Source organism: Xyrauchen texanus, chromosome 1 (genome assembly GCF_025860055.1).
Source record: "Xyrauchen texanus isolate HMW12.3.18 chromosome 1, RBS_HiC_50CHRs, whole genome shotgun sequence".
In the NCBI taxonomy this organism is placed as follows: domain Eukaryota; kingdom Metazoa; phylum Chordata; class Actinopteri; order Cypriniformes; family Catostomidae; genus Xyrauchen; species Xyrauchen texanus.
The window spans coordinates 64,446,392-64,686,403 of NC_068276.1; the positions used below are offsets into that span (position 1 = coordinate 64,446,392).

Consider the following 240,012-nt stretch of genomic DNA (forward strand, 5'->3'; position numbering starts at 1 on the left):
CTACAGCGGTCCGGCAGGCAGACGTCCACTCACTCAATGACACAGTCACGGCACCAATGTAACGGTCCTCTTTGGATCAGTCTCACTAGGTTGTGTATGTGGAGTGGCTATTTTTAACAAAAGTACAGTAATATATGTTTTGTCGGGGTGGTGTGGCGCAATGGATAAGACACATGCCTTTGGTGTGAGAGACCTGGGTTTGAATCCACTGTGAGACACCATTGTGTCCCTGAGCAAGACACTTAACCCCTTGTTGCTCCAGAGGTGTGCGACCTCTGACATATATAGCAATTGTAAGTCGCTTTGGATAAAAGCGTCAGATAAATGTAAATGTAAATATGTTTTACAATACTTTGTCTACTTCACAGTAAAATGTAAAATAAAATAAATTAAATCCTCAGCTTCTAAGGCATTTCTGCTGTAGAAAACAGAAGCTATATGAAACAATACAGTGTCTTCAACACTGAAATATAGCTGCTATAGTAACATTTATACATTTGTCATATAACAAAAGTCAACATCAAATTCAATTATCAGTTACCTGCACATGGGGAAACCAAGCTGAATCAGGATATACATGTCGACATCACGGACAGAGACATAAACAGCCCTACACAACGCATATTATGTCAGATGGAGGAATAGCATTAAAAGCCATAAAACGAATGACTCACTCGACGCCAAACAAACGGCATTCATCTCTAAATTACATCACAACAAAAATACAGTAAAATAAAACATTGTTTGAAGGGCTTTAGAGCATTTTGGCTAATATTGTCTCTGCAGTGTTTAACATGCGACTTACCACAGCAGTTATTAGAAGTTCTGCTGCGGATTACCCAGAATTCGTTATTTTTAGCACCGTGGTGCAATGTAAAAATGACGCCAGCAGGGGACGCATTTCCCCATTTATGCAGCAATTTAAAAGAACCTATATACAACCCGTTACACAGACATGTAAACATCACTTCATACCTCTTCACAATTCTCCGTCCTCGTTTTATTAAGAAGGGACCAAAATAATCCACAGCTGTATGTGTAAATGGAGGATTATCTGGCAACAGACGATCTCTTGGTAGATCTGCCATTTTCTGTTCGTTGACTTTGGCATTTAATCTTCTACACACTGTACATTAAGAAATCAGCTTCCGTATGGCTGTACTGGCAGCTGCAACCCAAAATCGTTTAGTAGTTCTGCTACTATGGCCTGTGTAACTTCACTTGTCTGATCTGGTCACAAAGGCCATTTACTCTCATGTTTGCAAAGGAATTCTGGTCCTTTGATCCAATGTTCCTCTTTCATGAAGTTTTCCACTTTGATGCCTCTAGGTCAGGTCTGATGGGTTTAGTGATGTGCCGACATATCTCCACTGTGAGGGCTCAGAAGCTTACTGGCTACAAATGTTTTAAACTGTGATGCTTCATTCTCAATGTATTGCAGTACTGTGAGACTATCAGTCCAGAACACAGAGTCTTCAAGCTATACAATGATATACACTATACAACTGCTTGGATTTCGGGACTGTCCCGAATTTTTCGGGACGTCTGGTCACCCTAAAGTTGGGTAACAAATGTTTTGGAGAGAGTGCAAAAGTGATCCTGTCTCCAGGTCCCAGAGTAACCACAGATCACAACAACGTGTGATATAGTAAAAATATAACAAATTTATTAAAGAAATATAAACTGAAAACTTCAGGAGTGGAACCGGCCAAATTAACAAACAAAAGGCATTCTTCCTAAAGGGGTTTAGAGTGTGACTTACTTATCAAAAAGGAAAAGAAAAGACAATACAAACCACTTCCCTAAGTCCCTCTCTATAAATAACCAAGAGAAAACAGAATCTTTCTAAGGAAATGGCATCCACCTCCCTACTAAATTATCCCACAACACAAACAGCCGGCAGCCATATCACCCTGCAGCTCTTGCCTGGTTGCCCACTATAGCTAAGCAGGGTTGAGCCTGGCCAGTACCTGGATGGGAGACCTCCTGGGGAAAACCAAGGTTGCTGTTGGAAGTGGTATTTGGGAGGCCAGCAGGGGGTGCTCACCCTGTGGTCTGTGTGGGTCCTAATGCCCCAGTATAGTGACGGGGACACTATACTGTAAAAAAAGCACCGTCTTTTGGATGAGATGTTAAACTGAGGTCCAAGAGGTCTTTGTGGTCATTAAAAATCCCAGGGCACTTCTTGTAAAAGAGTAGGGGTGTAACCCTGGTGTCCTAGCCAAATTCCCCCCCATTGGCCCCTATATATCATGGCCTCCTAATAATCTCTGTCCCTGAATTGGCTACATCACTCTACCATCTCCTCTCTGCCAATACCTAGTGAGTGGTGGGCATTCTGGGGCACTATGGCTGCTGTCGCATCATCCAAGTGGATGCTGCACACTGGTGGTGGTGGAGGAGATTCCCCCTGTACTATGTAAAATGCTTTGAGTGCCTAGAAAAGTGCTGTATAAATGAAAGGAATTATTATTATTATTATTAAACAACTTAAATACACTCAAAGTAAAGTACAACTGGGGTAATAAACTTGTAGAAATAGCACATTCAACTGTAAGGCATTGCCAAATATTTCAATGAGTCAATGAGAATTCGACATCACTACCCTAAAACCGCTGCTCCTAATGCTTGAGGTGCCAAGTTTTTTAATTTTGAAATCGAAACCAACACGGGTTGACGGTTACAGCAGTTTAACGGTTACGGCGGGTTGACGGTTACGGCGGGTTGGCGGTTACAGCAGTTTGAACGTTACAGCGTGTTGACGGTTACAGCGCGTTGACGGTTACAGCGGTTTCACGTTACAGCGGGTTGACAGTTACAGCGGGTTGACGTTACGGTGGGTTGATGGTTACAGCAGGTTGAAGATTACGGTGGATTGACGATTATCTGTTTTCACTGGAGAGACAGTGATCATGAAGTGTGACATTGAGTCTGATTAAAATAACTAGAGATAAGAGTGGTATAAAGACATAAACTGTCATGTCTGAGTCTGAGCGTTACACTGTAAACACAAACACTCACTATCAGAGGAGCTACTGAGTCTGATCAACATCAGTTCTGCTGTCGAGGAAATAGAGATGGAATACCAGCAACATCACAGGAGATTTACTGTTTTATTCTCAATGTTAAAGGTGAATAATTACCGTGTGACGACTACATTTTCATGTTTGTTAATATTTTTAATCACTTTGTAGCATTATATTATGTTGTGTTTATATGGTCACATTTAATTATACAAGAGTTGCACAACAGCTTATAAGTTTTACACATTTGTTTCATTGTATCTGGATCTACAACTTGCCAAGAAGCACATTCCAGATGGAGTATGTAATTCATGTTTAAACAATGGAGAGGAAGTTTTTGTTTTCTTCTATGAATGTAATTAAATACGCCCTGTACAGAAAAAAAGTCTTAAGAGAAAGCCCCAGCAAAACAACTGAGAAGATTAGTTAAGCATTTGTATAACATCTTTAAATTAAAATTTAGTTTTCTCTCATATGACTTATAACTAATTAATAAATGTGTTATTTATTGGCAAGTAACTGGTGTTTGGCTGTTACTTCACAAGAGGGAAAAAGACTTTAAAGACTTTAAAATAAAAATTTTAAAGTCTTCACTATGTCACAGACTCATAGAAGAACATATGAAGTGTGTTTAATAATGACTCAAGTGTTAGTGTATTAATGATAGCAGCATCCTGAAAGAATGATCAATGTGGTGCCGTAGTGTCAATACTTTTGATATCCTACTGCAGGGTTAGTTTTGTGAACTATCTCAAATAATTATTGCAGAGTAAATGAAAACTTCTAGGTTACTGTATCCTCCGTTCCCAGATGGAAACAAATTGTGGATATAGGTCTGACTATACAAGACTGCAGTTTGAAGTAAACACTTTTCTTTGTATGATACATTGACTGCATATACCACTTCGATGTTGTGTCGAGTGAGTGACACTAGGGGTCCTTATCCAATGAAGCCATGACGCTGAACCGTGTTACGTGAGATGCTGATGCAGGTGCGAGCAGTCAGTTGTGTGCTAGAGAAGAAGGCTGCATCAGACTGCATGTTCCCTTTCCCAATGCCCCATAGAAATTTCGTCATAAAACCTTTTAGGTTCCCGGCACCCATTGAGGGGGGAACAAGTGACGTGCCAAGCATGGGAGCAGGCTGCAGCAACCTTTTCTCTTTCTCTTTGTTTCTCGCATAGAGTGTAAATGCGGCTGGGGCCATCTTAACGCTATAATATGCAATTGGGGAGGGTGTTCTTTTCCAGCTCCTATTCTTTCAGGGGGAAAAGACCCTGCATAGACCACATCCTGCCCAGGCTGGGGGGAGGTAAATGTGGCAAATATGTTGCATAGGTTTTCAAGCCACACGTGGAAGTGGCGCAGTGGTAGCGAGGGAGGAGTTACTGCAAACACAGCAACCGTGGGGCAGCAGGGACTGCCCAAGGGAGACACAGGCCCACCAACGAAGGGGGGCCATACCACGGAAAATACATCACAAGGGATTACTGTGAAAAACTGACCCCTGTGGAGCACCTCTCCCAGTACAGAGTCATTACTACTCTTAGTGGGTCTGGTTGGGAATTTGTGAACCAAAGGGCTAGAGAGGAAGCACATCCAGGGAGTGTGAGCTTAGTGGCTAACCTGGGAGAGAGAGAGTGCACTGGATCACTTTGGTGAAGGGCACTAGGTGCAAGTGGAACACCTGGTCAGCTGTTCCGTATTACCGAGTTCTACATGCTCGGACCTGAGAAAACGTGTGATGAGACCGACTGAGATTGTAGAATCTTGTAAAGGTATTGGGTGTTGCCCAGCCCGCTGCTCTGCAGATGTCTGCTAGGGAGGTGCCGTTGGCCAGTGCCAACGAGGATGCCACACTTCTTGTCGAGTGTACTTGAACCCGCAAGGGGGTGGGCACGGCCTGGGTGTATAAGGCCAAAGCGATGGCATCAACGACCCAGTGGGAAAGCCTCTGTTTGGAGACAGAGACAGACACAGAGCTGCTCAGAACATCTAAAGCTCTGCGTGCGGTCCACATAGGTACACAAAGAATGCACCGGACACAGCAACGAAAAGGCTGGGTCTGCCTCCTCCAGGGGCAGCTTCGTTTGCAGGTTCACTACCTGGTCCCTGAAGGGGGTTGTAGGAACCTTGGGCACATAGCCCAGTCACGGTCTTAGGACAACATGGTGTCTGCCGGACTGAAATCCAGGCAAGTGTCACTGACAGAGAACGCTTGCAGGTCCCCAGCCCTCTTGATGGAACCGCTCCCAAATCAGCTGGATCACCTGGGGGGAGCCTCCACTCTCCACTGAGCATGCCCTGTCATGACAGCATGCCCACTGACGTGTTGAGGTTGCCAGGGATATGAGTGGCATGCAACGACCTGAGTCACTGCTGGCTCCAAAGGATGAGATGGCGGGCGAGTTGCGACATGTGACTAGAGCGCACACCGCATTGGCGATTTATTTACCCTGTCGTGGTGGTGCTGTCTGAGCGAATCAAGATGTGCTTGCCCCGAAGTAGTGGGAGAAACCTCCGCAGGGCAAGAATTTAAAGCAAATCTAGGTTAGTTTCGCCAGCCCAGCCAGGACCCCGTCCAGGAACTGGCGGCTGCGTGCCGGGCGTAAAGTCTCCTGGTTGACCATGTCTACGACAGCAGGTGGTAGGACACTTAGATCTTCCGCATCCCGTCCAGGGGCCAGACGTGGAGGTTTAAGAAGCCTAGTGCGGATGCCAGAGGGTGCCCCGTACCTGAGAAGGAAGGTCCTTTCACAGGGGGATCTGCCAGGGAGGTGCTGTCGTGAGAAGCGTAAGATCCGAGAACCAAGTGGGCCAATAGCGGACCACTAGAGTGACTTGTTCCTCGTCCTCCCTGACCTTGCTCAGCCCCCGGGGCCAGCTGTGTGCCAGCGCGTCTATCCCGAGGGGAGCCTCCGCTTGGGAGTACCAGAGCGGGCAGTGGGCGGTCTCTTGGGAAGCAAACAGGTCTACCTCTGCTTTGCCAAACCGTTTCCAAATCAGCTGAACTGCCTGGAGTGGAGGCTCCACTCTCCGCTTAGCGTGCCCTGTCGCGACAGTACGTCCGCTGCCGTATTGAGGTTGCCCGGGATATGACTGGTGCGCAATGAGTCACTGTTGGCTCCAAAGGAGGAGATACAAGGCGATTTATTTCCCTCAAGATGTGCTTGCCCCGAAGTAGTGGGAGAAACCTCTGCAGGGCTAGAATTTACAGCAACTCTAGGCAGTTGATGTGCCAACCCAGCCGGGGCTCCGTCCAGGAGCCAGCGGCTGAATGCCCATTGCGCACGGCGCCCCAACCCTGTTTGGAGGCGACTGTGGTGACCAGAACGTGTCAGGACACCTGCTGTAGGGGGCCTCCTGTCCACAGAAAACAGCAGTCTGTCTAAGGGTTGGATATCTGTTGGCGGAAAGAGGTGATGAACACACAGTTCCATGGCACCATGCCCATCTCGGGACTCAAGTCTGAAGCCAGTGCTCAAGTGGTCTCATATGCTTCAACCTGAGGATGTTATATTTCCCAGGTGTTCAGCCCTCCTTTAGATGAGAAATTAACACGTTTTAAATATTACTGTGAATTACTGAATTTGTACTGCAGAGTCACAGCAGTGTCTGTGTCTGATTCAGTCATGATTTATATGTGTGTGTTTAGGTGTTTATGTTCAAGAACACAGCTTCAACAGCTTGAATGCACTAAAAGAGTAGTTAAACTTTTTCAAATTGATCTCTCTCTCTCTCTCTCTCTCTCTCTCTCTCTCTCTCTCTCTCTCTCTCTCTCTCTCTCTCTCTCTCTCCTCCCCCTCTCTCTCAAAAGAAATACATTTGTTAACAGACTGTCAGGGCCCAGTTCTGCATTAAATACACAAATAATAATAAAGACAAATAATAATTAAAGCTGCGAGCAGCGATGACGGGCCCAAGCCGGTGGCACCGCCACCCCCGTGCCTTTAGGGTTGCTGTGCACGATGGGCAATAACATAACCTCGCTTTGACTGTCGAGAAGATGTGTGCTGTAGAGCTTGCATCAGTATGGGCTCTGCAAAAGTGCACATCGAGGGCACATATCAACCACAAAGTATGCGCGAGCACCCTTCTGATACCTAAAATGAAAAAGTAGACACGCTACGGTCTCATGGAGTTAATGGACACATGAAATAAGTACACAAGACTGAAAATTCATATGAAGTGTGCCATTTGGGACAGGGTCTATGACCGTGAACCACAATAGTCACATCTATGAGGTAATTCAAATGTAGAATAATTTTTAATGTCATAGGATGTCATAGGTCAATATCTTTTGCAGCACTTAAATATGTTAATCCAGAAGGCCAGTATTTATCTGGAGGTCTTTGTACAGGTTTATTAATGTAATTATAATTTACGCTTATGTGTTCCTATGATATGCAATGGAAGTACATTTTTATGTTTAACATGGGTGTATTCACAATACATAGCATACGATATAATATTTTAAGATTATTTATCATTATGTTAAGTACATCATTAAAGTTAAGATAGTAAATGTATTTATATATTTTGTAGTAGCTAATATAACAAGCAAGTACACTGCTGGAATTATGAATTATACCAATGGAGTCGTATGGATTGCTTTTATGCTGCCTTTATGTGCTTTCTGGAGCTTCAAAGATTAATTTGCAATGTGTTCCACATTCAAACCAAAATATCTGACTTTCTGTTGGTCGGAGCTAATGACTGTAAATTAGAAAGTTGTTCAGCTTGACGAGAACAATATACACGCAGAGTTTTGTAACTGTAGATAGAACTAACTAAGTTATAACACACTTTGTGTCCTTTTTAGTCATAAATTAATTTCCTCGCCACGGCCAAAACGTTAGAGATATCAAAAATCCGTCCGCAATGTAGCATCCTCAATGTCTTGACTTCATGCTGACCGAGTTTGGTGGTGTTTGGATTAATTCTCTAGGAGGAATATATATAATTCCAGAGCATGTGTTTCCAAACAACCCATAATAGCCGACTTCCTGTTGGGCTGGCGTAAAACTTAGAGCACGAAAGTTGTTCGGCCTGATGAGATCTACAAGTGTACCGAGTTTCATATTATTACATGCAAGCATGTTTGATATATGGACAAGTGTTCGAATCCCATTCCAGGGGGCGCTGTCGAGCCCCCCTGCCACGCCCGGGTACCATCTTTGGCCCGGCCCTGTTGGCCGCGGGTTCCGACCCGTGTGCAAAGTTTCAAGAGTTTTCGAGCACGTTAAGGGCCCCAAAACCTTGAAAAACCAAAATAAAAGCATTCTCATTCAACAGCCAAATCACCCCCCTTCCCCCAGACACAGAGAGACGTAGGGTCAGTGAGAGAGGCAGAGAAAATTCTCCAAAACATCCACATCCAAACCAAAATATCTGACTTTCTGTTGGTCTGAGCTAATGACTGTAAATTAGAAAGTTGTCCGGCTCGATGAGAACAATATAATTACTGAGTTTTGTGACTGTGGGTCAAAGTGTAAAGCAACCCCCACTTTTGTCAAAAGGTGGCGCTACTGAGCCCCTGCACCACGCCCGTTTCTGAAACTTTGCACATGTCTACTGGCTAATAAATGTGATGTGTCTGTCGAGTTTCATGCAATTTCAAGTATGCTAAGAGTCTCAAAAGCATCAAAAAGAATATTCGAGTTTGAAGCATTGCACGGCAACAGTATCGAAGATATCAATAATCCTTTCACATGTCTACATCTGCCGTGTGTTTACATTATACACCTAAAGTTTTAAGTAAATCGGGTAAAAATAAGAGGGTGATTTCAAAGCATTGTGAAAGTGACACACTTCCTTCTGCCAGTTGGTGGCGCTATAACTTTGACTCACAATAGTCACATCCATGCGATCGGCCTCTTACAGCGAACACACTGCTGAAGTTTCATCGAGATCAATTAATGTATGCAGAAGTTATAACACACTTCCTGTTTCTCTTTTACGCCATCATTTTGTTTCCTCGCCACGGCCAAACCGTTCGACATATCAAAAATTCGCCGGCAATTTTTCATCCTCAATGTCTTGACTTCATGCTGACCGAGTTTCGTGGTGATAGGTGGAATTCTCTAGGAGGAGTATTTCAAATTCCATTGCATGCGTTTCCAAAAACCCTAAATAGACGATTTCCTGTTGGGCTGAGGTAAAAGTAAAAGTATGAAGGATATATGAAACGATGAGATCTATATGTGTACCGAGTTTCATATTATTACATGCAAGCGTGTTTGATTTATGGACCAAGTTTTCGGACCCCATTCCAGGGGCGCCGTCGAGCCCCTGCCACGCCCGGTACCAGCTTCAGCCCGGCCCTAATGGCCGCGGGTTCTGACCCGCGTGCAAAGTTTCAAGAGTTTTGAGCACGTTAAGAGCCCCAAAAGTGCCCCAATAGTCAGTAAAAAAATAATAATATTAATCCTAACTTGAAAACAATAGGGCCTTGCCTTTTCAAGGCTTGGGCCCTAATTAAAGCTGCGAGCAGCGATGACGAGCCCAAGCCGGTGGCACCGCCACCCCGGGCCTTTAGGGTCGCCACGCGACGACGGGCAATAACGTAAGCTTCGCTCGACCGTCGAGAAGATGTGTGCAAATTCCAAGAAATCCACATTCATACCAAAATATCTGACTTTCTGTTGGTCTGTTTGTTCACTTGAGACATAAGGGGTGATTTAAAAGCATTTTGAAAGTGACACACTTCCTTCTGCCAGTTGGTGGCGCTATAACTGACTCACAATAGCAACATCCATGCGATCGGCCTCTTACAGCGAACACACTGCTGAAGTTTCAGTCGAGATCAATTAATGTATGCAGAAGTTATAACAGACTTCCTGTTTCTCTTACTGCCTTCTGCCAGTTATTATAGGCTTTGTACTTTACTCACGCTCCAATACCGACGTAGAAAATCATCCTCTTTAATTAGCTAAAAATATGCTTGGAAACATCACAGTGGAGCGGTGCTTACTGTGAATGATACTAATTGTACTACTGACTATTTAAACAGAGTAATTTTTATATGGTAGGTTTACTATTTTATTATTATATTTTATTATGGCTATAATGAACAGGCTGCAATGTCAAGATTGCAATGATGGAGTGTTTGTGTGTGTGTGTATTTGTAACCTTAAAGGGGTCATATAATGCAATTTTTGTACAAGTTAATATGAATCTTTAGGGTCTAAATGAAAACTTTGTAATATACTTTTATTAAAAATTCTCATTAGTATTTTAAGAAAACACTAATTTTAACTGCTCAAAAACAGCTCCGTTTTCAGCACGCCGTTTCAGTGCATATGACTTTAAATGATAATGAGGTTTGGTCACCCCGCCCTCCCTCCGTTCTGGGGGAATTCTAGTCTTGAATCATATGCATTTGCAAGATGTAAACAGTATTTTGCCAGTATTGTGTTACCATTCATCTTCATGCAGTTATAACTGTTTTTTTGACATTACTTCTTAATCAGTAACATACAAGTAAACCAGGTGTAACTTAGTGTTACCATGTTAACTGTAACACCTGCGTACACAGTTTTTAATAATACAATAACCATAACGCGTTGTTCATTATAAACGTGGGATTATGAATTATATTTAGAACGTCGTAACGTTATGGAAAACATGCCGTAATGTACCCTGAGTGTAAACATTAGCCACATGCAGTTTAGCGTTGTTTTGGTTAAACTCACCCCTGAATGCCGCTTTACCTGCAGTTGAGCGTTGTTAAACTCACCGATGAATAGGGTTGTACACCACAATGAGCGTTGTTAAACTCACCGATGAATGCGGTTGCCTATGAACGCGCTAAACCTTTGCTGAGAGGGCACTTTGATATCAGATTGTGAGGGTTTTTAAACATAAAAAAACAGTTGGAGGGCCAGATAAAGATGATCTGGGGGCCACCATTATACTAGCCCTGCCATAGATCATTTATTGTAGCCTATTCCTTTTTATTTATTGCAGTCTCGACCCATTCGCAGCAGACCATTGCGGTGAGCTTACCCAAGACGTCAAATTTCAACGCTACAGGCTCCGGTTCAGAGATATATAGAAGTCTATCGGACTACCCTGCACGTTGAAAAATTACGCCAAAGGTATACCCAGTGCGTCAATAAGTGACGCCAAGGGGTCCTGGCCAAGCGTCCATATGTGACGAGTTGGAGTGTGAGAATGTGTTGTCTTCAGCGGTTCAGATTTAGGAACATCAAAATGACTGCTGTGTTCGTTATTACACTGAAGAACAGAACACCACAATCGCTTAGGCGCCATTCTGCTCCAGTGTATCAACAATGATGACGGACTATGATTGACAGCTCGCTCACGAGCGAGGGCGGGTCTGTGTTGAAACACTGCTGTCAATCAACAATCCTGGGAGGGGCGTCCGACCGTGTGACGTCACACGGTCGAACGGCTCGATTTGAGGCAGGGGAAAATATACAAGGAGATTAAAACAAAAACACTGGATGGATTTTTATCATAATAGGATGGTTGTGTACAGGCACAGCCAACACACATTTCAGTACAATCAACTTGAAAAAGTGCATGTACCATTATATGACCCCTTTAAGTAATCATGGTTTATTTATTCATTTGTTCTTTTATTTATTTATTATTTAACATGCATGTGTGCATTATTAAAAGTACCATTGCAGCAACGAGAACGGGTCTGAGCCAAATTATGTTAAAGATGTGTTCTGGTGACTGGCGTGTTTTTAAACCAATCAGATAAGTGTAAATCGAGAGTTAGCGATTAGCTCATCTGATTGGCTACATGAAGAAGGTGGACCCGCCCTCCACTTCGCGCTCCCGTTGGAACGGTGTTATTTCAACAACAAAAGGTAGTTTTATCAGAAAATTAATCAGAAAGAAAAACAATCGCAAAGATCGCAAAACAATAATTATAAAAGCGGCTGTTTGCTGCCATTTTTTTTTTTTTTCTTAAAAATGTAAAACACAAGCATCGATGTTTTATCACCGGTTTACAATATAACGTTATATTAATACTTTGATCTGTTTATCACCAATGTATCACCTTGTGGTAAGTAATAGAGTTCATTGGGCACTCCTCTGGACAAGCTGCTGTTCTGGAAGGGCGAATCCTGCGACTGTTACACAGTCTCACACACTCATTCAAGTCCTTCTGAGTAACATCACCAAAGCAATGACGCTCACGACTCCCGTTGAAGTATCCAGCATCTCTAAGGTCTGCAAATAACTCCATCCAGAACTGAGACCTATATACATTTTTAAGAGTCCTCAAGCTGATGTTTACACCGTGTACAGCGTACGAGTGGCCCTCGTTAAAATATTGAACGCAATGATGCAGTATGTCTTGTTTTTCCGTCTGGTCCGTGTCTTTTAAAAACTCCAAACACCGTTCTCAACAGTCAACACGTACAAGTCTTCTTCTTACGTTAAAACAACGAGAATACTAGTGATGTTACGTTCGTGAACGAATCTTTTAGGTGAACGAATCATTCTCGTTCACGTTATCCATTGACTCATATTTCTCGTTCACTGAAATTCCTCCCTCCACCACTGCGCGCCGCTATTGCGCACATGCGCAGCTCAATGAACCGTGTAGCTCTGTGGACCGTTTCATCTGTTAAAGACAAAGAGTGACTAAACCTCGAGCCAATAGCCTTCGAGTATGATACGAGGACGGAGCATGTGATTTGTTGAATCTAGTGAACGAATACGCCCTTTATTGAGTTGCTTTGAGTTTGAATGAGTCAAATGAACTGTTACATACATCTCGTTCGTGAATAAAAATGAATATAAAAATATATATGTTTGAGTCATGTCATGCACTTTTGTTTGTTTAAAAACTGTAAAACATAAAAAAAATTTTGAGTATTGATTATTTGCGTCACGTCATTCCATCTCATTTGCGTCACGTGACTCACGTCAGCTAATAGCATTTCAGCTCGGGCTTAGAAGGGGCATGTAATTGGTTGGATCTACTCTGCTGAATGAATAGGCTTGTTTGAGATGAGCAAAATCTGCGCAGAACCGATCACCGGTGATCAGCGCGTAATGCATGCCGGTTAGAAATGTGTCCGAGAGCGGTCCGCCTTGCTCTGATGTCATGCTGACGTATGTCAAAAAACACTCGCGAGCGCAAGGCGCACGTGTCGGATTCTGTAGTCGCGCGCAGTTGCTCTCCACCGACTGCGCTGATCAAAAGCATGATGGGAAACGACTTGCTGATGACACAACTTAATGCTCATTGGCTGCGATTATCAGCTGATATTTTTTTCCCTTAATTCTAAGAAGTCCATTACCTATAGCCTAAAACTATTTACTTTTTCTATAGAACTTTATTAGTAATTAGTACATGTGCTTTTTTTATCCTTTTATTTTTATTTTCTTGGTTTTAAGTCCTGTTTGTTGTAATTTTCTCTTTATTGTATTGTATGCTTGTGTTAATTTTGTACATTGACATTTTTGTACCACATTATTCCATTAAATAAATTAGTCAATCCATCAATACATGCATACACATCAAATGTGACAGTTTTACAATTAGGCCTCATGTTTGTGTGTTTTTATCTGATATCTTTATCTGGGTATGTCTTATTCCTGGAGTGCAGTAAACAAAACCCACACATGCTAATTTCTTAATTTAGAATGTGTTTTTGTTTCACATTATTTTTGAATAATAATTTGCTGTACACACTTTTCCTAATCATTAAACATGAAATTCAAACTTACATTAAGGTGACAAACAATTGTGTAATATATTTATATAGAATATTTTTCATGTAAAAAAGGGATAGGTCACCCAAATATTTTTTTTTATCTTTGGGTAAACTATCCCTTAAGTAGGATACACATCATTAGGTTAATCAGCTGTGCCATATCCCGCTCTGAAATGTTTAACCCATAATTAGGGATAACAATGTACATTTAGTGCAGCATCTGTATGCTCATCATTTCTCATTATGGCTTTGATTATAAGAGGCACCCACAAAGTTAAATTGTAGCAAGATGGAGAATGTGTTATTAACACTATCAGACTCCCAGGGAGCAATAACATTAACAGTAAGCAAAGAAATTGCTGAGACAATAAAGAATGGTGAGTTAAAAAAATAAATAAAAATTTGGATGCTTGATGATGGAATTAATTTTATTTTATTGATTTAAATTCCCTTTTAGAGATAAAAAATATGCAGCATATATAATGCAACAAGTGAGAAATGCAGAACAGAAACAAGGTAAGGCATTTTAAGTAATGAGCACTGTTCACCTTCGGTGATTCTCCTCCTCATAACCATCTTAGTGTAAAAACAGTGGTATTTCAATTGCATCCACTTCGTCTGCGATAAAGAACGCGAACGCGATCTCTTCCATTGCTGACGTTTGCGGTCCACAACACAGCGAGATTCAGAAGTGTCCGGCTTGCCTGCACTTTTTTCACTCCTCCCCTCACTGCAGCCGCCTACTCTCACCTACATTTCAGGCGAGGCAAGGCGCATCTCAAACAAGCCTATTATCATATTGCTCTGTTTTGAGTCTGAACGAGAGAGAGATCTCCCGTTCGTGAACGAATTGAACGAACTGGTTGCTATACCCAGTTCGTGTACCAGGTCGGCCATTCTGTCAATCTAGTTCATCAATCAGCAGAAAGTGAATGCAAAGTGCAGGTATCCGTACTGTGCACGCGCAATTCATATCTTACATACAGAACATAACTCCTCGTTTAACTCGTTCTGACCAAACAAATAAAATGTTAACTAGCCTGCCTAGTATGCAAACAAATTAAAAAACACTTGTGATTTGGTCATCCGAAAAGAGTGTAATTTAAAAGATAAAAGAGTGTAAAGACTTTGATCACTTATTTAGACTTATTTTATCCATTTAATGAGTAGGGCACCATTTTTAATAAAGTCAAATCAGTTTTTATTTTGTAACAAGTAAATACGTTAGTTGAACAACACATTTTGCCGCACCTGCTGCTGACGTATTTGTGTAATATGGAAAAAAAAAACTGAACGAATCAGTGAACGAATCTGAACGAATCATTTTGGTGAACGAACTAAAAATGAACGAGTCTCTGGAAAGAATCAAAATTTCCACCTCTAGAGAATACAGAAAATAAGCTTAGACCTCCACCTAGTGGTTATATTATAGAATTAAAGGAGAAATTACATATGAGACAGCTTTATAACTGAAATGGCTTTAACTGAAATAGACAAGTTTAATATAAATATTCTGATAAGTGTATATTTCCAACATCATGTTTGTGTTATCAGTTTCTGTAAGTTTTTGTGACGTGTTTCAGAAAGATAATCGCTTAGACAGAGTAATAGTTTATTTTCATCTTAACCGGACATCACAGTTGATCACTGCAATAATTCATAATTCAATATATTGATACCGATTTCTTTATCAACTGTTTGTTCAATTGAGACATAAGGGGGTGATTTCAAAGCATTTTGAAAGTGACACACTTCCTTCTGCCAGTTGGTGGCGCTATAACTTTGACTCACAGTAGTCACATCCATGCGACCGGCCTCTTCCCGCGAACACACTGCTGAAGTTTCATCGAGATCAGATAATGTATGCAGAAGTTATAACACACTTCCTTGCTTTTATCCCTTTGTGTGCTTTTTGGAGCTTCAAAGTTCATTTGCAATGTGTTCTACATTCAAACCAAAATATTTCTTTCTGTTGGTCTGTTTGTTCACTTGAGACATAAGAGGGTGATTTCAAAGCTTTTTGAAAGTGACACACTTCCTTCTGCCAGTTGGTGGCGCTATAACTTTGACTCACAATGGTCACATCCATGCGACCGGCCTCTTCCAGTAAAGAAACTGCTGAAGTTTCATCGAGATCAGTTAATGTATGCAGAAGTTATAACACATTTCCTTGCTTTTTGCTCCCATATGCTACCTTTATGGCCTTTTTTTCTGAGCTTCAAAGTTCATTTGAAAAATGTGTTCCACATTCAAACCAAAATATCTGACTTCCTGTTGGTCGGAGCTAATGACTGTATATTAGAAAGTTGTTCGGCTCGATGAGATCAATATAATTCCTGAGTTTTGTGACTCTAGGTCAAAGTATGAAACCAATACCCCACTTTTGTCTGAAGGTGGCGCTACTGAGCCCCTGCACCAGGCATCAAAAAAGAAAATTCAAGTTTGAAGAGCTGCCACGACAACAGTATTTAAGATATCAATAATCCTTTCACACGTCTACATCTGCCGGGTGTTTACATTATACACATAAAGTTTGAAGTAAATCATGTAACAATAAGTGGGTGATTTTAAAGCATTTTGAAAGTGACACACTTCCTTCTGCCAGTTGGTGGCGCTATAACTTTGACTCACAATAGTCACATCCATGCGATCGGCCTCTTACAGCGAACACACCGCTGAAGTTTCATCGAGATCAATTAATGTATACAGAAGTTATAACACACTTCCTGTTTCTCTTTTCGCGCCATCATTTCGTTTCCTCGCTACGGCCAAACCGTTTGAGATATCAAAAATCCGCTGACCAATTTTTCATCCTCAATGTCTTGACTTCATGCTGACCGAGTTTCGTGGCGATTGGTGGAATTCTCTAGGAGGAGTATTTCACATTCCATTGCGTGCGTTTTCCAAAAAACCCTAAATAGACGGTTTCCTGTTGGGCTGGGGTAAAAAGTAAAAGTATGAAGGATATATGAAACGATGAGATCTATATGTGTACCGAGTTTCATATTATTACATGCAAGCGTGTTTGAGTTATAGACCAAGTTTTCGGACCCTGTTCCAGGGGGCGCTGTCGAGCCCCCCTGCCACGCCCGGGTACCAGCTTCAGCCCGGCCCTAATGGCCGAGGGTTCTGACCAGTGTGCAAAAATTCAAGAGTTTTTGAGCACGTTAAGAGCCCCAAAAGTGCCCCAATAGTCGTAAGAATAATAATAATAATAATAATAATAATAATAATAATAATAATCCTAACGAAAACAATAGGGTCCTACGCACTTTGTGCTTGGGCCCTAATAATAATAATAATAATAATCCTAAAGAAAACAATAGGGTCCTACGCACTTTGTGCTTGGGCCCTAATAAAATTCTAACGAAAACAATAGGGTCCTACGCACTTTGTGCTTGGGCCCTAATAATAATAATCCTAACGAAAACAATAGGGTCCTACGCACTTTGTGCTTGGGCCCTAATAATAAAATAGTAACAAATAACAATAAAGATACAAAAATTCTCTCCTATATATTAAAATAAGGTGTCAGGTAATGAATCAAATAAAATAAAAACTATAAACTATACAATTAAAATTAAATACGCATTTAACATAACATTATGAACATAAGAAAATAAAAGTACTGTACTTTGTCTCTGTCTCTCTTTCTCTTTCTCTCTCTCTCTCTCTCTCAACGCGTCCTACCACTTTGTTTATTTGTATTTATTTCTTTGCATATGAGAGATATCAGTATTGCATCTTTAAATGTAAACAGAGCCAGAGATTGTGTAAACAGGGCGGAAACATATGAAGTAATGATGCAGAAACAACTTGATGTTATTTTTACTAGAAACACACAGTGATGATAAAAATGATTGGGCAGAAGAATGGGGCGGTCTGGCTTTTAAGTAATAAAACCTCTCGTAGTGGAGGAGTTGCCAAGTTATTTGCTAAGAGTTTTACTCACTGATCTTTTAAGATGGAAGAGATTGTGAAAGGTAGAATTTTAAAGATTCGAGCTCAGTTTGAGATCGTCTCAGTTACGTACGTGACCTCGGTTCCCTGAGGCTGAAGGAACGAGACATTGCGTTTACTAACGCATATGGGAGTGTCTTCATACACGACCTATTTGAAACCTCTCTACAATAACACCAATATTCTAATATTCAAATAATACCCCGTTATTACCCCGGTACCTTCAGAAATACCGGTATTTTTGAAAACACTACTACATGACATAACCTCCTAAAGAGGAAACATGGCGGTGCAGCATATATAAAGACAACAATGACGTCAGGACATAATTAAAACCTCTCATTACTTTTTAGCTATGTTGTCTTTTTTTGTATATTCCTTGATGGTCATGCACAGCAGTTCACAAAATGATATTCTTTGTTGTCATTTGTTGCAGGGAAAACACTTATAATATTTAAACACTGATAAAGTCTCTTAGTACACACCAGAGTGCAGATTGGGCCGCATTTTTCTGTCCGAGACCGGCCCGTGTCCGACAGGGCAGTAACCGAACCCGACCCGAGCCCGACAGGCATTAAGATATTTATATCCGAGCCCGACACAGTTAAAAATCTCCTTTTTTTTCTCATACTAATGACACGTACGTTTGTTTGTGTAGAAAGTCCGCTTTTATTTAGCAACTGGAAGGCATTCGGTAATGTTTACAGATGTGCGCAACGCATCAGCGTGCGCCGCACACGGCCAACAAAGCGCACGTTAACACAGGCGCGCACAAGAGGCCCAAACAAATAGCCAATTGAAATTAAATGAACAAAGCTAGGTGTACCGTCAAAATCTTGTGTTTATTAAAAAATGTGTTAGTTTCAAATCGATTCAATTAAATCTGTAAAATAGACGTAATGAGTGGCACATAACGTGAAGTAACATGGCATTTTATTTTGTTTGAAATTTAACTTGTCCGGTCGGACAACTAATTTTCTCTTCTACTTGTCCTACAAAAAATCCACTTGTCCTGGACAAGCGGACAAGCCTTAATGTCGAGCCCTGGCGGATGGCAGGTGAATCATGAGGGTGTTGTAGTAGGTGGTTATTCGGACGGAGGGCTCAATTCGATGAGGTTCAAAGTGGTGTCTGTTGTAGTCCCCTCTTTCCGGGGGTTCCGTCGGAAACCTACGGACATGGCTTTCGTGAGCTTGGCTGTGGATGTTTGCATCTCGTTGAGCCTCCTGTACAGGATGAAGGCCAGGCCTAGTGTCAGGAGGTGGCTGATTCCCATAGAGATGCACAGCGCAGTGTCCGCTGCGGTCCAGGCTCGGACAACAGGTGAGGTGGTCAAGATGGGCATTCGAGACAAGGCTTGGAGGGCTGTGTCGATAGGAGCAATGTCAATTAACTGGGAGCCCTCTCTTTCGATCCATAGTTCCAGTTCTGGATCTAGGGTGAGGTTTTGATTCTGGAAAAAAGATGGGATTTCCAGTTCTGTTTCGTACTCTTCACCTGGGAGATGGTATAGTGCCAGGTCATCGAGGTGGAGGATGGCACCTTTCGGGACTTGAATCCACATGCTCTGGTTGGGCAAGGTGAGACGGGTGGCTGTGTCATGCTGGTCGTAGGTGAGTGTAGCTGCGTGCACAGGAGTGTTAACGAGCCACCTGTCGCCTACGATCTCGGCTTGTGTCTCGCTGACTTGAGTGCGAGGCTTGGCATCGGCGGGGCAGCGGGTATTGCTGCCCAGGTGTTGCAGCCCGCAGATTCCGTCAGTGTTGTCTCTGAGGAAGGGTTTGCTGGGGCAGAGGTAGTGAATGTCTTTGGTCAACGTGCACATGTGCAGATTTGGGGCCAGGTACAGCCTTGGGTCGCTGTCGTGGTAGGCCACCACGTCTGGGGTGTGGATCTTGATGTGTGTGTTACTTTTCCAAAACCCGATGTTGACAATATCCTTGAGCCGGTAGATTTGGCTTGACTCTATGATGAGTAGGTTCAGGAGAAAACCCACTTCCCTCTCCTCTGTGTCAACGTAGAGTGGGATGGCGCTACCCAGAGAGAAGGCAAGGTGTAGTTGTAATGGGTCAGTTGTGGTGGTGATGGTGGAAGCCAGCACGGTTTGTACAAGGCTTAAGGGTATCAGGTATGGTGGGATTCTACCCATGGCTAGGCTGTCAATGGAGGAGCTCACCTCCCGCAGCATGTCTGTCATCAGGGCTGTGACCAGCTGCGTTTGAGCGAAGTCGTTCTGGAAGACGTTGAACAGCTGTTTCATGGAGCTCACTGTCTGCTTCAGCAGAACGCTGTGAGTGTTAAGAATTACCACAGTTCCTCTCAAGGTCTTGCCGATGGTCTGCAGGGATGCACTTTGTGTGGTGAGTTGCTCTTTTAGCTGTGGTATCTCAGTCTGAATTTCGGCCACATGCCGCCTCATGGTGGCTAGGTTCACTGCGTTGACACTAGACATACCAATGTTAAACAGAGTTCCGACGGCGGCGGCAGCTCCGAGCAAAGCTCCCAGGAACCGTTTGGAGCGGTGGTTGTGTCCACCTAACTCCGCTTGTGTGACAGTCATTTTCTCAAGTTGGTTGAGCATGTGCGTGACATCGGCCTCAGCGTGAGAGAGGGAGTCCTCTGTCCATCGGGCACCTGCCCAGCTGTATTGGGCTACCGCACTGGGGTAGTGGGCCCGGTAGACGTTGCGGGGGTCGAGTCGATCGTACACTTTCTGGGTGTGGGTCCGGCAGTTGGTGATCAGGAGTCCCGGTTGTTCCCTCAGGACGATGCCTGATGCCGGACCGGGTGAGATGATGTCCGACTGCTGTTGACTTCTGGTTGACTGGAGGCACATGATGTGAACCACAGCAGCATCCTAGTAAGGGCAAAAAGGGAGAGAGACAAGGGGGTCAGCGAGGGTCGTCCTTGGTAGTGCAGGGCGGTCTTTCGACTCCTAGGATGGAAATCAGGTTAGTTTGCATTGGCCCCTCCCCGCTTTTCCCTGTCAGCCACATGTCGTTTTATTTGATTACGGTGGACCCATTTGAAAACCGGCTCTTTCTGTCTCCGGTTTAGTTGGATTCGGTACGCCACCGGGGAGAGTGATCTCATGGGGTCCTGTCCAGTGGGGCAGTAATTTCTTTGACAGCCGATGGGAGGCTGTGCGGGATGGCTGAATGAAGCTATAATACCAGACCCTGTCGCCCACGTCCAGTTCTTGGTGCGACGCTTTCTGATCATAGTATGCTTTCTGTCCTTCGGCACTCTTTTGAAGCTGTTGTTGTGCAAAAGCAAATGTTGCTTTCAGGTGCCGGTGTAGCTCGTCGAGGTACTGATGAGTGGTGCAGGGCGTGACGAGGCTGATACAGCAGATGCAGTGGCAGTGTCATCTGCCGCCCAGTCATTAGTTCGAAGGGAGACACGTGAGCCGAGTTCTGCGGGGTGGCTCTGAGAGCCATTAGCACCAGCGGGAGTTTTACATCCCAGTCCTTCTGATTGGCCGACACATACTTCTTCAACATACTGACCACGGTTCGGTTCGATCGTTCCACTTGGCCAGATGAGATTGGATGATGACTGATGTGTAGTTGAATTTGGACTCCCAGGAGTCTCCAGATCTGTTGCATAATCTCAGCCGTAAAGTGAGTGCCTCTGTCTGAGTTGACTCTCAGAGGCAGTCCGAACCTGGAGAAGATGTGGTTCATCAGGAGGTATGCCGTGGTCTGGGCAGTGTCGTTGGGTGCTGGAAGACAATCTACCCACTTTGTGAACTGGCACACGACACTGAGGAAGTATTTGTTGCCCCTCCTTGACCTGGGCAGAGGTCCTACCCAGTCGATTTGGAGGTCTGACCATGGAATGTGACTCTCCTGCGTTGCAGTGGAGCTCTGTGGTTTGGGTTTGCCGGTTGAAACTGGCAGCAAACCAGGCATTCTCTGACATATTCTGTCACATGTTCCTGCATGCGGGGCCAGTATGCCACATGTTTCAGTGTCTCATAAGTGGCTCTGGCGCCGTGGTGCCCGGCACATGGTGCGTCGTGGGCATAACTTAGCATGACCCCCCTTAGGCACTGTGGCACCACGAGCCTTGGCGCTGTGATGTCATCAGGTGCATACCACAAAATGTTGTTGATCACACGCAGCATGTGCTTTATGTCATGCAGTCTGAATGTTAAACTGAGGTCCAAGGGTCTCTGTGGTCATTAAAACTGAGGTCCAAGAGGTCTCTGTGGTCATTAAAAATCCCAGGGCACTTCTTGTAAAAGAGTAGGGGTGTAACCCTGGTGTCCTAGCCAAATTCCCCCCCATTGGCCCCTATATATCATGGCCTCCTAATAATCTCTGTCCCTGAATTGGCTACATCACTCTACCATCTCCTCTCTGCCAATACCTAGTGTGTGGTGGGCATTCTGGCGCACTATGGCTGCTGTCGCATCATCCAAGTGGATGCTGCACACTGGTGGTGGTTGAGGAGATTCCCCCTGTACTATGTAAAACGCTTTGAGTGCCTAGAAAAGTGCTGTATAAATGAAAGGAATTATTATTATTATTATTATTATTATTAAACAACTTAAATACACTCAAAGTAAAGTACAACTGGGGTAATAAACTTGTAGAAATAGCACATTCAACTGTAAGGCATTGCCAAATATTTCAATGAATCAATGAGAATTCGACATCACTACCCTAAAACCGCTGCTCCTAATGCTTGAGGTGCCAAGTTTTTTAATTTTGAAATCGAAACCAACACGGGTTGACGGTTACAGCAGTTTAACGGTTACGGCGGGTTGACGGTTACGGCGGGTTGGCGGTTACAGCAGTTTGAACGTTACAGCGTGTTGACGGTTACAGCGCTGACGGTTACAGCGGTTTCACGTTACAGCGGGTTGACAGTTACAGCGGGTTGACGTTACGGTGGGTTGATGGTTACAGCAGGTTGAAGATTACGGTGGATTGACGATTATCTGTTTTCACTGGAGAGACAGTGATCATGAAGTGTGACATTGAGTCTGATTAAAATAACTAGAGATATGAGTGGTATAAAGACATAAACTGTCATGTCTGAGTCTGAGCGTTACACTGTAAACACAAACACTCTCACTATCAGAGGAGCTACTGAGTCTGATCAACATCAGTTCTGCTGTCGAGGAAATAGAGATGGAATACCAGCAACATCACAGGAGATTTACTGTTTTATTCTCAATGTTAAAGGTGAATAATTACCGTGTGACGACTACATTTTCATGTTTGTTAATATTTTTAATCACTTTGTAGCATTATATTATGTTGTGTTTATATGGTCACATTTAATTATACAAGAGTTGCACAACAGCTTATAAGTTTTACACATTTGTTTCATTGTATCTGGATCTACAACTTGCCAAGAAGCACATTCCAGATGGAGTATGTAATTCATGTTTAAACAATGGAGAGGAAGTTTTTGTTTTCTTCTATGAATGTAATTAAATACGCCCTGTACAGAAAAAAAAGTCTTAAGAGAAAGCCCCAGCAAAACAACTGAGAAGATTAGTTAAGCATTTGTATAACATCTTTAAATTAAAATTTAGTTTTCTCTCATATGACTTATAACTAATTAATAAATGTGTTATTTATTGGCAAGTAACTGGTGTTTGGCTGTTACTTCACAAGAGGGAAAAGACTTTAAAGACTTTAAAATAAAAATTTTAAAGTCTTCACTATGTCACAGACTCATAGAAGAACATATGAAGTGTGTTTAATAATGACTCAAGTGTTAGTGTATTAATGATAGCAGCATCCTGAAAGAATGATCAATGTGGTGCCGTAGTGTCAATACTTTTGGTATCCTGCTGCAGGGTTAGTTTTGTGAACTATCTCAAATAATTATTGCAGAGTAAATGAAAACTTCTAGGTTACTGTATCCTCCGTTCCCAGATGGAAACAAATTGTGGATAAGTCTGACTATACAAGACTGCAGTTTGAAGTAAACACTTTTCTTTGTATGATACATTGACTGCATATACCACTTCGATGTTGTGTCGAGTGAGTGACACTAGGGGTCCTTATCCAATGAAGCCATGACGCTGAACCGTGTTACGTGAGATGCTGATGCAGGTGCGAGCAGTCAGTTGTGTGCTAGAGAAGCAGGCTGGAGAAGCAGGCTGCATCAGACTGCATGTTCCCTTTCCCAATGCCCCATAGAAATTTCGTCATAAAACCTTTTAGGTTCCCGGCACCCATTGAGGGGGGAACAAGTGACGTGCCAAGCATGGGAGCAGGCTGCAGCAACCTTTTCTCTTTCTCTTTGTTTCTCGCATAGAGTGTAAATGCGGCTGGGGCCATCTTAATGCTATAATATGCAATTGGGGAGGGTGTTCTTTTCCAGCTCCTATTCTTTCAGGGGGAAAAGACCCTGCATAGACCACATCCTGCCCAGGCTGGGGGGAGGTAAATGTGGCAAATATGTCGCATATGTTTTCAAGCCACACGTGGAAGTGGCGCAGTGGTAGCGAGGGAGGAGTTACTGCAAACACAGCAACCGTGGGGCAGCAGGGACTGCCCAAGGGAGACACAGGCCCACCAACGAAGGGGGGCCATACCACGGAAAATACATCACAAGGGATTACCGTGAAAAACTGACCCCTGTGGAGCACCTCTCCCAGTACAGAGTCATTACTACTCTTAGTGGGTCTGGTTGGGAATTTGTGAACCAAAGGGCTAGAGAGGAAGTACATCCAGGGAGTGTGAGCTTAGTGGCTAACCTGGGAGAGAGAGAGCGCACTGGATCACTTTGGTGAAGGGCACTAGGTGCAAGTGGAACACCTGGTCAGCTGTTCCGTATTACCGAGTTCTACATGCTCGGACCTGAGAAAACATGTGATGAGACCGACTGAGATTGTAGAATCTTGTAAAGGTATTGGGTGTTGCCCAGCCCGCTGCTCTGCAGATGTCTGCTAGGGAGGTGCCGTTGGCCAGTGCCAACGAGGATGCCACACTTCTTGTCGAGTGTACTTGAACCCGCAAGGGGGTGGGCACGGCCTGGGTGTATAAGGCCAAAGCGATGGCATCAACGACCCAGTGGGAAAGCCTCTGTTTGGAGACAGAGACAGACACAGAGCTGCTCAGAACATCTAAAGCACTGCGTGCGGTCCACATAGGTACACAAAGAATGCACCGGACACAGCAACGAAAAGGCTGGGTCTGCCTCCTCCAGGGTCAGCTTCGCTTGCAGGTTCACTACCTGGTCCCTGAAGGGGGTTGTAGGAACCTTGGGCACATAGCCCAGTCACGGTCTTAGGACAACATGGTGTCTGCCGGACTGAAATCCAGGCAAGTGTCACTGACAGAGAACGCTTGCAGGTCCCCAGCCCTCTTGATGGAACCGCTCCCAAATCAGCTGGATCACCTGGGGGGAGCCTCCACTCTCCACTGAGCATGCCCTGTCATGACAGCATGCCCACTGACGTGTTGAGGTTGCCAGGGATATGAGTGGCATGCAACGACCTGAGTCACTGCTGGCTCCAAAGGATGAGATGGCGGGCGAGTTGCGACATGTGACGAGAGCGCACACTGCATTGGCGATTTATTTACCCTGTCGTGGTGGTGCTGTCTGAGCGAATCAAGATGTGCTTGCCCCGAAGTAGTGGGAGAAACCTCCGCAGGGCAAGAATTTAAAGCAAATCTAGGTTAGTTTCGCCAGCCCAGCCAGGACCCCGTCCAGGAACTGGCGGCTGCGTGCCGGGCGTAAAGTCTCCTGGTTGACCGTGTCTACGACAGCAGGTGGTAGGATACTTAGATCTTCCGCATCCCGTCCAGGGGCCAGACGTGGAGGTTTCAGAAGCCTAGTGCGGATGCCAGAGGGTGCCCCGTACCTGAGAAGGAAGGTCCTTTCACAGGGGGATCTACCAGGGAGGTGCTGTCGTGAGAAGCGTAAGATCCGAGAACCAAGTGGGCCAATAGCGGACCACTAGAGTGACTTGTTCCTCGTCCTCCCTGACCTTGCTCAGCCCCCGGGGTCAGCTGTGTGCCATCGCGTCTATCCCGAGGGGAGCCTCCACTAGGGAGTACCAGAGCGGGCAGTGGGCGGTCTCTTGGGAAGCAAACAGGTCTACCTGTGCTTTGCCAAACCGCTCCCAAATCAGCTGAACTGCCTGGAGTGGAGGCTCCACTCTCCGCTTAGCGTGCCCTGTCGCGACAGTACGTCCGCTGCCGTATTGAGGTTGCCCGGGATATGACTGGTGCGCAACGAGTCACTGTTGGCTCCAAAGGAGGAGATACAAGGCGATTTATTTCCCTATTATGGTGGTGCTGTCTGAGCGAATCAAGATGTGCTTGCCCCGAAGTAGCGGGAGAAACCTCTGCAGGGCAAGAATTTACAGCAACTCAAGGCAGTTGATGTGCCAACCCAGCCGGGGCTCCGTCCAGGAGCCAGCGGCTGAATGCCCATTGCGCACGGCGCCCCAACCCTGTTTGGAGGCGACTGTGGTGACCAGAACGTGTCAGGACACCTGCTGTAGGGGGCCTCCTGTCCACAGAAAACAGCGGTCTGTCTAAGGGTTGGATATCTGTTGGCGGAAAGAGGTGATGAACACACAGTTCCGTGGCACCATGCCCATCTCGGGACTCAAGTCTGAAGCCAGTGCTCAAGTGGTCTCATATGCATCAACCTGAGGATGTTATATTTCCCAGGTGTTCAGCCCTCCTTTAGATGAGAAATAAACACGTTTTAAATATTACTGTGAATTACTGAATTTGTACTGCAGAGTCACAGCAGTGTCTGTGTCTAATTCAGTCATGATTTATATGTGTGTGTTTAGGTGTTTATGTTCAAGAACACAGCTTCAACAGCTTGAATGCACTAAAAGAGTAGTTAAACTTTTTCAAATTGATCTCTCTCTCTCTCTCTCTCTCTCTCTCCCCTCTCAAAAGAAATACATTTGAGGAAAATTTTTTCAATATGTATAATTAGGGGGTATCTGCCTATTTTGGCCCGGCATGCATTAGTAGGTGTTCTTCACTGAACTCTTAGAATGTTTGCCAAACCTCATATCCATATAGAGGCATTATAATACTATCAAAGATCTTAGACCAGATTGTTACAGGAATGTCTATTTGGGTAAATTTGCCTTTAAAAGCATAGAATGCTCTTCTTGCTTTCTCTTTTGTGCATTCACAGCCAGAACACACATATATATATATATATATATATATATATATATATATATATATATATATATATATATATATATATATATATATATATATATATATATATATATGTGTGTTCTATTGCAGCTTTCCCAGAGTTAATGTGTATCTGTTTTTTTTCTGGAAGATAATTTTTTTATTTTTTTTTTAACAGACTGTCAGGGCCCAGTTCTGCATTAAATACACAAATAATAATAATAAAATAGTAACAAATAACAATAAAGATACAACAATTCTCTCCTATATATTAAAATAAGGTGTCAGGTAATGAATCAAATAAAATAAAAACTATATACTATACAATTAAAATTAAATACGCATTTAACATGACATTATGAACATAAGAAAATAAAAGTACTGTACTTTGTCTCTGTCTCTCTTTCTCTCTCTCTCTCTCTCTCTCTCTCTCTACGCATGCGTGCGCGTCTGTAGGGCGAGTGTGAGGAGTGTGAGGTGAGTACGAATGAGTTTAGCCCGCTGTGGCAAGATATATTGTGTCTTTTCTTTTTCTGGCTTTCTCTTTTGTGTTTGAGCTTTATTACCAGGTTTATACCGAGTAGTGAAAACAAAGTTAATTGAGTATTGGGAGTTTAAAGTGTGTCCACGGTGAGCGTGTGTTTGTTTTGGTCATCGGAGATGTTTTTGGATATTAAGTGTGTTTAGCAGCTTTAAAAATGAATAATGCAGCAGTGATTCGTGGTTTATTCACACATGTGCTTCCTCTTTTAACCCTCGCGAAGAAAGTTATTTTGTCTAATGTTCCGACTTTTATTAAATACATTAGCCAAATAATTGTCACGATTCGATAAATTTGGAAAAGATCGCATTCTGGAGCAAATCTGACTTAATTAAGGAGATTTACCTACATGATTTTTATGATTTCGTCTACAATGTCTTTACTGATATAATGAAATGTCTCAGAAAGTGTTAATCTGGGTGAGAACTCAATGATGGAAGTGGATCAGGATGTTTTGAGAGGCAGGGTCAAAGCAAGCCAGAAACAGAGAACATTTTCTCTGAGATTCTGATTGTTCTCAGAGTGAATGGAAATGTCATGATTATGATGCTAACAAAACTGACAAAAAATCAGAAGGTTGGACAGATTGCTGATTTCTTCCAGATCTGAAACTCTTTGTGGAAATACTAAGAGTTTAAGGAGTGTGGGATGTTTTACACAACGTATATCGGATGAAAATATTTTTTACAAAACTCAAATCAACTAAATAATAATGTCAGGAAATTGGCCTTAACTCTTTAACTTTGTTTATTTGTATTTATTTCTTTGCATATGAGAGATATCAGTATTGCATCTTTAAATGTAAACGGAGCCAGAGATTGTGTAAACAGGGCGGAAACATATGAAGTAATGATGCAGAAACAACTTGATGTTATTTTTACTAGAAACACACAGTGATGATAAAAATGATTGGGCAGAAGAATGGGGCGGTCTGGCTTTTAAGTAATAAAACCTCTCGTAGTGGAGGAGTTGCCAAGTTATTTGCTAAGAGTTTTACTCACTGATCTTTTAAGATGGAAGAGATTGTGAAAGGTAGAATTTTAAAGATTCGAGCTCAGTTTGAGATCGTCTCAGTTACGTACGTGACCTCGGTTCCCTGAGGCGAAGGGAACGAGACATTGCGTTTACTAACGCATATGGGAGTGTCTTCATACACGACCTATTTGAAACCTCTCTACAATAACACCAATATTCTAATATTCAAATAATACCCCGGTATTACCCCGGTACCTTCAGAAATACCGGTATTTTTGAAAACACTACTACATGACATAACCTCCTAAAGAGGAAACATGGCGGTGCAGCATATATAAAGACAACAATGACGTCAGGACCAGGCCAGCTGACAGTCTTGCCTGGGCCCGGGACAAGATAATCTTAGATGGAACTGGGCCCTCATTAAATTATGGAATAATTGTTAAAAAAATAAATAAAATAGGCATATTTTCTAACCACTTTACAGCAGACTTCCATTTTTTTTTTTTTTTTTTATAAAACACCATATACTTTTACCCAAACTGAATAATAAAAACACGTTTAAATGGGTACATTTTCTATAAATGTTTTCATTTTTTTTTCTGACATAGCCTACTGCAGTTCTTGTTAAAACATACTAGACATGCAAAATCTGTGCATTTTGGGCACTTTTTGTGTGAAATCATATTTATTTTTTGTCCATCAAAAGTGTGCTTTCACTTTTAATTAAGCATGAGCAGCGCAGCAAAAATAGACTCGGATCTGCCCATTATCTGTTCACCGATGCCAACAGTGACGCATTTCAGCCGGCTTTTTATTTCTCATCTCCATAAATATATCTAGTAGTAAAGCTAATGCAAGGGCTAGAAATCAATGAATTCTTTGCTAATACTTCCTCGTCATCATGGAGAGCGCAGTTCGCACCGCTTTCTCCTTTCCACAAGCGTGCTCTTCCGTGGCGTCAGTCGTTGCTATGCAACAATGAACTTCGCGCCTGTAAAACGAAGCGCCGCGTCGCTATTATGAGCTAATATCCAAAATATTTCCATATGTGTCTCTTTCCTCCTTTCTTATCAACAAGTGGATTTACAGCCACCACATCAGCAGCACCGCCGGTCGCAATGTCTCAGCACTTTTATGAAGAGGACGCTAACTGCACGCTGCCGGGCATGCACGCCAGCATCAAGTACCGGGTTTGAGAAAACCTGGTACCGTGGGCGTGACGTTTAAAACAAAATTAGTACCGACTTGGTACCGAAGTACCGGGTCTTTGACAACACTCATAAACGTTGGCTGCGCTTGTTTCTTACCTTGCTCTACGTTGACTTTACTAACGTTAGTTCCAGCTTCTCCGTCACCACCTTTTTAAAATATTTGTTTAGGACATCTCGAAGGCCTCTATTTTCTTCTTCCCTTCTTCTCTTTTCTTTTCTTTTCTGAGCACCAGACTTGTGCTGACCGGACATTTTGATCGTAACGTTAGCCTACTGAACTTCAAATCAAATGACAACATCAAATTTTGATCAGTGGCCAAACCATTTTTTGTTTTGGGGGTGGGCGGGGTTCTTGACCACTATTTCAAGGACAATTAGGAAGAAAACAAATAAAAAGCTTTTATGTAACTCAAATATTAGATATTTTTTCCACAAATATGCCTATTTTATTTATTTTTTAACAATTATTCCATAATTTAATGAGGGCCCAGTTCTGGGCCCCCCTACCCTGGGCCCGGGACAACAGACCCGTTTGTCCCCCCCTGTCGGCGGGCCTGGTCAGGACATAATTAAAACCTCTCATTACTTTTTAGCTATGTTGTCTTTTTTTGTATATTCCTTGATGGTCATGCACAGCAGTTCACAAAATGATATTCTTTGTTGTCATTTGTTGCAGGGAAAACACTTATAATATTTAAACACTGATAAAGTCTCTTAGTACACACCAGAGTGCGGATTGGGCCGCATTTTTCTGTCCGAGACCGGCCCGTGTCCGACAGGGCAGTAACCGAACCCGACCCGAGCCCGACAGGCATTAAGATATTTATATCCGAGCCCGACACAGTTAAAAATCTCCTTTTTTTTCTCATACTAATGACACGTACGTTTGTTTGTGTAGAAAGTCCGCTTTTATTTAGCAACTGGAAGGCATTCGGTAATGTTTACAGATGTGCATAACGCATCAGCGTCGCCGCTACACGCCAACAAAGCGCACGTTAACACAGGCGCGCACAAGAGGCCCAAACAAATAGCCAATTGAAATTAAATGAACAAAGCTAGGTGTACCGTCAAAATCTTGTGTTTATTAAAAAATGTGTTAGTTTCAAATCGATTCAATTAAATCTGTAAAATAGACGTAATGAGTGGCACATAACGTGAAGTAACATGGCATTTTATTTTGTTTGAAATTTAACTTGTCCGGTCGGACAACTAATTTTCTCTTCTACTCCTGGACAAGCGGACAAGCCTTAATGTCGAGCCTGGCGGATGGCAGGTAAATCATGAGGGTGTTGTAGTAGGTGGTTATTCGGACGGAGGGCTCAATTCGATGAGGTTCAAAGTGGTGTCTGTTGTAGTCCCCTCTTTCCAGGGGTTCCGTCGGAAACCTACGGACATGGCTTTCGTGAGCTTGGCTGTGGATGTTTGCATCTCGTTGAGCCTCCTGTACAGGCCAGGCCTAGTGTCAGGAGGTGGCTGATTCCCATAGAGATGCACAGCGCAGTGTCCGCTGCGGTCCAGGCTCGGACAACAGGTGAGGTGGTCAAGATGGGCATTCGAGACAAGGCTTGGAGGGCTGTGTCGATAGGAGCAATGTCAATTAACTGGGAGCCCTCTCTTTCGATCCATAGTTCCAGTTCTGGATCTAGGGTGAGGTTTTGATTCTGGAAAAAAGATGGGATTTCCAGTTCTGTTTCGTACTCTTCACCTGGGAGATGGTATAGTGCCAGGTCATCGAGGTGGAGGATGGCACCTTTCGGGACTTGAATCCACATGCTCTGGTTGGGCAAGGTGAGACGGGTGGCTGTGTCATGCTGGTCGTAGGTGAGTGTAGCTGCGTAGTGTAGTTGTTCCCTCAGGACGATGCCTGATGCCGGACCGGGTGAGATGATGTCCGACTGCTGTTGACTTCTGGTTGACTGGAGGCACAGGATGGTGAACCACAGCAGCATCCTAGTAAGGGCAAAAAGGGAGAGAGACAAGGGGGTCAGCGAGGGTCGTCCTTGGTAGTGCAGGGTGGTCTTTCGACTCCTAGGATGGAAATCAGGTTAGTTTGCATTGGCCCCTCCCCGCTTTTCCCTGTCAGCCACATGTCGTTTTATTTGATTACGGTGGACCCATTTGAAAACCGGCTCTTTCTGTCTCCGGTTTAGTTGGATTCGGTACGCCACCGGGGAGAGTGATCTCATGGGGTCCTGTCCAGTGGGGCAGTAATTTCTTTGACAGCCGATGGGAGGCTGTGCGGGATGGCTGAATGAAGCTATAATACCAGACCCTGTCGCCCACGTCCAGTTCTTGGTGCGACGCTTTCTGATCATAGTATGCTTTCTGTCCTTCGGCACTCTTTTGAAGCTGTTGTTGTGCAAAAGCAAATGTTGCTTTCAGGTGCCGGTGTAGCTCGTCGAGGTACTGGTGAATGGTGCAGGCTGTGACGAGGCTGGAGTCTCCTGGCTGATACAGCAGATGCAGTGGCAGTGTCATCTGCCGCCCAGTCATTAGTTCGAAGGGAGACACGTGAGCCGAGTTCTGCGGGGTGGCTCTGAGAGCCATTAGCACCAGCGGGAGTTTTACATCCCAGTCCTTCTGATTCGCCGACACATACTTCTTCAACATACTGACCACGGTTCGGTTTGATCGTTCCACTTGGCCAGATGAGATTGGATGATGACTGATGTGTAGTTGAATTTGGACTCCCAGGAGTCTCCAGATCTGTTGCATAATCTCAGCCGTAAAGTGAGTACCTCTGTCTGAGTTGACTCTCAGAGGCAGTCCGAACCTGGAGAAGATGTGGATCATCAGGAGGTATGCCGTGGTCTGGGCAGTGTCGTTGGGTGCTGGAAGACAATCTACCCACTTTGTGAACTGGCACACGACTGTGAGGAAGTATTTGTTGCCCCTCGTCGACCTGGGCAGAGGTCCTACCCAGTCGATTTGGAGGTCTGACCATGGAATGTGACTCTCCTGCGTTGCAGTGGAGCTCTGTGGTTTGGGTTTGCCCGTTGAAACTGGCAGCAAACCAGGCATTCTCTGACATATTCTGTCACATGTTCCTGCATGCAGGGCCAGTATGCCACTTGTTTCAGTGTCTCATAAGTGGCTCTGGCGCCGTGGTGCCCGGCACATGGTGCGTCGTGGGCATAACTTAGCATGACCCCCCTTAGGCACTGTGGCACCACGAGCCTTGGCGCTGTGATGTCATCAGGTGCATACCACAAAATGTTGTTGATCACACGCAGCATGTGCTTTATGTCATGCAGTTGTCTGAGGCACGGGTTGTCAGTGAGGTCAGACGGCGGTAGAGGGTGGTTGGTGGGGTCAGTGAGGTGGTTTAGGAAAGTCTTTATGGATGTGTCAGAGGCTTGCATGTCCGCTATCTCGTTGTTTGACATCTGCGGAGCCAGCGTTAGAGGCTGAGAGGGTGGCACTGTTTGCAGGAAAGGTTTGTTTGCTTCGGGTTATCACTGCAATGTTCAAGGTGGGTGGGAGGGTTGGAGGTGACCATAGAGTACCGTGCAGTGCGCCAGTCTTGGCAAGTGCATCGGTTTGGTCGTTCAAGTCTTTGTCAAGGCCTGGTTGCCTTGAGTGTCCTTTCACCTTCTTCCAGTAGACAATCATGTTGTTATTTCTTGTAATGTCATCACATACCTGAAACAGGTGTTGGTGTTTGATAGGCTTGCCGTTCGAAGTTTTAAAGCTATTATGTTTCCAGTTTGGAAGGTAGCATGTGAAACTGAGTCTGGCATAGTTGGAGTCTGTGCAGATCAGGAGTTCTCTGATGTTATGGGTCGATGCGATTTGCAGAGTTATGAGAATGGCTGCAACCTCCGCATACTGTGATGACTGCGGGCCCAGCTTGAAGTGTTGTGGTGGGCACGGCAGGTCATTTACACATAATACACCTGCTCCTGCTTGACAAATGCCCTCTTGGTTGTAGGAACATCCATCGACGTAGGCTGTGGGCATACCTTGGCACCCATTTTCTTCAAAGTACCTGTGACAGGTTAGTTGTTGTTGTTGGGGTTCTTCCACATCCACCGTTGCAGCTGGTGTGTTATCAGAGCAGTTCTGGCAGGCAGCCAGGCCGTTGCCTAGCATTGACTTGTGATTCTGAGCATAATGTGCCTCAAAATTGCGCCATTGGTGGCAAGTCTCTATGATAACTTTCTGTGCTCCAATGTAGTTGGAGAATCTCTGGATGGCCCATACAGTGCAGAGCAGAGCTTTTTCACAGTCTGAGAATTTACTCTCGGGTGGAAGAAGTGTCTTGCTGGCATATGCGATTACTCTCTTGTAGAGCTCGACCGATTTATCGGCAGGCCGATATTATCGGCCGATATTAGGCATTTTCCAAACTATTGGTATCGGCGTTTATAATGGCCGATAAATGAATATTTAAAAAAAAAAAAAAACGGACGAAATACCCTTCAACCATGTCATGAGTGTTGGAGTTGTATAGTTTGTCCACCAGAGGGCACTCTACACCGTCCCTGTTGGCAACACTCGTGTATAACGCGCCACACATCCTGCAGCCAGAGTCGGGCAGAGAGAATCAGTTATCCGCGAGTGAGATCATGTGTTCATGCCATGGTGAGTTGGTCACATACATTGCTTGAATAACAATTAAAAGAACATCCCCATCAGTTCTCTTAACTCAAATAAGCATGACAAAATTTGTGACTTTCATGTCCAGTTTTGCTGCGGTTAAATAAGCCGAGAGTGAAGCGGAATTAGCTAGTAATAATTACGTTACGTTGTTACAGTGTAGTTGACTGACTGTCCTTTTAACTTTTGACGATGTGACTGAAGTATTTCTTTAATAGCGCGTGACAGTTATAGCAATGAGACGTATCATCTCTCCTTGGCCTGTTATATTGAAAATGTATGTTTTACAATTTGCAGTATGACGTTATCCATTGCTAAATTATGGCTCATCATAGACTAGCTAAATGCAATACTGATGAGTTGTGTGTGTTCAAAGCAGTTGTGTTACTATATTAACCGTGTGTAATGAGTTTAGTATGTCTCAGCACATGGTTAGCAGGGTTGTTTCGCGATTAGCGCGATATCCCGCTATTTATTATAAATGCTCATTATGTCGATATTATTTTAGTGTATAAGCACAAATTTGTGTATAACCACAAAGCTAGCTAATGCCACTATCATCAGTGGAAGACAGCTAACGTAACAGTAATGAGCTTGGAAACCACAACGAACTTTTTCTGCCTAAATAAAGTAATGATTATTACTGTATTTATAACTAGCATATCTCTAGTTACAGTCCCTGCATTGTAAAATGTAAGTTAGACTTGCGAGGAGTGAACATTTAGACAGAGAAAAAGTATCAAACGCAGACATCCCAAGTCTCCCGGAAGTTCTGATAGCGGCTCCCTGATGCCCGCAAATTAGTTATTAGTAAATCTCCCGGAATCAAGAGCGAGCGAGCAAGAGCGGTTAGACTGTGCTCCAAACCGTGGTGTAGCGCGCACGGGAGAGAGCGAGAGACCTTGCGTGTGTGTGTGTGCGGGCTTGTATCTCTTCTCCCGATCCAGTTGTGTATCTAGACACAGGAGCGCCATGGCAGAGTGCCCCAAAAAGCGAAAATATAAGACACATTTTACGCCAGACTACACGAAAGTGTACCCCTGTCTAATAAGAGTGATACATAATGACAGTCTTGCACGCTGTACAGTTTGTAACAGTGACTTCAGCATTGCCCATGGCGGGTTAAATGATTGTTAAAGACATGTTGAGGTGAGTTAAACAAGTTTCATTTCATGTGCATATTTTTCAGGCCGGCTAGTTACCTAGGCTACATGAAAACAATAAACTCCTTAGACCTGTTTAAAGTTGCAATGGAATATAAATAAAAGCAGTTTACATAAATAGTATAAGCAGTTTATATTAAAAGTAATCTACATAATTAACAAATAATTGCATAGGCCTATAGCCTAAATAAATTATATATTATGCTTTATCTTTTAGCTCTCATTAACTCTTGTTCTGTGGTGATATGGGGGGGGGGGGGGGTTTGCAGGTTGGGATGCCTGCAACGTATCTTGTGCATAAAAGACAAAGTTAGCTTTTCTTTTACATGATGTGTGTGAATCCAACGACGCCAAGTGTGCGTTGCAGACTGTCGTTCAGCCGCAGCATTAACGAGTCATATAATGCTAAATAATAGGTTTTAGAAGGCAGGCAGCAACTGATGATTGAAAATGGTTCAGCACCATAGGCAATATTTATGAGGATAGGCGAAGCTCTTTGAAAGGAGATAATGCAGAGAAACTTTGCTTCTTGTACTACAACCTGCCTCTGCTGGACTGGAGCCATTGAGGATTGACTGATTCAGTACACTACCTCATATATACTGTTAGCAATTTATAAGTAGTATAGTTTAAAGTTATATTTATGAAGCTATACCAAGTCTTTTAATACTGGTAACTTTGATTTGGTTGTTGTTGTTTTTGTGTTTTTGTTCAAAGGACTTTACGTTTCATATCTTAAGTTTGTATTTTTATACATTTTATTTATCAGAACTTTAATATATTTTGATGTTCCTCTGTTCTGTTGTGACAATAAAAGAAACAAGTTTCTTTTTAAAATGCATTGTCATATTATTTTAGTTAAAACTCATAAATAACTACAAATAACTAATGTTAGGGAAATCTGTTAATGTTTTGTTGCGCGTTTCTGAAAAAAAAAAAATATCGGCCGATATATCGGTTTATCGGATTTTAAACCCAACAAATATTTGTATCGGTATCGGCCTTCAAAATCCTTTATCGGTCGGGCTCTACTCTCTTGTCTTGGTCATGCCGTTGGTACAGGCCAGCACTGAGACAGTGGCTGGAGAATCCAGCTTCTAAGTAGAACTCTTTTTGTGGGTCCGGGTAAGCCAGGCACGGAGCGGTGCATAGGTGTCGTTTCAGCTCGTCCATGGCATGTTCTTGGACCTCTGTCCATATAAATGGGCAGTCTTTTTTCAGAAGGGCAGTTAGAGGTTTTGCAATGTCTGAGTAGCTCTCGATGAACTGCCGTGAGTAATTGCACACCCCTAGGAAACTTCGCAGCTCTGAGATGTGCTCTGAGAACGGCTTGAATACGGCTGGACTGTGGTTCGATGCCCTGTGATCCTATGAGTAGGCCCACATAGTTGACCTTGGTTTGGCACCACTGTCCTTTTGTGGAGGGCGATCTTGGCACCGGCAGTGGACAATTGGTTCAAAACATAGTCTATTTCTTTCATGTGGTCAGCCACTGTTGTGCTCTTCATGAGAATATCGTCTACATAGATAAGATTGCCTCTTGTTCTGGCATCTGGGCATGCTTTGTTCAGGAAGATGTTGAACTTGGCAGGTGAGTTGGCATAGCCGAACAGTGAATTGTCTGTTGCCGAATGTGAAAGCTAGCTTGTGCTGATCTTCGGGATGCACTGGTATGGTCCAGAATCCAGAGGCCACATCAAGTGTAGAGAAGATGGTGGCTCCTCTGATTCTGGGTATTTCCTGCTCCAGCTGAGTCATAGGCCATCGTGACAGTGGCACTTGTTGATTCAGTTTCCTGTAGTCAATGGTGGGTCGCCACTTGCCGTTTGGTTTGAGGACGGGCCAGATGGGGGCAGAATAGGTGCTGTTGCATGGACGAATGACACCTTTTTCAAGCATGGAGTCGATGATCTCTTGCACCGGTTCGTGTGACGCGATGGGGATCTTGTACTGCCTGACAAACGTGGGAGGATCTTGAAGGGGGTTGTGAACACGGTGTTGTCTGTGTGCCCTTCGGGTATCATTGAAGCTGGGATGGGCCCAATGATTGGTAATGTTAGTTCAAAGTCATGAAAGTCGTGGCTCTCTAGCCATCCTGCCCGGTAGGCTTTTGGAATTGTGATGTCCATTGCCATGCGGTTGTTGAAGAGGATGTAAACAGCACGGGATGACACTTCAGTGAGGGGCGTGGCTTCCAGCTTGAGTCCAAGTTCAACGCATTCGGGTTAAGGTTGAAAGAAACCCAGCGAATCAGAATGTCTGCTCCAATGTAGACATCATGGGGCAGTTCTGGAAGGACCAAGAAGTAGTGGGTCAGACACCGGTAGTTCCACTTCAAGTTCAAGGAGCAGATCCTTTTGGCAGTCACCATTGTTGATGGACATAAGTTCAAAGGGAAATGGGTGCGCTTGCTGGCAGAGGGAAGGTCCGGTGTGTCTTCAATGAGAGCATTGTATAGGGAGAGGCTGATGGCTGAGTTGTCTGCCCATAGTGCAAGTATGATGTCAGTGGCAGTTACGCCATTCAAGTGCAGGTCAGCTGTGACCTTGGGGCAGAAGGAGTCAAAGTCTTGGGTGAGCTGAAATGTGCAGAGTAGCGAACTTGAATCTCGCTCTGGTGCTGATGCTGTGTCACTGTGGCTGGCTGTGAGAGTTCCCGTGACCTTTGTGACCTGACAGTCTGGTTCAGGTGATTGGGGTGGCTGAAGGGGGACATGTTCTCGCACTTGAGCCCACTGTTCAAGCCGGACGTCATTTTGGCTGTATGACTGTACATTTAGCACACAATTTTGAGATTTTAGAGTTCGATTTTGCCTCTTAGCTTCAAATTTGAGTCTTTCAAAAAGTTCAGCTGATATCAAAGTGAGATCTGCTCCAGTGTCTACCAGGGCTTCGAGTCTCACCTCATGTTCCACAGTGAGGGCGAGATAGAGTTTTCGTGCTACTCCCTTTTCGATCAGATTCCCCAGGAGTTTTGATGTTGGGGCTTGTGTGGTGATCGATAAGCAGTTAGGGTCGGTCTCGGGTGACTCGGTGCAGAGACACACAACCAAAACAGCACTTTCTGGTATCTTAGGGGCTTGGTCACTGGTGTGACGGATTGGGTTGTCCGATGCAGGGTGTGTGGTTGTCAACTGCAGTGAGTGGGTGTCGCTGTCACTTGGTGATGTGATAGCTGGTTCGGTAGTCTGTGTCTGAAGAGCGGTGCTCTGGGTGCTTGGTTCAGTAGGAGGGCAGTCAGGAAGGGTGTTGGTTTCATGCCTTACGCTTAGTCATGAGGAGTCTGACCTGTCCTCTTTGTCTTTCTTGTGAGGTATTCTATGAAGCAGCTCTTTCAGAACCTTCAGGATCTGTGCGGTCTCCGCCGTGGCCTCCCTGTTTTTCTGTGGGGTAGGCTCGTACTTGGACTTGCCTGAGGCATGCCGCGAGGTGTTCCGCTGCGGGCTGTCTGGACTTGACGTTCTCGGCGACGGGGTTTGGTTCTGTCTTGGCCGTCGGTTGGCTTCCCACGTGGCTCCACCCTTTTGGTTGTGGGATGGCCGTGGGCCGTTGTAGAATCTTTCAGAGCGCCCGCTCTGGTGCTTAGGATGGGCACCATCACTGTTGTGCTGCCCTCTTCTGTCAGGGAATGGTCTTGAATTGTGGTAAGAAGGTCTGTTACTGTGGTGCTGGTGGGCGCCCTCTAGTGCCAGCTCTGAGCGCTGATCAGTGACAGGGCAAATGGTTGGATTTTTTTACAGTCTTTTCAGAAGCAATCTTCTGCTTCGTGAAAGCTTTATGGGCTAAGTCTCGCAGCTGTTGGGTAGTCATGCTACGAGGGCAGGCCAGGACCCCTAAGTGATGGCTCACTGTGGGATGCAGGTTTCAGAGAAACAGAGTTTTGAAGTTGAAATCTTCTTCCATCCCAGGTTCGTTCCGTGCTCCGAAGTAGGCTCGTTGGATGCGGCTGTAGTAGGCCTGTGGAGTTTCCAGTCGGGCCTGTTTGAGGTCCATAGCGGCGATGAGTCCGTGTTCTGACTCTGGATCAGAGAATTCTCTGATGAAGGCCTGCCGTAGCTGTAGGTAGTCTGATTTGATAGTCTCTGGTTGTCGATCCAGGAAGCTGCGCACGTCGCGGCTAGATGTAATTCTTAGCAGGTACACTCTGTCCCGCATGGTCACGTTGGGAACAGTGTGCAAGTGAAAGTCTATGTCTTGCAGGTAGGTGTGCACGTCGTGGCCTCCTGCAGGATTTGGGGTGAAAGTAGGGATGTTTCTGGCCAGCTTGTCAAGTTCTTTGGGAGCCATGCCGTGGTTAGTGACCAGGCTTTGGTGTGTGGGCTCCCACCCTTTTGTTGCTGACGGGGGTTCTTGGAAGCTGGCTGGTGACATGTTGAACGGTGGGCTTTCACCCGCCTTTTCAGCTCTGAGCTCTTGGCTGAAAAGCTTGGGCCCACTGGTCAGGGGAAACTCTGTGGTGTGCATTTCCCTTTTCTGTTCATTTTGCAGTTTATAAGAATGTTTCAGTTCTCTGTGAACAGTGTCAAGTTCATATTGGAGATGGTCTCTGTGCTGAATAAGTTCATGGATTTCAGCTCAGGCCATGTGCAGGTGCTTTTCACAGGCTTTGGCTTTAGCATCTCTGTCTTTTAGTGCAGTCTCTGCTCTTGCAAGGAGAGACTCGGCTTGTTGCAACTTTTCGTCGAGTTCTTCTCTGGCTGTTCTCTCCGACTGTTCTCTTTGGTCTGTATCTAGGAGAAGTTTTTCCAGGGCATTTCGAAGTCTTTCTACTTCCTTTTTCTGTTCTGGGTCTGTTCCATCCTCTTCCTTTCGCTGTTCCTCGGTCTCGAGGCGTAGCTGATCTAGTTGACTCTGAGTTTTGGCTTGGTTCCTACGGGCCTCCTCAGCTTGGAGTTTTAGCGCTGTGGCCTCCTGCTCCAGGTCGAGGTTGCTTTTCTCATTTATCCGTGCCTGGGCGACGAGATTGTGGGCAAGACTTCCCATGATCTTGGTCCATTCTTTGTGGTTGTAGCTCTGTGTTGGATCGTGGGCCATTAGGCTGTCCAATTCGGCGTCCAGTTGCTCTCGACCTAGGGGCTGTAGGTCCCTGGCGTCCTTGGGTAGGACGGTGTCCGTCATTGCGCTCAACCAGGCCTCGAGGTGATCCCAGTGGGCTGCGGGACTGGACGAACGGGACATACTGGCTTACTGTTGGCGAGAGAAGAGAACAGCACACACAAAAAGGCCAATGCAAGTACGCGTAGGGTTAGCGAGCTACAATGAGGTGGCTATTATAAGCCATAATTTTGACTAACTTGGGTAGACAGTTAGACAATTAAGTGGGCCGAATTTCGCGGGTCAGTGCAGGTCTAAATAAAGAATTTGACAAGGCGGCAGCCCACAAGGTTATCTGAGGATGCGGGCTGCCTGTTTGTCTCTTTATTCAGTTTTCCTTGATGGCTCTTGTAGGCTCTGTCTTAATGTGAACTGGAAGTACACACTACGACAGAACAGAACAGCAGAATAAAATAGAACACAATTAATGTTAGGAATAGATAGGCAGGAGAAAGAGGGCCTAAGTCTACCACCACTGCTAGGGCTTATGATAGGACCAACAGGGTGGGGCGCTATTGAGGTATAAACCCTAGGAAGATGGTGTGGCTTAGGGGAGAGAAAGAAATGGGCCGAATGCTTAAATGACCGGGGGAATGTCTACTATTATGTGGCCTATACTGGTGGGTGGATTTTACCTTCTTTAATTTGCCTGGGGTGAATCGGTGTCACTCTGCTGGGGACCAGCGCGTGGTCAATCTTTCCAACGGTCCCAAACACTTGACTGCAGTGTCCCCGGGCCCCCTGCCACTATCACGGTGCGCCCTCTCAAACAACTTGACTTTAAACACAACCGGCAACACCAAGGTGTCAACTGCCTGAGACGGCACAACAAGAATTGGATTTTCCCTAGAACCCTCGTAAGAGTGGCCCCTCTTCAGGCCCTGGTTTAGGTAATTATTCCAAACTTGCCATGTGTGTCGACTGACGGTGTTGACTTTCCTTTGGAGTGCCAAATTGCTGATGTCGTTGCGTGCCGCACCAATGAAAAGAGACAGAAGAGTCCGAGATTCACATACGGCCAGCGTCGGTAACGCCGGTCGGACAAACCAGCTTGCTGGGAACCACCAGAGATGACGGTCGAATCACCACAGCACACTAGGGAATTCTACATACAAATACAGAACAGGGTTTAGCAAGTGAAAGTCTTAAAGTGAATTAAGGCTTTCTTGTTTAAACCAAATTGAGTAATTATGCATGTAGAAATAACAGGCAAAGCTTTACCAATTGATGATAAATCGAGAAGTTTGATAATGATGTTAATTATAAAGACAATCTGACCACAAGAAAAGACAGAAGTAAACAAGGCAGGATTAACAGACAAACTTAATTTAAATTGAATTCAACTTGTTAAACTCAATTTTAATAAGCGTGTAAAGAGATGTCAGGTAGCATCTAAGATATTAAGGATACAGTCGTAATAAAGTATCAAAGAGGGAGAAAAAAAAAGGAATAAATAAAAAATATATATATATTAATAATAATTAATAATAATTAATCACATTAATTATTAATAATTGAAATGAGAGACTTAATTCAAATTTACATTCGAAATTTGTTTGTTTCAAACCAAATTTGAATAAGTGTAAGAAAGTTAGAGATCAGAATTATATCCGATGATAATCACGATTGCTGTAAGATATCAGTGATAGCATCTGAAATAAGACCAACTGGAAATTAACCACTTTGAAACAGAACGCAAGGAGGAAGGAAGTGATAAACCGACTTAGCAGTGAAGGCCACCAAAGGGGGCGCCGTTTCCTCTAAGTGGGCATTAGTCACTGTAGTGAGACTTAACTTTAAATTTAAATTCAAATCTTGTTTGAAACCAATTAAGTGTAACAGTCGGAGGTAGAAGAATTGTTTAACATCCAATAATATTAGCACATGCAAAGCTTGTAAATGCAAATATGTATTGACAGTTAAACTCTTCAAACTAAATCAACTAGCCCTTTCAATATTCACAGGGAGAAAGAATTTGAGAAAAGAAATGACCTACACTGAATGTCCACACGATGGCGTACTTGGGCTCGCGCAAGATGACGTCATGGGGTGGGAGTAACTTGAGAACTAATCAAGCACTTACAGGCTGCCCTCTAGTGTTTGTCTGCGGAATAACACTCTGTGTGATTTCAAATCAGGGAGAGAGTTCTCATGCTTGGATTTTCTGCAAAATCACAATTATTCAATTGAAACCTCGGCGGGTCTGTTTTTGTTTTCTTTCTTGTGCTATGCTTCTCATAAACGGCGTGGCAGATTCTTTTTTTCCTGCACTACGAGTAAATGTGGACAACAGGAATTGTACGTCTGTTGTTCGGCTCCCATACACATTAGAAATATAGCACTTATTCAAAATGTATTAGGTTTCCAATTGATTAGCTACGTCAATGTAAACCAGGAGTTAATTTTATAACGTTTATAATCTCAGGCCTTACTAAGATGAGAGAAGGAGCCTTACTAAGATGTCTTTTTATCGCCCCGACAGAAGAGCATCGTTCTGAACAGGGGATTTTGTAATATTAAAATATAGCGCGTCTTTACAGAAGCAATTTTAATATTATGAACTGCAGTTTACTTTAACACTCAACAGTGGTAACAACTGTTTAGACATCATTTAGCAACTTGTTAATCGTGCTGAACTGGGACGGGCTTTTTGTGCCTTTCAGTTCGGCGCGCTCGCGTACAAAATTAACAACAAAAATACAGAAAATTGACAATGCATTCGTTCACAAAACAAAGCTTAAAATGTGCCCGCATTATCTCCACCATTTAATGTAGGGTTTACAGGTCAGGTTTGGGGAATGTATGACTAATATTAATGATCGTAATCAGTGATTAATCATACGGTTTGACCCAGATAACAATACATACAAAAACGCCCCAAAAAGGGCTTATATAGTCCAAGCGTCTGCTTCAAATATATATAGGTAATTAAACACAACGAATTATGATTAATTAGGAATATACATCATATGCAGACAGGCTATATTAATTTTAATAACACCGTAATGGAATTGACCCGTAGGTTACCGCAACCAGTCAGTTCGTCCGCCGAACCACTTTATTCGGCACTCTGGATCAATTCCCCAGAAGGGTTATCCTTAGTTATATGCTCACTCATCAAAGCACGTTAACTTACTTTGATAATATCAGCTCGTAGCTTAAAATCGCACATTAAAGAGGCTTTGCTTTATGACCAACAAATACAGACAATTACGCGGATAATTGATTTTAATACAAGGCACTATGATATATCACTACACTTGACAAACATACATGTAACATAGAATAAACATAAAATAAACAAAATAAATGCAATAAGGAAAATAAAGAGATTATTAAGGATAGCAACTTATTACAACAGTTAACCCTCAAGAGCCAGCAAATGGAATTACACACTTTCTGTTTTGAAATTCAGGTGAAATAATACTTGCAAAATACACCTTCTGTGTGTGGCTAAGGCTGCGTGTATGCCTTGTCCTTGGGGCGTCCGTGAAGTGAAGGATTTCGGTTTGGTGTTTCCAGCGCGTGGAGTTGAAACTCACTTGAAGAGAGAGTTGAGGGGTTGTTCCTGGTCGTTGCAATATTCAGCAGAAGAGAGGGAAGAAAGCTTGAAGAGGTCCGGAAGAAGTCCCAGGGGAGGAGGTGAGAGAGCAAAGAGAGCGATTTCAATGCTGGGTCTGACTTTTTAAAGTAGGGAGGTCACACCCCCTTTGGGAGAAGTGACCCAATGAGACCCCTCCGTTTTGGGCGCGAATTTGCTCCCTTTGTCCGGTCAAGGCTCATTTGCATACTTCATGATTTGGTCAGGGCTTTGCTTTGAACAACTCAAAAGATGGTGAAAACCTAGCAGGATACAATTCTAAGGTGATCTTATATTTATATTTGGCTAGGGCAAGTCGTAAGGTTTAATTTGATATCAAGAAAAATGTATTTGTGACACTTAAAAAATGGTTATACACTCTCAGGCTATTAAACCTCAGGGTTTAAACTACACAATGAAACAATTCTAACATTTCTGATATACAGCAGAAATACACAACGTACAGAGGTAGACATATTTCTTTAAGAATAAGCCTTCCTAGGTTTAAATGGAAGACACACACATTTTTACGTTCAAAGTCTCACATGGTAACACGAGGGTGTCACATGGGGGGTTCTCTGTCAATAGCTGGAGGGTCTCTCTGTCAATAGTTCCTTGTACTATCACAGACCATTTCCGTGATCTTACAGGGGACTTTGTCTCCAAAATAGCTGAGTCCATGATTATCCGTTCATACGCTACATAACAATAAAGAGTACAAAATCATCTTTTAAAAATACCTTTAAATTACCTTCATTGAATTAAAGGGGAAACAAGAAATGAATTGCAAAACCAAAAAAAATCGTGTTATCAAGTGTTTTTGTCTTGATTTCCATTTAAAATTGTCTAAAAATCCTTAAAACAAGATACATTTAATTGAGATGCAACATATAAGATATTTAGACTTGCTTTAAGAGAATTTATCGTAAATATACAGTAAGTGTATTTTATATACGAGTGTATTTTTCACTTGGTTATACTTCTGTGAGTAAAGAGACAAAATATACTTACAGTCCAGGGGCCGTATTCACAAAGAATTTTAAGGCTAAAAGTAGCTCCTAACTGGCGAATTTAGGAGCAACTCCTAAAAATAATGGGCGTGTCACTCCTAACTTTAGGACTCCTAATTTTTTTCACTAAGAGTAATTCAGGAAGCATTTTAGCCCTAAAAGTAGCACCTAAGTCTGGGACAGCTTAAAATAAGTCGAGAGGACTCCTAACTCACTAAGACCTATTCACAAAGGATCTTTTAAATGGCCGTGCGACGCAGTGTGTTGGAGACACTCAATGACACGGAGTTATTACAAAGATACCGCCGTAACCGTGAGGGAATACTGATTGTTGTGGATCTTGTGAGGGATGCAATAACAGCGCCAATTAATCGTAATAAATTGTAGCCTGTTAAAACATCTTATAATTTGTGAACACAGTTTTTTTGTGTGTGGGTGGTTTGCACATAATGATATTGTATGCCCTTCATTAAATATCACCAAAAATTTACAAGTATTGCAATCATTGCATAAACATAGCCTACCCCTCTATTTCCATTAGCAGCTGCATTGCCGGTTCAGTTGCACCCTCAAGGCCCGTTATACTGGTGTCTGACCCAATGACACTATACACCACCGATGCAATGTGGCTCAGTGGCTTAGGTGCTGATCCTCCTCCTTAACACATACATGGAAAGTGTCACCAACTCAATAGCATTGCCTACATAACACTTAAAAGCACACTTTAATGTAAGCATATTGTTTATGACATTTGTTTAATAATTCATTACATTCATGACAAGCAGGAAGTTTTTAGAATTACATGAAACAATAATGATATTATATATTTAATATTATAGGCTTACCTGTTGCCATGTTTGCCCGTTTAAATGCTGCAATCTTTAGCGCATACCGCCTCTCGCAGTCGCGGGGTCCGCGGGTCCGCGACACAAGCGGGAATGCTGCATTGATCTGCAAACAAATTCTCTCCCATGTCTCACGCTTAGTTTTGCTTGATATCCCAGTGCCGAATTTTTTTTTTTCCAGCACCAACTGGGCCAGCAGCAGTAACTGATCCTGTGTCCAGTTGGGCTTTCTTTTCCGTTTTGGCGAGTTCATAATCCACCGTCATTCAACTATTACATTTCCTTGCTTTAAGTAGTCTATTTAGGCTAATAGGATGTCAATTAACCAAGCAAGTGTTAATGCAAGTGTCGTTTTTCATTATTAAGCAAGTGGCAGTTTTCATTAGGGTATTAGGCTTGATTTAATTTAATTTAATTCACGACTTTTCTCTCTCTCTCTCTCTGCCTTTTTAGAATTACACTGGGGCCTGCACAAACATGTCATTGTATATGCATTTCGATGACATTACTATTATTATTTTGTGTAGGACACAGACATATTTAGATGTCGTAATTCCATGATTTGTTGCGTCTGTGTTATGTTCCGCATGATGGCCCTGTCATCTATCAACCAATCACCGTGATCATTGCGAGGAATCTCGTGCATGAGAATTGACGTCATCCATAGCAACGAAGACTCGCTCTTAGTTTAGGAGTTGTCATTTATCCTTACTAAGAGTAGGTCTGAAAGACGTTGTGAATAACTTTTAAGAGAAAACTCCTAGCTAAAATATTTTAGTGCGATTTAGGAGTACTCCTAGTGGTAAGATAAAATTCTTTGTGAATACGGCCCCAGATCTATTCTCTAAAAGCAAGTTTAAATATCTTATATGCTGCTTCTCAGGTGAATGCATCTTTTTCAATATTCAACATTCTCAGCTAACAATGTTTTTCTTCTGCAGTATAGCTCTTAAAGTAAATGTACATTGATTTAAATGATTTTTAAATTGTTTTATAAAAAACAAAAAGCCAAAACAAATCATAAACGTATATTTTTGCGTGGAGTGAACACTACCTTTCTCACCTTTCTGTTCACTTCAATCCATCTTTAACTCCCAAAAAAACTAACTCTCTCTTATTAATAAAGCTGCTTATTGCTAATTGTCTTCACGATAAGAAATGCACAGTGACATATATTATGATTCAATAAGTAGCGATCTATCACATTATAATCTAGCTGCATTAAGCGTGCGAGCTCGAGGGATGAGCATCCCGCGACAGAGTGTGTCTCAGCTGGGTGCAGTTTCATTCTCTCCCCTTAAATCGAGACATTCGCACAACTCTGCCAGAGAAATGTCAGTTTTGGAGTTTGTAGTTTATTACATGACCGCAGTATGACATCCATAGTTTTGATGACTTTAATATTATTCTAAAATGTGATTTTTAAAAAAAATAATAATAATGAGTAAGTGTTTCAAAAATGTTGACCGGTAGTGTATATATCTAAAAAATAAAATAGCTTTGGACACAATATTTGAAGTGACTTCCCATTAAAGCCAGAGGTGAACTGGGTTCAAAGAGTGAGCAAGTAATTGACTCGATAAATCAAATGTTCTCTTCATTACTCTTCATTTTATTTGTAGAAAGAACAGTTTACAATGTGTCTCACCAGTAGTTTGAAGTCGTCATTTGTTAGTTCCACAATTCCAGTATGTTCAAGCCAACCCTGAACTTTACATTGTAGAATACAATCCAAATCAAACACGGTGAAATACATACACACTTAAATTCATGTTCAGAGTCACACACATGGTAAAGCACATGTTTCACGTTTACAAGCATGGTCATGTGTGCTTCCTCCGTTACCAGAAACACCTGCCCTTCTATCCCACGTGCACCTACAGTCATGGCCAAAAGTATTGGCAGTGACATACATTTTGTGTTTTGCAAATTTCAGTTGTTGTGGTGTTGATTCACATTGTTTCTAGATTATTGTGCAGAGTGATCAGATGCATTTGAAATAATTGCAAAAAGCTTTGGGCAAAAAAAAATACTTTTATCACAAAAAACTAATTTCACATTACGAGTACTAGTCAGGTGAACCACTCTATCATTCTGACTGGATTATAAGAGCTTCCCTCCCTCCTGGACATATATACCAAAAAAAGCTCAGAGGATCATCAGGGACTCCAGCCATCCGAGTCATGGGCTGTTCTCACTGCTACCATCAGGCAGGCGGTATCGCAGCATCAGGACATGTGTGGGGTTTTTTCATCCAAGGGAGTGGGCACTCTCACAATTCTGCCCAAAAACACTGCCATGAATAAAGAATGGTATCAAAACGTCCTGCAAGGGCAACTTCTCCCAACGATTCAGGAGCAATTTGGAGATGATCAGTGCATTTTCCAGCATGATGGAGCACCATGTCACAAGGCAAGAGTGATAATGAAGTGGCTCGGAGATCATTACATTGAAATTTTGGATCCGTGGCCAGGCAACTCCCTGGATCTTAATCCCATAGATAATCCTCAAAATGCGAGTGGACAAACAGAAGCCCACAAATTGTGATCAACTCCGAGCACTAATAATAATTAACTAATAATATTGGATCGCCAATAGTCAGGATTTGGCCCAGAAGCTGATATCCAGCATGCCAGAGCGAATTGCAGAGGTTATGAAGAACAAGGGTCAACACTGTAAATATTGACTCTTTGCATAAATTGAATGTTTTTGCCAATAAAAGCCTTTAAAACTTATGAAACGCTCCTCATTGTTTTCCAGTGTACCATAGAAACATGTGAAAAAAATTATCTACAAATACTGAAGTAGCAAACCTTGCAAAACACAAAATGTATGTCACTGCCAATACATTTTGCTATGGCAGTATTTATACATTTCAATATACTGCCACCCAAAGTTTAACCACAGTATTACAGCACAAATGGCTCCAACAATATTTTTAAGCCATGATGTATCAGCCATTTTTCATTTTTGTTTTGGGGCCAGGGAAAATTTTGGCAGGGCAAGTAAAAGTCGGAAGCACTGCACCAAGCGGCCAGTAGAAAAAAATCCTTAGCATTGAGCCCTGAACTGTGTTGAGAAATCATAAAGAACCACACATGATTTCTTGTAAGCTGCTTCTTCAAATAATTTAAATAAATTACTTATGTGATGTCTGGAGGAATTTAAATGGGAATTTCAGTCAATAAACATGGGCACATGCTCATGATAATTTATTTTCTTTAGCGAGACTAGACAGATTTGATAGTTTCAGGCACCATCTTGGTATTTTTAAGAATTGTTTAAATCTCCAGTTGGTTTTTCAGACCACAGTCTAGTCATTTGAAGAGTGTTTTAAATTCTGTATTACCAAAGAGTGCTTATTGGGATTTTAACACAGTGTTGTTAAGTGATACACAGTTTAAAGATGTTTTTGAAACATTTATGGAAGAAAAAATTCACTTTCCTAATCTGCAGAAGCAGTGGGATTATGGTACAATTCAAATCAGACAATTTTGTCAACAGTACATTCATAATGTCACAAAAGAGACAATTGAGTCTATAAATGCTTTAGAAAATGAAATTCTGAGACTTCAGGAAATGGCACAATCAAGTGGACATCAAGCATATAGTGAATCTCTTTTTGTTAAAGAATCTGCTTTGTTTGACCTACAAGAAATGAAGGCACAGGGTGTACTGGTCAGATCACGTTTTAAAAACATTGATCAGATTGATGTATCATCTAAGTTTTCCTTCAGTTTAAAAAAAAGAGAATGGCCAGAAATGTTTTATTCATTTACTGCTTTCTGAAACTGTGCTTCTTTTATCAGACCCTAAAGAAATATGAGAAATAGCAGTCCGTTTTTATGAAAAATTTTATAGTTGCGAGATCAAAGACAATGTTGTAGAACAGCTGTTTTTTGAAGAATTACCAAAGGTTTCTAAAAATAAAATAGGAGTTTCCCGTCTCATGGTGCCTCTCAGGAACCTGATGATCAGGTCGTGCTTACCAAGGGACTTACCTTCAACTGCATTGTGGTGTGCTGCGATAGAAGCTACGTACACCTTCAGGGTTTTCCACGTCCCGTCCAGGGTGGAGTGGAGGTTCCAGATGTCTGGGCGTGGGGGCCACATGGTGCCCCGTCCCTGAGAAAGATGGTCCTTCCTCAGGGGAATTTGCCAGGGAGGTGCTGTCGTGAGGTGCGTGATGTCCGAGAACCAAGTCTGGGAGGGTCAATACGGTGCCACAAGGGTGACTTGCTCCTCGTCCTCCCTGAACTTGCACAGGGTCTGTGCAAGTAGGCTCACTGGGGATAACCCATATTTGTGCAGCTGTGTGCCAGCATGTCTGTGCCGAGGGGGGCACCTGTCAGGGTATACCAGAGTGGGCAGTGGAAGGATTCCCTGGAGGCAAACAGGTCTACATGTGCTTTGCTGAATCGACTCCAATTAAGCTGGGCCACCTAAGGGTGGAGTCTCCACTCTCCCCTGAGCATCACCTGTTGTAGGCTGTCTGCTGTGGCATTGAGGTTGCCAGGGATGTGAGTGGCCCGCAGCGACCTGAGTCGCCGCTGACTCCAGAGGAGGAGGTGACAAGTGAGTTGCGACATGTGACAAGAGCGTAAACTGCCTTGGTGGTTTATATAAGCCACTGTCACCATGTTGACTTTCCGGACCAACACGTGCTTGCCCTTGATCAATGGCAATAACCTCTGCAAGGCGAGCTGTACTACCAGCAACACGAGGCAGTTGATATGCCAATACAGGTGTGGTCTTGTCTAGGAACCAGCGGCTGCATGCCTGTAGCACACCGAGCCCCAGGTTGACTTGGAGATGTCGTAACCACGACATGCCTGGACACTTGCTGTTGGGGGACTTCAGCCGCAGAAATGCAATGTCTGTCCAAGAGGTGGTGGAAGGCCGGCATGATAGCCACACGATGTGTGCCATGGCGCCATGTGTACCTCGGGACTCGAGTCTCGAGTCTGAAGCCGTTGCTATAGTGGTCTCATATGTATCAACCTGAGGATACCATATGCCCCAGGAACCTCTTCAGTGGGAATGCTATTCTCCGCCTGGATAAGTTCAGGCAGTTCAGCACAGACTATGCACGCTCGCTTGTGAGGAGCGCTAACATTGAGACTGAGTCTAACTCCATGCCAAGAATAGAGATGCTCCGAACCGGGAAGAGCTTGCTCTTTTCCCAGTGGACCCGAACCCTAAACGGCTGAGGTACATGAGCACCAGGTCCTTGTGTGCACATAGTAACTCAAGTGTGCGCTATAATCAGCCAGTCGTTGAGGTAATTGAGTTTGCGAACACCCACTTCCCTTAACGGTGCAAGGGCTGCAGCTGCGCTCCTTCGTTAAGACACGAGGGGACAGGGACAGGCCGAAGGGAGGACCTTGTACTGATACGCCCGTCCGTTGATCGCGAACCATATGGAAGGGTCTGTGTCGAGGTAAAATTGAGATGTTAAAGTACAAGGCCACAAACTAATCTTGATTGTGGGCGGAGCAGCTTGGACTTGTGTCGCCGCAGGGGGACGCTCTCGGCAGCACTGTAGGCTTCAGAGACGACAGTCCTACAGGCTTGGGAAAGCAGTGCCGGGCGACTCCACCTGTTGGTGGCACTCAGCGGGTACAGGTGTGCCGTGATCGCCTTATCCAGCTGGGGTATCGCAGCATAACCCTCGGCCGTTCTAGCATCAAGGGTAGTGAGAGCGGACGAGCTGAATGATTGGGGCGAGTGGAGGGTTCCACTCTAGCCCGACATTTGCGGCAGCCCGGGCAAGCATGGCGGTCAGCTCCGTGTCGGCCTCGGACTGGGCTGGAACACTCGAAGACACCAGCCCGGTCGAGTCCTCGGCGTCTGACATCACCACTCTCCGATGCAGCGATCGACATCTCATCCAAGCTCTAAAACGAGACATTAGGCCGGCACTGACGCAAGCTGCCGGTCTCATCCCAGAACTGGATGAGAGCAAAAAAGCATACCGGGGAATGAGCAGTTTGTGGGGGATTGCCCAGCGGAACTGAACTCATAGAAGACTCTGAATCGCCCTCAGTGTCAACCGGGGCGGCCTCATACCCGTAGGTAGAAGGACCAATTGAGGGGACAGCTGAAGTGGCTTTCCCCCAGAGCGATGGTCAAAGATGTCAAAGGCAACTTTAAAAAGACACGTCTTTAAAAGACATTCACGTGAATGTGTTTGCTCTAATAGAGGAAATATACTCTTTAGAGGAGAAATACAGTTTTTTTAGCACTGTCGATGCGCCCATAGGTATTACTCTGCACTAAGCATGTAGATGGAGAGAAGCCTCTGGAATGCGCCGTATATCCAACAGCAAACGCTTCTTTAGAGGTGAATTGGAACAGCAGTGGATTCAGCTCTCTGATACACAACCGCTCGTCTCTGAAGAAAAATATGAATGAATCTTGCATTCCAGCCTTTTCTCAAAGATTTGAAGGTGTTTTGGGGCTCCCAAGAGCGACCCCTAATGTCAATATATCGACACAACATTGAGTTAGTGACAGAAGGGGAACTGAGGGTTTGAACTCAGGAGCTTAGTTTAGCAGTTTGAACTTTATCAGTGAATCATCTATCAGTGAGCTCACAACTGGAAGTGCGGACATTTCAAAATAAGAGTCCAAAGCATATTTCAGGCTTCTTTATAATTAAAAGTCCTGTATTGTATATCACATGTTTTCTCCTTGAAATTATTGATTGGGTTTGGAGTTGCACAATAAACTGCATCTGGGATTTCATTCAATTTGCAATCTTGTAGTCTCTGTGTCTGGGCCACAACAAGCTACTATAGTTTGTATTTATAGTATTTAGTCTGGAGCACTGCTGTTGATGATCTAGACAAACTCTTGATTTTTTTGGATCCCAAAAGAATCAACACATCAAAACTGCCAGTTTTATATCATAATCTTTTCAAAATATAGGACCTTTTTAAAGTGAAAATAACTGAGTGTACAGATCCTCTTTTCTGGCTGTTGAAAGAACCCCTGATTCATGGTGCATGTTTGGACATTTTACATGTGGGTCATTGACTGCAGCATTTATTAGATCTAAGATTTCAACACTGGGGCGTTTAATTAAACTGACTGGTTCAAGCTTTAGAAAAGTGGAGAACGTGTTTGCTGACTTAGGAGTTAAATCAATTTGAATTGTTACCAAAGCACTACAGAAAATGCAATCTGCTTTTACAACAAAAGAAACTAATGGGTTTGAAGATTTTTCAAGATGAGTATTCTGGTGTTTTTTTTTTAAGTCAGATGATGTAACAGATATGGATTTGTATGAGAGTTTTGGTGAAAAGATGTACAAAGATTGTGTAAAAGTATTGAACAAAAAAGGGTTACATAAAGGAGTTGATATGCACTGCCGTATGTTTCTTGAAATTGGTGAAGATGTGGCGAGCACTTTATAAGCCACCATTAGCTAAAAGAGCTTTACAATGGAGCATTTTACAAGGTATTGTTGCTGTTAATGCTTTTATTTGTCTTTTAAATCCAAATGTTGGCCAAGAATGTCTTTTTTGTCTCCAAAGAGTTGCTCTTTTCATGCTCTTTGCATTGTCTAAAATATAGGCCTTTATTCGATGTGTTGCAAGATATTTTTAATTGTTTTGATGAAGAATTCTCTGTACAATCTTTTATTTTGGGTTTTAAATATACACAAAGATGACAGTATGAGTGTCAGTTGTTTAATTGTATTATGGGTAATGCCAAAATAGCATTAGGAAGTAGGAAGGAAAAACAATAACGGTGACTCAGTGTTTAGCGCCATTGCCTCACAGCAAGAAGGTCCTGCGTTCAAATCCTGGCTCAACTAGGGCCTTTCTGAGTGAGTTTGCATGTTCTCGTGGGTTTCCTCTGGTCTTTCATAGGTTTTTAAACCTTTTAATTTTGTAACGGTTTTATGTATCTAATTATCTGTAATAAAGTGTAGGTGAAAATATTATCTTTCTTTCTCTCTCTCTCTCTCTCTCTCTCTCATTTTTTTGTTTTGCATTCATTAATCTGTAGGCCATTGTCTTTCTTCTCCCTTCTGTCTCTGAAGTGTGAAATTACATTTGAACACAGGAAGGGTTTGGTTTAGACGCACATCGCTGTTGAAACGGTTCATTAATGTGACAGTATGGAGTCCAGTGTGCTGCCTCTTATACTCTGTGAGTATTTTATTATATTCTATATTATCTTCTGTTATTTCTGTGTATGTGTGTGTGTGTGTGTGTGTTATTAAAATACATTCTGCTGAAGATAAAACACATGATGGTGATGTGGGTGCACAGGTCTATACTGTAGGTTTACTGTGTTAATGTATTATTTATTCTGTCCATATATAAATATAATAAAGGAATGAAAACAGAAGTTTTTTTTTGTTGAAAAATTATTTATTATAATTTAAACTTTAAATATTTTTTTTAAATTGAAGTATGTGTAAAAAAAATTCACTTTTGAAAATAAAATATATCAAATTAATAAGAAAGCTAACAGAATTATAATAATAAACCGAATTATAAACATGTAACTATAACATGTTGTATAACTAAAGCATGTTAGTTTACATGTTAAATTACTACTAAATGAAAAATAACATCAGCTGTGTGAGCTTTTAAAGTAATGTCCTATGATTATTAATAATTATCATACATGTTTCTGGTTCAAAAGTGGCTTGACCTGGGGAATGCGGCACCTGTAGCCCATTTCCTGCACACGCCTGTGCACGGTGGCTCTGGATGTTTCTACTCCAGACTCAGTCCACTGCTTCCGCAGGTCATCCAAGGTGTGGAATCGGTCCTTCTCCACAATCTTCCTCAGGGTCCGGTCACCTCTTGTTGTTGTGCAGCGTTTTTTGTCACACTTTTTCCTTCCCACAGACTTCCCACTGAGGTGCCTTGATACAGCACTCTGGGAACAGCCTATTTGTTCAGAAATTTCTTTCTGTGTCTTACCCTCTTGCTTGAGGGTGTCAATGATGGCCTTCTGGACAGCAGTCTTACCCGTGATTGCGGTTTTGAGTAATGAAACAGGCTGGGAGTTTTTAAAAGCCTCAGGAATCTTTTGCAGGTGTTTAGAGTTCATTAGTTGATTCAGATGATTAGGTTAATAGCTCGTTTAGAGACCCTTTTCATGATATGCTAATTTTTTGAGATAGGAATTTGGGGTTTTCATGAGCTGTATGCCAAAATCATCAGTATTAAAACAATAAAAGACCTGAAATATTTCAGTTGGTGTGCAATGAATCTAAAATATATGAAAGTTTAATTTTTATCATTACATTATGGAAAATAATGAACTTTATCACAATATGCTAATTTTTTGAGAAGGACCTGTATATTAGTATACTAGCTGAAACACATCTTGAAACTTTAACTTCAACTGCCACTATTGATATAAAATGAGGTCTAATATATTCTACATTTAGATTATTTCATATGAAACTATAACATTTTGTCAAATGTTCATACTGTGTTACAAATGTTACAAATGTTACAGTTACTTTTACTCATGTAAAATCGTGAAACAATTTTGTAAAGGTAATGTAAAATTACATTCATTACATCAGGTAATGAAAAATTAGCGCATAGCACCATGTTGCTCTTTTCCTCCTCAGTGATGTTTGGCATGTCAGGGCTGCTACTGTTTGATGGGTTTGACTTGACTTCCTCTGTAACGCTTTCAACTAGAAAAGTCTCACTAGATCATTTTTGAGTTCTGCACTCCACAATATCGAGGGGAGCCCGATTGTTTCATGCGCACGTCAGAGAGCAGAGCAGATCATTAGCCCGTCCTGGTTCTGTTACACTTGTGCGAAAGTGCAGATTAGAGCCCGACCGATAAAGGATTTTGAAGGCCGATACCGATACAAATATTTGTTGGGTTTAAAATCCGATAAACCGATATATCGGCCGATATTTTTTAAATTTTTTTTTAATTCTTTTTTTAACGTTAGCGATCTTCCACTGATGATAGTGGCATTAGCTAGCTTTGTGGTTAGCTAGTCTATGATGAGCCATAATTTAGCAATGGATAACGTCATACTGCAAATTGTAAACCATACATTTTCAATATAACAGGCCAAGGAGAGATGATACGTCTCATTGCTATAACTGTCACACGCTATTAAAGAAATACTTCACAGGGCCTGAATTTCGTTTTTTAAACTGGGGGGAATTCCCCCCTTACATGGGTCACATGGGGGGGTAACTTTTGATGCATTGCTAATTTCATCATCTTCATTTATTAATATATACGGATTTGTATGCATGAATTGTGCATTTCCAGTTCTCAAAACAGTTAATAACAACAACAACAAAAAAACTTTATACACAATACACCATGCTCTTCTTCAAATTGACATTAAGACCTCAGTTTAAACTAGGCCTAGGCTATATATTAATGTCTCTCTATTTAGTGTCGTTCATGTGTTTCAGTTCAGTTCAATTCTTTGCTTTTTTTTTTTTTTTAAACTTCATACAAAATACGCCATGCTCTCCTTCAAATTGATATTAAGAACTCAGTTTAAACTATATGTATTTATGTATATCAGTTTCAGAGTCTTTTTAATGCATTTCAGTTCAATTTCAGTCACTTTTTTCCATTTCTTGTTACTTTTTTCATGTGACTTATTATATAGGAAACAGCGCCGCGCACAAGCGCGTGCTCTCCCGTGGCGTCTGTCGTTGATATGCAACCATGAACTGCGCTCTCCGTGATGACAAGGAAGTATCAGCAAAAGATTCATTGATTTCTAGCCCTTGCTTTACTACTAGATATATTTATGGAGATGAATAATAAGGCGCCCTGTACAGCTATCATGATCAGCTGTTCGGCCGAGAATTCAATGTTGTTACGCTGTAAGCTGATCAGTTGGTTCGTTGTTGCCGCGCACTATCACTCGCACACCATAAAAAGCAAAATGGTTTTTAATGTTTCAATTGCGTGATTAATATGACATTATTTGGAAGCGGATAATTTCTTCACAAACAGCTCATTATGACTCAAAATGTTAGAATGCTGCACCTACACTCGATAGTGTGGATAAGATCAGAGCACTGCATTGACCGCGTGAAACATGATCTGTCTGTATCAGTCAGGGCTCAGCGGAAGAGAATGCCGGTCCAGCGCTGATTGAGGTATTAAATTCGAAAATAAAATACAGTTTGACATCTTTTTTTCTCACATCTGTGAATTTATTTTTTAATCATTTGCTCTGAGATGAAAAAAATATATTTGTGCGGGAATTTCTCGCACTACAAAAGCTAACCTTGCGGGAATGGCTTAAATTATGCGCAATCCCGCACCGAAATTCAAGCCCTGCTTCAGTCACATCGTCAAAAGTTAAAAGGACAGTCAGTCAACTACACTGTAACAACGTAACGTAATTATTACTAGCTAATTCCGCTTCACTCTCGGCTTATTTAACAGCAGCAAAACTGGACATAATAGTCACAAATTTTGTCATGCTTATTTGAGTTAAGAGAACTGATGGGGATGTTCTTTTAATTGTTATTCAAGCAATGTATGTGACCAACTCACCATGGCATGAACACACTTCACCGATGATCAACACTCAAAAGGATCTCAATCCTTTTGAGTGTTGCCAACAGGGACGGTGTAGAGTGCCCTCTGGTGGACAAACTATACAACTCCAACACTCATGACATGGTTGAAGGGTGTTTCGTCCGTTTTTTTTTATTTTTTATTTATTTTTTTTTAAATATTCATTTATCGGCCATTATAAACGCCGATACAAATAGTTTGGAAAATGCCTAATATCGGCCGATAATATCGGCCTGCCGATAAATCGGTCGAGCTCTAGTGCAGATGTGAAGCCTTCAGCTGATGGTGAGATTATCATTAAATCTGCTTCGGGACTCCTAAATAGACTATCACATGGGTGGGATTGTTGAATAGATCTGTGACCCACCTGTTGAGAAACACTGCTTTAACTCACACACAGGCTCACTTATGTCAGACCCCCTCGCCTCGCTTCTCTCTGACATTTCTCTGCAGCACATGTGTTTGGCACAAGTTGACAAGTCTGACAGACAGATGAGGAGGAAAGGGATGCGCATGCGCAGGTGAGATCCTCCGTCCAATTGTTTTATTTTTTCAGTACCGTAGGTAAGCAAATGTACATGGTATGATAACCGTCAATTTTCATACCATAGTAGTAATGGAGCTGGGTATCTGTTTGGAATATTTTGCATCTAGCCGCGATCTCCAATTCCCCGGTCCCGTCTTTCTATGTTCGTGCCCAGTGAGGTGCAGTCGTGAGTCCGAGTCTCTGGAGACTTCGTGAAGGAAGTAGAAAGAACAACAACACACAGTCGGTCTGTATTCAATCTACTCAATGTTTATTAGAGCAAGCATGTCATTTATATTTTCATGAGACAATATGCAGCCAATGGGAAAGCGGTAACAAGGCCTAGGGTCAAGGGGGAGAAAATGGGTGTACAGGAAAGAGGCCATATACAGATGTTCCAGCCGTGATGCCTTACGGTTGACCTTGTGGACGGGTGTGACCTAAATCAGATCACAGAAATAAGTATGCGGAACATGATAAAGAGGAAGAGAAAACGGTCAACAGTTGCTAAATATATTGACTTACTATCGTGCTCACTGCAGCCTGCATCTGGGGTCAACTGAGCACACATGGAAGGTCAGAAGCACACACACACACATGGAGCAGAACAGCATGTACAATGTCATATGTCTCACAGTATCTTGACTTCGATACCGGTTCCTAAACAATACTTTTTTTCGATACCAATTTTATGAAATCTGTTTTAACATGATAACAAACATTACATATTACCTAAAAAAGAACTTTGGTTTTATTTTTTCAGTTTGTTGACTTTTTTTTACAGACTCAAATACTCTGTGAGCCTTCTGGTCTTCTCATGCAAGGGTCGGCAGGGGCAATTAGATTAATGTGAAGAGGGGGAAAAAAAACAAGAAAGCTAAATTGTTAATTCAGCCAACCCTAAGAATAAGTATGGTTTAACAAAATAAATAGTTTGATGTGTGTTAAACCTGATCAGTTACTGTCAACCTTAAAGCATTTTTAGCATTTAGCTATCTATAGCCATATGTCCAAACAATATCTAACGTGGGCATGTTGGAGGAGGACTTGTGTGGTAGGGATGTTGGAGGAAGACTCGTGTGGTGGGCATGTTGGAGGAGGACTTGTGTGGTAGGGATGTTGGAGGAAGACTCGTGTGGTGGGCATGTTGGAGGAAGACTCGTGTGGTGGACATGTTGGAGGAAGACTCGTGTGGTGGACATGTTGGAGGAGGACTGGTGTGTGGTGGCCGTGTTGGAGCAGGACTTGTGTGGTAGGGATGTTGGAGGAAGACTCGTGTGGTGGGCATGTTGGAGGAGGACTTGTGTGGTAGGGATGTTGGAGGAAGACTCGTGTGGTGGACATGTTGGAGGAAGACTCGTGTGGTAGGGATGTTGGAGGAGGACTTGTGTGGTAGGGATGTTGGAGGAAGACTCGTGTGGTGGGCATGTTGGAGGAGGACTTGAGTGGTAGGGATGTTGGAGGAAGACTCGTGTGGTGAACATGTTGGAGGAAGACTCGTGTGGTGGACATGTTGGAGGAGGACTGGTGTGTGATGGGCGTGTTGGAGTAGGACTGGTGTGTGGTGGGCGTGTTGGAGGAGGACTCGTGTGGTGGGCATGTTGGAGGAGGACTCGTGTGGTGGGCGTGTTGAAGGAATCTCTGTGACAGGAGGACGCTGAGAGGTGACTGCACCGGCTCAGTCTTCTTGCAGTCGAAGACGGAGCAACTTCCTGCACTTAAGTTTATTCTGTGCAATCTCAAGTGCTTCATCAGATTTGTCATGTTGCTGGTCTTGGCACCAATGATCTTTTTGCAAATATTGCATCGCAAGCTGTTGGCAACGAGCCTGGTGAAATGTAGCCACACTTTTGATCTTTACCACATCTTTTCCATCAATGGGGTATCTTCTCGCTGTTTACATGTTTACAAGATAAAGTTTTCCTCAAATAGTAGGCACCGGTACCGGTCACCACGACTTACAGTATCTCTTATAAATGCAATAACCTACAGAGCATTCAGGAGTGGGAATGCATAAACGAGAGCAAGAGTTTTGAGAGCGAATGTAAAAGCATTTGCTTATTTTTTTCTCACGCTACTAATTTTCCCAACCACCTTGACCATTTAGAAGCTCCGTACTTTTGGGGTTCAGTAGGAGACAGACTTGGGAGGAGAACTAAACATATTTGTTTCCTGTACAGATCCTATGCAGCTGTCCCACATCAAATGAATGAAACATGAGAGCAGATTTTGCACATGTGTTGCCACGACAAAATTAACGAATCACTCTTTAAGATTACTCATTCTTTCAAGTTATATAAAAGTTTAATTTAAAATTAGTTATCAAGAGCGACCCATCTTTGTATGTCCCAATGCGTCCTGTATGTCTCTGCATAAAAAAGAACAACAGATTGTTTTGCAGCTAGAAAAATCAATTATGTAAGCACAATTTAAAAGTACGTTCCCCAACTCTGTGAATCACAGAATAGAACAGCTGTTTCAACAGACTCCTACTTGCCACATATTGTCATTTTCAACTGAAAATGTTGAATATATATAGAGAAAATCAAATACGCTATTCACATATCAGGAAATTTAATCTAACATGAGTGATAAATATACACCATGATGGACATTTTACTACTGGTTCCATCAGATAATTGTAACCTCTGTATGGTACCTGGATAGCTGGCACATTCTGGCACATGTCAACTGAAAAAAAATATAAATATAAAAAATATATATATACTAATCTTTACTAAATTTAACAAGCACAAAAAATTCAAAGAGCATTGGGATTAGAATTTGATCCTTAGGGAAGTACACGGGCACCTCAGGAAGAATGAAAAGTGTGAGGTGTAGTATAAAAATTAAAAATTTTATGGCATCTGATCTTTTCTGTTTTTATTTTTCAGCCATTATTAAACGTATTAATGTTACTATTCTATAAATATATTAGGGTATGGGCACCAATCTATAATCTGCCCTAGGGTGCCAACAGAGTCTAGGCCGGCCCTGGCATGGACATCAATCGGAAATATTAGGCTGTTAATTCTCAATGCTTTACCTATTAATATAATGGAATTAAATGTATCTTTGATTGTTAATTTAATTTGAACATGTTTGCAACATACAGTAGGTATTGTGTTTTGGGACACTAGTAAGCAGGTGCATCTTTGGTTCAAACTGTCTCTCTGATGTCAGATCTGTTATTGAGTCCTGCAGACTGCAAGAGTGAGAAACATATACTGAATATAGGCATATACATGAGACTGTAACGCCACTTGTCAACAAACCACAACACATTTATTTTCATCCTCACATGATGGTTTGGGCTCAATGCAAACAGATCTTTATTCACTCCATCAGTGAATTCACTTCTAAATTCACCTGTGAGTCCTGCAGATGTGTGTTTGATGAGGTCACACACTGAATCTCCAACATCAGTCGACTTTTGAATCCACATAGAAATGAGTGATAAAATATCTTAAGAAGAAGAAAACGAAACACTCATTTGAACTACAATAAACTTTAGGCATAAACACTTAGATTCAGTTTTTAATTTGTATTGTATTAATGGAATTTTTTTTTTTTTTTCAGTGCTGATGTCTAACAGCTACTCTGAACCAACTCCAGGTAACTCATAATTAATAAATACATTGTTAATTTCCATTTTTGTTCTTGACTGATTTGAAGTGTGTCTGAGACCAGGTTGCTTCTGTTTCTCATCCAGAAAAACACTTTGCCATCATTTATTTAATTTATATCTGCATCATTCAACCAAACAAACAATAATGCAATTTGATGTCTAGTTCCCCGTCTGTCACTCACTTCAACGTTGTGTCGAAGAAGCGACACTAGGGGTCTCTCTTGAGTGCTGAATATACCTCTGATCAATGAAAAATTTGCATGTCCTGCCTTCAGACATACGGGTATAAAGGCGGGGAAATACGTCTGTTTCATTCAGAAAATTTACTTCGGAGCCGATGGTCGTGCATGCAGCGAGCTGCGAGTCACACACATCTGTTCCTCTTACCTCTGGTCGATCTGCTGTTGGATCTACGCCGCACATCAGCGGCTTTCTCCTCATCACCCGCCCCCCCCGGCACGCTCGTTGACTTCCATCCGGGCTCGAGGCAACAGCGGCTCACCTCACAGCCAGCCTGCCTATCCTCTGGAGCCCCCGAGCTGGATGAGCTCGCTGCTGCATCGGAGAGCGATCCGGCATCTGACGCAGATGACTCGTCTGGGCTGCCGCCTTCGGGCCAGCACGCCCAGGCTGAGGCCCAGATGTCCAACATGCTTGCCCGGGCCGGCGTCAGCGTGAGTTTGGACTGGAACCCTCCATCCTCCCCACAGCCATCGCGGCTGGATGATTGGTACCCTGGGTCTGCGCTCTGCTAATAGCCACTCCCCACCCCGGTCCCTTTCTTCCCAGAGGTGCATGATGAGCTGACGACTGCATGGAGGGCAGCCCTCTCCACACGTCACAAAGCCCCACGCTCATCAGCTCTCACTAACCTCAACGCGGAGCGGTCCATGGGTACACTGCAATTCCCTGGGTGGATAGGGTGGTTACGATCCACCTGTGTCCCGAGAATGCCACCACCTGGCTAGGTCAACCTGTGCTACCCTCCAAGGCCTGTAGGACGACAGTGTCATTGGCGGCCAAAGCCTACAGCGCCACCGGACAGGCCGCTTCCGCCCTGCATGCCATGGCCCTCTTGCAAGTCCACCTGGCCAAGGCACTTAAAGATCTGCACTTGGGTAGTCCTGATCCCGACGTGCTGCAGGAACTGCGCTCAGCAACCGACCTCGCCCTCAGGGCCACGAAGGCCCACCACGTGCCCTGCAATGTCTGCTCACTGAGGGCGTCCTCCTGCGGCTTAGAGACATGCTGTTCCGCCTCAACTTGTGCCCAGCTCTCGGCCCTCGCTTCTAGCACCCCGCAGGAAGCGCACGATCCCCATCTCATGGACCCGCTCGAGGACCCTGAAGGCTCCCAGGCGCTCCTGAGATGATCGACCCTGAGACCGAGACATTTGCTCCGGAGCTGGTCTTCTTAGCAGGGCCCGGTGGAGGGCCAGGAGGAGAATCCTTGTTTGAATTTATTTCATTTGCCACATCCCTCAAAAAGGGACACACACCGTGTGCAACAGGCACGCAGCTGCGGGCCGTTGGAAAGGGGCCCCGCTGCGCTGGCACATCAACTGCCTGGAGTTGCTGTCTGTATTCTTTGCCCTGTGGAGATTTCTCCAGCTAGTTCAGGGCAAACACGTCTTGATCAAATCAAACAGCGCCACCGCTGTGGCTTACATAAATCGACCTGGCGGCGTGCGCTCCCGCCACATGTCACAACTCGCCCATCATCATGCAACTAAGTTGTAAAATTGTCTATAACTTTACACCGATGCAGTTAGTAAATGTTTTATCACAGTAAAATCATGTTTACACAGATATTGTTTATGTCGTGTGTCTATACTTCTGAAACTGAGAGTATTTTAATGTTTACAGATTGACCCCCATTTACTTCCATTGTAAGTGTCTCACTGTAATCTTCAGTTTTGCTTTTATTAAAGAAAAGGAGGGACGAGCCAAAATGATTTTTGTGGCAATCAATATTATTCCACAAATGCTGTCGATTAGGGATTCCCCCGACCAAAGATTTTACTAGTCGACTAGTCGCACATTTATGATATTATTTTAATTTCTTATATATATATATATATATATATATATATATATATATATATATATATTTTGGGGGCATCAGACAATGGTTTGAGTTCCAGGTCTGAGAAAGATTGTTATAGTAACATTTCTAACACTGATCTACATTACAGAGAAATATTAAACTGTAATAATGAGCCTCTAAAATATACATTTTACCAGCGCACGCATGAAGCGAGCTGCAGCGACACCAGCAAAAGCTGTGATGATGCTAAATGTGCCGGAAAAACCAACAAGGAGTCTGTCTGAACATTTATAGAGAGAAATGCACATTAGTGTTGTGCCGACAGACGATGATCTCGACGATGGTCAATAGTGATCGCCAATAGCTGAAGACCATATTTGGCTCGTACATAATAATAATATTATTATTATTATCAATTTAATATTACAAATAATTTCCCCCATGGCACACAGACATGCGCTTGAATAAACACTTTATTATTTTATTAAAGGTGCAAAACTTTACAGTTTTCATGTAATATTCACTTTTTTTGCCAATGTGTGAACGGCTTGTACCGCAACATAAAAAATTAGCCCTTCCCAGACTTCCTAGGTTGCATATTAAAGCCTGTAGACTGATTTTCATGCGAAGGGAGCGGGTCGCTTTTTCCGGGAAAATCCAAAGGATTTGACATTTATGCGCACCCGAGAGCCTCAGACAGTAATATCTTCTCTTCCGCTATTCAGTGGTGACAACAGATAGTCTGCAACACTAGATAACGTTATCTTAGCGATGAAATCCATCAAACGTCCCGCACAACACCGACTCATGCACAAACTCTGAAAAGATAAAAAAATATTTATCTACTGAATCCCGTCTGGCTAAGCAGAAACGTGATCATGGTCGATCGAAAACTAGAGTGAACATCAGCATTTGATTAATTACATTCATTCGGTTTTGGGGATTAAAACAGACTTTGAATTGGCGTTCTTCTTATTGGACAGGTAAACTAACAGAACTGCAAATCATGTGAAATATAGTAACATATGATTGATCTGCGTCATTTTATCTAACTTGATCTTGCCTGCTAACATTGACGAATTGCAAGATACCTTTCTTCATAACTTTCAAATAATTTCAACAATCCTCTCTTTTGTAACGCACACACAAGACGAGACAGTCACAATGTCGGGGTAGAACTGCTTTATTGACAAAAAGCAGGCAACAGTACAAAAGGGCAAATCCAGAGAAGAGTGGTCAAGGGGAGCGTAAGGTCGAAGCCGGGAAATCAGTAATCACCAAAGGGGCAAATCCAATGAAGCGTAGTCAAGGGGAGCGTTAGGTCGAAGCCGGGAAATCAGTATACACAGAGACGAAACCAGCGCGTAGTACAAACAGGGGAAGCTAGCGAAATACTAGAGCTGGCAAAGTGAAGGGGTAACTAAACAATAACCAACAAGAGTGAAGCGAAAGGGCAGCGTATATATAGGGGAAAACGAATAGTGCAGGTGAGACTAATAATCTAGTGACTGGAACGAGTGCGGGTGAAACTAATACTCTGGTGATTGTGAGCGAGCGCGAGAGCCAGAGGGGGCGGGTGCAGTTGAAACTAAGAACAGAGAACATGAACGCTAACAAGGGGACTGTGGAGCCAGACAAGGGACGAAAGTAAAACTTACGGAAGACGAAAAGGGACAAAATGGGCAAAGAAGGGGTAAGGGCAAAACGAGACATGGTGAATGTTACATAGCCCCCCCTCAAGGGATCGGATACCAGGCGATCCCAACGAACAAAACCCACAAAAACCCAAAAACAAAGGGCACCAGGGGCAGACAGGCAGACCGGGGGGGCACCAGGGGCAGACAGGCAGACCGGGGGGGGCACAAGAACAAGAGGGCAGTCAAAGGGAAATGAAACAGTCTGCCGGGTCAATGGGCAGTTCAAGGCAAGGTCAGGGGGAACCTAGCGGACAGGCGGTGGCCGGGAGCTCTGGGGGGCAGACATAGGGCAGAGACTGGGTCAGGGGGCCTGGAAGGCGACTGTACGACAGGGACTGGGTCCGGGGGTCTGGGAGGTGACCACAGGACAGGAATAGGGTCAGGAGGCCAGGGATGAGGCAACAGGGCCGGGACAGGGTCAGGAGGCCACCGGACAGGGTCAGGAGGCCAGGGAAGAGGCCACAGGACAGGAAGAGGGTCAGGAGGCCAGGGAAAAGGCCACAGGACAGGAAGAGGGTCAGGAAGCCCGGGAAGAGGAACGGTTACTGGGGGAGCTGGCAGAACCAAGTGAGGAAGGGTTTCCGGGTGCCATAGGGGGCCCAAGAGACAGGGCAGAGGGAGGTGGTGCCGCAGGAGGGTCTAGAGGCGGAGACCTGGAAGGCTCTGGCGGCGGAGCTGATGGAGGCGGCACCGAAGGGGGCTCTAGAGGCGGAGGCCTGGAAGGCTCTGGAGGAGGGGCCGAAGGAGGCTTTAGGGGCGAAGACCTGGCAGGCTCTGTAGTCTCTGGGGGTAGAGTCGTAGGAGGCTCGGGAGGGGGAGCCGTAGGAGGCTCTGGAGGTGGAGCCGTAGGAGGCTCGGGGAGAAAGGCCGTGGAAGACTTGAGAGGCTCTGGAGGCGGAGCCCTGGAAGGCTCGAGTGGCTTGCGTTGGGAGCATCAACGGACTCAGGGACAGACACAGGTGGAACGGTGAAATAAATCAGAAATAGCACGTACCTGCTGCCCCTGGGCCGTGAGCGCTCGGTCATGTCTCCCAACCGTAGATCCTTGTGCAGAACGTGCCTTGTAAATCCGCTCTAGTGAGCTGTGAAGGTCCACCGGGGGATCCATTGTGACTGTTCTGTATGGGTTGGTTATTCTGTAACGCACACACAAGACGAGACTGTCACAATGTCGGGGTAGAACTGCTTTATTGACAAAAAGCAGGCAACAGTACAAAAGGGCAAATCCAGAGAAGAGTGGTCAAGGGGAGCGTAAGGTCGAAGCCGGGAAATCAGTAAACACCAAAGGGGCAAATCCAATGAAGCGTAGTCAAGGGGAGCGTTAGGTCGAAGCCGGGAAATCAGTATACACAGAGACGAAACCAGCGCGTAGTACAAACAGGGGAAGCTAGCGAAATACTAGAGCTGGCAAAGCGAAGGGGTAACTAAACAATAACCAACAAGAGTGAAGCGAAAGGGCAGCGTATATATAGGGGAAAACGAACAGTGCAGGTGAGACTAATAATCTAGTGATTGGAACGAGTGCAGGTGAAACTAATACTCTGGTGATTGTGAGCGAGCGCGAGAGCCAGAGGGGGCGGGTGCAGGTGAAACTAAGAACAGAGAACATGAACGCTAACAAGGGGACTGTGGAGCCAGACAAGGGACAAAAGTAAAACTTACAGAAGACGAAAAGGGACAAAATGGGCAAAGAAGAGGTAAGGGCAAAACGAGACATGGTGAATGTTACATCTTTATACTAAAAGTCAGATTAATGTCAATGTTAATCTGTAATTATTCAGTAAAGTAAACTACAATAACACATTAAATAAATGCTAGACAATGTTGAAGATGATGTAAAAAGCTCCATTCATCAGTGTAACGTAACTTGGTTATACAGGAAATATAAACATTATATTATTATAAAACAATAGTGCATCGATAAATCAAACTGACAGTTGTGATGAATCACATCAATACTGACTTGTGTCAACATATTTATAATAACATATTTATTTTATAAACCGCTACTGTCATCATCCACCAGATTAATCTAACAGATATTGATGAAGCTGGCTAACTAGCTAACACTGACATAGTCTATTGTATAAATAAAGTCAATGTATCATGCAAAGAAAAGTGATTATTTCATACTACAGTCTCACATAGACTGATATCCACACTTAGTTTTATCCTGTCATCTTAACCCTTATCCTGTTCCAGCACTGGAGAGTCAAATATAATATACAGTCTTAAAGTATGTAGTAAAACAATCATAACTGTGTAATTTTAATTATGTTAACTCATCTGTCAGCATGATGTCAGTGAATCACGTTCAGTCTCTTTGTATGTTACGTCATTGTTTTGGTCGATGCTCGTGTCTCTATTGAGGGTGTGCGTGATCACGAGCAACAGGAGCTGCTGCAGTTCACTTAACGGCCACAGGTGTCACTAATAACACAGGTTTCTGAATCTTACATACTGCACCTTTAAGAACTGATGACAGAAAAGCCGTCGATGCACATTTATGACACACTGTTTGTACCAGTGGCGGCTGCTGGTCTTTCAAAGAGGGGAAGCTCATTTTCGGCCTACATTATAAACTTATTTAAAAGTAAATTCTGCCCTACGTTCCTTTTCGAGAAAATGCACTGTGACTCTGTCGTACCAACTAGGCGTCTTTTCCAGTGACTTGACCAGTGTCTTCTCAATGGCCAGCAGACCTAGGCTGCTTAAACGACATTGGCCCCTTGTGTTATATGAAGTGGAATCGTACAAGACTGCTTACAGCAAGAATACATTTTTCCTCCATAAGTTAGCTGTCAGTGATTTTGGAATGAAAGATTCCGAGCGGGAGTTTACGTCACTTTACCTCCTGAGTGACAGCAGGCAGCTAGGCTCCTGATTGGTTAACGCGGCGCAAATTGACGCCAAAGTTCAGATTTTTCAACTCGGGCGGCAGACGCGAATTCGCGTCAAACGCGTGAATGCACAAAATGCACCATTCGCGCGTAACGCGCCAGACACTCAATTCGCGCGAACGAGGCGTATTCGCGTCTACCGCGCCGCGCTCAACGCCTCATTCGCGCCGCAGGAATTTTTTACGCACGTAACGCGTCTTTGCATTGACTTAACATAGAAATCACTCGCGCCTGACGCGCTTTTCGCGTCCGGTGTGAACGCAGCATTACGGGTGTAGGACTTGAGACGCTTTAAACAGGAGAAGCTCCTTTCTACACCTGCAGATGTAGCTCCAATTGTTGCCACTAATGAGAACAGTTTGTAAAGCTGAGGCATTGCACTGTCCAACTCCATGTCTTTGAGGAACACCAAGTAATCACACAGCTTTCCCTTTTTCCATATATTAAACTTGGTAAAACTGAAACAAGGAATGTGGTGTATAATTGTGTGAAATGTATTATGCAAATTGACTAGCAATTTCGCCAAACAAATATAAAGAAATAGGTTGCAGCAGTTTGTCTTTCGACTACACTTGAGAAATCCGCGATGGGACTGAGGCGCGAAATAGCTTCAGTGACTACTTATAGTACAGATTCGCTGTCAATCAAAAGGAGATGCAGTCTTTCGACAGATCCTCCAATCATCACGCGGAAGCCCGGAGTCTGGGCCAGCCCACTCCTCATTCACCCCCAGAGACGCTGAGCGTCCGTGGGCGGGACATAATCGCAGCATTTATCCAATGACCGTCTATTTTCGGAGCACTGAAAAAAACTGTTCAGAGCAGCCCCATTGAAGTCAATGGACGCTCGGCTTCAACAGGGAAATGCACTGATGCTACGGGAATGTATGAGAAGTAAATCGAGTCAGCCGACCTGCTATATGTAATGTAGCTGATTCTGAACGAACTCGTCTTCGAGATGAACGTGTTCTAACGCATTTTTAGTCAATAAATTGTTTACACAATAGTACATATTTGACCATAATTTTTTTGACATTATAGGGTCTTAAAGAAATCCCCACTGGTTTGTACTGAGGCCTAAGACTCAGTTCTCTTTATTTCCACAGAACAGTTCATTGTGAACGCAACTCTGCAGACTCTGTGATTAAAACATAAAATAATACAAAAACATGATGGAATTAAATTCCCGTCTGGTAGAGAATGCACAGATGAAGTCAGAGAGATGTTGACGACTGCTGTAAAACCATCTTTCAAAAATTGGTACTTTTTCGTTAAAATAAAAAAATAATAAAGTTTAAAGTTTGAAATCAAGGTGTCTTGCTTTATTGTGGCTTGAACACCATGATTGATCTGAACTTGTATTAAATCCAGAATATTCCTTTAAGTTATAAATCACAATCTGGAACTGCAGTCTGATACACTCATGATCAATAATGTCTTGAACACACGACTGAGTCTGATACACTCATGATCAATAATGTCTTGAACACATGACTGAGTCTGATACACTCATGATCAATAATGTCTTGAACACACGACTGAGTCTGATACACTCATGATCAATAATGTGTTGAACACACGACTGATGCTGCTTTTACTCCTCTAATATGTGTATACTGACATAAAGTCTCTTGTGTTCATCATCTGCAGCAGTGACTCAAACAATATAGAAATACACTTCAATAGATTCTTGTGTCTGAAACATCCATGAACAAATCACTGCATAGAATTAGTTTTTCTTCATGTTTTTCATATTAAAATAGAGTTTGAGTGTGAGACATCGGATGTCTCAGTCATGATTATATCTGAGCTGTTACAGTGGAGTCGAGCGACAGATATTAAACATGTTTTAGAGTTCATGAGATGAATGTCAATGTGTGATTGATGAAACTGAGACATGATCTCAACATTACTGTCATATGTGTGACTGATCTAATAAATATCATCTCTAAACATGAAAACAACAACAACACTTTGGGAAAGTAGTGAGAGGAATTAAAAATACATAAAAAAGCTTTTTTTGTCATTAAAACGTTCCTGAAATGTGAGTAAATGTGATGAATATATGTAACATAGAACTGACCACCACATGTCAACTGAACACTGATCCCAATTAAATCATCAATTTAATTTCACTGTCAAACACTTTATACACATGAACTTAAAGCAGAAACTCGTGTGTGTGTGTGTGTGTGTGTGTGTGTGTGTGTGTTTGTTTGTTTCTGGTTCTTACAGATAAACCTAAATCTGTTCTGACTGTAAATCCTGAAACATCACCGATATTCAGAGGAGAGACTGTCACTCTCACATGTGACGTACAGGAGACAGAAGTGACAGACTGGACATACAGATTTCAGTGTGGTCGTGATGATCAAGACTCTAATGAGAAAGAGTTCAAGATTACTGCAATGTACAGCGGATACAGTAAATGCTGGTGTATCGCTAGAAGAACATCTAGACTAATCTGGACTCACTGGAGTGATGAAGTGTCATTTCGTGTCATCGGTGAGTGATCATCTGTTATATTATAATCATATGCATCATCAGCAGATCCACAGTTTTCCTGAGCAACTACTGGATGACACATGATGATTGTTTCTGGTCTCGAGACACAACCACTCGAGTGGTGGTGGCATAGTGGCTAAAGCACAGTGAACAGAGTCGAGATGTGTTTTTGACAGTGCTTCATCTGAGTATGTAGATGTCATGATGGTCCGAGGTTTGTTATGTTCATATCATTCACTAATTTGAGTTGTTCTGACTAGGGCTGCAACTATATTTTGATAATCAATTAATATTTAATTATTTCTACGATTTATCGATTAATCGATAAATTTGGTTTGATTTACATGAATGAATTAAAGATTATTTACTCTCACAAAACTTTGAACAAAGCCTGAATCATAAAAAGTTTAAATGTATTATTATTATTATTATTACTTTCAGGACTTGCGAAACAGACTCATCCCGATGCTCACTGTATTACATACGCAGGAAAAAACACTTTTAAAACCGGCACAGCTTGACTGCTGAGACTTCTGATATCCATGAAAGCTGCAGTTAATGACATTGAAAATACCGGCAAAATGGTGATTGATAATGAAAGGAAATTTTTATTTATTTATTTGGCTTGTTTGGCCAGCATAGAACACTTTGATGACCCTGAGAATTCAGCACTGATATAATTAAATCTTCTCTAAAACTGTCCCATTCGTTTGTGCTGGTTCAGTGTTTGAGATATTTAAACATGTTTTTTGGCTGTGATGTCACTCTCCACCTCATGTAGTCCAAGTCGCTCCAAACCGGTGTCGTTCATTTGTGCTGTCAAAAGAAACATCACACCATATTCCTCTCTTTGTATTTAACAAGATATCTTTTGGGAGTCGTGAAATCATGTTACACCCCTTGTCGATCACTCTCACCTGTCTCCATCGTTTGTGCTCACTGCTGGTTTGTGTGCGTTTGGTCTCGTTGAAGAACTCATTTTTAACACAGATTGAATCTTTCATCACGTTAATCTCAAACACATCTCTGTCAGGAATAAATCAGATTTGCTCTGAGATTTAAACCAGAGAATCAAACTTCTCACTTTTCAGCTAAAGTCACTTTTTCTGAAGCTAATATGACCAAATTGTTTAATGTCTAAATTGTCCTTATTAAAATCACTTTAAATGGTTACTTTAATCTTAAAAACTAAAAATTTTAAACTCAGTTATCCTCGATTTATCTACATCAATAGCAAAACATACAATACAAATAAAACTAAACATAGTCAAAGTTAGTAAATAAAATTAATATTAAGAACATATAAATGTGTCCTAAGTCCAAAAGGACACTGACTAAATTTGTTTCTCATAATCCTAAAACTTTATGGTCAAACGCTTGAAATTATTTCTGTACTCAAAAATAAATTGTGCCTAATTATAGATACAAACCTTTTATTTATTTAACATTATTTATTAATTTATTTAACAGTATTTATTTATTTAACAGTATTTAATAAAAAAAACACATTAATTATTCTTTTAAAATTCATCCATTATTTAAGATGTAAATTAGTTTACATCATCTGTTTTACAGTCATTTTAGGGATTTTAGGGTTGTTGACATTATATCGTCATGGCAATTAAGTTTCAAATTGGGTTTAACTTTACACAGATGCGGTAAATAAATGTTTTATCACAGTAAAATCATGTTTACACAGATATTGTTTATGTCGTGTGTGTAAACGTTCAGCCTGACACTCCCAGCACTTTCACTCCACGTTCCCTCTCTCCAGAGTACTAATCACCCACACCTGAAACCTGTTCCCTCATCAATCTGCGTCACAACATAAAAGCTCCACTCTCCGTTCACTCTTTGTCTGATCTCACATGTGAACATAGACTCACTTACCTGCTCCTTCTCCAAGACGTTTCCTGGCTTCCATCTAACGCTCATCGCTCCTTCGTTCCAGTAAACGTACGACGATTATCTCCTCTCCAACACTCCGGCATGTTCAACGCTCCTTCCTCAAAGTGCCTCAGCATTACCTTCCAGCTACTTATTACCAAGTTCTCCTCTCCTACAATCAGGTGTGTCAAGGCTCATCACTTCATCGCCCCTTCATCAACCTCACCTGATACTCACTCCGTTGCACGTCATTGTGCACTCAGTTTCTCCTACTTCCCTTTTCCCTACAATAAACTATACCTCCGGGTTCAACACTATCTTCGAGTCTGTAGTTCTGTTACAGAAGATCAGACCACCAACATCATGAACCCGGAAGGACCCTATCCCCTTCAAGCCCTCGTAGATGCTCTTCAGCAAGCACTCACTCGCAACTTGGATCCTTCCGCTCCGGCATTATCCACCGGCACTTCCGCTATTTCTTCTCCGGGTCATTCCTCGACACCCGTCGCCAACACAGTGCCCTACTCAGGAGTGGCGGAGTACTGCAGTGGCTTTCTGACTCAGTGTTCACTAACTATAGAGATGCAACCACATTGTTTCCCCACAGAACGCTCTAAGGTGGCATTCATCATCTCTCTTCTAACTGGACAAGCATTACAATGGGCCCAACCTCTCTGGGACTCCAATAGCCCCGTAACTCTATCCTTTGACAGCTTCACCCAACACTTCCGGGAAGTTTTTTGTTTCCCCGCAGGGGATACATCGCAAGGTGAACAACTGTATAACCTCTGCCAGGGAAAGAGTTCCATCAACGATTACGCCCTGAAATTTCGCACACTAGCAGCCTCCAGTGGATGGAATGAGTCGTCTCTCCTCACTGTTTACCGCTTGGGGTTGGAACCACGGCTGCGACTACATCTCACTTCTTTTGACGATGCTAGGTGTCTAGAGCGCTTCATACTACTTTCCATACGGGTGGCTAATCGTATGAGGTCTTGTCTTGCCGAGCTGCCTGCGGTGCCACTTCCTCCAGCTGTTGTCCAACCACTCTCCAACTATTCCTATGAACCTGAAGGTGACAACATGCAGCTGGACTCATCTGTACTGTGGAAAGGAGGGACACGTAATCTCTTCGTGTCCCATTCGCCCACCTCGCCCTTTGGTGAGTTATTTACACTCTCCAAGAATCTGCTCTTCCCCACTCTTAACTAAGGTCTCACTTACTGCCTCTGCTTCCACTCTCTCAGTACCAGCGCTCCTCGACTCTGGGTCAGCCGGCAATTTCATCTCTGACACACTCTGCAAATGTCTCCTCCTCCAGAAACACACCTGTGAACCCTGTCTCCAGATCCAAACCATAATTGGCAAACCTTTGGGCAGGGGGTATGTCCGTCACTGGGTCGGCCCCATCAAGCTTCAAGTAGGATGCCTGCACACGGAGGATATCACCCTACTGGTACTAGATAACTCCACTACTGACATAATCCTAGGCCGCCCCTGGCTCGTCCAACACTCTCCCGTCATCTGCTGGTCTTCCGGTGAAGTTCTGAAGTGGGGACCCAAATGCTTCTCCACCTGTTTTCCCAACCTACCTGCTCCAAACCTCTCTACTACTTCCAGAGAATCTGTTGTCCATTTAAACACCACTTCCATCGAAAGCCCGACCAGCTCACAGTCCAGAGAGTTTCCCTCCTGCTACTCACACTTTCAGGACGTATTCTGTCCCCTTCAGGCATCACAACTACCACCTCACCGACCCTGGGACTGCTCTATCGACCTCCTGCCGGGCGAACCTGTACCCAGAGGTAAGATCTACCCTCTCTCCATTCCAGAACAGACTGCCATGGAAGAGTACTTATCGGAGGCTCTCTCTCAGGGTTACATTCGCCCATCCACCTCTCCAGCTGCCTCTAGCTTCTTCTTTGTGGCCAAGAAGGACGGAGGTCTCCGTCCCTGAATTGATTATCGCGCTCTCAACAAGATAACCGTGAAGTTCTGGTATCCTCTTCCCCTAGTCCCTGCTGCCCTGGAGTTGTTGAGAGGAGCGACTATCTTTACCAAGCTTGACCTACGCAGCGCCTATAATCTTATTCGCATTCGGAAGGGAGACGAATGGAAGACTGCTTTCGTCACCCCAACTGGACACTATAAATACCGGGTGATGCCGTATGGTCTGGTCAATGCCCCATCTGTGTTCCAGGGCTTCATGAATGAGGTTTTCCGGGAGTACCTCAATCAGTTTGTCATCGTCTACATCGACGATATTCTTATCTACTCCACAAATGAAACGGCCCATCGCCAGCATGTCGAGCTAGTACTTAAGAAGCTCAGGGACCACCGTCTATACCTCAAGGCCGAAAAGTGTTCCTTTCACCTGCGCTCACTTCAGTTCCTCAGATACAACCTAAGTCCTGAAGGCATCCAGATGGATGAGGGTAAGGTAGAGGCAGTGCGAACCTGGCCCACTCCTACAACCATTAAGGAGCTCTAACGCTTTCTGGGCTTCTCCAACTTCTACTGCTGTTTCATTGAGAACTTCAGTTCCCTCTCTTCTCCTTTGACTTCACTCCTCAAGTCCAAGCCTAAGTCTTTAACCTGGTCCCCCTTGGCCTCCTTGGCCTTCCAACGTCTCAAAACAGCTTTTACAACGGCTCCCCTTCTCTTCCATCCGGACCCTAAAAAGCCCTTCCTTGTAGAAGTAGACGCCTCCACCACCGGCGTGGGAGCTGTCCTCTCCCCTCAACAAGGGAAACTGTCCAGACTTCACCCTTGTGCCTACTTCTCCAGGAAACTCAACTCTGCTGAGCTCAACTACGACATTGGTAACCGGGAGCTTCTGGCAATCAAACTAGCTGTAGAAGAATGGCGACACTGGCTTGAAGGAGCTAAACACCCTTTCCTTGTGCTAACTGACAATAAGAACCTGGAATACCTCCGTGAGGCTCGCCGCCTGAACCCTCGACAAGCACGATGGGCCCTCTTCTTCTCCCGGTTCAACTTCTCTATCTCCTACCGCCCAGGTAACAAGAATGTCAAGGCAGATGCACTGTCTCGTCTCTATGCTCCTGAGGAGATCCAGGAAGTCCCAGATACCATTCTTTCTCCCAACATCGTGGTTAGTCCCATTCAATGGTCCTTGGACGAGGACATCGCCGAAGCAACCGTCACCGAGCCAGCTCCTCCTAACTGCCCTGCAGACAAAACCTACGTTCCCACTTCACTACGTATAATCCTCATCGATTCCCTTCACTCCTCCTTGGGTACTGGTCATCCCGGGAGTAACAGAACTCTCTCCCTTCTCCAGGACAAATTCTGGTGGCCACGTATGGAACTTGACGTTCGAAGGTATCTCCAAGGATGTGTGGAATGTGCCATCTCCCGAACCCCGCGCCGAATTCCTGCAGGCAAACTCCTTCCTCTACCTGTTCCTCGTCGCCCCTGGTCACATCTAGGGGTAGACTTCATCACTGATCTACCCTCTTCCGAAGGTTACTTGCATCCTGGTCGCAGTAGACCGTTTCTCAAAGGCCTGCAAACTACTTCCCCTCAAGGGTCTCCCCACAGCCCTAGAAACTGCTGAGGCCCTTTTCAATCAGGTGTTCCGCAACTACGGAGTCCCTGAAGACATAGTCTCAGATCGCGGACCTCAGTTTATCTCCCGAGTCTGGAAGGCCTTCTTTTCTCTCCTGGGGGTAACCATCAGTCTCACTTCAGGTTACCATCCTCAGAGTAATGGACAGACGGAAAGGAAGATACAGGAAATCGGCCGCTTCCTCATAACCTGCTGTCATCATCGACAAAATCGTTGGAGTCGTTTCCTTCCCTGGGCTGAGTATGCCCAGAACTCCCTACGACAATCCTCCACCAAGCTCACCCCATTCCAATGTGTGTTGGGCTACCAACCCCCCTTATTCCCATGGTCCGGGGATCCCTCGGAGCTACCAGCCGTCGATCACTGATTCCGAGAGAGTGAGAGAGCCTGGAACTTGGCTCACCACCACCTGCAACGCGCAATACACCGTCAGAAGGGTTCTGCCGACACACGCAGACCTCCCACTCCGATCTACCATCCTGGACAAAGGGTTTGGCTGTCCACAAGAGACATCAGGTTACGCCTCCCTTGCAAAAAGCTAAGTCCCTGTTTCATTGGCCCCTTCACAATCTCCAAACAGATTAACCCTGTCACCTTCCAACTCCCACCAGAATTCCATATACACCCTACCTTTCATGTCTCTCTGCTAAAACCTCACCACCCAACTCTCTCTCTTTGCTCCACGGAACAGGACCCTACGGATGCGCCTCCCCAACCATTACCCCTAGAAGATGGTCCTGCTTTCGCAGTCCGAGACATCCTGGACTCCCGGCGCCGTAGAGGTCGCTTGGAGTATCTCATCGACTGGGAGGGATATGGACCAGAGGAAAGATCGTGGATACCTCGTGATGACATCTTGGATCCCACCCTTCTTTCCCACTTCCACGATACCCACCCAGATCGACCTGCTCCTCGTGGTCGTGGGCGCCCCAGACGCCGGACTACACGCCCCTCTTGAGCAGCCCCTGGAGGGGGGGGTAATGTAACAGTTCAGCCTGACACTCCCAGCACTTTCACTCCACGTTCCCTCTCTCCAGAGTACTAATCACCCACACCTGAAACCTGTTCCCTCATCAATCTGCGTCACAACATAAAAGCTCCACTCTCCGTTCACTCTTTGTCTGATCTCACACGTGAACATAGATTCACTTACCTGCTCCTTCTCCAAGACGTTTCCTGGCTTCCATCTAACGCTCATCGCTCCTTCGTTCCAGTAAACGTACGACGATTATCTCCTCTACAACGCTCCGGCATGTTCAACGCTCCTTCCTCAAAGTGCCTCAGCATTACCTTCCAGCTATCGCCATTCCGGGCTCCTCGCTCCTTCATCACAGCGACTTATTACCAAGTTCTCCTCTCCTACAATCAGGTGTGTCAAGGCTCATCACTTCATCGCCCCTTCATCAACCTCCCTGTCATGTTATGTCTCACTTCTGTTCTTTCCCTCTACTCTGTCTCCCTCTGTTGGTCGTTCTATGTTACTTTCCCTCTCCTTTCCTCCGCTCCCAGCTGTTTCTCATCTTCCCTGAGTTCCTCATTAATCCACCTGTTCCCTCTTTCCTCTGATTAGCTCTCTATTTCCCTCCTTGCTCTCACTACATTCTCTGTCGGATTCTCTCTCAGTTATACTATCACTAAGAAGCAACTACAGCCTTATTTGTCTCTGTCCAGAGTCCTGTCCTGTTGTAACTATACTGTTCCCCACTAATGACCATCTCTGTGCCCAGTTACCTGACGCCACGAGCGACTGGTACTCTACAGCTACCCTCTGCCTTGGGAGAGACCCACTGCCTGTTGTCGCTTCTCCACTCTCCCTGTGAGCTACCCGTGGACCACTACCGCTCGAAGAGAGCGTTTGTTTTGCAAAGAGGATAATGTACAAAGTGTTTGTATTAAATAAAAATGTGAGAAAATCCGTCTGGTAATATACTGTAGACAAAATAACATCATTTTGTCATATAACACGTTTAATAGCATTACTTCCTCATATAATAAGTTTAATTTCCTATTTATCTGCCCTACAATACTAAATATTTGCTTGCTTCAATATTAAAATAATAATAATTTTAAAATGATTATCTATATTCAATAAAAGACTGTGATTGGTGCATCCTGAACAGCAGTGAGGAAGGTAATATGTGCCCCATGAAAACATCATTTATGCTTCAGAAGACGTACGACAACAATTTATACATGAACAATGACACTAATAAACTTTAATAATCATTCAAATTAAACATAGTATAAAGTTCAACTATTTTCTGAGGTAAAATTGCTCAAATGTTGGTCAGGACATTTCTGATTTTCTGAAAGTTTCAGTATTTTATTATTTTAATATGTGGTCTTGGACTGCCTCTATCCAGCAGCATCATTCAAATACAATAGTTTGCAGTTACAGATTTCATTGTTGAAATTCAGTATTTGTAGTCAGATTCATTTAATCCCAGAGTCAGGGGCGAAAATTTCATCAAAATGTTGGGGGGGACAATAAACATAACAATTCTCAAGAGCAATTTTTGAAGGGGACACCAATGGGTTTTTGTTGTTGCCCCGTTTGCATTTGTATTATTTTATTTCTTAAATAATTATTTTAAGAATATCATTATATTATTTACAATACACATATTTTAATGATATTTTAGGGGGGAACAACCCTCAGAAAACTGATTTGCACCTTTAAGATGATGTCATTGAAGCCACTCATGAGATTGATATCTATATCCACACTTAGTTTTATCCTGTCATCTTAACCCTTATCCTGTTCCAGCACTGGAGAGTCAAATATAATATACAGTCTCAAAGTTTGTAGTAAAACAATCATAACTGTGTAAATTAAAATTAAAAAGTTTAAAATTAAAAGTTATGTTAATATCTGTCAACATGATGTCGGTGAATCACGTTCAGTCTCTTTGTACATTACGTCATTGTTTTGGTCGATGCTCGTGTCTCTATTGAGTGTGTGCGTGATCACGAGCAACAGGAGCTGCTGCAGTTCACTTAACGGCCACAGGTGTCACTAATAACACAGGTTTCTGAATCTTACATACTGAACCTTTAAGAACTGATGACAGAAAAGCCGTCAATGTGCATTTATGACACACTGTTTGTACTGAGGCCTAAGACTCAGTTCACTTTATTTCCACAGAACAGTTCATTGTGAAGGCAACTCTGCAGACTCTGTGATTAAAACATAAAATAATACAAAAACATGATGTATTTCTCCAGACAATGAAATTCCTGTTTTTACAATTTCATTTTTACTTAAAATAAATAAACAATTTAGTTTCAAGTTTGAAATCAAGGTGTCTTGCTTTATTGTGGCTTGAACACCATGATTGATCTGAACTTGTATTAAATCCAGAATATTCCTTTAAGTTATAAATCACAATCTGGAACTGCAGTCTGATACACTCATGATCAATAATGTCTTGAACACACGACTGAGTCTGATACACTCATGATCAATAATGTCTTGAACACACGACTGAGTCTGATACACTCATGATCAATAATGTCTTGAACACACGACTGAGTCTGATACACTCATGATCAATAATGTGTTGAACACACGACTGAGTCTGATACACTCGTGATCAATAATGTGTTGAACACACGACTGAGTCTGATACACTCATGATCAATAATGTGTTGAACACACGACTGAGTCTGATACACTCGTGATCAATAATGTCTTGAACACACGACTGAGTCTGATACACTGATGATCAATAATGTCTTGAACACACGACTGAGTCTGATACACTCATGATCAATAATGTCTTGAACACACGACTGAGTCTGATACACTCATGATCAATAATGTCTTGAACACACGACTGAGTCTGATACACTCATGATCAATAATGTGTTGAACACACGACTGAGTCTGATACACTCGTGATCAATAATGTGTTGAACACACGACTGAGTCTGATACACTCATGATCAATAATGTGTTGAACACACGACTGAGTCTGATACACTCGTGATCAATAATGTGTTGAACACATGACTGAGTCTGATACACTCATGATCAATAATGTCTTGAACACACGACTGAGACTGATACACTCATGATCAATAATGTCTTGAACACATGACTGAGTCTGATACACTCATGATCAATAATGTCTTGAACACACGACTGAGTCTGATACACTCATGATCAATAATGTCTTGAACACATGACTGAGTCTGATACACTCATGATCAATAATGTCTTGAACACATGACTGAGTCTGATACACTCATGATCAATAATGTCTTGAACACACGACTGAGTCTGATACACTCATGATCAATAATGTCATGAACACACGACTGAGTCTGATACACTCATGATCAATAATGTCTTGAACACACGACTGAGTCTGATACACTCATGATCAATAATGTGTTGAACACACGACTGAGTCTGATACACTCATGATCAATAATGTCTTGAACACATGACTGAGTCTGATACACTCATGATCAATAATGTGTTGAACACAGGACTGATGCTGCTTTTACTCCTCTGATGTGTTTATACTGACATAAAGTCTCTTGTGTTCATCATCTGCAGCAGTGACTCAAACAATATAGAAATACACTTCAATAGATTCTTGTGTCTGAAACATCCATGATGAAATCACTGCATAGAATTTGTTTTTCATATTAAAATAGAGTTTGAGTGTGAGACATCGGATGTCTCAGTCATGATTATATGTGACCTGTTACAGTGGAGTCGAGCGACAGATATTAAATATGTTTTAGAGTTCATGAGATGAATGTCAATGTGTGATTGATGAAACTGAGACATGATCTCAACATTACTGTCATATGTGTGACTGATCTAATAAATATCGTCTCTAAACATGAAAACAACAACAACACTTTGGGAAAGTAGTGAGAGGAATTAAAAATACATAAAAAAGCTTTTTTTTGTCATTAAAACGTTCCTGAAATGTGAGTAAATGTGATGAATATATGTAACATAGAACTGACCACCATATGTCAACTGAACACTGATCCCAATTAAACCATCAATTTCATTTCACTGTCAAACACTTTATACACATGAACTTAAAGCAGAAACTCATGTGTGTTTGTAAAGTGAGAGTTGTGTGTTTGTTTCTGGTTCTTACAGATAAATCTGTTCTGACTGTAAATCCTGAAACATCACCGATATTCAGTGGAGAGACTGTCACTCTCACATGTGACGTACAGGGGACAGAAGAGACAGACTGGACATACGGATGGTTTTGTGATGGTCGTGATGTTCAAAACTTTAATAAGATGACATATGTCATTAACAATATTAGTGTACGAAACAAGCAGAAATGTAAGTGTCGAGGTACCAGAACATCAAGGCCGTTCTCCTCTGATTGGAGTGATGATGTCATTCTTAATGTCATCGGTGAGTGATCGTCTGTTACATTATAATCAAATGCACCAAATAAATGTGTAGATGTAATAATTCAAAAGGATCTTAATGGATTTGCAGTTTTCCAGTTTGATTGATTACACTCAGAAAAAGAAAAAAGACTAGACTAGAAATTGAGAGAATATTCTGGGTTTAATACAATTTAATCTCAATTGACAGAATTTGTAGCGTAATGTTGATAACCACAAAAACTATTTTGACTCGCATCTCATTTTCTTTAAGAAATCGAGGTTACAGTGAGTCACTTACAATGGAAGTCAATGGGGTTGAAATGTGAAGCTTAAAATGTAAAAAACACACATTAATTATTCTTTTAAAATTCATCCATTATTTAAGATGTAAATTAGTTTCATCATCACTTTTACAGTCATTTTAGGGATTTTAGGTTTGTTGACATTATATCGTCATGGCAATGAAGTTTTATAACTTTACACAGATGCGGTAAATAAATGTTTTATCACAGTAAAATCATGTTTACACAGATATTGTTTATGTCGTGTGTCTATACTTCTGAAACTGAGAGTATTTTATTGTTTACAGATTGACCCCCATTTACTTCCATTGTAAGTGTCTCACTGTCATCTTCAGTTTTGCTTTTATTAAATAAAAGGAGGGACGAGCCAAAATGATTTTTTGTGGTAATCAATATTATTCCTCAAATGCATCGATTGAGCTGAACTTGTATTAAACCCAGAATATTCCTTTAAGTTATAAATCAACATGTGTGTTTTGTAAAGTGAGAGTTGTGTGTTTGTTTCTGGTTCTTACAGATAAACCTGTTCTGACTGTAAATCCTGAAACATCACCGATATTCAGAGGAGAGACTGTCACTCTCACATGTGACATACAGGGGACAGAAGAGACAGACTGGAGATACAGATTTCAGTGTGATGATGATGATGTTCAAGACTCTAATAAGAAAGAGTTCAAGTTTACTCTAATGGACAGCAGATACAGTAAATGCAAGTGTATCGCTATCAGAACATCTACACAATTCAGCACTTCCTGGAGTAATGAAGTGTCATTTACTGTCATCGGTGAGTGATCATCTGTTATATTATAATCATATGCATCATCAGCAGATCCACAGTTTTCCTGAGCAACTACTGGACGACACATGATGATTGTAATTGCCTGTTTTGTGTTTCTGGTCTCGAGACACAATGTAAAAACTACCGAAACGAGCGATTCAGACGGAGAACAACAAACATTTAAGTGTTATTTGGAGTCAAAATGACTTTCAGGATCAACTTGTGAAGTTATTGTCTGTCAGAACAACTCAAATTAGTGAATGATATGAACATAACAAACCTCGGACCATCACTTCATGACATCTACATACAAAAATACGTCTTCCCTCTTAACCCCGCCGCTGTCAAAATTTAAAATAAAACAAAATTATTAGAAGTTGTGATCAAAGTCAGAATAATTTCAGAACATTTTCAGAACATTTTCTTTCTTTTTTTTTACCATCACAAACTTTTTTTACCGTCACCTGCAGCACAAACTAAAAGTCCACACCGGTGAACACGGTTTGGGAATATTGGTACTGGAGGTGCAGAATACATTAAATGTGAACATCTACAGCAGTTTAAGAAGTTTAGACAGATGTGTGAGAAATGTTGCTCTCACAATCCTTATTGCGGGGATTCATTTCCAGGAAGTCCGTACACCACAATCTGTACAATATTCACACTGGGGAACACGGTTTGGGAAAATTGACATTAAAGATGTAGAATGCATTAAAACATCTACTGCACACACACACACACACACACACACACACACACACACAATGATTATAGTAACACAGGCTACAGTAATAATAAACTGGTAAACATTCATTGAAACACACACACTGAACATCTACTGCTGCACACACACACAGACACTGAACATCTACTGCTGCACACACACACACACACACTGAACATCTACTGCTGCACACACACACTGAACATCTACTGCTGCACACACACACACACACACACACACACACACACACACACACACACACACACTGAACATCTACTGCTGCACACACACACACACACACTGAACATCTACTGCTGCACACACACACTGAACATCTACTGCTGCACACACACACACACACACACACACACACACACACACTGAACATCTACTGCTGCACACACACACACACACAGACACTGAACATCTACTGCTGCACACACACACACACACACACACACACACACACACTGAACATCTACTGCTGCACACACACACACACACACACACACTGAACATCTACTGCTGCACACACACACACACACACACTGAACATCTACTGCTGCACACACACACACACACACAGACACTGAACATCTACTGCTGCACACACACACACACACACACAGACACTGAACATCTACTGCTGCACACACACACACACACACTGAACATCTACTGCTGCACACACACACACACACACACACACACTGAACATCTACTGCTGCACACACACACACACACACACACACACACACACACACACACACTGAACATCTACTGCTGCACACACACACACACACACACACACTGATCATCTACTGCTGCAGTAATGTGTTTTACTCGAGTGCTTCTCCGTTTATCACAACAAAGGTTTGAAAGCACTGATTGTTGTCTCCAATCATCAGGACAGATGGAGATTCAGTGTGTTTAAACATGTCGCAGGAATTCAGACATATTGAAAAATATAAATTAATAAATAAAACTAAATATATTGTAAATCTGCATCAATGTAAGAAGAATTCAACTCAACTTTTGTCATTACGCTGAAAACACTCTAGTTTCATTGAAGTTCATGGGACACAGTTATTTTGTAATCTGCACAGCCAGTATATGATGCTGAAATCCAACATGGTGGACACATCAATAAAATCCTCACATGACATCTCAGGAGAGACGAGATCCAATGTGTGAACTTATTTCCCCATATTTCATTAGGGCTTAAATTCATCAATTATTTATTTTCATTTCAGAGCAAATATTGATTTAAAGGAATAGTCCACCCAAAATGAATCATTTAACTCACCCTCATGTTGTTCCAAACCTGCATGACTTTTGGTCATCTTCAGAAGATAAATGAAGATATTTGAGCTCAGATGTTTTTGTCCTTGTAATCAAAAGCAACAAATCAAAACATTCATGTTCTCCATGTGACTCAAATCAGAAGTGTTGAAGCAACACAATAATTTTATATGATGAACTTATATTTTAATAAGTCATTATTTACTATCAAATCAAATCATGACACTCATTCTAACTTGCATACACAGATACGAGAATACTGCCATTAAATCAAAGCTAATGTTATGACATCATGACGTCACTGAGAATCAATGAGGTTTGATGCTAGCAGAGGTGTGTGATGTCATTTTGTATCTGTCATGTGTGTTTGCTGATCGTGTTGTGATTTGATTTGAGTGTGTATCTTCTTCTTTCGGCTGCTCTCATCAGGGGTCACCACAGCGGATGATCCGCATCTTTTATTTGGCACGATTTACATCCTATATGAAATTAATCATGACATACACAACATAAATGTGTGTGTGTATATATATATATATATATTACAGCTGTCAATTTATTACAATTTGTAATCAATTACATGACATGCCGATTAATTATTCAGATTAATCACAATTAATTGTGCGCATTCATTGCTGAGAAAACTCCAAATAAATAATTCAAGCACATTGCATTATTGTTACAACACAAAAAGTGCCTTTATAAGTCAATATTGTGTGTTTTAATACGATATCAGCATCATAAGCGTGTCACAGCACAATCTATACTGAGCAACTGAATTGGCAGATTTAGGGGTCGTTTTTCTTGTATTCTGTCTGGGAATGGTTTTTTGTCTTTGTAGACTGACGTTTTCCTCCTTTGCATCACGTCTCGCTGATTTCAGTGACATAATTAAAGGCTGTTTCACACAGAATGTGATATTGTGTTTCACTGCGCTGCTTTTAATTGTATTTCTGAGTCAGATGTTTTTGACCTTTGTAATTAATCGCACTGAAATAAAGTGTTAAATTGACATCCCTAATATACAGTATATATATATATATATATATATATATAGCTCGGTCAAAAGCGCGACATTATGAGGGGTGCTGAGATTACGTCACCTCCTCAGGAAACTGATCTTTATCCCATGTGTGCACACTGGTATCCTCACAGGTCAGGGTTTGATCGGTGTACAGAGTCGCCGGACACGTTCCCGAGAATGGAGCATGTATTATGGCTCAGGAGGACGTGATGTCATGTGACCCAAATATATATATATATATATATATATAATTACTTCTGATTTTAAATATATATTTGTGTCACATGACGTGACATCACGTCCTGTACATGAGCATAGAAGATTTAACCGGAAGAGTTTCAAGTAGTTAAAAACATCTTCATTATTTATTAGTTTCTTACAAACACGCAGCGGTTTGCTTCAGAAGACCTTCATTGAGCGACTGGATCATATGGATTACCGATTAATCGGCCGATTTTTTGCATTTTTAACATAATCGGCATCGGCCAATATCCAAGTATATCAAGCCGATTATTAGGCAGGCGCATCTGTGGGCAGCCTAGTGTTGTTGTGGAACACGTGTTGGACGCACGCTGCCCCTAGAGTCATTTTCCAGCAGAGTGAGGAAGGTTAAGTTCCTTGGAGAAAACAGTAAGGATTAAATTTGTATAACTTCTTTATATTTAATTAAAAACTTTTGATATGTTACTGCCAACTTCAAGAAAAAACGCGACAACCGCGATAGGCGACATGACGTTCGGCTACTTTGGATATTGATAGCGTAGTTGAAGTTGCATTATCACAGCAGAAGGGTTGCTATCATGTCACAATAAGCAATTCTTCACATTAAGCAAGAATTTTGCAATTACAGACAGTGAATCTGAGACTTTTATTTGTTCTGTTTGTGTGCCTTATATTTGAGAGGGTTGTCACTCAATGCAGAGAAATAAGTAATAAAAAAGATACCAACGCACTATAGGCTATTGAAGGACTGGCTTTGGTAAGCTCGGACGTTATCGGTTCTGCTGTCGGTACTGGAGAAATTAAGAAAATACATTTATTATTGCTATAAAGAGAAAGTTATTTTATCTCGCCAGCCATTTCTATAATAATAATATGAAACCATTTGTCTGTGATGCAATTTATTTATTCAGAGAGAGAGAGAGAGAGAGAGAGAGAGAGAGAGAGAGAGAGAGAGAGAGAGAGAGAGAGAGCGGGACAGAGAGAGAGAGAGAGAGAGAGAGAGAGAAGTTTTTTTTTTTTAATTTTATAACACCTTTATTAAAAAAAAATTCTAAAAAAAGATTACAAAAACCTTCATTAGATTATCCCATAATCTCGGGAAAAGACAACACATCATTATCCACCCAATACAGCAATTTTTCTACACTCCAAATGTCTTCAAACTTTTCCACATTCTTCATAGATAGATAAAAAATAAAATCATGCCTTACTCTGGCTTTTATAAGCTTTTTGAAACACAATTCAACTACACAATTTGAATCTTAAAGAATCTTATATCTTCTACTAACATATGTAGCCATTTTTGCTTGTCCTAAAATGAAGTTTAACAACAGTCCTTTCCTCTTCTTTTTTTTACAATATTCAAAACCAAAAATATACACCGACATTGTAAACCTCTCATTGACAGAAGAAAACAAAGTTTCCAATAAGACAAAAAGAGATTTCTGTCTCTCACAATGGGTAAAACAGTGAAAAATTGTTTCTCTGTCAGTACAAAAAGGGCATTTATCTTGCACAGTTGGGTTCAAGATTGAAATAAAAGCATTAACTGCAATAATGCCATGTAATACTCACCACTGCAGATCTCCAACTTTTTTAGTCAATGGTGGCTTGTAAATTGAACCCCAAACAGGCTTAATTTGAACCTCAACATTTAAGTGGCTTCTCCATGGCATATCCACACGTTGTAATTTGTCTTTATTTATCGCTCGTACACACACTTGATATAAACTCGTGCCCCCCATTGTATCAAAGACAATATCTCTTAAAATCTTTGGGGTGGCTGAAGAATTCTCCATTTCTAAAACAGTCTTAGGTATAACCATACTTGGAAAGCGATCCATTTCATTTGGGACAGTTCGTAACGATAAAAAAGTCCAATCTTCTTTACTCCTTGTCTCTCGAAATTTTTTCAACAGAAGATGAATTGTCCTTGTTGATCTTATGCCCAGTTTCTGTGCAAATGCATCAGCATTGTCCAAAGTCTTACCAGCCACTTCCATTAGGCCCTTCATTTTCACAATCTTAGCATTTGTCAAAACCTGTTTTAACCACGGTGTTGTATCATCACATAAATCCAAACGTGCACCATTAATCAGAGGTTCTTCTAAAAACCATTGTAAAGACTTGTAGGGCTAGGATCTTTTGATTTGTACCACACACCAAGCTTTTCTCACACTTTCATAAAAGGAGAAATAAACCCAAAATCAAATTTAGTGCAGTCCGTCCAAAAAATATTTTTTCCAAAGCCCCCCTCACCAACCTTACCTAAAAGGCAAGAAGTTAATCCAGCCCACACTACATTTGATTTATATAAGAATCTCTGAACAAATTGCAGCCTAAAGGTTGCTTTTCTACTCTTGAGGTCTACAATACCTTGACCACCTTCTTCCTTCTGAAGATACAACACAGCCCTCGGCACCCAATGCAATTTATCCCAAAAAAAGTTTGTCATTTTGACTTGTATTTTTTCAAGAAGCCCAACAGGAGGCTCTGAAACAGATAAACATAATGAGGAGGCTACCAGATTGTTAATGATCAGAGCCCTTCCCCTAAAATACATTTTAGACAATATCCATTTCCACCTTTCTAATCTTCCTTCAAAATTTTCACACACATTCTCCCAATTTTTCTTATTAGTTGATTTATCGCCTATGAAGATTCCAAGGTATTTTAAACCACCCTGTGACCAGCTCATTCCACCTGGCAAAAACAGTTTTTCCTCCTTCCACTCTCCAACTAAATATGCTGCACTTTTGGCCCAATTCACTTTTGCAGAAAAAAATTTCCCATACCTATTAACAATATCCACTAGCTTATTAATATCATTCTGCCCACTAATCAAAACCATTATATCATCAGCATATGCTGACAGTTTTATCGGTGGAAAGAGATTTTCACAATCAAAACCATCTAACTCTGCTCTGATTTTATTTAACATTGGTTCTAAAGTTATCGAATACAGCATACCTGATAGGGCACAACCTTGTCTTATACCTCTTCGAATTTTAAAAGGACTACCTAAACCACCATTGACTTTCAATATACTTTTAATGTCACCATAGAGCACTTTAATCATAGTAATAAACTCAGGGGGGAAACCAAATGCCTTAAGAGTATGCCATAAAAACTGATGTTCCACCCGGTCAAAAGCCTTTTCCTGGTCCAGAGAAATCAGACCAACCTTTTGATCAAAGAGTCTAGAGACTTCCAGAACATCTTGAATCAAAGATATGTTGTCCACTATTGATCTGTTGGGTACACAATAAGACTGATCTATATGGATCACCTGCCCCAAAACCTCCCTCAGTCTGTTGGCCAAAGTTTTTGACAGAATCTTGTAATCGGTGCATAACAAAGACACTGGTCTCCAATTCTTAACCTCTTTGAGGTCACCTTTCTTCGGAAGCAGAGTTAAGACTGCTCTCCTGCAGCTTATTGGCAGTCGCCCTTCAGACAGACTGCTACTTAATACTGCAAGCAAGTCTTCTCCCAAGAAGTACCAGTATGCCTTATAAAATTCCACAGGCAGCCCATCTAGAAGAAGAAAACTTTATTTCAGACCCAGGAGGATCCATATCACAATAAAAACATACACAAAAAAAAATATATATATATATATATATATATATATATATACATATATATATACACATATATATATATATACACACACATATATAAATCTACATACATACACATACTAACACACATACATACATATATACATACATACATATACAAAAATACAAAGTCTTCCATAATGTTCAGTGAATAATATACAGACATGTTCGCCAATGGTTCCACAGTCTGGAAGAAAATCTGACAGAACTACGTACAGGGTTAGCCAAAACATTAATTAAGTCATTTTCTGACTCAGATACCCTACACATAAATTTATACATAAGGTTACGTAAGACAGCAGAGCAGGTAGGTACCCCGATACTGACAAACATATGGCTTGCACTGGAGCTTCTCGGAGCTCTCAGCAGCAGCCTCATGCTGTCATTATAAGCCACTATAAGTTTTCTAATGCTGCTTTGCTTATAACGACACCACAGGTAGGCCGTATACAAAGGTGTACAAAACGCTTTAAAGAGTAAGATCTTCACAGATACCGAGCACATGCTAAACTTACGACACAGCATATTCGCTTGAGCATACAGCTTCCGACGCTGCCTATAGATATCCTTATCATCAGAAAGATCACTTGCAATAATATGGCCCAAATATGTAATCTCACTACACACCATAAGTGCAGCGCCAGACAGATAGAAGTCAGGGAAGGTTGACTGTCTGTCTTCTCTACTTCTGACAATCATGATCTTACTCTTTTTAGCATTATATTTTATATCAAAATCAACACCATATTGTGTGCATACTCTCAAAAGCTGTTGGAGACCAGCACTATATGGGCTAAAGATGACCAAATCATCTGCGTACATAAGGTGATTAATTAATAAGTCACCAACCCTACAGCCTGTACCACATGCGTTTAAAATCAAGGACAACTCATTCATATACATATTAAAAAGAAAAGGAGACAGAATTCCTCCCTGACGAACACCATTGGTCACTTGGAAGGGAACAGATGTTACATTCCCCCATCTCACTCTCATCGTCTGATGCGAGTACCAATACACCAAGATTCTAATTAAAAAACCAGGGACCCCACTTTTGGACAATTTCAAAAATAATTTCTCATGATTAACACGATCAAACGCTTTAGAAGCATCAATGAAACACAAGAACATTGTGGAATTTTGCCTATTATATTTATCTAAAATTTCTTTCAGTGCAAAAATACAGAAATCAGTGCCATGATTTTGTTTAAAACCAAACTGGTTATCAATAGACAGAACATACCTCTCAAGTCTACACAATATAACTGTCTCCAGCACTTTGGACATAACACTGGCCAAAGCTATTGGTCTGTAATTATCAGAGCAGTTCAGCTTCCCCACTTTATCTTTAATAACTGGTACTAGCACAACAGAGAGCATAGAATCAGGTAACTCTCCATGAACAAGAAAACCTGTGTAGCACATAGCCACCAAAGGACACAATTTCTTACTAGCAAGTTTAAGATGTTCAGCTGTAATATCATCCAGTCCACAGGCCCTATTATCTCTTAACTTCAATATTGCTTCATAGACTTCAGCAGAAGTGACAGCAACATCATCATTAAACTCTACATTATTCACTTGGAATGGATAACTTTTTACACAGTTTAACAGTTCATAATATTGTTTCCGCCATAACTGTGAAATGTCATCAGGACCACTCACTCCATCTATATTAGATGGAAGAGATGTTTTGCAATTATTAATAGTTTTTATTTCTTTCCAGAAGTCACTAACATTATTTTTTTGCAGCTTCCATGCCAGTGAATCAGACCTCATAGTGTTTTCATTCCTTTTAATATAGCGAAGTGCATACTTAAATCTGGCATTAGTGCATTTCTTGTTTTCAAACAAGGGGCCATGTCTGCTTTTGCCTGACTCAGCCCATTTTTTATAGGCATATCGGGCCTCTGCATGGAGCTCTTCTACATGATCCTTCCAACCTGGCTTAGTATTGCACACTTTTGTCCTATATTTATATAGCGGCCTGCTCGAGATACTGAGAGACTCCACAATAGCTTCATACAGGGTACATAAATCCTTACAGTGTTGTACATTCTTACAGTTCATCTCCCGACATAATAAGGCATTTTGTGGGAGCTTAATACCACCCAACAAAGCATCAGAATGATTGACATATTTATTAAGATCTTTCTCAGACAATTTTGACCAACTTATTTTCCTTACATCAATGCCATTATCCACAGGCAACAACACCGGTAAATGGTCTATATTCAACACCATAAGAAAGGGTATATGGTCCGTTGTAGCCAGATCATAATCAATATTCATCATATCGATGGAGTCATGGGCATCCACTGTACAAAAGCAGTGGTCTAGCCAGGAAGTGGAGTGCCAAGCCTCGCTGATATAAGTATAACTATCATTTGGCAATAGTGCCTTGCTAGATAAAATCAATCCACTGTCTGTACAAAACTGCATTAAATGATTACCAAATAAAGAGTTGGCATCAATTACATCAGCATTCATGTCACCAACGACATAGATGCAGGTAGAAGAATGGTCCTGTATAAAGGACATGATAAATGCCAATCTACTGAGGTACTCATCCTCATTTTGTATGCACTCGTATGGCATATATACATTCAAAATGATTATCTTCCTATCATTGCAACACAGCTCAAGCCCAATAGCCCAATCAACACCCAATCTTATAACATTAACCAACTAGTCATATTTTTTATTCCACATAGTGGCTACCCCTCCTGGAATTCTCCCCCGGACAACTTTAGCACTTAGGTCAGTTGTTGACTCACCTGCCCCATGAAAATCCCTATACATAGAATTTAGTCTTTCCAGGTCTTGTTTAGCCAGGAACGTCTCCTGGACACACAAAATGTCACATGTCTCCATTAATTTGTCCACAACAACACGGCATGATTTATCAGTTTCACTGTGGCCAACACGAAGCCCACGCACATTATAAGACACGACACAGACGTTCATATAGCCTATTATTACATTACATAGCAGCCACTATGCAGACTGGCTCTCATGTCGAGCTGCAGATGTACCATGACCATCCAATTCATCTCCCCCCTCATTAACTACCTTAGGGCCACGGGCCTCATAATAACGGCGAACATAAGTCCCATCGGGCCAGAGTTTTGGATCGTACATATCAGCAACATTGTTACATTCAGCAGTGATGTGAAATGAGCCATACCTGCTGCGGGTCGACTCGATCTTTCGACACGTCACTGATCCATTCTCCAATTTCTCAGATAGATAGCCACGTAGCATGTCTTCATCCAGCGTGGGAGAAAACCTAGTGGCAAACACGCTCACCAGCTTTGTTTTCACCACGCCAATGTTGCTCTCAGTACCAGTTCCAATTATTCCCACATTCCTCTGCTGACGTTTCGAGTAAGCTTGCTTGTTGTGTGGTTTTCGAGGCACAGTTCCTTTAAGGGTCCCCGACTTTTTGCGACCTTCTTTCACAACAACGCTCCACTGTGAGGCCAGTAGTTGTGATCGTGGCGATGTTACTGCTACATCCAGGAGCTCATGCTGTTGAGCGCAGCCCTCCAGCCCCTTCTCACCCCCGCGTGAGGTGCTGGCGATCTCGGGGTCCAGACCGAGACGATACTTCCCAGCGGGATACGTTGTTGTCTCCTGTCGATCAGGGCCTGTCAGCCCCGGCACCCCTCCTCGTGCGGCGCCGGCAGCCCCAGGGCCGCAGTCAGATGTGCGGTGCGTCTCCACCGCTGTCACTCTGTGATCAATGGTCGCAACAATTGCCCTCAAATTCTCACTTACTTCTGCCTGTATTTCCAATGCCCTCCTCAAGCCAAAGACTTCTTGGCTCAGCTGCTCCACTCGACTAAGCAACGCCGAGGCATCCATATTGCCAAACCCGACAGGTGGCAGTTCATCCAAGTAATGTGAAACAAACCGCGGAATACTTTCACCGCACTCATTTAGAACCTTCAGACAGGCCTTAATATTATTCACATCCTTCTGTGGGCCTTTATGTCCGATACAGCGTAGCGTAGTATTCGGGCATACCTCAAACAAAAGCCGCTTGGATTCCTCAATCCACTCAGATGAAAAGTTGTTTACTGCCAACAAAACAATTTCATCATGGCTAAGTGACTTCATTTTAACCACGATAAAATAGACCTGGTGCTTTGCCATTTTTCATGCTTTGCAATGCCTTAAAAAGTTCATCAGCTGTCAAAAGATGCACAAGACCAGCACACGACTCCTCAGTCATCTGTGGAAGATCTGAAAGGAGGTGATTTGTTGACTGGTCCTCTCCACATTCACAGGCATACAGCTCCCTATAGAGGCTAACAGCCCTTTTCCGAATGTCAGCGTCCCCAGTCAGATCTTTCCCATCCACAGACCGTAAACATTGAATACTCTTTTTTTGACCATTTTTCTTTTCCAGACTAAAGAAGAATCGGGACGGGGCATCCATTTCAGAAATACTCTGAAACCTGGACCTAACTAAAGCCCCTTTAGCTCTAGTGTCCAACAGATCAGCTAGTGCAGCTTTTTTTTCCTTAAGAGTCCGAATTTGGCCCGGATCTCCATGAGCTCCACATAACCCTTGGAGTTCCAAAATATCCATTTCCAAATTCCTAATATTTTGAAGAGTGTCCCCTGTGACATTAGAAGTATACTGATTACATAGTTTTTCTATCTTTAATTTCCCAATATCCCACCATTGCTGTATTGAAGTGAAATTGGGCTTTTGGCTTCTCCATCCCATCCAAAAGAAAACATTTTCCAAAAGCAGCATCCTCAATTAAAGCAGTGTTAAAATGCCAATATGCACTCTTTCTGTAACAAATGTGCAGGGACAACGAGGGAGACGAGGGTTGAGGATCCACAAGCAGTAACTTTATTTAAATGAACAAACACAAAGGAAAACCCACGATGGGGAAATAGACATAAACTGGGAACTCGGGAAGGTAACACAGAGGAGGCTAGCAAACACACCATAACAAACATGCACTAACAATAACTAACATACAACGATCGACAGGGAGTGAACAAACAGGCAGGGTATAAATACAAGACAGGACCAATAAACAACCAGAACTCAAAATGACATGATAAGGTGATAAACAGAAACCAATGAGAGACTAACAAGGACAGGTGAAAACAATGAACAATGAACACGATGGCTAACAAGACTATGGAGGTACAGAAGGTTCAAAAGTGAAAACTAAGGAGTGAAGAAAGTATCAAAAATGGAAGACAAAGGGGAAACACTAAAACAGGACAAGGTCACACGTGACACTTTTGCTTAACAGATTTAATAAACACACTAGCTTCCACCATTGAGTGGTCAGAAAAACCAACAGGAAAAATAGAGCAAGACTTAAAAAACTGTACTTGATGTTTAAGACAATAAAAGTAATCCAATCGTGCTAATGAAACACAATTGTCTTTTACATGAGCCCAAGTGTATTGCCTATCTTTAAAATGAAAGTTCCTCCAAACATCACAAAGTTGGTAGGTTTTAATGATATTTAACAATTTACGTCTTGAAGCCATATGTGGTTCAATATGATTTCTGTCAATATCATAACACGTACAATTAAAATCACCAGCAAGTATAAAAATGTTTTCCATATCGCACTGTTTAAGATTTTCACCCAATGCTTCCAAAAATAACATTCTTTCAACAGGTTTAACAGGTGCATAGACATTAATCAATTCCATTGTGATATTTTCAAACCTGGCTATTAACTTAATAACTCTACCTTCTATTATTTCAAAACGATCACAAGACATTGGCAGAAATTGTTTTGAAAATAAAACTGCTACCCCAGAACTAAGAGAAGTCTTATGACTAAAAAAGATCTTTCCCTCCCAATCTTTCAGCCATTCTACTTAATTTTCTCTTGTACTATGAGTCTCTTGTAAAAACATAATGTCTTTTGATTATGAGGTGCCCCTAGGGACATTATTCAGAATTAGCATGCACATACATGTACTTTTCCTCTCACATACACATATGAAACCAAATTCATTCACATACTATAGTGAAATGCTCACACACATACAAGTGAAATGCTCTCACACACACAACTGAAACGCTCTCATACATACAACTGAAAATATTACGCTCACACACACAACTGAAATGCTCTCACACACACAACTGAAATGCTCTCACACACACAACTGAAACGCGCTCATACATACAACTGAAAATATTACGCTCACACACACAACTGAAATGCTCTCACACACACAACTGAAATGCTCTCACACACACAACTGAAACGCTCTCATACATACAACGGAAAATATTACGCTCACACACACAACTGAAATGCTCTCACACACACAACTGAAATGCTCTCACACACACAACTGAAACGCTCTCATATATACAACTGAAAATATTACGCTCACACACACAACTGAAATGCTCTCACACACACAACTGAAATGCTCTCACACACACAACTGAAATGCTGTCACACACACAACTGAAACGCTCTCACACACACAACTGAAACGCTCTCATACATACAACTGAAATGCTCTCACACACACAACTGAAATGCTCTCACACACACAACTGAAACGCTCTCATACATACAACTGAAAATATTACGCTCACACACACAACAGAAATGCTCTCACACACACAACTGAAACGCTCTCATACATACAACTGAAAATATTACGCTCACACACACAACTGAAATGCTCTCACACACACAACTGAAATGCTCTCACACACACAACTGAAATGCTCTCACACACACAACTGAAACGCTCTCACACACACAACTGAAACGCTCTCATACATACAACTGAAATGCTCTCACACATACAACTGAAAATATTACGCTCACACACACAACTGAAATGCTCTCACACACACAACTGAAATGCTCTCACACACACAACTGAAACGCTCTCACACACACAACTGAAACGCTCTCATACATACAACTGAAACGCTCTCACACACACAACTGAAACGCTCTCATACATACAACTGAAATGCTCTCACACACACAACTGAAATGCTCTCACACACACAACTGAAACGCTCTCATACATACAACTGAAATGCTCTCACACACACAACTGAAATGCTCTCACACACACAACTGAAATGCTCTCATACATACAACTGAAAATATTACACTCACACACACAACTGAAATGCTCTCACACACATATGGCGTTATTTCCCTGTCAAATGTCGAGAGCGCATTATTGTAGCGCGAAAGTACATTAATGTTATGCGCGAGCGCGAATCCCTCTGCTCGCGCGCGGAATATAATGCGCCGACGCGAATCCCTCTGCTCGCATGAATATAATGCGCCGAAGCGAATCCTCTGCTCGCGCATGGAACTGGGCGCGCGCTCTCAGATACACGCTGCTCTTGAAAGAATTTTCTCTGCGCTCGCCCAGAGAATATGCCTGCATTTAAAACGTGTTCATTGCAATCGCGAATCTCTCCTCTTCGCTTAAAGTAAGCGTGTTTGTGCTTAGACTGTGTCCCGTGCGTTCACGCGATGCCCAAGTACTCTTCTCTTCGATTTCTTTCTCTTTGCTCTTGGCATAAACGCTGTCAAAACAGCAACAACCAATCAGAAAAGGCTTCAACGACTGACCAATGAAAACGCAACATCGTACATGGAATCTTATTGGTTGATATTGAACCGCACATGTTCATGTGTTCAATCAAGACGATTCAATTCAATCAAGACGAGCCGAGATGGATCCGCAGAATCGACGATCTCAGGTAAACAGTTTTATTTGTTTTGATGTTAAATATGTCAAATGTATCTTAGAAATGTCTGGGAAGAGGGCGATTGGATTATTTTACATATAAATGACCTGAACTTTAGAGTCTGGAGCAGTGCCGGCCCGAGCCTCTTGGGGGCCCTAAGCAGAATTTGATTTGGGGGCCCCCCTCCCACCACGCAGAATCACCTATGCTAGAAGATTATTGACACAAATGTCACGCTATAATGTTATAGAGAATATTATAAACGAATACAGTGAGGTTATGTATTAATACAAAATAAATAAATAAACGATACTTACAATACTTCACTCTTTTATTAAAACTTCTAAATACAAACTGTCACAAAACATATAAAATAAATTATTTGCAAATGTGCATTAAATGTGCAATCTTTTAAATAAAACCAAAATAGACAAACATTAATATAATCAAAAATAAAGATACTTAAATAATGAAAGCAAACATAAGAACAGCAAGGGTTCAACAATGACAATTGTACAACAATGACCTCAAAATCGTTCCTTCCTAGCTTTTCTGGAGGCAAAGTCACTGATGACATCATTGTATGGTATTGCTTGGCCAACTTTGTTATTAATACTAATGACTGCAAGTCCACTTAGTCTTTCCTGGGCCATTGATGATCTCAAGTATGTTTTTATCAATTTGAGCTTGGAAAAGCTCCTCTCTGCTGAGGCAACTGTCACAGGCAGAGTGCAGGCAATCCTGAGAGCTACCCAAAGATTTGGGTAAAGCTCACACATCTCATTTTGTGAGAGGTATGTGAGAAGCTCAAAGGCAGTCATCATAGTTTGGGGAAGTTCAGGAAGACTCTCCATCTCTAATGCCAGTGCGCTACCATCAATATCAGCCTCCTCTCCACAAGAGAGTTTTTCCCCAAGAAGCTCACATTGTTCCCTCCGGACCTTTCGATCTAGCTCCCTAAAATTGAGCAGCACTCCAAAGTTGTCTTTAACCTCACTTAGAGACTTAAATCTATCCTCCAATGACTGAATGCTACAGTCCACTACAGCATTAAAAAATGACACTTCCAGCCTCTTCATAGCATCCAATATCGGCTCATCTGCAGCCTCATAGGCAAAGTGCCTTTTTGTAGAACGCAATCGCTTCTCTTTCAGCACTGCTTCTGTGTTCATCCGCTCACAAATTTCTTTAGCAGATGTCTGTGCATCACAGAAGCCTGTTTTTCGGTAACTGATAAGTTCGCCTTTGTTCTTTTTTACAAGGTTAACAGCTACATCAAGCTGCATGTTGGTTGACTGTAGAAGCTTGCTAGTGATGTTAATTTTAGACAAAATGTCACACCAGACAACACAACAAATCTGAAACCTAAATGAACCTATCTCTTCCGCAAGAGAGTTGGCTTCAACAGCCACTACAGGGTCAGTCGCTTTACTTCTCACTTCTAGCAGGGCTTCCCTCACCTTCTCTGACTGGTAGCGCAAAGCTTCAATACTTTTTATCCGGCTTCAACAAACTTCCGTAAGATGGCCCACCTTTGAGTGGACCCAGCGAACAAATTGTACACCTTCTCCACATTTCCAAAAAAACAAGAAGCATCCGTTGATGCTTTAGCCGCATCTGAGACTGTCAGATTTAGTGTATGAGAACTGCAAGGCACATAAAAAGCTCTTGGATTCTTAACCAATAGCCTAGCCTGCACACCTTTGTTTTTTCCCTTCATATTAGCCCCATTGTCATAGGACTGCCCCCGACAATCCTGAAAAGGGATGTTCAATTCCTCAAGCCTACACACCTACAAATGTATATTAATAATGGGAGATATTTCACTGTTGATGGCGGGGATTTAGCTCTGGTGATGGGTGGCTGATAAATATCATGACATCATGACATGAGTCATGATGACTAGCTAGCTTTTACCTCAAGTGACGTGAGCACAATTTGTGCTGCTGCTGCACAAAACATACTGTAAACAATCATGCAAACATACCTTTATCTCAGCTCTTTTTCTCCTCCTCGGTCCTTTTCTTTTTTTCTTTTTTCGGCACCAGAGGGATACGTCCTTTTTCTGACATGGCTAGGCGGCTTGCTTATTTATTACCGTGGACGTGCGCGCCAGCCGCGCGAATTGTCAATGCACGCACGCGAGCCGTGACAGCCGTCGCGAGGTGTCTAGTGTGTATGCGCATGACTCAAACGCTGGCAACAGCAGCAGTTGTCGACAACAAATCAGAATTTTCTTGTCTTGAATTATTCATTCATATTCATTCATTCATTTATATCACTCGTTTAAGTTGTTTAATTGTAAAAAAAAAAAAAAAAAAAAATTTTAAAATGATTGGGGGGCCCCCTGGCCACCAGGGGGCCCCAAGCAGCCGCTTAGTTCGCTTATGCCTCGGGCCGGCCCTGGTCTGGAGTACCAATGTTTACAATACATATTGTGCAGATAGACAGTCTAGGTCATTTATATGTAAAATAATCCAATCACCCTCTTCCCAGACATTTCTAAGATACATTTGACATATTTAACATCAAAACAAATAAAACTGTTTACCTGAGATCGTCGATTCTGCGGATCCATCTCGGCTCGTCTTGATTGAATTGAATCGTCTTGATTGAACACATGAACATGTGCGGTTCAATATCAACCAATAAGATTCCATGTACGATGTCGCGTTTTCATTGGTCAGTCGTTGAAGCCTTTTCTGATTGGTTGTTGCCGTTTTGACAGCGTTTATGCCAAGAGCAAAGAGAAAGAAATCGAAGAGAAGAGTACTTGGGCATGCGCGAACGCACGGGACACAGTCTAAGCACAAACACGCTTACTTTAAGCGAAGAGGAGAGATTCGCGATTGCAATGAACACGTTTTAAATGCAGGCATATTCTCTGGGCGAGCGCAGAGAAAATTCTTTCAAGAGCAGCGTGTATCTGAGAGCGTGCGCCCAGTTCCGCACGCGAGCAGAGGGATTCAGCGCTCGGCGCATTATATTCCGCAGCGAAGCAGAGGGATTCAGGCTCGGCGCATTATATTCCGCGCGCGAGCAGAGGGATTCGCGCTCGCGCATAACATTAATGTACTTTCGCGCTACAATAATGCGCTCTCGACATTTGACAGGGAAATAACGCCATACACACACAACTGAAATGCTCTCACACACACAACTGAAATGCTCACACACACGCAACTGAAAAGCTCTCACACACGCAACTGAAAAGCTCTCACACACGCAACTGAAATGCTCACACACACACAACTGAAACGCACTCACACACACAACTGAAACGCGCTCTCACACACGCAACTGAAATGCTCACACACACACAACTGAAACGCACTCACACACACAACTGAAACGCGCTCTCACACACACAACTGAAACCCTCACAGACACAACTGAAATGCTCTCACACACACAACTGAAATGCTCTCACACACACAACTGAAATGCTCTCACACACACAACTGAAAAGCTCTCACACACGCAACTGAAACGCACTCACACACACAACTGAAACGCGCTCTCACACACACAACTGAAATGCTCTCACACACACAACTGAAATACTCTCACACACACAACTGAAATGCTCTCACACACACAACTGAAATGCTCTCACACACGCAACTGAAATGCTCTCACACACGCAACTGAAATGCTCTCACACACGCAACTGAAACGCACTCACACACGCAACTGAAACGCGCTCTCACACACACAACTGAAATGCTCTCACACACACAACTGAAATGCTCTCACACACACAACTGAAATGCTCTCACACACGCAACTGAAACGCACTCACACACAACTGAAACGCGCTCTCACACACGCAACTGAAACGCGCTCACACACGCAACTGAAACGCGCTCTCACACACAACTGAAACGCGCTCTCACACACACAAGTGAAATGCTCTCACACACACAACTGAAATGCTCTCACACACACAACTGAAACGCGCTCTCACACACACAAGTGAAATGCTCTCACACACACAACTGAAACGCTCTCACACACGCAACTGAAACGCGCTCTCACACACACAACTGAAATGCTCTCATAAATACAACTAAAATGATTACACTCTCACACACACAACTGAAAAGCATTTCAGTATGTTGTATGAAAGCATTTCAGTATGTTGTGTGTGAGAGCATTTCAGTTGTGTGTGTGAGAGCATTTCAGTTGTGTGTGTGAGAGCATTTCAGTTGAAACGGAAGCACATTTCAGTTGAAATGGAAGGTGGTTAAAGTACCCACTCCACTCCAGTTGGTGGCAGTAGTGCACCTCAAGACGAATAACTAGAAGCTGTTGAAAGAAAGCATAGTAGAAAACCGGAGATATATCCAGCTGCAGAGAGATATACAGCTGCAGACCCGCAGCACCACCAGTTTCAGAACCCCAGTTTCAAAACCCCAGCGCCAGAACCCAATAGTATCCAGCTGCAGACTCGCAGCACCACCAGTTTCAAAACCCCAGTTTCAAAACCCCAGCGCCAGCAGAACCTGAAGTGAGGGGCGGAGCTTACGTTCTAAACCGAGTAGCGCCACCTAACATTTTGAGGCGTAGTTTGCTTTTATTACAAACGAAACATCATACTTTATAAGTATGTTATAATGATACATTAAGGTACAGTACAATAAGCATTTTAAAACATTAATCTTGTGTAATATTATTGTATATAGTTATCCGTTTCATTGTATTATGAGAGTTACTTCCTGATCATGATGGTGAAAAATAATGCTTGAAACTTATGGGCATTTTATATAAAATATACTTTATTTCACAAGAACATGTGCAGCATGCATTTATCTTTATGTAAAATAAAACATGTCAAAAAACTAAAAATTCAGCATCATTTTAAAAGAAACAATAAAAATATATACAACAAATGACCAATATATAAGGATATTCTTGGTGTGCTCCCATCCTATTTATGTTCACTTCTTATGAAAAAAAGAGCTGGTCATTACTCTCTCTGTTCTCAGGCTGTTGTCTTGTTCCCTTCCGAGGGAACTCGCACTGCGTCGTTGAAAACGACTCTTTGGGGAACGCTCCTTAGCGTGCGTCTCTGAATTATGAATGAAACTATTCCAATCTTGATTGGTGTTGCGTCATGACGTAACATGTGACGGCATAACCGGATGCATAAAAGCGACGCCGGTACACACACACATTAGCTTTCGCTCTTCAGCAAGCGCTCTATGTTGAAATTGTTTGTCTTATTTGGTGTTGTTTGTCTGATTTAAAAATATTATGGCCACCGAACAGTTCAATAAGTGCGTGCACCCCTGCCCTCGTTTCATTACGGGTAGGGACACGCACGCTTTATGTGTGAACTGTTTGGGAGCGCAGCAAACAGGCGGCTCTCGAGGGATCTGCCTGTGAAAGTTGTGAAGCACTACCCATGAGAGTGCTGCGCTCCCGGTTGGCGTGCTTTGATGAGCACGGTCAGGCTCGCGTTCCCCACGGTTTTGGTCCCGCGTCTGTTGAGGCAGCGCGTTGATTGAGTTTGTGGGGTTTGCAGCGGGATCTTGCAGATGAGAATGAGACTGCTACAGCACTTTCTCATTCTTCGTTTGAGGATCCCGAGCCTACTGTGAGTGGTGCAGAAGCCCGCGTCGCGGCTTCTTCTGCCCATAATCAGGTCCCGATGTTTGAGCTCTCTGCTTCCGAGGAAGTGGATATGCTCAGCATCGATGCGCACGACCGTGAGCCAAGCACGCCGGTTTTCGGCCAAGCTTATGAGGAGCTGATTGAGGTTGTGACGCGTGCCGTGGCCAGACTTAATATCAGCTGGCCACAAAATGAGCAGGGAACGCAAGTTGAAAGCAAATTAGACGTGCGTTTCCTGCGGCACAGATCACAACCTCAGCTCCGGGGTTTGCCGTTTTTCCCCGATCTCCACAAAGATATCTAAAACGAGATTGTGGGGTAAAACCGCATTCGTCCCGTATCTCCAGCCCCAGTGTTTGATTACAGACGATGTTTTGGGGGCACGGGATATGGACTAAAACCCCGGCGCTGCCTAGTAAGCCCTGCAGAGATACATCTGCTTTAATAAGTAGGGCTTACATGGCGGGCTGGTTCATGCCTGCATTCAATGGCTATTGGCCTCTCTATGGCAGCTATAAATAAGTGGCCACAGAGAGGCATCTGTGGCTGAATTTATTCCCCCGTAAGGTAAGTCTAAATCGAGTAGGGCAAGCAGATCAGCCCCAGCCATCAGTCAGCCCCCCATGCAGAGCAACCGAGGTTGTTCTCGCAGCGGAGTCCTCAGGAAATCGGTGTCGGTTTCCCGCCGTCTCTGACGCTTCGGGCCACATCAATTTCCATCGAACGCACACCGTGCCGTTCGTGTCAAAAAATAAAAAACAAGAATCAATGGTGGTCACAGAAACCGTATCGACTAAATCCTGCCGGTCTTTCGCTTCAGGAAGTCGAGACCAGCCTGTCACAGGAGGTTCCTGAGGTTCGCTTTCGGGGGCGAAGCTTACCAATATCGGGTTCTTCCGGTCGGCCTAGCACTCTCTCCCCGCACATTCACCAAATGTATGGATGCAGCTCCTGCTCCTCTGAGACTTCAGGGCATCCGCATACTGAATTATATCGACGACTGGCTCATTCTGGCCCAGTCTCGAGAGATGGCGGTTCGGCATCGAGATGTCGTCCTTGGCCATATTCGAAGTTTGGGGTTGAGACTCAACACAAAAAAGAGTGTGTTACAACCATCCCAGTGCACAACGTCTCTGGGTGTTGTGTGGGACTCGGTTACGATGCAGGCACGCATGTCTCCTGCACGTATCGAGTCCGTTCTGGCGATGGTGTCCGGGTTAAAGCTAGGCCAGGCCATCACTGTAAAGCAGTTTCAAAGACTGCTGGGCCTCATGGCAGCGGCATCCAACATTATACCTTTGGGCCCTCTACACATGAGGCCCCTCCAGTGGTGGCTGAAAGCCAAGGGGTTTTCCCCCAAGGGGAATCCATTTCGTATAATCAGAGTAACGCGCAGATGCCTTCGTTCTCTGGTAATATGGAAGAAACCTTGGTTCCTGTCCCTATGGCCAGTGTTGGGAGCGTCATGTCGCCGGAAAACCGTTTCGACAGACGCCTCCCTCACTGGCTGGGGCGCGGTCATGGACGGCCGCTTTGCCAGGGGTCTGTGGCAGGACCATCATCATTCTTGGCACATAAACTGTCTAGAGATGTTGGCTGTGTTCAGGGCTCTGAGGAGCTTCCTTCCAGACATCTAAGGTTACCATGTCCTAGTACGAGTCGGACAATACATCAGTGGTAGCTTATCTGAACCAACAAGGGGGACTCAGATCGCGCCCTCTGTGCAGACTGGCGCATCAGATAATTATTTGGTCCCAAGGGAAAATACTGTCTATCAGAGCAATGTATGTTCTGGGGGTTCAGAATCAGGGAGCAGACATCCTGTCGAGGCATGGTACAGGCCTGGCCGAGGCCTCGCCTGTACGCATTTCCCCCGATCGCTCTGCTCCCGGGAGTCCTGGGAAGGGTCCGCCCAGAGGGCATCAGTCTACTTCTGGTTGCCCCGATGTGGCCGGCCCGAGTATGGTTCTCAGACATAATTTCACTCCTGATAGCTCCACCACGGCAGATTCCTCTGAGGAGGGATCTGCTGTCTCAGGCAGGGGGCACAGTTATCCACCCTCGTCCAGAGCTGTGGAAACTGTGGGTCTGGCCCCTGAGGGGGTTCAGTACCTAAATGCTGGTCTATCAGCGGGGGTGGTTGAAACCATACTTAGCTCTAGGGCTCCGTCTACTAGGAGATTATATGGCCTCAATTGGAATGTGTTCTCCACTTGGTGTAGAGAACATGAATTAGATCCAGTTAACTGCCCGGTGGCTTCAGTTCTGGAGTTTCTTCAAAATCGTTTCTCTGCGGGTCTCTCCCCTTCCACACTTAAGGTGTACGTGGCTGCCATTTCGGCTTTCCATGCACCACTGAGTGATGGGCCTCTGGGGAGGCACCAGCTGGTCATTAGTTTTCTCTGTGGTACATGGAGGATGAGACCGACAACCAGGTCCAGGGTTCCTGCCTGGGACCTGGCGGTGGTTCTCGAAGGGTTATCCCTGGCCCCCTTCGAACCCCTTCAGTCGGCTTCGCCCAAGGACCTGACGTTCAAGATGGCTTTTCTCTTAGCTATTACCTCTCTAAAGAGGGTGGGAGATCTTCAAGCCCTGGCAGTAACACCAGCTTGCTTGGAGTTTGCCCCTGGCAGAGTTAAAGCCATTCTGCACCCGAGACCTGGCTATGTGCCTAAGGTGCCTTCTAACACAGCACGGTCTACGGTCCTGCAGGCTTTTCATCCTCCACCTCATGTGTCGGCAGAAGAAGAGAGGCTCCATTTGCTCTGCCCTGTCAGAGCTTTGAGCATTTACCTCGAGAGGTCCTCTTCTTGGAGGAGGTCGGACCAACTGTTAGTGTGTTTTGGGTCACCTAAGAAGGGGCTCCCTGCCTCGAAACAAACCATTAGTAATTGGATTGTTCAGGCTATTATCTCGGCCTACAAGGTGCGCAATTTGCCTTCACCTTTGGCCATAAGGGCTCATTCAACTAGAGGCATGGCGTCCTCTAGGGCTCTCTTATCGGGAGTGCCCCTCCAGGAGATCTGTGAGGCAGCCGGTTGGGCTACCCCGCACACTTTCATCAGGTTTTATAGTCTGCACCTCCCTAGTACGCCTGGCGCACATGTGCTCTCGTCCTAGTTGAGTGCCTGAGTTCAGTTTCACTCTAGGGCAGGCCTTTTTTCGGTGCGTGGCCTAGTGGGCATTCGTTCCCCAAAGAGTCGCTTTCAACGACGCAGTGCGAAGTTCCCTCGGAAGGGAACGCCTCGGGTTATGACTATAACCCTTGTTCCCTGAGAAGGGAACGAGACACTGCGTCGTCCTGCCACGCCCCTCAATGCCTGAGAGCAGCTTGCTTCATCGCTAGGCTAAGGTGTGTGTGTACCGGCGTCACTTTTATGCATCCGGTTATGCCGTCACATGTTACGTCATGACGCAACACCAATCAAGATTGGAATAGTTTCATTCATAATTCAGAGACGCACGCTAAGGAGCGTTCCCCAAAGAGTCGTTTTCAACGACGCAGTGTCTCGTTCCCTTCTCAGGGAACAAGGGTTATAGTCATAACCCGAGACGTTTTCTGTCCCACATGTCAGTACTGTGCTGGGTAAAAAGGCCTTTGTTTATTCTGCTCCCTTTACATGGAATTTGCTGCAGAACAACTTAAACTTAGTAAATTGATTCCTTTGAGTGTTTTTAAGTTGAGAATGAGATGCTTTGAGTTGGACTCCCTCACATGTCAATGTTTTTATTGAGATTTCATTGTAAGTGCATAATTGGCTTTCATTTGTGTGTCTTTGTACGTATGTAATGATGTGATGTAATTTTGCTGCCTATCTTGGCCAGGTCTCCCTTGCAAAAGAGATTTTTAATCTCAATGGGTTTTTCCTGGTTAAATAAAGGATATATAAAAAAATAAATAATAATAAATAAATAAAAAAAATTCACCCCTAGGCCCATTTTATCATGACAATCCTGTATAAATTAAACTTAAAATGTATCTGTAAAACAGTTAACGGATGGGCAAGGAGGAGGCGAGAACCGGCTTGTCAATATAAATGATATTTAATGAAAACCTAAACCAAAACACATAAACAAACACACACGACGGACATGCCCATAATTCTCTCTCTCTCGAACCATCGTCACCGGCCGCCTTTATCCCTCGCGCGCCTCATCAGGCCGATTGGGGACCGGGCGCGCGATATTCCGACCGGCCGCGCCCACCTCCGCTCCACACTCCTCCCGGCGTTTACTCAGGCCAGGGTGCCACCGGCATGACGTACACCCCCCCCTATCCCTGGGGCAGGGTGTATCTTGCGTCCCGCGTGGTCATCCCCACCTTCCTCGCCCTGGGAGGAGAGAGGAGGGAGAAAAAAACAAACAAACAACAAAATAGGCGAGGGTAAAGGCCAACACGGCGCGAAAGGGAGAGAGAGAGGAGAGAGAGAAAGCTCACTCACCGGTTCTCTGATGTACCATCGTGTGGTCCTCAAACACTCCTCCACACTCAGGCGGACGACAGCCGCTCCAACCCCGGGCGAACCGGAGTGAAACCTTCGACCCCCAGCGGGCCGAACGCGCCTCCGCTTCTCTGGCAGCAAATGGGGACACTCCTCCGCCCCTGGCAGCGGCTCTACCGCTCCGGGCGGTCGGAGAGTTTCTTCCCTCCTCCCCTCGCGGACGGCAGTCTCCCTCGACCCCTCCGCGTCTCTGGGGACGGCAGGGCACTCCTCCGCCCCCGGCTGCGGCTCCCTCGCTCCAGGCAGTCGGGTTATCCAGTTCCCACTTGCCCCGCGGACGACGGCCGTTCCCCGCATCCGGGCGGTCGGGCTACTCCGTCACCCGGAAGATGGCAGCGGCGCTCCCCAGGACGGCAGTGTTGAGGACTCTGCGACGGGCATCCCTCCTCCTTCCCGGGTTTCGACACCAATGTAAAACAGTTAATGGATGGGCAAGGAGGAGGCGAGAACCGGCTTGTCAATATAAATGATATTTAATGAAAACTTAAACCAAAACACATAAACAAACACACACGACGGACATGCCCATAATTCTCTCTCTCTCGAACCATCGTCACCGGCCGCCTCATCAGGCCGATTGGGGACCGGGCGCGCGATATTCCGACCGGCCGCGCCCCCCTCCGCTCCACAGTATCAAATGAGGAATTCACTCTCAGTCCCATTTTGTCCTTACATTCTTGCAAAAATAACTCCATGTCATCCCTGAACACAAAATGAAATAGAAAGGGCTCTCTTGAAGCTTCTGACTGTTCCAGGAGATTGTTGCGGGCCTTTTCCTTGTCGTCTTCATTCATTCGAATGAAAAGAGGCTCTTCCACTGGACCCCTGAGCAGATGGCTGTTGGAATGGAGCCCTTTCACAGCTTCTTTCATGTGCCGGATTATTGGGAGCTCCTTCATTACAGAATATTAAAGGAAAATGTGACTTTATAAATGTGACATATAAATGTATTATATGTTAAGAGATTATATATACATATATATATACACACACACCGCCTCACTGCTGCTAAGCGTAGCTTGTTCTTCACATGGAAGGGACTCTTGTAGGGTTCCTGCACTGGAATATATATATCTTGGTTAATTTAAAATTGATCAGAAGAGGGTGCAAATGTAATGGTGGGCTGGAGTAAATGTCCAGTACCTTTCAGAGAAAACCCCAAAGTTCTCCAGAAGAATAAGAGCCCACCATCTCCGTATGTTTGGAAAGTCGCACTGGAAGACAAAAATAGAGAAATCTTGATATTTCAACTGCTACAACATCATAAAGGTCAATTACTTGAACTGGTAATTACTTACAGATGTAAAATCAAAGGGTGCTCCCAAGACAAGATGTAGAGCATACTGGAAAACAGCAAAAATTAAGGAACATTATCTCTGTAAACGTCAAATTAAAAAATCCTTCCTTGTTCCGTATTTAACAACTTTAAAAAATTAAAATAAAAACACCACCACACCAATCATTGGTTTAATTATATCAAAACAATGTCTCACCATCAACATGAAGACTCCACAGTCTACACCACCAATCTGTTGGGGGATATCCTAAAAAAAAAAAAAAAGTTTATTAAGGGTTTGACACTTCAGCAGTCCCAACTTTAGCAGACTTCTTTATAACCAACCTTGTTTTTCAGTAGCACCCATGTGCCAGGTGCAATTTTGGCTGTCATCTTACTGCAACAAAAATACAAAAATAATAAAACAGATTTGTTAATATGAAGTTACATTGTGCAGCACACAGTTTGAAGCTCTGAATCAATGCAAAAACACAGTCAACAGTATTTGGGTCTATCTTGTAAAAACTGTCACAGCATGCAAAAACCATGCATATCATAATGCATATAACAGAGGAACGTGGAACAAACACTTTAACACCTTCACAAGATGTCTTCAAAACGTCACCGCAAGGCCCATTTACAACACGCAAAAATGTATCGAACATCCGTAGAATTGTTTTTTTAAAACAATAAAGTATGACAACATATTCAAGCTTAAATAAGATGATGAAGTTATGCACAAATTAAATATTTAGCAGATAAACGCTGAACTTAATATACGCGATAATTTTTCACCACATGATGTCAACAACGTTAGACAACGTTACACAACTCACCATGCTCTCTCTCCGCCATGCTTGTCTCATTGTCAATAACTCCGCACCTCACTTCAGGTTCTGGCGCTGGGGTTTTGAAACTGGTGGTGCTGCGGGTCTGCAGCTGGATATCTCTCTGCAGCTGGATATATCTCCGGTTTTCTACTATGCTTTCTTTCAACAGCTTCTAGTTATTCGTCTTGAGGTGCACTACTGCCACCAACTGGAGTGGAGTGGGTACTTTAACCACCTTCCATTTCAACTGAAATGTGCTTCCGTTTCAACTGAAATGCTCTCACACACACAACTGAAATGCTCTCACAGACACAACTGAAATGCTCTCACACACACAACTGAAATGCTCTCACACACACAACTGAAATGCTCTCACACACAACATACTGAAATGCTTTCATACAACATACTGAAATGCTTTTCAGTTGTGTGTGAGAGTGTAATCATTTTAGTTTTATGTATGAGAGCATTTCACTTGTGTGTGTGAGAGCGCGTTTCAGTTGCGTGTGTGAGAGCTTTTCAGTTGCGTGTGTGTGAGCATTTCAGTTGTGTGTGTGAGAGCTTTTCAGTTGCGTGTGTGTGAGCATTTCAGTTGTGTGTGTGAGTGCGTTTCAGTTGCGTGTGTGAGAGCTTTTCAGTTGCGTGTGTGTGAGCATTTCAGTTGTGTGTGTGAGAGCATTTCAGTTGTGTGTGTGAGAGCATTTCAGTTGTGTGTGTGAGAGCATTTCACTTGTATGTGTGTGAGCATTTCACTATAGTATGTGAATGAATTTGGTTTCATATGTGTATGTGAGAGGAAAAGTACATGTATGTGCATGGTAATTCTGAATAATGTCCCTAGGGGCACCTCATATGATTAAGTCATAGAGCTGCATCCTTTTTTTAGCATCCCTCATCCCATTAACATTCAGGGAGGCGATTTTAAAAGTGCTCATTATGAGGGAAGAGAGCAGCACTATAACCAAACAACAAACTATTGCATTATTCTTGTGACTCATTCTGCGTTGTCTGGGTGCGTACTTTTTGCACAATTTTTTTTAATCTATACACCTCTGGATTCGACAAACACTCATCACCCTTGTGTTTCATTAGATTTTTTGCTGAATCCATAAACAGAGAGAGATCAGGAAAAAAATCTATCACCTCAACATTTCTCATTCCTTTTGTACTTTGTAAAAACTTCTTCATTCGTTCTAAACCATAGCCACTGCGATCTTGACTCACATTATTTTCCACAGAGGCCTCAGACCCCTCTTGCTCACTTCCTGAATCAGATACATCAGACATATGCGTATTGTTCTCATCTTGCATCTTTTTCTTAAACTTATCAGCTGCTTCACAAGAGTTTGATTTTCTTTTCACTGCTGGAACTTTAAAAATGTTCTCCTCCTCATTAAAGATTTCCTTCTCTACCTCATCAATCTCAATATCAGTCTCATCACTTCTCAGGTTTCCCTCTTCACACCCCTTACTTCCACTGTCCTCATTCTCAAGTACATTTGTTTCTGCCATTTCATCAGCTTGCCTATCCTTTACCACATTAATTCCTTGGTTTTGAAGGGCATTTTCATCTGCAGTGTTTACTAAACTGCCTTTTCCAGGGCAAGCACGTGCTAAATGCCCTTCTTTTCCACATCCAAAGCACTTCATGTTTTCAGTTGTAGCAAAAATGACATAATCAAAGCCATCAACTTTGAATTTGAAAACAACATTTATTTCCTCAATATCCGTTTTTAAAATCATGTAAACAAACCGATGGAAAGAAACCACATGCTTCAACAGGGAAGACTTACAACCCATCGGGTTTTTTTTAATTTTCCTTGCTGGATTAACCAGTGGAAAAATCTTAACGAAACTATCGTTGAGAACTATACCACTTTCCACGATGTCATTAACTTTCTCAACTTTGTCCAAGAACAAAACAACAGCTCCGTTCATCCTAGATGCAGATCGGATACTATCATGACCCACTATCTCTCCCACCGCTAGAACAGTGTCCTCGACTGAGCACTCAGCGCCAACCGTGACCTTCAGCCCGTGCCGCCGGGTGAGCTGCTCAAAACCAGCCTTCTCCGCCATCGTCGTAGCCGCAGCTTAGAGCTGTCTGACACGACCCACTAGAACTAGTTTCAGTGTTTTGTAACAGTAAACAGTACACATTGGTGCATGCGCACGCAGCGACTAGCAGTGAATGAGTGTTCGGCGTCCTCGTGTATGTTTGACAACGTTTTTTCCTTTGTTTTAATGTCTTAAAGTTTCGTTTTTGTTTTTTATTGAAAGAGTGCTCTTAAAGTTTTAAACTTAGTCAAAATGGATGTTTTTTATCTTTCTGCTTTATGGCTTGTGATGTACTGGATGGCCGCCGGTAAAATGTACGGGGCTTTATGCCAATTTAGGACAACATATACAAGAGAGACATTGCTGCAGCTCAAGAACAAGAACAGTAACCCAGCTCGGGAAAACTTAATGCTGGATGTCCCAAATATTATCCGAAGGGATTACCAGGAAGCATAGGGCACAGTTAAGAAAAGGAAAAGGGGTAAACGAGGCGGCGTAAAAACTCGCCTGAAGAAACAGCGCTTCAACCGGGCTCCTTTGCCTTCGATGATTATGGGGAATGTACAATCACTTAGGAATAAAGTGGATGAGCTTCAAGGAAATGTCCGCTACCAAAAGGATTTCATGAACTGCTGTATTATGGCATTTACTGAAACATGGTTCACAGAGCGTGACAGGGACGCTGATTTGTGTATGGATGGATTCGGAGCCCCCTTTCGTTTGGATCGACTATCAGAGGTGACGGGGAAAACCCAAGGAGGAGGGGTATGTTTGTACGTCAATAAGCGGTATTGCTCATGTGTTACTGTCAGAGAGCGTATTTGTACACCTGATGTAGAACTTTTATCGGTGTCCTTGAGACCGTTCTATCTACCTTGAGAGTTCCCTCAGATTTTTATTACAATTGTCTACATTCAACCGAAGGCGAACCCCGCATCGGCTACTAGTACAGTATTTGATGTTGTACAGAGGTTACAGTCAATCTCACCGGAGGCACCAAATTTCATTCTTGGGGATTTTAATCATGTATCCTTAAAACAGACTCTTAAAACTTTCCATCAGTATGTCTCCTGTTCGACCAGACGGGGCAAGACTTTAGATCTGTGTTATGGATCGGTGAGAGGTGCATACAAATCTGTACCCTTGGCACCCTTGGGCTCGTCAGATCACAATTGTGTACATTTGCTGCCTACATATAAGACTGTTTTAAAAAGGGAGAAAACTGTGACAAAGGACATCAGAGTGTGGTCAGAAGATGCTGTGTCCTGTCTACAAGATTGTTATAGCTGCACAGACTGGAACATTTTTAAACAGGACTGTGGTGACGATTTGGACTCAATGGTTGATGTTACATGTTCATATATGGCTTTTTGCAGGGACATGATAATTCCATGTAAAAAGGTAAAAATCTATTCGAACAATAAGCCCTGGGTTACTAAATCAGTAAAGTCCTGTTTACAAAGGAAAAAAATTGCATTTAAACGCGGAACAACTATGGACTTACATGTGGCTACTAAGGATTTGAAGATTGAAATTCTTAAAGCTAAACAAAGCTATAAGGAATAACTAGAAAATAAGATGGCATCCAAAAATCCTGGCTCAGCATGGGCAAATATGAAAACCATAGTAGGCCTTCAAAACTCAAACTGCAGTAATCAGAATCAGATTATTTTAAATGGTTTTAGTTCTGATTTTGAACTAGCAAATGCACTAAACGATTTTTACTGTCGTTTTGACAATTTGAATTTTAGTAAAGAAATCCAGGAATTGAGCATTAAGTTAATGGATGATCAGCATTTTAACATTGACCTTCAGGATGTTGAAAAAGCTTTCAGACGTGTTAAGGCAAATAAAAGCCCAGGTCCTGATAGCATTTGTGGCAGACTATTAAAGTCATTTGCAAAAGAATTGAGCCCTGTATTTCATGAAATTTATAATAAGTCTCTGAAAACACAACATGTACCGATCCTTTAGAAGGATGCGGTGGTCATTCCTGTCCCTAAATGTAGAGGCCCTAAGATGATAAATGATTTTAGGCCGGTCGCTTTGACTTCCGTTTTAATGAAAATCCTTGAGAAATTAGTACGGTCTGAGATTTTGAGGTGGACAGAATATCAATTGGACCCTATGCAGTTTGCATATAGACCTCACAGAGGAGTACAGGATGCTACAGTCACAATGTTAAATTTGCTATTAGGACACTTGGATGGACAGAGGACACATGCTAGACTTTTATTCGTTGACTTTTCTTCGGCGTTCAATACAATTCAACCACACAATTTAATTAAGAGGCTTTTAGATCAGTTTGTGTTAAGCAATAATTTGATGGGTTGGATTTTGAATTTCTTAACTAATAGAACACAAAGAGTAAAAGTTAATGGTGTCTTATCTAAACAGATGAGTTCCTCTACAGGGTCTCCTCAAGGATGTGTGCTGTCCCCACTTTTATTTATTTTATATACTAACATGTGTCAAAGCATGTATGAGAACAGATTTATTATAAAATATGCGGATGACTCAGTAATTTTGAGTTTACTTAAGGAGAATGAAACCTCACATGGTCCAATTATTGAGCGTTTTGTCAACTGGTGTGATGAATCTTATTTACAGTTAAATATATTAAAGACCAAAGATATGCTCATCGATTTTAGGAAAAGTACTCATCCAAGTGATCCTCAAGGCCAAAAAATAGAGTATGTACAATCATACAAATACCTTGGGACCATAATTGATGAGAAACTAAAATTTGAAGAGAATTGTGAGGCTCTGAACAAAAAGGGGCACCAGCGTTTGTACTGCCTAAGGAGATTATCTGCATTCAATCTTGATAAAACAATAATGAAGATGTTTTATCATGCTTTTATAGAATCTGTTTTGTCATTTTCCATTTTAGTATGGTACGGTCATATATCCTTAAAGGCAAAAAATCAGCTAGACCAGATAGTAAAATGGTCTGGCCGTTTGATAGGTGAGTCAAAACCAGGAGTGGCATCACTATATGCCAAACAATTACAAAGGATGGCCCTTTCAATTTTAAATGATGACTCTCACCCTCTGCGAAATGAGTTTCAGTTATTACCGTCTGCGAGGAGGTATAAAGTCCCTAGGTGTAGAACGAAAAGATATAAAAGCAGCTTCGTAACAAATGCGATTGATATGCTTAACAAATTGTAGAGGTGTTTTTCAGATATGTACTAGGGGTCTTATGATTTTACGACGTTAAAAAGATCATATGAAATGCTCTTGAGAGCACTTTCTTTCTTTCTTTTATGAGAGCACTTCACTAAGTTTATGAGTATTTATTTATCTGTCCTTATGTGTAGTGTAGTGTTTTGTGTTTTTTGTATTGGATGCCATAGAATGTTATTGCACTGTAAAACAAATTTACCTACGGGTACAAATAAAGTAAACAACAACAACAACAACAACAACAGAGAAAGATGATGTAAAAAAACTGTGTGAGGAAAAAAGAACATTTAAACCTGACAGACCTTTAGATGAAAGGAAAAACCGCAACCACTCTCCAAAGTCACACTCCACTCACTCGACCAAACACTCACGCCCACACGCATGCACAGAGAGAGAGAGAGAGACAAAGAGAGAGAAAGAGAGAGCAGAGAGAGAGGCACAGAGAGAGAGAGAGAGCAGAGAGAGAGAGAGGCTTAAAACATATTTATTTTATCATTTATCATATGTCAATCCAATATGTCATCCAAAAAACTGCAAAAATATAAATAAATTAAAAATAAATTAAAACACAATCCAATCAATACAGATTGCAGCCCTTTCATTACATCTTTACAACCAACATTTCGTCCTCCCCAACCTCACCTAAAAAAACCTCCCACTGACCATATCGCAGAAAAATCCATAATATTATTAACTAGTTTGAAATAAGCATACTCAATTTTAATTAGAGCAGTCACCATCCCTTTCAGAACACTCTCTGCATCAACCGAACCAGTTCCCAAAATCCTGTTTTTACGTGTCTTCCAAATTGCCATCTTAGCTGTTCCCACAAGGTAATTTAATAAAACCACTTTACTTCGATCACTGACTTTGTACTTTGGACCACTAATAAAAACTTGACAAGAAAATTCCTCACCCATGCTTTCAAAACAAACCTCTAAAAAGTTAAAAAGATCTCTTAACCTTTCACACTGGATAAACAAGTGATCAACTGTTTCCTCCGTTCCACAAAAAGGACATTCCCTCCCTACTTCTGGATTCAGGTGCGCCACGTGTCTGTTCGTAGCTATTATACCATACATCAGTCTCCACTGTAAATCTGCAGTACGCTTCTCAATAGGAGGTTTGTACAGAGATCTCCAGCACCATCTGAAGTCCGGCCCAAACACTTCTGTCCACCTCCATGTTTTAACCCTTCTCAAAACAGTTTTATGAGACACTTTAACACACACAATGTATAATGCCTTTTTGCCAATGCCTTGAAATAATCCCAACTCTGGAGTTTTAAAGGACACAAAAGAATCCTCATCATCCGGCCTTTCCCGTGCAGCAGAGACCCGTAATGCTGGAAATCTGTAGCTCCATCCCTGCGAAGGCGCTCCCAGTGCTTCTCTGCAGGCTCCAGGCAGCGCTGAGTGTACTTCCTCCAACATCCGATCCAAGAGACGTAAAGAACGTATTCCTGTCCTGTGCTGAATTGAATCTGCCTTCCTCCACCCATTGCCATCACTTAGATGTTCGATCTTTGTACATCCCGCTCTGACCAGACAGTTCCTCACACTGCTTGAAGACAAAATGTTTGTTTGTATCCAAGAGTTATGAAACAGGGGTTCTCCCATAATCCAGTCCTGTGGTCGCAACATCTCTCTGTTCACAGAAAACGTCATGTTCCACACTTTTAGCATTGATTGGTAGAATGAAGTCAAGTGATTAAAATCCAGTTCATTAACTTTCAGTAAAAACAGCTGCTTGTCGTATCCCAGATTCGATGTTCTTCTCAACAGAGCACATGCCACATCCGTCCACCCCACGTCCTCCTCATACAGCAGTCTCTGAGCTTCCTGTAATCGAAAGGTGCTGATCCTACTCCTTACGTCAACCAAACCTTGTCCCCCCTCTTGAGTTGGAAGATACAGATCTGCTGCAGGAATCCAATGCTGTCCTGACCAAAATAACTCCACCAGTTTCCTCTGGATACTTTTAACAATGTCATCTGGTGGCTCTAAAACATTGAGTCTGTGCCATAACATGGAGGCGGCCAGGTTATTTGTAACCAAAACTCAACCCCTGTAGGATAGCTCTGGCAATAGCCATTTCCATTTAGACAACTTAGCAGACACCTTCTCCAGCAAACCCTCCCAGTTCTTTTCTCTATAATTTTCTACTCCTAAAAACACTCCAAGAATTTTAATACCTTCTCTTCCCCAATGCAATCCCCCAGGAAGTGGAGGTGGCCCACCATTTTCCCACTGGCCCACAATAAAACCATTACTTTTCCCCCAATTGACTTTAGCTGAAGACGCATTCTCGTAGACATCCAAACTCTCACATAATATTTGCATATCTTCTTGCCCAGTGACAAAAATAGTTACATCGTCAGCATAAGCCGACACAAAAAATCTCGACTCCCTTGGGTCACCTGGGACCTTAATCCATTTCTTAATTTGCATAACAGGGGCTCAATTGCTAGGCTATAGAGTTGCCCTGAGAGAGGACACCCCTGTCGAATACCTATTTTCACAATTGATAAGTCAAACCATTCCCCATCTTAAGCATTATTGAAGCCCCTTTATACATCAATTGGATCCATGAAATAAAACAATTCCCAAACCCAAAAGATTCCAAGTCTTTAAAAATGTACTCATGACCCACCCGATCGAAAGCTTTCTCCTGATCAATAGACAAAAAAACCAACATTGCAATTTTCATTAATAGACACATCAATAACATCTCTTATTAAAAACAGATTGTCCATGATTGTACGACCCGGAATACAATAAGTTTGCTCTCCTTTGACCACAATATGTAAGTATTTTTTTAACCTATTGGCTAAAACTTTTGCCAATATTTTATAGTCCGAGCACATCAAAGAAACAGGGCGCCAATTTTAAAAAAAAACCTAGATCTCCATTTTTTGGTAAGAGAGAGATCACAGCCCTCTGACAGCTAGTTGGCAACATTCCCTTTTCAAAACATTCGCAACAAACTTCATAAAAATCTTCACCTAAAACAGTCCAAAAAGTCTTGTAAAATTCAGCAGGCAAACCATCTATTCCTGGCGCACGCCCTGTGGAGAGTTGCTGAACTGCATCTGAAAGTTCGTTAAGGCTGATCATGGTGTCAAGCTTTTTCTTATCCTCAGGTTGCAACTTTGGAAGTCCTTGTAATAATTGTGCCATGTTCTCAGAGTCACAGTCAGTATGTCCATACAAATCAGCATAAAAATCCATTGCCATTTTCCTCATTTCTGTTGGATTTGATGTTAAAGTTCCATTTTCCTTGCGCAGGTGAAGTATGCGCTTTTGTTGTGCAACTTTCCGCTCAAGATTAAAAAAATAAGAAGTGGGAGAGTCGATTTCCTTGATGGAAGAAATTCTTGCTCTAATTAAAGCGCCCTTCGCTCTTTCCTCTAAGATGGATCTTAATTCAAGTTTCTTATTCCTTAAGTCATTGGATACACCCAAAACATTTACATCCATCACATTTTCCATACCAATGATTTCTTTGATATTTTTTCAAAATTCCCTTTATTCAACTGCCACAATTTCCAAAAATCACCAAACTTTTCACAAAAAGAACTATCCTGCAGCAATTTAGTATTGAAATGCCAGTAAAACCCTGGATGTGCTAAAGTAATAATGTTAAAATCTATGGTTGCAATATCATGATCCGAAAAACCGTTAGGGAAAATATTAGCATTGGATACTCTATTCATACTTGTTTTACTTATATATATTATATCTAATCTTGCTCCGGTTACATTAGAGACTAGTATTTTAACCCATGTATACTGTCTAATTCTCTTATTCATGTTCCTCCACACATCCATCAACTCAAATTCATCAATAATATTCTGAAGAGCATTACTAGAAGTTGGATGAGACTCCTCTCTGTTGCTATCTAAAAGAAAATTTGTAGTGCAATTCCAATCCCCACCCATTATGATGCAAGAATCATTATCACATTTTCTTAATGCACTCTGCAACTTCCTAAACACTTCCACACGATCTGGAGCATAAACATTTATAAAAATAAATTTTAAATCATTTATTTCTCCAGCAACCATTAAAACTCTACCCTTATCTATTTCTTCAGTTGACAAAATTTTCAGGTTCAAATTTTTTGAGAAAAGAATAGCTACTCCAGCACTCAAATTTGAGCCATGACTGAAGACGCTCTCCCCCTCCCACCATCTACACCACTCTACTTCATTATTACAGTCTGTATGTGTTTCTTGTAAAAAAGAAACACTTACATTCTTAATATTAATTAATTCTGCCACCATTGCTCTCTTGCTCCTGTCTCTCCCTCCGTTAATATTTAAAGAAGCTACCCTTATCATCTCCATAGAAATTATAAAGAGATAGAAAAGAGAGACAGAAAAATATGAAGAGTGTAGTAAAGTCATCCTGAGTGATATGTAAACCATTGATTCAATTATTTGAATTTACGTTTTATAGGGGTTTTACCCCTTCGCAGTTTTGCAAGAAACTTTTTTAAACTAAATCTCTTTCGCCAACTGAGTTCATCTTCTCCAACCTTCCTCTGCCAATAACGAACAGAAGTCTCAAACCTCTTCAGATCAGAAAAATGATTCCGTACATCAACAGGTTTTCCAAAGGTTTTGTCCAGGAATTTATTTAATTCATATAGTGAATAAACCTGCTCACAGCTTAATTGTAAAACATATGACACATCTGAGAAATCAGATAACCCACCACCATCGTCATCATCATCATCATCATCACCATCGTCATCCATTTCCTCATCAACCATATCTTATTGCACCTTTTTAATCAAAGATACTATCTTTCCTCTTTCCAAAACATCACCTTTCAAACCGCTTGCATCATCATTCGTCTGGCTTGTATTCTCTGAACTCTCCACAGTATCACCCTGCTCAGACCCCTGTACCACAGTGCTTCCCTCAACAGCCACATCAGTTACAACATTAACTTTCTTCATTTTTCCTTGTTTTGTCTTACTACCAGAAGCTTCCTCTGTATCTTTCTCATTATTAGGGGACGGGTCTTCTATTATCATTCCTTCCTTCAAGTTTGAATCCACATTCTGATCCTCATTATTCACCACTGCTGCTTCATTTGGATTTGGTACACAACTCTTTTGCACTTCATTTTCCTTCCTCTTATCTGAAATATTGCTAGGGCCTGCTTCATTCTCAAGTTCAGCTCTATGAGGACAAGACAGCCTAACATGTCCAATACTCCCGCACTCAAAACACCGCATCTCTCCCTTGCTCGCATACATCATGTACGACGTGCCCTCAAAAACACAGCGAAAGGAGATATTCAGCGTCGGTTAATTTAAAAACATGTACACCTGTCGCCTAAACGACAACACATGTTTTAAAGCGGCATTTTTACAACCGAGTGAAACAGTTCTAATTCCACTGGCAAGTTTTCCAAATCGAGAAAGCTCTCGCTCAATGTCCGCATCAGGAATAAAAGTCGGAACGTTAGAAACCGTCACCTTCGTCGTGATTGAAACTAAAGGTTGAACAGAAACAAAAGTGCCACTTACCGATATCCCGCTCTCGATCAAACCATGAACCAGATTCTCTTCCTTCAAAAATACCACAATGGCCTTGTTCATCCGAGACGCCGAAATGATGTTCTCATGCCCCACACGCTCTGCCACGTCCAGCAACACATCCTCTACAGGCACACCTGCCTGGGTCACACACCTAATCCCATGCCGGAGCGACAGGCCTGACGCCATCCCTACCTCCGACACGAGACAACTCTCACGGAAGACAAACTCAGTGTTTTTTTTTTTTTTTTATAATTTTCTTTGTATTTTTTCTTTATCAATTAAAATAATCGAAAACAAGAAAAAGCAAAAAAGTGAACATTTTTGAAACTTCCCTCTCACCTAGATCACCCTCCCATGCATTCCCTTCCCAATTCCCAGCATGCACCAGAGAGAGAGAGGGACAGAGAGAGACTTTGACTTTTACAACTCTTTATTAAAACATGTACTAAAACACTAAAATACAATGTATTTCACCCCTGTAGACATACTGCTACAATCTGCACATACAAAAAAGAAAAAAAATAATAAAAATAAAAATATAGAAAATAAGAAAATAGAATTTAAAATAACCATGAAACATCACCAATTAAACACTATAGTTTCATCTTCACATACTGACAATAAAGCACCATTCACACACCATTTAGACTCAAATTCAAATAAGTTTTTTGTGATTTGATAGAATTTATGTTCCAGTCTGATTCTGGATTCAACCAAGGCAGTAAACATTTTCAGTGCGCTCATATTTCTCCCCTCAGCAGCCATTCTGCAAGTCTTCCAAATGGCTAGTTTAGCTTGCCCGCATGCAAAATTTGACAAGGTACACTGTTCTCTGTGTGTTTTTGAATACTTACATCCATAAATAAAGAATGTCTTGTTAAAACAAAAACCTAGGCTTCCAAGTATTCTTTCCAATAAGGTAAACAGTGATACTAGCCTAGGACACAGTCTCTGGTTTAGTACAAAAATTGCAGAATGATAAAACCGCCATATTAAACTTAGAAACAAAACTATTTGTAGGTAACACACAGTGCAATATTCTCCACTGTAAATCCCCAGATCGTTTTGGAAGGGGACCTTTATACAACAGTCTCCAAGAGGGGGCAAGATCATCAGAGTCCATAAGATACTCTCTCCATTTTGTATCACATCTCTGAATAATATTCCCAAAATAGTCAGTCTTTACACATATCTGATAAAACTCTCTTTTTCCAACAGCTTGAAAATCAAGCTCCTGTAGCCCCTTAAATTTCAATAACTTCCCCTCTTGGTCATCCTCTGTGAGAACCCTTGGAGACACAAGTATTAGGGAAAGAACATTGCATCGAATCACCAGACAGGAAACAATTTACAAAATGGAGGAATTGGGAGGGAAAATCAGCTTTCAGACTGTTTATGAAAAGTTCCACCATCCTCACAGACCTGAATCCCACCTGTTCACAAATTTCGGCTGCTGGTCTCCATTTTCTGTAAGCAATATCAATCAGATGTGCAACTGTGGTCAAACCCTTATCTATAAATGTTTTAACAATGATATTAGACATGCAAACATTGCCACCAAGAAAGGAGTTATAAAACAGTGGCTCATTCAGGCCAAAATGGTCATTTGCTCGTCCAAATTCCTTAAAAACAGTCCAGGAATTTAAAACTGAGGCATAGAATCTTACATCAGATAGGCCTATAACGTTTCGACTATACGAAGACATCAAAAACAATTGTTTATCAAGGGAAAAGCCGCCAAAAGTTCTGAGCAAAGCCAGGCCAAATGACACCCATGATGGTGTATGCCCTTTAGAATAAAGCAAAGTCTGAGCAACTTTTAACCTCATGGCTTTAACTTTAGCGGTCACATCAATTAACCCTTGACCTCCTTCAGTAACTGGCAAGTAAAGAACTGCAGGGGGAAGCCAATGGTGACCGTCCCAAAAAAAATCTACAAAAATCTTCTGCAAACGTTGCTAAATAAATTTTGGTGGATCAAGTACATTTAAACGATGCCACAACATAGATGCAGCTAAGTTATTAATTATAAGTTCTCTACCCCTATATGACAAATTAGGGAGAATCCACCTCCACCTTTGCAGACGGCCAGACACTTTATCAAGTATACCTTCCCAGTTATTCTCCTTATATTGATCTATCCCCATAAAAACCCCAAGCACTTTAAACCCTTCCAAGCTCCAAGAGCAGAGCTGAGGAAGTACTGGTGGGCCTCCGTTCTCCCATTTGCCCAGCAAAAAGGATGTACTCTTTTGCCAATTTATTCTTGAGAAAGATGCTCTTTGATATACATCCAGAGAAGCTACCAAATTCTTAACATCCTCATCTGACCTTATTACCACTGTAACGTCATCAGCATATGCACTTAATCTAGCCGTTACCAAATCTGTACTATAAGGACACACTGTAGAAATCCCACTTAATTGACGTCTCAGAACTGCCAAGAGTGGTTCAATAACAATAGCATAGAAAATACCTGAGAGGCCACACCCTTGTCGTATACCTCTGCCAACTGAAAATGGTCTTAAAAGGGTGCCATTTACTTTTAGTGTGCTATATACATCCGTGTACAGGAGCTTAACATAAGAAATAAATGATGAACCAAAACCAAAAGCATTAAAACATTTAAAAAGAAAGCCATGATCAACTCGATCAAAGGCTTTCTCTTGGTCCAAAGAAACCAAACCTACATCGAGTTTATGCACTTTAGCAAAGGAAATCAAGTCTCGAACCAAAAAAAGATTATCAAAAATAGATCGATTCGGAATACAATAAGCTTGATCTAAATGAATCACTGAAGATATACAGAGTTTGAGTCTATTAGTCAAAGCTTTGGAAAATATTTTATAGTCAACTCCGAGCAATGACACAGGGCGCCAATTTTTAATGTCTCCAAGATCACCCTTCTTGGGTAGTAAAGTAATCACGGCCCTCCGAAGGCTCACAGGTAATGTGCCTCTTTCCAGACACTCCGAGAAGACATAAAACAGGTCCTTTCTGATCACCGACCAAAACTGTTTGTAAAATTCAGCATTCAACCCATCCAATCCTGGAACTTTGCCAGAAGAGAGTTCCTGAACAGCTACAGTCAGTTCAGCAAAAGTCAAAGGTAAATCAAGTCTAGATTTCTCCTCTTCCGTAAGTTGAGGTAAATCTTGAAGAAGAATGTCAGCCATTTCATCATCACAGTGTTCAGCCTTGTAAAGCTCTTCATAAAAAGATAAAGCATGTGACGTGATTCCACGATCATCAGTCACTTTTCCTCCTCCTGGAAGTTTCAAATGACATAAAATCTTCCTATTTACAGTCTTCTTCTCCAGACTAAAAAAGGATGATGTCGAAACGTCCATATTGTTAAAGGTGGTAAACCTTGCTCGTACAAGTGTCTCTTGGGCCATTTCTTCTAAGAGATTCCGTAAGAGAAATGTATTCCATTCGAGGATTTCAGCAGTGTCCACACCATCCGCTTTATCATCAGTGTAAAGGATGTCTTGTTCAAGCTGTTTCAATGTACTTTCCAGGATACTTTTATTATAGGCAATATAGTTCTGACAAAAAAGTTTAATTTGTGTTTTGCCAATATCCCAACATTGGCTTAGGGACTTATATAGCATTTTACTCTCTCTCCACGTCTCCCAAAAAAAGGTGAAAGAGTGCACAAAGTTGTGATCTTGCAAAAGTCTACTATTAAACTTCCAAAGCGAGTGCTTAAAAGTGCTCTGTGCAGTAGAAACTTCAACAGACATGTACTGGTGATCCGATAAAGCAGTGGGCATAATACAACTCTTAAAAAAACTACCCCTAACACTTTTCTGCACATAAATTCTATCAAGTCTGGCTCCAGATATCATATTAGAGTTTACTTTCAACCAGGTATATTGTTTGGTCTGAGGGAAAGCTTCTCTCCAAACATCTACAAGACAATGATAAGTTAACACAGTTTTAAGTTCTTCTGACGACTGCTTATGTGGTTCTTCATGGTTCCTATCTAAGGTATGATTTATAGTACAATTAAAATCCCCAGCCAGAACAACCATTCTATCCTGCAAAACATCACTTAACGCAGTTTTCAATTTTTTAAAGAAGAAAATTCGCTCTGAACCAATGTTTGGAGCGTACACATTAAATAGGGAAAAATTGAGTCCATGAACCGTTATATCAACACGCAACATTCGACCAGGAACCAATTCAAAAACACTCACAGGACTCACAGGATGCAGGATCCTTATACTCTGGCCCAAAGAGAATTGCAACCCCTGTGCTAACACTGGAACCATGACTTAATATAGCCTGCCCCTTCCATTCACTCTGCCATTGTACTTGATTATTGGGATCTGTATGAGTTTCCTAATACTAGCCCTCTTTATCATAATATAGTCAAAAAGACTAAACCTTTTAACAGCATCTCGACACCCATTAATATTTAAAGTGCCAATTCTCATGGATGCCATAAAGAGAAAAAAAGAAAATACCCAAAAAATTGCATGCTAGCCATATCACTTTTTGCCTGGTAAATTCAGCATACTTCTTACATTACAAAGGATCTTCTTAAGGCGGTACCGTTTTGGTCTATCAAGCTCATCAAACGTTGCCTTCCGCATAGCTACAGTACAAGACATCAGAAAAAGTTTCAAATCTGGAAAGTACGACTCAATACTGGGCTTGCGAAGCCACTTTGTGTGGTCAAGGAAGGTATTTATCTGCTGTAATGAGTAAAGTTTAGTCCTACCTTCAGAGATATTTTCCAAGTCCATCATGTCATTCCCATCATATAGTTCCTCGTCATCTTTATCGAAATCCACTTCTTGCGAAACATTATCTCCTTGACTCTGATCAATCGATTCATCAGTACTTATTTTAATATCACTTAACGTTACTTCGGGTTGTATTTGTTGTTCATCCTCGAGTGATTCGTCCTCATGTGCATCTTTTACATGTGCCTGATCCGAACTCAACTCTGGCTGTGTGACAACAGGTATGACATCAGCTACCTGGGCAACCTGAGCTATCTCCACGGAACTATTGCTGGAATTAGCCGACGGGAATCTTTCCCCATTATCCTCGAGCGAGCCACTCGGCGCTGACTCCGCGATGGCTTGTGGAAGTAGTAACGGCGCAGCGTTCGCAACGTCAGAACCTCGCGCCCCACCAGCATCAACCATATTATCAGCCAAAACTTCATTAACGCCATTTCTATTACGATTCGGGCAAGTCTGTCGAACGTGTCCGAATTCGCCACAAATGAAGCACTTCATGGACTCAGAACTTATAAAAATTGTGTAATCCTTCCCTTCGATAGTTAGTTTCGCCGACAAGTTCAAAGGATCGCTCTGAGAATTCAAAATCATGAAAACCTGGCACCGAAAAGACATTACATGTTTAAGTTGGGGATTTTTGCATCCAAGCGTGATCATCTTAATGGGACTCACTAATTTACCATATCGCAATAGTATTTCCTCTAGCTTCTCATTTTTGACAAATGGAGGTACGTTTGACAAAACAACACTTTTTGATGGGCTCGACAGAGGCAAAACGGCCACAAACATTTTGTTTATTGTTAATCCGCTCTCTATTAAATCATTAACCATTTGGCTTTGACTCAAAAAAATGACTATCGCCTTATTCATATGAGAGGCAGACCTGATGTTTATGCCGCCGACTACAGCGCTGACGGCCACCAGGCAATCCTCTACTGACACAGACGCATCAGGCATACGTTTGCAACCATGTCTGATAGTCAGTTGCGAGAAATCACCCGCATTAGTCCCCATTTTCCCCACTCGCTGACCGAAGTCAGCCAAAATAATCCTACCACTTAATAAAACTAAATTCAAAAAAGAGAGGAAAGGAAAGAAAAAAAGAAAATTAAGGAAAAAATACTCAACAACACCTCTCACCCACGCCAGACTCCGTTCACTCGCTCCCAGCATACAACACAGAGAGAGAGAGAGAGAGTAGAGAGAGAGAGAGAGAGGAGAGAGGGACAGAGAGAGAGAGTAGAGAGAGAGAGAGAGAGAGTAGAGAGAGAGGGACAGAGAGAGTAGAGAGAGAGAGAGAGAGATCTCTCTCACGCGGTGCCACAGCGAGCACAACACGAGCCCTGTTTAATGAGTGACAGAACGAAACATTCAAACGTAGCCTGTTTACACTTTAGATCTGTGATATTAGTCTGATTTTATTTTAGATTTCGCCTTCCAAAGATTATAAAAATAATATTTATACATACGCCGCATTCTGTCTAGCACAACTTCCCTTCACAGCGGTGCACTGAGATTTCTCCCTAAAACTCAAACTTAACGTCAGAATCAGCACGATCGGTGATTGTTGTAAATGCAGTCTAGCTACTGATGCTAAATTGCGGGAAGCGTTTAATAATAAAAAAAGCGCAAGAGATACCATTCCCAAGGCGGCGCGCGCTCCGAAACACACCGCAACGAGACCAGCAAAGTATAGGTTACTTCGTCTAAACGATCAACTATACACACAAATGTGTCAAAACGACCGGCTTGGAGATTCACAAAAACATTTTATGTCTTAAATGGACGTAGTTATGGAAATAGTTGGGAGAAAATATGGTGCATCAGGAGCCTATTAGACTCGGTCTTAAAGGGGAATGAACATGCTGACGATTGAGCCATTACTGCGAATCTTTACTGCAAACAACAAAAGGCAAAGAGAAAATCACTTACAGCTCTTGAATGAATAACTTATGCATTAATAAGCATTAATCTATCTATGATAAACTATGCAGTGTTATTTTACAATTGATTACTTTTAGACCACACCTGAACAGTAATGTTAGTAGACCTTCCTGAAATTAAATCACTGTGCCTATATAACGTTTATATTTGTGTAATTGTACATTATACATTTTTAATTTAAGTGTACAAGTACAGATTGGTCAAGTGTTCAATACATGTTTTTGTAGAGAAATGTTGTCTATCTTAAGTAAATATTTGTGTTACATTTTATCTTTCAAATAAAAGGTTCAAATAAGAGGTTAAAATCAAGCACATATCGGCCAAAATAAATCGGCAGCATTAATCGGCCATCGGCCGACCTGGATTTCAAAAGATCGGCATCGGCCTGAAAAAACCAATATCGGTCGACCTTTAATATATAGTATAATATATAATATACTTGATTTATATTTGGCATGTTTGAGGGTGAGTAAATGATGACAGAATAGTTTGTGGTGAACTGTTGCTTTAAATGTTTCTGTCCTTTACTTTAAAATCAGTCTGATCAGTTCATTATGTTGCTATTTAAAGTTATTTGCAATGACTTCAGGAACCCTGTAAAATATTATATATTAATACAGACCTTCAAATGTAGGAATTAATTCAGTTTTCACATATTCATCCATCTGTAAGAAAATAAACACCAGTTAAAAGCATCTTATCATTATTATACACATTTAATTATATATCAATTAAAGAGAATTTGATGTCACATTTTAATATTTACAGTGATGTGAGTGATACGATCACCTTATTTGCCCGCTTAAATACCCGTATGTCCGGGGGCGGGGTATGCAAATACCGTCTGCCAACTTCTCATTGGCCTTTTTTCATATTTTTATTCGGCACTCAAGAGAGACCCCTAGTGTCGCTTCTTTGACACAACGTTGAGAGAGCGACAGAAGGGGAAAGGTGGAAATGCGTGTTGTTGAACTTATTACATTTATTTGAATGATTCAAATCTTCATAATCTTCAGATGAACTGATTACAGTCTAATTCTTGTATTATTGTAAAATAGATGAATATTTACTTGTGTTTTATACAGAGAGACCAAAACCTGAAGTGCGTGTAAATCCAGATCATCATGTGTTCAGAGGAGAGACAGTCACTCTCACATGTGACATACAGACACAAACACACACTGAGTGGAGATACAGCTGGATTAAAGATGATTCAGTCAATCCAGTCAACTCTGAATCCAGTGATGCTGCAGGAACTAAAACAATCAGATCAGTGAAAGTCTCTGATGGAGGACAGTACAGATGCAGAGCACAAAGAGGAAACTACGACACACAGTTCAGTAACACAGTTCAAGTAACAGTTAAAGGTGCTGATTTACTTTATCTGATTTGAGATATTTTTTAGTGAGTTTAAAAAACAAAAAAATAAAGAAAGAAACATTTGTGGAGTTTATCAATGTAAGCAAAGTTTATTCAGTTTGTTCTGAGTGTTTATCAGGAGCTCTGAAGGTGAGTAATTACTGTAGTAAAGACGAGCAGAAGATGAACTCTGTTTATTAATGACCCAAATGTTCTTCACCACAGACTCAAAGCTCAATCCTGAACTCACATCAGATACTGCAGGAGCTGCACTGACAGGAAACACGGTGACTCTGATCTGTCACATGACTCAGACCGCTGGATGGGACTTTTACTGGTACAAACACACACAGAACTCTGAGAAAAACAAGACAGAAACAAACTCCTACAGAGTCCATATTGATTCAGTGTCTGATGGAGGTCAGTACTGGTGTAGAGCTGGAAGAGGAGAACCAGTTTACTACACATACTACAGTGATGCATTGTGGGTCAGTGTCACAGGTGAGATAAAACATACTGTATTTTATTACCAGTGACTGTGTTTGTAAAATGTGTTAGAGATCCTAAAGACAATGTGACCAGAAAGCCAGGAAATTACTTTTGAGTGGCCCACAATAAAATAAAGATGGGCCAAGTTTTCGCCCCCATTTTTTTTTTTTTACTAAAAATGTCCTTAACAACAGAGAAGTGGCACATTCAAAACATCAATGGTGGGTGCTGTGAACCACCCCTGCTCCCCTCATCAGTTTTGTAAAGTTATCTCTGTATCTCTATCTTAATACCTGATTTATTTTTATGTTGAACATGATTTGGCTGCTGTCAGGGCTGGATGGGTAATCTGGCATATCCCACCCTCTCCACCCCAGTGAGTCGAAGCAGGGGTTGAATGGCCATCGGGAGAACCAAGTAACAATGAGCCGCTGTATTATACAGAATGGACAACAAAACGCTGCCGCAATATGCAGAAAAGGACCCCCCCACCAGCTCAACAGTTGGGACAGTTGCTATGTAAAATCCCGATTTCTCTTCCCAGTCCAGCCCTGGCTGCTGTTGTGCTCTTTTGGTGAATTTCTTAATCCCCAATTTTGCTCCATTTCATTCAAATCTCAGAAGCTGAAATCGTGACCAGATCTTGATCCACATGATCACTCCTATCCTGGAGTCTTTGCTCTGAATCATTCTCAGTTTTCATGTCGATTTTTCACCTATAAGTTTCTACAGGGATTTATCTTGCAGTAATTGTTTGAACTTCATTTCAGCTCAACGTCCCTCAGTGTCTCTGATCATCAGTCCCAGCAGAAGTCAACACTTCTCATCTCACGCTCTCTCTCTGAACTGTGAGGATCACAATAACTCCACTGGATGGACAGTGAGAAGATACACAGACAGTGAGAGAATGAAAGATTGTTCATCTACAGGATCTACATGTGAAATCAGCTCCCTTAAAACATCTGACACTGGAGTGTACTGGTGTGAGTCTCAATCTGGAGAACACAGTCCTCATATTATCATCACAGTACATGGTGAGTCTATATAACAGCAGATATAGTGTCATGATACTTAAAACAGAGCTGAATATGTGACTTTAAATATGTGCTTAAACTTCTTCCTGCTGTTTCTCCATTTCCTCTGTTGTGTAGATGGTGATGTGATTCTGGAGAGTTCTGTTCATCCTGTGATTGAGGGAGATACTCTGACTCTACACTGTTTACATCGATCTACAAACTCCTCAATCCTCACAGCTGATTTCTATAAAGATAGATCACTCCTCCAGAAACAGACGACAGGAGAGATGAGCATCCCTACTGTCTCAAAGTCACATGAGGGTTTCTACTCCTGTAAACACAGAGAGAGAGGACAGTCACCCGAGAGCTGGATCTCAGTCACAGGTGACATTTATTCCAGTGAGTTATTCTGAGATCTTTGCAATAATAAAATATGAATAAATGTGTCTGTCGTGTTCTCCTGTCTCAGACGGTTCATCTTCTCATCTGGTGATTTGGGTGGTTGTGGGTCTGAGTGTCGCCGTGTTACTCCTCATCTCACTGATCCTGCTGTGGAGATACAAACACAACAAAGGTTTGTTCATAGTATTGTTTGATCAATCCTAATGTTCACCACCAAATGAAGTCAAACAGAGAAATGTTTAGATAGTTTCACATAGTCTCAGTGTTATAAAAACAAGATATCTGTGGATAAAGGTAAAATAAATCCTCTCCTAATGAGGATAAATACACACCGCACCCACGCATTGTTGTTAAAACAGTCAGTTTTGTTTCATATTAAACTGTTATTTATCGATAGTTTTCCGTAGTGAATAGATTATAAGTATATTTAGAAATATAAATTTCTCTTGCTTCGTCCGCCATCTTGAATTATTTTCCCGACAAGCTCATCACGGTACATTCTGGGATCACCTATGCGGGGAAGGATACATACGATGATACCTTAGAAATTTGGGCAATACAGATATTTTAAGAGGCAGCATAATTGAAAGAGGTATTAGGGAGTCCAGCAGGGGGCGCTCACCCTCTGGTCTGTGTGGATCCCAATGCCCCAGTATAATGACGGGCACACTATACTGTAAAAATGCACCATCTTTCGGATGAGATGTTAAATGGAGGTTCTGACTCTATGTGGCCAAATTCCCCCATTGGCCCTTCTCAATCATGGCCTCCTAATAATCCCCATCCATTAATTGTCTCTATAACTCTGTTCTCTCCTCCAATAGCTGGTGTGTTTTGGGTGTACAAACACGGAGAGAGAGGACAGTCACCCGAGAGCTGGATCTCAGTCACAGGTGAGAGTTTATTCCAGTGAGTTATTCTGAGATCTTTGCAATAATAAAATATTAATAAATGTGTCTGTTGTGTTCTCCAGTCTCAGGCGGTTCATCTACTCATCTGGTGATTTGGGTGGTTGCGGGTCTGAGTGTCGCCATGTTACTACATTTTAAAACAGCTTTCGAGTCGTGACCGCGCCTATGATTAAAATGTTGCCTCTGCAGGACGCTCACTGTGTTTTGGGACAGATCCTTCTGTATATCAGTGTTTAACAAGTTGTTTGACTTGGATTTTAATAAGCCGATCTAATAGCTCTAAAGACATCATTTATAATCAGATAATATTGGGGAGCAGAATAACATGATAAAGAGACTGAGTTCACATATTAAAGGTTTTCATTGTAACGATCAAACAACAGAACAACAACAGTAATGTTTGAGAACGGTCAAAACTGATATTTTCTGTTATTTTCTTTGGTAGATGCTGGAAAAAGAGATGTTTTAATTGAGATGAAAACTGAGGACAATCAAAGAGGTAAATCAGAAAACATTTAATATTATAATTTAATATCACATACAGTTTATAAAGATTACAGGCCACATCTGATGTTCAATAAAATACACACACATACATGTTTTGAGTGTGTCAGGTTTTGTATCTGCTGTATCCTCTTAATAGTGTCATAGATTATGAATTATTATTGATCTGTATAATGAGTAAGATGTTGTTTATGACTCTCTGTTGTTCACTATCAGGGAAAAGCAGTGAGTGTGAAGACACTGTTTACTCTGATCTGAAGCAGAACACAGACAGAGGTGAGAGAAACACACATATAATATCATCATTCAAAAGTCACAATTACAGTTCAAATGATCACGCTGAATGTGCCAAATACAGCTGAAGCTTTTTACTTTATTATTATTATTCATTTGTGTCTTTTAGGTGGCAGTGCTGGAGTCGATGCAACTTATGCTCAAGTTTTTAATCACCGAAAGAAAAAAACCTGCAAGAATTGATCAAGTTTATTTTAAAATACACACATTTACATGTAGAAGAAACGCTGAAATCAATCAATGATCAGCTCATTAATTAAAAAAGACACGTGACAAGACAAAACTGGATTTCCATGAGATTTTGAGATGTTTTTTATCCAGTCTTGACGTCAACATGTAATGAGAGAATGCCGTTAAATGCCTTTACATGCAAAAGTTCGGATCATTTTTCTTGCCTTTCTTCTCCCGCTCATTTATTGAAATGAAACACAACTGCCGTTTAAACATCGATCGACTCTTTAGTGAGAGAAGATAACTCTGTGAAGTTGGCACCCCCATAAAATTAAATAATCACCAAAACTATTTCATTTGTTTGTGCTGGTTTGGTGTTTGAGATATTAAGCATCTTTTTTGGCTGCGTGACGTCACTCTCCACCCCATCTCGCTCCGATCGATCCAAACTGGTGTCATTCGTTTGTGGCGGTTTGTGCTGTTGAAAGAAACAATAGAAATAAGAAAATGATCTCCCGGATCTGTGACGTCAGTCGTGCATTTACCTCATCTCGTCCAATGCGCTCATTTTCTGACTGTTCGTTTGTGCTCAGGTTTCTTACCGTTGCTGTCATAGTTTTTTATTTTTTTATATTTACAGTTTGATCATTCGTTTGACATTCAGAATAATTCTCATTAAACTCTCCGTGCAAATCACATTTTCAAGCCAAACCAATCTGGACATGAATGAATAGATTTTCTTTGCTTAGCACAAAGCTAAAGTCCTATAAATCATTTAAACAATTCAATCATTTGATATTATGACATCACAAAAAATACAAAATGTTCTTAAAAATATCTCTTTCATGACACAAGACTCTAGAATTTACATTCTATATGTTCAAATAAATATAAATGTTTGTAATATTCTAATTCCATTAAACTCAACGACCGTTTGAGCTACAGACATGAAACCAACTGCAAAACACTCTGAATATTATTCTTCATATAGCACAAGACTTGTTTTTGGGAGAACACGTTCAGTCCTTTTTTACAGATTCAATTATCCCTATAAATCTATTAAACTCAATGAATATATAATTATAAAATAAATGAAATAATACAAAATATCAAATAATAAAAAGTACTTTTATACAGATATTATAATTCTATATTCATCGAGTTTAATGGGATTTGTAGTGAATAGGGTTTGGTTTCGAAACATACTGTAAATGATCTTCTGGATTTGTTGTGCATCCTGATGTCCCTTACCTTGCTGCTAGCCCTGATGCTACGGTATACGACCCAGCTGCAAATCCTCCCTTTGGGTTAGCTGAAGTCAAATGCCCAAATGTTGACAGTATAATGGATGTGACTCATATTACGTTCATCGCTGGTCAGGCTAAACTGAAAACAACAAGTATTTCTGGCAAGTCCAGGGCCAGTTGGCAATAACTGGTTTACCATGGTGTGATTTTATCACATCTACAAAAGTGACCTCACAGTTGAGAGAATTGGGCTAGATGAACTCCTGATCATAGAAATGAAGGATAAACTTGACCTGCTCTTTTTTAACACATATATGGAAACCTGAAAATGCAAATAAAGCTGCAAAGACACACACACACACACACACACTAAATACACTGGTAGAGACTCTTTTTACTTTTTATTATTTTCGTTATTATATGATTTTTATTATTGCTATTACTTTTTAATATAGCCTAATTCACATTGTACTATATACATATTATTGTATTTATATACATATTATTTTATCATTACATGGATATCACTGTATTCTTTTTCACTCAAAATGCTATTTTCAATAGGCCTATATACTAAATGTAAAAATGTAAAACTGTAAAATTGTTGGCAATGAACTTTAAATAAAAATTCATAACAAATTGGCCTGTTTCCAGAGTTTCACACCCGTACATCATTCACATCCAGAGGGTCTTGGTAGTTGGACATTAAGCAGCAGGTTGTTCATAGGGGTCGCACGTGTAGTTGTGATCTGTTGTGGGTTGTTTATCCACAGCAGAAACTTCACTAGCCTGAGAAGCGCTATCTTCACGAACGTCTACTAGACGTGCACTAACCCGGTCGAAAACTGACTGTCGAGACACCTGAGCCTCCCCCCAGTTATTCCAGGGAAATCGGTGTGGCATAGCACCGTTTTTCAGTCTAATCCTGACACTTTTTGAGACGTAAACATGATCGCTTTCGAAGTGGAAGCTGCACACAATCGTGCTACCACGAAGTATATTAAAAGACGGACCTTCATCCCTCCTTATTAATCTCAGCCATGCTCTCCGTAGCAGTTCATCTTTTGGGAAATCGTGGAAACTAAGGTACGGCTGTGTTTGTTTTGAAGTACTGCCCGGTATGCTGCAATAACGCCTGCGAGAGGATGCGGATATAGATTCTCTAGGTAACCCGTGTAAACCGGAAGTACCAGTGCATTGCTTCAATGATTTCTAACATTCCGGAAACAGGAAGTGTGATAATGGTCTATTGAGAATATATTTAAAGCTCAATGTTCAAAATGTCAAAATGTTCAAAAGACGCTTCTTTTATCCAAAGTGCCTGTAAAGGGATCAATGGAAAGGAGGAGGCGAGAATCGGCTTGACAATATAAATAATATTTTTAATATAAAACAGACACAAACACACACATGGTAAATGTCTGCACTTATATAGCTCTACACTGTTTCCCAATCACCCATTCACACACACATTCACACACCAATGGTGGCAGAGCTGCCATGCAAGGCGCTAGCCTGCCATTGGGAGCAACTTGGGGTTCAGTGTCTTGCCCAAGGACACTTCAGCATGTGGAGTCGTGTGGGCCAGGAATCGAACCACTAACCCTGCGATTGGCAGCTGACCCGCTCTACCAACAGAGCCACAGCCGCCCCCCACGGACATGTCCGTAAACGATCTCTCTCTCCTGCACAATCCTCCTCAGTCGGCCTTTATCCCTCTCGGAGGCTTGATCAGCCTGATAAGGGGCCGGGTGTGTATGATCATGACCCGCCCCGCCTCCGCCCTGCCACAGTGACTTATAGTGCACTTATTACATGGATAATCCCCCGGACTCAGAGCAACCTGGAGTTAATGTTTCCTGGTTATTATGGGATTTTTGTTGCACAGTAACCATGTGCTCTTTACAATGAATATGAATCATACACGCTATAAATCTATTTTTAAAACTATCGTCCCATTTATCATTATCAGTGTGAAAACTACTGTGATTAAAGTTTGATTTGATTTTAACTTACTCTGATTGTGTTCATATATTTATTTTATATTAATTTTGTTTTAGTGGTTTAATAAAAGAGATGAGCTCATAGTTGTGGTTTGACTTCTGCAGTTTCAGTGTGGGAGGAACATCAGGCCCCCTTATATTGCTCTGGGCCCCTTTCCTGTTACAAAATACCATTCAGAATTTGATGTGGGCCCCTGGACCTGTGGGCCGCTAGAATCATTACCACCTTTGACCCCACTAGCTACGGCCCTGATGGGAGGAACAACAAATATTAATACATTTCTGCATCTCTTGATTCACATCAATTTATTTTTAATTCCTTGTGTAACCAGCGTGTGAGGAACAACACACAATATTTATTAATATTTATTGATTTCTGCATCTTTGATTTCATGAAGCTCCAAATTCCAGCAGAAGATCAAAAGATTCACAGCAGCAGATTCAGTTCATTTACCAACATATAAATCATTATGTGTTCAGAAAGACCCGAATGTTGCTCCACTTCTCACTGTTACGCTTCAGACCTGCTTTAGAGGAGAAATGAACATGTTTTAAATCTTATTGTGAATCACAGACAGTCTGAATTTAATTCACTGCAGAGTCACTTGTGTGTCTGATTCAGTCGACATGATTTGCATGTGTGTGTTTAGATGTTCATGTTCAAGTCTTTAATCAAATTAAAGAGGAACATCTTCAACAGCTTGAATGTAGGAAAAGAGAAGTTAAATATCTTATTGTGTGTTGTGCGTGCATTGGTCTGTAGAGTCTTGTCTTTCTTCCCTTTTGTCTCTGAATTGTGAAATGACGTTTGAACACAGGAAGGGTTTGTTTTAGACAGACAGCACAGGTTAAACTGATCATTAAAGTGACAGTATGGAGTCGAGTGTGCTGCCTCTTATACTCTGTGAGTATTTTATTATATTCTATATTATCTTCTGTTATTTCTGTGTGTGTGAAACACATGATGGTGATGTGGGTGCACAGGTCTATACTGTAGATTTACTGTCTCAGTGTTCATGTATTCTTTATTCTGTTCATATATAAATAATGTTTGGTGTTATAGTGATGATGAGAGTGAAGACTGCAGTTATTACTGTGTGTTACAGATCAAATGCATCTGTCTGTGTTCATGTGAAAGATGATGGACTTGTGTACATGTTGTGACTTTGATGTGTTTCATCTCTTCATATTTTATATACTTGTATCTTATTTTATAGTAATAATCTTTGGATTGTCTGTTGAATCAGACATATTTCTGTTTCCGTGAGTTGGTGTTGTATGTGCTGTATCTTTAAATAGACTCTCTCCATCTTGAGCTCTCAGATCGCTCTCAACTTCTCTATTAATCTACGGTCTGTCTGCTGTTCTTATTGAACATGTTTGAGTAATGTGCAGGAGGCAATATTGTTGTAATGTTGTCTTTATTTTCTTTTGAACTCAAAAGCTGGAATAATGCTGGAATACTCATAAGAGAGATTGCAGAAGACGGTCTTTATGATGCACATTTTGTGAGAGAACACAAAAATTCTCAAGAAAACGCAAAAGCATTTGCTATTTTTTTTCCCCATCCAACTAATGTTTTGCCCACTATCTTGATCCTTTAGGGGCTCCGTAGAACACAGACTCTGGACATGAACTAATCATTTGTGTTATCTGTACAGATCATATGCGGCTGTCCTGTGTCAAATGAATGAATCCCTCTCTGAGACTCATTCTTTCGAGTCATATAAAATTTTTGTTCAAAATTAACGAATCGTTCAAGAACGTCCCATCTGTCTCTTGCTCGCCCTGTATGTCTGTGTGTAAAAAGATCACCAGATTGCTGGAAATATAGATATGCATCTAGAAATTCTGTTATTTAAGTACACTTTTAAAAACTGTGAATTATTGAATAGAACAGCTATTTCAACAGACACGGGCATTGCCAACTGAAAATGTTGAATATATCAAGAAAATCAAATAGGCTATACTACATATCAGGGAAATTTAAACTAACATGACTGATAAATTTACACCATGATCGAAATTTTACAACTTGGTCCATCAGATAATTGTAGTGCAACATCTGTATTGAATTGTGTTGTGTTGAATTAATGGAAATTATTTTTTTACTTTCAGTGCTGATGTCTAAAAGCTGCACTGCACAAAGTCCAGGTAACTCCTAATTCATAAATAAATTGTTGATTTTTGTTCATGATTTGAAGTGTAGTGAACAAGATATATTATTTATAATATTTGTGTTGGCACATCTTCACACACTGCATGATGGTCTGAGACCAGGTTGCGTATGTGTTTAGTTTCTCATGCAGCAAAACCATTTGCCATAATTTATTTCATTCATCTCTGTATCATTCAACCTCCTATGGTATTCGGACATTTTTTTATATACATATATATTTTTTAAATTGAATAAAAATGGTTTCCTATCTGTCTCTCACTCGAAGTTGTATCGATGTAGTGACACTAGGGGTCACTCTTGAGAGCCAGAGACACCTCTGATATTTGACAAATGGCCAGTGTATCAAATATCCAGGGCCTGTAGGCTTACGTTGTCCCTGACAGCCAGGGCCTATGGTGCTTACCCAGCACATGCCGCCCCCTGCAGGGCTATGAGGCCATTCCACCAGGAGTGTGGCGGCCTCCTGGGCTCTGACCAGTGGGGCTTCTCTAACAGACATATGCAGAGCAGCGGGCTGGGCTACACCCAACACCTTGGTGAGATTCTACAATCTCCGAGTTGAGCCGGTTTCGTCCCGTGTCTTAGCAGGAATGAACCGGTAATTCCGGGTCATCCGGCCGGGTATATCGCTGGCACATAGCACCTTTCACCTCCCTTGAGCTGAAGATGCGTGTTGTTGATTACCAGTAGCATTCACAAATGTGTTCGCTGGTTGACTTTCTCCTAGCCCTGTGTCAGCCAGCTCAGTGCTTGTGCTAAATAAGCCCCGTACTGGGACAGGTGCGCCGCATGCACTGGTTCCCCGTAGGTAACCCCTTGCGATGTATATTCCACTTAAAAACGTTTCCCTGTTGGTAAACTGCATCTTCCTTCACGTGTCTCCACTTAAAATACCTCACCCCCCCTTCTGGGCTGGATGTGCCCCCCCCGGTGTCCCAGTTGGTTAACAATCTCAATATTTTTCTGGGGAGAAAAATAAAAAAAGAGGGAAGAGGCAAGTCTGGGCTAGCCTGTCCCTATCCTTTGTGCAGTCGACTCATCCCAAAAAGGCTGTTAGACACTCATACTAGCATCAGGGGAGGTTTGTGCCGGCCCGGTGCTCTGACTATGGGGCACACTGTAGTTTCCCCTCTGGCACCGCCGATCCACGTAACACAGTTCATCTAGTTTTGCCATTTTTATAGGGGACCCGAGTGTCACTACATCGACACAACGTCGAGTGAGTGACAGATAGGGAATGTCATGGTTACTTCCATAACCTCCGTTCCCTGATGGATTTTTGTGTCCCTCCTGCTACAACTCTGAACTACCCGCTAAAATGGCCGGGACCTTATTCTCGGATCCTCAGCACAAAACCTTAATGAGCGGTATGCATGTCCCCTCCTTTATACCCGAATGTCCAGAAGAGTGGCATGCAAATACCACTCTCCAATTCCCATTGACCATTTATCAAAGATCAGAGGTGTCTCGGGATCTCAAGAGTGACCCCTAGTGTCACTACATCGACACAACATCTCATATTCTAGAATAGAATCCTAGAATAGAATCCTTTATTTTGGTCACACATTATACACACAGTTTTTTGCATATATACAGTGACATTTATTAGTTTTCACATATCCCAGCTAAGCAGGGGTCAGAGTGCAGGGTCAGCCATGATACGGCGCCCCTGGAGCAGATAGGGTTAAGGGCCTTGCTCAAGGGCCCAACAGTGGCATCTTGGTGGTGCTGGGGCTTGAACTCCCAACCTTCTGGTCAGTAACCCTGAGGCTCAACCACTGAGCCACCACTGCCCCTGAGGTAGACAAAGTTGGTGCCTTGGTCGCATTTGATTTGGCGCACTGCTCCTCGTAATGCAACAAAACAGCGCAGACCATTGATGAAGGCATCTGTAGACATGTCATTTAGCATTTCTATATGAATAGCTCTGGAGCTGAAACATGTGAAGATGAGGCCGTACCTTTTATGTTCCTTCCGTCCCTGTTTAGTGACAAAGGGACCAAAGCAGTCCATACCGCAGTATGTGAATGGTGGGGATGGATTTGTACACTCTGATGGAAGGTCTGCCATTCTTTGTTCTTCTGTTGGTCTCCTGAGCTTACGACATGTCACACAGTGATGCACATGGGATGCTATTGCTCTGCTCATTCCTGGGATCCAGTAGCCTTGTGATCTGATCTCATTTATTGTGAGGCCCTTTACTTGGTGCTTGACATTATCATGTCATTGAGACATTATCATATTTGTTATGTTGTGATCTTTAGGAATGACAACTGGGTGTTTGACTGAAATGGGTAAGAGCGCATCGCAAAGTCTTCCTCCCACCTTGAGTACTCCTTCTTGATCCAGGAAGGCATCAAGATGATACAGCTTGCTGCAAGGTGACAGTTGGGTCCCTTTTCTCAATAACTTGATCTCCCCTGGATAAGTGTTTCTTTGCAAGTCCTTAATGATGATTCGTTCAGCATCTTCTCGTTCAGCTACCGTACTGTGACTGCTGGACTTATACCCTTTGGCTCGGCGAACGAGGCGAGCCACAGCTTGGACAGCTGCAGAAAATGAAGACAGCTTTGTAAAGCGGGCTGAGAGGCACTGATGCTTGACTTCTGTTGTTTCTGCACTCAGTGTCTGAGCCTGTCTCACTTCAGGATCTCCAATCGTTAGTGCTGTTATGTCAATATCCGCAACAGGAGGTATATCCTTCTTCCATAAGAATTCTGGCCCTGTCAACCAATTGGATGTAAGAATCTCACCAGCATTTAAACCTCTTGATGCGTGGTCAACAGGGTTTTCATTGGTGGGAACATATCTCCACTGTTGAGAAGTAGTGCTGAGATGTATCTTCTGCACTCTGTTCGCTACGAACGTGTGAAAGCGGCATGCTTCGTTGTTAATGTACCCCAAAACCACTTGGGAGTCGGTCCAGAAGTGCTCTTCTATGTCTGCATATTCCAGCTCCTGTTTAAGCATATTGCTCATGGCAACTGAGACGACAGCAGCTGTGAGTTCGAGCCTAGGAATAGTCTGAACCTTAATGGGAGCAACTCTAGATTTACCCACAACCAGGGCACAATGAATGTTTCCTTCTTCGTTGGTTAGTCTCAAATAGGAACACTGGCCATATCCGCTGTTGCTGGCATCAGAGAAGTGATGAAGTTCTCTTTTGATTACCTTTCCAAAGTTTGCAGGCACATAGAAGCGGGGTATACAGATTTTTTCCAAGTTCTCAAGATCAGCTTTCCAATGTACCCACCTTGGCTGTAATTCTTTAAGAAGGGGGTCATCCCAGTCTGTTCCGTTTCTGCACATTTCCTGAAGCACTAATATTCCACTGAGCAGGAAAGGAGCAATAAAGCCCAGTGGATCATAAAGAGATGCAACTGTGGATAGTATGCCATGGCGTGTTGCTGGCTGGTCTTTGAGGTCTGAATCTGTCAAGATCAACGTGCCAGTGAATCCCTAAAGCTCTTTCTACAGGTGTTTCATTGAAGTTGAGGTCAAGAGCTTTTACTTCAATGGCTCGTTCAGAAATTGGAATGCTATCCAGGACAACTCTGTCATTTGAAATAAACTTGTGTAGTCTAAGACCACCTGAGGCACACAGTTGTCGAGCTTCTCTTGCTACCTGAACAGCTTCTTCTGTGCTGGCTACACTGGTGACACCGTCATCTACATAAAAGTCTGTTGTGATGAATTTTGAGCCAAGAGGATACATACACTCATTCTCCTTAGCAAGGTGTTTCAGACCATAGTTGGCGCATCCAGGTGATGAGGTTGCACCAAAAAGATGGACCTTCATGCGGTACTCTTGAGGGTGTAAAGCGAAGTCTCTGTTTCTCCACCAGAGAAAACGAAGATAGTTTCGATCTGCTTCTTCCACGTGAAATTGGTGAAACATCTTTTCAAAGTCGCACATAAGGGGATGTTGTCTGAATCTTAAAAGATTACCAGCCAGCTTATTAATTAAATCTGGGCCTTGGAGCAAGTGATCATTGAGGCTGGTTCCCTGGTACTTAGCGGAGCAGTCAAAGACAACACGGAGCTTGTCTGGCTTCTTAGAATGATACACCCCATGGTGAGAGATGTACCACTTCTCTCCATCCTTTCCTTCATCATGCACTTCTTCCGCATCACCTCTCTGAATGACCTCTTCCATAAAACTCACATAGTGTTCCTTGTACCTTTCATCTTTCAGCAATTTCCTTTTAAGATGATTGAGCCTTACAATGGAAATCTGCTTATTGTTAAGGAAGTGAGGTCTCTCTTTGAAGGGGAGAGGCATCTCGTAATGCCCCTGGTCGTTCTTTCTTATGCCTTGCTGCAGTTTGGTCAAGAAGAGGATGTCATCCTGTGACACAGTTTCGCATGACCCCACATTATCTTCACCAGCGTCTTTGAAGTCAGACTCCAATACCTTAATAACATCTGCTGGAGTCACTGGGGGGAGCTTTTTAATGCTGACTCTATGACAGATGGTGTTGAAGCTTTGTGATTCATGGTGTGAAGACAAGCGACCAACAATGCTCCATCCTAGGTCTGTATGGATAGCATAAGGTTCATCATCTCCACCTAATATCACCTGTTTTGGTGCTAAAGCCTTTGGACAGCTGTAGCCTATCACGAGACCAACCTCACAATCCTGCAGAGGTGGAATTTTGTCCACTATTGTAGAGAGATGCTTCCAGTGTCGTGCTGTGTCACAAGTAGGGATGTGAGTGCGGTTCACTGGAATGGAGTCCTTTGTATAGGCAGGGGGCAGGTTGAGGACAACGGGGGAGCTGTAGCCTCTTACTTTGAGACCTGACACCCTTTCACTCGACATGACAACATCCTTTGCAGTCATGGTTGTCAACTTCAATCTCACAGGATACGAGTCAGCTTGTAGCTTGTTGCTTAGCTCTCGATCGACAAACACAGTATCACTCTGGGTGTCAAGGAGTGCATAAACAAGTTTTTCAGAGCCTGGATTCCTCTCGGTTGATACCCACACTGGCACGATCATTGAAGTATTGATGGATGGCTCACCATTATGTACTTTGTGAGACGTAGTAGTAGTTGTCTCTGTGTCATCTTGGTTTGAGACTAGTGCAGAGTTGACTTTCTGTAATTTTCATCATGTAGACACGTTGGATGTCTACCACTACAGGCGTCACAGGATAGACGGTGACTGCAGTCTTTTGCTCTGTGGCCTAGTTTCATGCAACCATAGCAGAGTTTGCTCTCCTTCACATATTTTGCCACAAATTGAGTACAATTGTGAATCATATGCTTGATGTCTTTGCAGAAGAGACACATTTTAAAATTTCCTTTATTTGGCTTTTGTTTGTTGTCGTCATTTTGTTTGTTTTCTGTAGCTGTTTGGATGTGAAAGACGTTAGCTCTGTTCCTTTTGCTGTCCTTAAGGTTCCATTTTTCCGAAGTGGGGTCAGAAGCACGAAGAGCGCTGAAGGAGGTGACTGGATTACAAGTAATCTCTGCTTCCATTGACATGAAGGTCACAAAATCTATAAGCTTTGGAAAGTCATGAGTCTCAATCAGTGTCTTTGTAACCTGACGGTTCCACCGTGCTGCTGCCCAATCTGGTAATTTGAGTACCAGTTTCTGATTTTCATCGCAATCATTTAGTATTTCAAGTCCCTTGACATGAGGCATAGCTTGATGACATGCATTCAAGAAATCAGAGAATTCTCTGAAACCTTCAGAATCTATAGGCTGAATCTTAGGCCATTTGGCTAGTTTTTCTCTAAATGCCTTCTGTATGACAAATGGCTGTCCATACCGTTTGTTCAGTTTGTTCCATGCATCATTATAGGCCTCATCATCAGTCCTGTAGAAGATGCCATTAAGAGACTTACGAGCTGGTCCACCAACATACCTTTTTAAATAGTGCAGCTTGTCAGCAGAAGAAATGGCCTTTCCACCAATGAGTGACACAAATGCAGCCTTCCACTCAATGAACTGGATAGGATCACCATTGAACACAGGTGGTTCTGTTGTAGGCAGCCTGTTCAGGGCTATGCTATCTTGGACAGCTTGAGCAAGATACGATATATCAGATTTTGGCGGTGAGGATGTTGCTGTGATGTTGGTAGGACATTGGATGGGAAATGGAACCACATGCTGCTGCGCTGTTATGCTTACATCCTGCTTTTCCCCTCTATTCGTGTCTGAATAATGAATGCTGAATGCCTGTGCCATTTCTTGATCATAGGCCTGCAGTCTGGCTCTAGCTGCTTTTAGATCCTTCTCTGCCTTTAGTTTTTCCAATTCACACCTTCGAGCTTCAATTTCTTGTATAATTGAGTATTCAGCTTCTTTGGCTGCTAATTCAGCTGCTGCATCTGCCCGCTTGGCTGCAATGGACATAGCTGTAGACCTTGATAATGTTGTGCGTGAAACTGTGGATCCGTAGACAGAGCAAGCATAATCGTGATGGAGTAACTCACGAAGGCTGTGTTTTACATTTTCTTGGTCAAAGTCCTCAAGGCATGCCATTCTTTCAAAAATGATCTTCGAAATATCTTTCGTCACAGCTTCACAAGTATCAATTCTGCGTCTTGTGTCACTGGATGGAGCGAGGTAATCTCTAATTTCTAGGTAGACGTGCATGACATAATCTCTACCCTTCTCAAGTGCATTAATAAGTGCTACCAGTTGGCTCTCACTAACGTCTGTTTTTAGCTCTTCCCTTGTGTATTTATACATTATGTATTCAGCGAAAACCATTAATAAACCAAAACAAACAAATAAAGAGTTTTTAGCTCAGGTTTAATAAGAGTCCCCTTTTTGCAAAAACCTTTCTCAAGTACTCCATGACCACACCGCCCTCTATGGCTGTAACAGTTCAGCCTGACACTCCCAGCACTTTCACGCCACGTTCCCTCTCTCCAGAATACTAATCACCCGCACCTGAAACCTGTTCCCTCATCAATCTACTCACCACATATAAGCTCCACTCTCCGATCACTCTTTGTCTGATCTCACACGTGAAACATAGACTAACTTACCTGCTCCAAGACGTTTCCTGGTTTCTGTCTAAACGCTCATTGCTCCTTCGTTCCAGTGACTACAACGATATTCTCCACTCCAACGCTCCGGCGTGTTTCAACGCTCCATTGTCAAGTGCCTCTGCATTACGTTCCAGTGATCGCCATTCCGGGCTCCTCGCTCATTCATCCCAGCGACAGGTGTGTCAAGGCTCATTACTTCATCGCCCCTTCATCAACCTCCTCTGATACTCACTCCGTTGCACGTCATTGTGCAATCAGTCTCTCCTACTCTCCTCTTCCCTGCAATAAACTATACCTCCGGGCTCAACACTATCTTCGAGTCTGTGGTTCTGTTACAGAAGATCAGACCGCCAACATCATGAACCCGGCAGGACCCGATCCCATACAAGCTCTCGTAGATGCTCTTCAGCAAGCATTAACTCGCAACTTGGATCCCTCCGCTACGCCATTATCCACCGGCACTTCCGTTATTTCTTCTCCGGGTCATTCCTCGACACCCGTTGCCAACCCAGCGCCCTACTCAGGCGTGGCGGAGTACTGCAGCGGCTTTCTGACTCAGTGTTCACTGTCTATTGAGATGCAACCACATCGTTTCCCCACTGAACGTTCTAAAGTTGCATTCATCATCTCTCTTCTAACAGGACAAGCATTACAATGGGCCCAACCTCTCTGGGACTCCGATAGCCCCGTTACCCAGTCTTTTGACAGCTTCACCTAACACTTCCGGGAAGTTTTTGGTTTCTCCGCAGGAGATACATCGCAAGGTGAACAACTGTACAATCTCCGTCAGGGAAGGAGTTCCATCAATGATTACGCTCTGAAATTTCGCACCCTCGCAGCTGCCTGCGGTTGGAATGAGGCGTCACTCCTCACCGTCTACCGCTTGGGGTTGGAACCGCGGCTACGACTACATCTCTCCTCATTTGATGATGCCATGGGTCTTGAGCGCTTCATACTACTATCTATCCGGGTGGCTAATCGTATGAGGTCTTGTCTCGGCGAGCTGCCCGCGTTACCACCTTCCCCAGCTGTTGTCCAACCAACCTCTAGCTCTTCGCATGACCCCGAAGGGGACAACATGCAGCTGGACTCCTACCGCCTGTCCCCTGCTGAACGCCAACACCGGTTCACCCAGAGGTTATGCCTGTACTGTGGAAAGGAGGGACACGTGATCTCTTCGTGTCCCATTCGGCCACCTCGTCCTTTGGTGAGTTATCTACATGCTCCAAGAATCTGCTCCTCCCCACTCTTGACTAAAGTCTTACTTACTGCCTCTGATTCCTCTCTCTCTGTACCAGCACTCCTCGACTCAGGGTCAGCCGGCAATTTCATCTCTGACACGCTCTGCAAACGTCTCCTTCTACCGAAGCACCCCTGTGAACCCTGTCTCCAGATCCAAACCATAACTGGCACACCTCTAGGCAGGGGACATATCCGTCACTGGGTCGGTCCAATTAAGTTGCAAGTCGGATGCCTACACTCGGAGGAAATCACCCTACTGGTACTCGATAACTCCACCTCTGACATAATCCTAGGCCGACCCTGGCTCGTCCAACATTCTCCTATAATCTGCTGGTCATCTGGTGAAGTTCTGAAATGGGGAACCAAATGCTTTCCCACCTGTTTTCCCAACCTACCCTCTCCCAACCTCCCAACTACTTCCAGGGATTCCATGGTCCACGTAAACACGACTACCGTCGAAAGCCCGGCCTACTCACAGTCCAGAGAGTTTCCCTCCTGTTACTCCCACTTTCAGGATGTATTCTGTCCCCTTCAGGCATCACAACTACCACCTCACCGACCCTGGGATTGCTCTATCGACCTCCTGCCGGGTGAACAGGTACCCAGAGGTAAGATCTACCCTCTCTCCATTCCTGAACAGACCGCCATGGAGGAGTACATCAAGGAGGCTCTCTCCCAGGGATACATTCGCCCGTCCACATCACCAGCTGCCTCTAGCTTCTTCTTCGTGGCCAAGAAGGACGGAGGTCTCCGCCCCTGTATAGATTATCGCGCCCTCAACAAGATAACTGTGAAATTCCGGTACCCTCTGCCCCTGGTCCCTGCTGCCCTGGAATTGTTGAGAGGAGCGACAATCTTCACCAAACTTGACCTACGCAGCGCCTACAATCTGGTTCGTATTAGGAAGGGAGACGAATGGAAGACTGCATTCGTTACCCCAACTGGCCATTATGAATACCTGGTGATGCCGTATGGTCTGGTCAATGCCCCATCAGTTTTCCAAGGCTTCATGAATGAGGTTTTCCGGGAGTACCTCAATCAGTTCGTCATCGCTTACATCGACGATATACTTATCTACTCCACCAATGAAACAGACCATCGCCGGCATGTCGAGCTAGTGCTAGAGAAACTAAGGGACCACCACCTATACCTCAAGGCCAAAAAGTGTTCTTTTCATTTACACACTCTACAGTTCCTCGGATACAACCTTACTCCCGAGGGTATCCAGATGGATGAGGGGAAGGTTGAGGCTGTACGAACCTGGCCCACTCCTACGACCATCAAAGAGCTCCAACGCTTTCTGGGTTTCTCCAATTTCTACCGCCGTTTCATTGAGGACTTCAGCTCTCTCTCTGCTCCTCTAACGTCACACCTGAAGTCCAAGCCAAAGTCCCTAGCCTGGTCCTCCTTGGCCTTCCAACGACTCAAGACGGCTTTTACCACGGCTCCCCTACTCTTCCATCCAGACCCTAACAAACCTTTCTTGGTAGAAGCAGACGCCTCCACCACTGGCGTGGGAGCTGTCCTCTCCAAGCAACAAGGAAAACTGTCCAGACTTCACCCATGCGCCTACTTCTCCAAGAAACTTAACCCAGCGGAACTCAACTACGACATTGGTAACCGAGAGCTTCTGGCCATCAAATTAGCCTTGGAGGAATGGCGGCATTGGCTGGAGGGAGCTAAACACCCTTTTCTTGTACTCACGGACCATAAGAACCTAGATTACCTCCGTGAGGCTCGCTGCCTGAACCCTCGACAAGCACGATGGGCCCTTTTCTTCTCCCGGTTTGACTTTTCTATCACCTACCGTCCAGGTCACAAGAATGTCAAGGCAGACGCACTGTCTCGCCTCTATGCTCCAGAGGAGATCCAGGAAGTTCCTGATACCATTCTCTCTCCCAACATGGTGGTTAGTCCCATTCAATGGTCCTTGGATGAGGACATCGCCGAGGCAACCGTCACCGAGCCAGCCCCTCCTAACTGCCCTGCAGACAAGACCTACGTCCCCTCGTCCCTACGTAGAACCCTCATCGACTCCCTTCACTCTTCCTTGGGCACTGGTCATCCGGGGAGTAACAGAACTCTCACCCTCCTCCAGGACAAATTCTGGTGGCCTCAAATGGAACATGATGTTCGGAGGTCTGTCCAAGGATGTGTGGAATGTGCCATCTCCCGAACCCCGCGCCGACTTCCTGCAGGCAAGCTACTCCCTCTACCTGTTCCTCGTCGTCCCTGGTCACATCTAGGAGTAGATTTTATTACGGATCTACCCTCTTCCGAAGGTTTTACCTGCGTTCTGGTCGCAGTGGACCGTTTCTCAAAGGCCTGCAAACTACTTCCTCTCAAGGGACTCCCCACCGCCCTAGAAACTGCTGAGGTCCTTTTCAATCAGGTGTTCCGCAACTACGGAGTCCCTGAAGACATAGTCTCAGATCGCGGGCCTCAGTTTATTTCCCGTGTTTGGAAGGCCTTCTTTTCTCTTCTGGGAGTGACCATCAGTCTCACTTCAGGTTATCACCCTCAGAGCAATGGACAGACTGAAAGGAAGATACAGGAGATCGGGCGCTTCCTTAGAACCTTCTGCCATCACCGACAGAATCGCTGGAGTCGTTTCCTTCCCTGGGCTGAGTACGCCCAGAACTCCCTACGACAAGCCTCCACCAAGCTCACCCCCTTCCAATGTGTGTTGGGTTACCAACCCCCCTTATTCCCATGGTCCGGGGAACCCTCGGAGCTGCCAGCCGTCGATCACTGGTTCCGAGAGAGTGAGGGAGTCTGGAACTTGGCTCACCACCACCTACAGCGAGCAGTACACCGCCAGAGGGTTTCTGCTGACACCCGCAGAGCCCCCACTCCGACCTACCGTCCTGGGCAAAAAGTTTGGCTATCCACAAGAGACATCAGGTTACGCCTTCCCTGCAAGAAGCTAAGTCCCCGATTCATTGGTCCCTTCACAATTTCCAAACAGATTAACCCTGTCACCTTCCAACTCCAACTTCCACCAGAATTCCGTAAACACCCTACATTTCATGTCTCTCTATTAAAACCTCACCACCCGACCCTCTCTCTTCGCTCCACGGAACAGGACCCTACGGATGCTCCTCCCCAACCATTACTCCTAGAAGATGGCCCTGCTTACGCAGTCCGAGACATCCTGGACTCCCGACGCCTTAGAGGTCGCTTGGAGTATCTCATCGACTGGGAGGGATATGGACCAGAGGAAAGATCATGGGTTCCTCGTGATGACATCTTGGATCCCACCCTTCTTTCCCACTTCCACGATACCCACCCAGATCGACCTGCTCCTCGTGGTCGTGGGCGTCCCAGATGCCGGACTACACGCCCCTCGGGAGCAGCCCCTGGAGGGAGGGGTAATGTAACAGTTCAGCCTGACACTCCCAGCACTTTCACGCCACGTTCCCTCTCTCCAGAATACTAATCACCCGCACCTGAAACCTGTTCCCTCATCAATCTACTCACCACATATAAGCTCCATTCTCCGATCACTCTTTGTCTGATCTCACACGTGAAACATAGACTAACTTACCTGCTCCAAGACGTTTCCTGGTTTCTGTCTATAAACGCTCATTGCTCCTTCGTTCCAGTGACTACAACGATATTCTCCACTCCAACGCTCCGGCGTGTTTCAACGCTCCATTGTCAAGTGCCTCTGCATTACGTTCCAGTGATCGCCATTCCGGGCTCCTCGCTCATTCATCCCAGCGACAGGTGTGTCAAGGCTCATTACTTCATCGCCCCATCATCAACCTCCTCTGATACTCACTCCGTTGCACGTCATTGTGCAATCAGTCTCTCCTACTCTCCTCTTCCCTGCAATAAACTATACCTCCGGGCTCAACACTATCTTCGAGTCTGTGGTTCTGTTACAATGGCTGGAGGTAAAGGTAATGGCCCATTTCAGAGATAGGGAGATTTAATGGTCCTTTACATTATGCACGTCATCATAAATTAAATAAATAGATTAAACTATTATTTATTTATTTATTGAGCAGAAAGAGAGAGTGAATTAAACTGTAGATGCAACATGTGTGTTTTGTAAAGTGAGAGTTGTGTGTTTGTTTCTGGTTCTTACAGATAAACCTGTTCTGACTGTAAATCCTGAAACATCACCGATATTCAGTGGAGAGACTGTCACTCTCACATGTGACGTACAGGGGACAGAAGTGACAGACTGGACATACAGATTTCAGTGTGATGGTGTTTATCAAGACTCTAATGAGAAAGAGTTCAAGATTACTGTAATGAAGATCAGATACAAGAAATGCAGGTGTTACGCTAGAAGAACATCTACACAAATAGTCACTTCCTGGAGTGATGAAGTGTCATTTCGTGTCATCGGTGAGTGATCATCTGTTATATTATAATCATATGCATCATCAGCAGATCCACAGTTTTCCTGAGCAACTACTGGACGACACATGATGATTGTAATTGCCTGTTTTGTGTTTCTGGTCTCGAGACACAATGTAAAAACTACCGAAACGAGCGATTCAGACAGAGAACAACAAACATTTAAGTGTTATTTGGAGTCAAAATGACTTTCAGGATCAACTTGTGAAGTTGTTTTCTGCCAGAACAACTCAAATTAGTGAATGATATGAACATAACAAACCTCGGACCATCGCTTCTGTTTCGTTGTGTGGTAAGGAGAAGACACGAGACCAGTTTTAGGTTTTAACCATCAACATTTTTATCTGCGTTGACCCCGCCCCGTAACCCCAACATTACATTTATGCTTCCGGCTGGCAATAGGTGACTCATGTATTACATATCATGACATATCCTTTTTTTTTTTTTTTTTTTTTTTAACATCTGTCAGGCTTTCCCTTAACATAACACTGTCCTTTGAACTGTGAAATTTTTTAAACTTAACGCCATGGAAAGCAAAGCGAGCAGTACACCGCCAGAGGACGGGCGTTTGGACAGTGTTGGGGGCGGTGTGAACGAGGCAGCAGAGAGGGGGGCGCTCAGGCACAAATGGGGGGCGTTACTCAGAGGTACTCAACAGGCGGCCTGCGCAAAAATCTTTTCAGCTCTTCTCCTTAGCCTATGTCTTCGTCTTGCTCGGATTACTGCTGCCACTTCACCAGGAGGATATGCCAGGAGAGCCGCTTCCTAAGTTACACATGCTTTTAAGAGGCGGAGAATTTTCAGCGCAAAATAGAGGCGCACTTTCACCGGCTTTTTCTGTACATAACGCGGAATACATAATTAGGCGCATAATTAGGCGCAGTTTATGCTTCCCCTCCCATCTATTTATGTGACACTCCCACTTTCCCCTTGTCCATCCCATGAATGCATATGCATGACACGAAAAGCGCATTTTGCCTCTTTCATCTCGGTGCGTCCCGTTCGTACATACCTCGCCATGGTTTTATGCGCACTTTGCGAAACAAACACGCCTGAAGTGGGCGAAAAAGCGTTAGTACATCTGGCCCTGAGAATTTTAATTGTAATGTGATGATCGGGTGCGGATATCTAATCGGAGAAAATCATTGGTGATGGTGAGTTTGTTTTTAACAGCTGATTCGGGTGACGTTAGAGCTGATCCGCGCATCTCTACTCTGCAATGTGTAATTGGCCGATGGGAATAATAAAGTCATAATAATATAAATATTGATTTTATATTAGATGTCTTTTTGCAGTTATTCACCTAGTATAATAATAGTAACTTAAGTTCTCTCCCTCGTGTCCCGTAAAATCAGGTCTGCTGACCTGCAACAGAGCAATAGCCAGGTGGTCACCCTACGTTACTCACTGTTATTCATCACAACGTTTAAGCCTCTGACAACACATACAATGTTCATTTGAATGTAAAATAAAATTATGTCTGTGCAAATTAATGAATTCATATTTAAATGTTGCTAATAACCCACTTCGACTAGTTACCGACAAATGATCTCCATAGCAACGCCTAAAAACAAATGCCGCAGCTGTCAGAGTGGTAGAAAGAATGTGTCCAATCAAAATGTACACAAGTTTTGCGTTTTTTTGGGGGGGGGGCGTTAAGAGGATCATGAAGAGGTCAGGGGGGCGTTTGTTCAAAAAAGGTTGAGAACCACTGGTATAGCCAATGAAATTTTGAAAACAGTGATATGCGGCTTTAGTGGAACGATTAGAGCACGGTTCTGTTATGTGTGTGCGCAAAGTTTCCTCGAGTTTACCCACTGTTTTGCGCCTCCGCGCGTAAATGCATTGTAGAGCTGCTTTGGAACTGTTTACACATTTGGCGATTTAAATATGGTGAAACGGACGCGAAAAACAGGATTTTCACCCCTGGATGTGATATAAGAAGGCATTCATTGTCAAAATTCTGAGTTTGGAGATGAAATTTCTGAAAACAGGATGATTCAGAGGCAGAGGAAATGTTATGGAGAGAGACATGGCTCTGGACAAGTAAGTGTTTTCTTGTGTTTTATAACATATATTACTGTATATTCCGCATAAATAAGCTTTAGTTTGAATAATGAATACACATTTTGTAATTACCCTTTTTCGTGTGTTTCCTCAGTGAGTGTTTGAACCGTTTGTGCGTGTTTTTAGTTCATTGTTTGTTTCAGATCTATTGACATGCTATATAGATGTTTTGTATATTTACTGTAAATATATATATATATATATATATAAATAAATGGACGCGAAATATATATATATAAATAAATCAATAAATATAAGTTGAAAATAAGAATATATGTTGTGTTTGAGAGTCTATTTGTTACAATGCGGGGAGGTGGGGGAGGTGTAGGGCCATCTATTTGTTACAATGCTGAATTCATGGGGGAGGTGTGTATCTCTTTGTTCCATAGTACATTGGCAAAGTATACAGTATTTACAGTAAATATACATACAATAATACATATTTACACACTCAAAAAGAAAAACTAATATATATATATATATTAGAATACAGAAAATATGGAAAAGTTGTGTCTAGCTTTGTAAATTACATTTATTTATTCTCCCCCACTCAGCAAGCGGCCACATAAAGTGGAGCAGCAGGACAGCACCTCATCAAGAGAGGAGGGCTTTCAGAGAGACCCTTGCTGAGGAGCTGGCAGAGTTGGGGTCTCAATCCACAGCCAGACCCGTATCTCCTGCTCCACGAAGAGCACATCACAGGCCGTTGCACATCACCAAATCTTGCAATGCTGGTCGTCTGAAGTGCAGGCAGTGTCATGCAAAGACACCAGTGAAGTACTCTTCCTGTGTTGTGCCTATGTGCTTTGTACACAAATGTGACTGCTACAATGACTGGCATGTTGCTAGAAACATGTACAATTTTATAATGGTTTGTAAATACTTTGTGTAAAAATTCATGTAAATAGTTTGTTGTGTATTTTTTATATAAACAAATTGTCAAGTATCAAAATTTGGAGTATCCAAAAGGCACTTTTGTAAAACGCCTGGGTGTACCCTTAGAAAATCATGTGTAAAATATTCATTTTTTTATGGTATTGTTATAACATTTGAACTTGGACTAGGTAAGGATTCATGCTGTGATCCCATTGTGTTCTCAAGCTAATAGCTACAAGTTATAGTTATCTGCAGGCATCTGTATGCAAAAAAAATTTCAGGCGGAAAAAAACTTCTATTTCATTGTGTTCAAACTTCTATTACTCAAAATCAGTAGCACTTACAGTAATTTTGACTGCTGGGGAAAAAAACTTCAGAGTGTCCCCTTTCAAATGTGACCGAAACCATGCATGTACTCCAAACGGTTCAAGAAAATTTACTTTGGGTATGCCTTGATTAGGCGTTTTAGGCTAATTTTACAGGATTGGGAAGAGGTTTTAAGGAAAAAACTAAAAAAAAAATCAAAGAACTACTCCTCAATCAACCTTCTTGGTTTTGAGATTACTCGTCCACTTGCAGTTGTCACTGGTAGACTCGAGACCTTGGTTGGACTGGCATCTCTTTTCCATGTTTGAATGTCCATTTCCTGTTTTTTCTCTGTGTTGTCACACCCATTTTCTTGAGTCACTTCATGATTGTCCGTGTCCTTCCTTGGTGTGTCACTTTGTTCTTTTGATTTCATCAAAAACTTTCTGTTCCTTCTGTACACCTTTCCCTCAGGTGTCTGAACGACATAGGATCTTGGCTGCTCTGAAAGTCCAGTAACTTCAGCTGGATTCCATGTTCCATCTTGCCATATTCTTACATTGTCACCAACCTGAAGTTTCTGAAGAGGTCTGGATCTTTGGTCGAAATATTCCTTCTGCTTCATTTGTCTGCTTTCTAACAACTGCTGTACTGGGTTAGTTACCATGCGAGGCTTCAACAACTCTGATATAATCGGAAGTCTTGTTCTCAGTCTTCGACTCATCAACAGTTGGGCTGGAGATGCTCCAATATTCTCCATAGGTGTGCTTCTCAGATTCAGCAGAGACAGGTAAGGATCTTTCCCATCTGCCTTAGCCTTCTTAAGCATGTTTTTAACAGTCTGTACTCCTCTTTCTGCCATTCCATTCGCCTGTGCGTGATGGGGGCTTGAGGTTTTGTGCATGAATTCCCACTCTTTCGCAAAAGCTTGAAATTCACGTGAGCTAAACTGTGGCCCATTGTCTGAAATTACTGTTTCAGGAATTCCATGTCTAGCGAATTGTGACTTCAGATGGGTTATGACTGTTGTACTTCTTGTATCTGATCTCAACCACTCTACTTCAATGAATTTGGAGTGGTAATCCACTAAAAGTAGATACTCCTGTTGGTCAAAAGTAAACAAGTCAACACCTATTTTCTGCCAGGGTCTTTCAGGAACACTGTGTGGATGTAATGGCTCTTTGGTTTGTCGTTTTTGGTATGTGCTGCACACTTCACAGTTGTTTACCATCTCAGTTATGCTTTGTGACATTCCAGGCCAAAATAGCACATCTCTCTCAAGTGACTTTCATGAATTCGCTTTAGCATTTCTACTCTCATTGATGCTGGAACTATGAGCCGTTCTCCTTTGAACAAAACTCCATCCACAACTGAGATTTCCTCTCTGAAGTTCCAATATCCTTGTATTTCTTTTGCTGTTTGGCTCTTCATTTCAGGCCATCCATTTAGCACTGTCTCTTTGAGTTTTGTCAAAATCACATCCTCTTTACTTTCCTTTTTGAATTCATCTAGTTTCTCATTTGATACAGGCAAGTTTGACATTACCATATGCACCTGGGCTTCTAATTCTTTATCAAGAGAGCTGGTCTCTGGTAAGTACGCTCTGGATAATGCATCCACTATATACATCTCCTTACCTGGCTTGTACTTTACGTTCACTTGATATTTTTGTAATCTCATTAACAGTCTCTGTATTCTAGCTGGAGCACTGCTCAACGGCTTTTTCATTATTGCTTCAAGCGGTTTGTGGTCTGATTGTACGTTTACCTCTCATCCATAAATATACTGATGAAAACGCTCTGCTCCAAACACAATCGCCAACATCTCCTTCTCTATTTGCGCATAACGCTGTTCTGTTTCAGTCAATGCACGTGATGCATAAGCCACTGGCTTGTCTTCTTGAAGTAGAACAGCACCCAGTCCACTTTTAGATGCATCGACAGAAAGTGTTACTGGTAACCTGACATCATAGTATCTGAGCAAGGGGGCCTCAGTGAGCATTGTTTTCAATTTGTTGAATGCGCGCTGATGTTCCTCCTCCCACTGCCAGGCAACATCATCTCTAGTAAGTACACGCAATGGCTCAGTATGTTGTGACATGTTTGGAATGAACTTTGCAAGGTAAGTAACCATGCCTAGAAATCTCTCCACATCCTTTTTGCATTCAGGAGTGGGCATTCTTCTGACAGCCTCTATTTTGGTCTGATCTGGTTTCAAACCATCCTTTGCGAAGATGTGACCGAGATATTTGATTTCCTCTAAGCCTATCTTGCATTTCTCTTTATTCAGCTTGAAGTTCTTGACCCTTGCTCTCTCTAACACTTGCCTCAGTCTGTAATCATGCTGCGCTTTTGTTTCTCCCCAGATCAAAATATCATCGATGTATGTCTCAACGCCCTCAATTCCTTCAAAAAGTTGCTTCACCGTCCTGTGAAAAACTTCTGGAGCGGAGTTGACCCCAAATGGGAGTCAGAGGAATCTGAAGCGGCCAAAAGGAGTGTTGAATGTACAAAGGCGAGAGCTGGCTTCATCTAATTTGAGTTGCCAAAAACCTGAACTTGCATCCAACACTGTAAAGTATTTAGCTTTTGAGAGTCTGCTAGTTGTTTCCTCTACCATTGATAGCTGGTAGTGTTCACTCATTACCGCCATGTTGAGATCTCGGGGGTCTAAACATATTCTTAATTTCCCATTAGACTTTTCCACAATCACAATGGGGTTGACCCACTGAGTGGGCTCTTTAATTCTTGCTATTACTTTCATTTTTTCCATTCTGTTCAGTTCTGTTTTCAAGTTTTCTCTCAGGGTTACTGGAATTTTTCTAGGTGGATGAACTCTCGGAACCACATTTTCATCTACTCGGATTGTGTGCTCGCCCTCCAGGCAACCTATGCCCTCAAACACATCAGCATACTCCGTGAAAATGTCCATTTTGTCACTTGTGCTCAATTCCATCACTCTCTGTATGAGCCCCATTTGTTCACATGCATTAATTCCTAAGATTGGTTTAGCATCTGATTTCACAACAATGAATTCCAGAACATGTGTCTTCTTTTTTGTATTTCACCGTCCAGTTACACTTTCCTTTCACATGTATTTTGTCTCCGGTGTAAGTTGACAGTTTCACATTTGTGGGTCTTAGTATGTTCTTTTTTCCAATTCTTTGCAGCAGGCTGAACGGGATTACATTGGCTTGAGCACCAGTATCTAGTTTAAATTGTAAATTTTTGTGCTCCAATTTCAAGTCAACTGTCCATTCATCTGTCCCTGTCTGTGTTTGCACTGCTCCAACGAACAGACTAGGTCTCTGATCTTTGACGTCATCATCAACCGCATGCACTTTCTTCGATTTACACATCTTAGCAAAGTGGTTCATTTTATCACAGTTCTTGCACTGTTTGCCATATGCGGGGCAATTGCGTGATGCATGCTCCATTCCACATCTTTTGCAATTAAAAGTGCTTGCTTTGTCTTTTTCATTCGGTTTGTATTTATTTCGTTGCTCGTTTTTGCGTGTCTGCTTATGTTTCACTGCATCATCGTGCTTGCTTTCACGTGCAGAGGCTTGTGCGTTGTGATCCTCGTCATGCATTTGCTTCATCTGAGCTTTTTTCATTTCTAACGCGATACACAGCTGGGTTGTTTTTTCGAGACTAATGTCAACTTCTCTTAAAAGTCTCTCTCTCATGGCCTCTGACGTGATTCCACAGACAACTCGATCTCTTATAAGAGATTCTTGCAACAGTCCAAACTCGCATGACTTCGCCTTTAGCTTTAGGTCTGTAATGTATTGGCTAATGGGCATGTCCCCTTGCACACACGTGAAAAACTTATACCGTTCATAGGTTATGTTCTTTTTCGGGTTACAGTACTCTTCAAATTTCTCCATTATTTTCTCCAGACTGTGTTTATCATCGTCTTCTTCGAACGTGAAGGTATTATACACTTCAACCGCTTCCTCGCCGGCTACATGAAGAAATAGTGAGGACTTTACCTTGGCTGGCTTGCTAGCGCTTCCAGTTGCGTCTAGATACAGCTCAAATCTTTGCCCTTGTCAAATCTCCTCCAATTTTCCAACAAATTACCGTGCAGTAGATCAAGTCCTGCAGGTGGCTTTAATCCTTCCATTTTCGTTACTCGTCTAGTCGCTTTATTTTCTTTAGAACTTTACTTCTGACACCATGTTTCGTTGTGCGGTAAGGAGAAGACACGAGACCAGTTTTAGGTTTTAACCATCAACATTTTTATCTGCGTTGACCCCGCCCCGTAACCCCAACATTACATTTTGTATTACGTATCATGACAGCTTCATGACATCTACATACTCAGATGAAGCACTGTCAAAAACACATCAGACGGTCATCTCAACTCTGTTCACTATCGGCACTTTAAACTCACATGTTTCTGAAAATATTTATGAATGTAATACATTAACCTGTTAACCTGCACCCCCACTCAGGGGCTCACAGCTGAAAATGACATACCTGAATTAAAATAAATATAGCTCCTGAGAACAGTGTACCACAGGCACAATTAAGGTCTCTTTGGAAAGAAGACACTTGGCACTCTACTAACAACAAATCAGAGTTGATAATCCTCAAACAAATAAAAAGTTATAAAAGTTGAAGTGCCTCATAAATAATGTGAACTTCAAAAAATGTTTTATTATTTCATGTACAAATATATAAAAATAGACCTGGAGGAATCCAATTACGTAAAGGATTGAAAGCCACAATTCTCATCAGTTTATATTTCAAATTTGAGGAAGATATAATGAAAAATGGGGTTCCTGCAAGCTTTTTTCCAAGACTATGTCGGTTCCCTTTCTACCTCCCCTGCCTGAGGCACATCCCCAGAAATGACATCCCCAAACTAAAATAATTGTAGTTACTGAACAATTTGCTCTACATGCACAATTTAGACATATTTAAAAAGAAGACACTTTGGAGTTTATTACCCAAATGTAAAAGTTGAAAAAACTTACACAGACAAAAATTTATAGAATTTAAAGTGTCTTGAAGATAATTTGTACTGCAAGTAACATTTCATTATTTTATGGAAAAATCAATGAAAACAAACCTGGATGAATCCAGTTAGGCAATTGATTGAAAGCCACAAGTCTCATCAGTTTATATTTCACATTTGAGGAAGATATTATGAAAAATGAGATTTCTGCAATATTTTTTCCAAGACTATGTCCAGGTACCAAGAAGCCTCCTTGGATACCTCAAAAAGCAACCTAATGATCAAATGTTATGAAGGGTACTGCAAGCTATTTTAGTCATCATATACACTATTCATACCGATAGTCGCCCATTCAACATTCAATGGCTGGTGATGGCCAGTGATACAGACAGCATTCATATGGATGGTCAGACATAGAACCAACAAACAATCACACTGATGGCCAGCCATCAGACAAGCCATTTGTTTTATATTTGGTCTTTTCAGACCACAATGCATTTACCATATAAATCAAATGGGAAAACAAACACACACACACACACACACACACACACACACACACACACACACACACACACACACACACACACACACACACACACTCTCTCTCTCTCTCTCTCTCTCTCTCTCTCACACACACACAATGTGTGCATGTTACATAGCAACTCACCGATGTAAAATTGGACCATCTTTTCCGTCCTCAAGTATATCACCGTCGTCGCTGTATTCACTCCTCAATTTCGTCATCGCTGCTTCGAGTGATCTCAAATAAAACATCTTCAGCAGAAAAAAACTTCTTTTGATGATCCATTTGATAAGATAATCCGTCCAGTAATTAAGACGCGAAAACAGATGTTGACTGGGGAACCGTCTTTTTACTATGGCTCGTTTGTTGTCAAATGACGGGGGTGTGGTCACAGCCTACTCAAGCGTAATGGCTGATTCAAAGTGGCTGATTCAAATAAATAAAAAAACATCTTGTTCGCGAGGAATTTAAACTTCCCAGATATCGTTGGAATCGTGCACTGCTTGGCTACATTTTCTATCAGTCATATAATTTCAATTCTTTCATTGGCTTTCGTTGTAAAGACAAAACAATAGGATCAGCATATCATGACGTCAAAAAAACGGACTGCAGTGTTTGGATATTTCGACCTATATATTGCCTATCTTTGTATTTGTGTGTGTGTGTGCGGTCTTAATTTGTTCATTACACTCTAAGCAACACACCCATATAACGTTCGGCTACCGGGAGTCTGTTTTTATGCATAATTTTATTGCATAACCGACAAGTATGATACTACACCCTGAAGAAACTCGATGTAAACAAAGGAATAACCATCGATGTTACAACGTTATTGTTTCTTTCGACTAAAAATGCTCTATGGGATGTTATTCAGTGGACCCTCACCTTTCCATCCAATCTGGAACTTTTAGCAGTGGATGCGTGTGTGGCTCGTTATTACGACACTACTGGTATGTACTCCGTTTTTGATTACGAGTCTTTTGATCTGTATTGCTTACATAAATGCAAGATATACATTCGTTATAAGCTTTTCATCGAAAAACAGAGCTCTATCATCGATGCTTGAGGCTTACACCTTTTAAAATGATATATAGTTTGCCAAGATTAATGATGTTCTTTCACGTTAAATCTATTCATAAACATTAAACTGGGGGGGGGGGACTCTTCGGTGCGACTGCGCACTGGTGCAGGTTAAACATATTTAACAATTTACCTTAAAGAAGCTTTTATGATGGCGGTATTGCTCCGGTGTTCACATCAGACATCCATGTGTGCATCAGAATACACTTTAAAATATGTTTAAAGTTACAACAAAGCAAAGTTGTATTTTTTTTTACATTTTTAAATGAAGTAAATGTCTTTAAATATTGTTTGTGAAAGAATATAAAACATTAAAAGTTTGTCTGAATATAAAATGAGTTGAACACATTTCAGATGTAGCGACTGATTTATTCCAGCACTGAAGACAATCATCCACAATCCTCCTGAATAATAATGATCTCTGCTATTATCATTTTAATCAAACTTATTGAACATGATTAAAACACACAAATCCAGAGACATGACATCAAGCTGTTGTCACAGTGACTTTTATTCCTCAGTTAATTAAATATCTTTAGATTGTGACCTCGTGGATAAAGAAAATATTTTTTAAATATATAGTATAATATATAAAACATGCCCCAGCCCCAGGGGGGTCAAAGGGTACAGATGACCCCAGGGGGGCCCATGCAATGGTCTGTGTATGACATTTAATGGGATCAAGTGCAACAATTTACTTACTGACTTCTATCACTGAAAATAAAATGTAAATGTATTTACATGATAAATACTTTAATTGTTATCCAGAGGTGGGAAGAATAGCCAAAAACTGAACTCAAGTAAAAGTACAATTACTTCAAAATCATAATTACTCAAGTAGAAGTAAAAGTACTGACATAAATAATTACTTGAGTAAGAGTAAGAAAGTAATTAAAAGAGTACTCAAGTAGTGAGTAACTCATTACTTTCACAAATGACAAATAGACATTTAGTCCCCGATATTCCAGAACATAAAACACATTGAACATGTATTATAGAATTATTATTCATGGAAATTCTGTCATCATTCACCATCATGTTGTTCCAAACCCGTATGACTTTCTTTCTTCCATGCAACACAGGAGATATTACACAGAATGTTTGAGTCACTATTTACTTTCAGTGAATGTTTTATATATATACTGAAAGTGAATGGTGACTGAGACTGTCAGTCCCTAACAAAGCCTCACACTGGTTTGGAACAACATGAGGGTAAAGAAATGATGACAGAATATTAACTTCTGGCTGAGCGATCACTTTAAAGAGATTTTTACCCAAAAGTTAAAATTGTCTCATCATTTACTCACCCTCATGCCACCCCAGATGTGTGTGACTTCCTTTCATCTGCAAGAACACAAATTCAGATTTTTAAAATAATATTTTAGCATAATTTGATGCTCCAAAAAGCACATAAAGGCAGTGTGAAAGTATCCATAAGACTCCAGTGGTTTAATCCATGTCTTCAGAAGTGATATGATGGTGTGGGTGAGAAACAGATCAATATTTGTCATGTTTTGAGAGACAGCAGGGGGCAATATGCAGAGAAGAATGTGAATCTGTTTCTCATTAAGACAGAATCTGCGACATTTACACATCATCATATAAACTTGCTAGATAAAATAAATCTTTAAATTTGCTTCTTCCTCATGTTGCATTTGACTGTCACTCAGTTTTAAAGGTGACATGCAGGTGTCGCGAGCGCATCACGAGCACATCAGAAGTCCAGCACGAGTGAAACATATACAGACATGTCCGGACGAGCCTGAACCTTTATTCCGCTGTCTGGGATTACTTGTAAAAGACCCACGAAGCTCCATCAATGTTGATGAGACCCAGTCTGTAAAGTTTGCTGCAAAAGTTATCGACGGGAAACACTTCAAACATTAAGCACCATCCCACGGACTTCACGGAGATGAATGTATATGGAAATACAGTACACGGGATAATAAATTATAGCCCTGTCACGAACCCCGTTCCTCTGTCCCGTCTCCGCTTCCTCGAGCACGCACACATACACTTCCCGCTCCCTCGCTCCGCCCCCTTGAGCTCGTACGCTCTTTTTCCTCCCTCGAGCACTCACGCTGGTTTTGCCATTACGAGCTCTCGCTCGTAAACCATCTCCTCCCTCTGGCGCACGCACTTCCAATCCCCACACATTAGTCTCACCTGCACTCGTCTCGTCACCTGTCATTCGTTACACCTGCACCGCTCGTTAGTTCCCCTATTTATATCACAGCACATTCGTTTGATACTTGTGGGTTATTGTATTAAGATTCCCGTGTTTTGCCCCTCGCTAGTCTCGCCTAGTTTTGACTCCTCTTTGATTCCCTCTTAGCTTGCCAGCCCCCTTTTCCTCTTGTCCCCCTTGTCTATGTTCCCGCTAGTCTCGTCTAGTTCATCGCCCTACTTGTTAACTGTATTCCCCGCTATCGTTCACCTCCCTCATTGGATTTTCCCCCTTGTTATATCTTTGATTCCCCGGCTTCTGACCCTACGCTTCCCTCGACAACTCTTCACTGGTTTTGCCCTTTTTGTACCTTCGCCTGCTTTTTATTTAATAAAGCAGTTTTTTCATCACATTGTGACTGTCTCATCTTGTGTGTGTGTACACGGGTTACAAGCCCGTTTCATAAAAACACAAGATTCAATGTAGTTTTACATGATTTGGACAAAATGGCAATAAATAAACTGCACATGAATAATATATTTTCAGCAGGTTTTGTAGAATTTAACTAAATCACAAATGCAACAAATGACTGAATGCATGAAAATGTATATTTGAAATGTTAAACTGTTCAATAATCATTAAATCAATGTAATAAATAATATAATAACAATAACAATATATTTTAGTTATAATCATCTGACTACTGTACATGTTTCTTTTTACCTTGTCGGATTAAGAGAGTGTCCCGATGTTCAAGATCTAAAGTTAAAGGATTAAAGTTGAAGAAATCAGAAATAAAGTTCAAGAATTGTTTATATCCAAATATTGAACAGCTTTTAATATTATCAACGCACATAAATACTGTGAAACCGTAATACCGTGCTAATGTTTGTGGCGGTTTTCATACCGTTACACCCCTATTAGGCAGCAAAGACGGTGACCGCTCCACCTGCACTTGACCCACATGTGTGCAGTTTGACATCAAACACGCCCCTTGATGACATCATTACCTGCTTTCTTCACAGCCATTGATACAATTATTTTATTACATATTATTTATTGAGTTTATAAAGTGACTTTGCTGTTGTAAACATTATTATTGACCAATATGTATTTGTATTTATACAGCGAGACCAAAACCTGAAGTGCGTGTAAATCCAGATCATCATGTGTTCAGAGGAGAGACAGTCACTCTCACATGTGACATACAGACACAAACACACACTGAGTGGAGATACAGCTGGATTAAAAATGGGACCATCAACATTCTCAATCAATGCACAAAACAAGAGTGTGAAATAAGCAGTGTTGAATTCTCCCATCAAGGTAAATACAGATGTAGAGGAGAGACAAGAGGATCACGCTACACACACACCAGTGATGAACTTACACTGACTGTATCAGGTGTGTGCGCATCTCTGTAGACTTTTACAAAGTTTATTCAGTTTGTACTGAGTGTTTATCAGGAGCTCTGAGTAAATATTTCCTTCTCTGTACAGATTTGCCCACAGCTAAACTCACTGTACATCCAGAAACATCTGTTTTCACTGGAGAGACAGTGATCATGAAGTGTGACATTGAGTCTGATTACAGTAACTGGAGATATGAGTGGTATAAAGACAGAACTGTCGGTGTCTGAGTCTGAGCGTTACACTGTAAACACAAACACTCTCACTATCAGAGGAGCTACTGAGTCTGATCAACATCAGTTCTGCTGTCGAGGAAAGAGAGATGGAAGACCAGCAACATCACAGAACACAAGTGTTATTCTTTCTGTTAAAGGTCAGTAATTACTGTAGTAAAGACGAGCAGAAGATGAACTCTGTTTATTAATGACCCAAATGTTCTTCACCACAGACTCAAAGCTCAATCCTGAACTCACATCAGATACTGCAGGAGCTGCACTGACAGGAAACACGGTGACTCTGATCTGTCACATGACTCAGACCGCTGGATGGGACTTTTACTGGTACAAACACACACAGAACTCTGAGAAAAACAAGACAGAAACAAACTCCTACAGAGTCCATATTGATTCAGTGTCTGATGGAGGTCAGTACTGGTGTAGAGCTGGAAGAGGAGAACCAGTTTACTACACAAACTACAGTGATGCATTGTGGGTCAATGTCACAGGTGAGATAAAACATACTGTATTTTATTACCTGTGACTGTGTTTGTAAATTGCGTTAGAGATCCTGAAGACAATGTGACCAGAAAGCCAGGAAATTACTTTTTTATTTAGTATTTTCAGTGAGGTATTCTGAGATCTTTGCAATAATAAAATATGAATAAATGTGTCTGTCGTGTTCTCCAGTCTCAGACGGTTCTCATCTGGTGATTTGGGTCTTCCTCAGTTCTCTTCTGGCAGTTTGTCCATATCTGATGGCGACAGTCGTGCTGGTGTTCAAATGCTACAGAGCGAGAGGTAAAAGAGATCAATATAATCAACAGATGAAATGTTCACAAAGACAATAACAGCAGAGGAAACAATATGAAAGTGGAGTTCAATGACATGTTTCTAATATTGTTTTTGTATTTGATAGTTTCATCTGTTGAAGATCAAAGTCAGTTTGCAGTAACAGAGGAAGAAACTTCAATCTGAATCTCTTTAAAAACGTTCAGAAGACTTTTCTTACATTCCTGTTCATTATTTCACCATGTTTCATTTGTTGTAGAATTGATTTCTCATTCATATGATTTTAAAACATTGTATTTTGTGTTTCTGCTTTTCTATGATTTCTATTTGAATCTTTTACTTGAATATTTCCTGTTTCATGTTCAAATAATGAATAAGAACTGAAACACTTTAGTTTTATTCTGATCTAGTTTTATTGTGTGGATTTGTGTGTGATCTGATGTTTCGTACTTTAAATAAGTGTGTCTTTGTGTTTGAAATATTCTGGACTTTATGCTTTCTTACAGATTTAAATACTATCTTAAACTCTTGATTATTAATGTCATAAATATATTTTGCACTGGAGAAAATGATTATTTCTTCAAAACAACTGAAGACATTTAAATCTGAACAATATTTGCCATCATGATTGTTTCAGCTCCTCACTCTTTATGTAAAACATGTGAATAATAAAGTGTCATTTTCATCTCTCGGTTTTTGTTTGTATAAAAATCAAATATGGATGGAAGAGTTTTGATGAAATGAAAGAAACATGATTTCTCCTGTTTGAAAGTCATCTCAGGTTTATTTGTACAGCACATATCACAACACATTTGGATTCAATGCAGCTTTACTGAAAATTGTGCCTTAAAAGTCCTCAGTTAAAATAACCAGCAGCGATTGTGTCCAGAAATAAACTCTATATGTTTAAATAGAGAGAAAACCTTGAGGAAACACATTATATAATACAATAGTTATTAAATATGATTTTCCCAAGTTCAGAATAACTTGTCTTGAGATTCAGATCAAAATAAGATTCTGGACCGCTTATATTTAAAGTCCCAGATGAAGAACAGATTTGTATAAAGTGTCAATGAAATAGTTTTGTATGTAATTAGTGTCATTGAGAATGAGAGTGTCAGTTCAATAACAGTTGAGTTTGTAAAGCAGGTGGATTCACTGAACATTGAGATGATAAAATACTGTATATGATCATTGAGTGCAGAAACAGTGAACTGATCCGGATCCACTGACACTCATTTCTTCTCCACATTATAAATGCAAAAGTCATTCACAGAGGATCAACAGTTTGGATACAAGCTCATTTAAAGATCATGTGTGGGTCTTAAAGAGCGTTTTGAAAGTGAAAGTAAAACACTGATTGAGGAACAGATTTTCTGCACAATTGAACAGGTGCATCTCATCACATTGGCACAGAGAAGAGCAGATGTTGATACACTTGCAAATCAATGTTTAATTCAAACAAATTGTTACATTTGCATTCAGATGAATATGTTTGGTTAGTGTGTTATTTAAAGTTCATCTATTAAATTCTTTATATTTTCATTGACTTTAATTTGACTCCACTATAAAGCGCTTGATCGCTGATGTTTGCTGACTAACGGTAACTTTGAGCAGAGGGAATAGTATTATTAAATGATTCAGGACTATGTAGAAGAACTTTGCATATTTTATAGACAATATCTGAAAGTATTCAGGTGCAAATTCATCTATTAATGTTGTTTAATGGCAGTCAGATCATGTGATTATCTGCTGAATCACAACAATTCACAATTTGTCCACATGAGGGACGATTCATCTCCAGCTGATCCAATGATTCATTTGACTCGAAAAGTGATTATGCTCATTCATTTATTGTTAATTGTTTATTTATTACTGGAACCTCACTTTATCTGTACTGTTTATCATTAATATAGAGCTTTTAATAACATTTCACCTTATCTAATTTAGAGCAGGATGCTTGACCTCTTGACCTTATGCTGGATAGGCTAATAGATGAGGTGTGATTTAGGAGTGAAACATGTGAGCCAGCATTAAAACATGTGGATGAATGCTTGAACTTCATGTATCCTGTGTAAGAGATTATGAAAATAATATGATTTCAAAGAACAAACTGAAGTGTGTACTGAATGTAATGTTTCTGGATGTGTTATTGACACTTTATTGAGTTTAAGTGTCATTTACAGTAATAATGGATTAAATGTATATTATGTAACAAGTTCAACTTTTGAGTGTTTTTTTGAGTGTTACCAAATTTAAAGCTCCCGACCCTTTTGATGGAGGCGAGCACGATCAGGAGGGCAGTCTTCAAGGAGACTGATTCTAGCGGCTCGAAGGGGGGTCTCTACAGGCCCGAGAGGACCACTGAGAGATCCCTGGAGGGGAACAAACTCGGCCGGGAGGGATTCAACCTGTGGTAGTTGAGAATGCAGATGCCGGCTTCCCGAAGCGGGGCAAGGGCTGCCTCTGAGACCTTCGTGAAGACGCGAGGGGACAGGGACATGCCGAAGGGGAGGACCTTGTACTGATACGCCTGGCCGTCGGACGCGAACCGTAGAAAGGGTCAATGTCGAGGCAATATTGAGACGTGAAAGTACCCGTCCTTCAGGTCTACCGCTGTGAACCAATCTAGATGCCGGAAGCAAGTTAAGATGTGTTTTTACGTGAATATTTTGACCGGGAGTTTGTGCAAAGCCCGGTTGAAAACTCGTAAGTCCAAGATCAGTCGTAAGCCGCCGCCTTTCTTGGGTACAATGAAGTAAGGGCTGTAGAAACCCTTACTTTGAATTCAATGCAACTTTACTGAAAGTGACGGTCTTTTAAATGTCTTTTTTCAGTTCCGACTTCGCTTGAAACTCACAAAACATTAATAAGTTACAACTGACTGCAGTTTTTATTCCTCTATGCTAATTTATAAAGGAGTCGACGCGTCCTCTGATTGCGTGTCTTCATGGATCAAACCCACTAAATGATTTCATTGGTCAGCTCTTAGATTGACGGGTGGAAAGAGCCAATCAAAAGCCCCGCCCATCGACTCGTGTTTCAAACTGACCATCAGATTCAGTTTCCTTTCCTCTCTTCAAAAGCATTTGAACACTCAAATCAAATCTGCAAAAATACGACGAATAGCGGGTCTCTGAATATTATCAAGCGAAACTTTACGATGACGCTTAAATCTCCTTTTCCTCTTCCAGACAAGATGATGAGAGTTTAATATTCACCCGAATGTGACGCGACCAACAACCGGAGTAGATGTTTAGATTCACCTACAGGACCTAGTAGAAACACACCACTGAAGGAGGAGCCAAAATCACGTCACGTGTTTATTTCTTGTTCCCAGTTTAAAATCTTGGAGTTTATTTCACTCAAATGAAACAGTTTTTTTCTGTAGAGAAAATATTTAAAGCTCAATGTTCAAAATGTGTCAAATGTTCAACAGAGCAGAAGAATTGTTGACAATGAAATTTATCCAACACAATAAACGTTAATTGCAGACCTGCAAACCTGTCCACATTTTGACCTCAAAGTACGCAGGTACGATTTGTCACTCTAAACTAAAACCTGGTGACGCATCTGCGCACGCGCAGTACTCAAATCAAGCAACAGCAAAAGAAGAGTTCGACCAATCATAGCGCTGGGTTCATTCCCCAAATAGCAAATCATCATTAATAACCCAGTTAACAATTTTTGGTTCCCAGAATGTTCCCAGAACGTTACTTTCAGGTTCCCAGAACGTTCCCAGAACGTTCCCTGAACAAACATTCTAACGTTCCCTGTTGGTTAGCTAGGAAAGTTTTCTTTACGTTAATAGAACGTTTCCTATAGGTTAAGGGAACGTTCTCGGAACGTTCCCGAAAGGTTCCCGGAAGGTTCTCGGAAGGTTCCCGGAACGTTCCTCGAACGTTTTCCTAACCTCTACATCCTGATATGCCTGTACACAAATTATAGGTCTACAAACAACATATTCTACATTTTTATTCTCAAACACTTAAGAATCCTATGAATATATTATTATTAGCCTACAATATATTACAGAAAATAAGTAGGCCTAAATCAGTTTGTATTAAATAATTAAATCAGCACACAATCCATGTTTTTGTTGATTCATTGTTTAATTATCAACCTAAAATAAGTCACTAACACAGCGTTAACAAACTTTATTAAGGAACAGGAATATTTAACATGAAAATATTTCAATAAATAAAATTGCACAAACATTTTAATTAAAACTATCTTTTGCAAACTGTAGCCTATAACTTACACCAAAATTGATTCATATACAATTAATTTATATACAATATACAATGTGCTGATCTTCACGATCCGCTCAAAACGTGTATAGCCTACTCCCAACACCGTTATCTGCAAATTTAACAAGAAAATGAAAAGACAACACGTTACATGGACATTAGATGAAACAATTAGATGAACAATTAAAGAAACAATCTTCTGTCATGAAGTGACAGTCGCATCTAGTCTGGGCGGGTTTCCGATAACGATGTAGGCTATCTAGCTCTTGAGAGCGCTCTATACGTGCAAGGTTATGAACGCCATGGCAAATCCACGTGCGTTTCCCAAAAATGCACTTAACATGAACGCATATAATAAATAATAAATAAATAAATAATAAATTCTGATACAGTGTGTTTACCATTTTAAAGTCCTGTGTGGGGCAAATTTCAGGGCCAATCCAATTTGGTCTTCCACCTCAGTCAGCCTTCAGTGTTTTGAAGTTTTTTGTGTTGCTCCTAGAAATAGAATGAAATAATCTCTGTTAAAGTCTAAATAATCTCAGTAACGTTACATTGTATATACATTTATATTAGAAATAGAGTTAGATTTGAAGTGTAGGCATATTGTTGACCTGTAGGCTAGAAGTCCGTTTTAGCCCATAAAAATAATAATAATAATAAACATTAAATAAAATTACTATCTGACATTTTCAAATTACTCCAAGTTTTGACATGTGAACACAGGACCTGAAACCATGATGCTCTCAAGTTGGACCTGCCTAATTTCTCAAAATGTTGTATTAAAATATAAATAAAAATGCATTTTAATAATGCATTTTGTACACAGAAAGACAAGATTCATTCTAATGTCTGCCGACATGTAAAGTATTTTTGTGCATTCACCACCATCCCATTTCATAGTGAATTTAGTAAACAGAAATCTTTATTAATTTTGTTCTGCAGATGAAAAACGTGAAAAAAATGGTTGAGTGGTATGCTATGGGCCTACAACTGCACCTGCTGATGCATTTTGGAAAGGCAGCCCTTTATGCTGTTGGATTACAACATTATAGGCTATATTAAATAGGCCTACACGCAGTGCTCGAATTGAGTCAAGTATTATGGGGGTCCCCAAGTTTTGTTTTATGCGTGGGGGGTGAAGGTTTAGTCTTGCAATATACACTTTATACAAAATATACAATATATTTGATCATAATATGTATAAATATATCTTATTTATTAAAAACGCTTGATAAAGAATTATATAGGCTATATATATATATATATATATATATATATATATATATATATATATAATTATTCTTTTAAATTACTTACTAAAGTAATACTGGATTTAGAGGGCAGCAGACCCAAAACAGCAACTATGGCAAATATACTAGGGCACTACATATAAGGCTCTTGAAGACCAGTAAAAGCAAGTAACTTCAAAATACATTGAAATGTCTCAAAAACAGTAGAAAATAATCAGATGGCTTCCAGACTCACTGGATGGTATCACTGTCAGATTCAACAGTAGCACAGGAATAATTATTTCATAATGTCTCCGAAAGCAGTGATAAAAGAGCAGTGAGTAACTTCAAAAGGATATCTATCTTCACAACTTTTTATTACTTAAACATTAGCAAAAGAATGGAAAAATACTATCAGGCTGTAATGATGTAGATAGGTATGAACCCAGGTGCAGGAACTTTACTCAAAGAGTACAGGACAACTGGGCAAACAGGATACAGTCTTTGGAATAGTTTATAAGTTTAACATAGGTATGTCCAGGAGATTCTCAAAAGTCAACTCAGGATTCATCCATAACAAACATCAAAGTAATTTCAGGAACCAGTGGATGATGCAGGCTTGGTGAGCAGAAGAGACTCTTGAACTTTTGAACAGTAGTGTACATCCAACAGAATGATTCTAGCTTTTTTACCAATGTAGTTTTTACCCTAAAAACAACTGGATGATTAATGTGGATTATGTGACACTGTGATAATAATGTTTGTTCCAAAAGACTTGATTAAATGGATGAAACTTGTTTATTAGATATTAAACATATAGATTGTGACAAAACAGGCTGTCAGTCTGTGTGTTGGTGGGGATTTTTCAACTATTTCAGCACATGCGATTTTTACATAGTTACGTCCAGTAGGTGGCGGAAAAGCACTGTTATGAGTGAGTAAGTCAGCAAATATTCAACGACCATTTCAGTGAAAAAGGCTGCTTTATTCAGAAACAAACAATGCCATGGCAATCAATGTCAATTATTGCTATTTCAAGAGTGAATCACGCATAAATGCGTATGTAATTCTCGAAACTTTGTGTTTACGTGGCCATTGGTCCTGGCTGGCAGCATGAAAACAAGTTTTATAAAAATTCTGAATGGAAATGAGAAAGCATAGAAAGCACACAACGATCGCTCCCTTTACTAAAAAGCTGTTATCCATCTCCGTTGAGATCTTTAGCACTCCCGTAGAACCAGGACTATTAATAATGAAAAAAATAGTAACTTAAGCCTAAATGTTTCCAATTCACGCAAGGAATACAAAAGCCCCGATATGGTGTGGGTAGATATAAAGTAGAAAGATATATAGAGAGAGTCAATTACCCCTCAAAAAAGTCGGTAAGAAGCTTTCTCTTCCCGACCTCGAGTGGAGGTTTATTTTTCTCCATTTTTAAAAGTTAAAATTAGCTTCAACGAGCAGCGCCAATCAAACAGTCCTGTCAGTCAACGATGTCATGTGCACAGCACTCTTTAGATGTGGGCGGGCGTTTACATTTTAAAGAGACATGGCAACTAGCCAACTTTAAAAAAATTATTGTAAATAATCAATTCACGAAATTTACCGTATCCATTGCATGCATTTAATCAGATTTGTTATTATTATTTTTTACTAAAATAAAAATATCTGAGGGACCCCCCTAATTCTATTTTTTACTTCTTATGGGGGGTCCCTAATACCTTATGGGGGGTCCCGGATCCCCCCAGCCCCCCCTCAATTCGAGCACTGCCTACATGTATCATCAATATAATTCATAATAATAAATTTCAGTTTCTGTATTCCCTTAAATCCTGAGCCTCGGTCAATTCGTGATCCGTTCGTCACATACGCTTTTGCACCTTGAAGCAGATTTTGCAAGATATACACTCTGTATTGTTAATAAAGTGGCAAAAACGGGCTTCCATATAAAATAGTTACTTTTAGATAACTCCACAAAAGAAGTTAGAAGAGTTAGAAGAAACTTTCCTATTATACTGGAGCAAATGTTGAGGCCTTGGAAGGCAAGTTTGTTCTTCCTCCCTTCAGGCTGTAGGCACTCAGCACTTCTTTCGATGCCACCTTACGCTAACATTTTGCGTATAGCTGCCCCTAGATTTGCACCCCAAGGAGCGAAGGTAGTTCATCTATAAAACAACAACAACACCATTAACAACTAAAACAACAATGTTATATAAACAAAGAATACAATTATCTATTAAAATGGAACAATAGGCTTCTACAGATTAAAATAATGCAATTATCATGCAATAGCTGATTGAAAGGATTAAAGTGTCTGTTAATAAATGTGATTGTATATGTGCTGTCAATCGATTAAAAAACTAACTTAGTTGCACATTATTTCTGTAATTAATCGCTATTATTAGCACCATTAAAGTTTGTAATATATTTTTTATATTGTACCAATTTCACATATAATCTCGAAATGATTGTAGAAACAAAGACATTTTTTTGGTCTTTTTTCTCCGTTTCACCTCGTGCCTAACGCCCTTCAGCCGTGAATTCACGATACAGCACAGCCTCTGCTTATTGCTTACATACATTACGTTTATTACCATCTTTGTCCTTTTCTCCTTGTTGTTCAATGCAATGTCCAACTCTTTAAAAGCCTCAACATTTTGACATGGCCCAGCAAGGATTTCCTCCTCTGCTTCGCCACCTGGCACAGCCACAGCAGCCAGTATACTGCGTTGCAAGGAGAGGATGTCTTGCTGATTTTTCACATAATTCCTGCAATCTCTTTAGGACTTTTGTGCGATAGTCTATGGAGAAATAATAAACATGACAAATTTCGTTCCTTAAATGTCTATGCAGTTTTTGCCATTAATTATCTAGACGTGGCCGCATGACAGTACACTTCTAATAATACCTAATCACCTCCACTTTTTGGACTGGACCTTGCCCCCAGACCCAGAGGGGTCCACTCCTAAGACTCCTATAATATTTTGTGGGAAACACTATGTATGCATGCATGTTTGTGTCGAAGAGCTGCTACTGTAGCTTACTTTTTGTGGCTTCCTCAGTTAAATTCTGTGGCTCATTTAGGAGGAGATCTGACACTGCAACAAACAACAAAATAGGTTACAAAGTATTACATGCTAATGAATATAACACAATACATTTTGATTTCCACACTTTGATGGAGGGGAGACACATTTGTCTCTGAAGACTCTGGTAATGACTCTTCTGCTGTAAAAATAACAATTTATTATAGAGCTGCAGGTATAAATAAACATTGAAAAAGTTTAATATCATTCAAATTTTAACTGAATAAATCCGGAGATCTTGTCATTTGTCGTTCTGTGGGTGACAGAGAGTAATATATTGCTTTAAATATATTTTGAATGATACCTTATGTTAAATAAATAAATAAACTGGAGAGTATTATATTCTGCAAACCTTTGTCTTGTGGGAATGTTTGGGGAAATGGCTGATCTAAAAACACACCAGAAATGTGAAAAGTGTTAAATGTTAGCAGGTTGCTTTGAATTTTCAGAGTTTTAGAAAACTAAATAAAGCGGATGAGTGAATAACATGTATTATTACATGACTTACATTTGGGTGGAACAGGTTTTGACAATTTTTTTCCCTGAACTGGGATAAATCTGCCCTCATCTAAAATATATATAGAAAAAGTATAAAAGATCAAAGTTATAGCAAAATGCATGTTTTATGTATAAAAAAAGTAATTGACAATTTTGCTCTTCAGCGGACTTGGTATTTAGATATTTTTTTATAGATTTTTAACAGTTTCAGTTTTAATTACTTTTTAATCACAGTTTTAATCACGTTGTAAAGTATAACGTTTCCAAATGTTAAAAAGTATAATTACTTAATGCTATAAAATGTCATTATGTTCCACTGGAGCACTCCTGTGACTTTCTGCAGACAGCCCTTACAATATAAATAAACTGACCTTTCACATGCATGTTGTGTGATTTAAACATTTACCATCTGAGGAGATGTCAGTTTCAGACTGAAATCTTCTTGGCTTTTTGGGCTGCCTCTTTTTATTTGAGGTGTCCTCCGTTTCCAAATTAGACGTCTCTGCAACAAGCCGGCATTTCTGGGATGCTTTTGTATATGAGTCTGGAAAATATAGATTGTTGCCAGAATAATACATTTCATAAAATAATTTTAGAGATAAACCAAAAAAATGTAAACAACATTGTAAGGCTATTGTTTGGTAAATAGGCGGTCCTTACAACAACATATTCATGAGTTACAGACAATACACATAGTCTATAGACCTGTTTTAATCCTGTTGTACCTGTTCTTAGCCAAATTTTTTTAATACGGAACCGTTTCCATTTTTGTTTGTCAGGCATGGCACTTTTTTGAACCAACTGCCGTGTGTTCAGAAATGTCCAGTAACAGAATATCCCCTGTAAAAAAAAAAAAAGCTTTTTTTGTTTTGTTTGTATTTTATTAATCTGATTTTAATATTGTAAGTTAATGTTACTTTAAAGTTAATTGAATACAAAAGCATACTTCAGTGGTCTCCTCCAGCCATGTGGTTGGGATGATTTCCACCGAACTGTCATCTGCAAATTCCACCACTGCAAATGTTTTCTTTTCCATCTGTTAAGAGATTAAAATAATAATAAAATTAAGCAATTAATAAAGGTGAACACATAACCAGTTCTGTACAGTCATTCAACAGCTTGCAATTGCTTGAATTATATTATTTCCCTTTTGGCCTACCTGTTTGCAAGGTGCAAAACACGGTGATTCCATGCGCTGTAAAATAACGGTAATCTAGCTGTGTTTGCCAGCAATGTACTGTTCTCCTTTTTACAGTATGGAGGTTACTTGTGTCATTTGGGAAACCGATTAATTAATTAATTAAAAACATGACTTTAACTCAAATCAAAGAAAAAATAATATTAAAGTCAAGGGTCAAGAGCCCAACTAAAGCAAACACTAATCACCATCATGGTAACATCAAATGAAAATAAAATAACATCTAAACCTGTCACGTTTTAATAAGAACTTCTGTAGATGTCTGACAGAAATAAAGTCAGTCTGGTTGGTAATAAGTGAAGCTGCTGTTTGTGGAGTTGTTTAATACTCCTCTGGAAATTACCTTATTAACTATGTAATTATTTACCCAGTCAAGTGGACTATATTAGTGAACTAATGTTATAGTGAATGAGGGTATAGGCTGTGTGTGTGTGTGTGTGTGTGTGTGTGTGTGTGTGTGTGTGAGGGTGAGCCGAGAGATAAAGTTCATGCAGGATGGCCAAAAACAATATTTCCTGTTTTTTTCCACCATTATTGCAGTTCTTGTCAGCTGCTGTTCCGGCACAAGTGTCATTGTGGATTGCCTTGACTGCACTTTGAAACAGCCAATTATTCGTGAGTCACATGGTTCCCTGAAAAGTGGTTCTGATTTTTGAAAATCTTACACAGTACCATTGGGGAACCTGACTCGTCCAACACAACCCTCTCTTCAATGGCCTCACAACATTTTCCTTCCCCAAGAATGAAGGCATTGTTTGGTCTTATGGTTTTGCACTTTGTGACCATCACAGATTGAGTCTGTGAAGACTTTGAAATCTCCATCAACCGTTTTGCCACTTGAACAAGTGGCTGCTTTCCTGACCTTATGAGTCGCTTGATCTTACCAAGATAGTTCTCAAATGGAAATGCACTGCAAGCATCAAGACTGCCAAAATGCATCACCTCTGCTGGTAGATGTACCATTGAATGGATGTTGTACACCATAAAGTGGTCGCCATATAGGTCTTTTGTTTTTCCCACGAAGTAAGTCATCAGCTCAGTGCTGTAGTTGTTGTAGTCCACTGCCAAGCTGGGTGAAAGAAGAAGGCCCAATGCAACACTGAATGCCATAAAATGGTCGTACAGCTGGTCTGCCAGAATTCCCTTTAACACTATCTTGCCAGTGTATACAGCAAATTGTCGCAGTTCAGTTGCCTTCCACCTATCTATGTCCTCTAGACCCCTTGGTTTTCTTTGGAAACAGCTTGGGATGGCCTTCCTGAGTGACTGCAGCCTTTGGGTCACCTCATTTATTTGGCCAGCAGACATTCGCGACCTTTCTGTCTCCTCTAACCCACTCTGTAATGAGTTTCTTCATAACACCCAGGCAGGCTTGGTGCATGTAGTCAATTGGGAATTGACTTATCATGTCCAATGGGAGCCTCAAAAATGGAGATGTTGGAGTGGCCTCATTCTCCTGACGCCTGGTCATTTCAGCACTGAAATATTTCATTGGTGCGTAGTGTGAGGTTGTCTACCTCTGGGTACTTCACTCGCCTAGATATCCATGTTCCCTTCTGTGTGCATTTGTCACACCCAAAATACCCCGAATACTGCTTGATTTTATTCACCATTGCTCTTGCTGGTGCATCACAGACAACACATCTAATTTTGATCTGTTTTCCTTCCAAACCATTGTCAAGGAGTTCCTGAATGTCTTTTATGGCTTCCTCAACAAAATCTAAATTTGTTGGTCTGGAAGGACCAAATGTCAGTGTGACAGGAAAAACTCTGATGGGTGTCAGATGAATGGCACAGAGAATGGGCCATAGATGTGTCCTGCTGCTTCTAAAAATCGGCAGTCCATCAATCTCCAGTGCTGTTATTGTTTCTGTCATCTCTTTCGGGGACAGGCAAAGCAAGTTTATTAATATAGCACATTGCATACACAATGGTAATTCAAAGTGCTTTACATAGAAGAAATTAAAATAATCAAAAGAAATAAGAATAATTAAAGTACGAACAGTGGCACAGTGCTCATTCAGTAAATGCACAGCTAAACAGATGTGTTTTGAGTCTGGATTTGAGTGTGACTACTGTAATAGCACATCTGGGCCGTATTCATAAAAATTATAATTGCAAAGAGTAGCTATAGTGACAAAATCCTAAGAAAGTTTTTAGAAATGTGGGTGTTTACTCTTAAAATTAAATAAAAATCCTAGTAAAGTAATTCAGAAAGAGGTTAAAAGAGGTCTTAAGGTCAAAATTGTTAGGAGTAAGGACTTTTAAGAGGCTTAAGAGTTTTTTTAACAGGAGAAAATGACAGAAAGATCGAAGAGGGAGAAGAAATGTTTTGCACACAATGGATGACAGTGAGTTGATAAGACGCTATAAATTAGATCTAAATGTAACTGGGAGCCAGTGTAAAGATCTGAGGACTGGTGTGTTCATATTTTCTGGTTCCTCAATATGGCAGCAGCGTTCTGTATGAGCTGCAACTGTTTTATGGTCTTTTGGGGAAGTGTTGTATTTCTATTCCACTGTAATACCTAGATACACAAGTGTGTTTCCTCTATATGCATTAAACAGAGGCGTAGTTGAATAGGGCATATACATACTCAGTCCAACACACACACACACACACACACACACACACACACACAGTGTGTAAGCACAACAGATAAACAGGATATCTGACAAGGAAGAGCAGAAAGGTTTTACTTAATTTCTTTACCAGAGGCAGATGAAATACAATATAATGATACCTTGCGCTATATTACTAAACTACAAACAAATATATTTTACCCTGTGGTGCTCCTCATTTGTGTTCTTCATGACCGGACACCTGAAAATGAAACTTAAGCAAAATCAATGTAATATACTTTAGTTCAATAATAGTTTTGTTTTGTATTTTGAGAGCATTTTATATCAATTCATATTTATGAAATAATTATGGTCCATTTTTGCCATTGAAAATAATAATAATATTTTTTTAAATCTAATTTCATTTTTCAATTATTGCAGTATTTCAGATTAACATGGACTGGGCCTTTTAAATCCATTGTTTTTGAAGGCAGACTAGCGCCACCTGTTGAGAGAAAATAAAATAAAACATTTCATGGTGAAATGTTTTATTATTATTTATAAATAATAATATAAATAATAATAAAATGAAATGTAATTTCATGGTGTAACCACTAGATCCCGTGCATACCATTCCGATGAAGCTATGTTTTAAAAAAATTCAAAATACAAAACTTTTCGGTCAAAAGTGACCGAAGACCACCAGGGGTAATGTGGTCTTTCATTCACTGCAATACAAGTTTACAAGTATGACGTCCTGCTTTTGAGAAACCTGGAAATGTGAAGTCAAAATACTGGCAAAGTGGGACAATGGGTAAAGTGGGTAAAGTGGGACAGTTAAGCTTCTTAATTTCTATCTTTACATGTAAATTATTCCATTACTAAAAATCAACATTGAGCTCATCATAAGCAAGTATGTGATAAAAAAAAATAGGTTATATGGCTATGACATCACTTCCGGGGGTGTGGCACATCATATTCAACAACCTTACAGTGAACCGTGATGGTAAAGTAAAATGACATAGCATTCTGAGGTGAATAATGTTAAGATTATAAAAATTAAAACACTCATGGATCATTTGTAATTGTTATATTTTTTGTTATAGAATGTAATGGTGAATCGGATCTTTTAAAAATCACATTCATATGAATCTTTTTGTCTACAACTGGGTTATATTGGTCACATGGTATACATTGGCTGCCAGTGTATAAAGAGCAAACTAGCACAGGTCAGTTCTTTTCACTTTTCAGTGTCCCCTCATAAATGTACATCTCTTAGAAAATTACAACCTTAGTGATACTAATGTTGTGTTTTCTTTTTAAACACCTAGGCAGGTTTGATGCATGTAGTCAATTGGAAATTGCTTTATCCACTGGAAGCCTCAATGGTGCAAAGTGAGGTTATCCACCACTAGGTCGGTCCAACACCTATGTGTCCTTCTGTGTGCATTTATCACAACAATAGTAGCTACTTGTTTACTACTGGCAAATAACCTTAGGAGCTAATCCATTTTCACATCCATCCATTCACCACAACCTAGATGTATTTTTATGTTTTTAATCCAGTCTCTACTTTTGCAAGTGTTCATCTATTCCTCAGTTTATCATTTTGCTGATTTGGGAGGAGGCTGCATTACATGAAGGACACAGATGGGTGACAGGTGAATGATGCACAATAATGTTTCCCTGTATTCAGCAGTTGGGGTTGGTGTCCCGAGGAACACATCTGGAATACAACAGAGTCAGTTTTTTATTTTATTGTTCCTGTTGAAATAAAACCTCCCTCCCATTTGTTATTGTTTTAATAAAACTGTTAAACTCTGTAGTGAAATTGTAGTGTTGTTTTGTTCAGTCTTGCCAAATAGATTTCGGCCCAACAGTGTATGTAAACCATAAAAAATGAAAAATCTTTCAAATAAACCATGAAAAATCTTTAAAATTTATATCATTTTTATATTATAATTTATAATATAGGTATAACATACCTGATTCAAGTCATCAGTTGAGTAGTAAATTACTTAAAGACCTGAAACATTCCAGGAAAATGGTAAGGAAACCCTATAAATATTAAATATGAGCGCCCTCTACTGCCTGTTAATGGTAAGTGATATTAAAATAATAACCTGCAGGGAACGTTCCCAGAACGTTCTCTTTAGGTTATAAAAATGAAACCTAAAAATAACCTGCAGGGAACGTTCTGGGAAGGTTCTCTTTAGGTTATAAAATAACAACCTGCAGGGAACGTTCCCAGAACGTTCTCTTTAGGTTATAAAAAAGAAAACCTACAGAGAACGTTCCTAGAACGTTCTTATTTGGTTCCCCAAAAAATAACCAAATGAGAACCATATGGGAACGTTAGGGGAACGTTCTGTGTTTACTGGGTAGTCTTCGCTTAGGATGTCCAGACGTCCCCGGTTTCAGGGGACAGTCCCTGTTTTGGTTGCCTCCGGGAAAATACAGAAAAACTAACGTTACCTGTCCCTGTTTTTTGAAGATAAAACTTGTATGTATTTTAATTAGATTGACAGTCAAACTAAAAATGTCCCCGTTTTTTCCAAAATTTTGGGATTATATCCCCGGTTTTGGTCTCGGACATCTGGTCACGGGCTTATCTTAGCTTTAGCTGCTATTAAAGCGCTGAGAATTGCAGGCACACATTCATGAAAATGACACCATTGTGAGCTTAATTTTACACCTTGACCGACCATTTAAACACTCGCTTGAATTGTAACGTTATGCTGCCAGCTATCCATCATCTAACAGTGTCAATCATTGATGCCACAACCTGCAGCTTTCTTATCTTTTTCATTTTTGAGCACCACTTTTTGGCTTGCTGAACATTGCAGTTGCTTGGCTGTTAACAACTATTAAGTTAGGTTTGCCAACCGTTCCGTATAATACGGAATCGTCCCGTATTTGACACATAAAAGGCTTGTTCCGTATTGAACTGATACGGAACGCACTTTGTTCCGTATTTTTGAGAATCAATTCAGTAGCCTACAAATCCATGACAGACGCATAGCTTCTAATATATATGTCAGACAGACTATGATGAATGAACGAAGACCCGCTGCTATAATGGCAAATTCGGGGACTTGGCGGGCTCTGATGACGTAGAGTTGGCTCATTGGTCGCACGTCAGAGGCGCCCGCGCCATTGGATGTGCAGTTGCCGCAGCGCAGCCTATGAGCGAGCCAGACGCTCAATGTGCAAATGCGTTTTACAGGCTTCAGTAAATCGAGTAAAATGTGTTTCCGAAGACATTTGTAGGCTATGATAAGAAAAACTACTAAAATTAAAAATATAATTTTTTGCACTGGAAATAACATTCTAGAAGTCTAATTCTATTGAATAAGTTCGCACAAGGCTACAGAAAACTGTTGTGTTTATTTTTCTTCAAATGCAGTCTAAGCCGATGAGTTTTGAATGTTATATGTTGTATTTGTTTAAGTTAAAAATAAAACGTATTATAAACTAAACAAATACATGGTTCATTTTTGGATCATGATAGCCTTTATATATCTATGTGGTTAAGTCTTGTATATTGATTAAGCCTACTTTGCTATTCTATAAATATATAGGCCATAAATTGCATTATAATATGATATAAAATTTATGAATTTCAGGGGTTATTTTCCAAAATTTTCTGTTATTGTTGCCTGGCCTTATTGGCACACATTTCGGAACATATTTCCTCAACTAGGATTTCTTAGGACTTTTAGTATGTTGTTCTGCGCACCTCATAGAAATTATCTATGCTGAAAAAAAATATTTTACAATTAGTCTGTCGTAAAATGCTACTTTGCCTGGACTAAAAATAAATTAAGTAATTGTGATTAGGATTTTTTTTTTAATTCATGGCCAAAGTATCATTACTGAAATCAAATATACATTAATTAAAGAAAAGGAAGAGAAAATATATGATAGAACTGATAGAAAGTGGCAGGGACATTAGCCTACATAATTTAGAAATACATCTGAATGTATATGCCTCCAACCTTACACTGAACAAAGACCATAACCACTATTCTTCTCATGCCTACCCCAATTACAATTTCAACCTTACAATTACAATTTTGTTATTGGTATTTTACTTTCATTTTCTTGTAAACAAAAGTGAGTCTCCTGAGTCAGCCGTATATATATATATATATATATATATATATATATATATATATAGAGAGAGAGAGAGAGAGAGAGAGAGAGAGAGAGAGATATATATATATATATATATATATATATATATATATATATATATATATATATATAGATAGATAGACAGACAGACAGACAGACAGACCAATAGAGGGAAAGAGAAAAAATTTTTATGCTTGTTACCAAATCTTTATTTTTGATAAACCAGACAACTTTTCAAGTCACATAATAAATAAAATTAAGACAACAACTTACAACATACTTTCCATTTCTTTTCTAGATGCTGAAAACATGATGCAAACTGTTGAGACGAAGGTATAATACTCAGATTTTCATTCCATTACAAACTCCATACTTTTTTTATTTTATTATTATTATTCAATTTACAGTTGAGATAGTTACCTAAATGTAAAAATGAATAGACGCAAGACACCTGTTTCCAGTTCAGCGTTGAGGAGAAGAGCCAGGGTGGACCTTAATAGAAGGTTAATTGATATCGGCCAGGGAACCCCTGCAGCCACACTTCCTCCCAGAGATATTGGGTCTCCAACAGATGATGTTGCAGAACCTGAAAATGAAATCATGGAAGAAAATCTTGTATTAGATCCAATGGCAGCTGTTGTGTCTGACACAGAGGATAGATCTTATTATCAAGATGATAGTGATGTAGAAGAAATATCTGACTGGGAGGAACCAGAAAAACTCAGAAATCGCCTTTCCAACTGGGCATTAACATATGGTATTTCCCATATTGCACTTTCGGCTCTCTTGGCAATATTAACGGTCCACCACTGTGACTTGCCAAAGATGCACTGAACTCTTCTTAACACAAGAAGAGATTATTCTGTTAGGGAGCTCTGCGGTGGCCTTTACCACTACATTGGCATTATTGAGGCGTTAAAACATACCCTTTCCCAGTGGAAAGACAAGCTTGTCGATGGATGTTGTTTATATCTTCAAATGTCAGTGGATGGCCTGCCACTTTTAAAAGTTCAGGTCTTCAGTTGTGGCCCATTTTAGGTAGATTGGTTGGAGTACCCATGAAAGAACCTGTAGTCATTGGGATGTACTCAGGTATAAAGAAACCTGAGTCATCAAAAATGTATCTCACAGATTTGGCAAATGAACTCTCACAATTACAGGAGGGGTTTACATTTGAGGGAAAAGGCTCACTTTAAAAGTTCATTCGATGATCTGTGGCCTATCGGCAAAATCCTTTGTGAAAGTCACAAAGGCTTTTAACGGTTACTATGGTTGTGACAAGTGTATTCAGAGTGGGGTGTACCTCAACCACCGCATGACATACCCCCTCATGAATAGCCAAACACGGTCTGATGAGGCATTTTCCAGGCAGGAGGATGAGGAACACCACCATGGTCCTCATGCCTTCACAAATGTACATTTTGGTTTGGTGTCCCAAGTCCCACTGGACTACATGCACCTGGTGTGCTTGGGGGTGGTAAGGCGCCTTATCTTTCTGTGGATGAAAGGTCCTCTGACTGTCCGTGTACCAGGGAGAGACGTGGACAGAATATCCATAAATCTTCTAAGCTTAAGACCCCACATTCCTTCGGAATTTGCTAGAAGGCCAAGAGCACTGAACGAAGTGGATAGGTGGAAGGCGACGGAGTTCCGTCAGTTTCTCTTATACACAGGGCTGGTGGTGTTGTGCGAGGTGTTAAGACCTGATCTATATGCAAACTTCCTGCTGCTGTCGACAGCCATGGCAATGCTGGTCTCCCCTTTCTTTGCCAGAAAGTACAACGAATATGCCAACAGCCTCCTTCATGCTTTTGTGGAACATTTTGCCCGCCTGTATGGAAATGATCAGCTAGTGTACAATGTGCATGGGTTGACCCATCTTGCACAGGATGCAAAACATTTTGGCAATCTGGATGTTATATCATCCTTTCCATACGAAAATTATTTGCAAAAACTCAAGGGTTTTGTACATGCAAACCCTCAAATCCCCTGGCCCAAATAATCAGACGCCTGTCCGAGGGATTAAATGGTGGTGTTACAAGTGACCAGCCCATCAAATTGTGCAAAGAACATGCCCGAGGCCCTATACCAGTACCAAACTTGATCTGTCACCAGTATGACGAACTGATATCAGAGAGGTTCACCATGACCACAACATGTCGAAACAACACATTTCTGATGGGCAAAAATGTGTGTCAAATAATTAATATAATTGACTGTCACGGTGATATCATAATTGCCTACAGACAGTACGGGATGGTTGAAACATTTTTTACCTATCCTTTTAATTCGGACATTTTAAACATTGTGATACCAGCTGACCTAGGCCATGAGATAAAATTCTCCAAACTGTCATCTTTCACACAAAAATGCATGGCTGTCCCTTTCAATGAGGCAATGGTGGTTATACCGTTGTTTCATATGAAGGACTAGACTTTATTTTTGAAAATCATAGTTCAGTTCAGTTCAGTTATGTATTTTTTTAATCATCTTATTTTTTACACAATGATTTCTAAAAGACATTCTGTGGAGTAATTTTCCTCGACGAGGACATTACAGAAGTTGTGCCGAGGTCATGGGTTAAAGGTGATGAATGTTTTTGGCCAACATTCATTTCTGAGGAAAAAACCCAAAAGGCCATAAAGAGGCATGAAATGCCAGGCCCTGGCTGGAAAATCTTCAAAATAAGATAACAAGCAAACAGGGTAATTCTACGTCTTTCCATGTTAGGACAACAGTTATGCCTTACTTCATTTATCCTTAATTATCTCCATATCTGTCTTTCTTTATTATTATTTTTTTTTTATAATAGTAGATGACTTCAGTAAGGCAAGGCAAAAGCTGAAGGACTACAACAGAAATGGAACGGCAGTCCTCCAGTCAGAGGATGAGAGCTCAATGGCAAAAAGGAGAAGAAAAGTGACACAGTATGTACATTATAGATAATTGTTGTATTACTGCAAAAGCTATGGCTGGGGATTGGTTTAGGGTACAAAAAAAAATCCTTTGTTCATGCCTGCCCATTGAATGATGCTATTGTCTTGTCATTACAATTTGACCTCTGTCTTCACTAGTTACCCAGGATTTGAAAACGGCAGTACTGACTCTGAAACTGAGCAGACTCCAAAAAGAAGACCAGAGTCTCGGCCTCGGCCTCGGCCTCAACCTCTCGCTATTAGCGCTACACTTCCTAGTCTCCCTCCAGCCCCCCTCTGTAAGTTTTGATTTGATTGCCAACTGCAACAATGTACAGTCCAGTGATTTGTACCACTGCAATATGTTGATTCACGGTTTTCCCTTTATCAAAAAGCGGACATCGCAGTGGACATGGGTCAGGAGTCTCTGGACAACACAGGACAGGAAACCTTTACAGACATAAGCTGGAATGTGAGGAGGAGTCAGACCCCTTCAATGGTAGGAATCATGCTCTGTAGCAAAATTACAATACAAATGAAAGTACAAAGGTGATGTTCTGTCCTGTTCATTTCTGTCCTTGTCTGACAATCTGCCTCTCTTGTTATCATTTTCCCTCAATGGTCATCTAGTAATCAATAGCTCAGCGCACCAGTCAACACCACCACCACCTCAACACTCAGTGCACCAGTCAACACCACCACCACAGAGTCCAGTGTTTGACATTAATATGGGCTTCCCCTATTCACATGGTGACTTTTTCATACAAATTTACAATGTGTACAATAAATATCATGTATATACTTATTTTTTTCTTGTTTTCTGATTTTAACATTTACATAACTTTCCTCAATTAGCCAGCGGTGGTGGAGAGCCTGGAGGTCACCTCCTCTTCAAGCCAACCTTCAGAGTTGGCCATGAAACAGGGCCAATTCCTTGCACACGTAAGAAAAAAAAAAAAAAAGAGTGTTAACAATGTTTACAACATATATATATATATATATATATATATATATATATATATATATATACACAGTACAGGCCAAAAGTTTGGACACATCTCATTCAATGCGTTTTCTTTATTTTCATGACTATTTACATTGTAGATTCTCACTGAAGGCATCAAAGCTATTAATGAACACATGTGGAATGATGTACACAAAAAGAGTGAAATAACTGAAAACATGTCTTATATTCTAGTTTCTTCAAAGTAGCCAATGAGAATCTACAATGTAAATAGTCATGAAAATAAAGGAAACGCATTGAAGGTGTGTCCAAACTTTTGGCCTGTACTGTATATTTATACAGTATAGTGTGCAGCTGTGGGTTGATTTTATTGACCATCATTGTGTGTATTATTTCCTTAATGTTTAAATAACCTGAGTCTTTTCTCCAGATTAACACTTTTTTTCAACTTTCACAATGTTTCAGCGGCTCAGCTACATGGCCTATTGCTTTTGGAAAACCTAAAGCAGCAGGTTGCCCAACTCGCCACCACCGTGAACCTGCTCATGGCCAAGGTCAATAACGGCCTCCAACCAGCAGCCTTTGAGTGGTCCGGGAATTTCAATTCCCCTGGAATCAGATGCAGAGCTGGACCGCTTTGAGGCCTGGCTGGCGGACCCTGCCAACGATAGGCAGAAACATGCCCTTGTAAGCATATTCCCCCAATATGCTCTCATTGTACTCAAGACACTTGTTTCATCTTACACTAAATCTAATTAATCTAAAGTAATATTTATTGCTACAGTAGACTAAGCTCTTTATGATGATGTAACTAATTTAATTCATCGAAAGTAATATTTATTGCTAGACTAAGCTCATTATGATGATGTAACTTGAATGGATAAAAGCATCATCCAATTGCCCACATGTCTTAATTGTAAAAAATAAAAAAAGTGTCAAAAAGTGGCTTACCTGTTTAAAAACTTGTGCAATGGTGATCCAACCACTATCTTCATGCCCCTAGGTGAATACCCTGTCTGCTGTCGGGGGTGTGGATTTGAAGAGGGTGACATGGAATATTCTGTCATACCTGTTTTCCTGCCCCCTTTCTCGAACAATTAATTGGAAGGGTGTGAATAAGAAGAGGGCCTTCCACAGGATGGCATCACGTACCCTCCTCAGCCGTAAGTAGGCTATTGATTCAAATGTCCTTAGTGAATTAGTATTTATTCACTCAGAAGTCTTACAGATTAATCAAATATGTAAAATATAGCAAGGAGATATTTTAATTGTTTATTAATAAAGTCAAGATGAAGTTGACGATGCTGACTCGCGATCTTCGCAGTAAAGTAACACAAACGTAATACAGGAGTAATGTAACGCATTACAATTCTGAGACAGTAAGGTAATGAATTACTTTTAAATAACAGTAGGCCTAACAAGTAATATATAATGTATTAGTTTGGAAGTAACTTGCAAAACACTGGTTACTTCCAAACTGTTATACATTATTTATTACTTGTTACTGTTATTTAAAAGTAATTCATTACCTACAATATTACTGTCTCAGAATTGTAATGCTACATTACTCCTGTATTACGCTTAGTTACTTTCACCAAAATAACTATCAGAAGTAGAACTGTTGGGGCTGTAACGATATGCGATATGAAACCGAAATCGCAACACTCAGATCCACGAACCTGCAGAATCGCTGACACACCCCTTCCAACTCCCAGCGTTATCCATACCGTCCAGACCCAATGCTACCACATCTTTAAATTACTATTAGTATTATTTGAAGTTAACATTATAAAGTACGTAGACCTACACCACAAAACTAGTTGAGGATAAATTATTTAAAAATTTGGGAATTCCAGCGTTATGGACATGCCATTTGCAGTCAAAACTTGAAATATAAATTCTCAGAAAATGCATTAATACCAAAATATTGAAACGTCTGTTTGTCCATAGGCTCCTCCCTGAAAGGAAATTAGAAAAATATCAGTCTACACATGCGTTTTATATTTAATATTAGGGAAATAGACAGTCATGCGTGACAAAAAAATCTTTAACTTTTTAGGAGGCAACGATTTTTGTTGTTGTAATTCTGTGAATTACACTGCTAAATCGGATGAAGAAGGGTTGGCTCTGCACTGAACATAAAATATTCATTTTATTTTATTTTTGTGTTCAGCATTTGAGGAAAAAACAATGTTACAGACGTGACAGTTCTCCGTTACGGACGCTGAGCTCTGAAGCGGCACTAAAAGACTCCTTTAAAACTTTCACAGACCTCAAACAGAAGACACAAAGCCTTTCTTTAAAGGGAATTTCGTTTTTTATTAATTGTATCTTAAATTTAACCAAGGTTTAATACACCAATTGCCTGTATTTAATAAATAAGAAGTATAGCAGGCAATTATAGATAATCACGACACGGAGGCGCAGGCTTGTGAACTGGAGCGCGTCTCATAAATGAACCGAAACTCAGCGTATAAGTAGCCTATAGCTTACTTCACAGACCTGAAAAATATATATTGAAATGTCTACTTGTAAACAGAACAATTCAAAACGAAAGAAAACAGAGTGCTCTCTGCTTATCTGTGTGCATTTCTCTCTGGTGCATTCACTAGGCCTACTGCGAAGATCGCGAGTCAGCATCGTCAACTTCATCTTTATTAATAAACAATTAAAATGTCTCCTTGCTATATTTGACATATTCATAATCATTGCTTTTTCATCAGCTTTTAGGTGCTTTAATTATCGGCAGCCCGCCACCCTTACATGTTACATGAACGCGTCACCACCGCGATCAAAAACATGATTGCGTGATGAAAACATGAAAAATACCACCTAAACATAGCCTAACTGTTTAGAAAGAAAACACAGAACGAATAGCCTAATGCGCATATATATGTCGATTTCATGAATGTGGTCTTCTTCATGCCATCTTCACCCATTAGCCGCTTCCACTGGCCAGCTGAGCACAGAGGCCGAAATCATGACTCACCGCACTCCTGTAAAAAATAAATCGCTATACAAATATATCAGACGCTGCCATTTAGTCTTTATTTACAAACGTAGACAAACGGCTATTGACTGCACGAACAGGTAGCCTACTTGCATTTTTCATTCGTTAATGTCTCGCGGTCTTGCTGTTTTTTTTTTTGTTTGTTTTAGCCTACAATTAAAACTAAAAGTCTGTTGTAACGCAAGCCTTACTGAACATGTAACGAGTAAAATATTACTGAAAATGTATTAGTAATGCCTTGCACTACTGCGTTACAGCAAAAAGTAATATGTTACTAATGTATTAGCCTACTTTTGTAGCGCGTTACTCCCAGCACTGTGCACAACACTGCTAATCAGTAATGCTGTTTTCCAGGTGCAGTGCGCAAATGCGCACTGACAGTCAGTGCAACAGAAGCAGAAATATGGAGGCATTCAATTAGGTGGTTTGCCCTTTCGGCGGACAGGAGCGGAGGGCGCCAGGAGAGACTGGCGCGTCAGCAGCAGGAGCAACAGCAACAGCTGCCACAGCACCCACATATTGATTTTGTTTAAGTGCATATTTTTTTTTTTTTTTTTTTGTTAATAGCCTGTGCGGTTTTTTTTTTAATCCATTAATTCTGTGTTTGTTGTTGACTGTGTTCTTTGTTAATTGTTGACTTTGTTCATTACTTTGTTGTTCATTTTTTATAATTAAATCGTGGTCTGAATTCTGTGTTTGTTTACTTTGTTTACGTTGTTTTAGTATGCGTTTTAATCATTAAAACGCTTTATTTCAGCTATAGCCTACAGGCCTACGCATTGCTCCAACTAGCCTTTATCAAGTCAAGTCAAGCTTTTTATTTATAGCCAAGGCCTTGTAGTGGAAATGTTTTTATGGACATTCCACAGACTGTGAAAAATGTAGGCCTATGCCTAGGTAGCATAGGTTACTATAGCCTACCCTAACTGACAAAAATGCCGAAAATAAGGCAATAAGGACAATCCAGTGGTGATTTAAGCAGAATCAGTAACACATCCGGCACAGCTCCGGTAGGCGGAATCTCTTCACGCACCCGTTACGCATCTGTTACGGGATGATCAGGCGGTGCTGGATCGGCGCTGGCACATATCCGCAACAACCCCTAAAAACAGACCAGAAACGGCTTCGGCCCGATGTGCGTTTGGACTCAGGAACGAGTCCGTGAGGCGGATGCGGGCCAGACCCGGCTCTATCGTTTTGCAGTTGCGGCCCTGTTCCGTTACAGCGTCCAGTGGCTATCTGGGGAGGGGAAGAGGCTTGTGATTCGTGATATGGACGTCTACGCATCACAGTTGACCAATGACTGAACGGATCATCTCTTCAAACAAGCGGCGGCAGTTTCCCGCTCAAGATCTTTAGTTCAGTTCATCTCTGTGCGCATGACACAAATGCTTCATTTTACACTCGTGACGTTTAATTTTTTATTTGAATAATGAGTAGCCTCATCAATGGTAATAACGAATACCTTTATAATAATATAAATGTATATTTTTAATTACAATATTCACAAAATATACTTAAATTAATTATATTTTTCATTTTTCACACAATTTTGAAATACAAATTAAATTAAGCAATCTGATCTCACTTTTAACCCATCATGAACAACCCAAAGAAACAAACTGTTAATTCACAATGTTAGTATATCATTCCTCTGGATTATTTTTATACCGTCTATCCTGCATTTGTATTTTATTTAGTCTAAACTGTGTGTTGAATGTTATTAAATACACTATTGATGTGCAGATTAAATAATCTATATTCTACATTTGCACATATACAACTATCATTACTTCCTCATTCATGATATCTGTATTTTAAAGCTGACACTATATTCCTCAACCCACATTTTTTTTATATATGGAAATTTTCCTTTATTACAAATCTTGCTATCTTTTTCACAGGACTATAAAGACATCACTCTCTTACAGTTCAAGTGTGACTCTTAAAAGACTCTTTGGGTTTATATGAATCAGACTTTAGTTTGTCTTCTTGGGCAGCAGCACAGCCTGAGCGATGGTCACTCCACCCAAGAGTTTGTTCAACTCCTCATCGTTCCGCACTGCCAGCTGCAGGTCCTGTCCTGTCCTGTCCTGTCACGTCACGCTGTTGGTTTCTGTTGGTAAAATGCACATTTGTCACTTTTAGTCTTTTCCCACTCACTGAATTTGGCACTTATTTTTGAAAAGCAGGTAATAAGTGTGTAATAAGGTAAAGTCAATCACACAACCTTCAGAAAGTTGCTTGAGTATTTCATTGACGCAGATATTTTCACTGGATCTGTTGCTATTTTAATTAAATTGTCTAAAAACAAAGTGATTTAAATTTTAAATGCAATATCTGCATGTGGTGTAAAACATGGAGAGCTTTTAATTTTTTAGTAATTGCATGTGTAACCGGTTCTGGTCGCCCTGCTCCGAAAGAGATTTGAACCGCTAACAAGGAGGCTAAAGGCTAGCATCAGTCGTCAGCTGGCCACATATTTTTGCCATGTTGTTGATTTATCATTATCACAATCTTCTCTTCACATGTGACTTTCATTCTCACTCTGTTTTCACAGTTTTTCTGTTTGTGTTTGTTCCCAGGAACTCAGAACATGTTGTGTTAGCAGATCTGATGCAGCAGTTTCACTTCTTTAACATCCTGATACTGAGAGAGTTTAAGAGACTGTTGTGCTTCAGACCTCCTTTAGAGGAGAAATTAACATGTTTTAAATCTTACTGTGAATCACAGACAGTCTGAATTTAATTCACTTCAGAGTCACTTTTGTGTCTGATTCAGTCGACATGATTTGCATGTGTGTGTTTAGATGTTCATGTTCAAGTCTTTGCTCAAATTAAAGAGGAACATCTTCAACAGCTTGAATGCACTAAAAGAGAAGTTAAATATCTTATTGTGTGTTCTGCGTGCATTGGTCTGTAGACTCTTGGCATCACCCCATTTATCTCTGTCTATGAAGTGTGAAATGACGTTTGAACACAGGAAGGGTTTGGTTTAGACAGACAGCACAGGTTAAACAGTTCATTAAAGTGACAGTATGGAGTCCAGTGTGCTGCCTCTTATACTCTGTGAGTATTTTATTATATTCTATATTATCTTCTGTTATTTGTGTGTGTGTGAAACACATGATGGTGATGTGGGTGCACAGGTCTATACTGTAGATTTACTGTCTCAGTGTTCATGTATTCTTTATTCTGTTCATATATAAATAATGTTTTGTGTTATAGTGATGATGACGGTGAAGACTGCAGTTATTACTGTGTGTTACAGATCAAATGCATCTGTCTGTGTTCATGTGAAAGATGATGGACTTGTGTACATGTTGTAACTTTGATGTGTTTCATCTCTTCATATTTTATATACTTGTATCTTATTTTATTGTAATAATCTTTGGATTGTCTGTTGAATCAGACATATTTCTGTTTCCGTGAGTTGGTGTTGTGTGTGCTGTATCTTTAAATAGACTCTCTCCATCTTGAGCTCTCAGATCGCTCTCAACTTCTCTATTAATCTACGGTCTGTCTGCTGTTCTTATTGAACATGTTTGAGTAATGTGCAGGAGGCCCTATTGTTGTAATATTGTCTTCATTATCTGGCTGAGAGTCTATAAGCAGAAACTTTACAAAAAGTTGGTCAAAAGTTCTGTTATATAATCTTTGTTAATACTTCAAACTATTTTCCTGTAATGTATCAACAAAGGGGACAGGAAGAACAGGGCCGTATGTTGCATTGGTGACATAGGCGGTTGACAGGCGGGGCCACACAAGAGGATTTTTTATTATTGTTTCTCAGAAGTGCGCCCTCTCGTGATGAATGTGTGCCCCTCTACCCATGTGTTGAGCAAAATGAGCCACTAACACCCTTTCATTACTGATGAATGGTGACATACAGGGGTGTAGACCACTCGCATTTAATGTCATTTTAACTGTGTTGTCTTTATTTACACTCATTCATAAAATAAAGATTATAATTTGTGCATTGCATAAGTGTTGTCTTTTGAGCTTCACTGTTTCATTGCACAGACTTTCTCATCTTTTGAACTCAAAAGCTGGAATAATGCTGGAATACACATAAGAGAGATTGCAGAAGACTGTCTTTATGATTTTGTGAGAGAACGCAAAAATTCTCAAGAAAACACAAAAGCATTTGCTAATTTCTTTTCCCCACCCATCTAATGTTTTTACCCACTATCTCTTGACCCTTTAGGGGCTCCGTAGGACACAGACTCTGGACATGAACTAATCATTTGTGTTATCTGTACAGATCATATGCGGCTGTCCTGCGTCAAATGAATGAATCCCTCTCTGAGACTCATTCTTTCGAGTCATATAAATGTTTTGTTCAAAATGAACGAATCGTTCAAGAACGTCCCATCTGTCTCATTCTCTCCCTGTATGTCTGTGTGTAAAAAGATCGCCAGATTGCTGGAAATATAGATGTGCATCTCGAAATTCTCTTATTTAAGTACACTTTTAAAAACTGTGAAGTATTGAATAGAATAAAGTGCATTGCCAACTGAAAATGTTGAATATATCAAGAAAATCAAATAGGCTATACCACATATCAGGGAAATTTAAACTAACATGACTGATAAATTTACACCATGATGGAAATTTTACAACTGGGTCCATCAGATAATTGTAGTGTAACATCTGTATTGAATTATGTTGTGTTGAATTAAAGGAAATTCTTCTTTTTTTACTTTCAGTGCTGATGTCTTACAGCTATTCTGCACAAAGTCCAGGTAACTCATAATTCATAAATAAATTGTTGATTTTTGTTCATGATTTGAAGTGTAGTGAACAAGATATATAATTTATAATATTTGTGTTGGCACATCTTCACACACTGCATGATGGTCTGAGACCAGGTTGCGTATGTGTTTAGTTTCTCATGCAGCAAAACCCTTTGCCATAATTTATTTAATTAATCTATGCATCATTCAACCTCCTATGGTATTCGGTCATTTTTGACATAAATATACACTCACCTAAAGGATTATTAGGAACACATACTAATACTGTGTTTGACCCCCTTTCGCCTTCAGAACTGCCTTAATTCTACATGGCATTGATTCAACAAGGTGCTGAAAGCATTCTTTAGAAATGTTGGCCAATATTGATAGGATAGCATCTTGCAGATGATGGAGATTTGTGGGATGCACATCCAGGGCATGAAGCTCCCGTTCCACCACATCCCAAAGATGCTCTATTGGGTTGAGATCTGGTGACTGTGGGGGCCATTTTAGTACAGTGAACTCATTGTCATGTTCAAGAAACCAATTTGAAATGATTCGAGCTTTGTGACATGGTGCATTATCCTGCTGGAAGTATCCATCATAGGATGGGTACATGGTGGCCATAAAGGGATGGACATGGTCAGAAACAATGCTCAGGTAGGCCATGGCATTTAAACGATGCCCAATTGGCACTAAGGGGCCTAAAGTGTGCCAAGAAAACATCCCCACACCATTACACCACCACCACCAGCCTGCACAGTGGTAACAAGGCATGATGGATCCATGTTCTCATTCTGTTTACGCCAAATTCTGACTCTACCATCTGAATGTCTCAACAGAAATCGAGACTCATCAGACCAGGCAACATTTTTCCAGTCTTCAACTGTCCAATTTTGGTGAGCTCTTGCAAATTGTAGCCTCTTTTTCCTATTTGTAGTGGAGATAAGTGGTACCCGGTGGGGTCTTCTGCTGTTGTAGCCCATCCGCCTCAAGGTTGTGCGTGTTGTGGCTTCACAAATGCTTTGCTGCATACCTCGTTTGTAATGAGTGGTTATTTCAGTCAAAGTTGCTCTTCTATCAGCTTGAATCAGTCGGCCCATTCTCCTCTGACCTCTAGCATCAACAAGGAATTTTCGCCCACAGGACTGCCGCGATACTGGATGTTTTTCCTTTTCACACCATTCTTTGTAAACCCTAGAAATGGTTGTGCGTGAAAATCCCAGTAACTGAGCAGATTGTGAAATACTCAGACTGGCCCGTCTGGCACCAACAACCATGCCACGCTCAAAATTGCTTAATTCACCTTTCTTTCCCATTCTGACATTCAGTTTGGAGTTCAGGAGATTGTCTTGACCAGGACCACACCCCTAAATGCATTGAAGCAACTGCCATGTGATTGGTTGATTAGATAATTTCATTAATGAGAAATTGAACAGGTGTTCCTAATAATCCTTTAGGTGAGTGTATATATTTTGTTTAAATTGAATAAAAATGGTTTCCTATCTCACTCGAAGTTGTGTCGATGTAGTGACACTAGGGGTCACTCTTGAGAGCCAGAGACACCTCTGATATTTGTTAAATTGCCAATTATAATTTTCGAGTGGTATTTGCATGCCACTCCCCAGAACATACAGGTAAAGGAGGGGACGTGCATACCGCTTATTCAGATTTCTCTTCGGAGCCGATCGGTCGATGATTCAGTGAGCTGAATTTCCCATGGCTTCTATTCTCACTTATGCTGGATCCTTACAGTTTATTCTATAGAGTATTTGGTCTTTTAAAAGAGTATATTCTAAAAGAGCGGCACACATCGGAACGTGTTTTTAAAGACACAGCTTTTTGAAGATGCCCTTCCGATTGTGTGTTATTTCTGGATGCAGTCGATATCTCTCGCTTTCAGACGGCCATGATCGTTGTCTTTTGTTCCTGGGCACTGCCCACATTTAGACATCTTTCAAGGATGAGTCCTCACTGCGAGGACATGACCATGGCAAAGCTATGGTCGCGGCTCACTTTCGTTAGAAACCACAATGGGACCACCTCCACCGGGTAAATCCCCACGGACCTCCTGTTCCACGGCACTCTCGTTTGCTCTGATTAGGCACTCAGTTGAGTGCGCCGTCTCATCCCAGGGTGAGTTCGACCTCTTGTTTGTTGCCCGCGAAGGTGATGAGCTCTCGAGCTAAGTGTCGGAGATCGGGCTCATTCAGTCTGACGTGGAAACCTCGGCTGGGTTTCCCTCCTCAGTCGTGGTCGCCCAGTCAAAGGCGGACTCGGAAATGATGGACATGCTTTCCCTGGCTACCGCGAGTGTCAGGCTAGAGTGGAACTCTTCGCTCTCCCCTGAACCCTCGCGGCTCGATGATTGGTATCTGGGCTCGCAGTGCCACTCACTTGCCCGCCCCAGTGCCTTTCTTCCTTGAGGTGCATGAGGAGTTGACAAGATCGTGGGAGGCACCTTTCACTGCCCGGTACTGATCTTTCAGCTCCCCCACTCTCTCTACCCTCAATGGCGGAGCGGCCAGGGGTTACTTGGCGATGCCCCCAGTGGACAAGGCACTAGCGGTGCACCTATGCCCGCAGAGCACCGCCACCTGGCGCGGGTGCCCGAAGCTCCTGTCCAGGGCCTGTAGGTTTACGTTGTCCCTGACAGCTAGGGCCTACGGTGCTTACTAAGCTCAGCACATGCCACCCCCTGCAGGGCTATGAGCCCATTCCACCAGGAGTGTGGCGGCCTCCTGGGCTCTGACCAGTGGGGCTTCTCTAACAGACATTTGCAGAGCAGAGGGCTGGGCTATACCCAACACCTTTGCGAGATTCTACAATCTCCGGGTTGAGCTGGGTTCATCCCGTGTCTTAGCTGGAATGAACAGGTAAGTCCTGGTCATCCAGCCGGATATATCGCTTGCACCTCCCTTGAGCTGAAGATTTGCGTTGTCAATTCCCAGTAGCATTCACAAATGTGTTCCCTGGTTGACTTTCTCCTAGCCCTGTGTCAGTCGGCTCAGCGGGCTGTTCGACACTGATACTAGCGTCAGGTGAGGTTACGTGCCGGCCAGGTGTGCAGGCTATGCGGCACACAGTAGTCTACCCATCTTGCACTGCCGATCCACGTAACACAGTTCAGCTTGTTTTGCCGTTTTTGTAGGGACCCCTAGTGTCACTACATCGACACAACATCGAGTGAGTGACAGATAGGGAATGTCCTGGTTACTTCCGTAACCTCTGTTCCCTGATGGAGGTAACGAGACGTTGTGTCCCTCCTGCTACAACTCTGAGCTACCCTTATTCTCGGCTCCTCAGCACAAAACCTTAAAGAGCGGTATGCACGTCCCCTCCTTTCTACCCGTATATCCAGGGGAGTGGCATGCAAATACCACTCGCCAATTCCCATTGGCCTTTTATCAAAGATCAGAGGTGTCTCGGGCTCTCAAGAGCGACCCCTAGTGTCACAACATCGACACAACATCTCATTCCCTCCATCAGGGAATGGAGGTTACGGAAGTTACTAGGACGTTTATTTTATCTGATCAGTATGAGACTTGGTGACTTTTCCTCCATTTGCCATTTTAACATATAAAATTATAATTGGGCTAGATTCAAGTAGTCATAAAAAAAAGGTCACCTTTGGTATTCATTGTCAAAATTGACCGACCGTTGAAAATGAATGGGGAAAAAGTGAAAAACAGAGCAATTTTATTAAGTCAGCAACAATGCAGGAAAAAAAACACACACACACATAAACAAACACACACACGCACGCACAAACATGTAGATACATAACACAAACAAAAAAACGCGCACAAACACTCACACATATAGACTCACACACAAACAAAGACAAAGATCCCCCATTTAGCCTTAACAGACTGTAGGGGCAAGTGTTGTTAGTGAGCACCTATGAAGGCCGGAACGGTACACAAGGGGGTGGGTGGCCAGCACCACGCCCAACTGCCTTTTACACACCGCAGGTACTCATTATAGGCTGAGTCAACCTAGGGCTCGGGACCGGTTCAGATAATCGTCACTGGTGTTGGCCATGAGTGGGAATCGAACTCTGGTCTACACTACCCTACCGCTCCACCAACACAGACACAAACACACACTCACTCACTCACACACACACACACACACACACACGCAGACACTCAAACACACAAACACACACTCACTCACACACACACATGCAGACAGTCAAACACACACTCAATCACACACAAACACACACTCTCTCACACACAAACACACACACCCACATACACACGCAGACACTCAAACACACACACACTCTCAAACTCACACACACACACACACACATGTAGATACATAACACACACAAAAACACACACACACATGTAGATACATAACACACACAAAAACACACACACACATGTAGATACATAACACACACAAAAACACACACACACATGTAGATACATAACACACACAAAAACACGCACACACAAACACACACACGCAGACACTCAAACACTCACACACACAGACGCACACACACTTTTTGAGGCAGTTATAATCAGGGTTCCTCGTCTGTCGCTCACTTCGACGTTGTGTCGAAGAAGCGAAACTAGGGGTCTCTCTTGAACGCTTTTGAACCTCTGATCTATGAGAAAAGGCCAATGAGAAATTGGCAGACAGAATTTGCATGTCCCTCCCCCAGACATATGGGTATAAAGGCGGGGAATGCATTTGTTTCATTTAGAAATTTTCCGGTCTGATGGAAAAGAGCTGATGATCTTGTATTCAGCGAGCTGCGAGTCACACATTGTTCCTCCCATCTCTGAGTGCGATTGCTGTTTGATCTACGGCGCATATCAGCGGCTTTCTCCCTTCTCTGCACGGCAGTGAAGTTTGCCCCTGTGTGCTTCGACAGCGCAGCTAAAAGTGTTATTTCTCTAAAAGAGCAAATACACAGCTGGCGTTGAACGTCCTTTTCAGGACGCGTCTTTTTAAAGATGTCTTCACGCCTCTGTGTAGTTTCTGGATGCGGTTGATTTCTCTCCACTTCCGATGGTCATAAAAGCTGCCTCGCATGCCTGGGCTGCGATCACACGTAGGCAGTTTTTTATGAATGGTTAAGTTCTCAGTGCGAGAACATAGCCATGGCAGCATTGCCGTCACGGCTTTCTTTTGTCATGAGAGAATACCACTTCAGCCGCCCCCCCCCCCCACGCCTCGCCTCCTTTCTACGGGATTGGGGCCGGTGCCGCGGGCGATGAAGCCGAATTATATTTGGGTATAATGACGGGCTCGGTTTCACCGGGTAAATCCCCGCAAATCACCCTCCTCCCCGGCATGCTTGCTTGCTTCCGTCCGAGCTCGTGATGAGTGCAGCTCACTTCATGGTCAGCAGGCATTCTCCCTTGAGCCCCTGGAATTGGATTACGACATCACCGCTGCATCGTAGAGCATCACAGCGGGGTCTGATGCGATGACTCGCCTGGGCCGCCACCTTCGGGTCTGCTCTCCCAGTTTGAGGCTGACATGCAGAGGTCCGCTCTGCTTTCCGGGGTCGTCGATGGAGACCTCCGTCCACCCCTCACGGCTACTCGATTGGTTCCTAGGGCATGTGCGCCGCTCACACCCGCGCCCCCGGTTCCTTTCTTCCCGGACATGCATGACGAGTTGAGTAAGCCGTAAAGGTCACCTTTTACTGCCCGAAACCGGCTTCATCGCTCCTCCGCTCTCACTTCCCTTGACGGTGGAGTGGACCAGACTACCCGGGGGTCCCCCAGGTGGACAGAGCAGTTGCGATCCACCTGTGTACCAGAGAACGCCGCCACCTCGCGGGATTGCCCGGTGCTTCCCTCCAGGGCCTGTAGGATGTTGTCTCCGTTCCCTGGTGAAGGGATTGAGACGTTGTGTCTTCCCAGCCACGTCGCTGAGCTGAGCCACTGTTGCGGCCGAACCAATATCGGCTCCTCAGAAAAATCCTGAATGAAATAGACGCATTCCCCGCCTTTATACCCGTATGTCCGGGGGTGGGACAATTTCTCATTGGCCTTTTTTCATAGATCAGAGATGCAAAAGGCACTCAAGAGAGACCCCTAGTGTCACTTCTTCGACACAACATCTCGTTCCCTCCATCAGGGAATGTAGGTTACATCCATAACGTTGTCATTTGAGTTGAGGGGGATGTGAGCGGATGTCATCACCCTTGTTTCAAGAAATATCAAAAATCATCCCACTTGTAAAACCAGCAACCAGCATTGTGTCTGTATTACTTAGAACTAATCATGAGAGTAAAAGATGGAATATTTAATTTGAGAATAACTAATTTAAAAGAATTAAAACTATTTATTGCCTTGTGCAAAATAAACAAATAATTAGTGAAATTATGTCCCTCTCCTTGTGCAGTCCTTTATTATAAATATATATTTGACACTAGTATCATAGAAAACATGCACATTGTGGCGAAGTTTTCTTTGCTGTTGCTCTTGTGATATTTAGTGAATACTAATGAAGACATGAAACAATTGTGTGAGTGTGAGGGAATTTAAATAAATTGGTAAGGAGGTCAGAGTTGTGTTAATATATTTAATTTTGTTTTTAATAAATAAATAATTATAAGAAGTGCCCTTTTTTCCACTTGAGCCCCCCAAAATGTCTGTGCACGTCCCTGCGCACCTGGTGACAGTGACGGTCCATGACAGAATTTTCAGAGGAGGCAAATATATAAATTAATATTGAAAGATCAAACCAATAAAATATTACAGTGGGTCTAAATATGAAATATTATGATACAGGGCTCGACAATAAGGACTGCCCGATGTCCCGGGACCAGTGTGAGAGAGATTCGGGCCAGTTGCTAGAACAAAGACTTCTAATCGAGCACTCAGAGAGATGCAAGATCGACAATATTAATGTGAACACAAGAGTGTACAGACACTGAACGCACTCTTATAAAACTGTCCTCACTCTTTTACAAGTGACCTTTATTACTGTAAATCAAATATATATAATAATAATAATAAAACTATAATAAATCTTAGTTTTATTAATCAGGTTTGATAAAGATTACGTCATTAAATTGGATGAAAATTTCTTGTGAAATTGATATGTGTAAATTTAAAAATAGATTAAACTATTATTATAGAGAGTGAATTAAACTGTAGATGCAACATGTGTGTTTGTAAAGTGAGAGTTGTGTGTTTGTTTCTGGTTCTTACAGATAAACCTGTTCTGACTGTAAATCCTAAAACATCACCGATATTCAGAGGAGAGACCGTCACTCTCACATGTGACGTACAGGGGACAGAAGAGACACACTGGACATACAAATGGTTTTGTGATAATGGTAGTATTCAAGACTCTAATGAGAAAGAGTTCAAGATTACTGTAATGAACAGCGGATACAGTAAATGCTTGTGTTTCGCTAGAAGAACATCTACACAAATCAGCACTTACTGGAGTAATGAAGTGTCATTTCGTGTCATCGGTGAGTGATCATCTGTTATATTATAATCATATGCATCATCAGCAGATCCACAGTTTTCCTGAGCAACTACTGGACGACACATGATGATTGTAATTGCCTGTTTTGTGTTTCTGGTCTCGAGACACAATGTAAAAACTACCGAAACGAGCGATTCAGACGGAGAACAACAAACATTTAAGTGTTATTTGGAGTCAAAATGACTTTCAGGATCAACTTGTGAAGTTGTTTTCTGTCAGAACAAATCAAATTAGTGAATGATATGAACATAACAAACCTCGGACCATCATGACATCTACATACTCAGATGAAGCACTGTCAAAAACACATCAAACGCTCATCTCGACTCTGTTCACTATCGGCACTTTAAACTCACATGTTTCTGAAATATTTATAAATGTAATACTTTAAACATCACATTAACAATGAAATAAAGACAGTATAAAAGTATCCATAAGACTCCAGTGGTTTAATCCATGTCTTCAGAAGTGATATGATGGTGTGGGTGAGAAACAGATCAATATTTGTCATGTACTAATAATATCTTTTATTTTAAAACATTGTACTAAATAGGGTTTACAAAATGCTTTTGGTGTTCAGGAAATTGACATTGAAAATATGAATGCAAGAAATTGACAGTGAAACTGTGGCAGAAATTGTCAGTTTTGGACAAAATGGCAATAAATAAACTGCACATGAATAATATATTTTCAGCAGGTTTTGTAGAATTGAACTAAATCACAAATGCAACAAATGACTGAATGCATGAAAATCTATATTTGAAGTGTTAAACTGTTCAATAATCATTACAATACTTATATCTTGTGCTGGTTACTGGTGAGGAACGGTTGCCAACACAAATTGGGTCAAATCAATCTGTGTTCAGGAATAATGTGGATATGTGTGTTGTTGAACTTATTACATTTATTTAATGATTCAAATCTTCATAATCTTCAGATGATACAGCTGGATTAAAGATGATTCAGTCAATCCAGTCAGCACTGAGAGAGTGTACAGAATCACATCTGACAAATCTCACAGTGGTAAATACAGCTGTAGAGGAGAGAAAATCAGAGACTCACAGAGATCAGACATCAGTGATGCTGTTACACTGACAGTATCAGGTGTGTGCGCATCTCTGTAGACTTTTACAAAGTTTATTCAGTTTGTTCTGAGTGTTTATCAGGAGCTCTGAGTAAATATTTCCTTCTCTGAACAGATTTGCCCACAGCTAAACTCACTGTACATCCAGAAACATCTGTTTTCACTGGAGAGACAGTGATCATGAAGTGTGACATTGAGTCTGATTACAGTAACTGGAGATATGAGTGGTATAAAGACAGAACTGTGCGTGTCTGAGTCTGAGCGTTACACTGTAAACACAAACACTCTCACTATCAGAGGAGCTACTGAGTCTGATCAACATCAGTTCTGCTGTCGAGGAAAGAGATGGAAGACCAGCAACATCACAGAACACAAGTGTTATTCTTTCTGTTAAAGGTCAGTAATTACTGTAGTAAAGACGAGCAGAAGATGAACTCTGTTTATTAATGACCCAAATGTTCTTCACCACAGACTCAAAGCTCAATCCTGAACTCACATCAGATACTGCAGGAGCTGCACTGACAGGAAACACGGTGACTCTGATCTGTCACATGACTCAGACCGCTGGATGGGACTTTTACTGGTACAAACACACACAGAACTCTGAGAAAAACAAGACAGAAACAAACTCCTACAGAGTCCATATTGATTCAGTGTCTGATGGAGGTCAGTACTGGTGTAGAGCTGGAAGAGGAGAACCAGTTTACTACACAAACTACAGTGATGCATTGTGGGTCAATGTCACAGGTGAGATAAAACTTACTGTATTTTATTACCAGTGCCTGTGTTTGTAAATTGCGTTTGCAAGGGGTGTAATGGCCAGCGGGAGAACCGAGCGGGCCGGTGGTTCGGCCACGAAACGTGCATGGGCTGCATTATACAGAATGGAAAAATCAGCCAGCCCAGACAGCTGCAAACCAGCCTAGGCTTAATGCAGCTCAGCCACACAATAAATTCCCACTCTAAAGACCTCACCCTTACCGAATTTGCTTTAGCTTTTTCGATTTACCGCAACATAATTTGCTCCGTCTATCCAGATCGAAGGACCGAGCTAGACGATTACCTATCAGTCATACTAGACATGGCTGTATGTGTTGGAGGTTTTCTACAACTACCACATTCTTTTCGCCACTCAAGCAGCAGGTCGGTTACAGCAGTTCAACCAAGGAACATACTGGGGCACCCAGCGCTGAACTCTACTGCGCATTTTCAGCAGCCTGCACTTCACTCTCCTGCGAGCTATCGCGAGCACCATCACATCCAGCAGAATCCCAAAAACATGATTTGTCGAGCTTTCTTAATCCCCAATTTTACTTCATTCAAATCTCAGAAGCTGAAATCCTGACCAGATCTTGATCCACATGATCACTCCTATCCTGGAGTCTTTGCACTGAATCATTCTCAGTTTTCATGTCGATTTTTCACCTATAAGTTTCTACAGGGATTTATCTTGCAGTATTTGTTTGAACTTCATTTCAGCTCAACGTCCCTCAGTGTCTCTGATCATCAGTCCCAGCAGAAGTCAACACTTCTCATCTCACTCTCTCTCTCTGAACTGTGAGGATCACAATAACTCCACTGGATGGACAGTGAGAAGAAACACAGACAGTGAGAGAATGAAAGATTGTTCATCTACAGGATCTACATGTGAAATCAGCTCCTTAAAACATCTGACACTGGAGTGTACTGGTGTGAGTCTCAATCTGGAGAACACAGTCCTCATATTAACATCACAGTACATGGTGAGTCTATATAACAGCAGATATAGTGTCATGATACTTAAAACAGAGCTGAATATGTGACTTTAAATATGTGCTTAAACTTCTTCCTGCTGTTTCTCCATTTCCTCTGTTGTGTAGATGGTGATGTGATTCTGGAGAGTTCTGTTCATCCTGTGATTGAGGGAGATACTCTGACTCTACACTGTTTACATCGATCTACAAACTCCTCAATCCTCACAGCTGATTTCTATAAAGATGGATCACTCCTCCAGAAACAGACGACAGGAGAGATGAGCATCCGTACTGTCTCAAAGTCACATGAGGGTTTCTACTCCTGTAAACACGGAGAGAGAGGACAGTCACCCGAGAGCTGGATCTCAGTCAGAGGTGAGAGTTTATTCCAGTGAGTTATTCTGAGATCTTCGCAATAATAAAATATGAATAAATGTGTCTGTCGTGTTCTCCAGTCTCAGACGGTTCATCTTCTCATCCGGTGATTTGGGTGGTTGCGTGTCTGAGTGTTGCCGTGTTACTCCTCATCTCACTGATCCTGCTGTGGAGATACAAACACAACAAAGGTTTGTTCATAGTATTGTTTGATCAATCCTAATGTTCACCACCAAATGAAGTCAAACAGAGAAATGTTTTGATAGTGTCACATAGTCTCAGTGTTTCCCTTTTGGGTGAAATCAACAAATCCTTTATTTATAGTTTAATCTGCATATTAAGGGACACAAGAAAGTATTTGAACATGAAATGACACACATTATCTTTAAGAGAAGTTGACATGTGGACACATCATTGATCTTTGTCTCTATCTACTGTAGATCAGCAGTGTATCAACCAACAGACATCAGTTCAGAATCAGAGGACACGACCTGGAGAATCCCCGACAGAAAACTGTCCTCTACAGTCTGGTCAGACTCAATAACACATTATTCAAGTGTTTCCCTGTAACAGCTGTGTGTGGATCTTTAATCCTCAAACACATGTTTGCTGCCCAGCAGGTTGTGATCACATTTATGATGAAGTGGAAACAAACGATAAGAAGAGCACAGGTAGAGTTTTAAATATTTAGTTACCAAAATATATATATTGCTCATCTTTAAAATGCCCATCTATTGGCTAATTGCTTTGTTTGGTTTCCTGTGATCAGGGGCATCAGCAGATGAGGTCACATATTCAGAGGTCACTATTAAAAACAAGATATCTGTGGATAAAGGTAAAATAAATCCTCTTTACTACACCTGTTAAGAATTAACATTTATTAAGCAAAAACGTCTCTGTTACTAACATAACCTCCGTTCCCTGATGGAGGGAACGAGATGTTGTGTCGATGAGTTGACACTAGGGGTCGCTCATGCGGAGCCCAGACATCTCTGATTTTGAGAAATGGCCAATAAGAATTGGCTTGTGGAATTTGCATATGCCACTCCCCCGGACATACAGGTATAAAAGGAGTGACGCTGCAAATACACATCAGATATCTTCTTCAGAGCAGAGAGAGCAGTCACAGAGCTGAACTCCTCTGACGTTCATTCATCTCTACAAGCTGTTGCTTTCTAGCGGAAAAAGTGTTCTGAGCGCTTCAGCAGCTGATAAAAGAATAACTTCGTTTATATATATATATATATTCATATTCTCATATATATATAAAAACACAATTAAAAGAGTATATTTCTCTAAAAGAGTGGCACTCGTCAAAACGTCGACTGAGTGACAGACGGGGAACTGATATTTTCTGTTATTTTCTTTGGTAGATGCTGGAAAAAGAGATGTTTTAATTGAGATGAAAACTGAGGACAATCAAAGAGGTAAGTCAGAAAAAATCTCTTTAGTATTATCATTTAATATCACATACAGTTTATAAAGATTACAGGCCACATCTGATGTTCAATAAAATACACACACATACATGTTTTGAGTGTGTCAGGTTTTGGATCTGCTGTATCCTCTTAATAGTGTCATAGATTATGAATTATTATTGTTCTGTATAATGAGTAAGATGTTGTTTATGACTCTCTGTTGTTCACTATCAGGGAAAAGCAGTGAGTGTGAAGACACTGTTTACTCTGATCTGAAGCAGAACACAGACAGAGGTGAGAGAAACACACATATATCATCATTCAAAACTCACAATTACAGTTCAAATGATCACGCTGAATGTGCCAAATACAGCTGAAGCTTTTTACTTTATTATTATTATTCATTTGTGTCTTTTAGGTGGCAGTGCTGGAGTCGATGCAACTTATGCTCAAGTTTTTAATCACCGAAAGAAAAAAACCTGCAAGAATTGATCAAGTTTATTTTAAAATACACACATTTACATGTAGAAGAAACGCTGAAATCAATCAATGATCAGCTCATTCATTAAAAAAGACACCTGACAAGACAAAACTGGATTTCCATGAGATTTTGAGATGTTTTTTATCCAGTCTTGGCGTCAACATGTAATGAGAGAATGCCGTTAAATGCCTTTACATGCAAAAGTTCTGATCATGTTTCTTGTATTTTGTGTCGGGAAGTTTGTACACAAACCTTCTGCTTTTATAATGCGCTTATTTTAAATGTGTGTTTAATAGTGCAACATTTATTGTAGTTGGGACACTTTCTTGTTTAAGTTCAGAATTTGCTCTTTCATGTAAATTGTAAAATAACTCTTACATTATAAACCTGCGTATGTGTGTTTCTATAATGTCAGTGTAACTATATTCACCTTTAAATTAATTAATTACATTTTCTGTCAGATTTTTTTTTAATTTATCTCTTTTCCACTGTCCTTTAATTCATCTATTCTGATCCACTTTTTATTTTTCTCGACTCATAATTCACTTTGTTAATGAAATGTTGTGAATCAAACTGGACTGTATTCTGATGGACACGCGCCTTTAGAAACGTAATCTTTAATTCTGTATGTTTGGATTCAATGTGAATAAACAAACAACACATGAACACTGAAGAATACAATCTTGTTTATTTGATATTACAGTAACTGCTTAAAGGTGCCATATGTAACATTTTCCATGTAATTATTGTATTTATTTTTTTGCCAATGTATGAACGGCTTGTAACGCATCTTAAAAAACGAGCCCTTCCCGGAATTCAGTCGCTTATTAAAGGAATACTCCAGGATTTAGCATTAAGCTTTGTATCAGTAGAAAACCAGTAGTATTTTTGAATTACCCTGCTTCCCCCCCTCATATCCCCATGATATGAGAGAAAATTTAATTTTTAGTCTGGAAAAAAATCCTCCGATGACGCAGAAATCGTCATTTTGCATCATCGGAGGATTTTTGGGCGAGAGGCTTTAAACTACAGCCAGAATTAGAAGCTAGTTCCGCATGTTTTCACCACGCCCACATGAGGCGGGATCTTACTCATAGAATGTAAAGATAGTGTCAGCCATCTTTAAGCTAAGCTAACAGGCTCTTGCTCTGTAAAACTTTGTATAATAGTCTAATCACGATGGCGGAAGAAAGTTTTGAAGTAATGACAGATGGGGATTTCGAAGATCTTTTGTGTGAATCGGATGCTCGCGGCTACCTTTTTTTTTTTTTTTTTTTTTGCTCGCGGCTACCTATACGAGCCGCAATACAGCGACGAACAGTTGCGGGAGATGGAGGAACAAGAGGCTGCCGGAGCAGCTGCTTGGCGGTCAGGAGGAAGAAACCGGCCAGACTCGAGCTGGGGCGGACTGGTCGTGTTAGTGCTCTCGCTGTGCGTCTATGCAAACAGATAGAGAGTCCTATTGCTGTCGCGAATTTCAGCGATGCCATTTTCTTCTGCATGAGATCGCTGAATCCGCTGATGAAACTGCACCACTAGCATGTGTAACTGAGCACCCAAGTTTTGTACCACACATGGAAACTTATTTCAGGATCCCAAAGATAAATTGGAAACGCCAGCCAAAGCCTGCAGGGACAAATGGACGGCTTAGTGTAAAGTGAGTATTTTTTGTATTTCTTTTTGTTACTAAGACGTAATGTACAGAGTTTGGACACCCGGCATAATGTTGTTCCCGCGATGTCAGCTGAGCTATTGTTATATTTTCATGTATGCGTACATACTGTATGTGTGTATGTTCGCATTACTAACGTTGGTTTGGGAGTGGCCTCGTAAGTGCGGCAAAGCAAGTGCATTCTGGGAGTTGTTGTCTTTCAGCCACATGAGTAAAACATACATTTTTTGCCTTTTCTCAGTCTAGAATGCTTCAAATTCAAAAATAATTTCACATTTCTACTACATAAATGACCACTATTAAATACACATTCATCTTCCCACAGCTGGAGTATTCCTTTAAAGCCTGTAGACTGATTTTCATGAGATGGAGCGGGTCACTTTTGCCGGGAAAATCCAAAGGATGTGGCGTTTATGCGCTCCGAGAGCCTCAGACAGAAACTTCTCTTCCGCTATTCAACAGCGACAACAAACTGCAACACCAGGAAACATTATCTTAGAGATGAAATCCAGCAAACGTCCCGCACAACACCGACTCATGCACAAACTCAGAGTAAACAACAAACAAACAAATAAACCTGGTTATACAGAAAATATAAACAATCTATTATTATAAAACAATAGCACATCGATATATCAAAATGACAGTTGTGACGGAATCACATCAATATTGAACTGTGTCAACATATTTATAATGTACAGTGTTGGAGAGGCGGGGCTTAGAGCGCCTGTCAATCAACGGCATACAGCGGAGCAAGGCAGATGAAAGACAAGAAAACATGTTGTGTGTGCTAAAGTGTGCGTCCATGAGTGACTGTGAGTAATTATTTCCCTGATATATGTTCTATAGATACTTTCATGACTGTTAATGTGATGTTTATCCGCTGATATTGAGTGTATTGAGATCTGGTGTTCACATGTGTTTGTTCAATGATATCTGACTCCTGAGGTAATAATATTGCAGATTATGTCTTTAAACATGTCACTGTGTTGATGATGACTAGAATTACTCTGTTATGTTCATATGAATGAAGTGAAATTCATCTAAGTGATGTTCATTGCCGATCAGCGGTTTACTTTCGGTTTCGGTTTCTACGTGTTTACATATTAACGCCATATTGTATTGAGCGTTATTACAAGCTGATATTCCTGTTATGTATGTTGCTATTGATGATTACATAATCTCCTGTGATTTGTTAGAGGTATAACAGTACAGAGATGATATGTTAATCTTTCTTTCTGTTTCTGCTGTCATTGAGATGTTGTACTGGACCATGAAAAGTATTTGCTGTGATCTCAAATGAGGGGTATGTGTAATTTTGGGGTATGTGTTGCCTAGCCATTTTCAGTTAAAATGTTCCTTGTTTTGAAATAACACAAAAGGGGAGGATATGTCATATATTGTAGCTTAATGGACTTGCGGGGATACTGTGTCATATACGGTAACACGGGAGTTCATGGGGAGTTACATATATGTGTGTCGGTGAGACCTGTGCTAATGTTGCTAACATGTACTTATGTTGCTAACGTGCTAATGTTGCTAACATGTGCTAATGTTGCTTGTACTTGTGCCATCAGGTCAGAAGTGCAAATAACAGATCATCTTTCCAATGTGTTGTCTACATGTGAAGACGCATAGTAACGTGTTTGTGGTTTTTACCTTCATTTAACATCAAATGCTTCAATTGTATCCTCAAACGAGTTTGATTGTGGCTGATTATGCAATTTATGTGTAATAATATTATTATTAAAGTTCTATAAAGAGTAATATTGCAGCTGAAGCTTTTTAGTAACAAACCATGGGACTGTTTTGGGTTCTAATTTGCTCATAAATGATATCCTGGCAGGACATTTTTATCATCTAAGCTCAAGAGGTCTGAATGAGTGAACCATGGCAACGAGTGCTCCGGACATCCCGGCTCAAACACACACAGGAAGGACCGAGCATCCACGGAAAATCACAAGATATTCCCCATTAATTTTCTCCATAGGCATTTAAAAATATATTTGTCGACTTGTTGATTTGTTGAAAGATGACTTTAAGACTTTTTGAAATTAAAGCTGCAATTGTTACATCATAATTTTCTGTTAAGCTGCTTTGAGACAATGCATTGTGAAATGCGCTAAATAAATGAAAATGAATTAATAAATATTTCTCAACACAGACACACACAAGAAAGTTTGTGAATCGCCTATATGGTTTATACCCAGCACTGTAAAGACACAGCAAATTTAGTCAAAAGCATTTCAGTACCACAACAAATAAACTGCAGATTTATAACTAAAAAACACAGACATATATTTGACTTATTATTATAAATATATTGACTGTCCCAAGGAAATCAGAAACATATATATATATATATATATATATATATATATATATATATATATATATATATATATATATTCATATTATATTATGTATACATTTATTGAAACAAATAGCATTATCGGAGGGCCTGGGTAGCTATGCAAGTATTGACGCTGACTATCACACCTGGAGTCGCGAGTTTGAATCCAGGATGTGCTGAGTGACTCCAGTCTGGTCTCCTAAGCAACCAAATTGGTCCGGTTGCTAGGGAGGGTAGAGTCACATGGGGTAACCTCCTCGTGGTGGTGATTAGTGGTTCTCGCTCTCAATGGGGCGTGTGGTGAGATGTGTGTGGATCGTGGAGAGTAGCATGAGCCTCCACATGCTGCGAGTCTCTGCAGTTTCACGCACAACGAGTCACGTGATAAGATGCGCAGATTGACGGTCTCAGAAGCAGAAGAGAAAAGGGGATCATTTTATTTTTTTTAAATAGCATTATTCTGGGCACTTCCATTATAAACTTTTGGCATCATGTTAACAGACATTTCAGGTGATTAAAGCTTCCAAATAATCACAGATGCAAAAATATTAACAGAACTTCAACTAGAAGATCATTATTTTACTCAACCAATCTGATGTGTTTGTTGAACTTTGAGTGATACTGTAGCAATTATTAAACTGCAACAACACAAATCTGTCACAGAAATGCAGTTTTCCTGTGTTGCGACTGGACTGATTTAATTTATCACATTGGAGAACGTAAAAAAGTGGAATTGGAAGGTGAAGTGATAATTATATTACAGACCTATGACGCTGGAGTTACGTTGCCAATAAGTCACAGAATTACCCAAATATTACGAATACATTATGTAACTGGAACATTCTGGGTAATCTTGGGACATTAGGAGGACGTGAATATGATTTGTGATTTGGTAATTGTGAGAAAAGTAGACTTTTCCATAAATATATTTAAGCAAGCTGACATTTCACAGCTAGTACTCAGTTCCTAGTTTGTGTGTGTGTGTGTGTGTGTGTGTGTGTGTGTGTGTGTGTGTGTGTGTGTGTGTGTGTGTGTGTGTTTGTGTGTGTGTGTGTGTCATTAACAGAAATCATGTGGAAAGGGTTCCCTGATTTACTCTTCCGAGTGTCTGAGGTCAAAAGTTGAACAGTCTTGTTGAACTTGTCTATTCTTGAATATTTTAGATAATTATGTAATACAGAATCTGAATGTCTTGTTCAAATAAGGTGAAGACTGATCTCATTGGATAATGTAGTTAATGTACTGCTTTTCCTGTTCCTACAAAGGTATATCATGCTGTGCTGAACAATAAAGTATGAGAAATCACTATTGCATACTGAAGTGTCTGTCAATCATTTCTCCCCTCGAGGATCCGGATTGAGAGCGACCGCAGACCTGACTTGATACTTGGGGGCCAATCCTGAAAATTCCCAACAGTAATTTAATGGTAATTCAATTATTGCCCATGAAGTTGCAGTTAATTTGTCAGTAAATCATGGAATTGCCAAAATATTACAAATACATTATGTAACTGGGCCATTCTGGGTAATCTTGCAACATAAGGAAGGCATGAAGATGATTTGTGAATTGGTTATATTATATTACAAGCCTGAGATGTTGCAGTTACGTTAAGAAATTACCAAATATAACTAATACATTATATATCTGGAACTTTGTGTTTGCAGAGATATTACTATTTTCCCTTATAAGTTTGATTTACTAGTTAAGAATGACATTATTGTACAATTGTATCATGTAGAGCCTTTATTGTCCAGAAGATGGCGTCAATGTATCAGCTTTGATATTAATCCTGAAAAGTTTCTGAACTGCTTTAAACTGTTTATGAAAAGTTTAATATACAGAACTGTGTAAAAGTTTTAGGCATTTCTGGAAAATGCTGTAAAGTGTGACATTTTCAAACATAATGTAATAAATAGGTTTTTATTTATCAATTGACTTCATACAAAGTGCAGTAAACATTAAACTAAATTAATATTGGGTGTGACCATCCTTTGCATTTAAAACCACAAATTCTCCTAAATACACTTGCACAAAGTTTCTCTTGCACAATGAGATTCATCTGACTGCAGTTTTTATTCCTCTATGCTAATTTATAAAGGAGTCGACGCGTCCTCTGATTGCGTGTCTTCATGGATCAAACCATATAAATGATTTCATTGGTCAGCTCTTGGATTGACGGGTGGAAAGGGAGACAATCAAAAGCTTTGTCATGAAATTGAAGTCCCGCCCATCGCCTCATGTTTCAAATTGACGAGCAGATTAACTTTTCTTTGTTCTCCCGCAAAACTACCGTTTAAACATCGACTCTTCAGTGTGAAAACACTAACAAGAGCGTTTAGTCTATCCAGAATAAAGTCGTTTATCCTCTGAATCCGTTCAGAGTTCGTCTCTGTCGTTTCAGCGCGTCAACAACATCCATGACAGTAACGTCTTTCTCTTGACGTGTCAGTGTAGGTGACGTCATCACGCATAACGTTCACCAGAAACACCTTCAACACACCGCGAGTCTCCTCGTAAATCAGACCGGAAATACTCTTGACACCGACACGGCGAGCGAGACTACGAATAGCGGATTTGATTCTCTGAATATTATCACGCAAAACTTTTAAATGACACTTAGCGCTTCTTTTCCCCAGTTTTCCACCTCCAGAAAAGACAAGTTTGATATTCACTCTAAGTGACGCTACCGCCAGACGGAGAAGATATTTACATTCCACTACAGGACCTAGTAGAAACACACCACTGAAGGAGGAGCAAAAGTCACGTCACGTGTTTATTTCTCGCTCTCATCTTATCAATGCAGTTTATTTCACTCAAATATATTCGATGTATTAACAAGATTTATTTTAAGAACATGGAGCCAGAAGTTGAAATGTTATCAGCTATAATGAATTGTACATGTGGTGACCGACTGCATTTAATGTTATCAGTCGTGTGATCAAACACACTCAGTCTGAAAGAGTTCAGTGCACTAGTGGTTGTGGTTTCAACTCTCTGGGTTTCATCTTTCACCAACATATCAAAATAAAAGTTAATTGTGTATTTTGGACATGTTTATAGTTAAAAGTCCCTGTTATGCACCAAATCTTCATTTATTTCCTGGTTATTATGGGATTTTGGTTGCACAGTAAACATGTAACAAACATGGTATAAATCTATTTTACATTTCCGTCCCATTTATCGTTATCAGCATTTTCCACTGCAATCCTGTTATTGTGTGAAAACTAATGTAATTAAAGTTTGTTTGATTTTTACTTTGTGTTTAAAACACTTTGTCATGTTGTTTTTAAAATATATTTATTTTATATTTCTTTTGTTTTAGTGGTTTAATAAAAGAGATGAGGTCATAGTTGTGGTTTGACTTCTGCTCTGTTTCTCATCTGCAGTTTCAGTGTGGGAGGAACAAAAGATATTAATACATTTCTGCCTCTAGTGCAGTGGTGGCTCAGTGGTTGAGGCTCAGGGTTACTGACCAAAAGGTCAGGGGTTCAAGCCCCAGCACCACCAAGATGCCACTGTTGGGCCCTTGAGCAAGGCACTTAACTCCAGGTTGCTCCAGGGGGATTGTCCCTGTAATAAGTGCACTGTAAGTTGCTTTGGATAAAAGCGTCTGCCAAATGCATAAATGTAATGTAAATGTCTTTGGTTTATTAGTAAGTACTGAAGGCTGCCACAAGCAGATTCACATCAATTTATATTTACTTTCCTCTTCTTAGAAATATGTGTGAGGAACAACAGATATTTATTGATTTCTGCATCTTTGGTTTCATGAAGCACCAAATTACAGCAGAAGATCAAAAGATTCACAGCAGCAGATTCAGTTCATTTACCAACATATGAATCATTCTGTGTTCAGAAAGGCCTGAATGTTGCTCCACTTCTCAATGTTATGCTTCAGACACATTTTAAATCTCACTGTTGTGATTCAGACCACCTTTATTGGTCTGTAGACCATTGGCATCGGGCTTCGACCCTTTTATTTCTGTCTCTGAAGTGTGAAATGACGTTTGAACACAGGAAGGGTTTGGTTTAGACAGACAGCACAGTTTAAACATCATTAAAGTGACAGTATGGAGTCCAGTGTGCTGCCTCTTATACTCTGTGAGTGTTTTATTATATTCTATATTATCTTCTGTTATTTCTGTGTGTGTGAAACACATGATGGTGATGTGTGTGCACAGGTCTATACTGTAGATTTACTGTCTCAGTGTTCATGTATTCTTTATTCTGTTCATATATAAATAATGTTTGGTGTTATAGTGATGATGAGAGTGAAGACTGCAGTTATTACTGTGTGTTATAGATCAAATGCATCTGTCTGTGTTCATGTGAAAGATGATGGACTTGTGTACATGTTGTAACTTCGTTGTCTTTCATCTCTTCATATTTTATATACTTGTATCTTATTTTATTGTAATAATCTTTGGATTGTCTGTTGAATCAGACATATTTCTGTTTCCGTGAGTTGGTGTTGTATGTGCTGTATCTTTAAATAGACTCTCTCCATCTTGAGCTCTCAGATCGCTCTCAACTTCTCTATTAATCTACGGTCTGTCTGCTGTTCTTATTGAACATGTTTGTGTAATGTGCAGGAGGCCCTATTGTTGTAATATTGTCTTCATTATCTGGATGAGAGACTATAAGCAGAAACTTTGCAAAACGTTGGTCAAAAGTTCTATTATATAAATCTTTGTTAAAACTTCAAACTATTTTCCTGTAATGTATCAACAAAGGGGACAGGAAGAACAGGGCCGTATTTTGCATTGGTGACATAAGCGGTTGACAGGCGGGGCCACACAAGAGGATTTTTTATTATTGTTTCTCAGAAGTGCGCCCTCTCGTGATGAATGTGTGCACCTCTACCCATGTGTTGAGCAAAATGAGCCACTAACACCCTTTCATTACTGATGAATGGTGACATACAGGGGTGTAGACCACTCACATTTAATGTCATTTTAACTGTGTTGTCTTTATTTTACACTCATTCATAAATTGAAGATTATAATTTGTGCATTGCATAAGTGTTGTCTTTTGAGCTTCACTCTTTCATTGCACAGACTTTCTCTTCTTTTGAACTCAAAAGCTGGAATAATGCTGGAATACACATAAGAGAGTTTGCAGAAGACTGTCTTTATGATGCACATTTTGTGAGAGAACGCACAAATTCTCAAGAAAACACAAAAGCATTTGCAAATTTTTTTCCCCACCCAAATAATGTTTTGCCCACTATCTTGACCCTTTAGGGGCTCCGTAGAACACAGACTCTGGTCATGATTTAATAATTTGTGTTATCTGTACATATCATATGCGGCTGTCCTGCAACAAATGAATGAATCCCTCTCTGAGACTTTCTTTCGAGTCATATACAAGTTTTGTTCAAAATGAACGAATCGTTCAAGAACGACCCAGCTGTCGCTGGCTCGCCCTGTATGTCTGTGTGTAAAAAGATCAACAGATTGCAGCTAGAAATTCTGTTATTTAAGTACACTTTTAAAACTGTGAATTATTGAATAGAACAGCTATTTCAACAGACACATGCATTGCCAACTGAAAATGTTGATTATATCAAGAAAATCAAATAGGCTATACTACATATCAGGGAAATTTAAACTAACATGACTGATAAATTTACACCATGATGGAAATTTTACAACTGGGTCCATCAGATAATTGTAGTGCAACATCTGTATTGAATTGTGTTGTGTTGAATTAATGGAAATGCTTCTTTTTTTTACTTTCAGTGCTGATGTCTAACAGCTACTCTGCACAAAGAACAGGTAACTCATAATTCATATATAAATTGTTGATTTTTGTTCATGATTTGAAGTGTGGTGAACAAGATATATATTTTATAATAGGCACATCTTTACACACTGCATGATGGTCTGAGACCAGGTTGCGTATGTGTTTAGTTTCTCATGCAGCAAAACCCTTTGCCATAATTTATTTAAGTCATCTCTGCATCATTCAACCTCCTATGGTATTTGGTCATTTTTTACATAAATATATATATGTTTTAAATTGAATAAAAATGGTTTCCTATCTGTCTCTCACTCGAAGATGTGTCGATGTAGTGACACTAGGGGTCACTCTTGAGAGCCAGAGACACCTCTGATATTTGGTAAATGGCCAATTATAAATTTCGAGTGGCATTTGCATGCAAACATACGGGTAACGGAGGGGACTTGCATACCGCACACATGGTATTTTCTTTTTGAAGACACATCTTTTTTGAAGATGCCCTTCCGATTGTGTGTTATTCCTGGATGCGGTCGATATCTCTCACCTTCATATGGCCACAATCGTTGTCTTTCTTTCCTGGGCCCTGCCCACGCTGAGACATTTTTCATGGATGTGTCATGTCCTCAATGCGAGGACATGACCATGGCAACACTGTGGTCGCGGCTCGCTTTCGTTAGAAAGCACACCACCTGAGCGGCTCCCTGCCTCGGTTCTCCTACCTACGCGTATGAGGCCAGCGCGTCGAGCACTGGAGGTGATTCGGGGACCACAATGGGCCCCACGGACCTCCCATTCCTCGGCACGCACGTTTGCTCCGATTAGGCACTCAGATGACTGTGCCGGCTCGTCCCAGGGCGAGTTTGACCTCTTGTTCATTGCCCGCGAAGGTTATGAGCTCTCGAGCGCAGTGTCGGAGAGCGGGCTCATCCAGTCTGATGTGGAAACCTCCGCTGGGCCGAAATGACAGACATGCTTTCCCGGGCCGCCATGAGTGTAAGGCTAGAGTGGAAACCTCCACTCTCCCCTGAACCCTCGCGGCTCGATGATTGGTATTTGGGCTCGCAGTGTCACTCACAGCTCTGCCACAGTGCCTTTCTTCCCTGAGGTGCATGATAAGCTAATAAATTCGTGGGAGGAACCTTTCACTGCCCAGTCCTGAGCTTTCAGCTCCCCCACTCTCTCTACCCTCGATGGCAGAGCGCCCAGGGGTTTCTCGGCGATACCCCCAGTGGACAAGGCGCTAGCGGTGCCCCTATGCCCCCAGAGCACAGCCACCTGGCACGGGAGCCCGAAGTGCTTATGTTGTCCCTGACAGCCAGGGCCTACGGTGCTTACCAAGTTCAGCACATTCCACCCCCTGCAGGGCTATGAGCCCATTCCACCAGGAGTGTGGTGGCCTCCTGGGCTCTGACCAGTGGCGCTTCTCTAACAGACATTTGCAGAGCAGAGGGCTGGGCTACACCCAACACCTTAGCGAGATTCTACAATCACCAGGTTGAGCCGGTTTCGTCCCATGTCTTAACAGAAAGTCCGGGCCATCCATCCGGGTATATCATTTGCACATAGCACCTTTCACCTCCCTTGAGCTGAAGATGTGCGTTGTCGATTCCCAGTAGCATTCACAAATGTGTTCCGTGGTTGACTTTCTCCTAGCCCTGTGTCAGGCGAGTTTTTGCAGAAACTCACTGCCGGCTCAGTGCTTGTGCTAAATAACCCCTGTACTGGGACAGGTGCTCAGCATGTGCTGGTTCCCCATAGGTAACCCCTTGCGATGTATATTCCATTTAAAAATGTTTCCCTTTTGGTAAACTGCATATTCCTTCACATGCCTCAACTTGAAATACCCCCCCAGGCAGGATGTGGTCCTGCGGTGTCTTCCCCTTGGGAGTGACGGACATGCGTCCCAGTCGGTTAACAATCTCTATATTTCCCTGGGGAGAAAAAGAAAAAAAAGAGAGAAGCGGTAAGACTGGGCTAGCCCTTCCCTATCCTTTGTGCAGTCTACTCGTCCTCAAAGGGCTGATCGACACTCATACTAGCGTCAGGGGAGGTTACGTGGATCGTGCACTGGCTATGCGGCACACAGTTGTCTACCCATCTCGCACCGCCGATCCACGTAACACAGTTCAGCTAGTTTTGCCATTTATGCAGGGGACCCCTAGTGTCACTACATCGACACAACGTTGAGTGAGTGACAGATAAGGAATGTCCTGGTTACTTCCGTAACCTCCGTTCCCTGATGGATCGTTGTGTCCCTCCTGCTACGACTGAACTACCCACTGAAATGGCCGGGACCTTATTCTCGGCTCCTCAGCACAAAACCTGAATGAGCGGTATGCACCCATATGTCCAGGGGAGTGGCATGCAAATACCACTCGCCAATTCCCATTGGCCTTTTATCAAAGATAAAAGTCACAACATCGACACAACGTCTCATTCCCTCCATCAGGGAATGGAGGTTACGGAAGTAACCAGGACGTTTATTTTATCTGATCAGTATGAGACTTGGTGACTTTTCCTACATTTGCCATTTGAACATATAAAAATCTAATTGGGCAAGATTCAAGTTGTTCAAAATATACAAACCCACTCACACACAAACACACACACACACACACAATCTCATGCTGGTGCAGCTATCATTATGAGGACTCTCCATAGACATTATGATTTTTATACTGTACAAACTATATAGTCTATACCTAACCCTAAACCTAACCTCACAAAAAACTTGCTGCATTATTACATTTTCAATAAAACATTTATTAGTATGTTTTTTAAGCAATTTAAACACTAGAAATGTCCTCATAAACCACATTTATGGCACAATACCCTTGTAATTACCTGCCCACACACACACATAAACACACACACACACACATATTTGCAAAAAAAAAAAATAATAATAATTTAGAAAGCTTGAAATTGCAATTGTTTTGGAAATGTTTACTCTGATTCTTAGTTTTTGCAGTTCATTGCTGTTTCTTGATGTTGTGACATGTTGTTCTGTGTACACACATGAATACGCTGTTGTCAGAGCTCTCTGGATTCGTTTCGCCCATGCGCTCTCACTCACAGATACACGTGAAGGAATGAGTTAGAGATAGGAATGTTTTTGTGTCAGTCAAAATCTCAACTTTTTATACAACATATCCATAAAATAATAATATTAATACTGTATCATATTATAATGACAAACTGGACAACAATGAATAATCGTTGGGTTATAATAACTAATAACAACTGATTACAAAAATGTAATTTCGGGAGGAGCGAGTCCATTTAATCTTTCAGTTAACAGCCGGAGTATATAAGCAGCTCTTTACCTGTCTTCAGTCTCAGCTGTTTCCAGCATCCCTCCACCTCCCGTTCATTAAAATAAATAATAATAAATAAAATGTTTTGTAAAAATATATGCAGGTAAATATTGCTTTTATATCACTGTATTGTAGAAAAACTGGAAAATCTGCATTAATTATCTTTAAAAAGGTTTTATTTCATAAATCTTTTGAATGTACTTTTCTACAACTGATAGGATGAATTTAAAATTAAGATTTTAAATCAGTTTTATGTATTTTTTTAAGAAAAATTACATTTTCAAATGGGGGTTATTCAGTTGCTTGGGACCTCAGAAATCGTAAAACTGCCCGACTGTTATTTTTATATTGAAGATTTATTTTTTCACTGGCACAAAATGGGGATTAAATAACAACAAAAACAAAATATTTGAGCAGAAAGAGAGAGTGAATTAAACTGTAGATGCAACATGTGTGTTTTGTAAAGTGAGAGTTGTGTGTTTGTTTCTGGTTCTTACAGATAAACCTGTTCTGACTGTAAATCCTGAAACATCACCGATATTCAGAGGAGAGACTGTCACTCTCACATGTGACCTACAGGGGACAGAAGAGACACACTGGACATACAGATTTCAGTGTGATGGTCATGATGTTCAAAACTCTAATAAGAAAGTGTTCAAGATTACTCCAATGAACAGCGGATACAGTAAATGCAAGTGTAACGCTAGAAGAACATCTACAGAATTCAGGACTTCCTGGAGTAATAAAGTGTCATTTCGTGTCATCGGTGAGTGATCATCTGTTATATTATAATCATATGCATCATCAGCAGATCCACAGTTTTCCTGAGCAACTACTGGACGACACATGATGATTGTAATTGCCTGTTTTGTGTTTCTGGTCTCGAGACACAATGTAAAAACTACCGAAACGAGCGATTCAGACGGAGAACAACAAACATTCAGGATCAACTTGTGAAGTTGTTGTCTGTCATAACAACTCAAATTAGTGAATGATATGAACATAACAAACCTCAGACCATTGCTTCATGACATCTACATACTCAGAGGAAGCACTGTCATAAACAAAATATCAAACGCTCATCTCACAGGGGCAGTTCAAGAGTCAGTGGACATCCGGTGTTTCTCCCTCAGACATCCATGTGTGCATCAGAATACACGGGATACACTTTAAAATATGTTAAATGTTACGTCGGCAAAGAGATTTAATTATTAAATGAAGTAATATTGTTTGTGAAAGAATATAAAACATTAAAAGTTTGTCTGAATATAAAATGAGTGGAACACATTTCAGATGTAGCGACTGATTTATTCCATGACTGAAGACAATCATCCACAATCCTCCTGAATAATAATGATCTCTGCTATTATATTTAATCAAACTTATTGAACATGTTTAAAACACACAAATCCAGAGTCATAACATCAAGCTGTTGTTCTTATTAGAAACCTGCCAACAGAACATCCACAAATTATATCATATTCATCATCAAAAATGATCATAAAGTGAGAATATCAGACTTTCCACTATGTCAGATTAAAAACTAATGTCCAGCACAGGTCAGGTTTAACTTGTCACGGCTGCAGTCACGATGACAGAACAATCAGTCTTCTCTTTCATATTATGTCCACAGTGAATCCAGACTTCTTAGTACTTCTAAGTACTGCATAAATAAATGCATAATTAATAAAGATTATCTATAATAAGTAAAGATTCCTCATTCATTCATCAACCAGATAATTCATTTTATATCATCTATTCTTATTTACACAAACATGTAGATACATCACATTTGCACACACAAACATACCTACACACACACACACACGTGCAAACCCGCACACACACACACATACACACACAAACATGTAGATACATGACACACACACACACACACACACACACACAAACACAAACATGTAGATACCTAACACACACCATTACACACAAATACACACACACACACTTACACACACACGCACACAAACAAACACACTCACTTACTCACACACACACACACAAATACAAACACACATACTCACACACACACAAATACAAACACACTCACACACACAAATACAAACACACACACTCTCACACACACACACACACACACACACTGTTGAGGTAGTTATAATCAGGGTTTGAGTTGAGGGGGATGTGAGAGGATGATTTCATCACCCTCATTGCCAGAAATATCAAAAAGCACCCCCTTGTAAAACCAGCATCCCCCCTCACCATCCCATTTAGATCAATTGTGTTTGTACTACTTAGAACTAATCATGAGAGTAAAAGATTTAATATTTAATTTAATGTGTTTGATAAATAACAGACTTTAAATAAGGGTGATTAAACGGTCAGAATTAGATTTCGATATGTGTGAGGATGCCAGATTTCTATTGGTGAAATCCCCCAATCAGATCTGGACACTTGTACAGTTTGGCAGGTGTGTTTGATTTGTCCTTCCTGCTGTTCACATGAATCTCACGTCACAAGTTTTCAAAAGTTTCACGCACAATGTGGATTATTTTCATGAAATAAATCATAAAATACAGTTACAGAGGGTAACAGGTGCATATTATGGCCATGTTTCCTAAAGGTCAATGAAGCTCATGTTTTTCCTGATCTATTAAATAAAAAATACATACAAAATGAAATTCTCAAAACGTTTTGCTTGAATTGACCTCTTCTATGCTGAACATTTTATATTGCTAAGTTTAAATTCATATTAATATTTTTTCTTGGATTTAAAGTAGAAAATGTGATGTTGTGTCCAGAGACAGTAAAAATTAATGTCAAAGTCTCATTAAAATCTGAAATTCTTGAAAAAAGAAATGTTCCTTTTACAAAAAGCTTTACTAGGATGCTGCGCTGAGAAAAGCGCTTTGGGAACAATCCTACATTGTGACCAGCTGTGAATATGTGTGTAAAACGTCAATGAACATTGACCGGAATTTATAGCCTCGGCTGGTGAGATCATTGGATGCACCTGCGACCACGCTATAAATAGACGCGTCACCAGCGTGTCGTCAGATAAAAAATTTTCAGAGCACCATTCTGTGTGTGTGTGTCTCACAAGCCTGTCACAAACTTTCTTTCATCTGCTAGGATTTAGAATTTGGTTAGGCAGTGCGCAGTGAACCTTTTCTCTTTTCTCTGCTTTCTATAAATATATATATATAAATAGAGAGAGAATGACTGAGAATCAGAGCAAACGATGCGTGTTCCCTTGTTTACGCTCTATTGCCGAGAGGGACACGCATCAATTTTGCTTTGTTTGTTTGGGGGAAGAGCATGCTGCTCTCGCGTTGGAGCGGGTCCGGTGCGAGCAATGCGATCTGCTTTTGGGGGCGAAATGCTTCGCGCTTCCCTCGCTTACTTCCGGGAGTCAGTGCCCACTCTTTCATCGTGGGGCTCTCGCATATATCTGGCTGAGTAGCGAGAGACAGGTCCGTCCCTATCGCTCTCTCCCCAGAATCAGCTGATCCTTCTCGTAAGCCTGAAGCGCGCCTCGGCGCCTCTTCGTTTCACGAGGGGGGCGCTGAACCTCTGTACATTCCACCCATAATAATAAAGCGGCTGAGAAATGACTCGAGGTGGTTACTCGGGCTGTGGCCAGACTACAGCTAGACTGGCCACGCGAACAAGAGACACCCCCGCCCCCAAACGCTCCAAACTATAAGATTTTTGTCTGGTAAAAAAAATAAAAAAAGGGAAGGGAACACTATATTAGTCCCTTCCTTTCTTTGATGACCTCTATGACGAGCATTTTCGCTCATGGAGGAACCCATATACTTCCCATGTCCACGTACCCTCGACGTCTTTATACTCGACTATCGTGGGTGCTGAGACACGGGGGTATTCAATGATGCTGCCGGTCGAAGAGACGCTTGTGGGCTATCTCTCGTCGTGTTCGGCATTGTCTTTTAAAAAAGCCCTCCCTCCCCACAAAGCCTTGTAGGATGACCTCCACTTTAGTAGGGAGGGCTTATCAAGCAGCAGGTCAGGCTGGTGCTGCTCTGCACACAATGGCTGTATTACAGGCTTACCAGGCTGACCTGCTGGAGGACCTGAGTGCGGGCACTGTGCTCGACGAGCGAGCTTTTCCTGAGCTTCGGCCCATGCAAACAGCCCATGCTATTGGCCGGTCTATGTCTGCCTTGGTCAGCGTGGGGAGGCACCTATGGCACATCCTATCGGCATCAATGACAAGGATAACATTTTCCTCCTGGATGCCCCGGTTTCGCCTTCTGGTCTATTTGGACATGCTATGAGTTTGGTTATCTCCAGGTTCCAGGAGGAGAAAAGTCACGAGGAAGCCTTCGGGCAGTTCTTTCCTCGCCGCACTCAGGGGGCGGGTCCGTCGGCCACCCAGACCCGCCTCGGTCCTGTTAGAAGGGAGGCTCGAAAGCAAAGCGTGGCGAGTCGTGCTCCCCCTCGCGGTGACTGGGGACAGTCTCGTCGCCCTCAACAGCCCCCAAAGCAAGACCTCAGGACCCTAATTTCCAAAAGAAAGAATCCCTGATGGTCTTGTGCCTAGTCTTCTGGGGGTAGCTCCCCTCAGGACGGGGCGCGTACACCACTTCGCCCCTCCGGGTACCCCACGAAAACTCTCCATTACCGCCGACTTCGGTGTTTCGGGAGGTAGAGGATCCCATCCAAAAGTTGGGTGTTTCGCTGCTTTCTGCATTTATCCCGGACGCGGAACACTTGACACCCCCTCAACAGGAAGTGTTAAAATAATTAATTCCCATGTCTGAGAACCTGGCAGCGTAGAAACTTCTGCCAGATATTTTACGTGGGTCCTAAGATCAGTAGAAAAGGGCTACAGAATTAAATTCGCTCGCCGCCCGCCGTGTTTCAATGGTGTGGTCTCCACTACCGTGAACCGGATCGGGCATGTCTACTGTGGAACGAACTGCAAAATCTCTTGGTTAAAGGGGCCACAGAACGTGTTCCCCTTCCAGAGAGAGAGTCAGGTTATTACAGCAAATACTTCCTGGTTCCCAAGGATGGTGGGGGGTTGCGTCTGACCTTAGATCTTAAGGCTTGAACTGCCCAGTCTGCCCAGTCAAGATGATCGTGTCACAAGCGTAACATAAAGTTTGGCTGCTCACCATCTATCTCATGACGCACTTCTTCTCTTAGAAGTTCTGCCACAACACAGGAAGCTCCTGAGTTTTGCTTTCAGGGGCGAAGCCTTCCAGTATCGGGTTCGTCCATTCGGCCTTGCCCTTCTTACCCGCACATTCACAAATGCAGGATGCAGCGCGACTCCGGGGCATCTGAATTCTGAATTACATAGACGACTGGCTGATCTAGCGCAGTTCCAGGAACTGTTAGTTCAGCACAGGGATATCGTCTTAGCTCACCTAGTTTCTCTGGGGTTGAAGCTCAGCGCAAAGAAAAGCATCCTCTCTCCCACTCTGAACACTGTCTTTCGGGGGACTGTATGGAGTTCGATCACAATGCGGGCACAACTGTCTCCCGCTAGAATCGAGCCCACTAAGAATACCCTGAGCGAAGTCAGGCTAGGTCAAGGTTGTACTAGGTCTCAGGCTGACTGGGTCCTCTGTGATCCCTCTGGACCTTCTGGTCATGAGACCATTTTTGTTGTGGCTCAAAGCCAGGGGGGTTTCTTCCAAGGGCCAAATCCCCTAGGCTAATAAGGGTTACGTGCCACGGGCTTCGTTCCCTTTCTATGTGGTTCAGACCACGGTTTCTTACCTTGGGTCCCACTCTGGGTGTGTCTCGTTGTCACAGGCTGCTAACGACAGACACCTCCCTAATGGGCTGTGTAGCGGCCTTAAGTGGTCATCCAGCTTAAAGGGAATAGGAGGGTCATCAGCACGGTTGTCACTGTAACTTGTTGTCTCAAGTTGATGGCTATATTTCTGGCCCTGAAATACTTCCTCCTGAGGCTGCAATGTCTTGGTGCGGGTAGGCAATACAGCGGTAGTCTCTTACATAAACCATCAGGGAGATCCACGCTCATGTCAGCTGAATTTCTGGCACTTCGGATTCTCCTTGGGGCCCAGGGCAGCTCCTGTCACTCAGGGCAGTTTATATCCCTGGATGCCCGTATATGTGAGCAGATTTACTGTCCAGACAGAAAATACCTTCAGAGGCACCCTCTACTCGCTCGATTCATTCGTGGAGCCATGCGACTGTGCCCTCCTGATAGGACCATGACCTCTTCATAGGACTTGGCAATAGTCTTTGAGGGTCTGGTTGAGACCTCCTTTGAACCTCTAGAGTCAGCGTCTGACAGACTTCTGACTCTCAAGATGGTTTTTCTTATGGCGATTATCACTCTATGCCTTCTGCTCCCCGCCGTTTGCAATGCTGGAGCAGCAAGGACTTCACAGACTGTGTCCTTTAGACTTATGTCCACCGCACTAGCCAGTGGCATAAGTCAGGGCAACTACTCGTTTGCCATGGGAGTCACTACCGGGGGGCGACCACCTCCAAGCAGACTATGTCACATTGGGTGAGGGATGTTATTGCCCTGGCCTACGAGGCGCGCGGTCAAGCTTCGCCAGTAGGTATCAGGGCTCACTCCACCAGAGGTCACTTCCTCTAAAGCGTTGCTAGAGGGGTCCCTCTGCAGCAAGTTTGTGATGCGGCAGGCTGGTCCTCCACACACATTCATCAAATTTTATAGTTTGGATGTTCATGCTACTCCGGGCCCTTATGTCCTTGAGTCGACATCTCAAGCTCATGTCTGAGACCTCTCATGTTCTTGTAAGCACACTTCACAACCGTAGGGGTCCGGACAGCCTCAGTGCGGCAGTATTCTCGTTCCCAAAGCGCCTTTCTCAGCGCAGCATCCTAGTGAAGCTTTTTGTAAAGGGAACGTCTCAGGTTACGTAGTGTAACCCTTGTTCCCTGAAAAAAGCGGAACGAGATGCTGCACTTCTTTGCCGCACTGGGATGTCCCAGGACTGCTCTTCAGAAAAAAAGTATATCTGATGCTGGTGACACATCTATTTATAGCCTGGCCACAGGTGCATCCAATGATCTCACCAGCCGAGGCTGTAAATTCCAGTCAATGTTCATTGACGTGTTACACACATATTCACAGCTGGTCACAAAGCGCTTTTCTCAGCGCAGCATCTCGTTTCGCTTTTTTCAGGGAACAAGGGTTACACTACGTAACCCGAGACGATTTAGTTGTTTATGTTGATCATAAAAGTATAAAACAGTAAAATAGTGTTTGGTCAGTATTTAGTTAAACATTGGTACTGAGACTGTTTAGTCGAGATGGGACACTTCTATTAAAATGAATGGGGGAAACTGGAACGCCAGCAGTCAACGGATGTAGAAAGAAGAGTGTAAGGGGGTTAAGATGGGCAATGAGGAGGCTAGAACCGGCTTAACAATATAAATAATATTTAATTAAATAAAAAGACTTTATTCCTCTCTGAGGCTTGATTAGTCTGATTAGGGGCGGGTGTGTAGCATCATGACCCACCCCGCCCTCCGTTCTGTCACAAAGATGTTTAAAAAAATCATCTGATATTTATATTTATTTATATATCACCCATAAAGCATATGGTGTATTACAATAAAAGTAAAATAATCAAAACGATTTATTGCCTTGTGCAAAATAAACAAATAATTAGTGAAATGATGTCCCTCTCCTTGTGCAGTCATTTATTATAAATATATATTTGACACTAGCATCATAGAAAACATGCACATTGTGGGGAAGTTTCCTTTGCTGTTGCTCTTGTGATATTTAGTGAATACTAAATAATACATGAAACAATTGCGTGAATGCAAGGGAATTAAAATAAATTGGTAAGGAGGTCAGAGTTGTGTTAATATATTTAATGTTTTGTTTTTAATAAAAAAAATAAAATAATTATAAGAAGTGCCCTTTTTTCCACTTGAGCCCCTGCCCCCCAAAATGTCCTGCGCACAGATGACAGAATTTTCAGAGGAGGCAAATATATAAATTAATATTGAAAAATCAAACCAATAAAATATTACAGAGGGTCTAAATATTATGATACAGGGCTCGAGAATAAGGACTGCCCGATGTCCCGGGACCAGTGTGAGAGAGATTCGGGCCAGTTGCTAGAACAAAGTCTTCTAATCGAGCACTCAGAGAGATGCAAGATCAACAATATTAATGTGAACACAAGAGTGTACAGACACTGAACACACTCTTATAAATCTGTCCTCACTTTTTTACAAGTGACCTTTATTACAGTAAATCAAATATATATATATATATATATATATATATATATATATATATATGGTAATAAAAATACTGGAATATATCTTAGTTTTATTAATCAGGTTTGATAAAGATTAGGTAATTAAATTGGATGAAAATTTGTTGTGAAATTGAAATGTGTAAAATGTAAATATTAAACTTTTATTATAGAGTGTGAATTAAACTGTAGATGCAACATGTGTGTTTGTAAAGTGAGAGTTGTGTGTTTGTTTCTGGTTCTTACAGAGAGAAAATCTGTTCTGACTGTAAATCCTGAAACATCACCGATATTCAGAGGAGAGACTGTCACTCTCACATGTGACGTACAGGGGACAGAAGAAACACACTGGAGATACAGATTTCAGTGTGATGGTCGTGATATTGAAGACTCTTATGAGAAAGAGTTCAAGATTACTGCAATGAACAGCAAAACATGCAGGTGTAACGCTAACAGCATATATATACGAATCATCACTCACTGGAGTAATGAAGTGTCATTTATTGTCATCGGTGAGTGATCATCTGTTATATTATAATCATATGCATCATCAGCAGATCCACAGTTTTCCTGAGCAACTACTGGACGACACATGATGATTGTAATTGCCTGTTTTGTGTTTCTGGTCTCGAGACACAATGTAAAAACTACCGAAACAAGCGATTCAGACGGAGAACAACAAACATTTAAGTGTTATTTGGAGTCAAAATGACTTTCAGGATCAACTTGTGAAGTTGTTTTCTGTCAGAACAACTCAAATTAGTGAATGATATGAACATAACAAACCTCGGACCATCATGACATCTACATACTCAGATGAAGCACTGTCAAAAACACATCAAACGCTCATCTCGACTCTGTTCACTATCGGCACTTTAAAGTCACATGTTTCTGAAATATTTATAAATGTAATACTTTAAACATCACATTAACAATTCACCTTAAAGAAGCTTTTATAATGTTGGTAATGATCTAATTAAGAATGCGAGCCATCAACAAAAAAGGAGAAGAAGAAGAAGACATTATGAAGGGCGGATCGAGTTCATGACGTGAGCGGGCAGGAGGACCTAACTAAGTTCCTTAAACCTTTGGGATTAAGAGAACATCATTTTAAGACCATCAAACGTCAAACAAACAAGAACAAATAGAAAAAGTACTTTGAAAAGAGAAAAAATCTCTGCTTTTCTCCTTCTAATTTTATAAATATAGGCAAAGCAGGCATATAATAATTGTAAACTAACAGTGCTTATCTTCAATACAACCATCCTACGTTTTGCTCCAACTCTAGTAAGAATCAAGTTACATCCATTTTCTCTGGAATGATTTCTTTCCCGGCAACGTATGCTTTAGAGCCAATGAAGTAAGCCTTTTTCCCTTCGTTGCGTGCTTTTTGTACATAAGACCAGAGCAGTACGCAGGATGCTTTTTCTTCTTTTGTCAGATCGTAAAATTCTCAGTTTCCGTTTCTGGAACCCCGCAGAGTCGTAAACACCACCTCCTTTTGTATCACTCTGCTTCTACGATTCTATTTCCCAACTGAGCTATAGCACTTGCTTGTTCGGCAACTTTGGCTGTTAGTTCACACTTTCTGTGTTGACAAAAAGGAGGGATGATGGTGTTTGAATTTGTTTTTATCATTTCATCAAGGGAGTCTGCTCTGTTGTTGAGGGCTGAGATTATTTTCTCAGCTCTAAATTTCTTTGACACGGGACTATTAACCAGTGTCCCAGAGGAGAGAGCGTGAGATGGAAATGACTCGCCAAAATCCATTTCTTTTGTAAGATGCTCCTTACCATTCACACTTTTTTGCTTGTTAGCTTCTGCGGGGTATGAGTGGTCCACAAGTTTCTGAAGAACTTTCTTACATTTTTCATTTGTGCCACTCATTCAGCATTGTTATCGTCTACAATCACTGACTTAGTTTTGTTTCCTCTTTCTTAGTTTTCAAGTCAAGTTAAAAAAAGTATTCAAGCATTCCAATGATTTAAGCACTAGATAATCCGTTTAACTAAGCATTTTGAAGAAGTAATGGCCAAAGCCTATATGGATCAACTTATAACACGGGCGTCCCCGGTGCCATCTTCCCTGGCCTGAGACACACCTGATATGAATGAAGTCTCAGGAAACCGATCTTTATCCCATGCGTGCACACTGGTATCCTCACAGGTCTCGGGTGGGAGCGGTGTGAGACTCCCGCATAGAGTATATATATATATATAATTAGAAGTAATGTAAGTAACTACTTCTGATTTTAAATATATATTTGGGTCACATGCCATGATGTCACGTCCTGTGCATGCGCATAGAAGATCTAACCGGAAGCGTTTCATTAGTTAAAAACATTTTAATTATTGATTAGTTTCTTAAAAACATGCAGCGTTTTGCTTCAGAAGACCTTCATTGAGCGACTGGATCCATATGGATTACCTGCATGCTGCCTAAATTGTACTTTTGGACATTCAAAGTGTTTTGACTTGCACTGTGAGGACCAGCCGGTCTGATAAATCTTTGTAAAAATATATACATTTTTGGTCATCTGACGAATGAAAGGCAAATACACTCTCACTATCAGAGGAGCTGCTGTGTTGGAGCCAATAATTTGTAATTAATTATTTTAAATAAATAATCGAAGGAAACAAGAGACTCAAGCCTTATATTTTGATCATTTAAGCATGTGAGTCAGACGTAGAGCCCGGTAACCTGGCACAGCGGTTTTAAAATTAAAATGGACAAGACATACTGAGTCTGATCAACATCAGTTCTGCTGTCGAGGAAAGAGAGATGGAAGACCAGCAACATCACAGAACACAAGTGTTATTCTTTCTGTTAAAGGTCAGTAATTACTGTAGTAAAGACGAGCAGAAGATGAACTCTGTTTATTAATGACCCAAATGTTCTTCACCACAGACTCAAAGCTCAATCCTGAACTCACATCAGATACTGCAGGAGCTGCACTGACAGGAAACACGGTGACTCTGATCTGTAACATGACTCAGACCGCTGGATGGGACTTTTACTGGTACAAACACACACAGAACTCTGAGAAAAACAAGACAGAAACAAACTCCTACAGAGTCCATATTGATTCAGTGTCTGATGGAGGTCAGTACTGGTGTAGAGCTGGAAGAGGAGAACCAGTTTACTACACAAACTACAGTGATGCATTGTGGGTCAATGTCACAGGTGAGATAAAACATACTGTATTTTTAGTGAGTTATACTCAGAACTTTGAAATAATAAAATATGAATAAATGTATCTGTCGTGTTCTCCTGCCTCAGACCGTACATCTACTCATCTGGGGAATTGGGTGGTTGCGGGTCTGAGTGTCGACGTGTTACTCATCATCTCACTGATCCTGCTGTTGAGATACAAACACAACAAAGGTTTGTTCATAGTATTGTTTGATCAATCCTAATGTTCACCACCAAATGAAGTCTAACAGAGAAATGTTTTGATAGTGTCACATAGTCTCAGTGTTTCCCTTTTAGGTGAAATCAACAAATCCTTTATTTATAGTTTACTCTGCATATTAAGGGACACAAGAAAGTATTTAAACATGAAATGACACACATTATCTTTAAGAGAAGTTGACATGTGGACACATCATTGATCTTTGTCTCTATCTACTGTAGATCAGCAGTGTATCAACCAACAGACATCAGTTCAGAATCAGAGGAAACTACCTGGAGAATCCCCGACAGAAAACTGTCCTCTACAGTCTGGTCAGACTCAATAACACATTATTCAAGTGTTTCCCTGTAACAGCTGTGTGTGGATCTTTAATCCTCAAACACATGTTTGCTGCCCAGCAGGTTGTGAGGATGTGGATACAAACTATAAGAAGAGCACAGGTAGAGTCTTAAATATTTAGTACCAGAAGACAGTTTACTCTGATCTGAAGCAGAACACAGACAGAGGTGAGAGAAACACACATATAATATCATCATTCAAAAGTCACAATTACAGTTCAAATGATCCCGCTGAATGTGCCAAATACAGCTGAAGCTTTTTACTTTATTATTATTATTCATTTGTGTCTTTTAGGTGGCAGTGCTGGAGTCGATGCAACTTATGCTCAAGATTTTAATCACCGAAAGAAAAAAACCTGCAAGAATTGATCAAGTTTATTTTAAAATACACACATTTACATGTAGAAGAAACGCTGAAATCAATCAATGATCAGATCATTCATTAAAAAAGACACCTGACAAGACAAAACTGGATTTCCATGAGATTTTGAGATGTTTTTTATCCAGTCTTGACGTCAACATGTAATGAGAGAATGCCGTTAAATGCCTTTACATGCAAAAGTTCGGATCATGTTTCTTGTATTTTGTGTCGGGAAGTTTGTACACAAACCTTCTGCTTTTATAATGCGCTTATTTTAAATGTGTGTTTAATAGTGCAACATTTATTGTAGTTGGGACACTTTCTTGTTTAAGTTCAGAATTTGCTCTTTCATGTAAACTAACTCTTACATTATAAACCTGCGTATGTGTGTTTCTATGTCTTATATAATTCTGATATACTAGTTAAGAATGACATTACAATTGTACAATTGTATCATGTAGAGCCTTTATTGTCCAGAAGATGGTGTCAATGTATTGGTGCATGTATTAATCTAACTAACAATCTAAATAATTCGTTTTTATATTAATCCTGAAAAGTTTCTAAACCACTTTAATCTGTTTATGAAAAGTTCAATATACAGAACTGTGTACAAGTTTTAGTAAAGTGTGGCATTTTCAAAAATAATCTAATAAACCGCTTTTATATATCAGTTGACTTCATACAAAGTGCAGTAATCATGAAGCTAAATTAATATTTGTTGTGACCAGACTTTGCCTTTAAAATCACAAATTCTCCTAAATACACTTGCACAAAGTTTCTCTTGCACAATGAGATTCATCTGACTGCAGTTTTTATTCCTCTATGCTAATTTATAAAGGAGTCGACGCGTCCTCTGATTGTGTGTCTTCATGGATCAAACACACTAAATGATTTCATTGGTCAGCTCTTAGATTGACGGGCGGAAAGAGAGCCAATCAAAAGCTTTGAAATGAAGGTCCCGCCCATCGACTCGTATTTGAAACGGACAATAAGATTCACTTTCCTCTCTTCGGTTTACTAATTTAAAATGAAATAAAACACCGTTTAAACATCGACTATTTAGTGTGAGATGTGTAACTCTTAAAAGCGCGTTTAATTTATCCAGAATAAAGTCGTTTATCCTCTGAATCGACGAATAGCGGGTTTGACAATTTACTGAATATTATAACACAAAACGCTTTTGTGCCTCCTTTCCAGCCTTATCAACTTCCAAACATGATGACGCGCATTCGATTTCCACTCGAATGTTTCGTGAACAACAGACGGAGAAGAAATTTACATTCCCCTACAGGACCTAGTAGAAACACCACTGAAGGAGGAGCAAAAGTCAAGTCACGTGTTTATTTCTCGCTCTCATCTTATCGATGCAGTTTATTTCACTCAAATATATTCGATGTATTAACAAGATTTATTTTAAGATCAACATGGAGCAGAAGTTGAAATGTTATCAGCTATATTTAATTGTACATGTGGTGACCGACTGCATTTAATGTTATTGGGGGGGCGAGTTATCACAAAGCTTGTTCTCTCCAGAACTGGTTTTATATTAAACATTAGCAATAAAAGAGAGAAACAAAAGACATCTATAATGATGTGACACATCTAAGAACATTCAGTAAATAATTACTATATATTTTTAATGCAGATAAACACATGAAGCAGAAACTATTCGTGACTAGCGCTTTATGACACTTGTGAGTGTTGATTATGTGGAACTCCAAAATCCACTAAACACACAAGAACAAAAATAACTTCTGACATCATCTATAATAAAGCCAGACCGGAAATGATCCGTCAGTGGGATTGAAGTGACTCTTAAAAGAGTCTCCGGGGTTGATGTGGGTGACGTCACTGGATTTAAACGCGAATCCGGCGTGCCAGCTGAATGTCTTTGGGCATGATGGTGACCCTCTTGGTATGGATGGCACACAAGTTGGTGTCCTCGAACAGACCGACCAAATAATCCTCGCTGGACTCCTGCAGGATCATGACAGCGGAACTCCGGAAGCGCAGATCCGTCTTGAAATCCTGAGCGATTTCTCTCACCGGACGCTGGAAAGGCAGTTTGTGAATCAGCAGCTCAGTGGACTTCTGATAACGGCGGATCTCTCAGAGCCATGGTACCGGGTCTGTAACGATGATGTTTCTTGACTCCACCGGTGTCTGGAGCGCTCTTACGGGCGGCTTTAGTAACGAGCTGCTTCCTCGGGGCTTTTCCTCCGGTGGATTTACGAGCGGTCTGTTTAATTCTTGCCATGACTTCAACAGTCTCTTCTCTGTTCTTCACAGGAAATGCAGATGATCGTTACACCGCTGCTTTATAAAGGCTAGTTCGAGCACGCGCTCAGTGTGGGGAGGGCAAAGAGGCTTGTGATTGGCTGATATGGACGTCTACGCATCACAGTTGACCAATGACTGAACGGATCGTCTTTTCAAACAAGCGGCGGCAGTTTCCCGCTCAAGATCTTTAGTTCAGTTCATCTCTGTGCGCATCCGTACCGGAAACACGATTGGTACCGCGCATGTGCGAAAACTCACATTTGATGTCACTTCCTGTCATCGCCAACGTTTTTACGACAGTATGCACTACAGGTCGACTTTACTGTCACGATTTGTACTGCGCATGTGCTCGATTTATAGAGTCGGGGTGTTGAGTGACTGAATTAAATATGGATTATTTTGTGTTGTATGTACAAATCATTCAAGAATTTGTCTTAAAAGGAGAAATTCCCGACAATCCCACAGAGCGTCGGAAGGTGAAACGGGCGTCTACGAATTTTGCTATTAAAGGTAACTTTATACCTAGAGATTTTATAATGAAAAAAGAGAACTGACTGTCTGGAACAACCAGGGTCATGTGCTTAATTCACAAATTGTGTTTAAAATATCTTATTAAGCTACGTTATCTGTACTTGTTCAGCTCACTTATCTGGATATTAATACATGGGTATTATAAAAAAAAAAAAAAGGGAATATAATGTAGTTTATAATGTAGTCTTTTTACTTTTTCCAACTTTTTCTTTTTTTCCTCTAAAAACAGACGACAGACTCTTCTACATCGGTCCTAGTAGGCAGTACATCCTGTCAGAGGAAGAGAAGAGGTCTGTTCTTATGGAGTGCCACAATAACCCTGGGACTGGCACAGTGGTGTTAGAGGCACTCAAAAGAGGGTTATTGCTGGCTAATATTGGCCTACAATTATCCAGGATGTGAAACAATTATCCAGTACTACATTGGTGGTACTTTACTTTTACTTTCTTCTTTTTATTTTACTTCTACTTTTTCCAGTTTTTTTCTTTACAATATCTATACTTAAAGATGTGTCTATTTTTGCCACCTCTGATTTTTCGATACCTCCTTGATTTAGAAGTTATATTTATTGTCATCACCAACTTGTATCAACTGGATATTTTTCTAGATATTTTGTTAAAACATTTTTTTTTTGCTTTTTAGGTCAGATCTTGTCACCGCTGCCAGTTGAATGACCCCATCAAGACTGTTGTGTCTTGCATTCCATTAAGGTACTGCTTACAATAATTTAGCATACTGATGAGACTAACAAGCTAGTCTCAAGCTTGTGTAAATTTTTCCCAGCATTTGGCTGATGCTAATTTTGTGCCATGCAGGTAAAATAATCTTGGGAAGAGCTTGGTTTGGATTTGATTGGACCACTGCCAGAAACAGCACGCAACAACAAGTATGTCCTTACCATGACAGACCTGTACACCAAATGGGTGATTGCAGAACCAATGCAATCTAAGATAGCAGCTGAGGTGTCTGCAATAATAACCACAAAGTTGTACTTGTTCGGCATGGTTAGGAAAATCATTACAGACCAAGGGAAGGAGTTTGTCAACAAGGTGAAGTTTTGTAAAGGTTTTATTATGTTTTTATTATGTTTTAGGCATAGGTTGATCTACATATTTTCTTTGCTATGATTTTGAGTCTTTGAGCTCTTGTTATGTCACTGTTACACTGTATATTTAGAGATGTGGATAATGTAATGTTTCTGGGACTGTGTGTGTCTATGTGTGCCCAGAGTGTCACTATCACTTTAGCATTCTCTACCTCAGTAGATAGCATCACCAGGAAAAGATTAGATTACAGAGGTGACTCATTGTGACCTACATAAACTGGGGTGGATGACCCATCAATAGACGAGACCAGAGAATTCTGTTTTTGTTTTCAATGAGTTTTAATTTTTGGGTACTGCTTTTTTAGGTTCTTCGCAACATAGAGAGCACTCAGAGCATACAACAAAAGTCATTCCAAAATCGCAAGCACAAGTATGTCCGAGTATGTTCTGTTCAGGCCAGTGATGTTCTGCTCTCACGGGACCCCAAGAAACGACGGACAGGAAACACATTTACTATTCGGCACCAAGGGCCACTATTGTGAAAGGTTCAACTTTCCAGAGGGTCAGTGTGTCAAGACTGAGGACATACTACAGATTGAAAAGTAAGAATGTTTGATAAACAGTTTAAAATAAAATTATATATATATAGAAAATTTGATATTTGCGTGTAATTCCTGTTGTTACTAATTGTCACGTATTTGTGCATCATCAGATGGACCAACTGAGAGGATGTTTCTCCAGGATCACAGTAAGCTGGATTTTCACACAAGTATGCCATCAAACTACTGGTATATGTCCATTTTTTTTATTTGTATTTTTGTTTTTGTGTTTGTAGGAGGAGGTGCCATTGATTTGCCAGTGGTGGTGCATTCAGCTGATGGAGAGGTTTTGCCTAAAAGGGTATGACAGACTCTACAGATAAAATTTCAGTATCTTGGCTGTATTAAGTCACTGTTGGCAAAATGATACTAGAAAGTTGGTTTACAAATAGAGTGCACATACATTTATATATTTTCCAAAGGTATGGACAGAGATTTGCATACTGGACAGAAGAAGCATCCCAACTCCTTCAGGGAACCCTTGAGCCTGTCCACCACAAAACTGTTGCCCAGCAGAAGAGTTGTGGTTTAAGAGGACACTGATAAGGTAAATGATTTTAGTGGTCATATATCAAGCAGTTGCATGCATGCTGGATAAATAGTTTAATTAGTTTACGTGCCATTTTTATATATATATATATTTCACCAGGTGCAACAGCTGACCATTGTAAAAGACCTTCATACAGCTTGGCACTGGGTTCACAATCACAGATATAATAAGTTCCATGGGGATGTGAGAGAGACTGCTTTTCTGCAAATGAACAGTGATGAACAACAAAATGCCCTCAGGAAGGTCCTGGGGGGTGAATTCTCCAATACAAAGGATGACTTTTTGTTTATATTTCAGTGTCAAGAGGACATGGAAACATTTTTGTCATACTGTGTTGATGAACAAGGCCTGAAGGTCAATGCCATGTTCCAGTGAGTGAGGGATGGAAGCAATTCATTAATTTATTAAATAAATTGAATGAATAAATAACTTTATCCTGTGTGTTTCTTAAATGCAGACATTTGTTGAAGTATGCTGAAATAAGTAGAACATATCTTTAGAAAATAAAATATTAAATGTAAAGAAACGCACACACACTTACACATCTGTATTTCCCAAATGGGTTCTAACAAATGTAAACTATTTAGTTTAACAGCAGCCCTATGGTACTCTTCGTGTCTTTTCTAAAGCCTGAGGCTTTTACCTCTTAATCTCAATACATGTGAATTACTTCAGATTAAAAACAGTACCATACAATTTGTGGTGTTTCAGTTAAAAACTGTTACATATTTGGGTATACAAATAACCAAATATAACTCTATATGCACTGCTAATTTGAACACAATTGTTACATAAACAATGAAACGGCGTAATTGCAGGCTGCAGAGCGACCTATCTTTGAAAGGCAGAGATTTGCTTGTTAAATCAGAGGGTCTGTCTCGCCTAATTAATGGCACTCAGGCATTGTACATTGATAAGCCCACATGTAAAGTAATCAATGGGATATTAATTACATTTTTATGGAAAAACAAATACCATTATTTGAAAAAGTCAGTGATACTAAATTCTCACAAAAAGGGTGGCTTAAACTTCATTGATTTCAGCTCACTAAATAACACAATTAAAAAAACTGGCTTAATCGATTCCTTAAAAAGCCCACCTCTATTTGGAATATTTTCCCTCAGCTTGCCTTCTCACAACTTGGTGGTGCAAATTGTTTTTTTTTTTTTTTTTTTAATGTAATTATGTTATTCAAAAAGTCCCTGTCAATGTAACTTTCACCAACAAGTTTTTTTGGCACTAAACTTTTCTCCTCATCTGTGTTACTTATGGAACAATAGGAACATTCTATTTAAGAATAAATCTTTGTTCTATAATTACTGGTTCAGTAATGGAATATTTCATGTAACACAGCTCTTTAATAACGAAGGTTTGCTTTTTAAGTATACTGAATTTTTTTCAGAATATAACAGTTATGATGCTATTCCATCTGGCTTACACGTGATTTTCAAAAATAATACTCTCTCTTATGGGTTCATTACACTCCTGAACCTGTAAGCACACCTATTGGTGAGATATGTTTCATTGAAAAAAGTAAGGAATCATAAAATAAGAGCTCTATTCCTTGAGAACATTGTCTCTGCCCCTCCTATAATCTCATATTGGACTCTTTGATCATTTAAATTGGAAAAATATATGGTCTATGCAAAAAAACTTTTTCCTCACGAAGTAAAAGAAATATCTTTTTAATTCATAATATTTACCCTGTCAAAAATTTCTTAAAGAAACATTTTCGATCTGATTTTGACACTAATTGCTCTTTTTGTCAGAATGACACTGAAACCTCTCATCATTTGTTTTGGTCGTGCATTTATTCTTTGCAACTTTGGGAAGATGTTAGTTTGTTTATCTAAAAATCTAAGTTTTTCAAAGAATCCTAAAACTGTTATTTTTGAATTTGTTGAAGCAGATCCAAATGCCTGCTTTATAATAAATGTAATTATTTTCCTATGTAGATTTTATATTCATAAATGTAAATATTTTTAATTGTAAACCTATTTTTTTGGTATTCTTACAAGAGATAAAACTTCACTTAACAAAAAAGCACTCAAACATTTTAATTTAATTAATGTTTAATTTAGTTAATTTTTCTTTCTAGTTTATTATTTTAGTTACTTTTTTAGTTTTGTTTCTGTTTTGAGTTATGGTGTTGGTAAAGTAGTTTCCTTAACTATTCTTATATTGCTGTTATTCTTTATATTTATTGTTGTGTATTAACTTTGTTGTACCACACTGTGAACTGAATGCTCACATTAAGCAATACAATATATATATATATATATATATATATATATATATATATATATATATAAATTATTTTTCCATATATTTTATTTTATAAATTTAATTTGTGCCACATATTAACCTTGAAATATATTTTACAAAAACAGTGTATTTTTTTGTTTTTATTAACAAGAAAAAAACATACAAAACTCTCGTAGGTATGAAATAAGAAATATGCATCAATAGGAACAATACAATTATTGTCTTTATATCAAGAGAATCACTAGTTAAGCTATCTCCGGTACTGATCGGGTAGTGTCAAATAACTACTGCCGTAAATTGTTTCGACATACTTCAGACAGGAAGTAGACGCATTTTCGCACATGCGCAGTACCGATCGTGTTTCCGGTACGGATCGAGTAGTGACACGCATGACACAAATGCTGGGGGGTCGACCAAGATGGCGCTCTGAGTGGACGTGTTTCTCTGAGCTCCGCAAACCGAACTGTTTTCTATATAGTTAAAGTGTGTACAAAACGGACTTTTTGCTTTTAGTTCATGTACCGCGTTTGTCCGGCTGTATTCTGGTTACTTTTGCTGGTATAATGAAGTCTCAGGAGAAGAGGAAAAGCGGCGCTAAAAAAGCGCTGGCTGGTACGTGTTTTACCAACATGGCTGAAACGTTAGCTCCCACTGAGCAGTCAGATTCAAACAACATGCTCATTGACAACATGCACGACTACCTCGAGTCAGACACGGAGGTACTGAAGGTCTCGTTAGTGGATGATAATTTTCCGCAACTTCCCATTACCCGGTTATATCACCTGCACCTAAATGTAGACGTGTGGAAGATACGACAACTGCCGCAATCCTCTCCCAGCTTTCCTCCCTCTCGCAGCTGATAAACAGCAGGTCAGATGCCTTGGAAAAGTTGGTCAGTGACAACTCCATGGTGATTGCCGACGTGAAGATGGCAGTTACAGAAAACACCAAGCAGATCACCGGTATTAAAGATTCCTTTGATGCTGTTTGTGCTGAAGTTAAAAGTGTTAAAGAGAGAGTTGACCGCTGTGATTCGCTGATTGAGGCCTGCAAAGTTAATACTGACAAGACTGAGCAGCGTGTTTCTCAATTAGAAGCTTACTCCCGACGCTGGAATCTCAAGCTCTACGGCCTAGACGAAAACAATCAGCAGGATCTGCGACTTGAGATCATCCGGATATGCCAGGGTCTGCTTCCAGAGGCTAAAACCAGGCTTCCAGATGCCATAGACGTCGTTCACCGCCTTGGCCCCAGGAAGCCTGGTAACATTCAACCGAGAGGTGTCATCCTGCACTTCTCTTCCAGATTCTACCGTGATGCTGTGTGGCGCTCTACAAAGAACTCCGGCTTCCTGAAGACCAAAAACCTCAAACTGGCGGAGGACTTGTCGGCAGAGGACAGAGAGAAAAGAAAGAAACTGTGGCCCATTGTTGATCAGGCCCGGAAAGATGGCAAGCCAGCTTTCTTCGTGGGCGGTCGTGCTTTTGTGGGTGGAAAGGAAATTCTCCCTCCTTGAGACTTTGTAGATGAGGTAATTCTTGTACACAGCTTAAGGCTGTCTTTTC

General features: G+C 41.3%; 4 protein-coding genes, 3 long non-coding RNA genes and 1 pseudogene across 8 annotated transcripts in view; 6 read left to right on the top strand and 2 right to left on the bottom strand.

Moving 5' to 3' along the window:
• The window catches only part of LOC127645820 (uncharacterized), a 6,753-nt gene extending 5,336 nt beyond the window's left edge, over positions 1-1,417 (top strand). Inside the window, exon 11 of the mRNA XM_052129506.1 lies at positions 1,330-1,417. Within this exon, the coding sequence (XP_051985466.1) occupies positions 1,330-1,417 (88 nt within the window). The remainder of the gene's footprint in view (positions 1-1,329) is intronic.
• Positions 1,418-27,272: 25,855 nt separating this feature from the next.
• Positions 27,273-133,999, top strand: LOC127643013 (Fc receptor-like protein 3). Of its 2 annotated transcripts, none has more exons than XM_052125533.1 (15): positions 27,273-27,312; positions 53,906-54,014; positions 61,517-61,552; positions 70,443-70,712; positions 81,320-81,589; positions 82,387-82,653; positions 128,088-128,369; positions 128,587-128,862; positions 129,621-129,884; positions 130,002-130,250; positions 130,336-130,440; positions 131,093-131,161; positions 131,625-131,678; positions 131,900-131,959; positions 132,087-133,999. In XM_052125533.1, the coding sequence occupies exons 2-15, from the start codon at positions 53,984-53,986 to the stop codon at positions 132,158-132,160; spliced, it is 2,307 nt and encodes a 768-aa protein (XP_051981493.1). In that variant the 5' UTR covers positions 27,273-27,312; positions 53,906-53,983; the 3' UTR covers positions 132,161-133,999. The 2 variants fall into 2 exon arrangements, with proteins under 2 accessions (XP_051981493.1, XP_051981503.1); XM_052125543.1 differs by lacking the exons at positions 27,273-27,312; positions 53,906-54,014 and adding exons at positions 57,920-57,932; positions 58,066-58,184.
• LOC127643671 (uncharacterized) lies at positions 108,390-108,941 on the bottom strand. Its single transcript, XR_007970560.1, has 4 exons — positions 108,889-108,941; positions 108,694-108,738; positions 108,539-108,609; positions 108,390-108,454 (listed from the first exon to the last, which is right to left on the bottom strand). It is a non-coding gene; the product is annotated as an uncharacterized LOC127643671 (long non-coding RNA).
• A 3,399-nt stretch (positions 134,000-137,398) lies between the features above and the next one.
• Positions 137,399-163,826, top strand: LOC127645829 (B-cell receptor CD22-like). Its single transcript, XM_052129516.1, has 4 exons — positions 137,399-137,552; positions 149,925-150,188; positions 163,316-163,591; positions 163,687-163,826. The coding sequence occupies exons 1-4, from the start codon at positions 137,492-137,494 to the stop codon at positions 163,824-163,826; spliced, it is 741 nt and encodes a 246-aa protein (XP_051985476.1). The 5' UTR covers positions 137,399-137,491.
• A 26,645-nt stretch (positions 163,827-190,471) lies between these two features.
• LOC127645843 (Fc receptor-like protein 2) lies at positions 190,472-205,768 on the top strand. Its single transcript, XM_052129524.1, is given in 16 exon segments — positions 190,472-190,577; positions 191,016-191,127; positions 201,613-201,770; positions 201,866-201,958; positions 202,048-202,146; positions 202,222-202,497; positions 203,230-203,412; positions 203,415-203,492; positions 203,610-203,858; positions 203,939-204,049; positions 204,299-204,388; positions 204,479-204,529; positions 204,628-204,693; positions 205,232-205,285; positions 205,511-205,570; positions 205,695-205,768. Coding segments are annotated over 16 exon segments (1,860 nt in total).
• A 25,367-nt stretch (positions 205,769-231,135) lies between these two features.
• On the bottom strand, positions 231,136-233,453 carry LOC127643490 (histone H3-like; annotated as a pseudogene).
• Positions 233,454-234,637: 1,184 nt separating this feature from the next.
• Positions 234,638-235,531, top strand: LOC127643652 (uncharacterized). Its single transcript, XR_007970557.1, has 3 exons — positions 234,638-234,698; positions 234,804-235,037; positions 235,399-235,531. It is a non-coding gene; the product is annotated as an uncharacterized LOC127643652 (long non-coding RNA).
• Positions 235,532-235,878: 347 nt separating this feature from the next.
• LOC127643643 (uncharacterized) lies at positions 235,879-236,556 on the top strand. The gene is made up of 3 exons (XR_007970551.1): positions 235,879-235,933; positions 236,055-236,179; positions 236,282-236,556. It is a non-coding gene; the product is annotated as an uncharacterized LOC127643643 (long non-coding RNA).
• Positions 236,557-240,012: the final 3,456 nt, after the last annotated feature.

What these genes read in the sequence shown, in the direction of transcription:
- LOC127643013 (XM_052125533.1), top strand. Translation starts at nt 53,984, where the DNA reads ATGGAGTCCAGTGTGCTGCCTCTTATACTCT. An exon ending in AGTGTCATTTCGTGTCATCG is followed by an intron (nt 70,713 to 81,319) that starts GTGAGTGATCAT and finishes TGGTTCTTACAG; the next exon opens with ATAAATCTGTTCTGACTGTA. An exon ending in TATTATCATCACAGTACATG is followed by an intron (nt 129,885 to 130,001) that starts GTGAGTCTATAT and finishes TCTGTTGTGTAG; the next exon opens with ATGGTGATGTGATTCTGGAG.
- LOC127645829 (XM_052129516.1), top strand. Translation starts at nt 137,492, where the DNA reads ATGGAAATTATTTTTTTACTTTCAGTGCTGATGTCTAAAAGCTGCACT. An exon ending in CTGCACTGCACAAAGTCCAG is followed by an intron (nt 137,553 to 149,924) that starts GTAACTCCTAAT and finishes TGGTTCTTACAG; the next exon opens with ATAAACCTGTTCTGACTGTA. An exon ending in ACTTACACTGACTGTATCAG is followed by an intron (nt 163,592 to 163,686) that starts GTGTGTGCGCAT and finishes TTCTCTGTACAG; the next exon opens with ATTTGCCCACAGCTAAACTC.